Source organism: Podarcis liolepis, assembly GCF_965112155.1.
Source record: "Podarcis liolepis genome assembly, chromosome: 2".
Classification (NCBI taxonomy): domain Eukaryota; kingdom Metazoa; phylum Chordata; class Lepidosauria; order Squamata; family Lacertidae; genus Podarcis; species Podarcis liolepis.
Genome location: NC_139555.1, coordinates 31,737,939 through 32,018,516, shown reverse-complemented (window position 1 = coordinate 32,018,516; position 280,578 = coordinate 31,737,939). Strand labels below are relative to the sequence as shown.

Genomic DNA, 280,578 nt, shown 5'->3' with positions numbered 1-280,578 from the left:
CTTCTCTCTGTGAAAGAAACTGGTGCAAGCTGGAAGTTTCTAGCTGACACACAAAGTTTCTATTCTGCCTAGAAACAAGCAGAAGGTTCATGATGTTTGGGTTATTCCTTCAGAGAAGCCGAGTACAGCTGGCTTAAACTGGTTCTGTCATCTCTTTCTGTCAAGGTCATGCTGACTATAATAATAGGGCCAGACGGAGTCTGGGTTTCACTTTCTATCTCTCTTTCCTTCTGGTGTGGTGTTCTGTTTATAGTATGCTTAGTGTTATAAGTTATTCTAAGTTTAAGTTGTTTGCTGCAACTGGATTTCTTATGGACAGTGCCAATCCTGAATGTAATGGATTTATGCCCATTATGTTCATTTGCCTTCAGTAGCAGTAAAGCTCTGCTGGATGAAATATTAATTGCCTCTGGTTTATATTTTTCAGAATCCTGCAATGTGTTTAAGTTTTGACTCTGCTAACTATATGTTGGAATCTGCTCTGGATCAATATGAGTAGAATTCATGAAAACCGCCCCCCCCCATGTTTACCTTAGTTGCTTGTAAATAGCTACATTTATAAGGTAAAGCCATTCAGGGCATGTAAGAGAAAAGCTGGCTCAAATGGTATGTATCAGCTTGACCCCAATGCTTCTGACTTATATTCACACACAAAACTCTGCCAGAGCGCCCAGTACGTTTAGAAGTAGCAAGCCCCTGCCCAGAATTTAGAGCCTCTTTATTTATTAAATATTTATATGCCGCTAGGTCTGCAATTTACAGCAATGAAACATTAAAAAGTTAACCCTTTGCTGACCTTCACATGGATCTGGTTACGCAGGACAGCTGCTCGTAGGATCATAGCTTTGGCGCGACGCTGAAACTCCTTCCCCATCAGCAAGGACTTCTCAAAGGTAGTACTACGCTGATCGACATCCCGTGCATATAAAATCTACAAAAAAACAGGAAAGTTGAAGGGCTCACAGCACCCTTTAGGACAGCAGGCACCCAAGCCCCTGATGCTGACTGGAGGGACAGTGTCTGATTTGCTGGAAACAAGGACACTGTGAAGTTGCCTTTGTGGAAGAGAGTTTAAAATGAAAAGAGTGGCAGTTTCTAGCATTCAAAAATGAAACAACATGCCTGACGGAGGCTCAGAAGCCAGAATGGAACTGAGGGAGGACTTCCAGGGACAAGGAGGTATGGCTTGCGCATCTGGGAGAACTCCCTTTCCTCTCCATTGTTTATAACCCCCCCCCAACTAAATCCTCTTTGATAAAAAAACAGCATTCTGCAATTCCTGTACTAGCCTAAATATCATGAAAACTTTTGTGCAGCATTTAGGATTTTAACCAGGCCTTTTTTAGCACCCAGTTTGGGCTTTAATGTGGCACTGGCTTATTTTTAAATTGGTTTACAGCGAAAGAAATGCATGGAGCATTCAGGGTGGAGCATTCAGGGTGATCATCGTGCTATGGCAAAAGTCCCATCTATGCAAGCGTTGCAGCTTGCCAGATAGAACAACGCCCCCAATCCCCTCTTCCAGAGGTTGTCCCAATTCCCCCCACCAGCCAATATCAAGGGCAGGGGGAAGCCTCCTTGTGCAAGCAGAAGCCCTTATGCAGGCCTTGCATTGGTTAATTCCCCCCTCAGGGTTTTATCGCTACCAAGCCATTAGCTTTCAGCAGCAGCAGTCAGGGAGGATTAGTTTGGATGTGACCGGTACTCACTTTGCTGTGAGAGTCTATTCTGGCATTAATCAATCCTTCTAGAATCAGCTGAGTGAGCTCGTCCTCCAAAGCTGCCACCGTGGTGTTGAAGGCAGTGGCCATCTTCCGCATGTCTGCTGACACATAGGGGCTGAAATACTGAGAATGAGAAAGGAGCAGAGAATGAAAATGTCCATTAATGGCCCTCTATGCTAGGACAAAAGGAGAGCAGTTATTAGGATGGCAATTACCTGGATGAGGGCGCGGTTTCGAATCTGCGTATAAAGTGTTCTCACGTGAGGTGCCAGGTACATATCCAGCAGCAGATTATCCTGTGCAGAATTGAGTATGTTAGGAAGAGTTGACACATAAAGCTCTCCCCAACCCTTCACCCCCGACACAGCAAGAGACATGTATTTGTGGAGTCAGCAAAATACAAATGAAAAATAATAATCAGGTCTAGCTATCAAAGGCTACAAAGGCATTGTCAGATGCACCTCATAGCCTGAGTGGTGGCTATAGCAATATTTCACATCCAACAAAAGATGCACAACATTTGTAGTGACTGCTATTAACCTAGAGAAAACTAAACCCAGCTAGTACTGAGGAGAGAGAGGAATTCTGCCCTCTCTATTTTGACCATTTCCAAACAAGCAACAGTCTTCACAAAACAGCTAAAGAGAGTAGGGAGATGATAAATAAGCAGTGGATACATTTATTTTATGTAACTGCTTTCACCATCAGGGCAGTGTAATTTCAGACCAGCAACTAAAGCTACATATGCAAGCAGAGCCTTTTCCTCAAGCGACATTTGTCCCCTCCCCCCCTTTTCTTTATTTAGACACGGAAAAGATCTCTCTATGAATGCACATATTTACACACATAGCTTTAAATATTCCTGTGTTTTATTTTGCTGCCAGTCTGAGCTTAGCAGATGCAGGTAGTTTGCAATAAAGCTACTTGGAGAGGCTAACCTATTGGGCTCAGTTCAGACATAATGCCAAACCATGGTTTTGGCACTAGGGGACAAGCCTGGAAGGCACGTTGGACTCCTTTTAATTAATCAGTTCTTCCTGGTTTGAGGAAACTATAGCTTGACATTACATCTGTCACTATTGTTTGCACTTGGTCTGCATCGTGCGCTGGTATGGATGTAATGTCAAGCTACGGTTTGCCTCAAACCAGGAATAACTTATTAAGTGGAGCACACCATGGAAGGAGGGCGTGCACAAGCCCAATGCTCATTCATGTTGCACCAAGCCATGTTTTGCCACCTTGTTTCCGTCCCTCCCTCTGCCTCTCACTGCCTCATTTTCAGTGCCTTCATTTGGTGCTTATATACTAGGAATAAGTATGCCTGCCAGGAAAGGGCCATCAAGGGCTCACCAATATAAATACTGCTGCTGCAGCCCCTTCTCAAATCACACAGAGGCTAAGCAATACATGTTACTGTACATCATTTCCTATCTGTAATAACGGTAATATTTTTTTTGAATATACACTTCTACACAACTTTGTTACTAGATTCAGAAATGTTTATCTGAGTGTTTATGGTTGTTTTATTTTTATTTTTAACCAAACTGTTGCATGCCATATGCTCCAAAGGAAACAAAGAGACATCTCAATGCAACCACGTTAAGCAGTTTAAAGATGAAAATGAATAAAAACTATGCTGCAAAAAAACAAACCAACCCAGGAACACACAGAGAGAGAGCTCAGCTCTCTAGGACTCACCTTCATCTCGTCCAGCATCTTGAGACATGAGGCGTATTTGGATTCGTAGAACTTGAAGATGATGTCCCGCACCTGTGGCTCCAGCTCTAAGAAGAGTTTGAAGGAGCTGCAGATACAGTGGGTCAGAGCACAAAGTCATCCACTTCCCACACCCTTTTAAAAAGAGGCTAGGATCCCTCTCCCCTACAAGAGTGGCACGTGTTGGTTTCTATGGCGATTGTGCAAAAAAGGTTGAAAAAGGATGAGTCAATAAACCGATAGGCCATCTATCAGGCTGATGGGAGCTGCAGTCCAAATCTTCCCCTCAGGTTAGGGAAGGCCGCAATAGGTTCCTCTGCATCTTGGGAGATGTGATCCCTAGTTATGGGAAGGCATGTCTGCCCAGAACTCAGCCTTGCTCAGGGGCCAGACAGTTCTATCATTCTTCTTTCAGACTTTTATTTTTTTAATTTGAAAAGAAGTCACAGGATGGATATTGGGAGTAGAGGACTGGTGGGAGGAGAGAAACTGCCTAATCTCTCCTCACCATTGGTTTGCTCCAAGTTCCACACACCCACTGGAAATCGAATGCAATTGCCCTGTATTCTTCCTTTCAACTCGCAAGGGCTTCACCATCCTTTTCTTGTTCTCTCTCACAGTAGCACAGTGCAGACATGTCATTGTTCTCTATTCTCAAAGAGGGAAATTAACACCTAGACACAGTGGCTTAGGACGTAAGTTCATTTAGTCCAGCATGCTGTTTTCAGCAGTGGGCAACTAAATGCCTCTGGGAAATCCACAAACAGGGTCCGACAGCACCAGTCCTCTCCTGTTGCTGCTCCTCAGCCACTGGTCCTCAAGAGTCCTGCCCAAGGGACTCAAACGACGAGCTAGAAATCAAATCCAGGACCTTCGGGGAGTCATCTAACTAAATTGCTTACCAAAGACTAAGAGCAACTCAGAACCCAAAAGGCAAAAAACAAAACAAAACACAGCTCCAATTCAGTTGGCCTATTTCATGCCCAAGGTCCTCCAAAGCTCTCACCTGCTGGAGATGACATTACGCTGCAATTCCTGACGGTCAAAGGTGGCTAATGCACAGAGGCCACCATACACGGCCACATTGCTAGGGGACAGCAGCTAGAAAAAGAGAGGAGAGGAAGCCTCTGAAGAAGCAATCTACAGGATAGCTACAGGTGTAGACAGCTAGGTAGTCTGAACCCTGCTCTGTTCACATGCTCACAGAAAAGCTGGTCTTCAAGACACTCAGAAAAATCAAGGAAGAACATGGTCCCTCCTCGCAAATCAGGCCATATTAGGAATAGGCCACAGCTATCTGGCATCTCTCCCCTACCCAACCCCCCAGCTTCCCCAGGTCTCAATATCTCTGCCTATTGCTTACCTCAGGGAAATCACAGTGATCAAATGAGGCCAACAGGAAGCACTTTGCTGCTTGCTTGTATTTCCGGGCAGCAAGTTCCGCCAAGCCTAGAAACCAGACTTAACAATTAGTCTTCTGTCCAAGACACTGCTTGCATGTGTTAGGAGATACACACAGAAGCCTAGAAGAGGAGCTCCACACCTTTCCACAGATCTAAGGCCAGAAGAAGGGGAACTAAAACTCAGAAGCTGTACTTGGGAATTTGCCCTGCTCTATCATGGGGTAGAAAAAGCAAGAAAGGAAGCTTGTTATGCCTAAATGCTGTGCTGTTTCTGCACACAGCAAGTCTGAACAGCACTAAGGGCATACGTTGTCTCTATGAGGCATGCAATTCACTCACTCACCTGCAGCACACTTCAATTTGGTGAGGATTGCCTGTGTCTGGCTGTCACGTTCTCCTCTTTGCTAGAGAGGGAGGAGGCAGAGAATCAGCAAATAAACAGGAGCTTTATTTTTTGGTTAATTCCTTCTGTTAAACCCGTCTGAGGAAGCACTTCTGCTCTGCAATCTCCTTGGCTCCCAGCATGACCCAGGTCTGAAAAGGCACCCAGAGCCCAACAAGGAACACCAAGCAGGATGAAAAGGAAACAGGGTCTCTGTTCAAGGGGTGCATTAGAACCTCTCAAAACACAGTATTAGTTCATTTGCCGCCACAATCCTCCTGTGGGGCACCGAGGTCCAATATTTGACAAGGAAATTATGAAGCCTCAGGGCATAAATCCAGGGCCCCACATGCCATACTGAGAGCTAACACATAGCAGTTTAAAGTAGAAGTGGGGAGACCTGGCTTAAAAATTCCCATTCAGCCATGAATCCTGCTGGATGGCCTTTCTCAGCCTGTGCTACCTCACAGGGCTGTTGTGAGGGTAAAATGAGGGGAGGGGACCTCTACTCTCGCTTGCATGTGGCTGGAAGAATGGCTAGATACAGCTATTAAAAAATGAAGTAAAAATAAATGGCACGGACCTGGGTTGGTGGCAATAGTCATGTTGTAAAAAGCTTACTACCTCTGCAATTTCTGGCGTGGACTCGGCTTTGCTCACATAGCTCAGGACGTGGGACCAGTTCTGGAGGTAAACACTGACCTGCAAGAGGAAGAAAACAGACTGCAGCACTGCAATAAAAGCTGAGTATCAGGCTTCGGGGAATCGGATCCCTTCCCCGGTGGCAGTGATTAAGAAGATCACACAAAAGGAGTGTTCTTACCAGAGTATCTTTAATAATCACAGTGAGAGACAAAGGAATGCATATCCCTCTAAAAATGGCGTTGCTCCCACTTAAGGTTCACCCCCTCCATCTCCATTAATCTACGTCAGTGCTACGTCGGGTAACCTGAGCTTGTTGCCTCTGCACTTTCTTTTCTATCACTCTCAGAGCCTGTCTAGTCCTAGGCAAGGGGGGGGGGCAGGAATGTTGTCCAAGGACACTGAATCTGCCAGCTGTCTCTCTCCCGGTGTGCCTTCTTCTAGCTGTTCCTCACCCAGTATTTCCCAGCTTCTCCCCTCTGGCCTTTGCCCCTCTGCAAACCACTGTTCTAAATCAATACTGTCCTCCTGCCCTTCGGAAGGTTCAGGAGAAGGGGAGGGGGGCTCCCACCATTCCTCCTCAGTCCAGCCCCTGACACTGAGTAAGAGGTAAAGCTCCCGTTCCCTGGGAATTCTGTGTCTCTAATAGTCTCATCTGTGAACGAAGAAACTCATTTCTGTTGATGGGTCATCAGGCTGTACGTTCCATGTGGTGGGGGAGAGAAAAGAAGATTTCATTTGATGATGTGCAGCAGGTAGAGCGTATCTTGAATAAAGGCGAAAATCCACAAGTGTGTCCCACTTGAAAAGGACCACTGACATATATTGTACTTTACCTTGATAACATTGAGGCACATGTTGATAACGTGCTTTGCGCTGGTGCAGTAATCGCGGGCTCGCGAATAACATTTGAGGGCATTGCTGAGGTCCCCGCAGTCAAGGTAGTGGTCTCCTAAGTCATCATGGCCTCTCCTAGAAAGAAGGGATGACGGCAGCTGCAAAATGAATAAGCCAGGATGCAAAACACATACCCCACCCCCAAAATTACAACTCAAAACAAGGCCAGAGCTCAGCCCTGACCTAACAAGTCCAGCTGCTGGATAACATGCTCAGGCGAAAGGCTGTGCTTATTCAGAGTTAACAGATGCAGAGAATAAAGACATTTCTCTATATTTTTGGCAAGGTGTAGAATATCAAGCACAGCCAGTCATCATTTGTAAAAACTTGAGCATAGACATCACAATAATCTCCTCAATAGTTTCCTGCTACAAAGCCCTCTCTCTGCTCTTCCCAAACAGCTGCTTCCAAACATGAATCTGATTCCAGAATATTCACAAGCCCAACACAACACTAAAGTAATGCAGCTTCTGTAGAAATTATAAAAGTAGGAGGAATGTATAGAACTCCCTTCAATAGCAAAGTATATTTGGGTGGGTGGGACTCTTAGTGGGAAGCAGTTCAGAAAGACATGTTAACACTCACAAGGTGGTTTCTAGAATGGCTTTGTGTGTGTGCACATGTGAAAACCTTTTCTCTGAATAGGTCACCTGTGCAACTTGAGTCCTGGACAGGTCTATTTTCATGGGATTATCTACCAGTGAACCGTGCGAATGATGCATTTCATTAAAACTGTTTTTTGAAGTGCATGCAAATTCACAAAACAATTTAATTCCTTTGGATACAAAATGTTGCTTTGAATTGAGAACTAGTTGTTCCCGAGTAAAGGCATCTTTGTTAGAGCTGATCACCTGATGCTTTCCTTGATTGAGTTCCCTTTATAGTTCTTTAAATCCGTGTCTAGCTTTTCCAGCTTAAGAAGAGCTTTTTTGCGTGTAGCTTCAACCCACGCCGTGTCTAGGGGAGGGGGCTCTATTCCTCCATCTGGGACAGCATCAGGTGTGTTTTGTAACTCTCTGGAAAAAAAGCAGCAGACAGATAGTAAGGGGAGGCACACGATTCACTGCTATCAAGGGCAATAAATGAGCTATCAAGAGTTTGATGCTGTAAGAGTGGGGGGAGGGGGGAATCATAACCATTAGCAAAGTGTGTCATCCAGCTGGTTTCTTAAGATGTTGATCCAGCAGTCGACAAAAAAACTCTCTTGATTTATAAAAGTACAAATATCGGATGGCTTAATGCAACTCTATAAACCAACTGTTTTCTAACTGAAGAAACAGTGGAAGTCCGCACATAACTATAATGCAATAGTTTAAAGTCCAAATACACTGGAAGTTCAGTATAGAAGCAAGGGGGCTTATGATGTGTAAACTATGATAAAATGAGGCATGGAAGGTCACATGGATACAGTAAAAGAAACTGTGATAAAAGTAACAAAAACTGGTTAATGGATAGGAGAGTCACTTGGGAAGATGGAACAGAGAATGGGAATTCAGCCTACTTTGCTTCATAATTACGTTTCAGTTAAGGACAGTAGCATGCACGTGACTTAAGATTAGTATTATTATTATTACAGTGGTACCTCAGGTTACAAACACCTCGGGTTACAAACACTTTGGTACTACTCCGCTAACCTGGAAGTAGTACGTCGGGTTAAGAACTTTGCCTCAAGATGAGAACAGAAATTGCATGCTGGCAGCAGGAGGCCCCATTAGCTAAAGTGGTACCTCAGGTTAAGAACGGACCTCCGGAACGAATTAAGTGCGTAACCAGAGGTACCACTGTATTATTAAAGATCACAATCAAAGAACCAGGAGGACAAGAAGCTAACTACACTGCCATAATTGCATGAAGTTCAACTTTGGACAGAGCTGCTTCTCTCTTCATGTAGTTTGTTCACAGACATTACTGGCTATGGGTGACTCAAATTAACAAACACAAGAAGAAGAAAAACACATAAACCTCTTTGGGGATGGGGTGCATGCACTACCTTGCAAGTAAGCACAAACACTGAAATTATAGGCAGTTGCAGGACAAGAGAATTGATCTATGCAAGGCCATAGTATGGGGATTCTCACAAACCAGAGGTTTATTTTCAGTGTTTTTTCATCTTAATACCTGGTGGCTTCAGTCAACTTCCGGTGAATTTCTTCATAAACATCAACATTGAATGTTCTTTGGACAAAGGAGAGGGCCATCTTGAGGGATTCTACTCGCAGCTGCGGGCAGTGGTCTGCAATGAACTGCAGCCGCTCAATCCTCATCAAGCCGCTGTAACTTGCTGCATACTGCTCCAGATCCTGTGGGCCACAGCACAACAAGAAAATGATCATTTGCAGCAGAAAGCAATGCCCCAGATAGCAAGCTGTCTTCCCCTGCAGTTAGAATTGTAGGATTCTTCCACTGTCATTTGACTATCTCCTGCAGCAAGTAAGAACCATGCAGCAGAATCTGTTCCTTTGTGACAGAGGTGGGGAGCCTGTAGCCCACCAGATGTTGTTAGGGAGTTGGGAGTCCAGCAACATCTGGAGGGCCAAAGTCTCCCCACCCCTGCTTTATGACAATGGTTTAATGGCATTCATCTCATCCTTGCTGTGTTCTCCACTCTGCAGGGCAAGGATCTGTGCATGGCAGGTGCAGAATACAACTCCTGAAGCCTTGGAACAGGAGGATTGAAATGTGAGAAATCAGGAATAGTGGCATCAAGGGGATGCGCTAACTCATTTCAGAAGAGGCAGGACTATGTATAAAATTCATAGTAATCTTGCCAGTTGGTCAAGATGCCCGTAATTTCTTAATTTTGTCCAGCTCACATTTGTCCCATGCTCACATCATCCCATGCACACCCTCTACCTGAACTCACAGCAAATGTTTGTGCAGCTCAGGAAGACCATGCAGAGATCGGGTAAGGAAAATATAACAAACAAAATAAATGTCTAGTTGGAAAAACAATGTAGATGAAACATTTCTCTGTGCGTTGTTTTAATTTGTGTAAGCCGCCTTGAGCCCCAGTCCAGGGAAAAGGCAGAACAGAAATAAATATAATAATGATGAATAATCAAACATTATGGGAGGTATCCAAGCAACACCAGCACAAGGATTTTCAGTTGTGCAATGAGACTTTCTCCCACTCTCTTTCCCCTGAGCACACCCCGTGCCCTCCTCAAACCTGCTCCGGAAAATTGGAGGACCCCCTGGAAAAGATTTAGGGGGGTGTGGGAGGTGGAGAGGGAGGACGGTCCCCCTGTGGAAGTGGAAATCCTTGCACTGACAGTACTCATTCCTTTGTGCTACTTTGGACAGAACTATCTATCTATCTATCTATCTATCTATCTATCTATCTATCTATCTATCTATCCAAAGTATATCCTTTGATCACTGGTTATCTAACTTTTTCCTCTGGGCTACACTTTCAGAACAAAAATTTGCTGGCGCCACACCATTTCTTTTATTGATAAGAAATACATTGGAGGGGGAAATGAAAAACAACTCCTAGCATTGCTTGATTTATAAAAAACAGAACACAACTGCTTTGTGATATGATCATAGGACATCCAGAAATTATAACACAATGCAGCCACATAACGTGAATCATTCCCAAAAATGTAATATTGATTATCCTTGAATCTTCCCGCTTTACTTGCCATCCTCTCCTGCCACACCCTTTGAGAACCACTGGCTTAGATGGATAAAATCTAAGTTTTTAGCCGACCTAAGAATTCCTTTCTCATTGTCACCCTCCAGCACATACCAGAGTCGGGTTCTCCACCACATAGTTGATATCAGGTGCATTTTGCTGATCTTCTTGTGGGTCTACATCAATCTGCATGGGCTCCACCGCACCCTGTAACAGCAACGTCTATATGTTAAGCAGAAGCTAGGAAGCTCCTTCCCAGCCCATGGGAAAGAGGTCCTCATACACCAGCAGATATAGCATGGCTAGAAACCCCAAACATTGCTCTTTCACATCTTTTGCTTGGAGTTCCATTCCCTTGAACTCTAGGCTTGATCTCTAGACTTGCCAGGAATACTGCTCCCACTCTGCATGACTCATCAGATTTCTCTGATCTCAATGGTTTTTTTTTTCAAAAAGGAAAGTGCAAGGGGGTCTGATGATTTTCTGAACAGCAGCCATCACAGAAACAAAAAACCCCTGGAAGATAAGCTCAGTGGCACCTTCCCAGTAAGAGCCAGGTATTTATAATTTCCACAAAGACATTATGGATGTGTGTTCTGAAGAATCAAGGGTAGCTGAAATAGTTTTATGCTTGGGGTAGAAGTAAACAATTTGAGGAAACCAAAAGGGAGCATCCTCTTGCTTCACAGTTCATTCACTCAACCCTTTTCATTGATTTATATGGCCCACTCCACTGTCAAAGCTCAGAACAAGCATCAATACACACACATATAATTCCACTAAATTCAAATATGCAGCTGAAAACAATATTAAAATCTCTAACCACTACCTGCATCTTGGGCATAATGCTGCCTCTCAAAAGTAAGCCAAAGAAAAAAAAAGGGTCCTTTGGTTTGTTGAGTGGGGTTATTTCATAATTCTGCAGAACCACCAATCGTGGCTCATGGGTTATCTATTGAACTCATCACTCAGCAGCCGAAACAAAGAATCCAATAGATATAGATTTACAGATCCTAGCAAGCTAATTTATTATCTGGTATGATAGTGCTAAAGCAAAACCATGCATTTCAAAGTCATGGCGTGGGCTACAAATGCATTAAGAAATAAGGAATTTGAATGTTGATCAAGTGCCTAAAGGTGCTCCCTGCCAGGGTGCCATTTGTTCTGGGGTTAGCCTTGATCTTAATTAGAACAGGTCACATTTCTGTGAACCTTCTAAAACAGCAGTGCTCAAGATATTTTCCCCACAGATCACTTGAAAATTGCTGAGGGTCTTGAGTTGTGTGCCTGTTGGAGTAACTGTAATGTGCTGTGCTAGATGCCGTAGGCCTTTTAACTGAATTTTAACAGGCACACTGTGAACCACCTGAATGAAGATTGTGGACCACAGTTTGAGAACCCCCTCCTCTACAACATACCTAGGCCTTACGAATACAAGTCTATCTAAATCAGGCAAAAGGTCCACCTGTCTCAGCTTGCAGTTTCCTACAGTGGCCTCCTCACCTGTCCCCTCAAGCCTCCCGCCCCCATGCTCTCAAAACCAGCTGCAGAGGGTTGGGTGACCCTCCAGAGCAGATTGTGGGGGGTGGGGTGGGGGTGGGGAGACGGAACAGAAGTCCCACTGCACCAGGAGAACCACGCATGCAGAGCACTGGATGCAACCCCTACATATGCATGTGAATGAAATAATGCTGCTAGATTTTCAGTTTCAACCTACGTTTTAAGCTTATAGTTTCAGAGGAAACTAAAAATGCAAGAAGCTGCCGGCTGAAGTTTTCAGGTACTAGATGTCATCAGGTTGGGGATTTCAGATTTTGAGTAACATGCCTGACCCTTCCATCAGTTGACAGGCCCAGTAGGGGCAAACTCAGTTCCCCGCCTGAGTTAAAAGATGTCAGACAACCTAATTGGCTCATTCGCCTGACACCTCAACAGTGTCAGCTCACCTGTTTTCGCCTGTGCATTTTCAAATCAAATTGCGTGGGCATAGGCACAGCAATGTGCAAGTCCCGACAACTGTTTAATCCTCAGGGCTTGCAAAACCCTGTGTACAGCACTCTGGAAGCCCTGATGCAGTGCTTATGAAGTGCTGCGCACAGGACTCTGTAGGCGTCACCAATCCTGAAAACTCCCTTCTGGGTCAACTGCAGCTTTACCTGCCACACACCTGACATCATATACTATGGCAGGTGGGTGTGGCTTAGCCAAAACTGCCTCATGGACCAAATGGAAAGGCTTGATGGGCCTAACTAGACCCGCAGGCCAGAGGTTCCCCACTGCTGCTTTAACTGAAGATGCCAGGGAATTACCTCTGGACTTTCTGCAGAGAAAACATTTGCCCTATTAAGTGATGGGCTTTCCAGATGCAGAGGTTAGGGAGATGGAGATGTTAACATGGAATTTTAGATCCTGTAGCAATAGTGCACAGGACTGACACTGGAACCCATACTCATACGAAGAACCACCTGAGCCATGCTTTGTTATTATTTAGTTCTTCATTAGAGACCAGGCCCTAGGTGACCCCACCTTCTGAGGCGAGTTGGGTGGCTTCTGTAACAGTAACAGGGTTTTCTCAGTGGTTGCATCTCATCTACGCCATCTCTCTCCTAATCTGCTCAACACCTACTTTGCTGGCCTTTAAATGCCAAATGAAAGCTCTTGGTTTCTTGCGATGGCCAACATCGCCATCACATTCAATTTATTAATTGCCTTCTAAACAACCGTCTCAAGGCAATTTACGTATAAGACATGCTGCTGTTTTTTCTGTGGGTGGTTTTGATGTATTACATTTTTATTGTTTTAAATATGTTGCGAGCTGTCTTGTGAATTACAACAGATATTATTTATTTAGGATACATTAACTTCTGTGACAGATTATAGCCTGTCCCCATCATCCCTCTTCTAGATACGCCATCCTTCTAGCTGTTATAAGTTTATGCTCAACCACACAATGCAAAGTCACTTGTCATTTGAAAGAGATGAACCCACTTCAGAAAAAAAAAAGAACCGTTTTAAACAAGTATGGCTTAGTGCTGGCAAAAGTCAAGTCATTCTCACTCAGTCATCCTCGAGTGCTTTCTCCTTTGAGATACCTCATAGAGCAGGGTGCAGGCTGATAAGCAGGCACTTAGGCTGAAGTCTCCAGATGTACCTGGGAGGAAGAGTTCTGACCTACTGCTGCGGGGGGTGTTGTATAGATCTGTCACTGACGAGGAAGCTGAGCTCGGAACTGAACTATCCCTCATCCTGTCCTGACTCTCTGTACCCCCTCGCCCTGACACAGAGCTCGCCGGCTGCTAAAGGAAAGAAAGGTAATTAATGCCTCTGCAGTCATAGACATTACTCCTCTTGCTCATGTTAGGCTAGAATAATATGCTCCAGTTTTCATTGTAGGCGTCTGTTAATTTCACTGTTGTATTACTGTGCTGCATGCCCCTTGGTCCAGCCTCCCATACACAGCAAGGAGTAGGGAACCTTTTTAAGTCTGAGGGCTGTATTTCCTTCTGTGCAACCTTCTCAGGGCCATGTGGCAGTGGTGGGTGGGGCCAGAGACAAAAGCAAGCGGAGCAATGAACGTTAATTTTACATTTGTGTCTACACACACACCCAATTCTACCCTCCATGTGGACAAGCAAGAGGCATTATCAGATTTCAAGGACGCTTTCTAGACAGGCAAAATTTAGGGTGTGAAGCAGCACCAGTGAGGGGTATGGCTTGGGAAGTGTTCCAAGGGTCAAATGAAAAGCCTGGAGGGCTGCATCTGGCCCCCAGGCCTGAAGTTCCCCACTCCTGCTATGTAGTTATTCCACTGCCACAGTAAGTGAGCTCTAGAAAGACAGGATTGGATATAAAAACTCTGTATTTTGTTGTCAACTAAAGAGCAGCAAATTGCATGACATCATTGGCTTGCATTCAATGCCTTCATAAAATGACACATTAGGTGAAGCAGATTAATTCCTGTAATTTGTCTTCTAGGAAGCATCCACAGGTAGTATCTCCCAATCCTCTATCATCTCACAAAACAGAAAGTATAAGAAACAGAACTTGTTGAGCAGATATGAGTGCTGTTTTGAACCCATTTCCACTGCAAGAAAATTCTCATGACTATCTAAAGGTGTTGAAGAGAAAAATGGGGAATATCTCTGAGAAAGGGTGTAGAACATGGCAAAGAATATGTTTATGGACTATTACAAACTTGAAAGACAGGAACTAAAATATTTTAAGATGAACATGCACTGTGATCTAGCTTTGATCTTCACATGCAGCAAGATTTAAGTCACAATCTGCAAATTCAACCTGAAAATGCCAGCATCAGGTGAGGGGGGAGAGCACAAAAATGTATGCTAGAGGAGAGACACAAATATTTCTTCTATAAAGTTATAATAAAATCTGTTGTCAAAACACCTGAAGGGATCAGGTATGCCATGTAGAGTCGCAACACTGTTCTTTAGTTAGACCATAGCTGAGGAGAGAAATATTGCTGAAACAGCAGAGGCAAGTTGTGACGTGAGTTGCTGCTAGGAGACAAGTCCTTGAGAGTTATTTATTTATTTATCCACTGTTTTACAGCTGCTGCAGCCAGATCTCTCAGTATGAAAGACTCTGCTGTATTTCAAGCACCATGTTTTTTGTTGTTTTTGATCCTACCACTTTTTGGAAGCAGATAAACAATTAAGAGAATCAACCATAAAATTGTCAATTCACTAAAATGCACCACACATAAAAGCCAAATCCTCTTGAACTTTGGTGCTGACCTTTAAAGCTGTAAACTGCCTCAGCCCAGTATGCCTGGAGGAGCATCTCCACCCCCATCGTTCAGCTTGGACACTGAGGTCGTCCTCTGAGAGTCTTCTGCTGGTTCCCTCACTGCAAAAAGCGAAGTTACAGGGAACCAGGCAGAGGGCCTTCTCAGTAGTGATGCCCTCCCTGTGGAACGCTCTCCAGATGTCAAGGAGATAAAGAACTACACAACTTTTAGAAGACATCTGAAGGCAGCCCTGTATCAGGAAGTTTTAAATGTTTAATTTTTTACTACAGTGGTACCCCGCAAGACGAACGCCTCGCAAGACGGAAAACCCGCTAGACGAAAGGGTTTTCCGTTTTGGAGGCGCTTCGCAAAACGAATTTCCCTATGGGCTTGCTTCGCAAGACGAAAGCCCATAGGGAAATCTCCGGGGACCTCTTTTAAATGCTAGCGGTGGGGAGCAAAGCCTTTCCCCCCCCCTCCGGCCTTCAGAAGAGGTCCAGGAAGGCTGGCGGGGGCCGAAAGGCTTTGTTCCCCAGCGCCAGCATTTTAAAAGCAGTGCGGGATAGCAGGGAAGCGCTTCCCGCTATCCCGGACGGCTTTTGAAGGCAGGAGAGGTCCGCGAAGCCTGGGCGCGCTGATGTCAGCGCGCGCAGGCTTCGCCATGCGGGCAGAGGTCCGCGAAGCCTTGGCCGGACAGCTTTTGAAGGCAGGCGGGGGGAGCAAAGACTTTCGCCCCCGCCAGCCTTCAGAAGAGGTCCAGGACCTCTTCTGAAGGCTGGCGGGGGGCAAAAGTCTTTGTCCCCCCTGCCTGCCTTCCCAGGGGCTTTTAAATCGCCCCGGACAGCGGAGAAGTCCTCCGCTGTCCCAGGGCGATTTTAAAATGCCGCCCGCCAGCATTTTAAGATCGCCCCGGACAGCGGAGAAGCCCTCCGCTGTCCCAGGGTTTTTTAAAATGCTGGGGGTGGGAAGAAAAGCCCTTGTCCCCCCCCCAGCCTTCAGAAGAGGTCGGGGGACAGACTGTCCCCGGACCTGGTCTGAAGTCGGTTTCCCTAGGAACGCATTAATTGATTTTCAATGCATTCCTATGGGAAACCGTGCATCGCAAGACGAAAAACTCGCAAGAAGAAGAAACTTGCGGAACGAATTAATTTCGTCTTGCGAGGCACCACTGTATGTTTTTATATATGCTGTAAGCCGTCTAGAGTGGCTGGGGAAAACCAGCCAAATGGGCAGGGTATAAATAATAAAATAATAATGCTTATTATTATTATTATTATCATTCCAAGTTTCCATTGGTAGAACTAATTTTCTCATAATATGAGGAGTGCAGGATCCGTAACATCCCTGGAGCTGCATTTTGCAATGCAGAGATTAAACAGCTCTCTACTACTCAAGTAATTACATGATAACCGCATTGAGCCACTGCTATCGTAGATCAGGATGTGGGCCGGCACATGGGATAAGATCGTTCAATCCCATCTATTTCCTCTGCAGCACACGATTTCGGGGGGATAGGGTCTTAAACTTAAGGGTCTACACTGAAAGGTATTCAGAAGCATACGAACTCCGTCCACCCACGCCTTTCCAACAAGCTGCAAATTTCATGACACAGTGTGGTTTCCACAGTGCACACTGACATACATTAAAACAGAAACAATCTGCCTTCACTTGTCAGATATTAAACTGTATGTTGCAGCACAGGCCCTCGGAGGTCCCTGTCGCGATTTCTACAAAACCAGAACCGGGTTCCGTGCAAGGGCGGCGGCAGAACCAAAGGCATGAGACGGCGGGGCAGGCCGTAACCGCGGCCAACGGCCTTTCCCCTCGCCCGGGTCAGGGGCCTTGAGCCCATATTCGGGCCCCTCCGACCCTCTTGGGCATCCCGCCCCCCCCTTGGCCCCCTTCCTCAAGGGCTCCGCCTGGGACGGCAACCCAGAATGACACACGCGCTGCTGATCCCCCGCAGGGGCGCGATCCTTCTCGGCGACCTAGCGGGATCCTGCCCGCCCGCAACCACAGCCCTGCTCGCTAGACGGAAAGACAACAGCAGCGCCTGGGGGGGGGGGAGAACCGGAGCCCGCCGCCGCCGCCGCCCCCCCCCCGAAACTTCATCGGTACCTGCAAATTGAAGACTTGGACGGGTAGCGGCATATTGACCCTCGCACCATGGACTTCCGGGTCGCGCCCTCTTCTTCTTCCACTTCCGGGTCGCGCTCCACTTCCGGGTCGAGTCCGTTCCACAGGTGAAGCCCTTAAAGGGGCCGCGGAGCCTTCGCTGCTCGCTGCCGACGCGCAGCCCCCCGTCCCCGCCGCGCCCCTCGCGATCTGCTCGGCGGATGGCGCCGGATCCTGAGCTGAGCGACGGGTGAGTTAAGACGCGCAGCGAGACGGCTCCCGCGTCCCTCCGCCTTGGAGACGCTGTGCGTAGGTAGGAGGCGAGAGGCGGAGGAGGAGGGTCGGGATGGCCGCGGCGGCGGGAGAAGGGTGGGGGTGGGATGTCAAGGTGTGTGTGTCCTTGTTGCCATGGTGACCAGCCGGGGTGCGGAAGAGCAGTTGTTTCTATGGCAACCGGCTTGAGAGGCCTAAAGTGCTGCGAAGGGCACTTATTGGGCCTCTGGGACATTATCCCTCTTTAATTCCCGTCTTCCCCGGGCGCAGTCAGCTCTTTTGGCTGAAAAGCTATCCCAGTTAAAGAAGCGAGGCCCGTACTAATCCTTTGGGAATGGCTAGTTCATTCCTGTTTTAAGTGTGCCCGTCGCCAGGCAGAGCCTTTAAACCAGAGGCTTCAACCCTAAAACTCAGTGGTTCCCAAACTCTGTCCCCACCCCACCCCCGCCTGTAGCAGAAATTATAATGCACGGTGGTCCATGGTGTATGATTTTTAATTGTATATCATTTCTTCTTTTTATTTCTTACGTTGCATGCATATATTTTTTTACCACTTGAATTCTAAACATTCTGCAAATCAGTGTGAATATTTAATGCAGGCCTGCTGTGGGCCAAGTGAATGAAGCTCATGGAGCACCAGTCCCTTGTTTGGGAACCCCTGCTATAAATGCTTACTTGGGAGAAAGTCATGTAGCATCCCAGTGAGAAGAACCTCCTGAGGAAACATGCATAGGATTGTACTGTGAATCATCCTAAGATGTTTTTCTGCTTGTCAGGAGAAAACTTCAATCCCCCCCAAGAGCACTTTGTCAGGCTTAGCATTTCATTCTTTGGAACTGCAATATATTAACTGACTACACATACGCACCTCTTCGCAGAAGCTCAAAACAACTTATGTCAGGCAGGTTTCCACCAGGCATCCACACAGGACTGATCTTTGAAACAGATATGTCTGATTCTTTTCAATGTTAGGTTTGTTCAAGCTCACAGAAATCAATGAGTTTAGGACGGTGCACCTAATATTGTGTAGGTTTGGGCTATAACCTTATTTCAAAGACATGTGATGTTTGGAAATGAGGCCGTTTGTGTGTGTGTTTCCTTCCAAATCTTTTCCTGAAAGAATACCATCTGACTCAGTTTGCTTCATCTTACAGTGCAATATGAACCCATGTCTGCTCAGAAGTAAATGGGGCTTACTCCCAGGTAAATGGGATTAGGATTGTAGCTTTAGGCATATTTAGAGCTGTACCACTGAAATCAAGTCCAATTGATTTCAGTGCATCTATTCCAAAAGTACTATATCTGTATCCTATGTTTTTTCATCTCATTTCCCAGCAAGGGAGGTGACAATTATATGAAAAAATAAATTAAGAAGCTTTTATTCACGACCATTTCCCTTCTGTCAGTGTATTAAATACACTACAGATTATACTGAATAATTGGTTTCTGGAACATGCACAGCTGCAATATTTAAATAGATTTAAATTGACAGGCCATGTGACAGATACTTGCAGTGCAATAGCAAGTTTAAATAACCATGCTTTAGTTGCACTTCTGTCTCTTGCAACTTGGTTCACAGAGGTTGTTAAGAATGTATGTGTAGTTTTTTAAAGAATTCCTGGTTCTCATGTTCACGTACAGAAAACTCTAAAATGTGTTTGTTTTTACGATATTATAACAATGTCCTTTTTTTAACAGAAAAACTTCATCTTATTGAAAGTGTGCCTGAAGAAGGGTGCAAATGGGACACTGATAATGCACGTTAATAAGAAGTGGCTGTACCTTAGTGATAGAGCACATGCCTGGCATGAAGAAACTCTGAGATTCCGTCTCCAATCAAAGGACCAGATAGCAACTGACAGGAAAGACCTCTACCTAAGACTCTGGAGAGCTGCTGCCATTAAAAATAATACTTTATCAGATAGTCCATCTGACTTTAAAGGAACTCCATGTGTTCATAAAGAGTAAAGCTGTGTGTGCACAGACTTGTCTTGATTTTTACTTCATGTTGTCTTTAAACATTCAGCCTCAATACTTGTCAATATACAATTTTAAAGTTGATTAAATGAACTTACATATATTCCCTCTTCCTGTGGAACAGGTGCCAACTCTGTGTTTTACTGTTAGGATGACAAGTCCAGAGGTTAGAAACTGAAATATAAGTAGGTGTCTATGGTATTTGAGTGCCATAAAAATTATACTCTGTTGCTGGGAAATTCCTAGGCCTTGACAAATGTATCAGTTTCTGTTTTTCTCACCTTAAAATAATGTCACAACTTTACAATATGACAAAGGCCCTTGGGGCTGAAGAATGAGCTTTTCCTGCATTAAGCTCAGTAAGATCTGCTTCCTGCTCTCAGTTATTTTTTGTGCAGTTCTCCTCTTGCTAATCCCCAAATTCCAGGCCATTTGGAAACCTAGAAGTTATCCGCAGCCACAGCCACCACTTCCTTTTAATGGTTCCAGCAACAGTGACATCACTTTGCAGCTGGCGGAGTCCAGTTCAATTGATCATTTGGATGATGAGACGAACAATATAGTGTCCTTGGTGAAAGAAGAACTGGTAGAAGAATGGAGTCACTATATCATAACCACTGGGAGATCTGGTCTGAAGGCTAACAGAAAGATGAATGAGAGCCCAATTAATCGATTGGACAATTTGATGAAAGACCATGAGGAACCTGCTTTAGCCTCTGCTAAGGAAAAGCTGCAGTTGAAGGATATCTTTATTGCTGTGAAAACAACAAGGAAGTACCATAGAACAAGGCTGAACTTGCTGTTCCAAACATGGATTTCTCAGGCTAAGGGGCAGGTAAGAACACTTTCCCCACCAAGCTAAAATACTAACTTGTTTAACACTGAAATCTCATAATCTCTCATCAGGTATAATTCATAGAACTTATTCAGAGACCGCATGAGGAGGGTCATGGGGCCATGCAACCTAACCTTACCCACATCAGTAACATATCAGGCTACCATGCCATCTGGATATTCAGCATGCATGAGAAGGGACTGTGTGGGTAAACTGACATACATGTGTGTAGAGATCTTCTATGTGAGGTGGGGGATCTGAATGGAACAGAGCCTTCCTTGCATAGAGGATCTCCTTTGTTCACATATAGGTTATATGCAAGATACTCATGGGGAATGTGAAATCCTTGATCCTTGTTTTGGTGGAATTTTTCCTGGATTGAGCAAAAACCTGCTTGTACAATGTTAGGTGACATATTTGGTTCTCTTTCCACCAAATTAGGTAGCCAAATGCTGATTAAACTTCCACATAGGAAAGAGAGACTGATCCTTTCCTGATTTTTAGCTTGCTGGAAACCAGTAGAATGTCGTCTTGCTCAATGTTCAGACTAAAGCTTAACATTAGTGTTACTTCAAAATCTTCAGGATATAAAGTCTTTCTTTGTTGTTTTCCATGTTTCCCACAGACATTTATATTCACAGACTGGGATGATCAGGAGCTACGTCTCAGGGCAGGTAAGCTGCTTCCCAAGTTTCTGAAAGTTGTAACAGGTTTATATTTATAGGTGACACGTGTTAAATAAATTTGCTGTCTTCCTTGGAGAGGGATGGTAGCTCAGTGATAGAGCATGTTTTGTGTGCAGTACATCCCAGGTTCCATCCTTTGCATCTCCAGTTTTAAAAAAGGGGATATAAAGTAGCAGGAAATATAAAAGACCCCCTACCTGAGTAAACAATATTTGCTTCCGCAGTGCTGCAAGGTCTGAATTCTGCTTTGCTTGTATCAGATGTCTATGTAATCCACACTGAATATTACCCAGAGCATTTCTTCATATGCAAGCCCTACTGTATTTGTTATTTCTCTTACAAATCATGCATCTTCCCCTGTTTTAATCATTTTTTTATTTTATAGGGGACCATGTAATCAATACCAACTGCTCAGCTGTTCACACTCGCCAAGCTCTCTGCTGCAAGATGTCTGTGGAATATGATAAATTCCTAGAGTCTGGGCGAAAGTAAGTGAGAGTCACTATTTCCATTGGTGCCTATTTTTTAATTCTCCTTTCTGGCATCAGTGAGTTAGCATGAGCTACCTCCAGCACAACTGATGAGCATAAAAGAAACCAAACTTGTCTGAAAGGATGAGTAGTGAGTCAAGATACTGACTTCTGATCTAACTTTCTTCAGTTGTGAAGCGCTTCTCTACTTTTGCCTTCTCAGATTGTGGCCTCATTTGCCTTTTCATGGTTGTGATTCTGTGAGGTGGAAACTTTCACCAAAGAAACGCTGGTAGAAAGAGCCATCTTGTCATGCCTTGTGACCTCCTCTGTGTCTCTCCATGTCTTGTTTTTTTCTGCAGGTGGTTTTGTCATGTAGATGATGATAACTATGTGAACCTGCACAATCTCCTGCATCTCCTGTCTGCTTTTTCACACAGCCAAGATATATATGTGGGGAGACCAAGTCTAGACCATCCAATTGAAGCAGCAGACCATGTTCGGAATGACGGATCAGTGAGCATGTTCTATAATTGAGTCTCTGTTATCTCAAACTGAACAAATCAGATTCTTGCACTTGCTATGTATTCCTCACTTAAATATCCTGGAAGTCCTCCCCCTTCTTTGCTATTTACAGCCAGGTTTCCCCATCCCATTGCAGAATGCGACTTGGGAACACTTTCCCAACACATATGGTGCTCAGGAAGTTTTCTGCCGCTGCTTGCACTCAGAGTTAGACCCTTTCTTAGGTCTCATTATCTTATCCTATACTAAACTGAGATGGCAGTAGAGGGACGTGGTGTGTCATCTGTAATTCAGCTGATACTCTCTCGATTTGCTCACATCCCCCTGTAGTCTAAATATGATATCTTTGTAAATTACACTCGGAGGGTTGCCAGCTTCGGATGCAAGGGACATAATTTCCACCCCTCTCTTCGTATACTTCTCAGTGGTCAGCACAGCTACCTAAGGAAGTATTTGTGAAGCAATAATTATATGGCTTCTGCTGCTTCCTAACTCATCGCTACTCTGGGATGGAAAATCACCTTACAGAGGTGCCTTAGGAAAATAGGCACCTTCCTCTGCTTGCAGATTCTGTCCTTCAGATCCATGCTGCGTCCTTGTTGTGCTGTCGCATTGTGCTGCTCTTCAGGATAGCTCAGTTGGTAAAGCAAGAGACCCTTAATCTCAGAGTTGTGGGTTTGAGCGCCAAACTGGGTAAAAGATTCCTGCATTGCAGCTGGTTGAACTAGATGACCCTTGTGATCCCTTCCAGCTGTACAATTCTACGATTCTATGATCTGTTGAGAGTGTTTGGATATGGAGATCAAACAACGTAAGCATTCCTGATGCATGGATAGGATCTGACTTACCCAGGTGACCATAAAGCTGACAGCAATATTCTTTGTTTATCTTGGTAGACCACTGCAAAGTTCTGGTTTGCCACAGGTGGTGCAGGGTTCTGCATCAGCAGAGGTCTTGCCCTCAAGATGAGCCCCTGGGCTAGGTATGTACCACTTGGACAATTTGCTCTTTTTCTGCTGCCATACTAGAATCTAGAAGATTTCATTCTCTGATTTATTGTCTTTTGACAGCCTAGGAAGCTTCATCAGCACTGCAGAGAGAATTCGACTCCCCGATGACTGCACCATTGGTTACATTATTGAGGGGCTGTTGGAGGTGAAACTCTTGCGCAGCCCCTTGTTCCACTCTCATCTGGAAAACTTGCAGCAGCTGCGTGGCGAAGCTGTGCTGAAACAGGTATGGTCAAATCTTCCTTAATCCATGCAGATATCTCTTCCGCTTGCCTGTCCATCAAAATAGATACATGTATGTGGATTTGTGACTGAAGCTATTCTAAGAGTTTGGTGTGTGTAACAATTTATAAAAGTACTGTAATACATATGCCTTTTCCAAAGGCTTGCCACAACCATGGAAAAACCAAGAAGGGGGAAATTATGGAAAACAAGTATATCTCTACACATATTTAAACAACATACACAAATATGGATAGTATTATTATTATTATTATTATTATTATTATTATTATTATTATTATTATTATTATTGGTGAGGAAAGCCTTGAAGGCCTGAAAGTGGTGTAGTGAATAAAAGCAGGGAACGCCACTGAACTTCGGAGCAGGCTTCAAAGAGGCATTTAAAAGTGGTAGCTACACTGCTGCTAACAGAATGGAGAAATGGAATGAATGAACAAGCAGGATGTAAGGATATCTAGTGCAGGAGAGGGGTTGTGAAAGTATAATAGAATTGGTGGCTTGAGAAGCCCTAAATTCAGGTCTTGGGTGGTTTGATGGTTTTGCTACATAATCTTTCTGAACTGTGACAAGTCCTAGCAGATGAAAGTAAGGGGCAGAAACACTAATGACCTGCTTCATCCTGGTCTTCTTCATTCTGGGGGAAATGTGCTCCTTTTGACACATCTAGTCTGGGCCTAAGCTATTTTTGCATTATCCTGAATGACAGATAGGGATCACTCACCAGCAACTTATTTGTTCACCATTTATTTTTACATGATTTCTGCTATTTGTCTTGGAAATATCACAAGGCCACTATCCCTCCCCTGCCACTTCTGCATTTGCCACCTCTTTATTCTTGTATTGTTTGCCATGCTGTGGCAAGTGCCGTTTCTAAGCACGTGTTTCCCCCCGCTGTCAGGTTACCTTGAGTTATGGTGGTCCCGAGAACAGGCGCAATGTTGTAAGCGTGGGTGAAGTGTTCAACATACAGCAAGATCCAACTCGGTGCGTATGTAACCATTTTTCAAATAAAATCAATTTGACTAATAAATCCAAGCAGAAGAATAAGAAATGACATTTCTGTGCCAGCAGAATATACTGTCAAGTTATGGCCAATTTCCCTGCACTGGTGGCTTTGTATATTTCAGGCCAGATTGTGTTAACTCCTCTGACAGTTTCTAATTTTCTTTCTATTTGCAGATTCAAATCTGTCCACTGTCTCCTCTACCCTGACACTGGATGGTGCCCCAGTCTAACAGTGAACTGATATCTGCCCTAACATTCAGCAAGGACTCTTGCTGGTCCTTTTTTTTTTTAAATGTGCAGCCAAAGCTGTCTTTGGGGAGAAAACGGAAGACAAGGTCAAAGCAAGTGTTGAGGTGCCCTGGCCACTATTGTAAATGGTCTTTGGACATATCTTTAGTCTTGAAGCACATCATAAGCTATATCTGCAATGCTCTTCTCACTCCTTTTCCGATCACATATATGTCATGTTAGCCAAACCTGTTTCCTATTGCATTGCATTTGTACAACCTCAGGAATGTTACAGTCTGGCACTGTAGCAATATAGTTGAGGGCTAATCTTCTTTCTACTAGAATGCTTGGAGTAAAGCACAAAGCTTTGTTTTAAGACTTCACATGGGAAAACAAGAGGGTTTTTTAAATGGAAAAATAGTGTAATCAAGAAGTTGTCGCCTGTAGTTTATTCTGCCTCAGCATCTGTATCCGTGTGGACACTAGAAATGCTAGTGACTGCTTGCCTACTAATGATTATAATGTAGACCGGTATTTACAGAGTGCATATTCTTAGAAATACCCTGAGAGGTGATACGATAGCCATCTTCAAATATCTAAAGGGCTGTCACATGGAATAACCTTTTTCCAGAGTGTAGTACCTGAACCAATGGATTCAAATTCCAGAAAGGAGATTCCAGTTAATCATTGGGAAGAACTTTTCTGATAGGGAGAGCTATTTTGACAGTGCAACAGACAACCTCAGAAAGTGGTGGACTATCCTTAATTGGAGGTTTTAAAGAGGTTGGGTGGCCTTTGTCAGGGATTTTTTTAGCTGTGATTCCTGCATTGTAGGGGGTTGAATTAGATGCCCATCGGGTCCCCTCCAACACTATAATTCTTTGATTCTATCCTGCTCCTGTGTTCCATGCTATAGCAGAGCCACTTGCCTTTATGGCCATTTGAAAGCTATCTTATACATGTACTGTATTTCACGTTTGCCTGGCTGAAAAACATATACATACACAAGTCCCCCACTGTTACCTCCAAGTCCCACACCTATTTGTCTTGAGCATTCTGTGCCCTCACCACTAACTAATATAATTGAAACCCCCATTTATCTTGGCTGGACCACTATACGTTTATTGCTTTTTGTATTGTAGCTTGTCTCCTCTTCTTGATGCATTCCACAATCAATATGCTGGATATATGAGGAAAGAACATTTGTTAACTCATGATGTATGTGATACTATTTAAGGACTTTTTCGATGATGGACTGGATTAGCTCTATAAAGGACGTTTTATAATCCTGGAACTGTGAATGTTTAATATTCTCTGCAATCAGTCTTCAGCTAGCATAAAATAAACTACAAACTTATACAGCAGTACCTCAGGTTACATATGCTTCAGGTTACATACGCTTCAGGTTACAGACTCCGCTAACCCATAAATAATGCTTCAGGTTAAGAACTTTGCTTCAGGATGAGAACAGAAATCATGCTCGGCGGCACAGCGGCAGCCGGAGGCCCCATTAGCTAAAGTGGTGCTTCAGGTTAAGAACAGTTTCAGGTTAAGTATGGACCTCCTGAATGAATTAAGTACTTAACCTGAGGTACCACTGTACCATACTGGCATGGTATAACCCTGCTTGTAAATACTGTCGCAGCATTCGCCAAAAAGTTAAAAGGGGGTTGCATATTGGGAAAAGGTGAAGGAACCCTGTGTGTGCAGCCCTGAGATGAAATAAGTAATAACCGAAATGTTGACAAACTATCAGTTTATCAGGCCTCTCAAAGAATCTATCCCACCTTTGCAACCATAAGAAAATGAAGGTACCACACATCCATTTAAGGATCTCATACTACTTTAATAGTCATGAAGACAGTTTGTTAAGGGCCTCTTAACGACTCTCAGCTTCCTTAACAAACAACAGCAACAATTTATTTCTTATACCCTGCCCATCTGACTGGGTTGAGTCTGCCATTCTGGAATGGGCTTATAATTGCCTCAGATCTGCCTTTCCTCATTGTTCATACTGCTTGTATCACAATAGAAATAAATATGCAACTCTCTCAAAAAAATTGGCAATGTGGCGATACTCAACTAAATTGTGTTTGGCATGGACCACCCACAGTACAGTTAATAGGACTGTGCACTGGATTTGTCCTGAGACCTGAATCTCTAGCGCAAACTGAACTATTCAAAGGAATCTGGGCCTCATTTGAGTTCAATTGAGACAGCCCCAGATCTCTGTAGGTTGGATTAAGTGGCCCAGTGTCATCCAGGACTGTTGGGATGGGGGTGGGGCATCAGGCAGGAAGGAGAGGCAGTCTTGAGGAAGAAGGAGAAACCGCAAAAAGGAGGAACCTACTGTGTGGCTCAATCTTCATGGTGGAACAAGGTGCTCTCCTGCCAGGCCTGTCCTCCTTCCTGCTTCCTGAAGCAGATCCTGTGTGGAGCTGGTCACTGCTCTTTTGCAAACAGCTTCCCTGCAAACAAGCTTCCTTTGTGTGCAGGGAAGCTGCTTAAGCAGCATCTCCAACTTCAAAGCCGCCTGCTCAGGGGTTTTTAAAAGAAACCCTTAATAACCCAGTTCTACCTCCTGAATTGCTTTGGGGGTGGAACTAGGACAAGGTGAGTGGCCCCTGAGGTTCCACAGGGACAGTCAACTCTCACCCTATGGAAATAATGCAAATTATTTTTATGCACATTTGCATACTTATTTCTGAATTTGGTTTCCTTGACACCTAATTTCCCATTCTAGGCTATAGAGAAGGTGTTCTGTGGTGCTCTATGGATGCTGGACTCCAGCTCCCATCATCCTCAACTAGTATGGCTAATGGGCAGGGATAGTGGAAGCTGTAGTCCAACCCCATCTAGAGGGCACCATGGTGGCTATCCCTGCTATAGAGTATACCTGCTTATTGTCTGTGCAGAGCACTGGCGAGAAGTGAAGTGCTTTGAGTGTTGAATTGTTTGTGCATGATTAGACTGCTGCAGCCTTTGCTGCTATTTCTGAATGCGGAGCATTCCCAGTGAAATCTTTCCCCCCCAGAAATAAATATTTTATTGTATACCATCCTGTGATCATCTAAAGAAGGGTGGTATAGAAATTTAATAAATGATAATGAGAAATAGCAATTTTTAGAAGTGTGGTTTTTTTTATTCTCAATTGTGGAACACCCAACTGCCTCTCCACACAGCACTGAAGGAGCACTGAACCCAGTATAGCTCAGTTGTTGGAGCACGAGACTCTTAATTTCAGGGTCATGGGTTTGAGACCCACACTGGGCATAAGATTCCTACATTGCAGGGGGTTGGATTAGGTGACCCTTGTGGTCCTTTCCAACTCTAGGATTCTAATAGCTTTTTATAAACACCACAGCTCTTAAAGTTTTAGTAGAGTAAAATGAGGAGTCGAGTCTGCAACTAGCTGTGATGTCTGATTGAGCGTCAGTAAAGGCTTGAAGATGGTTTTGAGGCACAGGAGAATAAACTCAAGCCCTGCAGTGCATAAGGTGGTGGTGTCAGTTTTCCAGAATTAATTTGGGCCTTAAGATCTTCTGCTTTATTCACATGTACTTCTTTTTGTACAAGTGTCAATTTGTAAATTTGTCAATTTAGCCATGCTCCATTTGCTTATGTACAAGTTTTCGCTTTGAGCAAATGATGTTGGCACTTACTGGTTTAGCAACTACCACATTTCTTTTATAGAAAATGAATCTAAAAAATAAAGTGTTTCACTGACTCTCCTTTCATTCTGAGTTGCTGTACCATGTTTTTGAATGGTATTCAGGACTTAGTTAATATACCGGTACATGCATCCTCATAATGGGCCCCTGCTGAAAACATGCATTTAATACATTTTCCCTATCTAAAATGCAATATCAGAATAAACCTACATGCTGATTATCTGAGAGATTGTAAGCATTTCAAAACCTTTTAAATGTATGTCTAAGAATTTAGAATGGTTCACATTCCAGTGCTTAATTTTAATGGGGGAAATGTATGTTTAGAAACAACCAGTGCCTCTTGCTGTGACTCAGTCACCCTGACCATGTTATAACAGTATTAATCTAATGTCACAGGAGTGGTTTTTTCAAACAGTTTGACAAAGGTGATTCAACTCTTAAGCTCTGCAAAAGTATTTTGCACAAAGTACTAAGTTACCATGGTTCCTTCCAGCATTAACTAAAGCCATAACAGTGTTTACCCATCTCTCTCTGTGTGTGTTTGTTTACCCATCTCTGAACATTCTCCACAGTAGATGTCTTAACACACTGAAAGATACCAGTCTGTTCTGCCAATTTCTTCTAGTTGTTGCCAGTAGTCTATCTGAAGCATGTATTTCATCTACTCTCAAGCGGGAAGTAGTAAATGGCACGAAGAAGAGGATCAGGGTGCGATGGCAAGATTTAATTTTTTTGTTAGTCCCTAGCATTACATAATATCCTGTAAGATTTAAACCTTTACAGCAGTACAGCCAAAGTGCATTAGGAATGGGCTATTATTTCTAGCAGGGACACCTGCATTTACATGAGTCATCTATGGAATGGGTCTGGTACCTGGCAAATGTAATACTGTACAAAGGCTAAGGGAGTCTGTATTGTTGCTGCTCCTCATTGGATTCTATGGTTCATTCCACTGTGGTTAAAATGCTAGTTTCAGGACTCCAGTTATTAGCCTTCAAGCTCTCCCCCGTTGCTCTCCTCCTGCTGTGGTTGGGTACCAGTCCACTGCACAATGTTGTCCCTCAGGTGCTGCATGATGACTGTGGATTCCTTGTAATACTCTAGGCTGAGAGTCTCCAGTCCAGCGATTGCCTTATCAAACGCAGCCTTGGCCAGTTTGGTTGCCTGCTGAGGGTTGTTGAGAACCTCATAATAAAGGATGGAGTAATTCAGAGCCACAGCCAAAGCCAACGGATGAGTAGGTTCCAAATGCCACTGACTGATTTCCTGAGCCTCCCCATAAACTTTCTGCGCAGATTTCACAAGCGTCTCCTTGACATCGGGCAGGGCCACCTCAGCTAAGAAGCGGTAGTTGTCCCCTTTCATCTTCAGGTAAAACGCCCGGCTTTCATAATCTGTGTCACTGCAGTGCTTCAGCAGTACGTGGTCTAAGAGGCTGAGGATCTCCCAACACTCTGCTTCCAGCTCCTTCTTTATGGTCTCGCGGTAAGCTTGTGCTTGTTCCTTCTGCTTTCCGACCCCTTGCTCCACGGAGTGCTTTAGCCGTCGCCAAGAAGAGCACCGCTCCTGTGTTAGGAGCTTGTAGGCCTCAGAAAGCAGGGTCTTCTCCTCGTGGGTTAGTGGGTCTTTCCCTTCCATCACAAGCTGCCTCATGGCAGTGGCCATGTCCTTGTACCTGCCACATTGTTCTGCTAGCTGTGCTGCCTGCACCAGCTGCTTGCGGCTCAACATTGACAGGGAGAGGCCAGCAGTCGCAGACTGGCCTGAATGGGCCAGGGGGAGATTCTAGCTGTGTGGCAGGCAGCAAGTGATGTCACAGGGACAGGAATGTTCTGGAATGTTCCGAAGCAGCCAATTTTATTTCCACAAAAAGCTGGGTGGTAGATTAACAGGAATCCTGCCGGCTTTAGAGTAGGAAATTCTGTCAAGCGGCAGGCCTCAAGTAGCACGTCATCTGTTGTGTTTGGAAATGTGGTGTGGTGTTCCAACACAAGTGTTACAGAATCAAAACACAGACGATAATCAAAAAGTGTCATGGCGCAATCACACAAAATGTGGGTTAGTAAAGATAATGCCAGCCTTGTTACTAAAGCCTCGAAAGTTACTGGGGCCCTTTTTACAAATAAGAATTAGGCTGGTGAAGAATAGCAGGCTAGAAGCACAGCTGGCAGGCAAAGGAGAAACACTGTCACCAGTCTGCTGTGTTTGTGGAAGATGCATGGGCGGCTTCACTTCCTCCCCATCCAAGCTAATTTCCACACTGACAATGGAGGACATTACTCCCCGTCCTCCAAGTATGGAAGCTGAGTCACTTGACAAAGGTGAAACAACGCTCTGTCCCTCCTTGCTTATGTGGAATTCCTGGTCACCAGTGGTGACATAGGAGGGCTTTATCAGTTGCACCAACCCTGCTTATAAAATTTATTCCTTATGGAGGCTTACCTGGGCCCTACATTGATGCATGTGTTTGCTTATGTTGTGAACCCCCTCTAAGATCCATGGGTGCTGGGCAGTATAGATATTTAATAAAGGTAATACTTCTTTATTATTAAGTTTAAATTAAACAATATTGTGTTATAGTGTGTACCCCCCTGATATGTTTTATGATATGGTGCTGCAGAATACTTTCTTCATATAATTAAATAAAAATATTCCCCTGGGCTTTTAAACCTGATATTTCACTGCTGTTTGTTTATTTTACTGTTTTATTTATTTGTGTGAACTACCTTGGACATGCATAAAGGTACGGTAAATACTGACTGCACACTGATTCAGAATCCAGCAAATACGGTATCAAATAGCTTGTTTTCAGTCCTGTGATGATGATCTGAATTCACTGAGCAGGTCAGAGCTGAGAACTGCCTTTTTTATTTCTTTCTTTTTTAAGAGGGGATGTCCAGTAACAATGGGATTATGGAAGTGTAAGAATGGACCATTAAAGTACCGGAGACCAGAGACGTTTACCTGAATGTTGCCAGTAATAATCACCCATGATCGGTGTCCCTCAAGGACAGTTTATTTTATTTGAGATCATTTGTGAAGACGGGTAAAAGCGCAAAAGGGCCAGCGTGCAAATGAATGGAATATACCCCACTCAGTTGAACTTGGGTTTTTCTTTCTTCTAGGCACTTGCTTGAGGCGAGGCAATTTAGCAATTCGAGGATTAACAACACCCAGCGGGCAACACTAAAGGGCTGCCATAAACCGCTTTCCTTCTCAACCCTCCCGACCGGCAATATGAGGTTGATAGTAATCATATTAAAAAATGAATTACATTGACAGGCACGTGTGACATCCTCTCCGGTCCCACCTCACCCCGCCTGCAAAATGGGGTAAAAAAACAAAAACACCGTGGACAATATCTGTGCAGGGCAATTTTTAAGATGTTGCCAGAAAACGTTGCGAATTGAAAGAAAAAGAATGACCGGAACTGGGGAGAAGGTCCCCATGTCTAGGGAGGAAAAGTCTTCGCATTCGCCATTGCCTCCTAGGGAACAGCAGCTACAAAATTCCTCAGGCTTAATAAGAAGCGGAGAAACATGGCGTCAGAAGTAACGGAGCAGACCCATCTTTAGACAAAGGAATGGCTAGTCTGCTACTGTTTACCTCTGTGTGGGCGGAGTAAACCTGAGACTGGAGAAAAGGAGCCCCGTTTTCAAGCGGGAGGGAAGGGGCGGTTCCGAGGCGAGCTGTGATTGGCAGGGTCTGAGAGGGGCGATCCCAGTCTTGCCCCGCCTCCGAATGCACGCCCCATGCTCTGATCTTCGCCCCGAGGCGGGGACTCCGGACTCCAGACTTTCTGCGCCACGGCGGGAGATGGAGGGCTTCTCGGGACGCCGGGCTCTGGTGACGGGGGCGGGCAAAGGTACCGGCCAGGGGCCTCCGGCCTGAAAGCAGCGGCCCCCGCGCACCCTCTTCGTCCATTTAAGAGGCATTTCCTTACTCCTTTTTGCAGGGATCGGCCGGGCTGTGGCGGTGGCGCTGAGCCGTGCCGGGGCCCAGGTGGTCGCGCTGAGCCGAACCCAGGCGGATCTCGACCACCTGCAAAAGGAGGTAGTCCTTCTTCAATGCCTCTTTCAGAAAAGCTCGCGTAGGGTCGTCAAGCTTCTGAGAGGGCTCTTACTGGCTGGGGTGCCCACACTCATGCTCCCACCTACCGACCAGCTGATCCCTGATCCTATATAGTTAGCTGATCTTCATGGAGACCCGGTGCTGAGAAAAGCTTCACTTGCTGAATTTCTTATCAGGGTGTAGGAGCGTTACTGAGAAACAGTGTGATAGCTTGGGGGGGGGGGAATTATCTGCCTGCACAGTTTTGCCTTCCATGCAATTTTCACCTGTGGCACCATTTGTGTGATTATTATTAATGCAGGGAACAAAATGCAAAATGCACATTCTATCTTACATAGAATCGTACAAGTTGGAAAGGAGCACAAGGATCATAATTCTAAGCCAACCCTGGTAATTCAGGAATCTTTCGCCCAATCTGGGGTTCAAACCCATGACGCTGAGCTTAAGAGCCTCATGCTCTCTACCAACCGAGCTATACCTCATCCAAGATGTTACATTCTCATATGAGATGCAGACGATGTCACACACACTTGTGTAAAAGTGCCCCTAATGATACAGAATTAATTTCAGGGTGAAGATAGGATCTGACAACCCTAGTCTTGAACCATCAACCACATACGTCTTCAGCCTATTCTGTGCATCTGTATGTTTGTTGGAAGAACAGGAACTGGGGCACCAGCCGACCCAGATTCTCTTCTGCCCCACTAGCTTAACCCTGATCTCTATCTGTTTTCTCTGTTCCTAGTGCCCTGACATCCAGACGCTATGCATAGACTTAGGAGACTGGGAGGCCACAGAGGCAGCACTGAGCACAGTGGGGGATATTGACCTGTTGGTGAATAATGCTGCTGTAGCACTGCTGCAACCATTCCTACAGGTGACCAAGGAGGCCTTTGACAGGTAATCCCAGACCCGGGGCTACAGGCAGGTTCCCTTGTTGGTATCTGGTGGTTAGGGGAAGAGATGCCTAATTTCACATTGCAAGCTGTCATACAATTATGTACCTTGCAGATTCTCACTCTGAGCCCTGGAGGCTTTCTGCATCCAATCCTGAAAGATGTGTAATAAAACCTTTATCCTAGATTGATGTTTTCATTTTAATCTGTCCCAGTTTGCCAAATAAAAGAGCTGGCTCACAGAGGCGCCAACCACAGCTCTTCCTGCCACTGGAGAGAGAGACGGAGAGGCTTGTTTTATTTTATCTGCTTGGTTATTGTCAAGGCAGATCCGTTGCTAAAATAGGGGGGCGGTGCTCTGTTTGCAGGTTACAAGTGTTGTCCCTGCATATTTTGGTCCCTAGCAGTAACCTCAAGGCATTGCTGTCTGCTTTGCATATTTAATCTGACTTTGCTTTTATGTAGGTCTTTCAATGTCAACCTTCGGGCCGCACTGCATGTCTCCCAGGTGAGAAGTCTACACGGTTTTGGGAGGGCAATGCTCACTTCTGAGCAGCCAGGCAAAAGGCTCAGAGGCTGGGCTAGTTCCCGTAGGAATTCTAGCTCAATCCTAGGCATGTTTACTCTGAAGTAAACACTCACAAATAAGCAATGGGATTTGCTCCCCAAGTAAGTGCATAGGACCACAGCCTTAAGATGGTAAACATGTAGAGCTTTGACCATGCTGTCGCATGCTCCTTCAGGGCTGAGGTACATTAGAACGTCTCCATATAACTGCTCCTCTGTGCTCGAGGCTTGCACATTAAACCCCAAGCTACAATGTCCTCACCCCTTTATCGGGTGCCATGCGTTTCAGATTGTTGCTCGGAAACTGATTGCCAGGGGAGTGCCAGGTGCAATTGTGAATGTCTCGAGCCAGGCATCCCATCGGGCTCTGACCGATCACACAGTTTACTGTGAGTAAAACTACAAGGTTTTTGCTGCTGTACTTCCTGCTAAACACAGGTGGAATCTGCAAGCAGTGATTGCAGTGACAACGTTGCCTCAAGCCATGCTTGTTCAAGATGGCCATGGATGAGAGCATGAGGGGCAGGATTGGGGTGTGGGGAGGAGTAGGCAGCAACCCAGGACACTAAATTCTCTTGTCGTGTTGAAGGTTCGACCAAGAGTGCCTTGGATATGCTGACAAAGACAATGGCTCTGGAGCTGGGTCCCCACAAGGTAAGAACTGAACCTTGATGAATTATTATAAGAATGTGAACGTGGAAAGGGCCATGCGAAACCTTTCTCAATCAGAGCAGAGTAAACAGAGACTAATAATGGTTGAATCAGGATATATGCCTAGGGCAGTGTTGAGAAACCTGTGCCCCCCCCCATGTTGTCAGACTCTAATTTCCATCAGTCTCAGTCAACATGGCCACATGGTCAGGGATGATGGGAATTGTAGTCCAAGAACATCCGGGAAGGCCACTTGGTTCACCATCCCTGATGTAGGCCAAAGAGGAAAACTCAGCTGGATCCTGCCCTGGAAGTAATCAGGTTGAATAAGTCAAGAGTCACATATATTCCTACATGCCAGTTGGGACAGAAAATCTCTGTCTCTGGAGCCTGTTTATGGACAAGAATGGTTATAAAAGAGGGGGAAGATCTGAAAGCCCCAGCAGGTGTCCTGCTGGCATGAATGGGCTAAGCCTGCATTCATTATCTACTTTCCTGTCCTTGCTTTTTCAAGATTCGGGTGAACAGTGTGAATCCCACGGTTGTCATGACAGACATGGGCCGCCTCAACTGGACTGATCCCCAGAAAGCTGGACCTATGATTAGCCGCATCCCATTGGGGAAATTTGCAGGTAACTTGAAGCATGTTTCCCACGAGGAGCGCAAGTGGGAAACCTAGTAGAAAAGAGAAGAGCATGGCAGCCTCCTCTGAGTAACATGGAATAGTTGAGGTTGCCTCTGACTTCCCCAAAGATACCCTGCTTCCACTGGGCTAAAGGGATTGCTTACCATTTAAGAGGAAGGATTGCTTATCATTGAAGATCATGGCAAATGGGCATCCCTCCAGGGACAGGCAAAACTGCTATTTCCCCTTTTCCTGATAGACATGTAACTAGTCAGTACATGCAGTAGTCAGTAGTCAGGAGAGTGCAGTTCTCACACAGGGGCTATACTACCCCTGTCCTGTATGGATTTGCTTGAAAAGCACACCAACCGTTGAAAACTGCCTTGGGAGATATCACATGCAGGAGTCCTATCACATGTATAACTGGTTGACAGACTCCAGCTAGTATCTGCCAGAGAGAACAATCTTGGGATGGGGCTACAGTGCATGTGGAAATGCAAGGACGGGGAAGATCTTGTTTGGAGTGTGGGGCATTTCATCCACCTCTGAAAGCCCAAGGGGATTCCGTGGACTCGATTGCCTAGAGCTGCCTCTGGTCTATCTATCATTACAGAGGTGGACGATGTGGTGAACAGCATCCTCTTCCTGCTGAGCAACCAAAGCAACATGACGACAGGTGCCATGCTGCCAGTTGACGGGGGATTCCTTGCCTGCTAAAATCCAGCATTTGCTTCCGTCTTCCCTGTGTGATTTTTTCCCCTACTGAGTTATCCGGAACAGACTGAGACGTGGAATGAAATTCTGTGGAACATGGATGGGGAACTTGCCGCAACTCCAGATCTTCATGGGCCCCAGCTCCCATCAGCCCGGCCAATAACCAGGGATGTCGGAGGTTGTGGCCACAGAGAGAGAGAGAGACCAAGTGGGAGGTTCCATTAGTGGGTGCATGTGGAAAGTGAGGGCTGTAGGATGCTTGCTTCTGCCGCTGACCCTGAAGAAATCACACTTCCTTACTTATGGAGAAATGTTTATTGTATAAAATAAGAGGTGTTCAGCTCATCACTCTACACGATGATTAAAAACTGGACCCGTCTCCATCCCAACCCCTCCAAAGCTCTCCCTGCTCCATCCCCCAGTCCATCCCACCTGGTAAAAGGAAGGGGTTGGCCATAACCCTTTCCACCTGCATCATCTTTAATCTTACAGAAAGGTTCCTGCCATCTGGCCCTGTCCTGCTCAGGCTGGACAAGGTAAAGAGGCCTTCCTCCAACTCTCCATCTTTGGGAGAGCTGATGGTCTGTAAAACCAGCTGAGGAGCAGCACACAGGCTGATATCCTGAAAGGCAAAGGCAGCTTGGGATGGCACAGAGCTGCACTGATCATTTAGCTTTGCTAGTGTCTCGTGCAAATAAAGCACTATAAAGGCTACTTCTTCAACCTGTGTCCCGTTTGTCTTTCCCTGCCCCAGCTGGGGTTTGTTACCTGCTCCTGCCACAATGCTCTAGCACCAATAGAAGTAGTAATAAAGGGCTGGTCTTTCCATTCACGCATTACCCCCCCTGGCATGGAGACACGGGGAGCATGCACCTCCCACCGCTCCGCCCTGGGGGTGGGACAGCATTGAGCTCCTCCTCCTCCCATGCGGCCCTTTTACATCGACACAGACGTTAAATCAAAGAGACATTTAAAAAACACTGACTTCGTACATGATGAAGGGCCCCGCCTCTCCCATTGCGGGAACACCCAGCGAACGCGTCCTCCTGGCACATACAAGGAGGAGACACCCATAACATGCTGAACTCAGACGCCCTTAGAACACGGTGCACTTCTTGCCAGGCTTCTTCACGGGGGGAGGACAGAGCACAGCACGGATGGCTTCATCAAAGACAGTCTTGAGGCCACGCTGTGTAAGGGCAGAACACTCTAGGTACTTGACTGAACCTGGAGGAATTCAGGAGACAACATGACTTAGGGAGAGTTGTGATTTCTCTGCTTCCCCCTCAGATCCTTAAACCTTGATTATAAAATTCTTTTTTTGGGGGGGAAGCAAGGTTCTAGTGCACATGATAGATAAAAAGATGGGAAACCACAGAAGCTAACACTTCTAATTGTTGGGAGAATGCTGTGTCCCCCTCAGTTCACCATTGCTTCCTGTAGCCCCTGCTTCCAAGACTCACCAATTTCCCTGGCCATAGCTAGACCTTGAGGGTAGGTAATGGGAGCCAGCTTCTTGTCACGCAGCCTCTCAATGGTGTCCTTGTCATCCCTCAGATCCAGCTTGGTGCCCACCAAAATGATTGGTGTGTTGGGGCAGTGATGTCGAACTTCTGGGTACCACTGAAAATGAGAAGCAAGGGAGTGAATCTCCTTGACGGCAGAAGTTACTCTGCGCTAGAAGCAAAATGGTACCCAAGGATAGGTGGCCCTTCCTGGCTCTTTGCTTTGCCAAAGATGCCTGGGAGAAACCTTTAGGAAAATATCCTGATTCTACTTCCTGTCCTTGAGGCATCACTCATGTGCTTTGGGCGGCAAGATGAAAGGCACCCTCTGCCAATTTGTGGCTAGGCTGCTACGAACAGGCCTACCTCTTAGTAGTCACTTCCTCATTCTTAAGAGAAAGCCTCTTACCTTGGCTCGGACGTTTTCAAAGGAAGCTGGGCTCACCAGTGAGAAGCAAATCAGGAAAACATCCTGCAAGGATACAAGCAGGATAGATGACGAGGGTGGTATGTAACTTCTGATGAAACAACAGGAGTAGCAAATGCATCTTGTGCATCTGCAAGCTCTTTGTGTCCCAATACTGTCCTCTCTCAATTTAGTCCCCGCCCCAAAACAGCAGATTTCACCAAAGGGATGTGTAATATTGGCTTAATTTTTTATTGAACTGACTGGAGATTTTCCTCATGGTCATGTAATTCAAACTTGTTTGTTGCAGAAAGAACATGGAATGCATTTGTGCATAGTCTACAAGAGTTTGGTAGACGTGGAGGGGCCTTTCTCTAAAAGGAGATATAATCCGACTCCACTTGTGGAGGGGCAGCCTCATCGCTTACCGTCTGTGGGTAGGAAAGAGGCCTTAGCCTGTCATAGTCTTCTTGTCCTGCTGTATCCCACAGTCCCAGGTTTACTGGCTTCCCATCTACCATGACGTTGGCAGAATAATTATCAAACCTGGAAGGGGAAATGTTCCATCAGCAACAGAGAATCACTCTCTACTCCAGGGGTCAGCAAACTTTCAGCAGGGGGCTGGTCCACTGTCCCTCAGACCTTGTGTGGGGCTGAACTATATATATATATTTTTGGGGGGGATGCAGAAATTCCTATGCCCCACAAATAACCCAGAGGTGCATTTTAAATAAAAACACACATTCTACTAATGTAAAAACACACTGATTCCTGGACCCTGCGCAGGCCGGATTTAGAAGGCAATTGGGCCTGATCTGGCCCCTGGGCCTTAGTTTGCCTAACCATGCTCTACTCCATCATTACAGGTCACACCCTCCGTATCACAGTGCAATCCTATACATATCTACTCCCACTGAGCAATTTTGATTACTCCCAAGTAGGTGGGTTTCAGATTGCAACCTTAATTCCATGCTAGATTAATTGTGCTGGAATACGTCCCACTAACTACTTCTCTCTTCTAAAGCAGTAACTATTCACTACACATTTTAGAGCATCGCCTCAATTGCATAGCTTTATTTCTTCCTCCACCACACTTAAATCACATCTGTTGTCTAACCTAATGGTGACTGAAAAGTAGTAGCACAGTCTCTTCTTCTACCTCCCTACCCCTGCCCCTGGCTGTCTTTGTTAAAAATATTATTTTCCTCCCATAACATTTGTTTGTTTTTGTTTTTATATAGTGAAATAGCTCTGTTTTCTAATGTTAAACCCCATTAATTTAAAAAGCCCTCAGGAGAAACAGGCACCGATAATGAGAGGCATTTAAGAGGGGTGATTAACATCAGCAGCCCCACTGTGGCAGCTATATTAGGACAACCTGCAAGCAGGACACTTTTCAATGATGTCAGAAGGGCCATTTGCTGAATAGGACTTACTTCTGAGGAAATAAGAAAAGATCACAGCCATAGTGGTGGGCATTGCAGGATAATATATTAAGTGATCTGTTGAACTTCCCTTTTAATTCTGCTTCCAGTTGAGAGCAGAAAAGCAGTGCCTCAGGATTGTTAAGGTGTGCTAGAGCAGAAGTAACCTGAGTTAATCTGTATATTACATTTCAGTAAGTTACTCAACAGGCAACCTGTACAGAGGTGGAGAATAAGTTTAACGCCAACCCTTTCTCTGTTACTTTCCAAGTGAAAGAATGGTAGAAGCATGTAAATGATATGACTCTAGTGAACATTTCCCATAGCACTATTATTCTTAAGCACAATCCTTGAGGGATACTACAGCCATCACAACCAGGGCTATTTTGCCCAACAGAATTCCACATAAGAAAAGCAGGTATATAGATCATCTGTGATTTTTTTGCTATGTGTGGAAAAAACCACACTGGAAAACAACGGCTATTTACAGCTTCCCTGCAGATGTGCCTACAGCAAAATACTTATTTTTATTTTTAAAGTCATTTGTGCTTAACTTTATCCGGTTTAGTAGACTATTGCTCAATTTGTCCCACTTCAAGTGCCCCTAGGAGTCCCAGTTCTTTTAACACCCAGAGAATCAGCATCCCATTGTGGGACTTCTACAAACCGCCATATTATCTTCGCATGCATGTTATCTCACAACTATGTAGTAGAACCTCTATACTCACACAGTGGGGATGTATTCTCCGGGGAAGGCATTTGTCGTGTAGCTGATCAACAGACAGGTCTTCCCCACAGCCCTGAAGAAATGAAAGCACAGCCGTACAGCATAGACACAACAGGATGGCATGGAGTAGGGCTAAGAGGGGGGAAATGGGGTGCACCCCCACTGGATCAGATATAGATTTTTGATCTATCATTAACACACCCAAACTTCTTCCTTCAGTGACTTTGTTCTATGGGGCAGGAAACACACCTTATACAGCAGGGGGTATCCAATGTACTACACTCATCAGCCCCAGCCAGCTTGGCCATGATCAAGATAACTGGAGTTGTAGTCTGGCAACAACTGGAAAGCTACCCATCCCTTATAGTGAGATTCTTCACACACTACTAATCTGGGCTCATAATAACCTAAAAAAACCAACCCTCATTGTTGAGACTAACAGGGTGCACTTGGGTTAAAAAGTAAAAACACAATTAATAGCCAAGGATTTTGAGTTCCAACAGGAAAAAGGGTGTTCTACGAACCAGCATTTACGCTTGGTTTTTGCATACCAAGGATCTTTCAATGGCCCAGCCAGCAAGCACAAAAGCCAAAGGGACAAATTTTCACCTATATGATCTCATGTACATGAGAATACATGTGAAAACCATTTGGTAGGAAACAAATGTGCACACCTTAAAAAAAAAATGCTTGTGATATAATGTCTGTGGACTGATTCTGTTAAGATCAGCACCAGCATTGTCTAATGGCAAGCCATTGCATAGAGAGAGGTCACACATCTTGTACCCAGTCACAGAAATTCCCTTCCCATGTGCTGGAAATGTCATTTGCATGCTCGCACTTCTGATTCTTAGCCATTTACCCATCTCACTGGGTATGGTTTAAAGCAGGCAGTGTTGTGTGTTTTTGGTCTTCAGGAGGTACTCAAGAGCACGCAGTACCGGAACCTTTTTGTTGTTGTTAAAAAGCGTGGCACTTACTGTAACAACTTCATGCTGAGCACCAGCACCTATTTTTCTAGGGGGCTGGGAAGCATTGAAAGCAGGAATTGCCAACATCTGCCAACAGGGAGATTATTTTAACTTTTCTTTGAGTAAAGGTCTGAACAGATTGGGTGAGAGGTGCAGTTTGACCATGTTAGAATTATGCACTGTAACGTTTTAATTTATCTTTGTAAGCATGCAGGAACACAGTCTTCTCATATCAGTGGAGCAATGAGGCACATAAATGGGGATACCCCAAATCAATGGGGGCAGGGAAGTTGGACCACCCAATGCCTTGCGATAAATATCACGTGGCTTTTACAGAATGCTCTTTGAGCATTCAAAGTGATTCGTGTGCATCGCCTAAACAATACTAAGAACCCACTGTAAGATAGGTCAGTGCTACTGAAAGGGGAAGCCAGGGAACCTGAAGCTGAGAGATTGGGGTGGTGGGAGATTGATTTGCTAGGGCAACAATGAGGTGGGGAGGGGAGAAAGAGAGTCAGAAGAGGGCAGACAACCGCCACAAAAATAGCTGACTGTGTTTGAAGCAGATCCTCTGTGCTGAAGGGCCAGCCACAGAGTTCACCGTTAAAGTGATGTCTGAACTAGGGGCTCCTGACTTCACACTGCCATTTATCACATCTGTATTGCACCCTTCTTTTAAGGAGCTAAGGGAGCATGTCTGATATCACCTCCTCTTTCTTACCCCTATGGGGTAGGATAGGCTGAGACTCTGTGATTTGCCCAACCCGCCCCCCAACAGGGCTTTGAACCCAGGCTTCTGTGTTCCATGACTGGCATGCCTTCGACAGCACACTACATGCTGACGCCCTGGCACCAGGACAGTTCCCCAAATCCCTGAATCCATCTACCAGCATAGTTATTTGAGCACAATACTGTATTCCTTTGCTGGCCCGAACATTTGAGGTGGCTGGTAACCATCCTTGGGATTTACCCTGCACCAGGGCTGATTGCTGTCAGCTTGCCAAGCTATCTTCACACATCCTCCTGGCTGGTGGCACTGAAACCTGCAAGCTGGGGAATCACAGCATTTGAAACAGCCATGGATCTGTGCGTGTGTGTGAGAGAGAGAATGGCACTCCATCAAGACTGGGCATTTGCCCATCTCTGCCAATCTGCAAGGTGGTCATATCATCTCAGGATTCAAAGAAGGAAACACACCGTATCTCAGCCCGCCAAGCTGAATCGGTATCAGATCCCTATCACAATAAAAGCAGCCGCCCCGCTCCTCGATCCAGCTGTGTGTATGTGCGCGGGAGAGGCGGGAAGGCGTTGTGCCAAAGGGAAGGCGAATGGCTTTCATAAAGGCTCCCACCAAACCACATGGCGATGCTAAGTGCGGAAACCCGGAGGACGAACAGAGGGGCAGATCAGAAGCATGGGGTGGGCGGAAGCCTTCCCTGGAGACCCTAGGAGCCAACTCCTAGGGGGCCGAGGTCCCTTCGCCCCCGCCCCCATAAAATATTTGATGCCCCCCCAAAGTTGACGAGCGTTGCCATTCAAATGGTATGCGTGCGCCTTGTCTTGTGATTGAATACGTGGGGTGGGGCTTACCTGCCCCCCATATTTTTATTCAAGTTGGCACCCCTGCTGGAGACTGCAGCAGAAAGGGGGGGCCGGCAGCATAGAAGAATGAGAGGAGAGGGGCGGCGGGCAGCTATGATCAGGGGCAAAGGCTAGCAAGGCAATGGGGGGGGGTTCGTAGGGCAACAATAGGTGCGTGTGTAAGGGGAGGGGGACAGGCATAGGAAAGCAGGCGCCTCCCCAAGAGGCAGCTAGATGGGCGTGTGCTCAGGTCCCCTATGCTGGTGGAAACCCACCCCCCTCTTCCCCCAGGCGCCCCCCTCTCCCTTCCAGTGCACCATCCTCTTCCTCTCCGCGAGGCGTCGGCGTTCATTCTCTCCCCGCTAGCCCAGAGCCCCACCCTTGAGGTCCCCTGCCGCCTGGGCCGAGCGCCAGCCTCGCCCATCCGCGCCCCCCGACGGCGATGTCTTCCAGCGGCACTCACCCGTCTCCCACGACCACACACTTGATGGCCTGCATCTAGCCCCGGCTGCGATGGCGGCGGCGGCGGCGGGCGCCGGGCTCCGTGTGCCTCGTCTTCTTTGGCGATGGATGCCGCCCGCAGCCGCAGTGAACGAGAGAGAGGGAGGGAGGGAGGGAGGAGAGGGAAGAGAGGGAGCGAGCCAGAGAGAGAGAGAGAGAGAGAGAGAGACCCGGGCGGGGCCAGGGAAGGAGGAGGCAGCAGCAGCGTGCGAGTCCTGTGGCCCCTCCCTGCCACCCCTGGACTCGCGTCGGCGGAGCCGTGTGGAAGGAAGCGGGGCAGAGCAGAAGCACCTTGCAGGAGATGCCCAGATCTTAGGACCCAGCAGGCGCCTTGGGAGCAACCCGCGGTAGCTTAGCAACTGACTGGTGCACTGCCTGGTGGCGCCTGGAACAGCAGCAGCCAGCACCGTCGGCGACAGGGAGAGGGGGGAGAGATGGTCAGAATCGGGCCCTTTGCAGTCACAGAACCCGGGAGTTGGAAGGGGCCCCCCGAGGGTCGTCTAGTCCAACCCCCTGCAATGCAGGAATCAGGGCTACAGAACCCCTCCAATCCACCTCTGTTTAGAAACTTCCAGCGAAGGAGAGCCCGGCGCCTGCAGAGGCAGTCTCTTCTAGTCTAGTAGTTATTTGCTGCCTGCATTTATGCCCTGCCTTTTCTGCCAAGGTGCTCCAGATCCTGGAAGAAGAGGAGTGGAGCCCCGGCTGGGTCACAGCAAAGGTTCGTTCTGGTCTCCCAGTGGCCAGTTGGGCACCCATAAGAAGCCCCATAGCAGGGCATGGCCTCAACAGCATTGGTCCCACTTGTGTTGAGTGGCAGATTATCATCACCTCCAACATAGGTGTAGCCAGGATTTAGGTTTGGGAACTGGGAGCGGAACCTCAGTTAGTTAAGTATTTTGTATTAATTTACTTGATTCATCCCCTGCCCCCCTTGGCTACTCCCATGACTTCCAATACTAGTCTTATTCCGCCAGCACCATGTAATCCTCACAACAAGCATGTGAAGTGGGTGAGGCTGAGAAAGTGTGGCTGGCCCAAGGTCACCCCATGAGAACTTAATGGCTGAATGGAAATTCGAACCCTGGCTTCTCTGGCCCTAACTCCAAGAGGTGGGCAAATATGTGAGGTGGGATGACCATCTGTCATAGATGCTTTAGCTGAGATTGCTGCTGATGGGAGCTGGATCCCAACATTACCTGGAGGACCAGAAGTGCCCTATCCCTGCGGGGAGTCAAACACTGCAACACTACATTACCGTAGGGCAGGGGTGTCAAACTCAAATTCATCGGGGGCTGCATCAGCAGTTTGGTCACCCTCAAAGGGCCGGTTGTATCTGTAGGACTATGTGTCCACTCTTTATTATCATAAATTATTGTCACTGCATTCAATTATTACTGTTTTTTGTAATAATGTAAGTAATAACTAGCTCTGAAAGCAGAAACATAGTCAGAATAATGGCAAGTAGATATTCAAATGTACAATTATTGTACAATTTACTGAAAAATGATTTTTGGTAACAGACAGTAATTTTTTTTAAACATCCAAATATTGCCAAACACTGTTTATTACACATATGGCAAACACAAGGCATTAACTTTTTTTTAACTTTTCTGACTAGATGGTTTCTGAGCACAATTCAAAGTGTTGGTGCTGACATTTAAAGCCCTAAACGGCCCTGGTCCAGTATATCTGAAGGAGCGTCTCCACCCCCATCGTTCTACCTGGACACTGAGGTCCAGCACTGAGGGCCTTCTGGTGGTTCCCTCACTGCGAGAAGCAAAGCTACAGGGAACCAGGCTGAGGGCCTTCTCGGTAGTGGCGCCTTCCCTGTGGAACACCCTCTCACCAGATGTCAAAGAGAAGAACAACTACCAGGGGGAGTTGGCAGGGGGTTGGACTCGATGGCCCTTGTGGTCTCTTCCAACTCTATGATTCTATGATTCTATGATTCTACCAGGCTTTTAGAAGACATCTGAAGGCAGCCCTGTTTAGGGAAGCTTTTAATGTTTGATGTATTTTAATATTCTTTTGGAAGCCGCCCAGAGTGGCTGGGGAAGCCCAGCCAGATGGGCGGGGTATAAATAAATAAATTATTATTATTATTATTATTATTATTATTATTATTATTATTATTATTTATCCCGTGAGTCCTGTATCTAGCAGTATTTTGCTTTTGTCTTCCCAGTACCCACATGCATCACGCCAATTTTATTCCAGGCAGTAACTACTGGTACCTTACTCAAGACTGGTTAACGTGCTGTAACTACCAAAGTCTGATTTCCAATACGTGCTTTCGCGTGTGTGGGTGGCATTTTAATCCACATTAGTGACTGACAAGGTGAAATTGGAGCAGGGTAGTGATTCCAAATCACCGCCACATTCAGAATAAAGGTTTGCCATCGACTGGTGTGTTTGTCTCATCAGTATTGTAACAATTCGATTCGGACCATTGGTCCATCTAGCCTGGCACTGCCAGGCACTGACTAGCAGCGGCTCTGCAAGGGTTAAGGCAAGAGTCTTTCCCAGCCATATCTGGCGACAGTGAGGGTTGAGCACGGCTGACTAGCAGCGGCTCTGCAAGGGTTAAGGCAAGAGTCTTTCCCAGGGTTGAGCACGGCTGACTAGCAGCGGCTCTGCAAGGGTTAAGGCAAGAGTCTTTCCCAGGGTTGAGTACGGCTGACTAGCAACGGCTCTGCAAGGGTTAAGGCAAGAGTCTTTCCCGCGCTAAACAGCCTCTCCCCAGCAAGGGGTTGCTCGCAGAGCACAAATGGTCACGTTCAGACCAATCCACAAACTCCTTACATTGCGTTAGCGGCTGATGTGGATCGGTAGCCTGCAAATAGTTTAAACTGCCACTTCTTGAACAATAGACCCTGCGACAGTAGTTTCCCCATCCCAATTTAATTACCCTTATGAGATTTTTATGATTACCAGGAGCTTTCCTCGCCTTGCAACTGCCTCTCTGCAAAAAGTGAACACGTGCCTTGGGAAGAACGAGACTTCTTTAGAAATCAGAGCGCTTTTTCTCCGCAACAACTGCTTTTCGGAGAAAGCTCTGCAGAGCGAGCCGCTAAGCAGGCGTGAGCCGGACTCCCGTGCGCTTCGCCTTCTGCGCGCTAAAGCGAAGAGGCGGCACTGCAGCAGCCAAATAGGCCGTCCTCCTTTTCTCTGAATGTGCGGTGCTGCCACCCGCCCCCGCCCCGGTCTTTCCCTCAATGAATACACACAAGCTTTCTCCTTAAAAAAAAAAAGCGAGAATAAAAAAAAAGCGCTGGCAGCCGGCAGCGGCTACACGGGCCGCATGAGGAGGTCTGCCGGGCCGGATTTGGCCCGCGGGCCTTGAGTCTGACACCCGTGCCGTAGGGGGTTGGCACCTTTCTGCTGGCATGGCCACTGCGCCTTTAATGTCTACAGCAGTCTGATGCTGCTGTTTATCTTCTGAGTCAGATTGAAGTATTTGTTATGTGTGCACAGTATGGTTATTCTGTTGTGAACCACCCTGTGGCCGCATATAAAGAGTGATGCTGACATTCCTTAATAAATAAGCATGCAGGCATTCCGCTACAACAGAAAGGGCTGTGGCTCAGATCTGCTTTGGCTTTGTGTGGAAAAGGTCCAAGATTCACTCGCTGGCATCCCCAGGGTAGGGCTGGGAATGTCTTCTGCCTGAAATCCTGGAGAGCTGCTTGCCTGCCAGTGTTGGCAATACTGAGCTACAAGGCTGTGTCTTCATTGCTATTACAGTGGTACCTCAGGGTACAGATGCTTCAGGTTACAGACGGTTCAGGTTACAGACTCTGCTAACCCAGAAATAGTACCTCGGGTTAAGAACTTTGCTTCAGGATGAGAACAGAAATTGTGCAGTGGTGGCACGGCGGCCCCATTAGCTAAAGTGGTACCTCAGTTTCAGGTTAAGAACAGACCTCCAGAACGAATTAAGTTCTTAACCCAAGGTACCACTGTGTAATAGAATGAGGGAGGCATCCATGGTGAGTTCTGGCACCGCTTTTTCTAGAAAAATAGCACTGGATCGTGTAGCCATTAGTGTCTTGAGGGGAAGTGGCAGCCCTAGCCCTGCACTGCAAGTGTAACTCTGTGGCTATGGTCAGTAACTTGTTTTACAGAGCTACTTTGAGGGCATTCTCTCAAATGGGATGAAAGAGGCGAGGTCAGTCCTTATGCCCCATTACTGCAGCCACCAGGCTTTCAGTGCATCTCTGGAGTGGTACTTCCAGTTGTTGGTTCCTCCTAAATTGTGACCTGGTGAGGAATTGTGATTTGAAGCCTCAGTGCTCCACCTGGCAGCTATATTAGGGGTTGGTTAAAAGCCCTGATAAAGGTAAAGGGACCCCTGACCCCTGAGTCAGTCGTGGCCGACTCTGGGGTTGCGGTGCTCATCTCGCTTTACTGGCTGAGGGAGCCGGCGTACAGCTTCCGGGTCATGTGGCCAGCATGACTAAACCGCTTCTGGCGAACCAGAGCAGTGCACGGAAACGCCGTTTACCTTCCCGCTGGAGCGGTACCTATTTATCTACTTGCACTTTGATGTGCTTTCGAACTGCCAGGTTGGCAGGAGCAGGGACCGAGCAACAAAGCTCACCCCATCCCTGGGATTCGAACCACCAACCTTCCGATTGGCAAGCCCTAGGCTCTGTGGTTTAACCCACAGCGCCACCCATGTCCCACAAAAGCCCTGATACATAACCTCAAATGAACAGCCTAGTGGAGGCAGCTTCCCAGGCATGAGTGCAGAAACACCCAGCAGCTTTCCTTGCCCTGGAGGCCAACTCAGGCAAGCACCCTAACTGGAACTGCTTATGCAAATCAGCATCTTTCCACAAAGCTGCTGGAAACCCAGGTGCCTGAGAACAGGTAACTGACACCCAGTATGGTGTCATGGTTATAGTGTTGGACTAGGGGCTTGGAGACCAGGGTTCAAATCTCCACTCGGCCATGAAGCTCACTCACGGCTTGACCTTGGACCAGCCACTGTCTCAGTCTAGCCTACCTAACAGGGTTATTGTGATGATAAAATGGAGAGGGGAAGAGCCCTGTACACCACCTTGAGCTTCTTGGAGGAAATGTAATTATAACTCAGTTTCATCACCTCTCATGTGGGCACCATTGCCATTATAAGAGAACAAGGGAAGCGTTCATAGTGAGTTCCGGCACCTCTTTTTCTAGAAAAATAGCACTGCGGGTGGCGCTGTGGGTTAAACCACAGAGCCTAGGACTTGCCGATCAGAAGGTTGACGGTTTGAATCCCCTCGACGGGATGAGCTCCCGTTGCTCGGTCCCTGCTCCTGCCAACCTAGCAGTTCGAAAGCACATCAAAGTGCTAGTAAATAGGTACCGCTCTGGCGGGAAGGTAAACGGCGTTTCCATGCACTGCTCTCAGTGGCGTAGCATGGGTTGTCAGCACCCGGGGCAAGGCAAGTAATTTGCGCCCCCTAACCCTAACCCCCAGATGTTGCGCCCGGTGCGGCCAGCCCCCCCTGCACCCCCCACGCTACACCACTGACTGCTCTGGTTCGCCAGAAGCAGCTTAGTCATGCTGGCCACATAACCCGGAAGCTGTACACCGGCTCCCTAGGCCAGTAAAGCGAGATGAGCGCTGCAACCCCAGAGTCGGCCACGACGGGACCTAATGGTCAGGAGTCCCTTTACCTTACCTTTATGTGTGTGTACATATAACGTTTTCTCTCAAACTCCACCCAAGAGAACTTATGAAATTATGGCATTCTCAGGGCCTGAGGGGGTGGAGTGGGGGAGCTGAATTGTGTCTTTAGGATTGAAAATAGATTTGCCAACCATAGTTGCTGCTTGCTGCAGGCAGCATCCATGGGGGCACATTTCTTCTGATCTTTGCTATATAACTTCCTATCAAAGTCATGGTCTAGCAGTCAAGAGTAAGTTCAGGAAACCAATGTAGTTCTCTGGATAGCAGCCAAGCTGTGACCTAAGAGATGCAAAGCTAATTTCAACCATGTGTCTCTAGGCAAGTAATCATGTCTCTCCAGGGGCACCATTTGGGAGGGGGGGGGGTTGCCCCCTATAACTCTTAGACCATATGCAATTATATTTCCAGTCAATGTACTGGTTCTATACATGGAGTATTATAAGCAGTTGAAAGGCCTTTGTACCAGCTATGCCTGTTTATTTTGCATTATGTAGAAAACCCTTTGTTTTAATGCTGTTATTGTTTAAACTGTATGTTCTTTTCTTGCAGCCCTTGCTAGGGCAGTGAATAAATAAATGCAAAGGTATTTGTTAGAAAGTATCTTTGATTTAATTTTTTTTTTATCTTGTGCGTTTTTAATCATGTAATGGCAACTTTAGTGTGCATTTAAAGTGTGACACGAGGCTCAAAGTCACTTTTAGTGTCATATATGACTACTCATCAATTGCCACCCGCACATTACGGAAACCTCAAATTGGCACTGAGATTTAGTAAAATAGCTGAAGATGGTTGCTGATTTGCTGCCCCTCTCGATTAGCTCCCCAAAATGCAGGACAAGCCTAAGAGGGAACAAATTTCTGCTTTCCCACAGAATCAGTCAGATCCCATTAAACACCCATGCAAGGATTTTATTTTTTTTAAGAGTCTGCCTCATAAAACCTGACGCCTGGGGCACTGTTGATGTGTGCATGGGGGAAGGGATGTCCTTGCCATTGGGCAGAGGGTTGCAGGGCACTGATTACTCCAGACAGACATGAGCAAACAGCACTCAGGTTTCCTCCCAAACCACGTAAACAAAGCTTTGAAAGAGCAAGAATAAACTAGGGTAGCTTTGTCCTTTTTCTCACCCCGCTGCCTTTGCAAACACTCTTCTCTAGCTGAGCTGTGCCCTGTCTGTCGCCAGCTATGTTGTTTTGGTATAAGCAGGAGGACACCGTGTTAGTGAAGGCAGAAAAAGGGGTAGATGATTGAAATCCCACTTCAAGCACATGCAGTTCTCAAGCACTATTAAACCCACCACCAATAGATCATCCCTAAAACGATAAGAAACTTGAAAATCTACTGAAGATGTACAAAACTTTACAATTATATCCTCATAGAGTACATCTGCCACAAGGAAGCCACCTGCCGTTGGCTAATAAGCCAAGAAAAACTAAGCAGGCCTGTCTTGACCTCTTAGAAGACCCTGTCTTAACAAGCTTTAAGTTCAGGCCATCTTCATACAATGCGTTTCATATTTTAACAGGGGCTTGGAAGAGAAGAGATAAAATATTTCCTTTAGAAAGCAGTTTTGGATTTCTGCCAATTTTGGGGAAATGGAAAGTGTAAGAGTGGCATTGCTTCCCCATACAAATGGTGGCAACAATCTGAAAAGAAACAAAATTATTTCCGCACATAATTTGTATTATTGGAAGCTGCAAACACACACACACCCTACTGTGAAGTTTGGTACTATGGGGGGGGGGGGCTATAGGAGGCTCCAGACTATAGGAGGGGGATTTTGCCTCCTCCTCAAAACCCACTGGAGCACAATTAATTATTATTATTATTATTAAAATTTGTATACCATCCTTCCCCTGAAGATCACAGGGTGGTTCATAATAGTATATAAATGAGCTACCTCATTTTTGTAGCATGTATGAAGGGTGGGTAGACATACATGGGTCTTGTCTGCATGGCACAGGAAGCCAAACCTTTGCATAGTGAGAGATGGCAAGAGTGTGTAGCTCTTGGAGAGGAGCTCACAGTTGCTGTATTCCTCCCTGGTGCTTTTAGCTGCTGTGCTGAGCTACGCCAAGATGTGTCATCTGAACCGGGGCTTGTGGTTAAGTAGCCTCATCACTAACCACAGTTCAGACGGCATGCTAAACCAAACATTAGCTGAGCTCAGTGCAGTTTGGCAACATAAAGGACAAGGGAGAAGTAAAGCAGCTGAAAGCTTTTCCCTGGGGAGACTGCATGGTCTCACTAAGCTATAAGGTTTGGCTTAGCATGTCTTGTGCACCAGGCCATTGTCAAATTATACATAAACAACAGCGTCACAGTTATATGTGAAAAGACACATAGAATGAACACTGGTCTGTGCACAAACCGGCCCTTGAACTGGAGCAAAAGTAGAAACATTTCATTTTTATCCTGCTTTTAAAGCTGGAATTATCAATGAACACCAAGCTTGCCACTCCCATGAAAGGAACACAGCAAATTCGCCCCATCCTTGCCCCATTAGGCCACTCAAGCCTGTACCACTTTCAAGCCTAGGAAATAATGCGCCGGCAGCTAGAGGTTCGCTCACTGTAATGATTACTTTCGAAAGCTGCAACAAGAGGGCTCCTCCCAAGCATGGAAGGCAAATTATATGCTCTGTGGAAGGAGCTGATGGATGTAGACCAGGCTATACAAAGCAATTCCTGTCCCAACCTTCTGCATGGAATAGAATTTCCCCCATGTCTGCATCAGTAGACCCTGTGCAGGTGAAAGTCTGGCGTGGGAAATGCCTACATGATCTGGGGTATCTGAGAAATGGGTGCTTTCACTTGTTCCTGATACAGTAGGACAGCTGACCACATTGCTGCTGGGAGGGGGCTTTTGCTGAGGTGACGTGCATCAGATCAAAGGCTGAGGCTGATGCCTGTCGTGTGGGAAGACATCGTATTTCCTGCCCGTGCGACCAGACCTTTCTGTGGTCTCACAAACTGGAATGGATGGCTTTGCCTTGGAGACTTCCTCACAGTTTGCAGGTTTAAAAACAAGACTTGGCTTTGGTGTGAACCATTGAAATAGTTCCTAAGGCAATGGCAAACACTCCAATGATACCTCAGGCCCAGCCTCAGGTAAGCTGACGCAATGCAGTCTCTCTTGCAGGATCTCCCAGCGACATAAGGAAGATGGACTCCATGATACTCCACAACCTGTCCACAGTCATAATTCTGAGACTCCCTTCCTTGAAGCCAGGATCCGCAAGCTCACTTCTTGGGGCTCTGAGTGCTTCGCGGGGAGCCCTGCACGTAAGACATGATGGCGTTCTGAAGAAAGCTGACTCGCTGGGCTTCCTCCTCCCTCATCCTGGAGATCTCTGCCTCACGAACCCGCAGCTTCTCCAGTAGGCTTGAGACTTCGCCCTCTTTGTCCAGTAGCGCCTCCCGGTGGTTGCTGGACAGAACTACATAAAGAGGAACAAAGCATCAGCACACCAAGGCCTCTGTGGTCCTCAGGATTCTGGAAATGCTCTTGGGGCTGGGCTAAGCTTTACACAGCAGTGGCAGAAAACCAGAAAGCCCCCATTGCCCATACGATCTCTGCTGGTGGAGAAATCTAGGTTTCTTCTTTGAATGGAAACCTCCTAGAATGACAAAATGGACAACCCTCTCTCTTGCTAACTGTGACAAGTCACTCCCCCAGCTCCAAAGATGCTACTGGACAAGAGCTACAATTGCACTGCTGTTTGGGGAGTTGGCATCTGGGATAGCTGGGAGGCAGAAATAAGAGGGGGTGCCCCGATCTTCTCAATCCCGTGGGCTGGATGTGACTTTGTCCCCAGCTGGTAGACTGCAAAGGTCCCACCTTTACACCTCTTGCTCATGTACGAGCCACTTAATCTTCTACTCCTGCCCTGCATCAAACGCTTCTATTTCTCTTTATGTGTTCCTCTCAGTTTGAGAGAGGCTGCCACATGGATTCCAGACAGCCCTCTCATTTCCTCCTCCTTTGCTGGGACTCAGCCATCTCTGCCTCCTTCAGTCCCAAATCTGCCAGCAAGAGGGAAGCAGGATGCAAAAGGTCCCATTTGCCAGACCCAGCTCCAAGGCATCAAAGGATGCAATAAGAGTCCTTGGTGGAGTTAGAAACAGATCACCTTGGTCTCACAGGCATGGCATACCACCCTGTTTCTTGCAGCTTCCGGGGAAGCAGAGACACACCATTCCCTACCTTTCAGCTGTCGCTCCAGGGCTGCAATCTTCTCCCGCAGCCCTTCCTGTGCCGTCCTCTCGGCCTCAAGGTGTCCTATCTGCTCCTGCAGCCCTACTCGCACTTTGTTGATCTCAGTTACCTTCTCCTGTTCCTTGCTGCTCAACTCCTGCCATCCGAAATACAGGCGACAAAGCAAGTCAAGAGGGCTGCAGGCTAAGTATGAACCATTTTAAAAGCTCAGAGGAGATGCCCACCCCATCCCTTCCCTGTACAGTGGTACCTCGGGTTAAGTACTTAATTGGTTCCAAAGGTCTGTTCTTAACCTCAGACTGTTCTTAACCTGAAGCACCACTTTAGCTAATGGGGCCTCCCACTGCCACCGCACCGCTGAAGCACGATTTCTGTTCTCATCCTGAAGCAAAGTTCTTACTCTGAGGTACTATTTCTGGGTTAGCGGAGTCTGTAACCTGAAGTGTCTGTAACCTGAAGCGTATGTAACCCGAGGTAATCTACCATGTCTTACAGACACCCAATTCTACACCAATTCAATACTTCAGTCAGTAGAAATTGCATGTGTTTGAAAATTTAATCTTAGGTTTTCTGGCAGTGAAGGATGCCCTACCCATTTTCTCCACTTTATTGTAATATTATTATTATTATTATTATTGCTGCTTAGGCAATTTACCATATTTTTCGCTCCATAGGGTGCACCAGACCATAGGGTGCACTTAGTTTTTAGGGGGGAAATAAAGAAAAAAAAATTATTCCCCCCCCCCCAGCCCCAAAGAGCAAAGAAGCCAAGACAGCCAGCGGGATCCATTCCGCTGGCTGTCTTGGCTTCTTCTTTAGCCACGCACAACCTCTCCAGCCGGGAGAGGCTGTGTGCGGCTTCGTTTATAGCCGTGGGGCTGGGTCAGGGGAAGCCCGAGCTTCCCCAGAACAGGTCCGGGAGCGGAGGCAAGGTTGCACAGAGGCTGGGGGAGCACTCCGAAGGCTTGAGGATAGCTTCCCAAAGCCTGGGGTGCACAGCCCTGTGCTCCCCAAGCTTCGGGCTGCAGGCTGCTATCCGCAAGCCTTCGGAGCCCAGCGGGAACTCCCGCCGCGCTCCGAAGGCTTGCGGATAGCTGCCCCTCTCGCTCTCCAGGCTTCAGCGAAAACCTGCATTGCTCCATAGGACGAAAACACATTTCCCCTTCATTTTTGGATGGGGAAAAAATGCGTCCTATAGAGCGAAAAATACGGTATATACCACTCAGTCACCATGGCCTCCAAACCACACTCTCCATTCACCTGCTGAAGTTCTTCCACCCGCCTCTTGAGCCCTTCCACTTGTAGGCTCAGGTGGCCCTCCCTAGACTGGGCCTCCGCCACTGCTTGCTTCTGCTGCAGGCAGTAATTCTGAGCCTCGTCGCGGGACTGCATCATCAGCCGCAGCTTCTCCTCCAGGTGCTCCTGTCGCTGTTGCTGCAAAGCCAAAAAGGGGGTGGGAGAGGAGGGGGTGGGAAAGCAACTGCTTGAAATTATATATATAACACCGGCATGCACTAATTAGGGCCGCCTTCCAGTTAAGGAAAACCTCCACCCATTATTGGTGCAAATTTTAATCCTTTAGTTATTCGACTGAAATTGCACACAACTTTTGAAAAAGCCGTAGTTGTGAAGCAAAAAGCATAATTGTGGGCTCACGTTAGCCGTGTGTGTGTGTTTGAGAAAGGGGAATTCCTATTTCTAAGACCGTGCTTGCCACCTGCAGTTTTTGGAAGTAGCAATACAATGCGATGTTGAATTCGCTTCCAGGTGTGCAGTTCTGCAACATATATTTTGCTGTTCTGCAGAGGCAAGAAAACATGAAGCTGCCATGGAAAATGGTTATCCCCCCTCTCTCAAAGTGGCTTCACACCCTGATGCTATGACATGGAGAGTTTCCCGGCCCTGTTTCCACATCACTGGGTGCCACTTGTGTGGCTGTTGAAACACAGTGATGTGATATGATGTAGGCGGTACAACACATTATGGATGGAATGGGGACAAGTCAAGTGGTTTGCTGCTGTTGCAGCTTCTGCAACCACCCCCATTGTTTCTTATAACATGTAGCTCCACCCTCAGCACCCAGCCGCGCTCACCTCTTCCAACCTGGCTTGGTTCTTGGCTTTGATGAGCTCTTCCTCAATCTGGCCTCGCTCTACAAGGGCAGCAGCTTTCACTCGGCTCAATTCCTAGTTACAAAAGCAAAAAAAGGGCATTACGTGACAACTTTGGGTTGTTAAGAATCCCGACGTCACTTCGGCCTTCCTGAGTGTTCTCATCCAACAGGTTGCATTTGGATCCAAGATCCTAGAGGAGGTCGAAAAACAACAGAGGATAGGGACTGGGTATGCTTTTCACGCAAAGGTTGGCTATGGCAGTAAGCAGCTTATGGCTGGGACTTCGTACCCTGTGGTGGATCTGCTGCCGCTCCACTCACCTCCTCAAGCCCTATGCGGATGGCTTCCAGTCTCTGGATGCGCTCCTGCAGGGACCGCTCACTTGCCTCCATGTGATGGCTCAGGTGATCTACCTGCATTATGAATGGCACAAAGGAAGGGGGTGCATAACAGCATCTGAGCACCATCTAGTGTAACCCCTTCAGCAAATGGGGACCTTCTCATTCTCAGCTCAGAAAGGGATGTTGGGCTCCACTCCGTCCCAAATGGTTTGGGAGCAAAGCCTTCCTTTCAATATAGATACATGAATGAACTGACCTCCTGATAAGAAATGAGGAGCTTCTGCTTAGAGTCGGTCTAACCCAACAAGCAACACAGGCTACTTGGGAGATCCCTCAAGGGGAAATATATTTCCCCTGTCCCAGACTCTTGGGAAGTAAGATCTGAAATGTGGGAACCATTGTGAAAGCATCCAGTCCTTTGTATGGAGAAGAGCAAAATGGAGATTGCAATCAGGGAATTCCCCCTAAAAGGGAATAAAAGGCCTTTCCATCCCCCACTTAGGGCCTTGCTGTCCGCCTGGGGGCACCCCCTTCCTTTTCTCTTCATTCAGTCATGTGAAATGGGAAAGGAACTGAAACCTCTTGTAGGAAAAACTCTGCGACCCTACATCCTATGCAGCAAGATGCTAAATGAAGGAATTAAATTTTCGCCTGAGACATGAGAGTTAGCTTGAGTCAGCTCTGCCTCCTTAAGAAGGGGTCTGTGTTTGTCTTCTTATCATGCCCCCCCCTCTCCCCAGGGACGCTGCTGAAGGACTTGGCCGCCTTCAACCTTACCTCCTTCAGCCGAAGGGACTCTGCATCTTCAAGGACCTGCTTGAACCTCTTCTTCTCCATGTCCAAACGTTCTGAGAAAAAGCAGGGAGAACTACAATGAGGTGCCAGCTGCTTGGTCCTTCACCCATTCAACTCTTCTGGGGAATCCAGACTCCCCTGACTTTACACTCAGCAGCTCCAGACTCCCCAAATCCTGCTCACCTTCAGCCTGTACAGCCCGCAGCTTCATTTCTGCAGTCGTGTGGGTCAGGTCCTCCTTCACCTGGAAGAGCTGCTCCTGCTGTGCTTTGCACCTTCTTTCCAGGTCACTCACCTAGAAGGAAGCCACTCTTATGGTACCCAGGCAAGCCCAGTCTCTGCACCCTGAACTGCTGGGACAAGGGTGAGAGGCAGGAGCCTGGCGGCAGGAAAAGGAGAAGATGGGCAGTCAAGAGTTCCTGGTGTGTGTGAGTGTGAGGTAAGCTACCCATTGCAGATACTCAAGCCATTCTCTTACCTGATTCTTGAGCAGGAGGTTTTTCTCATGGGCTGCTGAAAGCTCTCGCTGAAGTGTTGCCTCTCGATTAGCAGATGCCTACAAAGGCAGGCAGTGGCAACTATCAGTTCTTCTTCCCCTACTTTTCTTCCATCCTCCTCACATACCCCCTATGTAGCACTGCTTCCCATACCACCACATCAGCTCTGGGCACCTTTCCCAACAAAGGCTTCCATGCTGAAGAAGAAGTAGGGTTTGGATTTGATATCCCGCTTTATCACTACCCGAAGGAGTCTCAAAGCGGCTAACAATCTCCTTTCCCTTCCTCCCCCACAACAAACACTCTGTGAGGTGAGTGAGGCTGAGAGACTTCAGAGAAGTGTGACTGGCCCAAGGTCACCCACCAGCTGCATGTGGAGGAGCGAAGACGCGAACCCGGTTCACCAGATTACGAGACTACTGCTCTTAACCACTACACCACACTGGCCACCTGCCACTTGCTCAGCCACAGATGGCCCCAGTCTGCCCAGATCATCCCGGCCTACCATTTTGTGTTGCTGCAACTCTTTGGCCTGGCTCTCAACCAGCCTCGCCTGCTCCTGCTTTGCCGTACTCAGCAGCTCTCCCAGGTTGCACACCTTCTGCTCGGACAAAGCCAAAGCGGCCTCGGTCATTTGGAGCCTGCAAGGCAGGAAGTGTCGCGTGAGCCGCTCCAGCTATGCTCAAGACTGCAGTAGATTAGGGGCAAGCAGCAATGCAAACGCCCGAGTGCTGGTGGCCAGAATCAGAGGTTGAAGGAGACAAATTGTCCTGCATAATTGCTTTCAACCTGAAGATCTTTACAGCCACAAAACCTCATGTGTGGAGTGGAGGAGACATTCTCAAGAGGAGGTAACCCAGTATAACAAACTTTCACAGGGTTTTCAGGGATGAGGAATTTGGTGCCCTCCCGATATTTGTTGGACTACAACTCCCATCATCCGTCACCACTGGCCAGGCTGGCTGAGGCTGATGGGAGTTTGTGCCCAACATCAACTGGAAGGCCACATTCTCTCCATGCTTCTGAGAAATATGTACTTAGATCAATATCAACTCTATCATTTTATGATTATATGATAAACAGGGCCTGTTCTTGCTTGACTATCTCCTCACCACCCCAGGGTGAACGTTGTGTGTGAAGGATCAGGATGTGTTTTTGATAGATATTTTAAAAATACAATAAAATACTAACCAAATTGAAATACCGTATTTTTCGCCCCATAGGACGCACCGGCCCATAGGACGCACCAAGTTTTTTTTGGGGGGGAAATAAAGAAAAAAAATTATTTCCCCCCCAGGCGCTTGTGGGGTGCCCACCTTCAGACCAGGTCTGGGGACAGCGGGAAGACGCGCTGCGCCTCCCCACTGTCCCCAGAGCTTGCGGGGCTGGCAGCGGGGAGAAGCACGCGTCTCCTCACCGTCAGCCTCCAAACCACATCGGGAGACAGCCGAATGGCGGCATTCCGCCTCCCCGCTGTCCCCCGACCTTGTGGGGCTGGCGCTGGGGCTCTCCTGAAGCCTGGAGAGCGAGAGAGGTCGGTGCGCACCAACAACTCTCGCTCTCCAGGCTTCAGCGAAAGCCTGCATTCGCCCCATAGGACGCACACACATTTCCCCTTCATTTTTGGAGGGGGAAAAGTGCGTCCTATAGGGCGAAAAATACGGTATTACCTGTAAGCCACCTTGGTGGAATGTAAATAATTGTGATAACTAAATAAAGAGACAGCATATCCATTTTGGATGCTGGAAAACCATTTCAGCATACATGCGACACAGGTCAAGTCCAATGTATTTCTCCAGGCGTACACTACGACAGTAATCCTCCACCTTTTGAGACTTGGGACCACCTTCTGCCAAGACATGCATTTGGGGACCCACCTCTTAATTTTTAGCTGTATTTCTGCATAGTGGTAGTGCAGTTAGTGTGACTCGCTCTAGATCAAATTGTGATCGAGTAGGGATTCCCAGTAGCGAGAAAAAGATGGTGTATTAGATGGGTCACACCATCCATTTAAAAGTCTCTCAGACCATTTTAACAGTCATGGCTTCCCCCAAAGAATCCTGGGAACTGGTTAAGGGCGCTGGGAACTGTAGCTCCGTGAGGAGCTGCCTAACAGCTCTCAGCAACCCAAACTACAGTTCCCAGAATTCTTTGGAGGAAGCCGTGACTATTAAAGTGGTATAAGAGGGCTGTAATTGGATGGTGTGGATGTAACTCTTTAGAGATTCCGCTTGAGCCAGATATCTGGTTGGAAATTAAATCCTGCTGAAGGATTAACATCAGAATGTATTAAGGGAATTATTGTAATATTTAGAAATGCATTAGAAATATGAGATGATTAGGATTCCCTCTGATCTCGAAGCATGGGAAGTCAGCTAAATAATAATAATAAAAATTTATAATTAAGCATAACATTGGGTTTTGTTTGATTGTTGGATAATTTGTATAATTTGGAATATATAATTTGGTTTGATTGGAAATTTTTAATAAATATTTATTTTTTTAAAAGGAAATTAAATCCTGCTTTTTCTGATCCTTTTGCCCAACAGGTCCCCAAAGAGTTGCTGCTCCTTACTTTGCTTGTAGCGAGTTCAACACGGAATGTCGCTCCGTCAGGGCCTCTTGCAACTGCCCAATTCGTGTTGCTGTAACCCTGCATGGAGGAGAGAGGCAATATCCAGGTATGGGACTATCTGCAAAATAAACTTTGTAGCAAGAGCAGGGAAGGGAGCAGCCAAGTTGTGACAAAAGTACTGGTTAAAATGGGACAAACAGTAACAAGCCGAAGGAAGTTTCTTAGAAATCATTTTTTTAAAAAAACCCACAGCATACTTTGTAGATAGTTCCTATGTGACAAGTAATGCTTTACAAGGGTTCAGCACTCTGAATAACCTGTTTTGATATTTTTGTAAGCTGCCTTTGACTATATGAGGAAAGGCGGGTGAAAAAAAAACTTTAAAATAAATAAAAACAGTATTCTGACTGCTAGTCCATAAGACCTATTAGGGTCAGCACAGATGTCACGGTTGTACCATACAAAGTGAAGCGAAGTAAAATAGCAATATCTCTAAACTTCCACAGTGGAATTATCCTCTTTTTGAGATGCTCCCTGTTCCATGCTACCATTTCTGTTTGGTGCAATGCCTTAGTAGCACCTGAAAATAACACTGAGGAACCATGGTCTGGACTCAGCTGATGAGGGGAAAAAATCTGCAGCCCACAATCCACTCACCTACTGCTGTGGTTCATCACCTCCCGCTGCTTGTCAATGGTGTCCATCATATCCAGGTACTGGAAATCACATATGTATAAAATCAGTAACCTGAGTTTTAAATTCAAGCAGCAGGCAGGCCAATGTACTCAAGAGTACTAGGAGAGTCGAACTTTTCTAGCCTCAGGCCACAGCTGTACTTCCCAGCCCTCCAGTTAACACGTCTATAGATTTTTAATCCCACCCTTCTACTAATGAGCTTTAGGAAATGCACGATGCCTCCTCCCTGCATTTTAACTACACAACAATCCTCTGGAGCAGGTTAAGTTGAGAGGTAGTGTGGCCTAAACTCATCCAATTAGCTTTATGGCTTGAACCTGAGTTTCCCCAGTCCTAGCCTCAAGCTCTATTCACAAGACCGCAAGTCTTTCTTTGTTGTGGGAATGTTACCGCTGTAGTCACAAGAGCTGAAGGTAAACACCAAGATGCTGAAGAGCAACAGGTTAGATCCACAGGTGTCTTGTCAGGTATATATAGGAAGACCAAGGATTCATTCAATCAAATGGATTACTTTCAGGGAGTTTAAGGAATTAAGTTTTATTAGCTGGTGTAATGTGTATGGGTTGCTCGTGCGTAAGTTGCCGCCTCTCCAGGCTTTGTTGCCTTGCTAAACCTTTCAGTCTGGGCAGCCCTTCACTTCGTGGCTGCCTCAAGTCGCTAGCAGAATCCGTCAGTGGGCGTTTCTTAAATCTTTTCCAACATAAAAGTTGTTTGACACCCAGTCTCCTCCTACTCTCTCTGCGCGGAAGTCTTCTGCGCAGGGTGGGCGTGGGTAGCGGAGGACCCGTGCTCTCCCCGCTGGTGTCCGGTGAAGAGTCCTGGAGCCCTCTCGCCGATTCCCCCATCAGCCCCTCTATATCCCTGGTGTTGCGCTGATTTGCTTCCCCATCTGCGGAGCTGCCTCTCTCCCTGCTGGGCCCTTCTCCAGCATCATTTGAGAGCCTTCCCTCCGCCTCTAGCTCCGATGTCAGTTCCCTGACAGCTGGACTAGTGCAGATGATATGTCTGGGAGGCTGAGAGTTACACAGAGCACTGAGAGGAATTCTCCTACCCATTTCTCTTGGCTTCAGCAATTCTACCAGGCCACAGGGATCCAGCAAGATGATTTTACAGTAACAACCTTCCCGAGACCAGACAAGACAAACTGGTCCAGGCTTGCTTCAATTTCTAGTATGTTCAAAGTAGTTTGCCATCTGAAGTTGAGAGGGTTCTGTAGATCAGAACGACTTCCTCTGGCAACTTGGGAGGAATCACCAAGTGAGGTTAGAAATGCAATGCCCTCAAGATCAAGCACCATTACAAATTAACCCTTCCACTCCATAGAGAACATGATTGAATCCATGGATGAAGAAGACAGGACAGCTCCGTAGTACATACCCCCCAAAAACTATCAAGCAAAGCTAACAAACCTGTCTAGAGTTCTTCTCCTTCAAGCTTATCACCTCTTTGCTGAGAACTTGGGTCATGCTCCGACTCTTGCAGAGGATGTTTTGACGTTCTTGGTTGTGTTCCATGGCTTGATCTGGGCCAGAGGGAGAGAGAGAAAGTGCATAAATGAACCTTTTCGCCAACTATTCTGCTCAGGGTGAGCAGCCAGTGATGTGTAGTCGATAGAACGTTGGACCCAGACCTGGGAGTCTGGGGTTCTAGTCTCCACTCAGTCATGAAACTCAATGGGTGACCTTGGGGCCAGTCACTAACTCTCAACTTAATCAGCCTCATAAGGCTGTTACCACCTTGAGCTCCTTGGGGAAAAAAGGGGCAGGATATAAATGCAATCAATCAACCAACCAATCAATCAATCAATCATATACCAATGACCAATAAGGTCAGTTTTGTCCCAGAGTCACAAATGTGAAATCCAACAATTGCTGTTAGTATGTTCCCTGTGCATCTGGCATCAAAATGGGGAGTGTAACATACGAAGAGCCTTGCTGGAGTAAACCAAACACTCTGTTTTCAACAGGGGCCTACCGGTTACCTCTGAGATGCACATAATATAAACTAAAAAAACCCCAGCAAATGTGCTGCCTGCCCAGGATGTACTGTCAACTTCAAAGAACTGTGAGCCTGTCTGAAAATCTTCTTTGGTCTCAGGCTGGATATTGACCTCTTGTCGCTCTTGTACAGGACTGTTGGGTACAGGGCAGCCCGCTGCAGCAGCTGAATACAGAACTCTAAGCACGTAAAGGGTTGGCACAGCTGCTCACCCACAGCCTTCAGGATGTCACTGGGCACATTGTTCCCGGCCAATTCCAGTTGTCGTAGTGCCCGGTTGCTATGCAGGCAATTCAGGAGTGCACGGCCCCCCAGGAGCCCAATGTTATTCCAGCGCAGATCTAAGTAAGAAGAAAAGCACCACACACGACCACCAGTTAAACACAAGATCTCGCTTTTCCAAGTTTTCACACACCAGCAGCTGAAACTAGGCCACTTTCGGGGGGGGGGGGAAATGTTACCTATAACTGCAATTCATCGAGGGTCCAGTGAAAAGGGCTGGGAGGCTAATTTCTGGTGGCATTCCCCTTCATGTCCTTTTTTTGTACTAGGGAGATAAATGCTTGCTGAAACTGATGCAAAGCAACAGATCCATACTTTATTATACGTGTGTGAAACGAACAGTATAATTCTATGCATAATTAGAGGTGCTTAAGCCCATTAATTACTATGGGTTTACGTGTGCACCAAATTATGCAACTTGAAAATGCTTATGTAAGGATACTTTGCCGGCTAGGGAGACTTTGCCCCTGTGTGTGTGTTGTGTGTATGGAGAGTTTTGAGTATTTTGCCATGCGTTGCTTCAGGTGCCAGCCAGGCAGCCAATAAAGCTCAGCAGCTGAAGGCCTCATGCCCAAAGGCACAGAACAGGCCGCTAAGGCCGTGTCTGCACCTGTACAGTTCTAAGCTTCACTTGCCTTGGCTTGATTGGTCAAGAGTGGGCAAATTTATATCTTTCTGAACAGAGTACAGTCATACCTCATGTTACGAACGCTTCAGGTTACGTCTTTTCAGTTTGCGTCCCGCGACGACCCGGAAGTACCGGAAAGGGTTACTTCCGGGTTTCACCGCTCACGCATGCGCACAAGAACCAAATCGTGCAGTGCACCTGCGCAGATACGGCGCTTCAGGTTGCGCTCTTTTCAGGTTGCGAAGGGGCCTCCGGAATGGATCCCGTTCGCAGCCAGAGGTACCACTGTATCAAAATCTGCAAAGTGAGATGCCCAACTGCCTCAGCAGCACCTCCAGTTCTGAAGATGCTGCTCAGTAGCATTTGTGGCTGCAGTGCAGGAGTCAAACGATCCCAGGGTGAAAGAGGGTCACTGTGCAGACAGGGGTTGGACACATCCATGCAATGCCCTGCAGATACCTTCAGAAGTAAGCAGAGTCCAAGGCTCAAGCCAGGAGAGCAGACATCGCTTCCCTGAAAAAGGAACTGGGCTGACAAGAAGGGGAAGATGCTTCACTGCTTAGAGCAGTGGTTCTCAAAGGGTGTGGCACCCCCCACTGATGTAGCCGGGCAGGGAAGATTCAAGGACCATCCAAGGAACATTTAAACATTTCAGTGTGGTATAATATAGTGTCAACATAATATATTTTTATTTCTAGAATATGGATAGGTATCTTTTTAAAATGAGAGCAAGAGCATCAAGTAATACTGAGGACAATCCTAGCTGTGTTTTCCAATGTATTGCTGATTGATTTGGTGTGGCATGAGTAGATTTTTATTCTGAAAGCGTGTCCCAGAGAAGTAAGTCTGAGAGATCGGTCTTACCAAGTTCCCGAAGACTGGAATTGGCTTTCAGCGCCATGGACAGCTCTCCTGCCCCCTGGTGGTTGATCTGGTTATTGCGCAGATCCAGGTACTGGATGTGACCATTGGCGCCAAGGCCCTCGCAGAAAATGGCAAAGCTTTCTTCCCACACACCCAAGTTGTTCCATTCCAAAGTGAGACTGGAGTTGGGAGCGGGGAAGAGTCAAAAAGAAAGGCAAAGAGACCACGTTAGGCAAGAGACGTAACGGCACAGCTAAGACAGGGCTATACACCAAGCAAGGAGCCTTTAATTTTCCTCGCACTCAGTACCAATTTTATGAGGTAATATTGTGTGACAATCAATAATTTTGTAGAGACAAGAAAGAACCCACTCAGTCTTTCCAGTTTCGTTGAGCAACAACAGGAGAAGCTGCTCCCAGTCAGATTTCGAAGAACTTGATGCACACAGTGCACCCCCAGAAAGGTCCAAAAGGAGCAGATGTACCCCAAAATCCCTGTAGCTGCTCACCTCCGGATTGTCTTGTTCTGCCTGAGCAGTTTCCCCAGAGCCTCTGCCCCCACAGATCGTAGGTTGTTTCCCTGAAACAAACCAAGCCCCAGCAGTTAACAGGATAACATATGAGCATGGCAGGGTCAGACCAAAGGCCCACTTAGTCTGTTATCCTGTTCTCAGATGCTTGTGGGAAGCCCTTAAGCAAGCCAGGAGCACAATGGTCCTCTCCCACTCATGGTCCCCATTAAATGGGATTCAGCTGCTTGCTTTGCCTCGTCGTCAGGTACAAGAACATCTACACTACAAACAACACTGCTTTAAAATAACTTTTTGTACCGTGGCTTTGCCCAAGGACTCTTGGGAGTCAGAAACTTGTAAAGATGTTGTGACTAGCTCTTGTGAATGTGGACTACAGTTCACATTCAGTGTTATGTTTTTATTTTCATTATCAACTATTATTTTTATGATTCTGCTGTTGTACATCACTTTGTGTTATTTGAACTGAAAAGCAGGGTGAAATTTAGTAAGTACATAAGTAGACTCCAAGATTCCTTTGGGGAGAAAGCCATGGCGTTTAAACTGCAAAAAAAAAAAAGTCTGTACTAGCAACATAGACACACGCTATTTACATTTGAGGTCTGGGCTAATCATATGCTGCAACTTAAGCAAAATATTTGTCTCTCTTGGCTTGTGGGGGGGGTAATGAGGAGCTAGCTATTTCTTATTGGCACTTTGTTCCACATGTATTTAGGACTGGGATGCAAAACCATATGCACAGAACCTGTAAGAGTTTAAAGAAATTAACTGGGACTTACGATTCTGAATTCCTGCCTTTACATTTAAAACTGTACCTCTGCAACTGTGAAGATGAGGAATTCAGCCTTTAAAAATAGCTGGGATTCTCAAAATTCCAAAGTTGCATTGTAGTCATTTCTGGACCCCACTATTTGGAAGTGGAACCGACTCACCTTCAGATCCAAGGATTTCACAACAGTGTTGGAACAAAGTCCATGAAGTAGTAGCTTAGCCCCTGTAAGGGAAAAAGGAAAGAGCAGTTAATTTTTTTTGTACTGCAGGTCTGGCCTCTCAACCCCTGGGTATGAGCAGCAAGAGTCAGCAGGTATTTGTTTCAGTCAGGCAAGCTCTGTAGTTAGCAACTTCTTGCTGTGATTCTAACACAGGAGTGGCCAAACAGATGTCCTATATATGCTGTGGACAATTTCCATCAGCCTCAGCCAGTATGGCCAACGATCAAGGACGATGGATGAGTTGTAGTCCAAAATATCTAGAACACACTATGTTGGCTATCCCTGCTCTAATGGGTGCCAAAAGGTCTTCCTCTGGGATTATGTGTTACCCATAACTCTGGCCTGGAAAAAGGGGAGGCATAACTCACTTATAGCATCATCTTATGCATGTTGTGAGCTATCAGGCCCAATCCAAAGCTTTGCTACTGGCTGTAGGCTCAAGTACTTAATGGAATGCCTACACTAAATGGACCCACACTTGGAGGTCTGCAGGGGAGAGGTGTCTGGGGGAGGGGGGGAGAAGCCTTGAGGGGCAGATAAAGTGCTGCATTTGACCCCTGGATGTTTCTCATCCATATTGTAGAAGGCAGTCCCAAAAGGCACACCTTCTCTCAAAAAAAAGAAAAATGGGGCAATTCTAGAGAGGCCATTGGCCTTCTCTAATTGCCCTACAGCTCCTGTTATTTTACCTGAATACTTTAAGGCCGTCTCCCTCAAGCCTGTGCCTTCTGAATGTTTTGGACTACGACTTTCATCATCGCCAGCCCACATGACCAGTGATCAGGGAGTGCAACAAGGGCATCTGGAGGGCAACAAGCTTTCCACCCATGTTTTAGGGTTAGAAATAAGCTTGTATTCTCAGGATGCTGTATTCTGCCCCCACTGACAATTATTGCATAGTGCAATCACAGAAATTGCAGTGTATGCCTGGCCCTGTGTAAGAGGCTCTGTTAACAACATGTTATTTGGGAACTGGGAAAATTCTGTTTCAGTGTAATATTTTCTGGGGCTTAGTCTGTTAAATGCTGTCTTCACATTATGGGAAAAATGCCCCAGGCTGGGTGGCTGGTAATTAGCAAGCATGGGGTGGTGGTGTTAACCCTTTCCTCCCCTGCTGTGGCACTGAGGAAAATCCACTTTCTGCAAAAATCAATTTTACATCACTTCACACATCATTGTTTGACTCTTGATGGGATTTCAAATGTACCCCTCATAGAGCCATCATGGTTCTGAATAGTGACCAAATCCCCTTTCGGCAATTGCCACCTGCAAGTATTCCAAGCCCTTTTTTCCCCTGGGCCTCCCATGGCAACTTGTAATCTTTTGTTTTATTCCTTCCCAAGTGATACTGGAAACCCCTTTTATGAGAAGAAATTCCCACTTGTACAACACAACGCAAACTTATGGGTGACAAAGCCACATCAGCAACTGAAGGATGGGTGAGAGGCCATGAGGAAAATAGGCCATGGACTTTGGCTTTTACGGTCTATTCTCAGGAAAGGACAGAAATCAAGAATTGCCTTATGAACAAACAGAGCCCCACCTTCTTCACTCAGCATACAATTGCTCAGCGTGATCTCGGTGAACTGGAGTTCATCTTGCAAGAGCTTGCCCAGGACCCCGCAGGTTTCCACAGAAAGGGTGTGTGTAGCTAAATCCAAGCGGCTTTTCCCCGAGGCTTCCTCCAAGTGCTGAAGGATACTTTCCTGGGGTTCAGCACCGCTCTCCTTGCACAGCCTAACGTAGGACCGTCGGAAGTCATCCATCTCTGTGGCAGGCATCAGTGTCACTCATGCCCCTCCACGTAGATGAGGAATTAAGAGGGGTCCCGGTATGAAATGGCAGCCGAGGGTAGCCTGGGGGACAGCAACAGTCAGATATTACCACCCTGATACATGCTGCTGAGTGCTTTCTCTCAGGTAATCATGCTTTTAAGATTTTAAGAAAACCCCACATAAGGGCACTAGGAATGGCACCAGCCTAGCCAACTTTACCCCGAGACAAAGCAGTCAGGTTTCCAAACACTCACTGAAGGTTGCTAGAAATACAGCCTCACCCTTCAACTGCCAGCGCCAGCCTATGTAACCAAGGGAAACGGAGCATGATGGGTAATGTAGTTAAATTCTTCCTCTGCCAAATCCTATTATTTAGGAAGTAAGGCATGCTGGGAGTTGTAGTTTAGCAGTAATATTTGACTTTCTCACGGACATTCCTTCTGCTAAGGAGTTCTGGTTTTAAACACACAGGGTAAACACACATATAATGATGCATATGAAATCAAATTAGAATCTGATAAAGTGTTTTAGGTTAAGTTTCTGAAGTAATGAAGGCAACTTAACAAGAACTAGAGTTGGCAGATTAAGCATGTTTAAAAGGACTTGAGAGACCTTCAGTGCCTGTTCTTTGGGACAGCCATTCTCTAAAATAAGAGGCACCTGTCGTCTTCGTGTGGTGTAAGAGAACCCTTTAAAAATAAATATATAATGTGGCTGTTCTACAAGATTCCTGAATGTGAGAGATTAGCCAGAATCAAAATGCAAGTCTGGCTAGTCTCTCATATTCTGTGGAAATGTAAGATGCTGAAATCTGGGGTGCACATTCTGCAGAATACAGGACTTCGGGAAAACTTGTTTATTTTTGTGTGCGTGTTATCAAATTAATGCATTAATTTAACTGGGAAGGATGAAACCAGCCTTTCACACAAAGATGCCAAGTTGTTGTCTCCATCCCTGGAGGTTTGCCTTGGAATCACACATGTTTTCTGTGAGAAACTGTTATAGAGATGTGAGGTACAATATGACACTACAGTGTGCCATCAGGGATGAGAATTAGACACTTTATGTTTATGTGAGAAAAATCCACTTACTTGTAAATTAGTTCACAGTAACAGCTCAGTCTCAGGATGAGTTCACACATACAAGTTAACCACTCAGTGACTGCAGCAAAAGTAACCACTATCACATTTCAAGCATTATGTATCACCTCACACTGCCAAGCACAGTTCTTTTCAATAGAGGCAGTTAATTCTTGTGTCTACAAATTACATTGGCTCTGAAATCTGCAAGCTTCCCCTGAACAAAACTAGACTCACTTGGCTTTTTAAAAGTTTAAAGGTAAAGGGACCCCTGACCATTAGGTCTAGTCGTGGCCAACTCTGGAGTTGTGGCGCTCATCGCACTTTACTGGCTGAGGGAGCTGGCGTACAGCTTCCGGGTCATGTGGCCAGCATGACTAAGCCGCTTCTGGCGAACCAGAGCAGCGCATGGAAATGCCGTTTACCTTCCCACCGGAGCGGTACCTATTTATCTACTTGCACTTCACGTGCTTTCGAACTGCTAGGTTGGCAGGAGCAGGGACTGAGCAACGGGAGCTCACCCCGTCGCGGGGATTCGAACCACCGACCTTCTGATCAGCAAGCCCTAGGCTCTGTGGTTTAACCCACAGCGCCACCCACTGTCTTAATTGTAAGAAAAATATGTAAAGCAATAAGAAATTGGTTGAAACGGTTTCATATATGTATTCTTACCTTGCTTCGCCCATTCTCTCCCTACACTTTCCCTTCAACACTGTCTTGCAGGTTTAAAAAAACTTGTTGATAATATTCTAATTGTATACATTCAGCTACACATTCATACACATTCATGCCTCAGTAGACAAAAAAGAAGAGAAAATCAAATAAACAGAAGAGTAGGATAGAGGAAAAAGAGAAGTAAAAGTTCTGATCAGTGTGGATTTCAAATTTAAAAGGCTGAATCAGCAGCAGATTCTGCAGACATCAGACTCTATTTGAAAGTTTTACTAAAGGACGAATTGCTGCTCTCTATTGAAAGCATGGAGACAGGGAAGCCGTTAGGAAGATGAGCACTGGGAATGTTCAATAGTTGCTGAATTGTGGGAAGAGGTGGCAAAGTGTATCAACCAGTCAGATCCACACTATAGATTAAAAGCACATAACTCCCCCCCCCCACCATCCTGGGAACTGTAGTGCTCCTCACCAAACTAAAGGCCTTGCTTCACATTCCTTTTGAGTGTTTTTGCCTGGTTGGAATATGTCATTGAACTCTGATAATGATTCCTACTAGTCTTGATGGAGAACAATAGGGGTATTTGTGTGTGTGTGTGTGTGTGTGTAGAAAATAGCCTACAGCGGTACCTCGGGTTACATACGCTTCAGGTTACATATGCTTCAGGTTACAGACTCCGCTAACCCAGAAACAGTATCTCGTGTTAAGAACTTTGCTTCAGGAGGAGAACAGAAATCGTGCTCTGGAGGCGCGGCGGCAGCAGGAGGCCCCATTAGCTAAAGTGGTGCTTCAGGTTAAGAACAGTTTCAGGTTAAGAACGGACCTCCGGAACGAATTAAGTACTTAACCTGAGGTACCACTGTACTGTACAAAATAACATTTATATTCATTGCTCTGTCTGCATTTGCCTCTGGTCCCAGCCAACACTGGCATGCAGCCCCTGGAAAGTTGCCCCTAGGGAAAGCTAGACCTTGCCTGCCCTAGTGGAATTTAGAGAAAGTGTATGCCATCACATTTCCTTGCTCTGTACCCACTGTACCCTCAGCCCATCAGTTGTGTCCATGCCAAGGGAGGTTCTGACTAAAATTACTCTGAGAAATAAAACAACTTTATTTGTGTATTTTCTATTGCCCATCATGCAATTGGCACGAAGTTGTTAAGAGATGGTGACAATAGTTGTATAGAAGCATTTTAGCACTATTTCAGTGTCAGTAGCTCCAGTGCCTAGTATGTGGACTTAAAGCTTGGTCCTAGCCAAGTTTACTCAGAGGTAAGATGCATTAAATTCAATCAGACTTTCAATGATTTAAGTTCTCTTAGGAAGGCAGCCTAACGGCCCGGCCCTAAACCTTTTGGATACAGAACTACTTCCAGGGAGCTAAGCAAGCTCAGGAACTGCAACTGTGTGATCCAGTCCTATAAATGTTTACTTAGTAAATCCCACTGAATTCGGTGTGACTAAGTCGCAGTCTTTGATTGCACAAATGTACAAGAGAGGAAGTCCTACTGAACTTAATGGGACATAATTATTTTTTTTAAAGTAATTCCTACCGATATAAATTTAATTCCAAGTAAAGGCTTTAGAATTATGATCCTGTAGGGCTGGTGGAAAATGCATTTGCAATCTATCCTACTAGCTACTAGTTTATTCTGAACATGGTTACTACGAGCAGTATAGATGTGAGCAGAATCAGCTATGGCAGTGGAGCACAGGAGCAGGCGCACGTGGCAATGAGGGCAAAAATACCATTTCCACTACCAAATGAGCAAGAAAACCACCCTTCCTGTCTGAACTTACTCGAGCTGCGGCTCTTACACCGCCTATTTTCTCCCTCTTATATCGCTTTGCCTTCAGATCCTGGCCTACCCCCAGGTCCCCAGGCCGGGCTCCACCGCCCCTGCAAAACAAGGCTTCCCGTTCAGGTCTCTACCTTGGATTACTTACTGAGTCAAGAGAGCACAACGCAAGAGACGGGGGGAAGAGTCAACTACAACTCCCACAATGCTCGGCCAAGGAGGCCTCTTCTGCCACCGGAAGTGGGATGAAATCGCGAGCGGGAGCCGACTTCAGACCGACTACATGTTCCAGCATGCATTGCGCGATGCCTTGATCCCTCGGGACTTCCGGCACCTCCTCTGGCCAGTGATTGCGGAGGAGAGTCAAGAGGGCGGGTCCTCTTTGAAATGGAGAAGAGGGAAGAAGGCGCGAAAGGCTTCAAAAAGGTCAGGACGGGGGCGGGGGGAGCAGGGAACGGAATTCACCTTGGAAAGTGACGGGTGGCGGTTAAAGCGTGTGTGTGTGAAAGGGAGCCCTGAGAGTTCAGAGTTTACACACACGCGCTAAAATGTTATGGCAGGAACTTGGGAAGGTTTCTGTGTAAGTTGTTTCAGTGGCTTGTCAAGTTCTGCAAATCCTGCTGTGAAAGCTAAAGAGGTTCCCTCAGAGAAGACCTGTGTCTTGGGAGGGCTCTTGGCTTAGACTCCCAGCGTTTCCCAAACTTGCGTCTCCATCTGCTTTTGGACTACAATTCCCACCATCCCTGACTTGCTAGCTAGGGATGATGGGAGTTGTAGTCAAAAAAAACCAACAGCAGCTGGAGACCCAAGTTTGGGAAACACAGGTTTAGAGGAAGGGTCTTATTTAGTTTTGGGGGCACTAAAGAATAGTGGATAGATAGAGCAGCTTGGCCAATTCAGGACTGCAAGAGTTGGGCTTAATCTTCTTCTGGAGAATCAGATGATGGGTGCTCCGAAGCTGGGGTGGTTTCCTTAAAGGGTAGGCGTTGGGTGTGGAATGGGGTTGGGGAAGGACCAAGGAGGTTCCACTATAAAGTGGTGTTGGGGACAGACATGAATTGGTAGTGTTTAAGCCCTATCCATTGGGGCCCCCCCTCCCTTGCTTGAGGGATTTTTTTGCCCCTGGCGTCCGGATTTGTAAGTTAGCCAGGGCTGCCTACCCACTGTAATATTATGTCTGTCTCCAGGTCATTTTGTAATGGCCTTCATTTGCTATAGAAATCTGAGGGCTGGGAGTGTGAAAATAATTGTAATAATGGATGTTGTAATAATGGGTAACTTCAGCTGCCTTCAAGTTGCTTAGGTAAACTCACGTTCAGGCAGTGACAAAGCAAAACATCTAAATGTCTGCGCCATGAAACTGTGGGGAAGAAAGCAAATAAATGGGAATGACCCTGGAATTACAGAACAATCTAAATCCCCTTCACAACAGGCTGAAGAGCGGGTTGAACTGGCCAGAGTTGTTTCTCTGTCCAGCCCTGCTACCTGCAGGGAGATACCAGCGTCAAGCCACAAGTATGGAGCTCCCCTTCACCCTGTCAGATGTGCTGTTGGATCCCAAGCTTGTCCCAGTGATATGGCGTCAGGCCTTATTGCTGCACCAGCTGCAGGCTACTGCTGTGATACACTTACTGTATTTTTTGCTCTATAACACTCACCCCCCCAAAAAGTAAGGGGAAATGTTTGTGCGTCTTATGGAGCAAATGCAGGCTGCGCAGCTATCACAGAAGCCAGAACAGCAAGAGGGATTGCTGCTTTCACTGCACAGCGATCCCTCTTGCTGTTCTGGCTTCTGAGATTCAGAATATTTTTTTTCTTGTTTTCCTCCTCCAAAAACTAGGTGCGTCTTGTGGTCTGGTGCGTCTTATAGAGCGAAAAATATGGTGCTTCCTTGCTCCAGCACCCCCCCCCCCCCCGGTGATGGTGGCAGAGCTGTGGTTATAGTGTTGGTCCTGCCACTTTGTTCAGCCCCTCCAGGCCACAGTACAGTGGTACCTCGGGTTAAGTACTTAATTTGTTCTGGAGGTCCGTTATTAACCTGAAACTGTTCTTAACCTGAAGCACCACTTTAGCTAATGGGGGGTCCTGCTGCTGCCACGCCGCGGGAGCAAAATTTCTGTTCTTATCCTGAAGCAAAGTTCTTAACCTGAAGCACTATTTCTGGGTTAGCGGAGTCTGTAACCTGAAGCGTATGTAACCTGAAGCATATTTAACCCAAGGTACCACTGTAGTAGTAGTTAGGACTGTAGCTAGAAACCTGAGTGGTAGCCCAGGACCTGTTGCAAGATGTAAATGATGTTGAACTGATTGGGAAAAGAGACCACGGCCCTATCAAATTAAACATACAAGAATGTGGAAAGCTGCCCATGAAGTCAAACATGGGCAAACTTAAATTTCAGAAGAGGGGAAAGGAATAGGAAGAGTTAAAATGCTCCCAGACTGGCTTCTGAACTTGGGTCCTTCTGATTCCAAAGCAGGTGTACTACAACCGAACCATAACTTTTGGGAGATCAGAGCTGATGTCTCTCCATTCATCCTGTAATAAGACTGATCCTTGTAAGCTGCCCTGGGGGACTTTTTGGCCAAAGAATATGGTAAAAATGTTTTAAATGCACTTTCACAGTAAGAGCATAAGGAGAGTCCTGTTAGATCAGACCAAAGGCACATATAATCTAGAACCCTGTTCCAAGTGGCCAACCAAATGCTGATGGGAAGCCCGCAAGCAAGACTTGAGTGCAACAGCACTCTCCCAACTTTTGATTCCGAGTAAATGCTGTTCAGACACCTACAGCCTTTGATAGTGAATTTAGTCATGGCTGGTAGTCATGATATCCCCCGTGAATTTGACTAATCCCCTTCTAAATCCATGTTGGTAGACATCACTACATTTTGTGGGAGCAAATTCCATATGTGCTGTGTGAAGAACTCCCTTTTGCCTGTCCTGAATCTTCAACCATTCAATTTCCTTGGATTGGCTCATGAGTTCAATTAATAGGAAGGAGGGAGAAAAGCTTCTCTCTGTTCATTTTCTCCACATCGCATCATTGTATGCCCCTTTGTCATGCCCTCCCCCCAAATACTCCCTCTTTCAAAACTAAGAAGCCCCAAATGCAACTTTTCTTCATAAGGTAGTTGATTCAGTCTTTTGATCACACAAGGCAACCAGAATTGTAGCTAGCATTCCACGTGCCATAGCTGTGTAGAATGGCATTATGATATTGGCAGACTTTCAGTCCCTTTCCTACTGACCCTCTTAATGGAATATGCTAAACTGGTGAAACTCTCCAGAGCACTTCCAGATATATGCAGCAGGTAGCGCTACAGCCTAGTTAATTTTGTGTTTTATTTTCTAGCAGGCCCACATGATAAAATCCGTAAGCTGTTCCTTCTTGTGCAAAAGGATTCTTTATATACTAATCTAGATGTTATGCTGAGTTAGGCACGCTCAAACCCTTTGATTTCGAAAGATTTAGAGGAAAGATTGTAGTCAGTGGCAAAGCATCTCTAGTTCAGTTCCCAGCATTTCCAGCTAGGGTCGGAAATGTCTGAAATCCTGGAGAGCTACTTCCCATCAATGTCAACCAGATGTGGGAAGCTTTGGCCTCCACACGCTGCTGAACTACAACTCCCATGATCCCTGGACATGTTTCTTGGAGCTGATGGGAATTGTAGTACGGCAGCATCTGGGATGTCAAAGGTTCTTCATACCTGGCATAGACAATATTGAGCTAGACAAAGCAATGGTCTGACTTGCTTTAAGGCATGCCCCTATGCTCCTGACTCTGGTACAGAGTTAAGGCTCAGACAGCTGATTAACCGCTTATAAAATGAAATTATCATTAGAAATCCTTTTGTAACAGAATCGGGGGGGGGGGGACTTTTTTTTATCCAGTTTTGCCAACCAGCATCCTGATTACAGCCATTTCTGCACGGTCCTGCCTAGATCTTATTTGTCATTATTATTTTATCTTAACAGCCAGTCCCTCATGGGGGTGTTGGATAGGGCTTTCTTAGAATACATTAATCAAGCTAGTATTTTCCATTTGGATGAAGAAAGAGTTTGACATTTTAATTAACCCTTCCCAAACCTGTTGTCCTCCTGATGTTTTGGAACCCAACTCATATCAGCCCAGGGGGAAACACCAAATAGGGATTATGGGAATTGTAGTCAGCAACAGCTAGAGAGAATCAGGTTGGGTAATACTGATTTAATCAGGAGTTGAAAAAGATATTTTGAATTCGCCTCCAGAACCAAAAACTTATTTCATAAGTTACTTAAACTACCACAAATTCCATAGAACAAATAACTTGATCCATTAATCAGCTGTTCCTAAAATTAGGAAGCTTTTGCTGATAGGTTTTACACTGTATTATATAGATGTGATTTCGGTGTCTTTTTAAAACAGACAAGCAAGATTAAAATGCTTGGAGATAAATTAATAGCAGTCAATCTATTTTGCTGGTGCTCTATTCTTTAACTGCTCTGGTAGATCACCCTTTTGTCTGACAACTTATTAAGATATTTAGCCATTGTTAATATATCTCTTCAAGTCTCTTTCCCAAGAGTTCCTTCATCCTTTCTCATACTATGTACTCCAAGCACTTAGTCATATTTTGTTGTTCAGTGTTTGTTGGTATCCTGAACAAAATTTTCAAACAAAACCCTAATAAGTACTGAACCAGTATAATGTTGTTGCCACTGGTGTCTTCCTTATACTGTTTCTTTTAATACGACACAACTGCATTTTCCTTGAAATATTTTTATATCTTCAGTACACCACAAACATTCTTCACTTGTGGCCTAGCTGCTAAATTTGCTTTTACAAAGATGCAGTTTTCTGGCTCATCTGAAGTGATTCAGGGGACAGTCACTGCAGCTTCTGTTAGTACTTACGTTCATACCAGTCCCTTTCTTGAGCAATTCTTAATTCCTAAAACTGTAAGTCACTGTAATGCATAGTTTTTCATGACTCTCATTTTTATACATCTTTCTTCTCTTAGTGTGCAGTGCTACTTTATATACCAGTCCAGAAAGCCAGGGCTAAAATTAGTAAATCCCACTTCACAGGATTTGATGTGGTAACATCTCTACCAAGAACTGAAAGTTACCTTAGAGGAAAAGATGGAAGAAATATGAAATAAATAAAATTAATTTTTTCTGGGGCTTCCCCGAACCTCCAGAGCAGATTGGTGCAGTGGTGGTTGGGAGAGGGATTACAGTGGTACCTCGGGTTACAGACGCTTCAGGTTACAGATTCTGCTAACCCAGAAATAGTACCTCGGGTTAAGAACTTTGCTTCAGGATGAGAACAGAAATCACGTGTTGTCGCAGCAGCAACAGGAGGCTCCATTAGCGAAAGTGGTACCTCAGGTTAAGAACAGTTTCAGGTTAAGAACAGACCTCCAGAACAAATTAAGTTCTTAACCCAAGGTACCACTGTATATGTGGAGAACAAAACCCTTTGTGTATGCAGAAGTCCTTGTCTTAAGCTCAATGATTTTATTGGATGCAACCCTAGTTAATTAATGGAAGGGCATCTTTTTTTATTGGAAGGGTTGTAAGCTAAGGGCATACACCTTATTTCTTTAGTTTATTCTGGTTCTAACAGAATGGAAGAGCAAATGCTAAAAAGGGCCTTTCCATCTGGCAGTGAATGTTTGTTTTCCTTTTTGAAGGTGCAAGTGAGCAACCTATTCTGAGAAATTCATGTGTGAATTTGGATGTTACTAACTAGTCAACTAAAAATAGTTTACCATGATTCTAATCTCATGCAATTCTATCCAGCCACTGAGCAGAGGTTCCTTCTGCATGTCCTACCATCAGTTGAGGTACAATGGATGGGAACAGGAAAAGAGGGCTGTTCTGTTTGGAGCACCCAGGTTGTAGAACTGTCTGTCTAGGAAGAGCCACGTAGCCCCCTTGCTTTTTGGTCTTCTGCCTCAGGTTTAGGACCTTCTTGCTAGCTTTTGGCCCAACTTTCATGTCTCTTTTCCTTTTTTCATCTCCAGTATGGTTTCCTTGGCTGCTACTGCTTTTTGAGATTTAGTGTTCTGATTATGTATTGTTTTTACCCTGATGAGAGCCAACTTGGGCACCCTTGTATTCAGAGTAGAAAGGCAGAATTAAAAACCCCTATAATAAATAAGATAGCACAAATAAGGCAGTTGGTGGGCAGGAGAATTATTGCCGATTAATAAAAAAGTTTGGGCCTCAGCAACAGAGAGATGGTGGGTGATGGAGCCAGTTATGTGGTCCCTGCTCAGGGATGGAAGATTGGCATCAATAGTTGTTGCTCTCTTGGTCCCAGAGAATGAGATGCAAAACAGGTAAGGTAATATACTTTATTGGCTGAGCGTCTTTTGATGTACTCCTACACCGGCAGAAGTTGATCTCATAAAAGATATTGCTTTACCTATTTTATATCTCTTTGAAATGGAAAGACAGGGAGATTCACTTTTTCTCCATTAACACCCCTTGACTGATTTCCTTTCCATGCAGGAGACCGTGAACAAACTGCTCCAGCTCCACTTCAAAGATGACAAAACACGAGGTAATTGCTTTCCCTTCTGTCTCAATAAGGAGGCCAATTCCTGCTCGCAATCTTGCCAAACTTTTCTGTAGAGAGATCATGCCCTGGAATATCAGAGGTAACCATGATTCCTGGGTTGTGGGCAGATAACTGGGCTGAGCACTTCTCATGGTTACTTTTCCCCCTCTTTCCAGTCAGTGGTGATGCTCTGTTGCTCATGGCAGAAATGCTCAAAGTGTTTGTGCGAGGTAAGTTGTAAAGGACTGTGCCTTTTTTCCATAGAATGGCAGTCACAGATGAATGACATAGAAGGACAAAAATTAGTGCAAAAATCAGAAGACTATAAAAACCTCTTTATACTTTTAAGGTGTAGCCTCACTGCTCGTTCAGAAGGCAGTACAAATCAACAGGAGATACTAGAAGGAAGAAAGCAGGACAAGCTAAATCATGGTTCAGCACAAAAACCAAGTCCTGAAGAAAAAAAGACCCTGATCTTTCTATCAGAAACTAGTAGATTCTTCATGAAACCTTATACTTTAGCTGGGCATTAGAGTTTGATTTTCCAGGCTTGATACAGAATGGGTACAGCTTAAATGCTGAAAGCTTATTTTTAATGATGCTTCAATCAGATATATAAAGCTTAGGACTTTCTCAGCAGAATGAGTTCATGAACTGCTGCAGGGGTGGGGAAACTGGGACCCTCCAGATGTTGCAAGACTACATATCCCATCATCTGCAGCCACCGGCTATGCTAACTGGGGCTGATGGGAATTGGAGTTGAGCGGCACCTGGAGGGCCATAGGCTCCCCAACCATGACTGTTTGGAGCCTCAGCAGCTAGGTGGAGCTAGGTGGACATGTGCACATTCAGAAGGTAGCACATGCTTTGCTTGGGGATCATTTGCCTGAACGTTGAGAACAATTTTGGGCAAGGAAAAAGTGCTGAGTGGTGAGAAGTTAACAATTCCTGAGCTGAAAGTCCAGTATTAATACTGTGAATTGCAGACTTATTTGTTCCCAAGCAATGCCTCTCAAAGTAACTTTTTTGTTACTTGACTGATGTCATTCCTCCCTAAAGGCCATTTCTGTTACCCTTCCCAGTACCTACTTGTTGCACCTTGCCTGCCTTGTGTGTTTCTTGCAGAGGCAGCCGCACGAGCCGCACGGCAGGCTCAAACGGAGGACCTGACCAGGGTGGATGTGGAGCACGTGGAAAAAGTGCTGCCGCAGCTGGTATGTAACGCACAGCTTGGATTCCTAAATTAACAGGATAAGGATGTGGGCAAAGGCATCTTAATCCCCTTCCTTTGGGGGGATGTTTGGCTGGTTAGTAATATCCTCACTGGGCAACTGGAACTCAGGCAAATCAGCCAAACAGTTTGGGGAGAACTCTTTGCTCACAGTAACTTAAAAACGCTTAATGTTTACAGCTTTTGGACTTCTAGAAACCTGATGGGGCAAAGCCCACATTCCTGCTAGAGGGAAGATCGTGGCCTGACCTCTGGAGCAAAGTGGAAGACAGGCTTTGAAATGGAATCTGCCCCACCGTTATTCTGCTTGCTCGGATGATATTCTCATCACCTCTCTCCTTCTTTGCCGGCGCAGTTGTGGTTGTTTGCTATCTCTCTTTCTGGGCACTCCATGATGGTCAAAGGCTGGCTGCTAAGGGTTGGAATCTTTTCTCTCTCTCCCCCCCCACCCCTCCCTCTTTGTGATGGGATGCCTAGAGTCTGTGACACCTCACCATCTGAGGCTGCGTCCTAGCCTGCTGCTGTTTCCGATTCACAGCCAGGCAGAGTCTACACTTTCTTTTCCAATGGGAGAAGCAGGTGCCTTCCTGTAGGGGTGTGTGGAAAGAGTGAGTATGCCTGGAAGCGCTCCCCACACCGTGGGCTCTCATCACCTCAGCAGGCATTTAAAGGCCAGCTCCGGGCCTGTCTGCTGTCTGAGTTCTTAAACAGGAGCCGAGCCCCAGGTCTGTGCCAGCATCAGGTACCTGATCTTTATTTTATAAATAAACAGTGCTTGTCCCTCAATCCTTTCCAGCATTCCACTGGGGCCATGACATCAAAGAGTGCTTGGAACCTTTTAACCATTTGATATTCCTCTCAGAAGCTGCTTCCCTCTGCTATAAATTTGTTCTCACAAAGAAACTTCAATAAATCAAAAATAGTCTCCCTCCCTTGCGCGGGGCTCCTTGTTGCAATTAATCATAGAAAGTCAAGTAGCTTCAAAGAGTCGTTTGGCCTCCCCCCCACCCTCTTTGTAGGACGAAAGAAAAACTTTCAAAAAGGGGCAGAATAACAAACAGCATGTGTGAGGATCCCACATCACGCACAGCCCAGCCCCTCTGTGTCAGCGGGGCAGGACGGGGGGGGGGGAGAGAAGAGAGCTGTGAAATAGTAAACCGTATACATGGGGGCAGGGCATAGCCTAATGAATCTTTTTTTCTATTGCAAAATAAAGGCTAGGCCTACAGAGGGAGAAGCAATTGCCACTCGAGGTACTGACAGGCTGCAATCCTATACCCACAGATCTGGGCCTACACCCCATTGAACTCAACGGGGCTTACTTCCGAATGGATATAGAGAGGAGTGCGCCAAGAGGCAGAACAAGACCAAGGCAGCAATGATACTGTCAGCTAGTGGTTAGCAGCCATGCTGCCTGATAGGTATAGCACGCACATGACTTTTCTAAGGTACCAGTTGCTACGTATTGGTAATGACAGGGACGAAGGACTGCTGGCTTTGAATGCTGGCTCTCAAATACCCAGTAATGTTTACGCTGAAAAACACAGGATGAAGGTTAGGTGGAATGCTGCCGTTTCCCAGAACTGTCATAATGCTGTCTTCCTACAAACCCATGGCCTATAAATTAGGAACCAGCGTTACAAAAGCAACTTCCCTTTCTCCTGTTCTGCCTTTGTCAGCCTCAACCATGGTTTAGCAGAGGGGTGAGTAAGCTCTTGCTGGTCTACAACTCCCATGATCCCTTACCACTGGTGGCGATTCTGGCAGGAGCTGTTAGGAATCCAGCAAATTCTAGGAGCGCTACATGTTACCCTGCTTTAGTAGCCTTTTAACCATGGTTTAGCGTTTCCAGTATTCTCATCTTCATCAGATTTTAAAAACAGAAGTGGATTTATCAGTGCGTATTAACACTAAACCCTAGGATGCGCCTTGTATCAGGTTAAAGTATTTGTCCATGTAGTCTACTCTAGCTGGGAGTTGTTCTCTTAGGCATTATTCTTTCCCACCTGGTTCCTTAAACCAGAAATTGAATTTGTAGCTCTTTGCTATGTTTGTATTAGACAAATATGGTAGTGCAATGTTTATAGCTATTTTGCTCAATTGTGACAAAGCATGAAAACAATGTTGCGCTCTGTTGCATCATAAAATGTATGCTACAAACTACTGATAATGCATGCACTCCTTTGTGCTCGTTTATTGGGAATCTAAGGTTGGTGGGGCTTTACTTCAGAGGATGTGGCAGAACTAAAGACAGTATTTAGTTTTGTGTGTGTCCCCCAAGAACTAATGTGCATAGTTCTTCTCCATTTGTATCCTCACCACAACCCTATAAAGTAGGATAGGCTGAGAGATAGCGACTGGCCCAAAGTCACCCTGGTTGAATGCAGATTTGAACCAGTGTGTTCTCAGACCCACACTAGTCTAGCCAGTGTACCACACTGCTCTTGACATGTAAATTAAGGATACTTGTAGGGCTTAGGCTAGAATTTTTACAGCCATCTGTTAAGCGAAGTGTCTTAAAGTACCGGCCTAAAACCTTGCTTTTAGTCTACTCAGAAGCAAGTCTCACTGAGCTCAAAATGATCTGGTCAAAAGTGTTAACAGCCTTAAAGGCTAACTTTTCCCGTAATTTGCAAGTATCTTCTCCATTTCCATTTGGTTTAATGGTCTAGGCCTTGGACGAGCAAATGGCCCAGGCAGCTGCTTCCTATATAGCTCTGAATTGTATAAAACAGGCCGATCACCAGAGTTGAGCAGCTTTGACTAAACACAAAGCTTAATCCCCCATTAAGCAAGGGGTGTGAATGTACTACAGAACATTTAATATGGGTTTAAACACACATGTACCCACAGCAAAGCTAAACTAAAACACATGTAGGTCTCTGTTCTGCATACACTTGCACACTGACTTAACAGGATGTCTCTGTTTAAATTTCTAAAGGGAAAATCCAAATTATGGTCCAAACCTGGTGCTAAAAATTGGGAGGGGGAATTATGGTAATATGCTATCCTTCCCCACCACCTACTCTATGAATGGGACAGAGGGAACTGGCTCTCTTTTTTACCTGGTTTATGGTACAATCCTGTGTACACACTTACTTGGGTGTAAAGTCTCATTGAACTCTGTGGGATAGAGATGTACTATTAAAAGTCTTGGTCTTAAACAGGGCACAGTGAGTTTGCGTGCAGTACCAAACAAATTTATTTGGAATATAAACTCTGGCAGTAGAGAGGTGTGATTCAACCATACAATGTAGCTGGAAGTGCTAGTCAAGCTGCATATTCTTCATTTCAACATGATCAAGATTTTAATTTTGAGACTCTAGAGATTATCTGATGCCTAGCTGTCAACTTTTCCCTTTTCTTGCGAGGAATCCTATTCGGAATAAGAGAATTTCCCTTTTTAAAAAAGGGAAATGTTGACAGCTATGATCTGATGGGTCCTTTTTATTGCTGCTGTAGTTGAATCTATTCACAGCCCTACTTTGGTCACAATTCAGCCTTTGAACATGGGCCCTGAGCCGGAGTCCCTGTGCATCAGTCTGCCTAATGCACACCTGACTGATTATTGCTCCTAGAAGAAACACTCTACACTTTACAATTGCATATGTATCAATGTTAAAGCATTTGTTGCCTGGGAGAAAGGAAGGCAGAAGAAAATTAATACTACTACATGCAATCATAGGGATTTTATTTTTTTTAAGTGACAGTGTAGGTAGGAATCAAACCAGGGCTCTTACCTGCTCAGTTGTTTTAGGATAGGCAAGTGAGTCAGCAACCAGTGCAGATCTTGAATCTGACACAGGGCAGGATGTGTGCAAGTACAGCAAAGAAGGGCTCTCTGAACAAGAGGTGGGGGAACCTGCCACTCTCCATATGTTGTTGGACTATACGTCCAATCTTCCCTGACCATTGGCCATGCTGGCTGAAGCTGATGAGAGTCCAGCAACACCTGGAAGGCCACAGGTCTCTCATCTCCGCTTTGAAGGAAGACACGAGCAAAAGCAAGAACTGAATGACCACCCACAATTAGGGATTATGAGGTACATGTGTCTTTAACAGCAAGCATTGCTGCAGTATAGAAACTATAGCAGCATCAACTAATTGTTTTACATTTTTCAAGGAACAGCTTCTAATGAAAATGTTGTGAGTGAAAAAACAACAACCCTCAACCTTTGAAATGTAAGTAACTTTATGGTCAAAACTTAGAAACAAGACAGCTTGGCATTTTCAGTCTGGGGCTTCAATCCGCAGGGCGTCATCCCTTCCCTGTTTCCCTCCATGGCTTGTAATAAAAATATAGCAATAAAACAAAATTCTGTTTTTCAAGAACACACATACACCTTTCAGCCAGAGACCCATATGCTAATGTGTATGATCTGTCCTAACAGCAGTGTGTGTGTTCTGTTTGTACAACATTTCAGCGCAGAATGCTGGCTGCTTGATTATGTGACAGATCTTACAGTATAAAGATACAAAGGGCAGATCACAGGGAAAACCAGAAAGCAGCTTGGGTGTCAACACTAACCGGCCCAAAGGAAACAATTAGAAACCTCCAACGTAGAGTGCAGAAAGATGAGATCTGCCAAGCTCCTAGCACAGAGAAATGGACTTACTGAAGAACCACACAGACCACATTCTTCCAGGTAAGGGTAATAAGGCTAGAATTGGCACTGTCCTAACCTTGCCTGGATTTAGTTTCCACTTTGTCTTCTGTAGCAGCCACCCTCCCAGTACCACAGATGGCAGCAGTGTGTGTGTGGAACAGTACAGTTAAAGCAGGATTCAGTTTTCGTCAGCTGTTGTCTTATACACTCATCTTCTTTGGTGGCTCAGTTTTTGGGTGACATTAAAGATCTGCGCCTTTGCTATTTTAACTGCTCTCTGCTCCCTGTGTGCTCTGGAGCTTTTCTCCCTACCTTTTCCCTCCCCCCCTCCCCTCCTGGTTTTCTTCAAAGCGGCTGGAAGCATTTGGAAGTAATTAGACCTGAAGGGAAATGTTGGTCAGTCTGGGAGACAATGACAAGTGCCAGGAACCCTTGGTGCCCCTTCCAGCCACTTTGAAGTTCATTCAGATGGTACAATGCTCTTGTTTTCTTTGTTGGAAAAGCAGGGGCAGGAGGGAAATGGGCCATGTCAGGCACACTGAACAGGAAGCAGGTTACTCTGAACTGATAGATAACCCGAACAAGTAGGTGGAGAGGATGTGCAATTCAAAAAGAGACTAATTGAAAGGCCTCTTATGGTCACCCTGCTTCCATACACCTACAAATCATGCACTCTCAGAAAAAAGTGTAACTCTTAGCACCCATCTAGTATCAAACTAGCCTGATCTGTTAGCCTGCAGCAGAGATATTTCTCCTCCTCCACTTATTCATCAACTATTACGTAGAAGAGCCAGGGCCTTTGGATAGCATAGCACAGGGTTAAAAAAACTAGCTTAACTTCACAACTGTTTACAGAGGGGCAATTGCATCACACTTGGATCCAGAAGCCTTTGAAGTTGCACAAGTGTTTAGGGAGCACCATACTGTGGTCATGAGAAGAGATGGGTGCAGATGCTATTCAAGGACCTAGAGCCCTTAATGGCCTTCCTCAGCAACTGATTATTTAACAGGGGTTACGGTTTGAATTCAATAAGGGCTGGAGGAATAATGCGCTCAGTTGGCTCATTGCTGCCCTGTATATGGCTGAGCTACCTTGCATGGCTCAGCTTAGAGCAATCTGCATGTATCCACAGCAATCTGCTAGCAGGTATCCCTTGCTTATAATGTGATGTATGCAGCGGCCCCCTGGGCCCAGAGAAACTTTCATATTTTTGAATATAACCAGGGAGGAGGGAGAAGTGAGTGACAAGTTTAAATGATTTAATGAGCCAACATATATGGGTGGGAGTTATACATATGTGATGAGAATACCTTCTGGTTAGTGAATTTTATGGGGAAAACATCCATTTGATAACAATCTGGATTAAGCTGTAACCTGTTCCTTTTTATGATATTGTTGGGGAGAAGTGCTAATGGACCACAAAGCTCTAATTGAAAATGCTAATTACTGCATTTGTAATTATAACACACTAGAAATCAACAGACCATGGCATATTGCGGAGGAGCTGGGAAAGCACTCCTTGCAGCTGAAACAGACATGCCAACTATATATTGATATGACTCCAACTGGAAACAAATTGTGATTAACCGCTGCACAGATGGGTTCCTTTTGCTGCACATTGGAATAATCATTGTAAAAGTCCTCAGTTAGAATAACATATTTTTTCCTGTTTTGTAATGTATTTTTATATAATAACAGTGTTTTCATTGAGAACAAACGTCAAAAGTTCTGAAAACTACCAGATATTATCGCAGTTCAGACCAAAATGATGCCAACTAGCAAGCCAGTGGTGTTTTTCTCTCCCAGAGTAAATATTTTCCACCTTGCTACTATTTTGGCAGCCTTCTGGCAAGCCTGGTATCAGGAGTTGGCATGGTTAGGAAGTTCCCAGGACGCAGAAACCCGAGCCCTTGAAATTGCTGATGGGCAGGGGTCGTAAGCTGCTGCCACTCCGATCTTTCTGGGCCTAATCTGAACTATGGGTTGACAGGAAGCAGTTGCCGGTGCTCGTTCGTGCTGCCAGGGACTGGACATGGAGGGAGCACAATATTAGCAGTTGGTTTAGAAAAAGCAACCAAGGAAACAGAAATGAGGACAGCTTAAACTGAAGAAAAGGCAGCTCAGGAAAAAAAGATACAGGTGGAATACAGAATAATACTTCAACAAAGATATGAACTAGTTGAACATCTGAAGGCTCTGAGGGTAGCGAAGGAAAAAACCAGTACAGTGGTACCTCGGGTTACATACGCTTCAGGTTACATACGCTTCAGGTTACAGACTCTGCTAACCCAGAAATAGTACCTCGGGTTAAGAACTTTGCTTCAGGATGAGAACAGAAATAGTGCTCTGGCGGCAGCGGGAGGCCCCATTAGCCAAAGAGGTGCTTCAGGTTAAGAACAGTTTCAGGTTAAGAACGGACCTCTGGAACAAATTAAGTACTTAACCCGAGGTACCACTATATTTGGCTGTTTCTCAAATGCTCCCAGTAATTGATGGAAGCCTTAAGTAGGGCTTAGCCTGAAGCGCAATACATCTGTGCATTTTTCTAGTGATTTGTCTCTTTTATCGCTTTATATATTGTACGGTTGATTTTTTTGTTACATTTGCTTTTTCGGAAGCCACTTTGTGATATTTTCTTCCAGTGAAAAGCAGTGTAGAAATACATGATTCAAACATGCACATAAAACAAAGCGAACTGTGTGCTTCTTAAGAAGTGACAGCATGAAATCAACAGAAACTACAGAAACTACCGTAAGCTAGTGTTCAAAAGGAAGTAGGAAGAGGCTCAGGGAACACTGGAATATTTAAAAAGATAAGCCAATGGAAGTTTTGTTATGGATCTGAAGCTCCAAAAGGGTTTTGGCATGTGACCTTGCCTACATCCTCTGCAGGTGCATCACGCATATCTTTAATTTAAAGATGACCATGAAGTGCATTCTGGCTTGCCTCTACTTGCCAATGGCATTAAAGAATTAAAAGCAACATACTGAAGACTTTGAGATGACATCCTTTTTGGCTATCACTAACCTACGTTGTCTGAAGCAATTTTGCAGGGATGTGTGTGTTTTTATTACCCCAAAAGAGTACTCACTGACGTCTCTAAGTGTTGCTAGGTCCTAAGGCATCTCTTCATTCAGATCTACCAACAGATTTTGAGAACTACAAAATATTGCAGCAACGTATGGTGCCTGCAGCACTGGAAAAGGAGTGTCCAGCATGTGGCAGGCATGGAGTCTTATGGGTTACCAGACGCAAACCTCCAACATAGGGGATTTGGTGACAATTTATACAACACAAAGGTGATCATCTGACAACTGACTTAAGTGTCACAGAGTTATATATGACCACCCAACTGGGTTTTTAATTATCCTCAACATCCTGGTCCTGAAGTTCCCTGCACCTACACAACATATACAGCAAAGTAGTTCTACAAGTTTCAGTGCCTACTTCATGTTATTTAAACGACAGCGTGGTTGGAGCGTGTCTCTGCTTTACCCACCGCCCAAACAGAACGTTGCACACAGAGCAGCAGAATGGGCAACAGAAAATGGAGCTTGCAATTTTATTCTGAAAAATCCGTTTGCTGGGCCCTGTCTTTCAGCAGCTTCAGATGAAGGAAAACAGAGCAACCCAACTTGCCTCTCAGCCAGCTGAGGCAACTTTCTGTAGGTGGAGATCCCAAGTCCTTCATCGCTTCCCACCTGAAATGCAAACATAAAGCAACTGTGAAAGCAACCTCTACTACAAACTTTGATATAGTGGAGCTTCCACACTGCTGAGCTTTCCAGAGCCTCCCAAATGATAGGTCCCTGAAAACTAAAAAGTACATTAGAATATTTTAGGGCTCTGCTGGTAGGAGACTGAGCAGAGCCACGTTTTACAGGGGGAGACAAGCATGGCGTACCATGCCTAAGATGGGTAGTAGGAAAGGCGTATGGGGGTAGTGGGAAAGGAAAGGAAAACTCTGATCTGCTTGAGGGAAATTCCTTCCCAACCCTAAATCAGGATATTCAGATATGCACTTACTGTATTTTTCGCTCTATAGGACGCACCGGACCATAGAATGCACCGGACCATAGGAGGGGGAGAACAGAAAAAAAAAATTCTCCCCCTCTCTGTTCAGCACCCCTTCAGTGAAGCGGCAGGAGAAACAGAGCCCCTTCCATTTCTCCTCCCGCTGCGCAGCTCTCCCTCTCTGCTGAAGCCAGGAGAGTCTTGCTCTCCCGGCTTCAGCAAAAGGAACCCAAAGCCTTCGGAGCACAGCACAAGTTCCCACTGCGCTCCAAAGGCTTCAGGCGGCTATCCCTGAAGTGTGGAGAGCGAGAGGGGTCAGTGCACACCGACCCTCTCGCTCTCCAGGCTTCAGCAAAAGCAACGCGAAACCAAGGAGCCTGCATTCGCTCCATAGGACGCACACACATTTCCCCTTCATTTTTGGAGGGGAAAAAGTGTGTCCTACAGAGCAAAAAATACGGTAGCTGATGAGCCAGACTGCCGCACAGAATCTTTTAGGAGCAGTACAATGGCTAGGAACAAGTATCTCACTGTAATACTGAAGATGGTACCTGGCAGCTTCAGCCACTTTGGCACTTTCCCAGATGGCGTCCTCCTTACTGGTGGCTGTGCTGCTTCAGGAGCCACTGCTGCTTCTGAGTGCCCTCTTGCCACGCTCCCATCAGTCTCATTTGGTTTAGGTAGGGAACTAAGAACAGGATCTGAATTCCGCTTAGTAGGAGGTGCTGATTTAGACAACCGCCTGAGAGAAAAGGTAAGTATTAGATGTTCATATTGGCCTTCCGGTTGCTAAGCTTACATATTCCAAAATGTAAATCACTGCAAATACTGTTGCAAAAGCCAGAGGTTGCGTATCAGCAAAAATGCCTCCCAATCCCTATGGCTTTTGATACTACAGGGGTATCTCTTCATTCATTGGGGGTGTGGGAGAACACGTGTAAAAGCAAGCTTTGTAAACTGCTGGCAAACTCTTCATTGGGCAAGGCAATAACTCAGTGGAATGGTCTCCCTTGGGAGGTGGTGGACTCTCCTCCATTGGAGCTTTTTAAGCAGAGGTTGGATGGCCATCTGTCCTGGATGCTTCAGCTGAGATTCCTGCATTGCAGGGGGTTAGACTAGAGGACCCTTGGGATTCCTTCCAACTCTGCAATTCTATGATTCTATGATAACTCACTCATCCACAACAGCTTCAAAAAGAATTATTCACACTACTTACCTAGCTACTAAGATGTCAGCTTCAGAAGGGGACACAGCAGATTCCAGGAGGTCCGACCTCAGATAATCTGTTAAACAGACACACACACCCCTCACACAAAGTTCTTGTCCTTCAGAGCTAGGAAGCCCCATGACGCAACTCTGTTATTTTGTGAAACCAATAGCCCCAACAAGCTGGACTAATCCTCTTCAGTACTCTTCTCCAAACCTGTGAAACATTTATCTCAACTTCCAAGATTGTGTATTTTAGAACACGCATCTGTCTATCAGACCCTATTCTGTGAACTAGTTGAGTAAAGACGACAATATTGCACAAAAATAGAACTGCCAGACAGGGATGGTGTCTCCCCCTGCTTGTATATGTTTCTTTTATCATTTAGTTCTTGGCAGTTTCCTGGTAAATTGAACCGTTAGTAGAGATTACCAGATGTTATCTTCAACCTGCAGCACAACCCTGCTCTGATCTCCCCTGCAGACAAATCCCCCTAAAGCCCACCCAACTATGGTGGTCAGTCCTGCTGCATTTTAAAGATGTCCAGAACAGTATGCACCACACAGACATTTGTCCTCAGATTAACAGTGAACCATGGAGAGAGACAACTGTGAAATGTCCATGTGGACAATTACTGTATTAGTGTCTGGTCCAAAAAAAATAAGTTAGATGCAGAACATATAAATAAAGTTGCCATACTTTGGACCCAATTTTTACTTAAGGTCTAAATACCTACCCTGAAAAAGTGTGGAATTCTGCACACTAACTGAAGATGGGCCAATTCAAAAAAGATAATACCTCACCTATTTTGCATGATTAAGATTTCTATAGCTGTTAGTTAACTCAAGATACACACCATAGGACAAAGAGTACTCCCTAGCCGAGTCAAAAAAGAATTGAGAAAGGGGTGGTACATAGGAAGCACAGATTTTCACCTAAAAACAGGCCTCACCCCCAAATTGGGGGAAAAGCACCTGTGACCCAAAATTTCTACAGCAAACAATGAATGGCACTAAGATTCAGTTGATTTCACCTTAAACCAGAGTGGGCACTTCCCTTATAATCATTTCCATACTGGGTTATCATTTAATTTGTATCAAACGAAAAGGTTTCATGAACCTCTAAGAGCCCCGAGCTATAAATATCCACTTATTTATGCCCAACACATTAATCAGAGTTCAGCCACCATAGCTGAAACCATGGACACAGTTCATCGAGATGTTCATGTAATAACTATGCAGAGTTTCTTATGGAGAGGAACAAGATAAGTGACTCACCTTTCTGCATCTCAGATCCAAAATGTACAATGGCAGCAGGGAAGAGGTTAGCCTATTAACAAGAGAAAATATTCAGGGTTAGAAGAAACACAGCCAGGGCCAGAAACGCCTCTTCTCTCAGCCTTGGGAACATGCATGCACAGAACAGTACTGTTTCCTTGAAACTTAAAAGTGGGGAAATCTTGCTTGTCACAACATGGCTGGTTTCATACATAACACTAAACCATGGTTTACTAAACTGACTTAATGTTATGTGTGAACCCTGCCCAACAACTTCACAATGGTTTACTTACTGCCAACAAACTACACTCTGAAGCTATAGTTTGTTGCAGCAATGGTTTGAACCTTGGTTTGTTCTAACAGTGACCTGGCATTACGCCCAGGATCCTTCCTGGATTTGTTTGACCACCACATCCTAGATGATGCTTACCCAACTGTAAAGGCACAAGGCAAGAGAAGCAGGAGAAGCAACAAACCAAACTTTGGAAAACCAAGTAATCATTGGCTTAATTGTCCGCGGGACAACTTGTGGTTAACTTGTAGACTTTTAAACAAATGATGGCTTACCACTCAGTGCCAGGTCACTGCCTTTCAAGAATACTGAGAATGCCACCATGCTGGCAACAAAGCCCTTTAGATATGTAGACAATCACAATGTAACCCAGCCTTTCCTAATCTGGTGCTTGCCAACTGTTTTGGACTACGATGGCTGGCCATGCTGGATGGAACCGATGGGAGTTGGGAGTCCAACAACATCTGGAGGGCACTACATTGGAGAAGTCTAGTGTAAGATGTTAAGTGTTGATGAACTGACTGTGCTGCTAAATTCAATACATATGTAAGTGGAAAGTTGCCCAGAATGTCCAGCACAGTCACATTTGTTTTCAAAAGAGAAAACTTAAATAATGGGGATTTGTGGATAAATAATTAAATTTAATATATTGACTTTCTACATCAAGCACCCAAGTTAGCCAACAATATATAAGACAGGGCAATTAAAAAAGAATCCTATATATATGAATATACGACAACAGCAAATGAACAAGATTTAGTTACTATGTATCTATCTATATTTAAAAGGAAGTTGAAAGGTAACATTTGTTTGCTTAGAGGGCAGCTGGGTGCCTTGCAAAGCACAGTGCTTCTGAGACCCACCTGCCACCCCTTGCTCTAGAGATACCCACCATCTTAATTCACACCCAGAGACATCTATAAATATAAATTAGGACAAGCGGGTGTCATGGGCATGTACCCCAAGTCTTTTAAATGCCTAGCAACGCTTGTGGGATGGGGAGAGGGAGTGAGGAACATGTTCTGAAAGTATTAAACAATACAAAATTTAAGTATGTCAGAAGCAGGACATGGAGGCAGTTGGACCATTAGATGACAAAGGAGAGAAAGGATGCTAAAATGAAGATAGGAAGATTGGAGCAAAGCTGGATGAGTTTTTTGCATCTGCAAAAAATAATAATACTGGATATCTGCTAATAAACCACTTTCCTGGAAACGAGGGCATCTGAAGAACTAAGTCATGAAGGGGGGGAGATGATGACATTCTAGGACTTACTGACAAATTAGAAACTTAGCTCACTGGGTCTGGATGGAATATACCTGAGAGTTCTTAAGTTATTCAGGATGGTGAGAACTCAAGCTCCACAAGGATCTTTCCAAACTAAAGGAGCAACAACATGGCAAATCCTGTTCCATGTAAATACCTACAAAGGTGAGATGCACACTGAGGCAAAAATTCCCAGCATCGTAAGTCTGGAAATCTTATGCTTCCCACCAAACACATCATTCCATTATCAGTGTTCTTGATGGAGAACCTCTGGTTTGGGTCCAAAAGCTATGTACAGTGGTACCTCGGGTTACATACACTTCAGGTTACATACGCTTCAGGTTACAGACTCCGCTAACCCAGAAATAGTGCTTCAGGTTAAGAACTTTGCTTCAGGATGAGAACAGAAATCGTGCTCCGGCGGCGCGGCATCAGCGGGAGGCCCCATTAGCTAAAGTGGTGCTTCAGGTTAAGAACAGTTTCAGGTTAAGAACGGACCTCTGGAACGAATTAAGTACGTAATCAGAGGTACCACTGTATTGGAATGAAAGAGGACAGGATGGTCTATATTCACTTGCCACAGAAACCACGTTGCTTCCACTATTTGAAGCGACTGGTGTGAAACAATGTCAGGATACTAAGGATAAGCCTGCATAACAGTGGCCGCAGAATGTCTCTTCCTGACCCATTCGCCATAGACTTGGAATGAGCACCTGAGGGGCGGATGTGGGCATGGGCACTCAAAGTGGCCGACAACGTCTAGCTCCCAGGAAAAGCCCGCACTCCCTGCCCTCCTCAACACCAGGGTTCACCTCCTTTCTAGCGATGAGGTCTTTCACAGTGCCAACCTGACATCCTAGCAGTAGGAAACAATATTTATTAGGCCCCTTAAAAACATTTTCTTTCTCAAGCAGCAGGACCCAGGGTTGCCAGCTCCACCAGAAGCCAGTCACAAAGACGGCTCTCCATAAACTTTTTAATTAAAAAGTACCAGACACAGTTAAGAAACCCCCAAGAAAACTCTTACAAAAGCTTTGATGTCCCCGCTGCCTTCATCTGAAGGGATCCTACTATTTAGGGAATGGATTAAAAAAGAAAAAGAAAAAAAAGGCCCCCCTCCCCAAACCTCTTCACATACACACTATCCTTTTCACGCCAGTCACAACGTTGGAAAATGAGGTTTTTGTAGCGTGTTAGTGTTGGAATTTTTTAATAACCTCCCCTCTCTTTTTCCCCTCTCCTGCCCAATTATCATGATGAATAATTAACATTCTGAAGGAGATAACTAAGCACAGCATCTCGGAGCTCAAAGCCCTTTAGTTCAAAGCCCTGCCCTTTTCTCTTCGATTCTCCAGTTGCTGCCACTAAAACTTCCTTGTCAATCAAGCTCTGGGCACACACATCAAAGCTTCATGTGGGAATGGCCCCAAGGGGTCAGAGAAAATTCATGGCAGGGCCTGTGAGTGAGGCACAAAGAAAGAAGGGAGAGACAGAGCGCAGAGGAACACAGTTCAAGAATGAGAGACACACGAGGCACAAATGCTGCAACACACACGCACACACACACAGCATGCCCAGATAAGAGCCGCTACCCTATTTTTACTCAGAGGTTGACAAATAAGTCCCGCTTTAACTTCTGAGCTCCTCCTCTCCCAACCAATTCCCACCACTGGCAAGACATCAGTCCAAAGCTCTTTTAATTGGAAGAGACTTAAAGGAATGGGACAGCAGCTCGTAAGCACACAACATTCAGCCACCTCCTCCAGACTCGCTTTTTCCTCTCCCCCTCCCAGCTCTGCATCCCTTGCCCACCTTTTCCCTTTCCTAGAGTTTGGCCAATAAAAACCTCCCCTCAAAGGGGCTTCTCCACAGCTCCCTCCTTTACTTTTAAGGCTCATTTGTCTGCTTTCCTCTGTCTGTTGTATAAATTACATGGGAATCCCAAAGACACAACACATTCCATGGGTGAAGAAAAGGAAAAGTATATTCTCTCAATAGGACCAATTAAATCCTTTCGCCTGCAATGCACAAAAATCAGCAAAATGATCATCACGGACTTTCAGGGTAGCTTTTGAACACATTAAAAAGATTTACAGAGAAAGCAACTTCATTCCACCTCTGCTTCCCTTCTCTAAATCCACCTTGCCACTGAACTCTTGCACGTTCCTATCACTTCACTGCTATGGGATAACACCATCTGATGGCATCTCCATGCCATTTTCATTTTTCTGCCATGGGACAGAATATTAAATGAAAACAGAAGACTAGAGGCCACTTCCGATTTTGCTGCTGGCAGCAACTACTTCCAAGGAATGAGTCACTCAATGCTGCCTCTGGGCTATGGATACCTTTGGCTTTTGAATGATTGGCCCTGCTCCTTCCTCTTTTCCAGGATAACACATTAGGATCAGGAATTCTCCAGCTCTTCTGAAGATCACATTCTCATTTTGGTTATATTTTCGATTAACGGCCGAAAAAGCCTCTGGAACGCATGAAAGAGTAGAAGACTCCAGAATCAAAACCCAAGTTAGAGGGCGAGTAGCATCAGGCCTTCCAAAAGCTAGATTTTAGAAAGAACAGATGGTGCCTAATACAGGAACTTGTGTTATTTGACACTCGAGCCAAGGGTAGTCCAGCAGAGTGGAGTCCAACCTCATTTGTACCATTCTTTCTCAGAAGAACCTGCCAAGCTTTATATAAACATATACGACTATTTGTAATTTAGTGGAATATTGCAGGGTCCTTTCACAGCATTCATCCGTCTTCGTACACAAATGCAAGCAGCTTACCAAATTAAGTTGGTAAAGTATAGAGGCACACATGAAAAGATGCAAAATTGAATGCTCTTAAAAGCTGATATTGATAGTCTTGGTTAAAAGGGGAGACTGTGACAGATCTGTGCTATCACATCATCTCAGCTTTGGCCTGGAGGTATCAACACATTAACAACAAAAGAACTTAGGAAGTGCCTTGCAAGATCAGACTGGGGGTCCATCTACTTCTATATCCAACAGCAGCTAGCCAGATGTTTCAGAAAGCTTACAAACAGGACATGGAATTAGTCAGCATGTTAAAATGTTAACACAGACATCTCTGCATGAAATACAGGATTTAGGTGACTAGACAGTTCATTTAAGATAGCTCAAAGTACACATAAAGCGGGTGGCGCTGTGGTCTACACCACTGAGACTCTTGGGCTTGGCGATCGGGAGGTCAGCGATTCGAATCTGCATGATGGGGTGAGCTCCTGTTGCTCTGTCCCAACTCCTGCCAACCTAGTAGTTCGAAAACATGCCAGTGCAAGTAGATAAATAGGGACCTCTGCGGCGGGAAGGTAAACAGCATTTCCGTGCTCTCTGGTTTCCGTCATGGTGTTCCGTTGCACCAGAAGCAGTTTAGTCATGCTGGCCACATGACCCGGAAAGCTGTCTGTGGACAAACGCTGGCTCCCTTGGCCTGAAAGCAAGATGAGCGCTGCAACCCCATAATTGCCTTTGACTGGACTTAACCGTCCATGGGTCCTTTACCTTTTTTAAAAGTTAAACCTCAAGAGGTCTTCGCCAATTGCTGTTAAAGTAGAGTGTGCTGCAAGAGAGCTCAAGAATGCCTTGAAAAGGTTAGCTACTGTGTTACACACATTCACCACACTCTGATGCCTCTTGGAGTGGGAAGGCCCAAGCAGAAGCAGCACCCCCACCCCCGCTTTCTGAGCTGACAGATGCAGGGCAATCCCAGAAAGCTCACCACTGCCCAGAAAGCATGGTCTGAATCCTAGGCCCTGACTGACACAAGGCTAAGGGGAAGCAATATTGTCTGGGCCAGGCATGGCCAAACTTAGTCTCCCAAAACAGCTGGAGGGCTAACAGGACCAGTGGTCAGGGATGATGGGAAATGTAGTCCCAAAACAGCTGGAGGGCCAAGTTTCGCCATGCTTGTTCTGGGCTATCTTGCAATGAAAGGTGCTCCTACAGTGTTCTGCAGAATGCTGAAGTACAATGCCTCCCATTTTAATGTGGGGTGAAGGGGCTGCAGGAGAACTATTCGCCAGATATCAAAGTTTGAGAAACTGTGGTTGACAGTGTAATTCTATGCATAACTACTCAAAAGAACCCCCAAACAAAATGCAGGTGGAAGAAATGGGGGACTGATTCATCTAGCAAGCCAAATTGCCTTAGTGTGATGCTGAATCCCGCCCCAGAGAGAGAAACACTCATAAGCTATGAAATCAAAAGATGAGAGTCTTGTTTCTTTATGGCATCTCAAGTCTAAAAAAAGAAACTTGTGGATAAAAAAACTGGCAAAACCCAAGCCAGACACTAGCTACCCCAGAAACTAGAAAAGTATTTCTAGAGTTAATATAAATCAATCAGGACTGCATGTGCAAAGTAGAATCTCACAGCTCAGAAACACTCTCTTGTTTGATGGTATCAGCAGTCTGAGCCTTCTCACTTCTCAGTCACAAAAGAAAGAGGCCTCCAACATAATAAGTTTAAGAGCTGCCTTCTTTTTAAAGGGAAATAAAATAGTGTTCAAAGTTTTAAGGCATTGGAAGTTTCCTCACCAGTCCTGGAGTATACACCACATTATTCTCCCCCACCGTTCTAATTTAGAAAGGCCCCTATTTCAAGAGCCTTACTGCCTATATTAAGTGGGGATAAAAATAAGACCAATCATTTGGCACTTTTAGCGAGTTCTGAGCGGTCCAAACTTTGCTACATAGACTCTAATGCTAGATGAACTGGAGTGACGTGAGTATCAGGTGAGCAACAACCGAAACAGGCATCTGAAGTCGCACGTCATAGATTCAAATGAGAAGCCACTGAAAAAGTGCAGCTGGGAGTGTGGGAGGCAACTGGGGAGCCCATGACATGCTGGAGAAGCCTTGAACACAGTCCTATAAGCACATTGGTCACAATGATCTTTGTCAGAGTGTTAAACAGAGGCAATTACTTGAAGCAACATATTTCTCCCTGGATCTTTAAATTACAGTATATACATTATAGTGGAAAGGCTGCACACCCCCCCCCACACACCCTCCAATATTTCAGCAGCCTTTCTTTTATAAATCCTCCTACCTAACAACTGAGGGACACACACACACACTCCTACAACAAAAGGCTGCTGAAAAAGGATGCAATTCACCGCACTGCTACTTAGTTTGCCAAGTTTGTTCAGAGACCTTGAGATCAGGAAGAGGCTGTTGTCTTCTTCTTTTCTTTTCCCCCCTTTTTGTTTGGAGGGGCGGGTGCGGGTGGGGAGTTGGAGGCAGGGGACAGGGACTTGCAGCTGCCAAAAGAGGAAGCATTCTTTCCGTTACATGAGCTGAAATGATTAGAGTGCCACAGGTCCACTGTTAGTTTGATGTTTAAAGATTAATAAATAAATGAGGGCTTCAAAGGGGACATGCACATGAATGCAGAAATCCAAGCTACCAGCATGAAATACCTCACAACACCATCCCCCAAACACACACACACACACACACACACACACACTCCCCTTCAAGATACACAGAAATCAGCACTTGGAAAATTCAATGGGGAAGCTAGCAGATCAAAAGCTTCCCTGACAAGCAGCAAAGAGCATCTCCGGAAAGGAAACAAACATGAGAACCACCACAGTCAAAGGGACGTTGCCTAAATGGCCTTGTCTCATTTAATACCCAAGAAAAAAGCTTTCCAAAGCAGAGGAGACCATGATCAAACAGAGAGTGAACGTGAGGCAGCCGGAAAACAGAGGCTTAAGTCTTTTACTTTTTATGAGATATGGTCTGAAAGGGGAATTTTTACACAAGGGTAAAGTAAGTGGAAGGGACGCGGGTGGCGCTGTGGGCAAAACCTCAGTGCCTAGAACTTGCCGATCGTATGGTCGGCAGTTCGAATCCCCGCGGTGGGGTGAGCTCCCGTCTTTCGGTCCCAGCTCCTGCCCACCTAGCAGTTCGAAAGCACCCCTAAGTGCAAGTAGATAAATAGGTACCGCTTTATAGCGGGAAGGTAAACGGTGTTTCCGTGTGCTGTGCTGGTGCTGGCTCGCTAGAGCAGCTTCGTCACGCTGGCCATGTGACCCGGAAGTGTCTCTGGACAGCGCTGGCTGCCGGCCTCTTAAGTGAGATGAGCACACAACCCTAGAGTCGGACACAACTGGCCCGTACGGGCAGGGGTACCTCTACCTTTAAAGTAAGTAGAGACAGTCTACTTAAGATACTCCCAAGCCAAAGTACAGCAAGTTTTGACCACAGAGTACTAACAATATTAGTACATATCTGGTGCTGTTTGGGCACATGGGACCACCCAGGACAGACAATCACACCAGAAACTGACATGTTTAGTGGCATATATTCTCTGCTAAGAGCAACACAGAGGGACAGTAAACAGGCTAAAACTTGACATACAAACTGGAAAGGTGCAATATTCACTGTACTTGCTGTTTTTGCTCTCTCATTCGTTACACAGGCTTTGTCCAGACACAATGGGAAACCATGGTGTCCCATTCCACCTGAAGTACAGAAATGAAGGTTCAGTCTTCAAAAGGTATCTTGTGCGGCAGGAAACTCAATTGCCAAGTTTGTCCCTGTATAACAAGTCTGTGTGTATCTGAAGAAGTGTGAATGCACACGAAAGCTCATACCAATAACAAACTTAGTTGGTCCCTAAGGTGCTACTGGAAGGATTTTTTTTATTTTGTTTCGACTACGGCAGACCAACACGGCTACCTACCTGTATCTAAGTCTACTGGAAGATTCTCAACCTGCATAGGCTTTGCCAGCATCAGATTCACTGACTCAAAGATGTGAGCGCAACCAAAACCGCACCAAAGAATATGAAAGTAGAACAGCAATGAGAAAAGATCCTCAGCTCGTTTGTATTTTTCCTCTTGTTGACAAAGCCAAGAATAGCTTGATTCAACACTTGGAGAAATGTTAAGATACATTGGAGGGGGGAATAAATATTTAGATGGAAGCATGTGGGGCCTCTTCAGCTCCTTTGAAGATGGGACCACAGTTGTCTGCTGCCTTTCCCAGACTCCGGGATGCTTACCTCTCTCCACTGCTTCCCAGCACAAGCAGAGATCTGTGAACTGGCCTTTCCTAAGCCCCAGGACTGAGTCATGCCAGTGTGTGTTCCTTGGGGTAGAGTGGGGAGGGGGAAAGTCCAACTTGCAAAGAAAAAGCACACACACAGCTGGAGCTTCAGGGACCCCTTGGCTGGAGTACTCAGCAGAGAAGCCTGCAGTTGATCAGTTCTGCCCTCGAGAACACTTTAAAATAATTCATGGGACATGGGGATAATACAGCCAGCACAAACAGCAATAACAAAATATCAAAGCAATGCCTTGAAGTCTTTATGGGTTCCAAAAACTCCATGTTGCTGCCAGTCTGCACATTCGCCCTCCAGTAAATAGGCACACATTGCAGGACGCTCTCTTCAGATGCAACCCCTTTTCTCTTAAAGCAGGCAAGTTGACAACATTTGTTTTCCTGGCTTTGATCCCACAGTTGAAGTCTCTTCCCCTTTCTGGTGGCTATCGGGTTTAACAATAGTATCTCTAGATGCCTTTTCAACCTTGTAAGGAAAATAAGCATCAGTCATAGCCTTGTAATTCCAGCACTTGTTTACAGAGGCCCCTGCTAGGGTAACCATCTAAGGTATCCATATTCTTTCAGCCCATCACAGTGAGCCAAGCCTTCCTGGGGTGGGGGTAGAGGAGGAACTCAACACCCCAAGACTTTCTAGAAACAAACGGTATCAGAAATCAGAAAGGACTCAGGGTCCAGTGACCCTTATCACTGCCTGTGTTTCAAATAATGGGATTCCTGGAATAGCTTGTTGCATCTTCAGACAAGAAAGCTTGTTAGATAGCAATGGCTGTATTGGTCCCAAAGGTCTGAACAGAAAAAAGCAGACAAAATGTTAAGACTTATTATAGCAACTTGATACACAAGCTTTGAGGACAGAACACATCAGGATAATTGGAAAGGTAGCAAAATCTCGGTAAGAAAAAAAGCAAGTGACTGTTCTTACTCAATGACTGCTGATTGCAAAGCTGAAAGCATGTATTATTGATCGGGTGCACAACTCAAATACTAAGAGACACTTTTATAGTTGTATTAACTTAGCAGGGCTACTCTGTTAGGCTTGCAAAGGAACAACATTTTATTCCAATTAATTTTATTTTATTGCTCAGTGTTCTCTTTTTAAAAACAATGTCTTGTTAATGCCTCTTTTCTCTGCATGGCCCACAGCATGTTCCTGGCTCTCTGCATCCCTGTTAGGCCTCCTTTTCTCTGTCTGAAGTGCCACTGGTCCATACTCTTATTTGCTATTTCCTTTTTCTGTTTTCCCCCTCCAGAAATCTCCTTGCATCCCTCTCCATCTTACAGCTCGCTTTCTCTCCCGCTTTAGGTCTATGTGCAGCCACTGCTAACCAGTATGGGAAAGGGAACAGCACATACTTTCCATGTGAAAAGTTCCAGTTTCAGTCCCTGGTATCTCCAGGTAGGGCTGAGAAAGACTGTCTGAAATCTCAGAGACCTCCTGCAATAGTCTGACTCTGTATAAGGCAGTATTCTGTGTTCCTTTCCCTGCCTTTGCACTCCATAGCACCCTCGTTTCTGTAGCACCGCAGGTTTCTCTACATCCCATCTCTGCTACCCACTCCCTTGCACACTGTCCTTCCCACTTGACTTGTTTCATCCCCCGCCTCCCCAGCAACTTCCTTGCTGAGTTTGGCAGAAAGAGAACGTAAGACTTTTCTTCTCCTCGAAATTCATACAAGGTGAGTGGCTATGCACCAAAACTGGTGCCAACTGGACCAAATTCAGAGAGAGGAGATGCTATGAAAATGTGCCGGTGTAGTTATTCCCCTACTTGTCACTTTGGATGCAATTGGGATTGCTCCCTTTGGATGTTCTCACACAAAAATAGTAAGAAGGTGCTGTTAACATTAAGCATTTTGAGTTCTCTCAGGAGGTCACAAATAGCTATGGAGTGGTTCATAGCTGGAACCACAGGCCTTATCAGTTTCAAAGAGTCTGAAAGAATGATGTAGATGTCCTGGCTGGACCACTCACTTTCTGATCTCTCTGTCCTCAGCATAAAAGAAATATCATGCAATAACTTTCAGAAGTCATCCCCGGAATCAAGACGAACCTCCTTTGCTCAGACAAATGCAACCAAAGCTTGTCAGCACCCTTTTGCAAGGTTGTCACTTTTGCTGGCAAGACTTTAGTGCGGCCGCATGAGGTAGAAACGAGTTCATGGAACAGTGGCAAATCTAGGCTACATTGAACCACACACTATTAAATGGCATTTAAAGCAGCCTTCTCCAACTTGGGGAAAACGAGGATGTTTCACTCTCATACCTGCCACATCAGCCACTGGAATCCTTTCCAGACCTTCCCTGCTTTTCTGTGGTTTAGTTTTTCTCCACTACAACCATGAGGGTCTGCAGCAAAAGCTAGGATTGTCAGAACCAGCCTCCAAACAATATATTCTGTTGTTGAAACGACAGTGACCGTGTATGTACGGGTCTCCCGAGCCCGATGCCTGGCCTGGGTTTCTGCACTGTAATATTGACTGAGACAGTCCTTCTTCTCTCCACTGTAAGTTAAGGCTGGATGCTCTAGAGTCTAGTCCAAGGATGTTGGCCCCTGCAGCCCCTTGTTATTGAATTACAACTCCCATAATCTTTGACTATGCTGGCTTGTGCTGATGGGAGTTGCAAGGGCCAGAAGTTCTCCACTCCTGGTCTAGCCTCTTCTCATGTCCTGACAACACAGCATGAAACTGCAGAGATCTCAAGAGCACAGAGATCTGATGATTCAAGCCCAGGACAGACTTTTTCTGAAGATTCATCATACTAGCTATAACCCACTTGTTCCAGCAGGCCTTTGTCTGGCGTTTCCATGAGTCTAATTAGCTTCTTTTTGTCAGTTAATCCATGTTAAATTAATTTACAAGTCTCTTAGAAGACTATTTCAAGTATTATAGAGTGGTTTCGTCTATATTAAATACGGAAACTATTAAGAGCATCCCACTGAACAAGGTTGGTGTTTCTTTGCATTTCGCTTCCATCTCCATGTGTACACAAAACCAACATAGTTTATTTTTTTACAAAAATAAGAGAAGTCTCTGTTCCAGTTCCCACATTAGTCACATGCAGACTCAAAAGCAGGAGTCTGCACAATACATATCCACTCCTGTGCCCATGAGTTTGCCGCTCAGCAAATAATGCTGGAGAAGGCAAACAGCAGGGTTCCCCACCTCAGCACTGCCCCTCACGCTAGTGCCGAGACAGGTCCAATAACACACACACACACACACACACACACACACACACACCCCTCCTTCCCAGGAACACAGGGGCTTAGGCAAAACAGCCCGATTAGGACCAGCAGCCTATAAAAAGGGCATCCAACAATAACAGAGTTGCCAGGGACATGAAAGCTGGAGCAGCTTCCGCACCCATTTCTCTCCAGAAAAGAAAGCCCCCTTCAGCCTCTGCCAAGCTTTCAGATCTCCGGTGGCAGAGAAAGGCTATCCAAGCAGAAGCCATTACAGCATGGAGCATACACTGACTCAAGGCAAAAAGGGGAAAAGAACGAATGGATGAATGCATGTTTATACTGGTGATAGGGAGCAAAATGTCATCTAGAATCAGCCAATCTAAACTAGGAAAAGGGAGAGGCAACCTAGGAAGTTATAGCAATGTGATTTCAATCTCCCCCACTTCAAGAAAAGGAAGAGAATGAGGAGTAAGTTGCTTGCCTGCTCCTGTTTTGATGCACCTGAACAGTGCACACATTCATTTCTAAGCTGTACTGCAAAATGCTAGGCTGCATTGTATGTGCATCGGATGTTTTCCTAGGGAACACCCTAGGATCAGCCGGTGCAGTCATCCTGAGTGGGGCTTACTCACCTTTTAAGGAGAATTTGGGTGCAGTCCTAATACTCTAGACAACATGGGCATTTGCAGTTAAAGCACTGCAATTTTCAGTACTTTGGCTGTGTCCACACACAGGTTTGTCAGTGTTTTCATAGGTTGTGTTTACTCACAACTATGCAGGGTTCTTATTCATGAGTAACTCTACTGGAGGGTAAGCATTCCAGACAACTACTTGAAAAGGGAAGACTAGGGTGCTTAGGAGTGGATCTGCTTGTAGGCAGGAGTCCTTTACAAGTACATCCATGAGCAGATTGCTCTACTTTGCATCGGCAGGCTAGGATATTTCTTGTTGGTCATTCCGCTCCTTTCTGTATGTTGATCGCACACAGTAGGAGAACCTACTGGGACCAGAAAAGACCAACCACTCACCCTTGTACTTGAATGAAACATGAGCTAGAAAACCTGCCATTAACTCTGCTCAAGGACTGTGTGGCCACTAACTTCACACTGTTTGGGCTCTGCAGCACTCAGGGACACAGGTCCAGCCATTTGTTGTTGAAACAGATTCATTAATCTAATTAAACACCCTGCTGATATACTTCCACCGCACTCAGATTTGGAGGTAAGGTGGTCTTTATCCAGGTCTCATTTACACGGGTTACTACTACCCATGAACCTGCCCAACTCATACCTACTATCACTTCCCTGTAAATCATATTAAACCTCCGATAATTCTATATACTGGGAGGTGGGTGGCGCTGTGGGTTAAACCACAGAGCCTAGGACTTGCCAATCAGAAGGTTGGAGATTCGAATCCCCGTGACGGGGTGAGCTCCCATTGCTTGGTCCCTGCTCCTGCCAACCTAGCTGTTCGAAAGCACATCAAAGTGCAAGTAGATTAATAGGTACCGCTCTGGCAGGAAGGTAAACGGCGTTTCTGTGCACTGCTCTGGTTCGCCAGAAGCAGCTTAGTCATGCTGGCCACATGACCCGGAAGCTGTACGCCGGCTCCCTCGGCCAATAAAGCAAGATGAGCGCCGCAATCCCAGAGTCGGTCACGACTGGACCTAATGGTCAGGGGTCCCTTTACCTTTACCTTTAATTCTATATACTAGGACTTACCTACCTAGCAACCAGGAGAAGTGACAAAACTGAATAGTGCTGAAAACTACAGAGCTTTCTATGCAAACACTAGTGATACCAGATCACTGGATACATGATTAAATTCACTGCTATTCACCACTCTCTTTAAAAATTTGGAGGTTTGGGAAGAAAAAATCCGGAACCTCAAAAGCTATCTATTAAAATCACTTAATTCTGAAGAGTGGCCGCCATCATTTATGTTCAAGCTGTCTAGCCTGGGCTGCTTTCACATTCTCCCGGCTTTTTCTAACAGTCACATTTGGTACAGAAATTTCCAAGAAAAGCGAAGTTTTGAACAGAAGCATTCCTGTTGTTTTGGAAATGAAGATTTCCAAAATACTTTAAAAAAAACATAGAAAGGAAGGTTTATCAAAACATCCTGGCCAGCTCCCTGACCTCCAACTTCTTTTGCAGCTGAAAAGCTTGAATACTTTTGAGGGCTGACCTGAAACTAGGTTTGAAGATTTGGAACTAACAGACTTTGCATGGGCACGAGGGGGGGAACCCCCACAGATGCTCACACATTATGCTGCCAACCCTCAACTCGCATCTCTCAGAGAGCAATTGATGTTCTCTAGCAGATAAAATTAAATGTGGCTGCCTTAGTCATCTGAGGGCAATGGGAATGTAGAGAGCCAGCTAGATTGCAGGGGCTGCTGAAACAGACTGAGCTTGTCATCTGCAAGAGGCTTCACAGAACAGGTGCTGGAAAAGGTGTCAGGGGCCACCAGTAGAGGAGGAAGCTGATGCAAGGCATTCTGGAATGGATGAATGAAAATGCTTCACTGAAGCACTTCTGAACTGTGAAGCAGCTGAAAATAAATGGTGAGCAACCTGGGAAAGCTGTGCAGCTCCTCTAGAGAACATCGAAGTGCATTCAGTCCAAAACTCATTATTGTGAAAGAGGGCAATACTGAAAAAAGGGTCACAAAGCTGATAGACAGTGTGTGTGTGTGTGTGTGTGTGTGTGTGTAAAACTGCAAAAAAGCAGAGACATCACCTTGCCAACAAAGGTCCGTATAGTTAAAGCCATGGTTTTCCCGGTAGTGATGTATGGAAGTGAGAGCTGGACCATAAAGAAGGCTGATCGCCAATGAATTGATGCTTTTGAATTATGGTGCTGGAGGAGACTCTTGGGAGTCCCATGGACTGCAAGAAGATCAAACTTATCCATTCTTAAGGAAATTAGCCCTGAGTGCTCACTGGAAGGACAGATTGTGAAGCTGAGGCTCCAATACTTTGGCCACCTCATGAGAAGAGAAGACTCCCTGGAAAAGACCCTGATGTTGGGAAAGATGGAGGGCACAAGGAGAAGGGGACGACAGAGGACGAGATGGTTGGATAGTGTTCTCGAAGCTACCAGCATGAGTTTGACCAAACTGCGGGAGGCAGTGGAAGACAGGAGTGCCTGGCGTGCTCTGGTCCATGGGGTCACGAAAGTCGGACACGACTGAACGACTAAACAACAACAACAACAAAACTGCAAACTAATCATAATCAGGATTAACTTTCTGAAGGTAAAAGCTGTACGACAGTGGGATGGACTCCCTTGGAAATCCATTTGTCGTGGATGCTTTAGTCTCTCAGGAACTGGAGACCGACTCCAGATTGTGAATGAAGTGTTCGGATAGCAGAGACTTTAAACGGACCATCAAAGGAAGATCACTATGAACAAGACCATTTTTGACAGTAATAATGTTTGTGATATTCTATCTGTGTTGAATTATTTTCAGATGTCCTTATATGGTCGCTGCAGCAATTATTGTCTGAACTTCTCTCCATTAACCTTTTGCTAACTCTCTTTATGAAAACAGGAATATTTGCTCAGAGATCTTATAGGTGGCAATATCAAGGAAACCACTTCGCTAGGGAGTTTAAGGTAGTAATACTAACCTAAGAAGTAAGTCCCATTGAATTCAGTGAAGATTACTCTCAGGTAAATGGGGTTAGGATTGCAGCCTAAGACTCTAATCCTATATCTACTTGTCTGGGATCATGCTTGTAGTATCATTCAAACCTCCTGCCTGCTTACCCAAAACACAAAAACCCTACTTTATGTGTAACAATAAAACTGCATATTAGAATGCTAAAAAGTCATAGTCAAAATTGGGTATATAGACCAGAAAACTGCCATAGCTGGATCAAGGAGTGAGAAGGTACTAAACCTTCCCTTGCAGCTGTTGGTTAATATATTCAGAAAATGCACAAAAAAGAGCGGTGAAGAAAAGCATCCTAGGTAAAGAGGAAGTTAAAAGCCAAAAAGTATTCAGATATGCGGTGGTGGTGATGCAAAAATCTATGTTGGAAAGCAAAGTTCAAGGACAAAGCCAACTTGGGAGTTTGGGTGAGATGAGTACTCCTGCGCGTTCAAGATACCTAGAAGAGCCTGACACACACAAAACTCAATCGCAGCCAGTGCATTGTATGTAAGACCCAGAGATGAGTAGTAACATTACAATGAGGAGTGACTCCCCTGCAACTCCATGTCTCTGTATGTGTCTCCCCCCCCAGTGTTACTTTTTAATTTGATTATTTTCTCAAGAGGACAAAGGTTTTATACCCCACATTGATTAAAATGGGATAGGTCAAGTTACAATTGCTTTTACAGGTCTGATTTGCCCTATAGGCTGGGCTAAAGAGGGCCAAAACGTATAGAGAAACTTCCGTTTCCAGATACAGGTTTTAATCACTAGTTTAATCAGACTCCCAGTGTGACCTTTCCCTCCTAAGACTTCTCAGAACTCCACAGAAAACTTCTCTTATTTTCCTATCTTCCGACCACAACAAGTGTGTGGGAATTGGAGATCGTGTTGGGTGGCAGCTGTGGGCAAGATGGCACAAAACAAGGGAAGATGGGAGGAGCTGCTTTCCCAATGAGTGGGAAAGTCGCCCAGTTCAAAGGCACAAGGGACCTTTCCACTGGCACTTCTGCTATTAATTAAAATATTTCAGTGGCTTTGAAGGGGGGGGGGGGAGAAGAAGAAAAGGCACTGAACTGGCTGCTCCCCACCAAGATGACATTGTGACTCAGAAAGAAAAGGCACAGAGCTTTCTGTTCCAGCATTGAAGGGCTGCAAGCACATCCGAGCAGAGGCCAGGCTCAGGTGCTAAATGGCTCTCAGGGTCATTCTGCACCACTATACGATAAATATGTGTTTGCTTCTCATTTGCTGTGCACAGACATTATGTCTCTGCCCCCAATCCAAGGTCAAACTTCTGTTGGCCAAGAATCCAAAGAGCTGCTTCAAGCTCAGACAAGAGGTTTCTGCTAACCTCTTTGAATTCTTAAGGTTTTTCCTTCGAACATCTGAATTTAAAATCCCTGTCAGTTTTGAAAGCAGCTTGGCGCATAGCACCCAGGGAACTGTGGTGGTGGGACAGGGGGATGCTTGCAGTTTGAGAAAAACAACTCTGGAGCTTCGTTGGGCTCGCGGAACTAGTTGCATGCTTCTTTGGACAAATAAAGCGTACCTCAGAAAATATGACTACTTCCTTCAGACGGTGTGATCACTGCTGTGTGGAATATGCTTCCACAAGTGTTACAGGCACCTGCTTGATATTTTGGTGACGTAACTAGTCACGGGCAAAACACCTCTTCCACCTCAGTCCAGTTTTGTAAATATTTTCCATCTTTTTTAAAAAAAATAATAATATGGAGGTTATGCATGTACCTGCTCTATAAATTCCAGGGCTGGAACACACAAGTTTGTTTTTGTTTTTGTTTCTTTACAGAGTGGAAAACCAGGCAGAAATGAAACAAAATAAGCGAAACCCAAGAGTACTACTTCCCCCACAGCAACGCCCCACCATTTGATGATTTTTTTTCATTAACACTTAAAAAACAAACAAACTCTAAAGGCTAAATGCCCCCCCCCCCGGAGAACACATCTAGCCACATCTGGCCTTTAAAAGGAGGCCAACAGTTGCACAGATACCCTCCCTCCCCGATCTGTTAAATGCAGGCAGAGTATAGTGCTACTGGCATTGGAAAGGGATTTACAGAAGTATCTCATGAAAGTTAAAATGTACTTTGTGCACACTTTGATTAAGCATGCCGAAGGGGCCTCAAGACGGCAGAAAACACAACTAACCGCTACATCATGCCTGGGCTATGGAGTCACCAGCCATGAACAATAAAAGCACACCCATGCTGTAAAAGTGCGCAGGCCCGACACATTCCCAGGGGTCAAGGAGGCAGAGGCCAATGTAAGCATTGTGGCAACAAACAAAACACTATTAGTAAACCATACAGAGACAGACATGTTTTGGGGGGTAACTTAAGCTTCTTGGCAAGGAGTTGTGAGGCACTGTGTGTCAGAAAGGGGACAGGTCTTGAGCTTGAACGTAGGTAGCCATCGGTATTGGCTCTTTACGCATTCAGTGCTCTGACAGCAGCTGCACTGGTGTCTCGTCCACATGGCCTGGCCAGGAAGTCATGGAATTTGGAAAGCTCCATTATAAACAACTTCAGAAGAGCTCTAATCCTTTCCTAATTCAATATGCCGCCTGAGAGGCTCTGACATACACTACGCAAACCGATTCCTGTTACACTCTGTGTGACCTGTCAACCTCCAAATGACCCTTGGTATATCATACCCTGCGAGTGACAGTTTTGGTCCTGCCTCGCTTTTCTTTGGGCAGGAAAGCTACAGTCGGTGAGGTTTGTTGGCTAGGCCCTTTCAGTTCCACTCGGCATTTAGCAAAACAAACCAGAGCTCCGCAGCTAGGTTCAGGCAAAAAGCCTTTTGTGCAAGGAGTTCTTCATCTCCGTCACAGTAAGCCTTCCTAAAAATCAAGAGCACACATTTTCAGGCCTTCCAAAACAGAGACAGACTGTTCGCTTGGCAAGTGCGTGCTCTCATCTGGGGCCCGGAGGCAAGGAGATCAAAAGAAAGGGGGGCAGGGGCAAAACAGAACAGGGTTGCACAGACCCGTAAGAGGGAGGAACTTCAGAGAACTTGCAAAATTACCTCCCCTAGAAGGGGGAAGTGGAGGAAGGTCGCTCCAGTGATCCTCAACATTGATAATTAACACAAGCTTCTTGCACTGCATGAACAGAAAGAAGTGACTGGTATCAAGATCCAGGTCACAGAGACATGGGAACACAGGGAGTTGCCTTCAAGACCACTGCCCCACCTAGCTCAATATTGTCTACACTGACCGGCAGGGCTCTCCAGCATAGCTGATGGCGGTCTTTCCCAGCCCTGCCTGGGGATTGAACCCAGAACCTTTTGCATGCAAACTACATGCCTACCATTGAGTCCCAGCCTTTCCTTAAGATGCACACACCTGGGATGCAGGCATTATGGGGAGCTCACGTTCCCCTTTCCAACGATCCATACCTTCTGAAAAGGGGATCCATATCACAATACTCGAGCACCCTTTTAAAGTGAGGCAATGAGTGCCTGGCGTGCTCTGGTCCATGGGGTCACGAAGAGTCAGACACGACTAAACAGCAACAATGTTGTCCAATTTGGAAAAGCCTCCAGGAATTCAGTTCATATAAGCAACATTTCCAGTTACCCAAAAATTCGGAGCATGGTGATCGCAATACCACAACAATTCCCACGTCTATCAGGAGGTACACACAACAGTCAGGGAGGGGGAAACCCCCTTTCATGAATCCTTAAACTTGTATAGCTGGAAGGAAACAGCCCAATTCATCAGCATCACCTCCCAGCTTCTGCAATCAAAGTGCTCCGTATGGTCAGTGTTGCGAGACAATGAGAAAACGTTTTAATTTTGGATGCAATGGCCTTTCAGAATCTTCCCACAAGAACACTAGTGAACACTGTGGGCATGTGTAGCCCCTTCTCCCTTCATTTCAGCTGGCTGGCTTCTATGCTAAATCATTTAATTTTAAGCTGCGCTTATATGGATACTAACTCCAGAGAAAGCCCCAGTAAGCACAGTGGGCGGAATTCAATGTAGTGCTAAGTAGGGTATGTGTGGGGAATGAAGTCCATTTGTGCAACAAGACTTCCCCTCCCTTCCATGCCCCCCAAACCTGTTCTGTGGGTTCCCCCAACCCTTCAGAGTAGATTTAGGGGATATGAATATAAGGGAGGGAAGTCCCATTGTGCAAGCTGACCTTATTCTGTACATGTAACAACTCAGTTGAATTCCACCCAGTGGGGCTTATTTGCTTCACTCACGGCAAAAATGGCCTTGCCAGAAGCACTTACGCTCAACAATGGGAAGCCCTTGTAACATGCCAGGTGCACAAGCAAAGGGAAGCACTTTAGACTCCAACTGCAGATTTTCACCTACCTTTGGCTTAATAGAGACCCACAGGAGGCAATTATTCAGGCTCTTAAAAGCAAAACCAGAGTAGAGGGCATTTTTGTGATAAGAAAAGCAAACTAAACAGGAAGAGGCATACAGCCATTACCTGAAAGAGGGTCAAACTGTCATCATTCAAGACGCATCTGGGAGGTGTAGTAACTAAAGTAAAACACAAAGTTCTCATTAGGAAAAGAGAACAAGAAAAATATATAACGCTCATTTAGCAAAGGGTTGGGGAATGAGAGGGAATAGGGAGGAGGAGAGAGACAGAGGTGCAGTCATAGCTCACTAGCTGTGGCAATTAAAATTAAAAGACCTAGGTGGTGACAGTAGGCCTGGAGAACTGACATTAAAAAGTTATAAAACATAAATCTGAACTTACATAGATAGAACGACATCTCTGGTTCTGCAAGCTGGCTTTTCACAAAGTTCCTCAGAGCACCAACTGTCAAATAAAGCATGAAAATGGGTGTGTGGATCAAAAGATATATTGTGAGCAGCATTCTCTTTACAGCACTGACCACATCTCCTTTGCTGCAGTGCTTAGAAAAGAAAACCAATGTAGTCACTGCTTTAAAGACACATGGAGAGGACAAAGCAAGAGGAGATGTCTTGATTGGTCAGCACCTATTTTAGGTTCACCAAAAGGAATTGTAACATCTGTCTATGCTTTTAAGCTTCATCACTGCACATTCTGTCTCTATAACTGGAAGTCTCCTCCCCACACTATGAACACCCCAACACTGAGACTTCAGCATCCTTCAATGATGGGGAAAAAATTATCATCCTAATCAAGATCTGGCTTGGTTTCCCCAATGCAAAGTCTCAACAGTATGTTCCAATTCTTCTGCCCAGGAATAAATGAAGAAACTTTCCTTACAAATCTTCCATTTTACAGTAACTGCCAGCACAAACCCGCTCTGCCCCGAGTGAGCAATTCAAAAGGGTTTGTTTCCCTGAAAGGAATAACTGAAGTGGTGTTCAGTTTTGCTATTGGAGACCCTCACAAACGATTTTTCCAGGCTTTGCTAGACTGAAAGATAGATGGCGTAGCAAGGAACATGGCTGCTTCTAAATGGAGCAAAAAACCAGATTCAACACAAAGCAAAATGTCATTGGAACAGGGAAGGGAAGCAGAGGGGCAGTTGGGTTACAGGGAACCTCCGAAAATCTTGCGAAGCAGTTCCTCTTCCTGTGGTGGGGAAAGCCACACCTCCAGTGGGAAAGAGGGGAAGGGACCAGAGGATGCTGCTGGGAGCCTCAGCACCGCTTCTGGTCAAGCCGGCCAGGAGGGAAGCACGCTTCTTCCATCGCCCACCCTGTGCAGAGGTGTAAAACGCAAAGAAGGAAGGAAAAGGCTGGGGGTGACTAAGCTATTATGTTGGGGGAGGACCCGGAAACGACCACTCCCAGATTCTGCTAGCGATTGAGGCAGACATGAACTTGTGGTTCTGCACTGTAAATAGTTTTGCACCAAAATAAAACCTGTAAAAGACAGGTCGGAATCCTGACTGATTACTCACGAGCAACCACCATTGCCATCTGACACAAAAGGACGCGCAACACAAACAGTAGTTACCCACGGTCCTATCTGCCTTCTCCGCCCCTCCTTCAATATTCAAATCACTTCCCTCAAAAGCTATAGGCAACAATGGTAGTGTTGAAGTGTTTACAGCAGATAAACCAGCCAGCTATCTGTACAGCACTGTGTAACACCTCCTATCTGGTATGTTCTGCCTGCCCCGACTCAGGATCCTAGGAATACAGGGGCTGATGCACACATCTCACTCCAGCAAGGCAGAAGATTCTGGATCTTACTTTAGTCAGGCCTGTGCAAAAGAGCTGTCACTTTAGAGTTCCCTCTCACAAGCCTAAGGCCAAAGGAGGAGCAGAAAATCATGAGGAGGAACGGACATCTAGTTCCGTAGATGGGGACAGATGCAAGGCAGAAAGCATAGTTGGGTGTGTGCCCTGCCATGCCGCAGGAAGTTCTAGCCTTTTGCTATTTAGAGGTGCAGGAAGCCTGGTTTTGCTTTTGGCCCCTGGCACATTTAAGAGGAGTGGTTGATTCAACTTCTCTTCAGTGTTTCCAGCTCCTTTTTTGGGCTCTGGTTGAAACTACACTAGACCAACACCCTGTTGTTCAATGGCCTGATCTGGGCATGACTAATGCAGCGGTAAGTGGCCTGGAAGATTTGTCCTCTTTAGAGCACAAATCTCAGCCCTCCTTCATTCAGATCACAGTGCTTGAGTTTCAAGCTTTTAAAGCACCGCCCAAACAAAACAACTAGAGACATTGCAGTGTAACTATCTCAAGTCACAGACCTTAGCCTGGGAGCAAGGAACTTTTCTCTATTTCACTGCACCTTACTCGGGGGTGAGGCAGAAGCTGGGAAGGAGATACACTCTTACCTGTTTCACTGGGATGGAAGAAGCCCTGCAGAATGTGACGATCTGGGAAGTAAACTCTCAGTACCACCTAGTTGAAAACAAAGAGCAGGAGCCTACTCAAGTCAACCTAAACCATGGTCAAACCACCTCTGCCTTTGGGCAAGACTAGCTCATTCTGAGAAACTGATGCCTTTTCATGAATGAGCAACTGTGACTGGTTGACACTATATATGGGGCTTTCAAGATACTTGAAAGGGCTGTTTTAGAAACCCACACCAACAAGAAGTTGTCAGGAACAACAATGGATAGCTGGGTAGCAGGCTAGCTAAGACTGAGTCACGAATCAGGATGCTCCCAGTTCAGATCTTACCTCTGATATTAACTCACTTGGTGACCTTAGGGCAAGACGTTCTCTTTCAGACTCAGCCCCCACCCCCCGGCAACCTCCTGCAACATGGAAATACTAATTATGACACCTTAGCAAACTTTCGGCACACTTAACACATGATATAAATGCTAAGTACTATTATAGCTTCATTCTGGGCTCTACCACTGTTCCAAGAGAGCTACTGATCTCAAATTAAAGGAAAGAAATGGGGCAAAGAACCAGGGGAGCAGAACAGGCAGGATTCCCATCAAACCTTCAGGTATAAGAATCCTGCTAAGGGCACCGCTATAACCAGCTAGCCCTGTCTGCCATTCATTTGGTTGTCCCAGAATGTAACAGAAGATGGTTCAATGATGCCAGTCACCTGAAGTCAGTACCTGAGAATTTACCACCCACTAACTACCTTTCTGTTCCTCACTTTGTGAAAGATCCAAAACAAAACATTACCTTTGGATAGCGCTCAAGCTTGTTCTTCAGCTGAGTTTCTCGCTGTGCTTGTGTCATCAAGGGAGATTCTTCCAAACGCTTCCTAGGAAGAGGGGAAGCTTAGCAAGCCAGTATAGTCACAGATCTATACAGCCAAGGGCTGCCACTCCACACAATCTAGTAACTATCTTATCTGCTTAAGCTCCATACATTCTCCTTCCTGCTCTCTACCTCTGTGTATGTTTGTCTAAAACAAAGCACTACTACACACTCCCAAAACAAGATTGCAAAGGAGGCAGATCTGAGAAACTCTGCAAGAATATCATTTTAACCAAACAAATCTCAAACATATTTGAAAGTGGCTGAACATTTTTGGTTATGTTCAAATGTTTGCACCAGCACTATACATTTATAACAATTTAAGATTAATGTCTGAAATAATGCATTTTGTAATTTTTACTTGGTTTAGAAAAGAGTCTGCTGGTAACAGCCTTGCCACATTTCCCCCTTGTGGTGTAGAAAAGAAGTTGTGACAAGCATATAAACTGAAACTATGCAATATGTGTGCTCATATTTTGAAAACTCCTCACACAGGTACCCCCTGTGCAATTTCCAAACTATTCTAAAATCATGGGGAGGTGCAGGGAGAGACTGTACAGTCTTCAAGAAGCTTCAGCCTTAAACAGAAAGCTCAATTCAGCCTTGCCTATGGTGCAACAAATGCCATACCACAATACCAAAGGAATGATTGGAAGTTAAAGAGGGAAGTTTGATTCATTTGACATTTAATTCAAAATGTTGATTCACCAAGACTGATGAGCGGTAAAGGATATACTGTAATCAGAGAAGTTAAAAAACAAAACTGCAGATACAGCTCAGAGGTGTTCTTCCACAGATTTCACAGCTCCACAGTTTAATTGTTTACTTTAAGAGACGACACAGAACTTTTCATTTAAATTACTTTACTTCTTCAACTTTCTCCAACTATTTTTTTTAAAAAAAACTTTGCAAAGCTTCAAAGAAAAACCTCCAGTGAAACCATACAAATATTCACAAGCTTACGGAAAGATCAAGCTAATCCTTCCATTTGTCCATTAGTCCTTCCATCTAAAAGGGGTTTTTTTTTGGGGGGGGGGGAATCATGAAAAACATGTATTGAAAAGTATCACAATCCAGACTACCATCACTTGTCTTAACACCATTTGTCTGCTTTGTGACCCTCACATTGTTGCACACTCTGTTCACATGCAGGCTTTGTTCCAATTTCTAAAATGGGGCAATCTGTTATCTTTGCGATGGTCAGTAAAGTTTACCTCGTCTTCAGATTTAGTTTTTTCCTTCCAAAATCCAAGTACAGTATCAGAGAGATCTAATGACAGCCTATGTTATAAATACATAACAGTATTGGGGAGTATATTAGTAATGTGACAACTACACATGCTCATGTTTATTCCAAATATTATTCAGGAGTGGCAAGGCAACTGTCAAGGGATGGGGAAATGCAGAATCCAAGTAGGTCACCCTAGAAGTTTGTGGAAGAACACAAAAATAAAGTTGGCACCGGGCTCATCCCTACTCTTGTTTATATTGTGTGATCCACAATTGGTGTAATCTCCTTTGTTCCTGTGTCTTGTGTAATCCCATTTTGTTGCCACAGCAGATGAAAATTTCAGTTTTAAACTGGAAAATATTGCCACAGTGTAAAAATGAGAGGAAATAGAATTCTGACATGGATTTGCTTTTTGGCTTAGCACCTGATGACTTGCATTGTGATCAAAGGGAACTAAATGGGACTGCCAATATATAAACAAAGAAATCATGAGCTTTGCTGTCCAGTCGTCTATCTTTTTTCCAGTGTTTATAACAGAGGCATATAGTAGATGACATAAAGTGTATCAAGAATTTCTAAACAACTCTGTGACCTAGACACACTGGCTGGAGGTACTGGAAAGCAATAAGGATTACGAAACTGAAACATTAACTAGGAAAATAGCAGCCTAGATAAACCTTCAGCCTTGCAGGAGACAACTGTATTTGTCAGCTCCTTAGAACAGAGGTGTGTGCCTGGAATAACTACTACAACCTGATCTCAACACTCACTAAGAAATTAATGTTTTGCCCTTTCTATTAGAAGACACCTTTCCCATGCCTGTAATTTGAGGAAAAAAACAAAAAAAACCACCTTCCCTAATGAAATAGTTTCATCATCATATTACAGCTTCACACTAACTTGGGAGTACACCCACTAAATTCGGAATACTGTAATTCTTCTAAGCATCATGCTGAGTGGTGTCTGATTTTATGCTAATTTCCTCAGCTCTTAGGGAAATATATTAAAACACCATCCAGGACAGGTGAACGTACTTGATTATGTGGGAAACTATGAGAAAGATTCAAAATCTCAAAGAATGTGGGCGACATTATAGCAGCATATAATTATCCCAAATATTAGGCCAATGCAGACCCATACTGTGATATGCTTTGTGTCAGCAAGATTGTGAAACAGCCTATAGGTGGAATTAGCTGTGTTAGTCCATTGCAGGAAAAATAGGAAAGACACTTGTGGCCACTTAAAGATTAGCAAATGTATTATGCCATAGGCTTTTATGAGCTATAGTCCACCTGAAGTATAATCCTAAATTATAGGAATATACACACACATATGGTGGAGAGAACTATAAATTGTAAGGTCAGAAGGAAGTGAAATGTAGAAAATACAGATGGTGAAAATTCTGTTATTGTCAGTGGCCATCCACAACATACTACAGATGGAGTGACTGCATCACTAATGAAAAAGAAACTTACCTCTCATTCTGGAGCTGAGACAAACGTTTCCTCACATCATCTACAGTCACCTCAAAGAACTCATCTGGAAGTTCTTGTGAGCCAAAATCCAGTGGCTTCTGTAGATCTGGATGGCACAAAATTGGCTCTCGCTCCAGATGCTGTAAAGAATATAGGAACTGAAGTTCAGATGACTGGATCCAATAAGGCATGGAATCAGCTGAACATATTTGCATATGTACAATTGTGCTTTTTGGGGGTGTCCAGAAAATCCTGCCCAAAAGCATTTGTTCGTTTAACTACAAAAAGGCTTCAGAATTACGGTAACTTTCAGCTTAATCATTCCCCGTGTGAATCTCTTTCCTGGTCTTAAAATAGAAATGGGGAAGGATTTTATCTGCTCTGCAATGTGAGGTTAGCTCCCCTGGTTCATACCCCATAAACAAGTACTCCTGTACCTGTAGATGTGCAAACCTTTCTGAAACACAGTTCACTCATTCCACTTACAAGATGGTCTAAAGTCTGCTTTCCTTCCCTCCTTCCCACTGTGAAGCCGCTAAGAACAGCTTCAAAGAACAGCACCGGGTAAAGGTGCTTTTAAAATGCTGCGGTAAGTGGTTGCACACAAAGGAACAAACAAAGGGACATTGTATGGAAAAAAATATGGAAGCCTCCATGTGCTGTTGGGGTAACTATCTTTTTTACTGTACAAGGTCCCTTTGTGCCTACACAATTACACAGGAAGCAGTGGGCAAAAAGCCTCTTTCTGCAGCATTTTAAAGCATTTTTACCCAGGGCAGCAGAGCAGCTGTGCTTTGAACTAAAGCTGCTAGGAGCCATAAGAAAGAAAGAAAGAAAGAAAGAAAGAAAGAAAGAAAGAAAGAAAGGAAGGAAGGAAGATCTCATAAATAGTACAGCCGAATCTATGTAATTTAAAAAAAAATTAAGAGTTATTTGATTTCATTTCCCCCAAATTATTATTTAAATGCAATCAGTTTTAAAAATCCGCACGACAATAGGACTGACATGTGAAAATGGGATTGGGCAAACCTTCTTAGTTGACACACAATAATATAAGCTTTAATAAGGGCACAAGGCACAGAACACAAGGAAGTGCACCACCTCAGAATTCTCGCTTGAATACAATGCCAAAATCTCCTCAAATGTGCACAGCTTGCACACTGAAAAGAAGGCTTCCAACTGAGCTTTCTCATGCAACAGGTTTGCACAATCAAGCAGGTTCTGCTGTTGATTGGGATGGTTTACAAGCAAGTGATCCTCCTCTGTGAAAATCAGAGATGATACAAAATGTGCCCTTCTGAGCTTCAGAATTAGTCTGTTAAGTAGCAATCTCTGCATGCTTTATAGCCTGAAAGCTGCTGCCACTCCTCCTTGTCCACATCAGGTATGTTGCCCATGGAGAACTGATTCAGTCAAGATTGCTATAGAAAGCCTCCATCAGTTTTGGGGAGACTGAAGGAACTCGGAAATAGTTATGCAGAAGTGACAAGCATGAACAAGAGACAGATTTCACTGAACCCAGCACTGGTGGCTTATAGCAGATTATATAGAGCAGAAGCATCAAGGCTATGCAACTACCGAACAGTGAGCTTGACATTGATACCACGCTATATGTTCGACTGGAAGCAGAAAGACTTGGGGCTTGTGGGAGCTGGTTATCAGCTGCACCCCACACACTGGAATAACCTGCATCTGCAAGTACCAATCTACATCAGAATTCCTACAGATTAGAGATTTAAACAGGCAACTTTGTGAAGGATGGGGGGGAAGAGGCTTTGTTGCCACTGCTGATATAGTCTCCCTTTTCAGTTTCCCCTCCATGCATGCATAAGATTCCATTTAGTTGGCAAACAGTCCTGCTAGTTCTGACAGAAAAGAGAAGGTGCTGCACTGCAGAGCTACTGGCTGACACTCTGTAAATCCAGAGCTAAAAAATGATGGCACCACTTGGTCTGTATTGTTAATAGGCTGCTTTGAAGACCAGCATCCTTGACCATCAATGATCTGCTTAGCCTGGCCCCAGACTCCGTGAACTTGGGACGTTCCTATTTATAATCGCCCATACCCCCCACGCTTAATGTCTCTAGCACATCCCTGTCTGTGCCCTCTTTCCCACCCACACATCCCTGGCCATCTACTGTCCTATCTTATTCTCACTTCTCTGCAGCATCACCACCACCCCTCCCACCCCGAACAAGCCCTCTGGGAATAGAAGGAGTCTCTCTCAATTGTCAGTAGAGACAACACAAATTACAAGGCAAGATTTTCTCTATTTGTGGGCACCAGAGGGTAATTTGGGAAGTTAAAAGAGTGAGGTTGCGTGGGTGGGACCCTCAGCTACTTTTAGAAAGTTGAAGAGAGTTGGGTCTAACTAGAGGGTGAAGGAGCCTGATTGTAGCTTTCTCTGGGCAGAAAGCACAAGAAGTACCCGTGAGCTGCCAATCTGTCCTCTTTCAAAGACTACTGTCGCCTTACGCTGGCTGTTTAGGGACTGGCAGAAGAAGCAGAATGGGATAAGCAACCGCCTTGTACTGACAGTCTGGGACAGCCGCTAGAAGCAATTTACTATAGAGTGATGTAAAAGGGTCCTTTGACACCCCACCTAAAACCTACGGTCCTATTTCCACACCTCTAACCTCTACACTGGAAAGATCCAATCAAAAACTGGTGTGTGTTTGTGTGTGTGGCAAAGACAGCTACTACTCTTAGCGAAGTCTGGAGGAAAAATTCTCTAACATCTACACTGGAAAGATCCAATCAAAAACTGGTGTGTGTTTGTGTGTGTGGCAAAGACAGCTACTACTCTTAGCAAAGTCTGGAGGAAAAATTAACTCCCACACCACAGATTGCCTATGTGAAGAAGAGAGCCCAGAATCAAGAGCCAGCTAGCATACTGGCGGAAATTCCTGGCTTAATCCGAGAGCACCAAACTACTGCACCGATTACAAGATCACACAAGGTACAGCAGCCTCTCTCAACCTTAGGTCTCCAGAAGTTGTCGGACTACAACTCCTGTCATCCCTAACTACTGGTCCTGCTAGCTAGGAATGTTGGGAGTTTTAGTCCAACAGCATCTGGGTACCCAAGGCAGGCTTAAAGTCAAGGTTCATTTGGGATAATATAATGGGACATTTCACGTGTCACATCCCTCTTACCACAGTTCTTCTTCCATCCTTTAATGCCCATTTAAAGCTGTGCTTTTATGCTCTACTTCAAGATGGAAGAACTCTTTAAGCCTGGCACACTAACTTCTCCATCACTCCAATATCATTCTCCCATGACAGCACGAAACAAAGTCTGATGATTCCCTAGGAGACACATTTTTGCTCTTTCCCTGGCCTTGCCAGCTCTCGGCAGAACAGAACAACTGGGGGGGGGGGGCGGCGTGTAGGGAGAGCACTGGGGGCTGGTGGGTCAGATTAGGTCTGCAGGCCAGAGGTTCTCTATGCCTGCTTTAAGATCTTCAGGTTTTTCCCACCAACTCAATACAACTTGCTTGGTATAAAATTCTTCCATAATCTGAACTGTCAACATTTGTCTCTTCTCTCAGCAGCACTGACTGCTCAATAACTGAAGCAAATCCCAGAAGGGCTCTGTCTAGAAACAAGTAATTGACTTGAGGACAGAAACAATGCAACACATTCCTCTCTACAGACTATTAAACAAACCCAGGACATTGGCAACTTCCAGTGTGGCTAGGGAGGGCTGCCAAAAATGGAGACAAAGGGAACAGGACTTTTTGAATACCAAGCCCTTCCAGTAGATCTTCAATATGATGTAATTTACCGCGTCAACTTTCAGCTTTGGGTGTACAGTTGCAACAGAGGGGCTGATGGGCAGCACCTCAACTCTCAACACCATCATCAGCCAATGCCTGGAGGGGCTCCATGGTCTGATCATAGCCTTCAGAGAAGGATGTCAAGAACTAGCTATGATGCCCGCATGCAGGTTGCATGACAAGAGTTCTTCAGTGGTCATTTTGTCTGAGATGATTCTTCAATTCTGGAAACCGCTGCAAAAAGCACTTAAGGGAGTAATAAATGTGAAACTACTAGCCCTCGTTCACTCTCTTCAGTACACATTTCCAAACCAAAACTCTCAAGAGATCCTTTGCCAACAGTATAACAGGCCATCCATTAGCTCAGTGCTTTGGCCTTGTCACTCAAACCTACCCTTTATACTCCTACATATTACTGCGGTCCACAGTCAAAAGGGTGGCAGGGATTGCTGTGACGTTAAAGCAAGGTGGTGGGGCAAAACCAGCTCCTCTCCCACACTGCAGAAGTCTCTGATCTCTAGGGGAATTTGGAGCTAAGCTACCTTCTAATAATTAATGTTTTGACATCAAAGTATGGCTGGTCTGTAAACCATCCCCAGCCCAGAAGTGGAGGGACGCCGGCACAGATTTTATCCAGCCTCTTCCATCAAATCCAAAAAACCACACACAGGCACAACATTAATGGGAAGATTCTTTTGCTAAAATGGACCTTTGATGTTTAAAAATAATTTGTTTTGTTTTGGGTTTTTTTTTCTTCTTCCCCCTCTGGACTGAAAAGGGACAAAAAGCAGATGCCATGCGGCCAGCCCCATTCTGGAGCTGCTGATGAGAGCAAGGCAAGGGAATGGAAGGAATGGAGGAGGGAGTGCAACGTAATCAATCAGCGGCAGAGGCACCCGAGATCAAAGGGCCTGAAAGCAGCCGTCAGAGTCGCACGCTGTTTAGCAGGAGGGAGGGAAGCCTCCAACAGAACCTGCAGCTGCTCCCGAGACACCGCTCCATCGGCCCTGCTTTCCAACCTTTTTGGCATGTTGATCCACAAGACCAATTTACTTGGTATGCATGGTGACCCACAGATTTGTTGTCACATGAATATAAGGACCTCAGGTCTTTGGCAGCCATCCATTTCGTGCATTTTTAATGGCAGGTTTGCCTAACACGTAATCGTTACTCGAGCTGTCTGGGCAAAAAATTAGCTTCACATCCCTATTAATGTTGAATCTGTTCAAATATTACTTGCTTACAAAGTTGTTCTTATTTTGCTTATGGGAATATAAGGACACCAAGCATCTGATTGCAGAATGTTGCTTTGTAAACTAATAATTTCCTCTAAAACGTACCGTTATACGAGTTTGTTGAACAGGAGGTTTCCTTAGCTACAGGCAAAACCATGTAAGAAGAGTTAAGGCTGGCCTCAATCCAAGTATCAGAACTGAACAAAACTAGCCAACCCTTCAGCTGCATCCCCAAGAATTAAATCATGGTCCTTTTCTAGTCTTGGATGCCAACAAGGTAGGGCAGCATTCAGTGACACACTCAAGAACCAGAGGTCACAAAGGACCACACAGTTATGAGTGCTCATAGGTATGTATCACCTTGCCAGGGAAACGTTTGCTCTCTGTATCAGAAGCTACACAGGGGAAAAGACCGAGGGCAAATTATATCCTGAACACATCAGAAAGTTATGCTTAGATTGGGGCAGGGGGAAGGATTGGTTCAATTTCCCTAAAATTTCACTGCTGTTTCACTTACTGTTCCTAATCATTTTCTTTACTCATCTCTCTTGGCTAGCTCAGTCAAAAGGGTCACAAGAGACCAAAACTTCAGGAATTCCACAACAGGAAGGTTTCAGAAGAGAAATGTAGCAAAGTCAATTAAACTATAGTAAACCAGAGGATAATAGCAGTCGCTGCAACACGACTCTCATTTCTGGAGGGCAACCCCAGTAAGATCTCAGGGTTACTTCCCCCTCCTGATGCATTTGGATGCTAGAAAAGCTGTGAAGCAGCAGAAGTCCTGCTGAGTTAAGGAAGTCAAAGAACCTCTCAACTATGGAATCCATTCAGAGAACAGGAGACAACACCAGAGGAAGCTTTAGTAAATCAAGATCCATTCCAGTTTCAGCAGAAGAGTGCAACTAGCTTCATAGTCTTCTGCCACTGGTTGTGAATGTACAGTTCAGTTTCTGTGCTTAATCCTTCAGTCTGCACAGCAAATCCCTAAGATCTGTGCTGCACTTTTGACTCAGCCCTGTCACTTTCACCTAACTTCACTGGTTCCTAACAACTTGGATTTCAAATGCACCAGATAAGGGCTAAAAATTCCCGCTTTCCCACCAACTTCTTCCACTTTGACTCTTAATACATCAGGTCAAGCAGGCCAAAGATCAAACTCTGCCCAAACTATGTGATGTTTGTCAACATCAGAGGTTGTAGGCCAGAGGTTTACTGTAGGATTACGGGAGTGGAACTCTAACACGCTTCCTCCATCTCTTCAAAAGCCAGTGCTAAAGGAGGACAAGCAAAGAGAAAATCCCGCCTCCCCAGAACACTGTAAGAAAGCCAAACCACTACCTCTTTTTGTTCCTTTAGCTTTTCTGGACTGTTTTTTAGCTTCTTTGGCTTGGAAGGCCCTCCAGGACTGGATAGAGATGTTGATAGGTTTGGCGATGGCATATCCAATACAGAAGAGCCACCACTCAGACGTTGGCCACCACCTACAAAAGGGACAAATGGGGAAGGCATCGAAGGAGAATGGCAGGTCCCTGAGCTGCTCTGAGATTCTGCACTCCTGTCCTGCTTATCGGTGCTATTGCTGGCAAACACAGCCTCATCGCTGCAGGTTGAAGTTGCTGGGGAGGCAGCTGTACGTGGCACAGCTTCGCTGGAAGGTGACCTTGCTGTCAGATCTTCAGAAGGATATTCACCACTTCCAGCTTCTGCGTGGCCAGAGGTGGTGGACTTCTTTTTGACCACCCTAGACATAAAGGGAAAGGTTAAAAAGTTGCAGATCGCAATCCAAGTTCACTGAGCCTCTTATAGGAAAAGAGACCAGCCCTACCCACTATCCCACCATTTTGAACAGTTGCATAATGGACAGAGAGGAAAACGAGTCAGAGCCTACGGCTAATAAAAGTGACCTGAACTAACAGAACACAAATCACAACATACAGATTTATTAATTAACAAGAGTATCCCTATCTTGCAGTCCAGAAAGTAGGTCAGGAGACAAAAGTATGTACACACATACACAGGAAAAATATCACTCCCCTACAGAAACTATGTAGTCAGCCCACTGCAGGAAAACTAGAATCAATCTTTTCCTTTAATGATGAAGTGGCTCGCAGAACGATAATGAGAAAGGAGCAACGCCACATGTCCCAGGCTAAGGGTGTGTGACTAAGGTAAATACTGGAAGACCTAATCAAGGGTTTGAGTGTCATGCCTGAAATTTTAATTTCAGATACAGTGGTGCCTCGCAAGACGAAATTAATTCGTTCCGCAAGTTTTTTCTTCTTGCGAGTTTTTCGTCTTGCGAAGCACGGTTTCCCATAGGAATGCATTGAAAATCAATTAATGCGTTCCTATGGAGACCGTCCGGCGACAGAGGGGAAGTGCCGCTCTGTCCCCTCTTTTGAAGCAAGGGGCTGCGGGGAGAAGATAGCTTCTCCCCACAGCCCCTTGCTTCAAAAGAGGTCCGGGGACAGCGGGAAGCGCTTCCCGCTGTCCCCGGACCTGGGGCTGCAGGGAGAAGATCGCTTCTCCACGCCGCCCCTTGCTTCAAAAGAGGTCCGGGGACAGCGGGAAGCGCTTCCCGCTGTCCCCGGACCTGGGGCTGCAGGGAGAAGATCGCTTCTTCCCCGCTGTCCCCAGACCTTTTTTGAAGCAAGGGGCTGCGGGGAGATCGCTTCTCCACGCCGCCCCTTGCTTCAAAAGAGGTCTGGGGACAGCGGGGAAGACCCGCTGTCCCCGGAGCTTGCGGGGCAAGCTTCGTTTTGCAAAGCAAGCCCATAGGGAAATTCATCTTGCGAGGCAACTCGAAAATGAAAAAACCTTTCGTTTTGCGAGTTTTTCGTCTCGCGAGGCGTTCGTCTTGCGGGGTACCACTGTACTAAGGTGTTGCATTCTCCAATACCTGAAGCTGCATGGAGGAGGCAGAAATGCCGTCGCCACCACCAACCCCCCAAATTAGTTATTTCAGGGTTCACAAATAGTCAGTGTTGTATGTCTTAAGAGCTAAAAGACAGCAAACTCAAAATGAACAACTTCAGATTCATGTTAAAAAGTACATCAGCAAGATGGGAAGACTAAGTTTTTCACTGCTGGCAAAAGGAAAAAAGCAAGAGAGCCAGGAAAAACTCACAGGGATATACAATATGGCCACTGGTGTTAAGAAAACCCTGCCCTACATCCTTATCAATCTCATCTCATGTGAAGCTAGTCTTCTCTTGCTTATCTCCATTTATAGGGAGGGGTGTATAAGACAGGGATTGGGAACCAGATGTTTTAGAGACCACATCTCCCACCATCCCTGACCACTGCCACTGCTGGCTGGGGCTGATGGGAATTGGAGCTCGACCACATCTGGAGGGCAACAGGTGACCAATTTCCTGGTGCAGGAGAACATATTCAGGAACCAGTGAAGGCAAACTTTTCCAGCCAGCTGGAATGCTGCAAAACATGGATATATGGTCTGCTAGAAGCAGCTAAAGGTTCTGCTCAGAGTTTCACAGTGCTTCCTCCTGAGTGAAGCAGACAAGCCATTATGAAGAAATTCCTCCCAGCAAAATTGGGGGGTAAGTGGCAGCAGCTGCAGCTACAGAGAGTATATCTAAGCAGCTGTTTCCTAAAAAGGAAAATCCAATCATTATCAAGTACCACAAATATTGGTCTATGGACATTTCCTTAAATGCATCCTTAAATGCAAAATAAATAAATAAATAAATAAATAAAGAGGGAAGCAAAGCGCACTAATAGGGAAGACAGTTTGTTCTTTCTCCCAACCTGATGATAGCATTGCCTCCTGTCAGACCAAGCGACTTCAGACTTGTCTTCTCCAAAGCAGTTTTCCCAGTTACCTGCAAAAGAGATGAAGGCAGACATGCTTCTCAGTTATGAAGAGGCTCAACGCTCAGAACTGACACCGAGGAATAATTTGAGGGCTACTTCACATACTCTGTCATACTTGTAAGCTGCTTTATGCTATTTTAAACGTGTTGAGCGTGGAGTCAGGGAAGCTTTGCAGGCATAAAAGGTCCCATGTCCAGTTCTTGGCATCTCCAATTGAAGAGGGATGGGGAACCCACGACCAGATGTTGCCCCAGCCAGCGTGGCCAATAGAGATGATGGGAGTGCAGCAACATCTGCAGGGCCACAAGTTTGCTACCCTTGAAAGAAAGGATTCTTGGGTCGTAAGATTCAGAAAGGCAGGTGTTGCTTGAGGCATTGGATGCCACTGCCAGTCGGAGTAGACAAATCTGGGTTGAATGAACTACTGTTCTGGCTTGGTATTAAACAACTTCCCAAATTCATGTTCAAGGGGGCAACTTCTCATCCAGAAGGAAGCTCAGAAAAAATAAACTGCCTCCGCCACCCACCCTGCAAGGGCAAACAACCACCCTGTGCCCTTGCAAGATGGCAGAATCAATGTCAACCCCCTCTTAGTCTCAGCATACGGGTGATCTATGCAGACCCAGGGGAAGGATATTGTTTATTTATTTGGGGGAGGGGGAGCCTCCAGAATGCTGACATATAAAGTATTAAACAAAAACAAAAATGCTGCAGAGATCAAAACATGGAAAAAGCAAATATTTATTAAAATCAAACCACTGTTGTGACTCTTGAGCTTTAAAAGAACTTAAAAAAACACACAGACAGGTCATTGAGAATGTTTTACGGGCTCAGAGGCTTGTGCCGAGCGACCCGTGATTATGTTCCAGCAGAGGGTTTTTTTTTTCTCCCCCACACAAACACGTCAAGCTTTGAAGAGACCAAAGCTCTTCCATTTCCCTTCTTCAGCAAGCCCAGAGATGGAACACATTTTCCAGGCTGGAAAGCTGTGCAGGGTATATTTTGTTATTTTCAGTGGCAGATGAAGGGGGATGGCTGAGAAGAGGGTTTGTTGACTTACCTCATCTCGCATGTAAATACAGACGGGGGAGGTCTCACAGGGCTGCTCCACGTATACCCTGCAAGGGAAAGGGAAAGCAGGCATGCCCTATTAAGATAATTCTATGCTGGCTTCAAGCCCATTGGAAAAGCAACCTGTCTGACCCAAATCCAAAATATATATCTATATCTTGTGATATTTTCCAAGTCTGTCCCAATCCAAATATCCTATGGATGTGGATATTCCAAGCCCAGTCTACATCTATCAGTATTAACGCTCAATTTGCAAACCACTATTTTCTCTCAAGTTTTTCTTTGGGGGGGGGGGAGGTTTGCTTCAGAAAAGAGTCATACTGAAACCAACTGTATTACACAGCATCAGGGAATGAATCTTAAAGCACAGCATACAACCTGACTCAGCTTGCAAAAGAGTCCAATTCAGGTTGGTCTTCAAGTGTTGGGTCCTAAAGGTAAAGGACCCTTGACCATTAGGTCCAGTCTTGACTGACTCTGGGGTTGTGGCGCTCATCTCGCTTTATTGGCCGAGCGAGCCAGTGTACAGCTTCCGGGTCATGTGGCCAGCATGACTAAGCCGCTTCTGGCGAACCAGAGCAGCGCACGGAAACGCCGTTTACCTTCCTGCCGGAGCGGTACCTATTTATCTACTTGTACTTTGACGTGCTTTCGAACTGCTAGGTTGGCAGGAGAAGGGACCGAGCAACAGGAGCTCACCCCATCGCAGGAATTCGAACCGCCGACCTTCTAATCAGCAAGTGCTAGGCTCTGTGGTTTAACCCACAGCACCACCCTCTTCCTAATCTGGCCCAAAAGACAGTTTCCCTCGGGCCACACACCTGACATCAGGTGCTGGACAGGCAAAGACCTGGAGGAACATTGGGAGCCTTAATGTGCACTGCCTATTGTTCCTTGAGAATTGGGACTTGTATTCAGTGCCTTTTAAATTTGGTGCTCAATGCAAGTCCCACTGGGATTCGCTCAACTCAAGTTGAGCTGACCCCTACTGAAAGCGGAGCTTGCAGCTGACTGGCGGTGTCTGCAAACCCTGCCTTCGGCGGGGATCTTCCTTTGCAGCCCCACTTGAGTTCAAGCCAGAAAGAAAGAAAGAAAGAAAGAAAGAAAGAAAGAAAGAAAGAAAAGAGTGGCTCTGCACACAAGAGAGCCAGTGTGGTGTAGTGGTTAAGAGCGGTAGACTCGTAATCTGGTGAACCAGGTTCGCATCTCCGCTCCTCCACATGCAGCTGCTGGGTGACCTTGGGCTAGTCACACTTCTCTCAGCTTCACTCACCTCACAGAGTGTTTGTGAGGGAGGAAGGGAAAGGAGAATGTTAGCCACTTTGAGACTCCTTAGGGTAGTGATAAAGCGGGATATCAAATCCAAACTCCTCCAAATTCAAAATAAGGAGGGTGCCTTTTATCATACGTGGTGGGAATGTAGTATTATAAAAAAAAAATTGGGAGATGATACATAACGAACTGAAAAATTGATGTTTGTTAAAAAACCAGAAGCATTTTTATTAGGTATTTCTGATCAAGGACTGCCAAAAGAGAAATGGAAAATATTCATGTACGCGACAACAGCGGCAAGAATCCTAACAGCACAAAATTGGAAGACTGGAGAAATACCTTCGAAAGCACAATGGCAGGAAAAATTGATGAACTACATGGAATTAGCAAAGCTAACGGATAAGCTACATGAAAAAGACAATAGTGATTTAGAAAAAGAATGGGAACCTTTCATAAACTATCTGAAGAAACAACTGAAAGAAATGGACTCGGTGGCAGGATTTGAATAAAGATTCACAACTTTACTTAACAAAATGCATGAGGAATAACACTGTAATAACATTTTGACAGATAAGGAATAGCAGATTGTATCATTTAATGTAACAAGCCAGAGGGCGAAGCTGAAGGAAGTCAATGGGAAGCGGGGGGGAAATGTAGAATGTATGTTTGGAAATGATTTTGATACTTGTTGTTAGAAAAGAAAACTAATAAAAATTAGATACAAAAGAAAGAAAGAAAGAAAGCTTGTAAGGCTGAGCTTCAGGGGTCAGCTGTGTGCCTACACACAAGTCTCCTCTGGATAACTTCCCTCAGTTTTTGCAAAGAGGGAGGAGCTAGTTGAAACCACTCTATGGCTGCCACGGTGCAGTTTACGTTTCCCTTAGGAAATGAAAGGGCCAAAGAAAGAAATGTACAAAAATGGGTGAGGCAGGAGGAGGAGGATGGAAAGGAAAGAGAAAGACGGAAGGAGACATCAAGGACGGAGAATGGAGGAAGGACATTGCAGCAGGCCCTACGGTAGTGTTGGAGAATGTTACGCTGATGTCTGGGTGCATTTTAGTGAATCTGGTGGTTTCATAATCTCTGGGTTTTTTATTGTTCAAACAGGGGCGTATGGCTGTGGCTATGGGTACAGTGGTACCTCTAGTTGCGGACACAATCCGTTCCGGGGTGCCGTTCGCACCCTGAAAAGTCCGCAACTAGAGCGGTGCTTCTGCGACTCAGCAGTAACATCTAGACCAAAGGAGCATTTCAGCCCTGTTCTTGAGTTTGTTTAAAATAATTTAAGATTTATGATTTCTCTATCTCCTTCTGAGGAAACTGAATAGTTCAGTGAAATGAGGTTTGTAGCCGGCATCCCATTAAGGCTTTGTTCAATTCTAGGTTTTTCTAATTTTTTCCTTAAACTTTTTGATTTATGTTATTTAGTTTAATTCCATAAGATAATATTTCTAGTAGATTACTTCTCGTTTCAGGGATTTTAATGGTATTTTATTTGTTTTGTGTAATTTCTCGGTTCCGTGACTGTCATTTTTCGATTGTTATCTGAATATATTAGAAGCTGATAAAGCTTTTCTCCATGATATTAAGGGGAGGGCCTTTGTGGTGGTAGTACCCTGAATATTAAATTCTCTCCTCATTGAGGCTTGCCTGGTGGTACCTATATTAAAGTCCTTTCAGCATAAATTGAACACCTTTTTATTCTCCCAGGCATTTTAGAAGTTCATTTTTTTGACATTGGACCAGATTACTTCTGATTAGGTTTTAAATGATATTTTGATGTTTGTTCTGTTTCTTAGGCAGGAAACTATTTTCTTTAATATTTTAATTAATATGTAAGTGTTTATTGTCTTAACTCTGTGTGAACCACCAGAAGACATAGTTGACTGAGTGGCTAATAAATGTTCTAAATAAATATTATTAAAATATTCATTTGTTGATTTCTGTGTGCGGTAGCAACTGACATTGAAAGGAAGGCCGTGTGTGTATGTGTGTGTTTTCTAGTTGGTTAGCAACCCTACTGTAGAAAAAAGGTGTAGAGCTAAAGGCTAAGGCAAATTAGTAAGCCTAAAGGTACTCCCAGCATTTGTGAATATGCTTTGCACCCCTGCCTACTGGATACTTGCCTGTGGAAGAAGGCTATTGCTGCTAACAAATTTATACAGAAGGAATAGAGAAAAGTATATCCAAAACCCAGCAAGAAGACTTCATTCCGAACTCCAACTCAATTCCTGTTTAGGACTGAATCAGGCCTAGGGAAGATGGAATGTTGCTCTTTCCTGAAGCAGAATCTGTCGTGCCCAAGTTCAGTTTAGAATTATGAGATTTCAGGCACCAAACAAAAATACTTGGTCGAGGCAGTAAAATAAGAGTGCCTCAAAGGCATTCTATGTTACATTCACCAGCACCACAAAATGAATGGTTAGCACTGAAAGGCTGAAAGGAAAGGACCAACAAGATTTAAGCCTAGTGGGACTGGATTTTAAGAAGGTTTTCTTTTTGGAAGGGTGGGCAGGAATTAGTAGAATAGCACACCTTCTTAGATTCACACCTCCTACATAAAGTCATGTGGCAAATGTCCTACATAATAACCCGTAGTTCATTCTCCAAGAAGACAGCAACTGCCAACAAGACACATAATGGACCATACTGTAGACTCCCATTAGTATCCAACAAAAAATGGGTTTTATAAGGAAGTTCCCAATCTTTGTAGAGATGTCTCTTCAAACTCTCTCACCGCCTTCCACCTCCGTTCAACTACATGGTTAAAGCAAAATAATTCTACCCACAATTTTTTCCAGCAGTTGGGGAAGAATAGTTTGCAGCAGCCCAGTTCACTCAAATGGAGAAAACCATTTCCTGTTTGACCAGTAAGCATTTGGTGAAACAGAAAAAGCGTCATGCCAACATTAAGGGTTGAGTGGTACCTAACCAATATTTCCAATACAGAACGTGTTTCATGTTGGCAGATGTGAAGCTATGCTCCTGCAAAAGGAGAAGAATGACACATGCCTAAACTACAGGCTTTGGAAACTGGAACTTACTCAGGACAGTTCTACAATAACAGTTCTTAACAGTAAATGTCAAGGTCAAGCTCAAAAGAGCACCCTGCCAATGACAAACCTGTGAGCACAGAAGAGGAGCTGCAGGATTCCTAAAAAGCCTTCTCTCTGAGCATGACATTTGTGTAATAATCAATTTCATTCTATAGAAGCAGTGCAAATCAGAAAGGTGAGCTAAGGATAAGGTCACACAGCAGAATTTTCTTCAGGATGCTTTAAATAACCTGCTGCTAATGGAACCCTTGGAGTTGCTTGTGTCACTGCTAACTATTCCAATGTTTAGCCATCGTTGAGGATTTCTGGCAAGAAACATCCCACAGCAGATTTGTCTCCTACGTAATTTCTTGCTTTCAAAGCAGGAGTTCTATCTAACAGGTTTCCAACACTCTTTGGATTGATGTTCCATACTCTGTTTCCCTGAACCGTACCTTGCAAAGAAAGCATTCTAAACTAAGGTCCTTCCTTTTCAAGTTGCCTTACTCCACTTTCCCGTTATTTTCTTCTTACGCTAATAACTTCCACGTGATATGTTCAGAATACCAAAGACATGGTGGGTACTTCCTCAAACCCAAAATAAAAAGCTACAAGAGCAGTATGGCGTACAGGTGACAGTTCTCTGCAAAAGTCAGGTCTGAAGCTGGGATTCAGTTAACTGGCACTGCTAGCGGAAGCCTATACAAGGACCTTCATTAGAACTACAAGGCTTTTCCCTCTCCCCTCGCACCCCACACCTTCCCAATTTGCTTGGGGGGGGGAGGCAGGAGAACCCCCAGAGGAGCCCCGAGGGAGGGGGAGGAGAGGGGAGATTATTCCATTGGACAAGCAGAAATGCATGTCCTGATGGAACATTTGTAACAGCATGTTGCTGAATTCCTCCCGACATGTTTAACATGCAAGGCTACACAAGAATGCAGGGATCTGATAGATAAGCTAAAAGGGCCGCCCCTCTAAATCTGGATAGCCCGGGCATTAATATCCCAAGACTGTGTCTCCCTGATCAAGCCTCTGCAAAAGATGACACAAACGTAGCCCCAAGAGATGAGATTGTATGCAATAGTTGGGAGCCAGCAGGCCCCTCCTCCAGCTGCTGCTAATCCATTACGTGCATTCTCTGAGGCAAGCAGACACATCAAACAGGCTGCCATTTCTTTGATGTGCTGTTCTTCAGAAGGGGAACAGCAGGCAGATTAGATTCCCTCATGTAGGGATCTGACAGGGCCTGTAAACATCTTGTGTAAGGACTAGAGCATGCCGAAGGAGGAGGAGGAGGAGGTGGAGCAGTTCACAATAGCTTCCAGACCTTCTTCAGACCTAATTAGCAGAAATGGACACAAGGGACCTGGGGGGAAATTCCAGTGGGTTTACCATACTTATCCCCCTTGTGCTCCAAGAAGAGTTTCAGAACTCCAAGAAAACTCTCCAAATGGGGCTGCCAAAGGAGGATGCAGAAGGGTCAAGCAGCTAGACAAACAGCTGTGGCTACCAGCATCCATGCTAAAACAGCTACTGAGCCAGATGGCTTACAAAACTCAGAAGCACCCCAACTTACACAACAACCAAATGCAGCCAGGAAGATCACCAGCTCAGTTCACTACTCCGCCAGATCACGTATGGCTTTTTAGTGTTCCTAATTTTTTTAAAGCAGAATACCATCCAAATGGCTGCCTTCCCATCCCGGAGGGCAGAATATCCCAGCTGTCTGTCATGGACTGAAATTAATAATAATTAGAACTTCTGTTAGTGCTTCTCATCTTCAAAAGAGATGCTTCATCAGCACTGTCATACCTTAAACCAGTGTTTCCCAACCTTGGGTCTCCAGCTGTTTTTGGACTACAAATCCCATCATCCCTAGCTAGCAAGACCAGTGGTCAGGGATGATGGGAACTGTTGTCTGAAAACAGCTGGAGACCCAAGGTTGGGAAACACTGCCTTAAACCACAATAAGCCAAATGTCTGCGAAAGAGAAAGAAAAATGCCAGCTGATAAACCAAGCAAAGATACTGCAGAGACCAAGAAGCCATGCTCAGGGGGTATGCACTCATCTCAGAAGCTGATAGTTTCATTGGGCAAACATATGAAGCTGCCAAAGACCAAGTCAGACCAGTGGCCTATCTAACTCACTCAGACTGGCAGCAGCTCTCCAAGGATCTCTGGATCATGGTACCCAAAATTTGTTAGTTTGTTTTAAATGGATACACTAGGGCACCGAGACACTTACTCATGTAAAGAGTCTGCCATGGCCCTGCCCCTAGGTAAGACCACAATTTTAGTTCTTAAGGTGAGTTTCACTGGTATTTCTTGTATTTCTTTTTAGAGAGAGAGTTCTCTATTAAGCACATTTAAGGACCAAAGTAGTGGCACCAGCCTAGCCACATCATTGGGCAGCGAGCACTACTCTCCAAATTTTAAGAGCTTCCGAAATTCTCTGAAAGCAACACCAGACCCAAAATTTATAAATATATACATCCTGCCACTTCATGAAATGGTCAAGAGAGAGAGGACGTAGGGCAGGGAGAGGAAGCAGTGTGAAGACGAAACTTCCAGACTACTTTAAGAGAAGGAAACAGGAATAAGAAGTGTGCAATAAATCCTCCAAAATAAGCAAGCAGATTCCCAACTTCAGTGGGATCACTTGTAAGGGACAGAAGAAGAAACGTATGCCTATGGCAAAAGGAGGGAACATAAATTTAAGTAAATAGCAGGCTTCCAAAGAGAAAAGACAGCAACAACATGTGACACCAGCAGCATGAACAGAGTAAACTTGTATTCTGCTTTATGATCAGAAGCCAACCAAATTAGGCTAGGGGAAAAAACCAATAAAAAATTTAAATTAAATGCAGCCTTTTGAAATACAGTTAGAGCCTCCCCAAGAGTTGAGCAGATGCCCTGGAATCAATTCAGTATTCAAGCAACAAATTAAAAAAACTAGTAGGACCCCCAAAATCATTGATACTGAAGTAGGATTTTCCATACACAGAGTTCTTCAAAATAACATTAGCTCATGAAATAAGATGACAGCATGCCACAAAACCAAGAGCAGGGGGAAATCTACTAAATGAACCAAACCCTTCTTGTTTTGTATTGCCCTTCCAGTGAATTTCTTATACGTCACAGAACTCTGGAAGGAAAAATATTTTGAAACATGAACAGTTTTGTGGCATCGAGACCCGACAGATGCAATAGACAAAACAAGTTTCTAGGAAGATAGGTATGATGTGCTATAAAAGTCGTAGAGCAAGAGTAATAATAATAGTAATAATAGTAATAATAAGAATAAGAATAATAATAATAAGAAGAAGAAGAAGAAGAAGAAGTTGAAAAGCTTTAAACACTAGTGGGGATAAAAATAATAAAAAAAAGCTATAGAAGCTACAATACTTCCCTACAGCACAGAAACTATGGAAGATGTAATAGAATGTCATCTGGATGGTCTGACTCTGTATAAGGTAGTTTCCCAATTTCAAAGCTTTGAGGAGCACCTCTCATGCTTTGTGTGCTGAGGCACGCTGATGTGCTGCCATAGAACTGGCAGCATGTCACACAAGTTAAATAATGAAAGACTTTTGTGAGCCCAACTTTTCACCAAAAGAACTGGCGACCTGCTACATCTTTTCTGTAATTCACTGCTCCAGTCTCACCTCCTTCCAATCAGCCTCTGTTGAAGGTGATTAGTTTTACTGTGTCTTTGCATGTGAAGTGACTTCTGATGGAGACACATAGCAGAATTACCTGAAGTCAGAGGGGGCCAGGAAGAAGGCCCAGATCAACAACTCAGGACCTCCTCCAAGTGTGGCTATTCTTGTGCTCACTAAGAGCTTTAAGAATTAGCTGCATTTTCAATTTTAATTCAGGAAACAGAAGTATATATCCCATTATAAAGTACGGGAGACGACGCCTTAAAGATTTCATAATCATAGAATAATCCATGACAAATTCTGCATGTCAAGATGCATTTGGAGTTCACACTAAATCATGGGTTATCGTGATGGGAACAAGTCTACTTTGCTTCTCGTCTCACGCACTGACCCCTACTCTACAAGCTCCACCGCCAGCACCCCAGTGTACACCACGGTGTCGTCAACCTTCCCTGGCAGTGGGAGCAGAAGGTCTGCAGGAGGCTTTTACTCATGCTTGCGTGAAGGCAAGTAGAATCCTCTGATAAAACAGGCTCCCTGATTGCAAGGAGTCTACTCACAAAAACACACAATCAAGCAAACACAAACAGAGGTTTCCTACAGATCTTCTCCATACAAACATGGGGAAGCCCAGGGACTGGGGGGCAACGCACAGGAAGATATTAAGGACGGGGCTTGCATGCACCCCCCTGCCCCCTTCCAACACTTTGAGCATTTGCATGATTAGGTAAATTCCTAATAAGAGTCAGCAAAGTAAGGCCTGAGGGAATTTGTGTATGGTAATAAACAGAATATGGGACGCGGGTGGCGCGGTGGGTTAAACCACAGAGCCTAGGGCTTGCCGATCAGAAGGTCGGTGGTTTGAATCCCTACGACAGGGTGAGCTCCTGTTGCTTGGCCCCTGCTCCTGCCAACCTAGCAGTTCGAAAGCACATCAAAGTACAAGTAGATAAATAGGTACCGCTCCGGCAGGAAGGTAAATGGCATTTCCGTGCACTGCTCTAGTTCGCCAGAAGCGGCTTAGTCATGCTGGCCACATGACCCGGAAGCTGTACGCCGGCTCACTCGGCCAATAAAGCGAGATGAGCGCCACAACCCCAGAGTCAGTCAAGACTGGACCTAATGGTCAAGGGTCCTTTACCTTTAGGACCCAACACTTGAAGACCAACCTGAATTGGACCAATGAAGCGAGATGAGTGCCTCAACCCCAGAGTCGGCCATGACTGGACCTAATGGTCAGGGGTCCCTTTACCTTTAATAAACAGAGCAATCTTTATACAGATCCATCAGTAGGGGCTGAACTACAGAAGAAGACTGCCAAGTGGATCCGAGGTAATCCCTAGTTGGGGGTTTCTACAGAGTGTGGTGTGCACTGTGTACAATAAAGCCATTAGATGTGAGCCAGCACATGGAGAAAGGACTAACAGGTATATCTTTTGTAAACGTCTGAAATTAGGAGTGCTCTGTGGCAGTCACAGAACGATGCAGATAGACATAAACAATATTACTTGTGAGGTTAATGTCTCCAATGTGTCGGGCGGGAGGGGGGACGGGCAGGAATACAGAGACTGCAAATCCACTAGCTGGCAAAGAAATAGCACTCATCTGCTTGTTGTTATTCATACCAGAGTCCAAGCTGGCCCACCCACCCCTTTCCTGGTAGTTCTATCATTTCAGCTTTAGAAGTCCTGGTACAACAGTAGGTCGATGACTCCTTTAGATGATTGTTGGAATGGTTTCTGAGCCCGAAAGAAACAACCGCCAATTACACAATCCTACGACGCAGCACGTGGACTACAGAAAAAGACCTTTAAATAGAACGGGAGCCAAGAGCTCCCATTGGATCAGAAAGAGAACTTGGAACGAATTCAAGAAGCAGAGATGACAGAAACCGTACGAGGCTGAGAGCCCCTTCCCAAGTGTTAGAAGATTTGCCTAATAAGTGAATGTGATGGGGGGGGGAGGGAGAGAGAGAGAGAGAGTTAAAGACGCTCCAATAGAATTTGTAGCAATCACCCTCGATTTATGAAGTTCAGCCTTCCATGCCACAAAAAAGAAACAAAGTTAAGCAACAAAATTGTCTTGGAGTACGGATCATTCGTTTGACATTTTGGTTCGAAAGAGCACCTTTTGTTCTTGAATCCTCTTCAGGAAGAAGGAAAGCACTAAATGTAGGCTGCAGCAAGAGGGAGGCAAACCCTCACAGAAGCTTTCTAATACAGAGATGCTATATTGGAAGTGTAGACCGCTTCCAGGTTAGAACAAGGCCTTTCTCCACTATAACCATAACTCAGCAAAGGTTTGAAAAAGCCCATTCAGTCAACACTAGGAGCTGCAAGCATGCTTCTCTGCACAGTCAAAAGTGTGCTCAATCAAGTTCTAGCCATGGCACAATTCTCTTACACATCCCCTTTCAATCCCATCTGTGCATATGGGATTGCATACAATACAACCCCTTCTAACAAACAAAAACAAAAAAGGGGTCATTAAAAAATATAACTATGAATAACATGATGATACTGTTACTCAACTTGTGAAATGTACACAAGAACGGCTGGGTTTTAATTTCTCTTTTCCTTTGCTTTCTTTTTGTTAAATATGTCATTTCTATTGTTTTATTACTTTTGAATATAAATGATTTTTTAAATGAAAAATGGGGGGGGAGTAGGAGCATACAACCACTGAAGACTGAAATAAAAGACTGTGTTGGGGGTGGGGTGGGAAGAGAAAGGAAGTTGTGTTTGTCTCGCCAGTCATACGGCACAATAGCTCGTGGCCCTTGTGCAACCACATTTCATAGAGCAACCAAAACAGCAGCAAATGTACCCTCCTGGTGAAAAAAATCACATCATCCTAGATAAAAAATGTTGTGTCTGAAGCGGCAGTTCAAAGGATACTGAGGCAGGCACACACAGACATGCGAACAATGTACAGTCATTGATATACAAAATGCATGTTAATGGCACAATAAACTGACTGTGAAGAAGTACCCCTGGAGAAAACACACACACATACACGGCTTAACAGGGTGTGTGGGTGTATCAAAAGCTGCTTCGGAAGTGTGCAAGAGGTAGCAAAGAAGAAGCAGGGGAAAAGAGGCACTTTAATGAGATATAAAAGAGGCACTCTAATGAGATATAAAACGGTATGTTTGGACAAAGGCACAAGTCCTCTTCAAGTGCTCAAAAGAACACATGAGGACTTAAACTGGGTAGGGGGTGTGAATGTGCGTGCACACACACTCTACCTAATTTTCAGTACATGTATGTTCTTCTGAATGCATGAAAACTGACGGCTACATTTTAAACACTATGGGCAGGGAGGGGTGATTTGAAGCAAGGAACTGATAGGTTAGGTAGGAAAGGGTTAGCTGCTCCCTTCCCTCACCACTTCTCATCTGAACCCTTCCACAGTATCTGTTAACTCACAGAAAGGGCATCGGGCTGCAGTTACATGCCTTTGTGTGTAATGAGTAGTTTGGACCTAGTGGTGTATCCTCCCGTTTTTCTGCTGGGAGCTAAACAAAACAGGAAAGAGGATAAGAAGTCTGAAAATGGCAAAGTACTTAACCAATACTCTCTTGCCAGCATTATTCTCCTCAAATGCAGACTGAGCTATCATCCGCTTCCATTGCTGAACCCCCGCTTTTAAGCAGCGATTCCAGCTTCCTTAAAGGAAACTAGCAGTTTTTGCCCTGAATGAATCAAAGTTCCAGGACAATGATGAAAGGTGATCCCATTTGCAGTATAACCCAGTCCTGCCCAAAGCAACTGTCATTAGTGAACAAATAGTGAACAAAGCGCTATGAAACATAACAATCATATTAAATACAGTCATTAATCTGAAAAGTATTCATTAGTGGAGCCTTATTCAAGTAGCAGCACAGAATCTATTCATTCATGACATCTTAACCGTCTGTGCTTTTCATCTTCAGCTTTCTGAAACATTTCTCTCTCATCGCTCTCTGTTTGCACTCACCTGGTCTGTGCAAAGTGGTTAAGAATATCCCACAAGGTCTGACTGGAGCAAAACGTGTCTTGGAGCCTAGAGCAATCATCCAGCTGCAGCACAATCCGTACCTAGGAGGTAGAACCCAGGGAATTAGAACAGAATATATATGTCCCAAATAACTAATGGCAGAACAGTAATTTGACAAGTTGCTTAAGGTCACATCTGGCAAGTCACTTCAAGTGAGGGATATTTGTCGATGGCCGCCTGTGCAGAAAAGTAGAACATTGGGGAGAATCAAGGAGAGAATCAAGTTATTCCATGGGAACTCTATCATTCTATGATTGGAAGTGTTCCTAATTCAAAAAAGGCTGTTTACAATACCCAATTGTCTTGACCCATCTGCATTCAACTGCATCCTGACCGGTCCTGAAAAAAATTGCAGCAGGAGTGCAGAATGGAAAGTTATATGAACTTGGGTGTTTACTGTACTTGGCTATCAGTTTCATCGCCTGGGGTCAGTGCTGGTGTACACGATGTGGCTGGACTTTGACATACTTCAAATGAGCAATAATCAGAGGTGTTTGAGTTTCTTCGTATATGCAATTACCTCCTTGGCTCCACAGAAAACAGGGAGATATAAAAAGACTGGATCACAAACAGAGTTCCTTAGGGTAGCTACGAAACTGGACTATTAACATTTGTGGGTAACTGTCATAGAGGGTTGTGCAGACTTAAGAGCTCCTCCAGTTTGCATGTCTACTCTACTATAAAATAATTTCAAATAAAAGGTAGTCACAACAGCAAGCATGTGCATGTTTTGCCAACAGAATTTTTTTTTCTTTTTGGTGTTCACATCTGTTTTTGCCAGATAGTTCTATTGGCTTGGTAGTTAGGCATGGCTGCAGACACAATATATGTTACTGAAGTTTTCTTTTTCATGGGCAATGACAGCTAGGCCTCACTATGCTAAGTCAGAAACAAGAGGACATTTGGCATAATCACAGAGATCCACAACTAAGGACAAAAGAGCATTAGGGTGGGATAACAAACAAAGGAATGCCACTAAGAAATCCTTGTAGAGATATCCCAATATCCATAGGAGTTTGTGTGCAGGCACACACAATAAGATATGTTTTATCCCATGTACTGTATAAGTTCCTTAGAACTCATGATAAGGTATCTTATTCAAAATAGCTCTTCTTCTCACTAGGCTAGATCTCATCTGAAGTCTAAAGACACTGAATAATTAGCTTCCCTATGTCTATAGGAAAGTTATTTTACACTTTAGATCTGTTCTCACCACTGCACATGATCCTGGGATCCTGTCACAGGCAACTTTAAATCTCGTAGCCACTGGGGAAAAACAACCCGTCCAAAAACCGGACCTGAAACACGTTCATTCAGAGGTAGATTTCTTTCTTACTCTGAAAGCAGAATTAAGAAAAGCTGAATGCTTCCAATGTAAATTAATTACCTCTTTAGCAAGGAATTTCACTTGCACAATGTTAAAAATGGCCAACTGGTAGATCCAAAACAGAAGGAGGAAGCCATAGTTCAAAAGGGGCTGCGTCTGACGAAGGCAGTCATGGACAAAACGATAAAGGGAAAGTCAATCAAAAGTTCCCTTTGGGAGAAGCCATCATGGAGGAAGTTTGGTCAGAAACTGCAATCACTTCTGACCAGCACAAACCTAATTTCCTTTTGAGAACCCTCTTCATCTGACATGCCACATGGTCAACTCAGCCCCTGGATTTCTGTGATATAAAATAATGCTTGACTTAAATAACTGTGCAACTGTGCAACAGACATGGGCAAGAAAAATCTCCTTTATGGAGAACAGAACTTTTCCCTCCTAAGCCATGGATCTGAGAACCATCTACACTTATCAACTGCAATCTGAAAGCCTGAGCCAGTAAATGACATGCAGGGGTGGTCCAATGACGTCTATAAACATTCAACAACAAGCAACTCCTGCGAACACAGAATTCGTGTTCTTTTTATGATAGCTTTCACCATAACTGGGAGGGCAAAACGCTCTTTTTAACAAGCAAATTCGTTGAGAAAACACCAATGAAATCTCCAGAGTTGGCAATGGGGCAAGAGCGCTGAACCACCATCCCACTGAACTCATTCTGCACATAGGCCTCATCACCGAAGCATCCAAGGGTTCTGGGGAAAGAGACAGACACAACAAAATCCTTCCAAGATTTTAACAAGAGTTTTTTTTTAAAGTAAACCCTATACACCATAAAATCCAGCGTGCCCTAGTGCTTTCGTTGGCAGGGTATGATTGCACCACGACTGAGAGATGTGACCTGCTTGGAGCCAGCAGCACGCCCCTAGGAAGCGGAGCTTCAGACACTAAGCACAAGGGCCAAAGTAGTTTCATCCTATCACTGTCATGGCTTTCCCTGTTTCTTCATTGCCCAAGACCAGCCTCTGGATTATCCTTGGCTGCATAAGGGTGCCGACAACTGACATCACCGGGCTAGAAGACACTTGCCCAGAAATCCACTCCGCCAATTGCATCAGTTTTTTAGGCAGCAGTTCAAAGCCAGTCATGACACGAAAGTCATATTCAGGCAATTAAATGAAAACTTCACAGAAATCCCAAGCTACGTATAAATATTAATCTTTTTATCCAGCAAACAGAGAGCCATGCCAATTAGTTTCTAAGTTTACAAACACACGAGTACAAGACTGATGAGCGGCTAAAGTGCTGTGTTAGTTCTTTGTAACAGTACACTTCCCCTGACCACTGAGGAATCTGCTTTCATTGCCTTACGTACATGTATTTCAAAAGCCAGAAAGAAAGAAGATGTGGATTCAAATTCAATAAAGAGGACATGAATTAAAGAGGACAGTTCTTAACAGCTGTGGTCTAGAAAATTTCACAGCTTGCTTCCAGTCAGGATGTACATATCCTGTGTTTTCATCATGCTATCAAAGCTACAAATTATTCAGTTACACTATCACTATTTACCAGTTGAAGGCACTAAAACATAGTATGCTGATTTTGTTCATGTAAAGGCCACTGGGAAATACAATAAACACTACAAAATATATATTATTTACCATATTGGCCTGAATGTAAGCCACACCTCTTTTTAGAAATTCCGACCGTGAAAAGTTAAAGTGCGACTTAAATTTGCGACCTTACAAAAATTGGCTTTTTTTACGATATTGCTGGTGAAACAGACATACAGTAGAATGGAACGGGTGTGAGTCCCTGCATAATTTTAAGGGTCAGCTTATATTCAGGTATTGTCTTTTTTTCTTTTTCCCTGTGAATTTTAAAGGTGTGGCTTATATTCGGTTGCGGCTTATATTTGGGCCAATACCGTATATGTTGTAACTCACCTTGAGACTATTTTTCAGTAGTAGGGGGGTCTCAGAAATTAAATAATATGCAAATAACTTCACCTAGCATCGCAGCCGCAGAGGAAGACATCTTTATTATTATTTATTTATTGAATCTCTATACAGCCCTATACTCAGAGGTCTCAGGGTGGTTCACGGAACAAAATCAAAATATAAAACCACAAAATATATAATCATAATAAAAGCAACAACCCAATAAATCCCCCGCCCCCCCCCAAAAAAACCCACATTTTAAAAGGGTATTATTATTTAGCAAAACTAATTGAAGAAATTATGCAGCCATTTAAAAACTCTTTTGGAATGCGATATTATGGTCCTTGCAACCAACCAGCCAACAAAACCAAATGCCATATAACAGATTTTCATAAACTGCTTGGAGGTTTGCTTACAATTAAGCAGTATACTCAGCTCGTTAAATATATATATTGCCCCAATTCATACATCACATTTAGCCACAGTTTTTAGTTAACTATAGTTTAATGGGAACGAGAATTAGCTGAGATTCCTGTATTTTCCCGCTGTTGCCACACTATATAATAAATATGTCACAGCCAAACAAGTCGTATCATCTGAATTCTGGCTCATAATTCCCCCAAACTATGAGTGGGAAACCAAGAATAAGCCTTGGTTACCGCTCATGGCTTGTTTGGAGAGAAACAAACCAGAAGCTGAGGTTCAGATGACACAACAGTGCAGCAGAAGGTGGGAGAGAATTGTCACAGAGAAGCTTTTAAGCAGCAAGCCCCAACACGTTTACCCAAAACCAGGGCTGGGGAACCTTGGGCGCTCCAGATATCATTGAAATCCATCACCATTGACCTTGCTGGCTGGAGTTGATGGGAGCTGGGCAATATCTGGAGGCTCAAAGGTTCCTCAGGCCTGCACTAAAACATAGTTCATTTTAAACTATGGGTTAATATGGCACGCAAGGCCCAGGCCACTGCCAGCCAACACAATTTAAGATCATCCTTTGAGGTGTCTAATTTTCAAGTTAAGGTAGTTTAATGACATACAGTGGTACCTCGGGTTACATACGCTTCAGGTTACATATGCTTCAGGTTACAGACTCCACTAACCCAGAAATATTACCTCAGGTTAAGAACTTTGCTTCAGGATGAGAACAGAAATCATGCAGTGGCGGCGTGGCAGCAGCAGGAGGCCCCATTGACTAAAGTGGTGCTTCAGGTTAAGAACAGTTTCAGGTTAAGAACGGACCTCCAGAACGAATTAAGTACTTAACCTGAGGTATCACTGTATACAGTTTAACTAGAATTCCTAGCCTCCCTATTTGCTATGCTGGCTGAAGCTGATGGGAACTGGAGCCCAACAAGGTTTCCGGAGTTGCAGACAACAAAGCAGTCAAGGTTTATAATTTAATTACCAGTACTGACAACATAACAAACCAAGACTCGGCACAAGGGGCTTATTTATTTAAAGCACGTTAAAATCCCATTCTTCAACCAAAAAATGCCCTCAGTCTCACATAAAAATATCAATGAGAAGACGCCACTCCTTGCCCATCTCCCCCACTAGTTGTCTCTGCCCTTTGGAATTGTCAGTTTCGGTTCAAGAAGCTCTTTCACAGACTTTAACAAACCACTTCTAATGAACTGAGTCACATTCCTTATAGTAATAGTTTGGAATTAACAGAATTAGGCATTGCTTAGCCTTGTTACTAACTCAACTGATAAATCTTGATTTCTGCAACTAGTTATTTAGTCATGACCTGTCTCCCTTTTCGGTTTAAAGCAGCAGATAACAATTTCAATACTTCCAACAGATAAAATCTAACTGAATGAATTATTGATAAAGGATTAGTAATGAGTCTTAATAGCAATATTTTTATATTAATTAAACATGTTCCTTTTGTAATTAATAATTTAGGATTAACTGGACTAAACTGTTGATTAACTATTTATATCCGAGTCAATAATTAAATCTGTTTCTAGGATTACATATCTTATTTTTGAAGTAGTTTCCCCTGAACACTCCACCTAAAAATGTATGTGTGGTTTTAGTCAATATCTTCCTTAAATTCAACAACTGACTACTGGAGGCTAGACACTGGATTCACTTAAAGGATATACACAGATAATTCATTTACATTTCTGAAATATACAAACATCAATCCCCATATATTTTCCCTATCTAGTTCCATTCATTCCACTCTAAAAGTAAATCCAAATAAAGAATATGCTTTGTTAAATTAGTTCTATCCTTCAGTTGCTAGTATTGATTAGTTTCCTGAGGGAGTTATTTCTTTTCAATTACAATATGTATCTGATAATTTTTTCAAGAGCTAAAAAATTAGAAGTCAGATGTTCTAAAGCTACACTACCAAGTCTGTAGCCCACAACCCTTAGGCAAGGGGGATAACTTTCCAACGCTACAACATAAAATACAGGTTACAAATCCACAGCCCAATGACTCAATCCAGCCTGCAAAACCACTGTTAGCAGCTTGCCAGCCCTTTACCAAAATCAAGCACTACCACTTAATTTGAGAAGATCCTCTTCTCCCCTCTGGCACAGTACAATTGCTGGAATGCCTTAGGCTCAGGAAACAAGAACGGATGCTCCAACCTCCAAAGGCTTCTAGCAATGGTGTCTCACAAGAGGAAGAAGAAGTGCGATTCCAAGGTAATGTCTGCAACCAGAACCAGTGTGGAGGTCAAAGGAATGAGGAGTCTGGAGCTGGAACACAGAAACTGGAGCACTGAGGAGCTCTGAAGGGAGCTCTTTACCCAGCAAAGGTCCAGAGGAGTCTGAGGGATGTACATAGTCCCCGTCTCTCCCTGGTCCTCTTCTGGGTCACAGCCTGCAGTCGGGTCTTCTCCCCACTCCTCCCAAATAGATCCCTCCTCCCATGTAGAACCCTGCCAACAGAGCTGTCTGGAAGGCAAGAAGATAACCCTGCAAGTTAGGCCTTCCCACCTGCTCTCCCACCACCTTTCCTCCTGTGGCCCAGGGGATGATGGAGAAGAACTGCAGATAAAGGTGGATAGGGTTGAAGGGGAAGCAAAGGAGGCATCGTTGAGAAGGGGCTCTTCTGGTTGCCTTTGGACTGGTATGCGTTTCTAAGTATTCGGTGGGAACAGGCTGCTGCATGCAACTCCCAAATCTCTTCCTCTGAAGAGGTCTCTCCAGGGTATGAGTCTGTCAGGATCCTAGCAGGTGAGTGGCTTCCTCACCCACCTACCCTGCCCCCACCATCACAGTGCTGGGCCAAGTGGAGTAAATTTCATCCATCTGTCCCATCCTGTTGGTGTGATTTCCAAACATCATGGCGAGAGTAGAGAGAATATTTGATATTTACCTAGAGAACAAAGCTGAGCCTTCCAAATACTTCTTCATCAAAAGCTTAACCGACTCACGTTGCCAGTACAAATGCAATTTCTCTCCATTGCATTCTCAGCCAACTAATTTTATGAAAAGTTGTTGGCTAACTGACCAAAAATTGATGATTCTTTAATTGGTTTAGTGTGCTCCAGCAAATTTCCACTGAAAAGGATTTGCCTTGGTTCTTCATTTCTTCATTGTTGTATATATAATTTCGGTGAGTCTTTAGGGCTTCTTCTTTTTTAAAGAAAATATAGTTGGCCTTGGTAAATAACTTCCTTCTTTTAGGGATTTTAAGAGCGGAACTGCTTCAAGGCAAAACTATCCCTGAAAAAGTATATGTTTCGGTTTCACTTAGCTAGAATTAAGCCCCAGTGAATACCATGGGATTTATTTCGGGGTAAATACACATTGGACTGCATTGTAAGTCAAACATATATCACCATTTCATAGCAAAGCTTAATCTATGCTTTTAAAGCAATATTAATGCCCTTTTCAAACCAATTTCTGTGCATTCTCCCATTTTTTTCATCACTTTTCCAACAGTTTTATTATTGATACGTGAAAATCTAAGTGGCACACAGCATCTAATGGCAATATTAGCTACGTCAACCATTTAGAGCTCTCTTTTAGGAGATCCAATTTCATTTACAAAACTGATAAGAACCGCAGTACAGTATAGTATATCCCAGACAAGGAAAGCCAAACCCTTTCTCTTTTGGCAACTTTATTCAGGTCAGACTAAGCCTTATGTCAGACGGTAATTACCAAAGAACATGAGTTTTAAAAATAAAATTAAGGAGAAATACAGTGGTACCTCGGCTTACAGATGCTTTAGGTTACAGACTCCGCTAACCGAGAAATAGTACCACGGGTTAAGAACTTTGCTTCAGGATGAGAACAGAAATCGTGCTCGGGCGGCGCAGCAGAAGCAGGAGGCCCCATTAGCTAAAGTGGTGCTTCAGGTTAAGAACAGTTTCAGGTTAAGAACGGACTTCCAGAACTAATTAAGTTCTTAACCCGAGGTACTACTGTGTATGAAATGCTTTCTAAAAAGGACTGAGGTCCTACTACTACTATGCCATCTCTCACTCTTTCTTTTATCAACTCCATTTAAGATTATAAATGAGTTGACAGAAAGAAGGTGAAGAGGTTGACAGCGAATGAGAGGCAACTTACAGTAAAGTACCTAGAGAAACTGAGGGATTTCTTTATCGTGCCTGTCTTTATCTTGTACAAAAAGCCTTAGATGGAATCCAGCAGCATCTGGAGGGTCACGGGTTCCTCCACTTTGCCTTAAGATTTCGCTTTAAAAAAAAAGCAACATATATAGGCTCATAAGGAAGCTGAGAATCCTGTGAAGGGGGATATGTTATCATCGTCCCTCTGACAAAACCCTGCCACGATCACGGCTGGAATGTGAGCTAGAAGTGTGTTATAAAGTGAAAAGAGCCTACCGTAGTTTCAATTCCTGCTCTATTACGAGAGACTGGCACCATCTCCAGTTTGGCGTTGTTGGGTAGGTTGGCAAATCTCCATTGTACAGAGAGATCCAGCACAGTCCTCTGAAACCTGCAAAAGAAAGAGTCTAATGATATCCTTTTGCCCTGAGACTAATTCAGACTACTTATCAGTGATTCCCCCCCTGTATTTTGTAACCCGATAATTTCTACTTGTGGTCTTCTGGCTGCTGCATGGAATAACGCATAAATCTGACATTTGGGAATTGTAAGTAAAATCCATTAAAACCTACAAAATTGTGTGGTCTGGTCACTACAAGAGGGGGATAAATGGAGAAGCATTGTAAGCATACTAGACTGGATATTAAAAGGGTCTAACAGTCTTTATTCCTAATGCTTCACTGTTGCTAAACATTTTGTGATCTTTAAACTCTGCTGGGGCTCTCTTACTACTGGAGTATGTGTTCAGCCCGCACTCTGGATCTAAGGATCCAGCCAAGTCTTTTATTAATTACCCCACACAAGTGATCTCTAAATCTACCCCCCCCCCCCGCGACAATCTTCCTTAAATTAAATTAAGTTACTACAGTACATGTGAGACATTTTCCCCTGGATTTGTCCCACAGCACTGTGGTAACATTTAAAGGCCCCAAACCATATGGGTGCTAACCACACAGGTCCTTCGCATGAAATCATCATTCCCTAGCCATGGTCAGGCAACAAGGATTTATTCAATTTGCACAATTCATGTGGTTATGGGCCTTTAAATGTTACCACAATGCTGTGAGATGGACCCACAGAAAAGCAATTCCCCAGCACCACAGTAATGCTTGAAAGGTACTCCTAAAATATGATTTTCTGTTGCCACATTTTATAGTGTACTAAACAGAACATGTAGATTTGTGCAACCACGGTTTTAGGCTCCACATAGATGTCCCCAACATAATCAGAATATCATGGAACAATTAGTACTAGTTGCTGATGCTCACAGAAACAATGGCTTGAATCCACAGGTATTTGCACTTGTGAAATTGGTGGTTCCAATATCCACTAACATCCCTCTCCAGCAGCATCTCTGCACTTGCCATATCCCATGTCATTCTAGAAGCCTTTCTGACCTGCAGGGGCTGCTTTTCAGAAGGCACAAGGACTGTAACTGGAAGGAAGAGGCAGGAAAGGTCCACTGCATGACATTCACCCCTATGCTCCCCTGGATTCAAGCCAACAATATTAGGTCAGCTACTTACTTGCCCCTTTCCCTTGCTTCATTTAACACAGTTTAGTAACTAGGAACAACAGGAGCCACTCAACTCTCAACAAACTCATACAAGGGACCACACTCTTAGAAGCTATAGAGTAAAGCAATGTAAAGAGGTGCAACCATTTTCATATCAGGAAAACATTTGGATAGAAAAAAACTGCAGGAGTTGCTATTTGGAAAGAGCTGAAAGACATGTGACAAGCAGAGGCAACGCTACTGTCAGTGTTTTTATTTTCAGAGAAGGGCCCAGGCCCAAAAAGCTGCTTAATAGAGGAACAGCTTGTTGTAAAAAGAACAGTCTAGAACAGCAGCATGACCCAGTTGCACATAGTGCCGTGTGATGTCGGTTATGAGAGGGGCTGTTTCCACCAGAGAGTTCAGGGACCTGGGGCGTCAGTGGAATCCTTTGTTAGAGGCCTGTATGAAATAGCAGCACAACAGTTAACTCTGCATCATAGCTATCATAGGCAAAGTGAGATGGCATCTGTGGGCAGCAGATGTTTAGTGTTCCAAAGGACAGCAGAGTGGGAGGCATACAGGTCAAAACCATAAGGCACAATCCACCAGGACAGTTCCTGCATGAGCCCCATTAAAACGAGCAGGATCTGGAATAGCTCCCATTCATATCCATTAGTTATGCACAAGATGACTTTCTCTAGACCTGTGAACTAGTTCAAGTGAAGGCAATGCCATTTCCATTTTCCACCCCAGGTACATAAATGGCTTTGGCTCTCCCTAGCTGCAGCTTCAAACAACAACAACAATAATTTATTTATATCCCGCCCCAAAGATCATCGACCAGCGCGACCAAGGCAGTTTCAGTCTCATGGTGAGGCCTGTATTCCGATTGGAAGGGATCTAAATGGTCCGCATCCTCCAGGCGTGCTTGGAGTTGTTCAGCAACCACCCGCTCAATCACCTTGCCCAAGAATGGTAGATTTGAGACTGGGCGATAGTTGGCCATATTGGCTAGGTCTAAAGTTGTTTTTTTAAGAAGTGGTTTAATGACGCCTCTTTCAGTAGGTCTGGGAAGGCTCCCTCGCAGAGGGAAGGATTCACCACCCCGCAGAGCCAATCGCCCAGCCCTTCTCGGCTCACTTTTATTAGCCAGGATGGGCAAGGATCAAGGAGACAAGTGGTCGGTTTCACTCGTCCAAGCAACCTGTCCACATCTTCGGAGGTAACAGATTGGAATTGATCCCATGTAACATGACTAGACAGGACTCTAGCACTCTCCCACCCTGGCCCCATTCCCATGGTGGAGTCTACCTCTTCCAAATCTGAGTGACTTGATCTGCAAAAAACTTTGCAAAAGCATTGCAGGAGATCTTGCAGTAACAAGGGTATTAACTGTCTCAGTGACTTAACTGCAGGAAAACACAACCCTAGCAACACCATTAACAGCAGGTCTACCTGCAACTACAGCTTAGTCATGCTGGCCACATGACCCGGAAGCTGTACGCCGGCTCCCTCAGCCAATAAAGCGAGATGAGCACCGCAACCCCAGAGTCGGCCACGACTGGACCTTATGGTCAGGGGTCCCTTTACCTTTACCTACCTGCAGCTACATTTCCTTCCCAAAACATGGAGGAATGAACAGTCTTCTCATAGCAGTGATACTATTTATCATCAAAGGTTCCACATGTATCAAAGCCTGCTGAAAATGCTGGATTACAGTATAACTGATGAAGTGACAAAGGCACAGAGAGCCTTCTGCCTTACCAGCATCCATTGAGCAACTGAATATTTAGTTTGGAACTTAATATTCCTTTAGACTGCCATGCCTCTTAACATCACCTGCATCAACCAGAATGGGGTGCTTCCTGCCCTAACTATGAAAGGGAATCTACTGTGGGGATTTTTTTTTTACTTGAGAAACACTTTAAAAAAAAACTAAATTTGAAATCTGGGCTCTTATTAATCATTTTCTGATTCACCTGTAATTATTGATTATATTGTTGCCAGATTTTGTTAATTTTCGTGGGGTGGTATGGTTTTAGTATTACACAGATAAATTATTGGATTTCAATGTTTTATTTTGCACTGTAAATACTTTAGTATTCTTGTTAGTCACCTTGAGTTCTCTTGAGAAAGACATCTAAGAAATATTAATAATATTAATAATATTAATAATACATGCCTTTCATAGACGAATTATGCCAAAATATTTGAATTTTGGGGCCATAAGTCCCTAGAGAAGTTGATGAGTATGCATGGAATTAAGATATATTATTGCTAAAACAGGGAGGGAGAACCTGTGGCCCTTTAGAGGTTGTTGAAGTACAACGCTGATCATCCCTAACCGCTGATCGTGCTAGTTGGTGCTGATGAGACGCAGAGTCCAACAACATCTGGAGGTCCATACGTTCCCCATCTCCATTCTGAAGAAACTAGTGACTGTGTTTTCACATCAGGGAAGTGGGTCTATCTAGCCCAGCATCCTGTTTTCAACAGCCAGCTGCAGGTGCATGAGAACTGGTACTACATCTGACCAATTAAGGTGAAAGATTGACCTTGGCCAAGGAACACTCTGCTAGACATGTCAAATTTGGGATCACAGCCTTCAAAAGCGAATAGTTCTGGACTGCCATTGTGGGCTCCATATTACACTTCTCTCCCACCCGTCCCCCAAAATAACGGCAAAGAAACAGCGAACTGTCAAGCCATAAAGGTATGGAAAAAACAGTAAGACTCACTTCAAATCATATTCATTGGGACTGAAATTCTGCTTTCTACAAACCTCTTCCAGAATCTTAAAAAAGTAAAAAGACAAGATGTTAATATAAAATAGAGAGTTCTCTCATTCTGTATCATAACAGTGCAGATTAGTCATAGAATTATAGAGTTAGAAGGTACCATGAGGGTCATCTAGTCCACCCCCTGCAATGCAGGAAACTTTTGCCCAAAATGGGGCTCAACTCATGACCTCGAGATGAAGAGTCTCATGCTCTACCAGGTGAGCTATCATTTACTTCAGTCAGCATCCTTCCCCCCCCCCCTTCTCAACTCATGCTTATGGGTCAAGCTGTGATTCTCACTTACATTAACAATCCCACCTGCAGGAGAGGAAGATTCTCCCCCACAGCCCAGCAAGAGAATTTAGGCCAAATGCGAGAGTACAATCAGAGGGAAATTACCGGTACATTTATTCTGGGGTAACACTGCAAACTATTCCAGGATGTTAACACAATACATTTCTGACAGAAAGTAGCAATCTCTCTTGGCATTACATTAGTTTCAGGACTAATTTTTCATAATGAAGGCTAAATTGACTGGTTGTTTTTAGGTACCCCATTGATCCTTGTGGGATTTTATAGAGGATAATTATTTACACGAGTAAGTGCAAGGAAACCTCCTTATGGAATACTCATTTATGGACCACTGAATATGCAGATTGGGAAACAAAAGAAAAAAGACCTTACATGAAAGAAGCTTAAATCATAATCTTGGTGGTCTGATAAAAAAAGAAAACCTGTGATAAAGTCAGATAGAGTGAGAGTGGAAAACCTTTTTAAAGTCATAGGTCCGCATGCCAGTGGTGGGCTGGGTTAAGGCAGAGTAGTGAATGTAAATATTACCTTTATGTGGTAGAGTAGTTTCTACAGACACCATTCTCTGTTCTCCATCCAGTTAAGTAAGAGGCATGATCATATTAAGGGCACATCCCAGCCAGACAAAAACACCTGAAGAGGGTGCAGAACAGGCCGGGGGAAGGGTATGGTCTGGGGGAAAGTCCCAAGGGACAGACAGAGGTCTGGAAGGCCACATTCAGCACCAAGGCCTGAGGTTCCCCACCACTGCGATAGAAGATCTACCCCCCAAAAATATAAATTGCATTTCCCTGAGAAGCAAACACAAAAAAGAATCTTGCAGCAACTTAAAAGACTAGCATGTGCCATAATACATTTGGTAGCCTTTAAGGTGCCACAGGACTACGGGTTGGTTTCCCCCCCATAAATTACATAAGACTGGAAAAGAAACTTTTAACATTTCAAAGGGACTTTCACCTCTCCCATTTGCACCTGCCTACATCGGAAGGCGTCTATTTTCCCCCCGGCGGGGTCTACTAAGGTTTTACAGGAGATGATCCCTCCCTTCAGTTCTTTTCTCCTACAGAAAATGCATTTCTCGGCATAACCCCGTTCAGGTCGCAATCCTAAACCCATTTACTAGCGAGTAAGCCCCTGCTGAATGACAGAAGTCACTTCGAAGTCAACAGCCATGATGACTGCGCTGTCAGGGGCCATTTCTTTTCCCCACCAGGGGCAAATATCTACGATCCTCCCCCATTTCAGGAGGCCGGAGTCCTTCCATTATTGCACAACTTCCTTTCAGACACCGAGATAAAGGGAGGAGGAAAAAGCCCGTCGCTGGCTTTTATCAGTGTTCAACCCATTCCGTTTCTACCACTCAAGAAACTCTTCCCGGCCCGGCCGGGTCCGAGAGAAAAACCCTTGGCAATTATGTGCCCTCTGATCCAATCAGAACGAGCCTCTTTCCCCCCTTTCCTGCCGCAGGGCCAATCAGAGTGACTGCATCCGCCCAGCCTCCCCGTCGCTGGGCCAGACCCACCTGGAGCAGCGCGGTGCTTGGGCCTACTCGCACCGTCACTCGCCTCCCGTTCGGAGCCAGCACGGAGACCGCGGAAGTGCCGCCGCCAGCTGCCGCCATCGTCCCCCCTCTTCAGCCCCCGGCCGGCCCCACCCCTGGCTGGCCCTCGAGCGCCTCAGCCGCCGGGGTCACCCCCTGCGCCCCGGCACTTGTCTATAGCCAGCCTCCTCGGTAGTTCAGCCCAATGGCCCCGGCAAGGGGGCGCGGCCACCACTCAGGCCGCCCCGCCTTACGCTTCGCCTCCCGCTCGCTCGCTCGCTGCAATAGGGGTTCCTCCTTCTTTAAAGGACTCGCGGCCGGTTCCTGAAAGAAATCTCTTCCGAGTATGCGCGGCGGTGCTTTGCTTTCCGTTCGTTGTCGACGTGCAGCTGTGCCCTCACTGTTAGTGAAAAGCGGGGCGTGGGGGGGACACACACCCAACTTTTGGATTCTTCAACATCAACTTCATTGGACTGGTCATGTGCGGATGCCTGATTATCGTTTTCCAAAGCAACTACTCTATTCCGAACTTTAAAATGGGAAGCGTAACGCTGGTGGTCAACAAAAGAGGTCTCATGACAAACCTAAAAAAAATGTAGCATAAACACCAACAATTGGGAAACACTGGCCTGCGAGCGCTACAGTTGAAGAACAGCCTTTACCAAAGGTGCCATATGAGCTTTGAAGACACTCGAACTCAGGACAACTCAGGACACAAGGCAGAAACGTGTTAAGAGGAAGGCACGCTTGGCTAATCTACACCGTGATCTACTTCCGCCCGGAAACCAATGTCTCCACTGTGGAAGGACGTATGGATCCAGAATTAGCCTCCACAGTCACTTACGGACTCATTGTTAAAACCGTGTTTATGGAAGCCAATCTTACTCGGCTACGAGTGATCGCCAAAGAAGTAGTGAAAAGGGGGGGGGGGACCCAACTTCTTCCACCTGGTTTTCTCTCTTGAAAAATACTACGTGTGTACCACTGCAGCATTTGCTCAAAGACGGCTACTTTTAATATTGGGGGGAATCCCTGTGCAGCTTCCCCCAGATCTACATTTCTATCCCAGAGGCATATGTTCCTGTTGAATTTCTGCCTGCCTGGCACGCAGCAGGTGCAATGTACTGGGATCCTGCCAGGGAAGGAGCAGCAGCAACCCGAGTCCTGTATAATCTGCCAACCCACTGCCAGAGAGTAATAGGTGAATAGGGTTGGATACATGAACTGGGCTCCTGCCATATATAGCAGCTCACATGGCCCCTGCCAAATTGGTCACTCTGCTCCCCATCCGTGACATCAGAATAGTAATGATCTGCCTCACTCACAAGGATGTTCTAAGGAATAAAGATGGTAAAGGAAACAGGAGGACGTGGTATTGAATTTGATGCTACTGTAAAGCAGTCAATGTTTACTTAGAAGTAGGTTTCACTCCCAGATAAACAGCATAGTAAAATTGGCATTCTTACCTACCTATTCCAACTACCCCTGTAAGATGCTTCCACTTTTCCCTATGAGTCATTTCCACAAATATTTCAACAATAGAATCTTCCATTAGCTTTTGACCCTCACTGTGTACAGGACCACAAGACCTGGGAGGGACTTGGGGCACCATGCAGACGGAGCTCCTAAACCTGCAACACTATTCCTTCCCCCAAAAAATATTTTCTACTGAGGCAGACCCAGATTACACAACATCAGGGGTTCATTAACTGCACTTGTTCCAATGACATTTATGCCATAATCTGCCAACAATTTCCTCTTACATTCTGCATACAATGAGAGGCCTTCCTATGCAACGAATAAATTCACACAAATCCAACTTCAGAAATGGTTATATTCATAAACTAGTAGGAAAACGTTTGACTTCCCAGGGCATTCTGTAACTGATCATAAAGCCAGCATTCCAGAAACAATCATCAATTTTAAAAAATCAGTTTTCTTGCTTGTGGATTACATCAAGACAAAGACTGAAGGTTTTAAAAATCCATACTACGTGTGTTGATTGGCTTACCATTGGCAGAATAGCTGTGTTATCTATTGTGTTTTGTGAATAATTCCCTGCCCATTACAGGTGTCTATAATACAATCACCACAGTAATTCTGAGTAAATTATCACTAATCTACTACTGTAAAAAGTTAAAGATAAACCTATTTGACATGTATAAAAGGTCCAGTTAGCACTGATTGTAACTTTTGATCTGCCCCCCCCCATTCAACTCCCTCCTTACAAATTTCTCCTTTATATACCTGTCAACAAAGATTTTACTTCAGGCATCTGACAATGTGGGGTTTGGTCCATGAACTCTTATGCTATAACAAATTTGGTAGACTTTTCAGTGCCACAAATCTCTGTTTTTGATGTGAGACCCACACATACCCCGCTAGAAATCGGAACACATATTAACCCTCCAAGGCCAACTCAGAGTTCATTTTATACCACCTTTCCTACAGTCTCTGAGTTTGCTTATTTGATGAAATCATTGGGAGGGATGGGGGGGGGGAACCTTTTAAAAATTACTATCTAGCATTGCAATATAGCCAGAATCAGTCGAAACAAGTCAGTCCAACACATGAGAACTGACAGTCCTGCATAAACATTTAATGGTCCTGATGTGTTTATCTTTAAGCCTCTGAATGGTTCTAGATCTAGCTGATAGTGAGGTTGAGACAGATAAGACCAAGGGCAACTGATACATGTTGCATCTTATCTTTTCCATTTTGTATAAAAGGTATGACAGGTAGGTGCTGGCAAATGCTAAATTGACTGGATTAACATCTTCTGTTTATGAGACACGCCAGTTTAAATGGGTGGGAAATGGTTTTAGTACAGAGCAGCTTGTTTCCATCAAGACAAATAAAAGGATAAGAAATTCCAGAGAAAACGACTTGTATTTTTTATGCAGTCAGTTGCAAAATAAAAGATACAGTGATCACCTATAATTGACCCCTACATGGTAAATTAAAAAACAAGAAGCTAGTACCACTTGACCAAACCTCTCCTCAGATAGATTATGAAAGCAAGGAGGGGATATAACGTTGAGGTCTGGGCTCCTAATTTACACAATGGTAGAACAATATGTTTAAGAGAATGCATTGTTAAACTTTAATAAATGTAACATTATTGTACTGCTTTTTCTAATGGGTAACTTAAAATAGTAAAAAAAAAAAAAAGGTGAACTCCATCTGTGCTAATATTTTCTCATCAGTAAGTTAAACTTTATTGATAAATAGCTGCCTACTAGTCAAAAATACTTTCCCCAGTGCAAATACTCTCAACAGATTTGACATGAGCTACGTCAGCCTGTTTGTACAGTGTGTTCACACCCATCTACAGTTTCCAAAAGGGTCCATTAAGATTCCTTTAGCTTGCAAGTTACGTTTGTTTTTTTAAAGTACCATCTCATCCATTCTATCCTGCACATCAAATTATTCATATTCTACCTTAGGCTGCAATCCTAACCTAATTTACCTGAAGGTAAGCCTCATTGGATTCAATAATTCAATACTTCTGAAGTTCTGAACAGACACTATCAGGGTTGCAGTGGTATGGAAAACCTTTAACAGTCTCTTCTAACTTATATGATCTTCCTGAAGAATTCTCAAAAGTGTAGATTAGGAATCCCTACGTAGTAGGTGGGGGGCTGCGGAGGAAGGCAGAGAGGAGACAAATAGAAAGGGGGGAGGAACAGCATGAAAGGAAAGCGTCTGAATGAATGTGAGTGCCACAATATTGTCAAAAAAGCAATAATAATAATAATAATAATAATAATAATAATAATACCCCGCCCATCCGGCTGGGTTTCCCCAGCTACTCTGGCTGGCTTCCAGCAGAATATTAAAATACAATGATTCATCAAATATTAAAAGCTTCCCTATCAGTACTTTTACAGGTGGCTTAAACCTATTTTGTAAATTGGCATATACAGCCAACACTTTGGAATTGCTAGAGTAACATAGATTATTATAGGACCATATGCAAGTATTCTAGTGATGATGTGAGAAACAAGTGGTGCCATCATACCAGCTTTGGGAACAAATTCCCAGACTATCCCTGTACCTTTATCTCTACCATCTGAAGTTTAGACTGACACATTTAAGGTTCCATCTTGTTTACAATGTCCTCCTCCTTGCACTTTCTCTGGATTTCAAGGCTCAAGGTCATCTTGGAAGTATTTTCTGAGAATAAAGGGTCAAGTATGGCTTCTTTATTTCTCCAACTAGTTTATTAGCTAGGACTATATAACTTTTCAATTGTGAATGTACTAGGCATGGAAAAGTAGGCATTTAGACTGGATGTAGGTTTAACTGTTTTGTAAACATTGATTAAACATATGTAAACATTGATTAAAAAAATTATTGAAGGCAACTTTTTGTTGAAGTTCAGCAAACTGTGTATTGGGCACCAAATGCAAAATTAATGTCCTACCATAGCTCTTGTCTGACAGCAGGAATGCTTAGTCTGTGGCCTCTGTTGTTGGATTCCAATGCCAATTAGCTTAGCCAACATGGCCAATGGTCAAAGGTTCTAAGAGTTGCAGTCCAATATCTGGAGAACCTCAGCTTTCCCATTCCTGTCTTGTAAATGATGAACATGGGTATAATTAATGCTGATCATATAGGAGACACCCTGGGCAAGACACTAGAAAGATATATATAGGGAGGAAGGGAGGAAAGGAAGATGCAGTAGCTCAGGGATGGGCAACCTATGTCCCTCCAAATGTTTTGTTAGACCACAACTCCCATCGTCCTCAACCATTGGCAATGAAGGCTGTTGGTTATGGGTGTTGGAGAGCCAGAGGTTCCTAATTCCTGCCATAGCTAAGTTGTAGTGCACATGGGAAATCCCGGGTTCCATTGCTGATGTAATCAATTAAAACAGAGGTGAGCAACTTGCAGTCCTTGGCCTAATTTCATGCAGGGGGAGGGGGCGCAGACCCAGAAGGAAATGGAGGGAGGAGTTGAAATGGATGCAGCAATGGAAGGAGGGGGAATGTCTTCTGCAAGGGAGGAGAGAGAAGGGGATGTCCGAAGGAAAGGATGGCCCTTTCTATTATTGGCTGTAATGTCACTTATAATTGGCTTTGACCTCACCGTGTACCAGTACCAGCACACACACATACACAATTACCCCACAAGGAAAGTGGTCCTAGACCGGGGTGGGGGTGGGGAGCCTACCATGCAAGAGTTGAACACCTCAACCGCTGCTGTCCGTCAGAATATGCAACAGTGAACTAGATGAATCAGTGGTCTGATTCAGCAAAAGGTAATCCGTACATTAAAAGAGCACAACTTTAAACCTGCCAGAACAACGAGGACTTGTCTTCTGATTACATCTTATATTATACTGTGAGATGTCACCATAAGACTATTATACAGAAAAAAGGAAACATTTGGTTCTTCTAATAAACTAAAAGAGGACTGGTTGCTTGCATAAAAAAGGCCTGTACAGCCAGAGCTTGTTTCCTCATCCACTTTGAATTTGGGATGGCCCCCATCTTCTGTCTGAAGCATACAGCTGTTTTCTATTTTGCATCAGAAAGTGGCACATCCTTATAAGAACTGTATTACTTCTGTTAGAACAGCACTCTTTGAAGTAACTTGAGTCGAATTATCCATGTTGCAGGATTCAAGAAATGCCTCCAATTTCCAAGGGCATGTAATAATCAGAACTGTTATAAAGAGGTTAAAGGTCACATTTCATATCCAGCACCACTTCTAATTTGAAATAGTTGTATAAAATTAGAAGCATCGGGGCACAGAGGAGGGGGAAGGGGACTACAACCTGGAGCTCATTACAGTTCTGAAGAGAGATGAATTCATCAGGGAAAAGATGAATACACCCTACATAATTCATTTTTGGTCTTTTTTTGTATACTCCACTGATACCTAATTGATGAGTTGGTAAAAAATATTTAGATAGATAGATACTTCAGAGCCACCTTTAGGGGTGTGTCACCTTTAGGGGATATTTAGTTGCATTGACCCTCAAATAAAATAGTTTGTGCTATGGTTGACCCCTACGCCCACCAAACTTAACTTATTCATATACACACTCCCTGCATATTCCAGTCGTCACCCAAGGCTGTACTCATTTATGTGAGCTCAGACTTAGTATCACATTCATGACTGAATGGGAGGATAAGTGGCTACCACATTGATGGGTTGGGTATGCTTTGACAAGACCATTTTGGTCACTCCACCAGTGATCTTCACTGGTGAGATGTTCCACTGGTGTTATTGGGAGAAGTTCTTCCAGTATGTTAAATTCCACCAGTGTTGCAGGGCTTCTGCCAGTTTCTGGAGCCCCTTGGCTGACAAAACTCAAGCAGAGGATAATTGCAGCCTTAATATATTAGTCAGATTGATCAAGTGAAAGTCTTTTGAATGACTAAAAATATTGATTGATTGACTCTGATGAATTGGGTAGACCGGTTTCTGAAAAAAAGTATTGTCAATACAAGTATTTATAAAAACTGCAGATAGCAAATGCTGTCTTCTAAGACGTTCCCTCCCTTTCCCCGTGCACAGAAGGCAATGCTTCTACTAAAATTCACTTCTCCATCAACCTAAAAGATGCTTCTGCTTCAGATCTATTCCTTTTACCAATATGAAAATATGTGCACATTTCAGCAAACAACTGATTGACAAGAACCCATAAAAATAAAATATATCTAAGTGGATATCAGTTAGCAACACCCACATATAATGTTAAACAGACTTATTCCATCCTGCTTCTCCAAACCCAGACCTGCAGTTCTTCATAAGCGCCAGCATTTGAACAGCTCCACTCTCCAGCATCAGGGACAGCCTAGGCCTGGCTCCTTAAACAAGTAGGCTGCCTGTCCAGCAATCCAGCACTTGAGACACGAACGAGTCTTTAGCAGAGCTTAGAGGACTCCCTTCCAGGTCAGGGAGTTTAGCCGTCACCAACAGCTCTTATTTATTAATGTTACTTTTATATCCCCCCTTTTTCCTGACACTATTCTCTCCCTCCTCATCCTCACAGCAACTCTGTGAGGTAGGCCAGTCTGGCAGGCTGCGACTGGCCCGAGATCAGGCAGTGAGCTTCTTGGCTGAGTGGGGATTTGAAGCTTGGTCTCCCAGGCCCTAGTGCAACATTTTAATCCGTGCACCACAGCGGCTTTCTTAGGGGGCAGATTATTAGCCATAAGCCCAAGGAAACCTGCATGTTCTGAGGCAAATACTTCTGAATGCCAGTAGCATGAGAAACCTTGCTCTGAACACCAGATACAAGGACAAACAAGGAAGGCGGGCTGGGCCTAGAAAGAGGCCTCCAGTTCGCTATTGCTGGAAGGCGCGGGCGGGGAAAGCTGTGGGACTCTATAGGGACACTCATCTAACCCCAGTAGGCCGCTTCTTGTGCCCTCGTGTTGGGGAAGGGAGTCCTGGAAGCTGCTGGGCCTGGACGGCCACCCGTTCCCAGCCCCTACTCTCCTTCCGTGGTTCACGCGAGCAAAGTTTTGCTCGCTCCTCCTCACGAACACGGTAGCACGTGAAAGCCGACCGGGCCGCCTGGCGCAGCACGTGGCTGGGGGACCCCGGGAAAGGAAGCGAGCAGGCCACACAGCGCTGGGGAGCCCGATCTGTGTGGGGAGTCCCCCCAGTGCTGGGGGGGGGCTCAGAGCCGGATCCCCGCTGGACGGGGTATCCTCAGGCGAAGGGGTGGGTTGTGGGCGTCCAGCCCCAGTGGCAATGCCCCAGGCCGCGAGGGCTCCTTGTTCTGCCTCGGCGGGGCCCCCCCTCCAATACCACAGCACAGCCCCCCCGCCTGCAGCGAACAAGAGGCAGCCAGTCTTTTCATCCCTGTACGCACACCGCAGCTGGGGCGCGGGGGGGCCTCGCAGGAGGATGGAGGGGGGGAGAGGCGGACGGAGGGGAGGACTTCAAAGCTCCGCTTGCCTTATTCCTCCTCCATCCTCGGCGGCAGCCAGCCCCTTGGAGCGGCGCCCCGCGATGCTGGGCGGGAGGTGGCGAAGGTGTTTTTGGCACTCGCCGGGCGTCTCTTCAGACGGGACGGGAGGGGAAGTTGCGGGGGGGGGGCGGAGCGACGTCTGTCGGCTGGGAAATGAAAGTCAAGCCTCGGAACGCTCCCCACCCCTCCGCCCCCCGTTTCTGGTCCTCCTCGTGCGGTGGGGTGGGGTGGGGGCGGAGAGGAGGGGGCGGGGACTGGCCGGCTGCTGCCGCCGCCCCACGCGGCGCCGGGGCTGGCGGCGCCCCCGGCGGGCTCCCCGTGCACTCCGTGCCCCTCTTGTCATGTTTGTGGTTTGGGACGAGGCGGCGAGTCCGTGCACCAAGAAAAGCCGCGCGCCCTCCAGCCCCGCCGCAGACCCCGGACAGCGCGGGCCCCGAGCACCGGCTCCCGCTCCCCACGCCGCTTTGCTTGCCGCTCTTTGGAGCCAGGGAGACGGGTCCAGAGCTGCCAGACCCTCGGCGAGGCGAGGCGAGGAGCAGGCACAGGCCGAAGCCCCCCAACCGAAAGCCCGCCAAGCGCCGCCCGCCAAGCGCCGCCAGGGGCAGAGCGCGCACCCCTCCGCTGCCTCTGCCGTCGCAGCAGCAGCAGCCCGAGGCCAGGCGAGCGAGCGCCGATCGGCCGTCCAGCAAAGCGGCGGGCTGCGCTCACCGGCTCCCTCTCCTCCTTCCCAACAGGTGGCTCCGCGTCGCCATGGGCAGAGGGGCCGTGCAGATGCTGCTGCTCTTGGGGCTGCTGCACTGGGGCCCCGGCGGGGAGGGCAGGAAAAGCTGGAGGCGGCGTGGGCAGCAGCAGCAGCAGCAGCAACAACAACCAGCAGCGGCTCGGGAGCGGAGCGAGGCGGCTGGGCAGCCGGTGGAGAGCTTCCCATTGGACTTTACCGCTGTGGAGGGCAACATGGACAGTTTCATGGCTCAGATCAAGAGCCTGGCGCAGTCGCTGTACCCTTGCTCGGCGCAGAATCTGCACCAGGAGCTGAGGCTGCACATGCTGCTCAACAGCTCGGTCACCTGCAACGACGGCAGCCCCGCCGGGTGAGTGCACATTCCATGCCTGACCCTTCTGCGATCTCCTTGCTTCGTCCCTGGCCCTTCAGGCACCTCCCCTTAGCCTATCTTCGTGGCTCCTGTGCTTAGCAGGAAGCGAAGAAACTTCTCAGAAAATAGAGCCCTTCTCCATCCTCTCTGCTGCTTTGCTCTCTCTTTATTTGTGCACACAAACCCATAGCCACTTCCATCGGCGTGTGCTTTTGGGTCTCCCGTTCCGTGCCCAACAGTTTTTCTTTTCTCAAGTTCATACCACTAAGAGATGAACTTACTCTTAAACCTGTGCCTGAGGGCAGACAGAGCAAAAGACCCCTGTAGAAGTGGGTAGTAGGAAGAGAAGACGTTTCTGAATGCACCAATATTTTTTTCTTATTCTCCCTCATCACTTTAGTTCCTTGTATTTACTAGATTTCCTTATACTGTAGTCTCAAGTTAGTAGCTCTCCCTTATTCCGAGGAATATGCTCTAGTCCAGAAATCAGGGACTTTGCAAAGCAGAGCAGATAAAAAAAGTTATCTCCCAGCAGTATAGTTCCTTGGAACTCTGTAGAATAGTCATTGAAGCTCTGCGGTGCCCCTGTTTCTTTTAGATCTCAGTTCAGCTACCACAGCCCCTCTAGTAGGAGCTGCTTTCTGAAACAAGAACTCTGTGAGTTCTCAAACTAGCTCCACGCAGACGCTCTGTGTATGTGCTGAGCAAACATGGATAACATCACCCGCTTCTTTGCAAAGCACCATTTCTGCCGAGGGGATGCTTGACAGAGCACGCACACGACTGTTTACTATTAATACCATTTGCTGGTCCCTCTCTGCTCCTTAGTACTTCAAAAGTGCTGAAACAATCCTTCCTAGTGTTCAAGCTCTGCTTCCACCATGTGGCCTTTGCTAAGAACGCAGCCAGTAACAGGTGGAATAACTCTTTCCTGCCTGGAAATACTTAGGAATGCTAGGAATTTGTTTAATGCATTTATTTTGGAGCAAGATGAAAGCCTGGCTCAGGATCCCCGAGAAGGCCCTTTGATCAGACTTCGTTTGGAGCTCCTCTGACAGCCGTCCTGTTTCTTTCTCTTGTTCTTTAACCAAGTATTTTATGTAACCCTCTTGATATTATAATGAGTTGGTGTATCAAAGGGCTTGTGGCTGAGTGAGCCAGTCTCCCTAATTAAGTTCACGCTGCCTTCTGTTTGTTTTTATTTTAGCTACTACCTCAAAGAATCGAAAGGCAGTAGAAGGTGGCTGCTTTTCCTGGAAGGTGAGCTTGAGTTTTCTTTTAATTTATTTAAGCAAAGTTCAATCATTTTAGGCTCTTTTTGTAAAAAGTCGAGGGATGGCGGAAGAGCTTCCCAGCTGCTTTCTTCAAAGACTTACAGCGAGTGCTGGCTGCCTTCACTATAACCAATGTCTCCATCCTTTCCCCCTTTTTACGGTTTCATATGCCATGCCACCTGGAGGTTTGCTGGCAGCCTAATACTCACCAAACTTTAATCAAAGCTACTTAGTCAATCTACTTCTTGCTGTTGTTTGCTTGCAATGTTACTTTTGGCGTTGTATTTCCTAGGTTTCAATGCATACATGCACTAAGTCTCCAAACAGATTTTGGTCTACACATATATTCTGTTTTCTCTAATTTTCTTCTGCGTAATATGAAATAAATTAACTGGTACTTATATTCCGGTCCTGAACTCATCATCTGTTTGGAAATGTCCCATTTTATTCGATGGTACTGTGCTCCAAGAAACAGTGTTTTGGAAATTTTGCAAGTGACCATATGAAACTGTGACTAAGATTTATCATTATTAACATAATTACTTCTTGCTACAGTGTTTGTTACTAAAATAAACAAACGTTTTGCATGCTTTGGACCATGCAAACATCTCAGCCACAGAATTCTCTGCAGTTTACAGAAGTAGTGTTCTTTGGGTAATTGGTACTAAACACATGTGAGGTAGATGGATCCACATAGAGAAACAAGCATTTTTGGGTGCTTCTGCATAATAGTGCAAATCCAGGCCTGGTTGAAAGGTTGGACGTGCCTTTTCAGGCTCCTCAGAAGATTAAGTATAAGTTTGGCTAGATCTAAAACCGGAAGGCATCAGATTAATTGTCAGGGAAGTTAGATGTTTCTGAAAAGGCTTGTGGAAGTTAGCAAAATGTTCATAGGAGCAGATCATGCTTTGGAAATGATGGCAACCTACCTTTTGAACAGCCTTATGCTGTAAGTGGCTTTTTATTTTACAGCACATACTGCTTTTAAATTACACTATATTCAGAGATAGCACTGTGCAATGCAATCCTGCGCATGCTTACTCATAAGTAAGGAACACTGTGTTCAGTTGGGTTTCTTGGAGGGAAGCAAGCATAGTATCACAGTCTTAAAGTCACAACAGGATCCCACTATCACATTATGCTGGATATTATGTAAGTGTTATTATGCTTTTTAAAAATCCCTCTGCATTATAAACCCTACTCTGTGGACCTAGGATGAGTAAAAAAATCAATTCCTTCAATTAATTTAATGACACTAATAGTTTCTTATGCAAACTACAGTCTAAAAAGATGTAATAAGTGAAACAGGAAGAAATGGACACTATCCGATTCTTGCTTTGTTTCTTTTCTGAATCAGGAGGCTGGTACTGCTTCAACAGAGAGAACTGCAACACCCGGTATGAAACAATGAGGAGACTTATGAGCTCCAAGGAGTGGCCCACTACCAGAACTGGTAAATTCTTTATTCTCACCAACCTGGGATTTACTCTATTAATTATATATTGCTTCTACTTTCTATGTTTTATTTTACTAGAGTGCCTTCCTGCTCCATTAAGTCAAAACCATGACAGCAGTGAAGCAGCATTCCATAATGCCATTTTAAATCAAACACAGGAGACACTTCATGGTGCAGTTGCCACTGTGGAGAAAGTCCAGCCCTGTGCCCTAGCATTGCTGACTTATCTACACTTAAGGAAAGATCATGGAACAGAGCTTTCTTTGCAGATCTGAGGGTGCACTTATCGGAGGGTATGCTGCCCAGACCTGATATAAGGGCAGTTAACATATTGTAATGAGATGTTGTTACAGTGTGAGTATTATTGAAATGAAGTGTTTTATCTGGACTGCTATGTCGCATTTTGAAATAATTTTTTAGTAGGCTTTTACGGTGATGCTTTGATAAGTGTTCCTTTCATTGTCTTCCTATTCTTGGCTTGGATACCTCTGTGTGGGAAATGGCATTAAAAATTCAAATCGTTGTAAAAATGGACTTAAACTGTTTCTAGAAATCAGGAATGCTAATTTATATTGCATCTGACAGCAGGGCAGCACATATTCAAACAATGTGAATGAGAACTGAAGATAATTTCTTTTTTCTTTTTAAGTCCTGCATCAGTTTTCTCCCCCTCTTTTAGTTTTGATTCTTTCTGTTTTCCTCTGTATTGTCCTTTTATAAATAGTTATCATTATTTTTAATGGTGAAAAGCCACCTTATTGGAAGTGTATTGGACACCTGGGGGAAGAGCACACCTGGGAATAGCGACCCATGAACACTTTCTGTGTCCGTGCCTTCAGTAAAGTGGGCAGCGATGATAGTGACTCCTTCATCAGTTGCCTGTAGGGATTGCAATGAGTTGTAAATCTCATAAATAAGTAATAAATCTTCAAGATATGCAGAGAGACCTGTTAAGCAAATTCTACCAGAGGCTTGTTCAAGACTGCATTCATCTCTATGGCTCCAGGAAACACAAACATCCATTCAGGGAGGATGAAGTAGATGCCACATTGTGAGCAGACACACAGGAAGGCTAAAGCCGTCCGTTATTTTCCTTGCTTAGCACATTTACATCATCACAGGAATAAGTACTAGTTCAGAAAAACAGCTGGCAGCCATGGGGGCTGGGATCAGGTATTGGCATAGCTGTCAACTTTTCCATTTTCTTGCAAAGAATCCTATTCAGAATTAAGGGAATTTCCCTTTAAAAAAAGAGAAACATTGACAGCTATGAGTATTGGTTTTTGGCCAGCACTTACGGTTGGTGTTGGGACCTCACTGCCTAATTCAGTCTTCCACATCCTGTTATCTTCCAGATGTGTGGAACTCCAATTTCCCATCAGCCCCAACCAGCAAGGCCAATGGACAGGGATTATCTGATGCACAATTCTCAACCTTGGGTCCCCATATGTTTTTGGCCTACAACTCCCATGATCCCTAGCTCACAGGACCAGTGGTCAGGGATGATGGGAGTTGTAGGCCAAAAACATCTGGGGACCCAAGGTTGAGAAAGGCTGCATAGAATCATAGAATTGTAAGGGACTCTGAGGATCATCCGGTCCAACCTCCTGCAATTCAGGAATATGCAGCTGTCCCATACGGGGATCGAACCTGCAACCTTGGCACTATCAGCACCACACTCTAACCAGCTGAGCTATCCAGGCTGATAAGCATTGTAGTTCAACAATTTCCAGAGGATAAAAAGTTCCCGTTCCTGTTCTTAAAAAAATTCTGTATAATTCTGTTGTCTCTTTGGGTGGAGAGATTTGGAAAGAAGATAGGGATCCTAGATCTTTAATTCTTGTGTACTTCATACTCTAGTGAAATGTCCAACTCTATGATGCATCTGCTTATTTGCCTGGAGTAGGAATTGGCTTCTTATTTGAAATTTTAGAGTTTCAGTTTGGGAAGTGTATAATTTGTATCATTTTCCCTCAGCCTCTCTTTCTTGATTCCCTTCCTCTTCTCTATTCCTTTAATGGCACAAACATGGATACATTAGGGGATGATTTATTGGATACACTGTATTCTTTTAGATTCTGAGAAACTAGGAAATGATTTATTGTCTGCATTTTATTATTGCAAATGCTGAGACCCACATACATAAGACATGGGCCAGACTAAAGGCCTGTCCTTGGAGATACGTATACAAAGTCCTTGCCTCTTTAGGATCTTTTGCTATTCTGTTACTTTCAAATGTTCTCCACACATTGCTGCTTTGATATCTGACAGATGTTTTTCTTTTTTAATATATTTTTATTCTCCCATCTACAGGAACTGGTATTCTGTCATCGCAACCAGAGGAAAATCCACACTGGTGGAATGCAAACATGGTGTAAGTAGGGGAATGATTGTGTGAATTGGGAGGAACACAACGGATGTGATGAAGCAAGCAATATACAGGGACTGGAATCAAAGTCCTTTGTGGCTGTAAAATGTCAAAATGGGTAGGATAGCATAATTGACAACTTCAGTTTGTTTATTTGAGGGTATTTGTACCCCATCTACTAACCAAAGTTTTCAAGGTGGCTTACAATATATTTCAAACACAGTGAAAGAGATGGTGATACAAATGTCACTACAGCAAAGCAAAAAGCCCACCATCCCTTTGTTCTCCGATGTTCCAGCAAATGCCATCCTATATAGTCAAATCTCCTGGCTATTGAAGCAGCTAGAGTTCTACATAGTCCAGGAAGTCTTCACTGGGTGGCTGGTGCTGATGTGTCTCACAGTCCCAACCCTAGTGGTAGACACAGGAGGTACTGGGTGGAGCAAAGATGCTACCATGCCTTCATTTGCATTATATTCGGGAAGAGAAACTAGATGGAGAAAACAAGAATACCCCCAAAAGCTTCTTCATCGATGTAGGAACATGGCGGGCAGATAAGGGTTTGGGACTACTTAAAAGTATGACATGGTTGCCATAGCAAACACTGGCAGTATGTAAGGGGCTGGCACATGTCTCCATGCGTGCTGTGGACATGCACCAAGCTGCAGGCTGTGACATATATCTGCATTTGGGCATGTGTGTTTCCTTTTCAGGCTTTATGCCTTTATCATGACAGTGGTACACAGGGATATGTGCCTGCTTTGCAAAGTGTAAAACACACTGTTAATGTCCGTTAAACAAACACAGTGCTCCTTGAGTGAGTTCTTTCTGGGAGTATCCAGCTGGTACCATGAGATTTGAATGGGCATGAAATTGCTCTCTTTCCGACTCCCTTTGGGTTTAATTTGCCTGACCCCTGCTTCACCCCTCCCTGCATGTCAGAGGAATAATGGCGCTCACATATCTCTTGTCTCTTGCAGTTTCATCCCCTATTGCTCAAGCGATGTCTGGAGCGGAGCCTCTGCCAGGATTGAGAAAAGTGAGTGCTTCTGATAGGCTCCTGCTGCCAGACAGACATTATGCATTAAAGGGGATATGGCCCAACTTCTCTACAGTTATGCAAATGAAGAAATGGTTCTTGCCAATGGGCAGGAAGGAATAATAAATATTCTCCGGATAAAACATCCGCTTGCTAACTCTGCTTTGTCATGGTTCAGAGCCCCATCACGCAGCAGTAGCCTGAAGGGAATAGCTGCATCCTGAATGTCTGAGGCCCAGCCAGTCTGTTTAGCTAAATGTCCCCCACTCCCCCCCGCAGCAGCCAGGATTTGGTAGGGAAGAACTAAACAATGCCAGGATTCACAGACTGAATCATGAATGCTCCCAAGGATGGGCTTGAGGGACTTGATCACCTAAACCTATCACAAAAAAATGACACAGAGAGGCCAGAAGAAAACTTTATTTTGATAGATGTTGACCTAAATGCAGTTCAAAAGTTTGGGGCTACCAGCATCGTTGGCTCAGTAGGTCAAGTTTGGGGAAGCTTTGACTCTTCAGATGTTACTAATCTGCAACTCCCATCAGCTCCTGCAAGCGCAGTCAATGGCCATGGATAATGGGAGCAGCAGTTAAGCAACATCTGGAAGGGCAATGGTTTCCCCACAGCTGCAGCAGTTCAAATCTGAATCCTATTATAGTCCTTTCCTCTCATTAATTCACTGGTCTCTTCAGGATGACTGTTTTCCTCTCGGTGGCAACTGCTGATACCTTGGCTTCTCGGGTGCCTCTGGTAAAAAGATAGGGCTCCCTCATGAACTTTGGATACCCTTGCAGGAGAGGGAGCTTCAGAAGCTGGCATGACAAGGTCCACCTGCTGAAATTCCCTCTTCTACAAGGTTGTTTAGAGCAGTGTTTCCCAACCTTTTTCCGACCGTGGCCCATTTCCAATCCTGTTTCCTTCCTGTGCCCCCCTCTGGTGTAGCCAAGGAGGGGGGGCAGGGGGCAGCTGCCCCCCCCCAAATAAGTAAAAATCATTACAAATCTAAGGTTCTCTCCCCCAGCTTAAACCCTGGCTACGCCCATGCCCCCCTCCATCCTACCAGTAGAAAGGTAGCTATTTAAATGTTTTGTTTGTAAATAGAATATGCATTATTTATGATTTATACAAAATACAATTACCGGTACATAAAATGATAGGAACATAATGAAATATTGTTGAAGCAGAAAAACATAGTGTCATGGAGCTAGAAGGGACCCCATCTTTCTAGTGCAACCCCCTGCAACGTAGGAAACTCAGCTAAAGCATCCATGACAGATGGCCACCCAACCTCTGCTTAGAAACCTCCAAGGAAGGACAGTTCAGAACCTCCCAAAGGAGATCCATCTTCCGTGTGTTATAAAAAGTAAACAACATTTATTTGACCTCAGTCATCTGACACAGAAGGGGAAACCTAAAGATAGTCCAAAAGGTGCACGGGGAGTTCTATATATATATATGGGAGAATTTTAAAAAGCAAGTGGTCCTCACTGATCTGGTGCAAAAAGATCTTGTCACCTGGAGGAGCTCTGGCTGCCTAGATAAAACACTATAGTCCCACACACCCTTACCTGGGTGGAAGGCCCACTGAACTCAGTGCGGTTTTTTTCTGAGTAGACACTTAGTTATTTACTAGATGCTAGTCAGCAGCACGGATATGGGTGGTGCTGTGGGTTAAACCACAGAGCCTAGGACTTGCCAATCAGAACGTCGGCGGTTCGAATCCCTGCAACGGGGTGAGTTCCTGTCGTTCGGTCCCTGCTCCTGCCAACCTAGCAGTTCGAAAACACATCAAAGTGCAAGTAGATAAATAGGTACCGCTCCGGCAGAAAGGTAAACGGTGTTTCCATGTGCTGCTCTGATTCACCAGAAGTGGCTTAGTCATGCTGGCCACATGACCCAGAAGCTGTATGCCAGCTCCCTCAGCCAATAAAGCAAAATGAGCTCCGCAACCCCAGAGTTGGCCATGACTGGACCTAATGGTCAGGGGTCCCTTTGCCTTTACCTTTAGTCAGCAGCACCAGATGATCCCACTTGGCTAGGCGCTGGGATGGATTTCACCCCATGCCTTGCAGAGCCGGGCTAACACTGCTGACGGGCCCTGCACCCCTAGGCAACATCCAAAGGCCCCGATCCGGCTAGACGCTGGGGTGGATTGCATCCTGCACCTCGCAGAGTCTGGCCCAGCACTGGCAACAGCAACAAGCAGTTCTGGCAATGCCCAGACTTACCCATTTCTACCCCACCACCGTACTTACCTGACCTGCTTATGATTGGCCAAGCGGATAGCTAGCCAATCAGGATTAATAAAAAATTCTTTATTTCTCACTTCCTACTGTGGCCCCCTAGCCTTGTGCTGTGCCCCTCCTTTACACATTTTTCACCTGTGGCCCCTGTAGACTATCCTGGGAGGGGCCCAGGAGGCCATATGGCCCAGCGGTTGGGAAACACTGGTTTAGAGGCACAGGGGTGCTGTCTCTTTTACCCTACTAATAATGTATCGCAACATAATGGTCCTGCATGAGAATACTTAACATTTCACAATCCTGCCTCTGATAACAGTACAAGATTAACATCTGGTTCAATGAAGCATTTCTGACATAAAAAAGGACAGAGAAGAGAAGAAAAAAAAACAATATCCTTTATTCCAACAGACTATTTCAGTCAGTCAGCATTTTTGAAGTGGGTTGAGCAGATCTACTGCCTTGACTTCAGAGACATCGATAGAGGAAGTTATTTGAGCCACCAGTATTGAGAGGGTGAGCAGATTCAACTGCCTTATCTGTATTTCCTTAAGAAAGAGTTTCTTGAAATACTTCAGGAACAAAGGATATTGTTTTTCCCCCCTTACGCTGCTGATCTTGTAGCATTGGTCCTCAGGTGAGCTCCATGGTAGCTATAAATTTGAACTGCAGGCGCATCTAGTTCTTCCACTGGCCTTGTGTAACTTCAGAGAGCCAGGATTGGTTGCCACCGTTTTAGGCTGTGTGTGTATCTTTTCTCTTTGCCTTAAAGACAACAAAGGGATTTCTGATACATTAAAAACTTGACAGTTCCCCTATGGCGTAAGCTTTCACCACATAGGTAAATCAAAAACCAATAATAATGGATCTTTACTTCTTATGTTGTGGAAGGTTGTTGAGCTGCTGTTCTGTCTTTTGCCTAGAGGTGGTAGCATTTCAGAGATGGGAGATAGAACCTTGTGCAAAATTACGTTCTAGTGATTTTAGGGCTGAGACATCAGGTAACGAAAGATACTGAGTTCTGCTAGCAGAAACCCACACAAGAGCCTCTGCTTGTGAAGTGGGACTTTCCTCTCTCCCACGAAATTGCCTTGGCGGAGACGTATCGGAAGGGCAAGCCGGGACAGTTTGCAAGAGAAAGAGAGGGGGAAATGGTTCTGTCTGGGAAGCTGAAATGCTCATGCTGATGGAACAATTGCTGTGGCACTTTGTTAATTCCTCTCAGTACACCTGAGGTACTGGCTAGACCCACAAGCACCAGCCAGGTTCCCACAGAATTTTGTTTGCAACAGAGCTATTTTTAAAAACAAAATTTAATTACAGTGGTGCTTCGCAAGACGAAATTAATCTGTTCCGCGAGTCTCTTCGTCTTGCGGTTTTTTCGTCTTGCGAAGCATGGCTATTAGCGGCTTAGCGGCTATTAACGGCTTAGCGGCTATTAACGGCTTAGCGGCTTTAAGAAAAAGGAAACAAACTCGCAAGAACTCGCAAGATGTTTCGTCTTGGGAAGCAAGCCCATAGGGAAATTCGTCTTGCGGAACGACTCAAAAAACGGAAAACTTTTTCGTCTTGCGCGTTTTTCGTCTTGCGAGGTACCACTGTACATTTAAATTCTGCCTCCCCTTCAAGGAGTTCAAGGCAGCACCCACAGTTCTCCCCACTCCATTTCATCCTTGCAACAAGGTTAGGCTGAGAGATACTGCGTGGCCCAAGGTTACCCAGGGAGCTTCATGTCTGAGTGGTGACCTGCTCTCCCAGGTCCTAGTCTGAGACTCAATAAAGATGTTGTCTGTTCTTCCAATTCATATAAGCCACAAGCCTTCAGTGGAGAGGAATGGGAAAATGTTTTAACTAAACTGCAGCTTAAGCAATTTTGTTTACTGTGAACTTTTTTTCTTTTCCTCCTCCCCACAGATGAATTTGTCTTCATGGGTGCCCTTATCATTCAAGAGGTTGTAAAAGAGTTGGTGGGAAAAGGTCTTGGGAATGCCAAAGTCCTCCTACTAGCAGGAAGCAGGTGCGTGTATACAAGGACTGTCTAGAAAGTGTATGTGTGTGTGCGTGTGGGGGGGGGGAGATTGCCGATTGACTTGTTGGTGATGGGCATGACTTTTATACCACAGGCCCCCTTGCCCTCTTGATGGAAAAAAGTGCTGAAGTTAACAAAGGCTACCATTATCTTGATTTCTGCATATTTGTGATTGTCCTACTTTGTGGTGTTAGAAGATGCATTTCAATATGCTTCTTGAACAGTAGCAGCACTTTTGGGTGAGGAAGAAGGGAGACTTCTGTGTGAGAGTCCAGTAATATCCACAACCGATGCCGTAATACTGGGGGGGGTGGGTATCTGAACAGGTTATTACATTTGGGTAGTGGAATATTTTGATGTCAAGGTGCTTGAGTTTATTCTCCTCAAATTAACCTTCCAGCAGGTGATACAGCTCACTAGCTTAAAGTGGTAGATCTCTGGGTTGAATGGCAGTAGATCAGCAAGGATTTTAGACTTTCAATTGTTTAACAGTAGCAATCACCAAATGAGCCGCCCCCTTCCCCCATCAAATTAGAATGCTGAAATAAAACTTGGGAGAACCAGCAACGGATTTTTATATGGGGGAACTGTGAGCCCAGATCAGTTATGATACCTAGGATAGAATCTTGTACTCATAAGCAGTTCAGTGACAAAATGTCCAAGTGAGTATCTTTTGCACCTGTCTCCAGTGATAGCAGGATTTTATTGAAATCCAAAGTAGATCCCACAAGCAGCCACTGTCTCTTCCAAGAAGTCATCTTGTTAGGTTAGGTCAGGGGTAGGCAGCCTAAGGCCCGGGGAATGGATCCGGCCCAGTCACCTTCTGAATCTGGCCCACGGACGGTCCAGGAATCAGCGTGTTTTTAAATTAGTAGACTCTCTGGGTTATTTGGGGGGCCTGCCTGGTGTTTTTACATGAGTAGAATGTGTGCTTTTATTAAAAATGCATCTCTGGGTTATTTGGGGGGCATAGGAATTTGTTCATATTTTTTTCCCCAAAATATACCGTATTTTGCGCCCCATAAGACGCTCCGGCCCATAAGACGCACCTAGTTTTTTGGGGGGGGAAATAAAGAAAAAAAATTTTATTCCCCCCCCCAGGTGCGGGGCTGGAAGAACCAGGTCGGGGAACAGTGGGAAGGCACGCTCTGCCTCCCCGCTGTCCCCCGAGCTTGTGGGGCTGGCGATGGGGAGGGCAGCTCTATGCCGCCATCCCGAGCGGGGCGGGACTTAGCGCCCCGCTCAGGATGGCGGCGTAGACCTGCCTGCAGTCCCGCGACAGCAGGCAGCTCTGTGCCGCCATCCCGAGCGGGGCGGGACTTAGCGCCCCGCTCGGGATGGCGGCGCAGAGCTGCGCTGGTCCCAGGACCGCACGCAGCTCTGCGCGGCCACCGGGAGTGGGGCGGAGCTTCTCCCCCGGCTCCCGGTGGCCGGGCAGAGCTGCGCTGGTCCCAGGACCGCACGCAGCTCTGCGCGGCCACCGGGAGTGGGGCGGAGCTTCTCCCCCGGCTCCCGGTGGCCGGGCAGAGCTGCGCTGGTCCCAGGACCGCACGCAGCTCTGCAGGGCCACCGGGAGCGGGGCGGAGCTTCTCCCCCGGCTCCCGGTGGCCGGGCAGAGCTGCGCTGGTCCCGCGACGGCAGGCAGCTCTGCGCGGCCACCGGGAGTGGGGCGGAGCTTCTCCCCCGGCTCCCGGTGGCCGGGCAGAGCTGCGCTGGTCCCAGGACCGCACGCAGCTCTGCGCGGCCACCGGGAGTGGGGCGGAGCTTCTCCCCCGGCTCCCGGTGGCCGGGCAGAGCTGCGCTGGTCCCAGGACCGCACGCAGCTCTGCGCGGCCACCGGGAGCGGGGCGGAGCTTCTCCCCCGGCTCCCGGTGGCCGGGCAGAGCTGCGCTGGTCCCAGGACCGCACGCAGCTCTGCAGGGCCACCGGGAGTGGGGCGGAGCTTCTCCCCCGGCTCCCGGTGGCCGGGCAGAGCTGCGCTGGTCCCAGGACCGCACGCAGCTCTGCGCGGCCACCGGGAGTGGGGCGGAGCTTCTCCCCCGGCTCCCGGTGGCCGGGCAGAGCTGCGCTGGTCCCAGGACCGCACGCAGCTCTGCACGGCCACCGGGAGCGGGGCGGAGTTTAGCGCTCCGCTCCGGATGGCAGCGCAGAGCTGCGCTGGTCCCAGGACCGCAGGCAGCTCTGCGCGGCCACCGGGAGCGGGGCGGAGCTTCTCCCCCGGCTCCCGGTGGCCGCGCAGAGCTGCGCTGGTCCCGGGATTGCAGGCAGCTCTGCGCAACCCTCGAGCCGGTCTCCCGAGGGTTGCGCAGAGCTTCCTGAAGCCTGGAGAGCGAGAGGGGTCGGTACGCACCGACCCCCCTCGCTCTCCAGGCTTCAGCGAAAGCCTGCATTCGCCCCATAAGACGCAGGCACATTTCCCCTTCATTTTTGGAGGGGAAAAAGTGCGTCTTATGGGGCGAAAAATACGGTAGTCCACGTGGTCTGAGGGACGGTGGACCGGCCCATGGCTGAAAAATGTTGCTGACTCCTGGGTTAGGTTTTCCAAGCACCCACCACTCCTTTAATGGCTAGAAAATGGGATTCTAGAGTTGGAAGGTGCATTAAGGTTGCAATTCTGACCCTTTTACATGGGAGCAAGCGGCATGCATAGGATTGCACTGTTAAGATAATGCAACCCTCTAAGGCAGGATTGGCACCATCCCAATTCTTTTATTCAGTAGCTTCCTATCTTGCCACATTCCTTAACAAATCAAAATGGCCATAGTGTTCTGTGCAGTTTTATTTGTCTGAAGCATCTTTGGAATATAGCCAATATATAATTTTACAGGTTTAATTACAATCAATCAGTATTTTTTGTTAAATAAAAAAATGCAAATGAGCACAATTTACAAAAGGCACACTAGAAGAGCACCCTATGAATTCAGATGTGGATGGCAGGTGTTTAGAGAGTCATGGCCCTTCTGTAAGCAATCCTGAATATGTCTGTGGTTGTGTTACAGTCTCATTTGAAAGACTGATGCTGTCATTGCAGTGCTGGTGGAACGGGGGTGCTCCTGAATGTAGATCGAGTAGCCGAGCAGCTGGAAGAGATGGGGTATCCTGGGATTCAGGTCCGTGGCCTTGCAGACTCTGGATGGTTCTTGGACAATAAACAGTATCGTAGAACAGACTGCATTGATACCATAACCTGCGCCCCTACAGAAGCCATCAGGAGAGGAATTAGGTACTGAAGTATTCTAAAGTATCCTTTTCAAGACTGGGCAGAGACACCTAGTCTTCCTTTCTTTTTGTAATTATAAGAAGTATCTATTACCTTTAGCTGATGAAGTTCTATTTGGAAAAGAAATAATATTAATGAAATGTGGCTGAGTAGAAGGTGTCCCCTGTATAGTAATCTGGCACGAAAGTAAGACAAGTAGAATTTTCTTCTTGCTGAAATGTATGATTTGCTGCCCTCTGCTGTCTGTAATTTTTGTAACTTGCACATTTTTTGGATCTCCGCTGCAGAACAAGCTTCTGTAATTGACTCTTGTTATCATGTCATCTTTCAGGTATTGGAACGGACTTGTTCCTGAACGCTGCAAAATGCAGTTTAAAGAGGGAGAGGAATGGAATTGTTTCTTTGGCTATAAAATTTATCCCACACTGCGATGTAAGTATGAAACGGAGAGTTTTCTGCTTTCTGTTTGCTGATCTGAAATGCGCTTCAGAAGATTCCTCATTATCAGTATTAGCAAGGGTCAGCAGTGTCAACACATTGAAGATGCGTTGTCATGTGCCTTTTAACAGGAAGAATTTCTGACTCCCAGTTGCTTAGCAGTAGCAATAGCTAAGTGAATTGTTGGATTTGAATAAATATTACCACTCAGAATAGATATTCCTTGAGATGCTGAAGGAACGCTGACAACTTAGTTTTATAAACAAAACCTACTATTAAGAAAGGATTCCATTCCCTATTGCAGTAACACACCAGAATCAAAATAACCTTGAAAGATAAGCAAGTGTACAGTGGTACCGCGGGTTACATACGTTTCAGGTTACAGACTTCGCTAACCCAGAAATAGTGCTTCAGGTTAAGAACTTTGCTTCAGGATGAGAACAGAAATCATGCTCTGGCGGTGCGTTGGCAGCAGGAGGCCCCATTAGCTAAAGTGGTGCTTCAGGTTAAGAACAGTTTCAGGTTAAGTACGGTACTCTGGAACGAATTAAGTACTTAACCTGGGGTACCACTGTATTCTTAATTTTATGTCTCACTGACTAAAATTGTGCATTTTAAGTTTTAGCTGATTAAACCAATGGAAGTTTGCATCCCTGATAACGGGGAAACCTTTCCTCAATTCTTCTTGCTGCAGGTCCTGTGTTTATCGTACAGTGGCTCTTCGATGAAGCCCAGCTCACCGTGGACAATGTACATTTGACTGGCCAGCCAGTGCAGGAGGGGCAGTGGCTATACATCCAGAATTTGGGTCGTGAACTTAGGAACACCCTTAAAGATGTGACGTTAGTCTTGCCTTTTCTCTTTTCCTAAATACTTTCCAATATGTTCTTCTAAATATGTGGTCTGGAAACCACATTCTTTTTAAGATCACTGTGTGGTTTTTGTTTTGCTTTTAAATTGAGAACTTCCAATATCCTAACAATAAGGCTACATATACGCTATACATTTAAATCACCTTTCCCTGCCTCAAAGAATTCTGGGCACTGTAGTTTGTTAAGGGCTGCTGGGAATTGTAACTCTGTGAGGGGTAAACTACGGTGCCCAGAATTCCTTGTGGGAAATAATGTTTTTTGAATGCACTTTAAAGGTATAGTGTGGACTTAGCCTAAGACACGTTGTCAGATAAATTCTCGACTTACTGTCTACATTCATTCTGTGTTAGGAATCTGGTTTGTTTGGTAAGCCACCAAAAAATAATTGGAGGTCCAGTCACAGTTATCCCTACAAATGAAGCACAAGGATGCCCAAAGCCGTATTGTGAGGAATGACCAAAGACTGGGTTGCTGGGAAGGAAATGTATCAATATTTTGCATTGCTCCTATCACACCTATTCTATATCTTGTTCTTTTCTGCTTCAGTGCCAGCTTTGCTCCCGCTTGTTTGTCTCATGAGATCATCACACGCAAGTAAGTACCTAGGTTGGGGAGATGAACTCTCCCTCTTGCTTTGTACTTTCTCCTATTTGTGGGGGCTACAGTGCAGCCCTAGCCATGTCTACTGAGAAGTAAGTCCTGTTGAATTCAGTGGGATGTACTCGCAGGGAAGTAGGGTTAGGATTACAGCTTTGGTACCGAAGAGAGCACCAGGGAAGACAGTTCCCCAGCCACCCACTTGGGAAGGCTCACTAGAAAATGGTAAAAGGTCCTGATAAGCATAAGTAATTGCTCCTACGTCTTGAGGAACTTCTTTAACCCTCTAGGAGCCAATGTGAGTTGGCTCCTGTGTTATCTCGTATTTGATTCTGGAAAGAATGACGCAGAGACTTCAGCAGCATTGCAGAACGCCCACATTCTCACCGATACTATTTCTGTGCTGCATGTGTCAAGAGCTTACTCTGTCCCCTTCCTTGCAGACACATCACGATGGCATAATGCCTGCATGTGACATAGGTCCATGTTCTTGGTGGCCAGTGCGAGGAAATCAATGTAGCACTGTGGCAATTGTTCCATCAGCACAAGCATTTCAGCTTGCCAGATGGAACAATCCCCCCATCCCTCTCCCCATTTGTTGTTCTGGGGGGGGGGGGTTCTCCTGAACTTCCCCAATCCAATTTTGTGGGGCACCTGGGAAGGGAGGAACCCCATTAGTGGAAGACTTTTTGCAAGCTTCCACTAGCAAAACTCGTCGACGGAATCCCATTTTGAGCAGCTGTTCTTCTGATCACAGCCTTTCTATTTTGGAGCGTGTGAAAGGTTAAGCGCTAATGAACATGAACAATAACAATGATGCAACTTGTGTGGTTTGTGTCTGCAGTCACTGGACAGACATCCAAGTGAAAGGGACCTCTTTACCCCGCGCCCTGCACTGCTGGGACCGCAGCCTCCACGACAGCAACAAGAATGGGAAAGCTCCGCTGAAAGGCTGCCCTGTCCATCTGATTGACAGCTGTCCCTGGCCACACTGCAACCCCTCATGCCCTACCATCCGGGACCAGTACACAGGACAAGAGATGAACGTGATCCAGTTTCTCATGCATATGGGGTTTGATGTGCAGAAGATGGCGCAGCAGCAGGGTCTGGAGCCCAGTAAACTGCTGGGGATGCTGAGTAGTGGTAGCTAGGAGAGTTTTCCACTAAGGAGGACTGCATGACTGCGTATAGAGCAGGAGCCTTTTAGCTCCCCTCTCAAACTCCCTACCCTCCTTGCTCACTTTCATAACATAAGCATCTACACAGACACATACAGGCACAAGTCATGCACGCACACTCTGGCACAGTTAGTATTATCAGGATAAAATGAACACCAGTTGATTGAAATGTTACCTCTACTTCAGGGGACAGTCTCAGCTAAGCGTCACCTCTGTCTGCAATAATTCACTAACGGTCTGCAGGGAGCGCATAGAAAATCACGAACCCTCTCCAGAGTTAAAAGGACTGTATACTTTTTGCCTTTTCCAAGAACTTTTCACACCATGAGACTGACAACAAAAGGTGCTTTGGGGGGGAAAGAAAAGCACTGGATTCTTTGTCCAATTAGAAATGATGAAGGTATAGCTGATTATATGACTTCCTGGAGGCCAGCATCTCACGATGTAACATAATAATGTACAAACCGAGCACACAGGCTAGAAAAGGACTTATCTTGTACTCAATTTACTTTTGTATTATTTTATAAAATGATTTTTATTAATTTTTAAAGAAATAAGCAAGAAATATAAGATTAATGATATTGTTTTGTAACATATTTTTTTAAATAATGAAGAAAAAAACACCTTGTGCTATTTTTTGGCAATGTGAAAATATTTATTTTAATATGTAAATGCTATTTATAAGGGCTGACCCAAGATATGCTCACATGTTGTTGTAAAGTTGTAAATACTTCTCCTTTGGAAAGGTTTTCCTTCTGATCACATATGTGTGAGAAAGGGCAAGGGTCAGCAGTGGCATTATTATTATTATTATTATTATTATTATTATTATTATTATTCAAATTGTTTATTAGATCCCCATGACTCTTTTGAAGTATGTTTCTTGTTGCTTGTGAAAGGGGGAAAGATTATCAACCACAGCCTCAGTAAAGAGCTTTTATCCTTCCTGCTCACCTACGTTCTCTCCATCTTTTGTTCAGAGAGGACTGTGTCCTTACCTGTGAATCAGATCCTGGAGATATCCCAGATAATTTCTGCCCTTAACAGTGGAGTAGCTGATTTTGAAGTATATGGATGTTACTGCTCAGAAATAGCCCATCACATTTCTTCTGTGCTGTTAAATTTTAGTTGCAGCATTATGTCATTAAAAGCTTCCATGCTTGTCAGGGTTGAGGGCTAATGCAAATTCCAGACTCCTTCCAACACCAGGCAAGGACTTGGCAGATATTCTGCAGTCAACTCTGGCTTGATTTCCAGGAACCAACTCACATCTGGTTGAGCCTTTTCTCTCTGGACTTTAAGGATATAATAATAACGGAAATGAAAGGAATAGAAAGGTGACCAGACATATTTTTTTCCAGTTGCCAGGCACCCTCATATTATCAAATGAGTACATTATTGTCACCTCCCTCTAATTTACTTCAGATGGTCGGAAACAGAATCACATCACTGTTGGCTACTACAGGTAAGCAATTTTGGTTTTGAGTCTCATAGGTCTTGCAAGCCCTTAATCTCCTGTACTCCTACCCTAGCGAGGAAGCCCTAGTAGGTCAAAAGATAGGAGAAGATCAAGCTGTTGCAATGCACTTGACTATTTACTATCATAAGGATTGTTTATTTAAGACCAAATGCAAGAACTTAATCCATAAAGTTTTTTTGTTTTAAAGGTAATGTATAAAATACGTACCCTAGGCAGACAAATGGCAGAAAAAGGATGCAGGAGTTGTTGCTGTTCCAGCTGATCACAATGAAAGTAAATACTGGGTTGGGTTATCCCAGTCAGATAGTGGGGGGAGATGCAGCAGAAGAGGGAGGGGGAAAAAGCAGCCTTCAATGATGCATAGTCAGCTGAGAGAGGCCACAAGTCTTGAAATGAACTGCCCCAGATCTTAGCTCTGTGATAGAGCACAAGAGGTCCAAGGATTTCCAGATAGGACTAGGAGAGACCCTTGTCTAACACCAGGGGTCAGCAACCTTTTTCAGCCATGGGCCGGTCTACTGGTCCCTCAGACCATGTGGTGGGCCGGAATATATTTTGGGGGGAAAATAGGAACGAATTCCTATGCCCCACAAATAACCCATAAATGCATTTTAAATAAAAGCACACATTCTACTCATGTAAAAACACCCACAAATAACCCAGAGATGCATTTTAAATAAAAGGACACATTCTACTCATGTAAAAACATGCTGATTCCTGGACCATCCACAGGCCGGATTGAGAAGGCGATTGGGCCTTAGTTTGCCTACCCCTGTCTAACACCTAGACTACCATGGCCAGGCAATGTTGACCATGCTGGAGCTAGTGGAAGCAAGGGACTGACTCTGTAAGGCACCTCTCATCATGTTCCTAGGGCTAAAGATGAGAATCAGTACTCCAGATTGTTTGAGTGGTAAGGAGGTCTGGCATCAAACAACAGAGGAAGGAAAGAAGCCATTTGATCCATCACAAAAATCTGATAAAGAAGGATGTTGTTACTCTCTCTAGGACCTGATATCACAAGGCAGTGTGGGAAAGGGTAAAATAGGGGTGTTCCTGGGTGTGATGAGATGACAGAAATTGACTTGGGTGTCTTGTCTCAAGAAGGAAGAGAGCTAATTGCCTAAGGCAGGGATGGGTGACGTGCCGTTCCCCCAGATATTATGGGACTCCAACTCCCATCAGCTACAGCCAGCAGGGCCAGTGGTCAGGGATGATGGGAGTTGTATTCCAATTACAACTGCAAGTTCTTGGGTCCTTGCCTAAAAGCATCAATTAAAGTGTCACTGATGACACTGCCTCTTTTCTCTCTGATTACCCCCATTTCTTATTTCTTCCTTTTTTATTCTCTTTTTGAGTTCAAATATCAGCATTCAAAATCACACAGGGAGCCAACATGAGCATGATGTAAAAAGTGGGGTTTGGATTTTGCTGCCCAACTCCCCATGAGACTCTTGAGTCCCCATAGTCCATGATTGGTCAGAGAAGAATGGATGAAGGCAGGACCCAGGGGAAAGCAAGGCAGATACTTATTTTTCTGTTGCAACAGAGTTCCCTTCCCTCCTTCCATGGAGGGAGATACCCCGAACAAAAGTGTGCAGGAACCTTTAAAGACTTTTGACATTGCCCAACCCCCTTAGCCAAAAACCACCCCAAAATTATTATACATCATAGGAGGCGGTCTACAGCAGAAATCTTGTCTGCCAGGATACCTGAAAATGGTTGCTGATTGCATTACATGGGTAGCCTGGCCATTCTTTTGTGGTGGTTTATACTTTAGTTCCTGAATCCAGGTCATAGGCTCACCCTATTCATACAAATACGCTCTTAAAACAGGATTTGTAAGTGAAAAGACAATGAGAAGTCTTTCCCTATTTGGGAGAGTCAATATGGCTTCAGGATTGCTCTTCTGTACTATTTCAGACACATGGTTTGTATATTTAGATATGTGTGCATTTGTGAATATTATATATTTGAGACCTTAGAATTCTTATAGCAAGCTAAAAAGGACCCCTGGTGCAGATGTCCACCTCTCAATACACATTGAGGTCTGTACATGCAGCCAGCGACAGACGAGACAGAAAGATAGTACCAAGGTGCTCCCCTCTTATGTAATGGTCCTGCAATATCTGGCAGCTGGGACAGGTGGCCTCACTCGAATGGCACTGATGGTCTGGCTTATTGTGAAAATTAGAATATTAAGGAGATGAGTGCACGAATGACAGCCTTCCAACAAACACTTGTGAGCTAAGTATTTGGAGGGCTCCTGCAATTAATGGGTTGTTTGGTGTTCAAGCTTGGCCTAAACTTGAATGAATTAAATCCTTCCTCCTTTTTGCTCTAGCTCGTTATTCAACAAGTTACCTGAAACCAGAACAAGTAAAGTTAGGGCAAACCTGGGACACTGACATGTTGAATATAAAAAGAAATGAAGGGCTTGTAACACAAAGCAAAAGTAATCGGAAGTAGAAAGTGTTTGTATTATCTTGGTCTCTCTAATCTGATGTCTAAAATGATGGACAAAATCTGGTGTGGGCTGTACATTGCTAACAGCGTTCCTGTTATGCATTCAATTTTTTTAAGGTAAACAAAAAAGAATTTTATATCATATTTTCCCTATATCAAAAGACATGAGTTTGAAAGAACATCAATTTTAGTCTTTGCTTCAGTGTTTTGGAGTGGAAGACCATAACACTACAGAACAATCCAACCATAATCCAGCAATGGATTTCTATATAAGCAGCTGTCGTTAGAACTCTAAGGATAGGTAGCTGAGGGTTAAACAATAACCAGGAAATCCGGCCTGCAAGCAAACTGCTTTCTATGAGATTGTCAGGTCACCGTGCAGTCTATGATCCCTAGCCATGCTTGACTGAGAATGCTGCTCCAAACTATGAGAGGAGAAAAGAGAGTGCCCCGCCAGGTTGCTCTGCAAAATTACCTCCTGACCTCACAGCTCAGAGTATCATTTCAGGCCTCCACCTACTTGCCCAGAGCAGAAGTAAATTGGCATTGTCATCAGCCCACATCTACTCCAAGCCGAGTGCTGGTGTGCGCCATTAAGTGTGAGCAGCAGCTTCAGTGACCAGTTTCTATGGAGGTGCCTCTGAAGCTACAGCTACCACTTGCCTGTAGGGGCAGGAGATAAGCTAACTTCCAGCTTCCCCACCCCCAAATCTGCAGACATCGTGGGGTTCATAGCTCAGTGGTAGAGCACACGCTTTGCATGCAGAAATTCCTGCTTCAATCCCTGGCATTTCAACTTTTTACAACAAAGATTAGAAAAGATGGTAATCCACTGTCTCATGCCCTGGAAAACCCACTGCCAGTCAACAGCTGATAAGAGCAAGCCAATAATAATAATAATAATAATAATAATAAAGTTTTATTTATATCCTGCCCTCCCCAGCCAAAGCCGGGCTCAGAGCGGCTAACAACAGTAAAAATAACACAGTTTACATAAAATCATAATCATTTAATTGAAATACATACTAAAATCAATTCATTCTAAAATCAAATTAATGGCAACCATTGGGCTAGAGTTCTATACGGATTACAAAAGGAGGGGCTCAGACTGTGCTTCAGTCCAAGGCCTGGTGGAACAGCTCTGTCTTGCAGGCCCTGCGGAAAGATGTCAAGTCCCGCAGGGCCCTAGTCTCTTGTAACAGAGCGTTTCACCAGATCGGGGCCACAGCTGAAAAAGCCCTGGCTCTGGTCGAGGCCAGCCTAACCTCCCTGTGGCCCGGGATCTCCAAGATGTTTTTATTTGAAGACCGTAAGGTCCTCCATGGGACATACCAGGAGAGGCGGTCCCGTAGGTACGAGTGTCCTAGGCTGTATAGGGCTTTAAATGGCTTTAAATAACTTAAGAGGATCAGGGCAAAGGCCCATCTAGCTCCGGAGCCTGTTGCCACAGTAGACAACCAGATGCCTGTGAGGAGCCTAAAAGCAGGACCTTCGTGCCAGAGCACTCTGCCCATTAGTGATTGCCAACAGTCAGAGGCATACGACCTCTGGGTATAGTATATAGCTATCATGGCTACAGGCCATTCCCTCCTTTAATTTGTCTAATCCTCTTTTAAAGCCATCCAAGTTGGTGGCCATCACTACATATAGAGCAACAGAATTTGTGTAAGCCAGCTTCAGTACAAATGGCAACAACAAAAGTCACTAGCTCTCTTGAGTTCACTCTTGCGGTCAAATAGTCAGTTTTGGGGAATCCCTGAAAGGAGATGGAATGTCTCCCCGCAACCACCATCAACCATGCAGAAAAAGTTCAACATGACAAAACAAATGATATATTTGAGGTGGACTCCTTGCTTCCACATGCTTTCTTCTGGGACTCTAGTCCAGGCGTCAGCAAACTTTTTCAGCAGGGGTCATTCCACTGTCCCTCAGACCTTTGGGGGGGGGGCTGGACTATATTTTGAAAAAAAATAATGAACAAATTCCTGCCCCACAAATAACCCAGGGATGCATTTTAAATAAAAGGGCACATTCTACTCATGTAAAAACACACTGATTCCCAGACCGCCCACGGGCTGGATTGACAAGACAATTGGGCCGGATCTGGCCCCCGGGCCTTAGTTTGCCTAACCATGCTCTAGTCTTAGGCAATTCAAATTACTTTCACTTGGTTTTTGACACAGAGCTTAAAAAGTAGCATGCAAAGCAGCACTGGGCGAAACTAAAACCCTCTCGTTATTTTGCACAGACCATGCAGTTCATTCCATTCCAGATGAGTCTATTAATATACCTTCCTATTTATATGCTGGCTCCTTGCAGCAACATAGTAGAGAGCTACAGCTGCATAGCTGAGACGGAATAGGCGTCCTGCTAGCCACTTGGGAGAAACTGATCAGCTGAGGTCGACTGAGAGTGACAGGGATGCCTACAGACTACTCAACACACAGACCCCGGAAGAGCAGGGCTGATGGATCATAACTGCAGCATACCAGAAGGGCAGGTCAATATTCTTACTGCAGAGGCAACGCTATCTCAAAAAGCTGCCAGAAATGTACGCTCTGCGGCATAAATAGCAGCCAGCAAAGGTTTTTGGCGGAGGGATATGGGGCTTATTCACCCTGCAGCTTCCGCTTAGTCATCCAGCGGCGGGTAGAAACTCAAGGACAAGCAGCCGACGTCCGACCACAAAAGAAACATTCTGGGGGGTCCTGATCTGAAGATGGAGAGCTCAAGAGGGACACACCTCAACATGGCTGCTGTGGCATCTCGTGTTGGAGCTGCCCGGTTGCTGCAGGCAGCCTTTGGATGTACCACGTTCAGCCTTGTGGCCCACCGAGGAGGGTTCAGTGCGGCTTACGGCACCTTCTGCATGTCCGTCTGGTGCTTCTGTTTCGCAGTCACCGTCTTTATCGTCACCTGCGAGTTCACGCGCCTCCACAGCTGCCTGAGCATCTCTTGGGGGAATTTCACCGCCGCCTTCGCCATGCTTGCCACCCTCATGTCCATCACAGCTGCCGTGATCTATCCGCTGTATGTCGAGTTTGGCTGCCATTCCAACGGGTGCGAGGCGAGAGATTTCCGCATCTCGGCCAGTGTTTTTGCAGGGCTTCTGTTTTTCGCCTACGCCGCGGAAGTATTCCTCACGAGGGCCAAGCCAGGACAGGTGACCAGCTACATGGCCACCGTTTCTGGCCTCCTGAAAATTGTCCAGGCTTTCGTAGCTTGCATCATATTTGGGGCTCTGGTGAACGGCAGCCAATACGACCGGTACGTGGCAACCCAGTGGTGCGTGGCTGTCTACAGCTTCTGCTTTGTGGTGACAGTGGTGGTGGTGGCCCTCAGTGTCACGGGAAAGACAGCCATGCTGAAGTGCCCTTTTGAGCGCTTTGTGGTTGTTTACACTTTTGTGGCTGTCCTGATGTACTTGAGCGCCGCAGTGATCTGGCCAGTGTTCTGCTTTGACCGTAAGTACGGCTCCCCACACCGCCCTTACCAGTGCTCCAGAGGCAAGTGCCCCTGGGACAGCCAGGTGGTCATTGCAGTGTTTACGTGTGTGAACCTGGTGCTTTACATTGTGGACTTAGCCTACTCACAACGCATCCGCTTTGTCTCACACCCCTAGTAGCCACAAAAAAGCCATAAAAGACTCAGGCAGAGGGAGTTTTGGGACCCGCCTAGAAAGCTGACGTCCAGGTCACACCAAAAGAATTTGTCTTGATTGAAAGCGGCCTGTTCATGAAAGAAACATAGCAATGCATTTGCAGTGCTACCCTCATTCCAGCAGATGTGTACACTTGATGCATCAGTGACTCTACAGGTTAATAGGTTTTGTAAGGCCTAGTACTAAGGGTGAGAAAAACAGGTTTTGGACCCTGAATTGTTCATCCTAAAATTGTTGGGTAAGTTAAAACTGCAAGAAGAATAGAAAAATATCTAGGCCCAAAAGAGCAACTGCCAAAATCCCAGCTCAATCAATGAAATTCTGTTAAAGTGAAAAACGTATAACTAAACGTAATAGATTCTGTCAGAAATTTCAGACAAGGCAGGGGAAAGAGAGGGGAGATTACAACCACCAAGAAGACTGAGACCCTCGTCCACAGCCTAGAGTATGAAAATAACAATTTCCTTATGCATGTACTTGGTTGTTGGTGAGATGCACATTCCTGTTTGGAAGAGTTTGAGAAGTGAAGTGAATACTGTCAAGTTTGTAATTGACAATGGGTGTAGGGAAGGTTGCTGCAAGCTCTAAAATAATTACTTCCAGATTGTTTCCCTCAGTTATTCCTTCAAGAAGCATCTGGGGATATTGCTATGCCTGAGGAAACTGTGGCTACACACAAGACATTAGCATTTTGAACCAAAGCCAGACTTTTGAACCAAAACCACACTTTGAACCAAACTATATTAATTTAGACAAAATAAAACTGTTGTTTTCGTTTTGCAAGAGTTAGGCAACAGACATTGTTTAATTCCGCAAACGCTTGGCACTGTGCAAACTGCAGATTACTTAATGATCTAGAACATGACCTGGATTCGCTGGTCTTTCACAATGCTGAAAGGACATGAGTAACATTTTAATACATCCAACCAAGTGCCTATTGTCCGACTCCTGGAGGTGCTGATTCTTGATTCCCAGCTGAGAAAACATGTCTGTATAAATGCATCATGGTGCAAAGAAGTGTGCTGGTCTCCTTTGGTGTGGATCAGGATCATCACCTGAATTCAGAGACATTTTCAAATATAAGAAGCCAAAGCAAGAAGTTTATTCCAATAGCTTATATTAAATGTGTGTGAATTAGGTAGGAAGGCTTTATTCCAATCTAGAATAAAAATATCAAGTTGGCAAAAGTATTCAGTGTTTTCTTTAATTGACAGAGCACCCTAGTCTTGCATTTATTCTCCTCCCTCAACCAACTCACTGTATATCCTCTCCTCCTCCTAAACATAAATGCACAGAAACACAGTCCAAGTTTCTTCCTGTCTGGAAATACACAGTGATTTATGGTGTTTGAATGCCATTGCCTTGTCTAAGCGTATGCTCACATTGGTATCTTAAAATGCAGTATGGTCACAAACACACCCACCCAGCCTGCTGCAGTTGAATCCACATTGGCACAGTAATGTTCACATCAGAGAGGGGCCAAGGATGTCTTCACCTGATGCATGGCCCTGCTCATGACTGCCTCCCATCAGCTCATCAAGCTGTCATCTGCACATGTGTGGTGGCTGTTAGGGTATGTTCACATTACCGCTTAACTCTGCATCCAGTTCTCTAGTCAGATTGAAGCTGATTCGAAAGGGGCGAGGAAGCATCAAACAACAGCATTTGTCCAGAGACTACAGGACTGGTATGAATTGTGGCTAACATAATGTGCATGCTGCTTCAAAAACTAGCAGCTGGATGAGGAATAAACACTAATGTCAACACACCCTAATATAGCTCAGATGCATATTAAAATGAAACAGAGCTAAAGTTACAGGGTGTGTGTGTGTATCCGTGTGTCCTAAAGGTCTCATCTTTTCAGAGGGGATGCTGTATTAGTCTTTTGCAGCAAAACAACAGTTTTGTGGCACATTTATTATGGCATAACGTTTCATGGACTACAGTCCATCAGATGCGTGAAGTGCTACCCTGAGTTGCTGATACTTGATTGGAGAGAATGTGGGATTGCAAACAGTGAGGTAAGAAGGGAATGGAATGCAGAGAAGTACAGAGTGTGTGAATTATGTCATTAAGTGCACATTCACACACACAAAATATTTGAAAACACAGACATTCTGGCACTGGTAAGAAACCTAATACAGATAGTGTGATTTAAAAAAAAACCCACCAGGGGTGCCACAATGAAAAGACACATACTCTGAGGCACCTTGTAGTCTCCTTCTGGCAAGTCCTGCAGCCAAGTTGGTGCCAAACTTATTGCTCTGCATTCCTTTGAGAGCCAGTGTGGTGTAGTGGTTAAGAGTGGTAGACTCGTAATCTGGTGAACCGGGTTCGTGTCTCTGCTCCTCCACATGCAGCTGCTGGCTGACCTTGGGCCAGTCACACTTCTCTGAAGTCTCTCAGCCCCACTCACCTCACAGAGTGTTTGTTGTGGGGGAGGAAGGGAAAAGAGAATGTTAGCCGCTTTGAGACTCCTTTAGGTAGTGATAAAGTGGGATATCAAATCCAAACTCTTCTTCTTCTTTGGCATCAGCGAGGCCAAGGGGGGGGGGTCTTGTCGTCTGAGCAGCCCAGGACCTGCATACACACTGCCCAGGCTTGCACCCTGGAAAGGTCACTTCGTTGCTGCTAATGCAGTGGTTTGACTTCACGTTCGGAAGAGACACTCCATTGTCTCATGAGATGGACATATACCAACAACAACATTTTCAGTGTGACTTAAAGGATATTTTCCACCTAAGGCAGTGCAGCAGTGGCACTCCCCGACCTCCATTAACATGCATGGTACCTAGAGCCAGTCAACTTATTCTGGTACCTGAGACAGAAAATCCCACAAAGGTCTCACTCCTTCCCTAGCAGTAAAAATACTCCAATAATAAATTAAACAACTTGCTGTTGTTTCATGGCACCTAGCAACAGCCTCTTTCTGCCTAACAATAGCACTAGCAGAGTGGCATATGAAACGAAACAAAATCTAGCTGGACAATAAGACTCAGCTATACAGCTGCAAAGGGGATGCAGGTAGCACTGTGCTCTAAACCACTGAGCCTAGGACTTGCTGATCAGAAGGTCGGTGGTTTGAATCCCCACAACGGGGTGAGCTCCCGTTGCTCGGTCCCTGCTCCTGCCAACCTAGCAGTTCGAAAGCATGTCAAAGTGCAAGTAGATAAATAGGTACTGCTCCGGCAGGAAGGTAAACGGTGTTTCCGTGCGCTGCTCTGGTTTGCCAGAAGCAGCTTAGTTATGCTGGCCACATGACCCGGAAGCTGTACGCCGGCTCCCTCGGCCAGTAAAGCGAGATGAGCGCTGCAACCCCAGAGTCATCCGCAACTGGACTTAACGGTCAGAGGTCCCTTTACCTTTATACAGCTGTAAATAAATTTTTTTAAGTGTGTTGTAAAGTGCATTATACAAATTTGACACTAGATGGCAATGGTGAGCTATGGCAAATTCAATAGTTTTTCAAAACATTTTTAAAAAAGCTTTTTCACAACTTTTTATATATATATCTAGATTCCACCTATGTCTCCAATTGATTCTGAATAACAACTTGAGCCTGTCTTTCCGGGAGCCCCTTTACACTGAGCAGACTTAATGGGGGGAAAGCAAACAGCAGTTAACTGCTCTGGCTCCTGTGCAAAGCAGAACGATTGGCGGCTGAAGTATGCAAGCTGTAGCAGTAAGCCTTTTAAATATTACTAGCCATTAGTGACCTAGTTTTTTCAATTCTGTATTTCATAATTTAAATGATGAGGTTCTTTTGCCCACTGAGTGGCTGGATTGACTACTGTGAATTTACCAGGTTAAAAGGTGGCCATCCCAGCTGTAATGCGGGAAAGGGAGCACCCTCATAATACCAGAAAGAGTTCTAGAAATCTGCAAAATAGATTTCTGATTGCAATCCTGTTGTTTCTGAATGCAGAATAGGATTGTTTCTTCTTAATGCTGACATTTACAGCTTTGATTGGTGGGGGGACGGGACCCAATTTTCTAGTTCTGCTTACTCTGAAGTAAGAGAGAGAGAAGTTTGAGGCTAACACCAGGCAAAATACGAGACCCAAGTTAGGATCTGAATGCATGATAAAATGATTCTGGAGGTCAGGAACATTTAATTGCAGAGCATTCCGTCCTTCCATTAATTTCCATCTCCCCAAATTGAATGTGTCAAGCTTCCTTCCTTCCACAATTATAAACCTTGCCAAAAAAATAATATCTCTGTGTGTGCCTTCTATAGCTGGCAAATGGTTACTTTGCCAGAAGCTAAATTCACCCCTGCTTCCAGTTACTCTCCTCTTGCCACAAAAACTTGTGCTTCCTCTCCCACACTTCTTCTTTCCCCTATCAGCTACAGTTGACAAACACCAAAATAATTTATTAATAAACAGAATAAACCAATAGAGCATAAAGTAACACTACTTCAGCAGTTTGAAAACAGCATAAGGTGGAATATTAATATTGAACTTGTGGTTCCACAACATTACAAAAAAAATACCCAAGTGGAAGTCAAAACCATCCATAGAACATGACAGCAAGGATGTTGAATGTCACCTAGCCCGAGCCCCTGCTCAGCACAGGATAGCCTCAAGTGAATAATTCCTCATTCTTCCTGGACATTTTTTACACAGGATTTTGGTTAGTTTTGTAATTCTGTAGCAAACATCCTGAACACAGTTCCAGCAGGCTAGCAATATAGTTGGGATAGAGGTCAAAAGATGATGAAATGTTTGCTGTGTTGTCTCAATTTGTGTAGCATAAGTGGCCATTGGGGGCATAGATCAGGTACATAAAATATGGGACGGGGAACTCTCCTTGGTGCTAACCCCTGTTTCCCAAGTTTTAATTAAGTTTCTATTAATTAGCATTAATTAGTTGTTAATTAGGTTTCTAATTAAATCAAGAACTAAGGACAAATAAATTCCTAGGGCTTTCCTCTGCTCCTGCAAAAAGAGTGAGAATCACTGTGAATCACTTCCACAGAGAGTGAGAAGGATGGAGCTAAGCAGTTCCATTGTGTACGGTCAGCAAAAATAAAACAAAAATTTGCTCTGGGTTTTAATCCAGTTACTTCCCCATAGTTTTCCATATTTGCTAGGTACATTAGTACCAAACAGGAAGGTGGTGGAATATGGTCATATTAGAATTACAGGCAGTCCCCTGTTTACAGGGGTTACATTCCAAGGCACCTTGCGTGTCGGTGAAATCCTATATAACTGAAACCCATTGGGAAAGCCTGCAAACATCCAGTTCTACCCCCGTTCCACCCTTTTAGTGACGTCTTTATGACACTTCCAGGTCACTTCTGGGTTCAGTGCAATGTACGCATACACGGTCACACACATATTGGACACGTGTAAGTGGGGGGCTGCCTGTACTGGTTAATTTAATACAAAGAACATTAGAAAGGAGCACTATTTCTGTAAAGGAACTACTGAGGAAACTGCAATAGAGCAATGGCATTTTGCTGATTTTCAGAGTGATAGCTATCTGGGTGGTACCGAAAGCTGTATAATGCTCAAGAGGATGCCCCAGTGTTGTTGCCACTATCCAATTCAGTGCTATGTGTGTCAACCACAGAACCATAGAATTGTAACGGACAAGAGTCATCTAGTCCAATCCCCTGCAATGCAGGAATCCATTTTCTGCTTGGATGCTCCAATCCTCCACATATTCACTGTGTTAGGAGCCAGACAGGTCATCCGCCAGCTCCCCATGGAAGGTGTTCAGCAGCTCATAGGATGCATCCTGCAGGAGACTTCCAGCTGAGTTGCACCACCAGCTATTTGATGTGCACCTGTGTCCAGGTCTTAGAGATGGGTGGTGCTGTGAACCCATTTACCCTCCACAGAGAGATGAGAAACCCCCTTTGCTTGGTGGATTCTTGCTGTGGATGAGGGCAGTAGACTCTAGGCATGCAAACCACACTGTGCCGTTGTTGCCCATGAAGACGTAGAGGCCCTGAGGGTCCAGGGTCAGGAAAGGCTGCAGGGTGACATCACAGTGCACGGGCTGGAGAGTCTTGGGCAGCTGCAGTTGATGCCAAGGGTCATTTAGTTTGGCCGTGGTGCTAGGGACACTGGTAGTGGTGTTGGCAAGGAAGTGTATGGAGCTGCCGGCCTTTTTTGCTGTGTTCCCGGTGCCCTGAGGGTTTTACATGACTACAGAACCACAGGGTGGTAGCAACACTTTCATTATAGCAATGCAAGTAGAGCAGGGAGGACTGTAAGAAACCTAGAGGAGGATGTAGCAAAATGATGAGAGTCAGCAGCAAAAGCAGAAGGGCAAATAAAATCCCAGGTTTTAATACAATGAAAGATAAATATTTCTATCAGCAGAACAACAGGAGCTGGATTTTCTCACTTCTTGAAATCTGTTTAAACGCACATCTCCACAGGAACTTCCTGTGATTTCTGGAAATAAGTTAATATTAGGTCTGAGCATTTTGAGCACAAAGACAATAGCTTCCCTCCATGTGTGTGAAGGTCCATTATTTTCTGCATCTGCCCACATGAATTGGCAGCGGATGAATGTAGGTTATGAGTTTTGTTTAGAATTGGATGCACTTAGAATTGGATGCACCATGTTACTAGAGAGTAGTTCTCACCTGGTCCTTCCAAACATGTAGTCATGCTTGCCGTGGACAGAATCTCTTTATAGCGTACCTTTTCCTGCTGCTGCTCCACATCCTTAGCTGTCATTCATGGGGACAGAGAAGCACCAGGTATGATGATGATGATGGTGGTGGTGGTGATATTTCACAGACCTTAATGAGATGTATCTGAACTGCCATGGAAAGCTGGGTGGGGATGTGAATTATTGTATAGGCATGAAAATGTGATCTGTAAATATAAAACTGGTAAAACCCATAAACAATAAAAGATTATATTTCACAGACCAAGCATTACAATGACATATTAGAGGGGTCTGGGGATGCCATTTTCAGAACTGCTTCCATGTCTCCAATACCTTACAGTGCCTTACAGTGAGTGTGCTAGAAACCCATAGAAACTGTTGTGTGCCTGTGGAAAGTCAACTTCTGCAATTAATAGTTTGATTGCAGGTATGTGGATTTCCAGGCCTCTTGAACATAAAAGATAATTTTAAAAGATACCATTGCTCAAGGAGGAAGCTGATTGAAGATGCCAAAATCTCCAAAATGAGAATTATCACAACATAACCTCTCTACCTGTATATTAACTGTATAGAGGTTTTGATTATAAAACAGTGTATAAATCCTATTAAATAAATACCTGTAAAGACATTAAATGCAAAATGCTGAATGTATTTTTTTAATGTTAGATTATGCACAAGTTATAAATAAAACCACAACTTTAACAGTAGCCTTTCCTCACACCTGCTATCGACTTTAAATCTTCTTTCCACCCTTTAAAAGTGTCATTGACAGTTGGAGCCATGCCACATGCATTCCTCAAAGTGTATACTGTTTAACACCAGCAGGATTCCAAGGCAATTTAAAATAAAAATCAAACAAAACGCAGAAGAAGCACGTCGGGAATGTTATGAATCAACAGCTGGAAAAGGCCCCTCTCAAATGAGCTTAAACTCAAACTACAGTTGTAGCTTGTGTGCCCTGAAAGTAGAACTGAACTACTCATAGTACCTCCTCACTGGTTGAGTGTCAGTACTCCTCCAAGTGTGGTTAATGAATCCTAGATTGGTTTGTACTGTTAAGAACTCACTCTGCAAGGATTCTTTTTGCAACACACAACAGTATATTTGCACGTCGTAAAAGAATTTGCCTATTAACACATTTGGCAGCACATATTAAAACAAGCTATCTGTTTACAATGATTACGGTATACCAGGACAGTGGACCCTACTATTCAAACACTGGTGGTGACCATTTGCAGGGAATTTGCAGTCGTTGCTTGCTTCCCTCATTTTGATTCCCTACATGGATATAATTTCCATGTAAGAAAACCACATGTGTGCGATAATGTGCTATGAACTCACCCCTCTCTGTTCAGCTTTGTGAATATTAATTTTAGCATATATACATTATATACTACTAAAATTAATATTCACAAAGATTTGAAATGTACCAAAATGTGAAATTATATCATATAAATTTTGATGGCAGAATTTTTGACTTATAAATTAAAATTAGAAAATTGGATATGCCTTTTGATTTCAAAAGTAGACATTTGAGCACTTAGGACTTGCTATCTATTGATTGCTTTGATTTTGGCAGTTGTCAAATGCGAAATCTTTTTTTAGTTGTCAGCTGTCAAATACTAAACATTGCTGCATTTGATTCAGCAAATATAATCAAATGTAATTTTACCATGTTGACAGGATAAGTAAATGTATTTGTTTGGCAGTAAGCAGTAACAGTACAAAATAAAATCCAGAATTCAATTCTTGCACATGTACATCATTTACAAATTCGGTTCAGTTATTGCTGATGTTAGAAAAACCTAATTTGATAAATAGATGTTAAAATCTATACAGTCATTAACATTAAAACTATATAAGTGATCTTCCCAACAAACAAACCCTAGTATCAATTCTCTGTTATGAATGCATATAAAGTCAGCTATCAAATATCAAATATTAAATTCCATTGCATCCAAACTATGAAATGCAGTAAAATACAAAATACCATTGGATGGCAGTCATCAAATACTGTTGATTGTTTGAATAACCTTATCTCTCTCTTTTTTATAGCACTTCTAGCCTGGTAGATCAGGGGAAATACTGTGGACACAATACTGTATTGATTTCAGCAAGAATTTTGACAATTCATGTGGATTAGACAATGCAAGTGTTAAGTGGATTTGCAGTGTTCATCAATGTTACAAGTGGAGTAGCACAGGGTTCTGTTGTTTAACATGTTTATAGACTATTTGGACTGAGTGGAGGGGATCCTAACCACATTTGCAGACAACATGAAAGTGGGTAGGGTAGCTTCGAAGACAGAAACAGGATTCAATATTTATTTATTTAATGCATTTCAAGGTGCCTCTTCAGCTAACAAACGCCACCAATAATAAATGTTCAGGCTTACAATCCAAACTAAAATACAGGAGGAAAAGGAAAATGTATTGAGAGGGAGGAGGAAAAAAAGAAAGCCGAGACACGATTTCTTAGATACAGGGTTCTTGTAACAACCAGCTGGAATGGAAATGTTTCAAGAAGAGGAGCTAATAGGAGGAGTTTTTTGGCACAATGGACAGAAAGGCCCTGCAGTCCAATATCTGTCTGTCTGTCTCTCCCCTACAGACTGATGAAATGGTTGCTGATGACTATTGAGCTTGTTGAAGCTGGTCTTTAAGCAGAGTAGGTGGAAGAGACACTCCTGAGGGGATAGCAACTAATGACAGTTGAGGGAGAAGCCAGATTATCTTGGATTGTTGGTTTGTCTGTCATTAGTAGGAGCTAATAACACGAAAGAGTTTCCCTAGTGCTCTTATCTACTATATACTTTGGGGAATTGTTCACTATGCATTGCACACCTTTTAAAACGTCGTAACCAATTTTTGTATGATGGTTCCTGAGATCAAGGAGCAGGTGGTTTTGTTTGTTTGTTTTATTATTTATTAAAGAACAGTTTAATTGAACAAAATAAAATAAAAAGGAAAAGGAAAGGTATGCTATATAGTTATGAAAGTTAATAATTGCAAGGAGCAAGTTGTCATCTATGTTTGGATAGCATTTTGAATCCAGCCTTTCAAAACTGCACTGATAATAACCAAATCTTGCATTTTGCAGAGCAAGGAACGGGATTTGTCTGTATTTATATACAATTAAATGTAATTTTCAATAAAGATGGCAGACTAAACCTTTCAAAACTGAAATGATTTCTTAGATTCTTAGAATTCCCAAGCAACACCTGGTATGTGACGGCTAATGTAAAATAAAATAAATCCTGAAATACCATCCCTGGAATTTCTCGCCTGCATATAACAGAGGAAAGGAATCCAGAGCAGTATGACAAGAGATTTGTGTTCATGCATTTAGTTCACAATAAATATCTCCATTGATGTATGTATTTGTACCTACAATTTTAACTATAGTCAGTCATGAGCAGAGTAAAACTGATTTCACGAAACGCCTAAAATAATTATTTATTGCTTCAAATCATTGCCTAAGTTTGGAAGTAGTGTGCTCTGGGGGACTGGAAGACTGGATGAGCAGCACAAAGCATGAACACGTGTGACTTTCACAGCTGAGAGCTGCCCCATTTAAAAGGTCTCATCAACCTTAATGCATGGAACTGCATTAGAAGATACTGACATTCAGCTCAGAAGATTCCAGGAGATTAAATGAGGAGAAGCACTGATGGAATTTGAGGCATGTGAACACATGGAGAGCTGAGTCTCAAACTGGCACTACTCAACTGGTAAATCCAATGAAAGGTACAGAGGGTTTCTTTGGAGGCGGTATTGCCTTCACTGCATAACTCCAAATATCTACAATTGCCAAGCTCTTTAAGCTCCCAGACCTGAACCACAAATGGAATCTATTTTCAATCTCAGGGTTGGTTTTTTTTTAGGCAACACAAAAAGCTGGCCAATTAAAAAACAAACCCCAGCTTCTTTGGATAGGCCATTCCATTCATATTGTTGCACGTCACCCCAGCCTCTGAGCAGTATGAGATTCCTGGGGTTCCAGGCACTTACCCAGGGTTTGTATTTCCTTTTGGAAATGAGGCACAGCGGAGACTGTAGTGTCTTTAGGATACATGGTTTATTTGTACATGTATACAACCTGAGTCTACGATGGACGGATTCATAGCATTAACACCCTCAAAGTGTATTGTTTCTCCCATAGCCACAGCAGTGATCTGGCATGGCTCTTTCTCTCTGCTTGCTGTTTTGCTGCTAGGCCATATTACTGCAAACACAACTCTAAACTCTTGCTTTGTCCTTCTAACAAACTGTGAGCTGGGGGAGTTGGGGAGGGGCCCCACCCATTTACCATCTCACACAGAGCCGCTTTCCTTTGCTTCCCTTTATGACCCATCACTCAGGCTATCACATCAACACAGGAAGCTAGCCTGACTTAAATTTTAACACTTGCAGGATCCAAGGGTTAGAAGGATCTTACATACAGCCTACTTCCTTCACCAACAAACCCACACAAATACATTTGTTTATGAGAAATTAATTCCTTAGTTCCTGCCATTAACGACAATTTTGATATCATGCAAAATAAGAGCTAGGCCTGGCGAATGATTGAAGGAATTAGCCGAAGCAAATAACATTTCTCACAGCACTTGTGAATGAAAGCAATGGGATTGTAATGTTTATTTAAAACATTTATACCTCATCATTCAGTTTGCCAGGATAGCTTCTAATAGCACAAGACACAGTATTAGGACATCTATTTTTAAAACAAGCAAAATAGAATGCAACTAGGGGATTTACAATCACATTAAATGCTTGACGCAATGTTTCAGTCACCTGTGAAACTATTTAGCTCTATCTCTGTTTTAGCCCAATATAAAGAGTAGGCTTTTCATTTGTTTGTATATGTAATAGTTTTGACAACTACAGCTTCTGACAGCTCTGCAGCAATATGACGGGATGTATCTGTCAACTTCTGTGTTCTACGAGAACTATGTATATTTAACATAGCAACCACAATATTGCGTATGTCACTGTGCTCCATACATTGGTAACTGCATGACTGGACTACTGTAATGCACTGCATGTGGGGCTAGTCTTGTGTTTGGTTCAGAAGCTGCAGCTAGTGCCAAGTTCAGCTGCTAAGGTGCTTAATGGAACACCCACTTTTACACATATTACAGTGGTGTTGAAAGATCTGCAATGACTGCCTATTCGTTATCAATACAAGAAATGAACAAAGTACAAAACGAGCCGCTTGCCCCTTTGGTATTACATGTTATAGTATCAGAGTTGGAAGGGTCATCTGGTCCACCCACCGCAATGTCATGCAACACAGCCCTATCTCCAGTTACTTTTTGACATTTTGTGCTTTCCTCTGTGTATGTGTGCATGTGTGTGTTGTGTGTATACTAAAGCACGTATGCAAACCAAACAGAAAAATAAGGAAAGGTTAAAAAAAAAATCGCTTGGGATTTCTATGTCAAATGCGGTAAAGATTTGCTCCAGTTTGGCTTTTCTGTGCGGTTGTGCATTAGATGAAGGACATACACAAGACATTTTGCTGCCTGAAGCAAAAGAGAACCCGTCCCCCACTCCTCATTCCAAGCACAAAAAATGACTTGACTAGGAACAGATATTACTTCAACACTGTCCTTCAGGACACCTGAAAGCATGGGGGGCAAGGGAGAGAGGGGCAAGCGCACCACCCTCCAAGGAGCTTGCACCCTCTCCCCATTGCTGGACACCTGTTATTAATCTAGTTATTTTTCTTCAGGGATCTTAACATGTGGGACAAAACTCACTCACCTAAAATGTACTGTGCCCCTTCTGTCCCCTCACCCAATGGTTGTCCTATGGTAGGACCTACATGATTCCTTCAGGATTATACAGGATAAAGCAACACTACAGTACTGTTTTTCAAATGCTGCATGGAACCAACCAGTTATAGACCTGCTTCCAGCTGGTTGTGGAAAAGCAGTGCATTGGTAGTTCTAAAGGGCTCTAGTGTGGAAGGACCAAGTAGCTTACTGATTTCAGGGCACCTCTGAGCATATACGAAGTGAACTTCACTAAATAATCATTGCTGAATAATTACAGTTAGAAAGCAAAGTTTCTAACTCGAATAATCTGATCTCTAAATAATTTTCAGTGCAGACACTTGTTTTAGAAATCGCGAACTCATCATACCCTCCAACATTTCTCCAATGGAAATAGGGACGTCCCATTCCCTAATGATAATTTTACTATTTATACCTCGCACATCTTACTGTGTTGCCCCAGCCACTCTGGGCAGTTTCCAGCATATATAAAAACATAATAAAACATTAAACATTTTAAAAAAGCTTCCCTATACAGGACTGCCTTCAGACGGCTCGGGGGTTGGATAACTCCCAACATTTCTCCAATGAAAATAGGGACATCCTAAGGAAAAGTAGGACTTTCTGGGATCAAATCAGAAACCGCGACGGCTTCTCTAAATCAGGGACGCCCCTAGAAAATAGGGACACTTGGAGGGTCTGCGAATACTGCACTTGAAAGATGCAACTATATTATCACACATCGTCGTTTAATCTGCTCCTCCAAGACTACGATTCCCAGGGGTCAGCGAGGCCTCAAGTTGTACGTATTGCTTGCCATCGGAAACGCCCAGATGGGCCGCAGCAGCCATTACCTGCTGCCCAAAACCAAGCCGTGGAATAGGTCTCTCACGGCTTCCGTTAAAACATCGAATGATGCAACCGCAAACAAAGGTTGCTCCAATAGGCAGCTGGTGACCCGCCTCCTCAGCATTTGATTGAACGGGATGCCAGCGACGCCGCACCCCCTTCCCTCGGATTGGACGAGGTGTTATCGCTCTGTTCCCTTTGCCACGCGACGCCGCGTCCGCTCTTTTTTTTCCTCCCACCCGAGGGGCCACGTGGGCGCTATCAGGTTTGTGCTCTGGGGAGCAGGTTGAGCCCAAGCAGAGGCAGGGGATGGGGCGAGGGCTGCGAGTAACGCGGAACGGATCAAACCGAGACTTGGAGCGGGCGGAAGGAGGGGAAAGAGGCTTGGCGAGACAAAGGGGGGAAAGTGGGAAGCGAAGTGGAGCCGAAGGGAAGGAACGAATTGGCTGAACTGAGTTGTGAAGGGCGAGTGATATAGAAGAGAAATCGCCTGGCATTTTTGTATATCTGATATACGGTGAGCCCCACCTGGTCTGGCCAAGTCCCCTGAATCAGCGCAGGATCTGAAGACAGTCGGGTCGCTGGCAGGGAAACTTCTAATTTGTCGCGTTCTTATTCACTCCCAAGAATCCATTAGGTCACCTCCAGGCAACTGACACCATGAGTGTGGGATTCATCGGCGCGGGGCAGCTTGCCTTCTCCCTGGCTAGGGGTTTCACCGCAGCAGGTAGGCAGGCCCCAGTGCTTCCTGAAACAAGATGTAATATGAAATAAACAGTCAAAACTGCTGTCTGCATGGGATTCTTGGTATCAGAGTTCCTTATTTATATAACTTTATAGTTCTGATTTTAAAAAATGGAAATGATGTTACATCTCCAATATGCATATTTCTCCTTCTGTCAGATGGCACAACCCTTATCTGGAGTGAGGTGTTGCCTTCAAGAGAAGTGTCTGGCCTGGGTGTGGGGTGTGTGCTTTTATTTATTATTTGGTTTGTTTATTAACTCTCTATAACACCCGTCATCCAGTGATCACAAGGTGGTTTACAATATAAAAACACAAACTAATAGTATAGTAACTAACAACAACAACAATAACAACCCCCTTTCCACAGTTTAAAGGGCCATGGATTTTTTAATTAAACAAAGTCCTGGGAGAAGAGGAATATTTTTGCTTCACACCTAAACTTATGTAATGAAGGTAGCAGGTGAGTCTCCCTGGGGAGAGCAGTCAACAAGCAGGGAGCCACCACAGAAAAGACCCACTCTCGTGTTGCTGGATCTCTCATGAAGAAAGCACCCGAAGGAGGGCCTCAGATGATGATTGCAGGGTTCTGGGTCAGTTCATATAGGGAGAGGTGGTCCTTGAGGTATTGCAGTCCTGAGCTGTTTAAGGCTTTATAGGCCAAAACAAGCACATTGAATTGGGCCTGAAAACTAATTGGCAGCCAGTGCAGTCGGGCCAGCGTTGGCATTATGTGCTCAGACCTTTTTGTATTTGTTAGTACACACCCAACTTTAATCTTATGCTTTGTTTTTGGAATGGTAAGTTAATTAATGAAATTCTGCCCATAATGGTGTTCCTGATAAATATCAGCCTCTCTGGAATAACCTGTTCTGCACTAAAGGATGTGCATTGTTTAAAAAATGCTAGCTGCTTAGAAACGAGTGGGTGGTGTGTACTGTCAGTTTTCCTTGCATTTATTCCTTTCATTTTAAATGTCCAGGTTGCAGCAACCATTGCCTGCAATCAAAACCTACAATGGGGATTCTCAAAGGCCTCCAAAGGATTAACATGGAGAAGAAAAATTCTGTCTCCTTTTGCCAAGTGTCATTAGGAATGAAGTAATAAGACTGGTTACCCAAAAAAAAGGCCAACTATGCAAAAGTAGGCTTGGTTTGTCTCACAGATCTGGGAAGCATAAAGGTCTTAAGGGTGGTGATTCTATGTGCAAATTATCTAGGCATTTACCTATTGGTATGCCACCTTCTAGAAATATATGTATCAATTCTTTAGGTGGGGGGAGGATATAAGACCCCACAACTAACGGTTGCATAACGTGAAGGGTAATGCTGTTCATACTAACAGTCTTAATGGAAGGGATATGCTGAAGAGGGAGAAAATGCTCAATAGCTGTTGGCAGAAGACTGTGTTAAAGCTAAAATTGACCATTCTTCTTTCTAGGAGTTTTGGCTGCTCACAAGATAACAGCAAGTTCGCCAGACACTGATCTCCCTACTGTATCAGGGTTGAGGGTAAGTGTCAGGAACTAAAAAATCTAATATTTCTTAACCCCACACCCTGTCTTCTCTGCATGAGGCCACCCAAGCTTTTAAAATCAATACCAGCACTTTAAGCTGCTATGCCCATGCATTTAATAGTATTGGTGTGATTTGTTCTGATTGTCACACAGCAACCAAAATTCTGCCGGATACATTTTTTGCTGACTGCAGATTCTGAACTCTTCACATAGAGAACATTGCAGCTCTTGGTCTTGATGTAATTAGGCATAAGTAACTGAGGCCGTGTCCATTTATCCAGGCATGGCTGCAGTAGGTGAGCCAAATGAAGCTGATACAATGTACTGGACACTAATGTTGCCTGAGTATTTAAGGATAAAGCGAAGTACAGGAGCATCTCCTAATTGTGTACCTGATCTTCTGTGGGGAGTGCAACCCCATCTAGGAGAGGCTATTTAGGACACTTCATCCATATTGGCAGAAAAACCCAAGCAGTAGTGCAGTTTAGTCTCTGCCTCCCACATTCACTGTCTCTTTGATATGTAAAGGACAAAGTCCTGTGACCTTGATGGTGACTGACAGAGTGTGTGTTTAGTTCATTCAGTTTCTGAAATTTTCAGTAAACTAGATCCTGCCAAATTCTAGGCTGACCCCGCATGTCTAAATCCTGTTGTTATTCTTGTTACACTTCACCTGTTCCAACTCCTATATTCCAGAAAATGGGTGTGAATTTCACTCTAAGCAACAAAGAGACGGTTAAAAACAGTGACGTCCTGTTTCTGGCAGTGAAACCTCCCATAATTCCATTCATCCTGGATGAGATTGGCTCAGATATAGAGGATCGGCACATTGTGGTCTCATGCGCTGCTGGGGTCACGATCAGCTCTATTGAAAAGGTAAGAGACTCACAGCCCTTCCTTTCTGGCAAGTCTTTTCAGGTGAGGCTGAGTGTAGAAACAGGGTAGCCTCTGGACTCTTTTCTGAAGACCAGACTAGAAACTGATGGTGACAATCCTGTGACTTTCTCCGGTCAACAGGGGTGAGGATCAACTTGTGCTTTACTTTCTTACAGCCCCTCTGCCAGAGCACTTTCCTGCTAGCCAGAGTCACTCCTTAGTAGGGAGCTTAGCTGAATTATTATTTAGTCATGATTTAAAAAGCAAAGTTTAACTGCCCTTTATTGAAGAATTCCGGGTGGTGTATAGAAATGTGAATAAACCTATTCCATACACCATAGGTGTTACCAAACTAAGTTGTGCTCAGACTAGACCCACTGAAATTAATCAACATAAGTTTAAAAGTCCATATCAGTGGATCTACTCTGAGCAGTGCCAGTGGGAGGGGGTAGGGGAAGGGGACCATTTGGTCTGGGACCTCAAGCTGAAAGGGGGCTTTAAATTTAGACACCTGCTAATTTTTTTGGCGTCCGTTAAGTTTTGCAACTTGTTTTTATGTTCATTGGTTCAAATTATGACACAATTTCTCAGGTTAGAACGACAAATTTAAGCAAATGGGAGATGTGATTTGGTAAAAGACATGCAACTTTTTTGTTAACTGATACAGATTTTGTCATATGCTTAACATCAGCATTGAGATTGCATGAAAGTGAGATTTTTTAAAATCTTCCACTCTTCTTTTTTTTCTTTTGCTGCCTTATTTTGTTATCACGTGTCATCATTATTCCTGTGGCTGCGTTTATTATGGCTGAGGGGCTTCAAAAGCTGGAAGTGTTCCAGGCCTCCCCAGGCTTCTTAGAGAGCCTGACTCTGTGTATCATTGCTTGTATCCCCATATGAATACAATAATAAAAACCACCAGTGAATATAAAGCAAACCACAGAATAAAAAAGCAGACTAAAACACCTCCATTGTACTATTGGCTGCAGAGGTTTCTTTCCCGGACAAACTCAGTTGCAGAGCACTTCATTGCCACATCACAGACACATTCTTCATTTTTCACAGGATGGTGTCAGTGATGTATAGCCTCTCGATGTGATCTAGAACCCTGAAAATAGTTATCTCTGCCCTTTGCTAGAAGAGCTCATTTTGAATGCAATTTGTATGTTTAATATACTCACTTGTCTCTCCTATTTCTCTTTATCTCAAGAAACTTTCTGCCTTCTGTCCCACCCCGAAAGTGATCAGGTGCATGACCAACACACCTGTGATTGTAAGAGAAGGAGCTACTGTCTACGCTACGGGGACCCATGCTGACGTAGAGGATGGAAAGCTCTTGGAACAACTGATGGCTAGTGTGGGCTTCTGCACTGAAGTGGAAGAAGACTTGATAGATGCTGTCACTGGACTCAGTGGCAGTGGACCTGCTTATGTAAGCACCATCTCTTCCCTGTATGAAGCAAAAAGAACTTAGTAGGCAAGGGGGAATTTTAAGTGCAGAAATGATGCTTGTGGTATCCTTACATTTTCACAGAAGGCAGATCAGCCTGCAGTACTTTTCTTTATTAGGTATATGGGTGGCACTGTGGTTTACATCACAGAGCCTCTTGGGCTTGCCAATCATAAGGTCAGCAGTTCGAATCCGCGTGACGGGGTGAGCTCCCATTGCTCTGTCCCAGCTCCTGCCAAGGTAGCAGTTCAAAAGCATACAAGCGTTAGTAGATAAATAGGTACTACTGCGGTGGGAAGGTAAATGTTTCCATGTGGTCTGGCTTCCGTCATGATGTCCCGTTGTGCCAGAAGCGACCACGTGGACTGGAAAAGCTGTCTGCAGACAAATGCCGGCTCCCTCGGCTTGAAAGCGGAGATGAGTGCCACACCCCATAGTCAATTTTGACTGGACTTAACTGTCCAGGGGTGCTTTATCTTTTTTTGATTAGGCATTTATAGCAGCATGTTGAATCTCTAGAACATCATCTGAGCCATGGACTTTTCAGTTGCTTAATGGATTTGAAGATAAACCAAGACCAAGAATCAGTTAACATTTGGGGGTGCCTGGTGGATAAATAGTCTCAATAGTCATAGGCACAGTTTGGATGGGAGCTGCCTCCAAAATAAACTTGTTTATGCAGAGGGGACTTTCAGGAATATGAGGTTTGCTTTCCTTAGAGTGTCTATCCTGGCTTCTTCCTTTTTTCTGGCAGAGGAAAGATAGCACTTAAAAAACAATCTGTGTTTGTGGGTGGACAAACTTTTGGCCACTTTGGGGGTCACACTACGGTGGTAGGTGGGTGGTTGTGGACCAGATCAGATGTTCTCACACACATGCTCAGTTTATATGAGGAGGATGTCCCTCCCTGTGGCTTCCTCCTCATAGAATTTGTACTCCGTCTGCCAATCTTCCTATCAGCTGCTGGGGGAGCACAGTTGTTGTATTAGAGCAGCATAGGGTAGGATATCCCTGCACACCTTTCTTCCCAAGCAAATCACATTCCACAGCCAGTCAGGCAGTGGGGGATTTGGCAGTAGAGGGGCAGCTTGGACACCTAAGGCAGGCAGCACTCCAGGCCTCTGAGGGTAGCATGCAGCCTGTGGATTGTCTACCTGTAAGCTAGACGATAATGTCTGTCTCTTCGCCCTATCCCCTTGTTGCATTTCATGTCTTTATTTTCTTGTGATAACTTTTGTCCTCCTAGGCATTCACAGCCCTGGATGCCCTGGCAGATGGAGGCGTGAAGATGGGCCTTCCTCGCAGGCTAGCCGTCCGGCTGGGAGCTCAAGCTTTGCTGGTCAGTATTTCACCTTGTTTGCTGCTTCTTCAAGCTATGTCCACTCTGCCTTTTCAATATTTGATTGAGAACATCTCCCAGCGCTTCTATTCCATTTACCTCAAAAAGCAGTATTTATGAAAGCACCCTGCACCATGTTGCTTTCTTCTCTTCTTGTTGCAATTGCAAGAAGGAAACAAAGACACTCTGGGAAAGGCCCAGCAGATGTCTGTGATGGTGTTGGCTTCAGTCCTGCGCAATGCAGGTCAGGCTTTTTGGCAATCTTTTCAGAATTTTCCAGTTTTGAGGCAGGTGTTGCAATTCTTCTGGTTTGTGTACTTGTGCATAGTTTTTGAAATCGCCTTGAGTGTTTCCATAGAGAGGCTGTGTGTGTGTGTGTGTGTGTGTAGCTGCCGCTTCTGATGAGCTTTTCGACTGATATTCTCAATACTGCAGGGAGCTGCCAAGATGCTGTTGGATTCAGAGCAGCACCCCGGACAGCTGAAGGACAATGTTTGCTCACCTGGGGGTGCTACCATCTACGCCCTGCACTTCTTGGAGAGTGGTGGCTTCCGTTCACTCCTCATCAATGCTGTGGAGGCATCCTGCATCAGGACAAGGTACATGCCGGCATGGAGTCTTAAGAGCTGCCCTGCCTTAGCTGAGCCTCCTGAGCAGCTCACAAGCTTTTCCCTCTTGCCCCAACAGGGAACTACAATGCTTGGCTGACCAGGAGAAGGTCTCCCCGGCCGCTGTTAAGAAGACCTTAATGGATAAAGTGAAACTGGAGTCTTCCTCTGCCAACAAGGTCAGCTTATTCAGCAAAAAGAATCCTGGCAGCAAGAAGCAATGAGGAGGCCTGGGCCTTGCCCAGCCAACACTTTCCTTTCCCTTTCAGGGGAAGCAGTAGCTTAAGCCATTTTTTTGTGGTGGGGCCTAGCCTGGTTTCGCGGCTGCAGGAGAACGGGGTTTTAGCTTCCAGATGTGATTAATTAAAGAGTAGCAGGGACCAGCATTTCTGGGGGCTGAGCAGGAGGCAGACTTGTCACCAGCACCACTTTCCATTGGGTAGGTGACTGTGTGTACTTCTGACCTTGAGGGATTTTGCTCCTGTAGTTGTGATTACGGTGTTTTGTTATTTACATCCTCCTCCCTTCCTCCGGGGCACACCCTTCCTGTTAATCCTTTCATCAACTTTGTGACCAGTGCTATTTTTCTAGAAAAAGAGGTTCCAGGACTCACCATGAACACCTCCCTCATTCTTTTAGAATGGCAATGGTGCCTACCTGAGAGGTGCCGGAACTGAGTTTCAGAGAGTTTTGGCTGAAAAAAAGCCTTGCTTGTGAGGTACATTGCCCTGAGAGACAATGGCTGGCCCAAAGTAACCTGGGGAGCACGATGTCTAAGTAGAGATTTTAACCTGGTCTCTCCCAGTCTTTGTCTGTCTTCTGTGGCTGTATCAGGCTGGTAGACATTCACTGGTATGGGCACACTTCTTATTTAATAGGCCAGGGACTTGACCCCAGGCAGGCCCTTCAAGTCCTGGCAGTTGTTGTGTATCCCATTCTCATGAAATAGTGGCTGCTGTACAGTCTGCAAGGCACTCTGGACTTCGGGCTATAGCGGCCTTTTTTTTTTTTTTTTTTACTCCTCACTGCAAACTGGATTGCCACTGTTCCCCACACACTGTTTATCTCACTTTGTATAGAGGACCCCAAATTTCCTTGGCAGTTCCACCTGGACAGCCCCTACCATGCTGCCCACAATAGTAGTAAAATAAAATCTCTCACAATTTTTCCGTTTCTGCCTCCTTCCACCTTCTCTTATTCTTGCTAGGACTTTTGCATTGGCTACATATTCCGTTCTCCTGTTACCAGCAGAAGTGGATGTCTACATAGATTAAAAGTCTGGTGTAGCTCAGCTACTAGAGAAACTTAGGAAACTGCCTTATGCCAGGCCAGACTCCTTGCCCATCTACCTCTGTATTATTTCCAACATTGACTGACAGCAACTCTCCAGGGCAGAGGAAGGGCTTTCACATTGTCCGCTACCCAGCCCTTTTTAACTGGACATGCCAGGGAATTCACCATGCTCCCCCTGGCTGTTGGGAGTTGTAATCCTGCAACATTTAGAGGTCCTCAGGTTCTCCATCCCTGCTCTAGCTCTATGAGTATGGTTTAGTAATGACAAGCTAGAATCAAACCATGGTTTCCAGATACGTCAGAACTAGCCTGCTGTCTCAACTACATTTGCTTGCTTTTTATCACCGCCCATTCCTTCAAAGGTGCTGTCTTCACATACAGTGGTACCTCTGGTTACATACGCTTCAGGTTACAGACTCCGCTAACCCAGAAATAGTACCTCGGGTTAAGAACTTTGCTTCAGGATGAGAACAGAAATTGTGCGGCAGCGGGAGGCCCCATTAGCTAAAGTTGTGCTTCAGGTTAAGAACAGTTTCAGGTTAAGAACGGACCTCCGGAACGAATTAAGTACTTAACCCGAGGTACCAGTGTATAGAGAAGAGGTTTTAAAAATGTATTTGGGGTTGTTTGTTGTTGTGTGTTTTTGTTTTTTGCTAATGACATTCGCTCTAGTAACAAACACTTAACCTCTGGGAAGCTTTATGTAGAATACCTCACGATCCTTTCAAAATATGCTGGTTGTTATTTGTAACTTGTTTACTTCAAGGTGCTCAGGAGCTAACTCCCCAGACATTCTGTATTCCTCCTCCTCCCCAGCTCCAACAGAAAGCCTTTGTCCTTCAAGGCTCTGCCCCGCCAGCCTCTTCATATGGTAATGATTGGAATAAAGAACTTGGTGGGTGGGTGAAAGAAATACAGTGGACCAGGGTCACGCTTGGAGATGTGATAAGACAGACACCTAAGGATACAGTATTATTTCCTAGATACTTGCTGGGTTTCCTGGTTCTTGCTTATTGGAAGGTGTGGAGATGGGGAGCATTATGTTCAGTCTCTCTAGGGGCGTATTCCACTCCCCACCCCCATTTTCCTCTGGAAAATAAACTCTGTGCTTCTCAGCCTGAGACTTGGTGTGTGGACTGTGTGTTTATTACCTGTGTTCCTTGCTCAGAGAGGCCAGAACATGATAACTTCTCTCAAGGATGGGTGTGTGTGTGTGGGTGTGGGTGTGGGTGTATGAATGATTTATTTATGAAAGTGGGGAGACATGGATGTTCCACTTAAAATGAAAAAATGGTCAGCCTGCCAAGACCACACATAACACAGAGCAATACCTCTGTCAACTTCTGATAATTTGAATGGGCAATAGATGCATCAAGATTGGTACACTTAATTATCTCTTTTAATGTGTGTGGATATAGATATGCTGTATACATACTTTTTCATTTCACCTGATGAAGATCTCTGTGTAACTGGTAACTTTTAAAAATACTTCCAATAGAGACTGCCTCCTCACTTACTGTATATTTTTTAAAGATACAAGTCTTTGGGGAAGTCTGAAGGCCTAACAAGGGACAGGATCCTGAATAAAACTTCGGAGTAGATCCATTCAAATAATGAACTGCAGTTACTTCAGTCCGTTGATTAACCTGCAACTGCTTTCTGATGGTGGAAATTGTTTTCTTAAAGGTGGAGGAATTATAATCTGTACAGTATTGCTTTTCGGTGGAACTTATTGAAAAACATTTACTCTTAACCAACTCTCTCTGCCTGTTGCTGATATTGCTGCTCCTGCGTGCGTCTGGCCCAGGGTTCCATATTTTCACCAGGACAACTGTGATCCTGCAGAACTGTTGCAACCATACACAGAAAAACATAAGAGATACATTTCTGTGTGCATAATTACTGTTTGTGTGCACAGTTATTGGTGCCAGAATCCCAAAAACTGCTGATGCTGAAACAACTCTGTATACTAATCTTAAGCAGGAAATGCTGAACTTTTTCCTGTCTGGGTTTAAACATGCTATACAAGATATTCCACCAGAGGGAGGGCTTACATAATTTTAAAGGTCCAGTACCTTATTGATAAATTGCTGTAATGCTGCGATTCTAAACACACTTAACTATGGCTCACTTCTGAGTGAGCATGCTAAAGATTGTGCTACATAAGCCTCAGTCCAATCCCTGAAGATATTGCAGGGTTTGTGGGTTTGTTTGTTTTCTTGCCAGGGTATGGTTTGCGAAGAGTTGTGTGCTCTTGTAAAAGCTGTATCTCCTAAACCTGTCATTTTTCTAAATAATTGAAAGTAACCATTTTTACATTCCTTCTGCCATGGATGGAGCCTCTGCTCCTGCAGTTGCTTCTTATTCTTATTCTTATTTGGAGTCATCAGTGCTTTTTTTCTTAAAAAAAATGTTTTGCCGTACTCTCATTTTCCTACTTCTATTGAAATACTGCCTCTCAGTGAGGCCAAACCTAGATTCACAAAATGTTTGGGGGTATGTGTACCCCTGCATCCCCCCAGAAAAAAGCACTGGGAGTCATTATGCATAAATGACATTTTGTTTTTTTCTTTGAATAATCAGTACTGGTAATACAAACAGAGGAATATGGTTGCTTAGGTTTGAACATACCATGCATCTGTTTTGTGTGTTTTTTTCCTGCCTGAAGCCATAGCTAATATAGTTTTCACCAGACCTATAACATTTGTTTTTGCATCTTGCTTTACTTTTATGGTTTTCATTTTGAAACCTGTGGGGCTTGCACCATCCTTGCACCACAAATGTCAGATTACTGTGTAACATGACCGGAATTCAGACATGGTTTGCTGATGTCAACAAGCACAGCAGACCTAGAAGCTTACAAAGAAGCTTCTTGCATAAAAGTTTGGAAAAAATAGCACAGAATGAGTTCTCTTCAGCCTTGCAGTAGGAGTAATGTATAATGCATGTGAGAGTAAGTGAGTGAATGATGGGGAGAGGATGAAAATCAGGGTAGGCTTTAGAGCAGGTGTTGCTTACCTGGTGTACGAAAGAATTTATGGTGCGCATGTGTGTAGAAAGAGTAGAGTATATTGTATATCTAATTTTAACAAAATGTATACACTGCTTAATTATGAAAAAACTTATAAGAGGTTTACAACAATATAAAATAAAACATTTAAAATTGTTGCAGAAAAGATATATTCAAAAGATTACAATCAGAAGTAGGTAAAAAGATGAAAACATTGCAACATTTTTGTGGATGCTTATTCAACAGAATTGTATACATTTGAAAGCAATAATAGAATCATAGAATAGTAGAGTTGGAAAGGACCCTGAGAATCATCTGGTCTAACTCCCTGCAGTGCAGGAAAATGCAGCTGTCCCATAAGGGGATTGAATCTGCAACCTTGACATTACCAGCACCATGCTCTAACCAGCCAAGCTATCCAGTATATGGAAAAGTGATATACAAATGAGTAAAGTGACTATATATGTGAAAAATATATTGTATGTAAGAAGGGGAGAGAATTTTGGTGGAGAGGTATATATGCAAAATGGCAGGGACAGAGAACCTGTGGACCTTCTGATGTTGGGTTACACCTTCCCATCATCCCTTCTCACTGTGCAGGTTGGGCGAGATGGAGTCCAACAACATCTAGAAGGCCATAGAATAAGAAAATTGTAGAGTTGGAAGGGTCCCCAAGGGACATCTAGTGCAACCCACAGCAATGCAGGAATCTCAGCATGTATATATTGAGCATTTCCTATACTTGCCTATGGGGTGGGTCAGTGTACAAGAGGACATGCTATATCTGACACCTTTGTCCTTTTGGGGGGCTGTTCTGTAGAGTTATCCATTTCCCCTCTCATTTTGCTCACGGATAAGCTAACACTTCTCCATCTGGGTAGGCAACCATTTTCTGTGATGGGAGTCTTTAAAGAGGCAAATAGAAGCATCATACTTTCCTCAGTTGTCAATGTTACTGAAGTGTGTCCTGTCAGAACTCCCAAGGTTCTGGATTGCTGTTTCGTTTTTTAAAATACCACACAGTTCAGTGAAAGCGCTTGGCAAGGTCTGTCCTGTACATAAAGGAAGCCACAGTTTTAAAGGCCTTCTAAGCACCTTCCCCATGCCTGTCGCATCTGCCCAACTCAATTTTAACTGGTGTTCAACTTTTCCTGGCGGAACTTTGCTATCTCCTCAGTCTTGGTATGTGCTACGTTTTTCGATTGCTTGTCTGTGGGAAATGGCTGCTCATTAGCAGTTCAACAGACAGATCACCAAACAGTTGTACCATCAGGTGAAACACGAGGTAAAAGTTACAACAGGATAAGAAGAGAGGATAAGATTTGAGACCCAAGTTTTTCTGCTCTATACCCCTATAAGGGAAAGGGGGAAGATGGTTTTATGTGAGCTTGTTCAAAGTTTCCCATTGATAATAATTTGTGCCTGATCTGCAGGGGAAGAATGGTCAGTGGTATTTAGGTACCCTGACACCACATCTGTAAAGGGGTGTGATGAATGTGTATAATAGAGTGATACCCCAACTTGTGAGTGCCTGGCCCTGGAAGGCAAACTTCTTAAGAAAACCATGCTTCTTAACCTCCTTATGATATGGTGTGTTGCTGAAGTTTGTATACTCAAAAGGATGTCCAGCTGCCACAAAGGGGAGAGAAATGGCTTTGTAGATTTTGCTCACTGCACTGAAGTTTCTGTCGCGGTTATGGTCTCCATTTCTGTGGCACGAGGCCTGGAGTGGGTAGTATTTGCACTAGGCCCACAGTGTGCAATCATAGTCTGAATCCAACCTTGAAAGTGAATGACCCATCCACCCAAGCATGAAGAATAACCCAAGCACCTACCTTTGGGATGAAGGAAGCCTCTGTTTGCTGCGGGACAAATACCATATTCGTCATGTACATTGGGCCACCTTGTCCCTTCTTCATAATGCCTAGCAGCTGCTGAGCAAAGGGCAGTAGTTCTTCCAGTTCAAGGGCAAAGTCCTCTTTTCCACCCAACTGTGGGTATGGCTGGAGGAGGAGCTACCCCACAAGGAACGCTGATCTGTACACATTGCCTTGAGGAGCAGTTTGTGCCCTGAAGCTGCAGATTTGCCGAGCGGCTCTTTTCTCTGAAGGCTACTGGTTGCATCCTCAGTAGTTGCAAGGGCTGAATATAGTTGGTCTCTCCATTTCACAGGATGTTGCTGTTGCAAGAGGCTTGCTCCCAAAGAAGAGTACTTTGAGGCAAGACATGGTTCTCCAAGATTCTTTCCGTTCTATTTTTCTATAAAAAGAGGTATCACCATGATGGCCTCCCTTGTTCTCTTACAATGGCAATAGCGCCCACCTGAGAGGTGCCAGAACTGAGTTCCGGAAAGTTCAGGCTGAAAAAAAGCCCTGTTCTTTCTCCACTTGCACACATGGAGCTGTTTCCCTAACCTATATGTTCCTTTTACAGTGGTACCTCGGGTTAATAACTTAATTTGTTCTGGAGGTCTGTTCTTAACCTGAAACTGTTCTTAACCTGAAGCACCACTTTAGCTAATGGGGCCTCCCGTTGCTGCCACACCGCCGGAGCACGATTTCTGTTCTCATCATGAAGCAAAGTTCTTAACCCGAGGTAATATTTCTGGGTTAGTGGAGTCTGTAACCTGAAGCGTATGTAACCCGAGGTACCACTGTATAGTCCTTGTAAATGGTGTGGGGAACCTGAGGCCCAGGGACTCAGTGCACTCAGTCAGGCCTATCTAGCCTTCAAATGCCTCCTGAGGCCACACGCCTCACTGACTCTTGCTTCACACCCTGAGTTTTTGCCTGGCTGGAATGTATCCTCTTACTTGTCTGGATGAAGGATAGGTGGCATAGCTGTCCACTTTTCCCTTTTTTAAGGGAAATTCCCTTATTTCGAATAGGATTCCTCACAAGAAAAGGGAAAAGTTGACTGCTGGAGAAAGTAGCCCACTATACAAAGTTGAAATGCGCATACGTCCTTCCAACCATATTTGCCTCTGGATCCGCCCAGCACTGGCATGTGGCCCTCAGAAGATTCAGAAGATAATTTGGCCCTCAGGCCGAAAAAGGTTCCCTGACTCGTTTGTATGTCATAATAAGCTTTGTAGGGGTAGAAACTTTCTTCATCTGGAACAGAAAGAACGCTAGAATGATGATGGATCAATCTAGAATTCTGTGGGTACTTTTCCACTTTGGCATTAGCTCTCATGCCTGCCTGTGGCATTAGCTTTCATGTCTGCTTGCTGCTATTAAACCATTTATGTATGGCTTCTCAGTTACTTCCACAAACACTCCATACGCTTGCTGGAACTTAGGTCAAGGTGACATGGCATGACACCCTATTCCATATTTACTTCTGAATGAGCACAAGTGGAATAGTTCTGGGAGGTGGGGAGAGGACTGTCACATACTTTCTTATGTCTGAATGGGGGCTGCTGATTTTGGACTATTGATATACATTGTTGCTGGTGGGTGATTATAATGGTCCATTGCAGAAACAACTAATGAATACCTGACAGCATGAGCACACTAGGGTTGTCCTAGGAATGTTTAATGGCTTAAGCATCTGTGGTTTTTAAAATCAGTTTATTACATTTTTAAATAATTTGCTTATAAACCTAACTGTACAGGTGTCTATATTATAACAATTCAATTCAATACATGCATGTAATACAACAAATGATTGTACAGTATAGGTGTGTTTTGAGATACTGGAGGAAGCATAACACAACTTATAATGTGGTTTAAAAGGGGGAGACGACGACCATCTTTTTCTTTCTCATTCCCTATTGTAAAGTACAGTGGTACCTTGGGTTAAGAACTTAATTCGTTCCGGAGGTCCGTTCTTAACCTGAAACTGTTCTCAACCTGAAGCATCACTTTAGCTAATGGGGCCTCCTGCTGCGCCACCGCTGCACGATTTCTGTTCTCATCCTGAAGCAAAGTTCTTAACCCGAGGTACAATTTCTGGGTTAGCGGAGTCTGTAACCTGAAGCGTCTGTAACCTGAGGTACCACTGTACACCAGAACCAGCAACGACTAAAATAATAATAATTTGTGAGTACTGTGTGCCCTTTACCATTTGCCCCATGGGTTAAGCAGCAATGGCTGCAATCCTCAGCACACTTTCAGGGCTGAACTAAATGGGATGAGAAATGTTGTGGCTCTTCCTGCCCTTCTGATATAATGATAACATTGTGAATGGAAAGAAGTTCCCATGCACTAGCCTCTCTGAACAGGGAATGCATGTAATAAACACACAATCCACACACCAAATCTCAGGTTGAGAATCACAGGATTTATTTTCCAGAGGACAGGAAGAAAATCTGTCTAGAGAGACTGAGCATATGCTTCCCATCTCCATGCATCTGAACAAGTAGGAAGTAGGAAACACAGCAAGTCTGTAGGAAAGAATATTGTGTCCTTGGGTGTCTTATCACAATCCAAGAAATATGACCATGCAATAAGGGGAAAGATTTTGAGAAGGCAATCTGTTGCCCCACCTGCTGAGGGAAAGATACTGGGACTTTCCTGACAGGTAAAGGGGGCTCTTATCCTTTCCCCTTCCTGCTTAACTCTCAGTGCCTGAAGGGTGTTTGGTTACTTCACACAAAAAAACAGTCAAAGGAAAAAGAAACACAGCCACATGTGTGATGTAGCCTTTAGCCTTAAGCTTAATTTGTCAAAGCGTAGGCTCAGGCTGTATACATTTTGTTGATTTTTTTTAAATCATTAAATTTAAATGACATTTTAAAAGTTTCAAATAATTTGTTTTTATTATTTTCATGAATAAATATAACCAGAACAATTTCTCTTCAATGTACATCAGAAGTGTGACATGTCAGAATGCAGTTTGTTGTTTAATATTACATCTATGGATTCTGTATGTTTAACAAGCACAAATACCAGTTTTACTCAGGTATAGGTGTACAGTGGTACCTCGGGTTACATACGCTTCAGGTTACAGACTCCGCTAATCCAGAAATAGTGCTTCAGGTTAAGAACTTTGCTTCAGGATGAGAACAGAAATCGTGCTCTGGCGGCGCGGCAGCAGCGGGAGGCCCCATTAGCTGAAGTGGTGCTTCAGGTTAAGAACAGTTTCAGGTTAATTACAGACCTCTGGAACGAATTAAGTACTTAACCTGAGGCACCACTGTATCTCCCCCCAAAAGATGATTGTTACTTTGGTGGTTGTAAACTTTGCACTCCTTTATCAACATTATGAGAGTTTTCAAAAGGGTTTTAAAACAAATAATCTATTTAAACGTTCACCCAACAATCCTGTTATTCCTAGGCCCTATACCCTTGCCTAGAAAGAAGGAAAGTGTGAAAAGTGAAAGGAAAGAGAAATAAAAAGGCAGAAGAGAATGACTTAGCTAACAATGGATTATATACCCAGAACTATCACTAGATAGAACCTGCATCAGCAGTAAGGCTGATTCATAATTTCAAAGATTGAATTGCCAGTACCAAATTACATTTCAAAGAGTTACAGAGCAACCGACAACCTAGACTGGAATTTCTTGAGTGCTTAATTTCACTTAAAGGCACTCCATTTCCACTCTTTATTTGCAATATCTTCAAACCCAAGCGTCTGGAGCAACAATTCAGCATCCAGAACGGGGAGACCCTGCACACAAATGGCTTTTCTTTTCGGCGCTAGCTGTTAAGAGTAATGTCTGATGTGGGTCAGAGCTTCTTTTGTACCATCTGCCCTTCAATCCTCCTCTTCCTGCTCCTCCTTTAATCTGGCCATCGGATCTCATCAGGCTTTTCAGTAGCACCATCATTTAACACATCTCCTGCTCCTCACAGGATGACAGACTCAGCACATTTAGGCAGACAACTTTATTGCTAAAACTCTGTGGGTGGGGAAAGGGAAGTGTCAGCAAGCTGCTGCATTGTGTCAAGCATTGTGTAAGGTGGTCTTTTCTTCAAGAATCAGGTTCAGCTTCCTCTCACTTTTGCATGAGATCTTGTATCAATAGAGTGTGCGTGTGAAACAAAAAGGGGGGGTGCCTTATCTCCTGTTGGAACTCCGGAGGGGAAAACGGATCTGGCTCAGGCTTTTCTCCATTGCTACAGTAGTTTATGCAGTGCCTCGTCTCTGGGCTTGGAGCATGCCGCAGCATTCCTGTCCCAGGCACCTAAGCAAGAAACAGCTGTGAGCGCTGCTTCCCTACATCAGCACTTTCAGTCCAGACCTCGCTGCTCCCTGCAATTTCCGCAGTTTTGAGAAAGTGTAGACACAGCAAAGACTGAACAGAAGCGTGGGGAGGGGGAGCATTCCTAAGGGAGGGGGGGACAGCATTGCAGAGTGGGCATTAGAAACATGGGCCGAGATTTGGGGCTGGCTGCGCAGGAAGGTGAAGAGAGGAAAGGAAGAAATGTGCTCAGTGTTCATCCTCCCCAGCTCCATCTTTCTCTTTCATGCAGTATGTAAAACAGTGCAATTAGATAACAATTACCAATTCAATTCCTACAGCAGGTGCCAATTGACACCTGCATCAGACAGTGGGTTTCTAGTATTTCCATACAGAAGCCAAAAGCCAGCAGAGCTTTTATTCCTGGAGCACACTTGCCCTGCTGCTTTTTCCGCATGTAGATAAACGGCGCATGCTGCTCGATGAGAAAACCGGTCCTAATCCAGCTCAGGCAATTCTGGAGAAATGATGTGCTTGCCAGGAGTCCTGCCCATGGCTGAGCATGTATCACTGGGTCTCTGTGTATTTTGGGATATGAGGGCTTGTCTTCAATCAGCTAGCTTCTGGGCAAGTGAACCAAAATGCCTTATGACAGTTCAGGCAAGCACCTGCAGGCTGAAAGGCCCCTGCTGCACAATCATCTTCTGGCTCTCAGCAAACTTTATATATCAGCAATAAATCTGGAGCCGGAGGGGTCTTTTAACAGGGGTTAGTTGCAGAGCAGCTGGGTGGATGATCTCTTCACTCATGAGGCAAGCACTGCTGGGCAAAATACAATGATGGGCAGAATTGGTTTGGAAAACTTTCCAGTAAGCAAGTCTCCCTGGCTTGAGAAAATCAATTGCAAAAGTGCTGGCTCAGGCACACTCCTTGTGGTAAAGTTGCGGAACAGGTACAGTACCAACTTCGAGCAAGAGAATAAGAAATGCCAGTCATCCTACAAGGTGTCTAGAAGGGCATTCTAAGCCTTACAGATCTGGATGGGTCAGCCACAGAATTGCTGTTTTGGAAACTTAAATACTAAAGAACCCTTTGGCAAAAAGAATCCCCCACTGGACAGCTTTTCAAACAGCAACTCTGTCTCCTCACTTTTTTATCCCTATGCCAGCCAGTCTGCACATCACCAATTTATATATGGAGCAGTGACCAGTATACTTTTTTTAGAAGCAAGGCTTAATGAGAGCCAAGGCTGAGACCCACAGTCTACCTGGCTCTATCCTGGAACATGCAGAATATTGGAGAGCAGTGCCTCTAAAAATATGCCAAATTGCTCTCCCTCACTGCTGAATAATCACAGCATCTTAAGGGCAGGGAGTAATACTTTCATGTTTCTCTTTCTGAATAAATTAACAAAGGTTCATAGACTGGTTATACCAAATCTATCTAGGCAAGGGGGATGTCAGTGTTTTCTTCAGTTAAAAATATATTTGTGTGCTGAAGATGCATTTTTAAAAAAAACATCAATTCAATGTGCCTGCCTGATGCAGCCTTCCCTCAGAATCTGACCATTTCCATGCCAGTAAGGGAAATGGAAGGCAAAAATGTAAATATTGCTGATTGAACAAGAATATCTAACTTGTTGCTAATATCAGCTGAAGGACTTGACAGTGGTCAACGCAACACCATTTATAAAAGGGATCCAGAGAGGAGCTGAGAAAGTACAGTTTGGTTAACATAACATCTGTTCTTGGAAAACTAATGGAAAACATCATTAAAGAATGTCCAAGCATGAAGAACAAGCCTCGATGAAATGGAACCAGTATGGCTTCTGTAAAGGTAAGCCCTTTCACTAAACCTTTAGAGTGTTTTATTTTTGAGAGTCAACAACCATAAAATAGGGGTCATTCAGTTGACATGTGGAAAGTCCCACAGCAAAGACTCCTGAGTAAGCTTAGAAGTCATGGAATAAGAGGACGGGTCATTTTATGGATCAGTTAGTGCTTAAGGAACAGGAAGCTGAGAGTAGAATAAAAGGGCGGTTCTCCCAGTGGAGGAATATGGGAAATGAGTCTCCCGGGAAGTGGTATGGGACCCTTGCTTTATAGCTTGTTCATAAACAACCAGGAGTTAGGGGTGAGAGCAATGAGGTTGCCAGGTTTGCTGATGATAGCAAACTGTTCATGGGGTTTAAAATAAAAGGATTTGCAATGAGTTAAAAAGGGATCGTTCCAAATAGAGAAGATTGGGCATTAAAATGCCAAATGCAGTTCAATGTAAGCAAGTATAAATGATGCACATTGGCTTCATGGAAATGCTACCGGGGTCTAAACTGATGGTGACTGACAAAAGACCTTGGGGTTGTGGTAAATAGCTCAAAATGTTAACCCAGTGGGTAAAGGTAAAGGTAAAGGGCCCCCTGACCATTAGGTCCAGTCGTGACCGACTCTGGGATTGCGGCGCTCATCTTGCTTTATTGGCCAAGGGAGCCGGCGTACAGCTTCCGGGTCATGTGGCCAGCATGACTAAGCCGCTTCTGGCGAACCAGAGCAGTGCGCAGAAACGCTGTTTACCTTCCCGCCAGAGCGGTACCTATTTATCTACTTGCACTTTGACGTGCTTTCGAACGGCTAGGTTGGCAGGAGCAGGGACCGAGCAACGGGAGCTCACCCCGTCGCGGGGATTCGAACTGCGACCTTCTGATCGGCAAGCCCTAGGCTCTGTGGTTGCTATAACCCAGTGTGTAGCAGCTGTGAAAAAGGCAAGTTCCATGTTGAGGATAATAAGGAAAGAGGTTGAAATCCAACAACATAATAATAATTATTATATTATACTAATCTTTCATTTGGCCAAATTTGAAATGTGTACAGTTCTGGTTGCCTCACCTCAAGGGATATTGTAGAACTGGAAAGGTTCAGGAAAGGGCAACCAAAATGATCAACAGTCTTGAGCAACCCTCCTTTAAGGGAAAGGCTACCACAAATGGAGCTTTATGGTTGAGAAAACATGACATGATTTGTGCAAACCCATGTCTGCAGTGGAGAAAATGGACAGTGAGAGGTTTGTCTCCCACATTCAACTATAACTTGGGGCCATCCATTGAGGCTGAATGTTGGAAGATGCAGGATTGATAAAAGTACTTCACAAAGTGCATTTAAGTTGCTTCCACAAGATTCTAGTGATGGCCACCAACAGTGGCTGACTTTAAAAATGGTTTAGGCAAATTCATTGAGAATAGGGCTGCTAATGGCCACTAACCATGGTGGCCACATTCTAGCTCTACGGTTGGAGGCAGAATACCTCTGAATACCAGTTGCTGCGAATCAGAAATGGGGAGACTGCTATTGCACTAGGGTCTTGCTCGTGGGCCCTCTAGAGGCATCCAGTTGACCACTATATGAGGACAGGATGCTAGACTGGATGGGCCATTTGTCTGCTCCATCAGAGCTCCTCTTCCCTTAGGATCCGTGGTTAGCAAACTTTTAATCTGTGAACCGAGGCTAGGGTGTGCTCTCTGCCACACAAAGGCATGGATGCCTACACGACATGCATATGTTGCCCTGGGTTTCCCACACAGCTCTTCTGCTGCCCCCTCTCGAAAGTTTCTTCTCCAAGGGGGCAACAGAAGAAGGAAGCCATAAACGGGGGGCTGCCTGAGTTCCCGGTCCTTCACCCACCCCGCGGAAATCGCTCGTCTGTGAAAGCCCTTCCTGAAGCTGGATGTCGTCTAGCGGGCTCTTTATTAGACTCCAAGCCTCGGCCTTGATTTCATTCCTTTTGTTCAAATCCCAGAAGCCCAACGGGGCTCCCTCGGATTTGTCCCCAAATGGCTCAAGCAGCGGGGGCCTACCCACGAGACGGTGCCCCCCCAACCCACTCCCTGTAGGAGCTGCAGGCGCGACCCGCGCTTAAGGTGCTCAGCCTTGGCTCTGTCCTCGCCCGCCAGGCGAGCCACTTGTTTCCCCACCGGCTCCGCAGCCCCACTCCTGCCTTCCGGCTCCTCTTTATTTCCGCCGTCCACCTACCCGCCCCCCCCCCCGCTTGAATATAGCCGATATTCAGAACGTCTATCTTGAACCGTCGGAGGGGGAAACCTCCGGGCGCCTCCCCTTTAAGGCTCGGGGCGGTTGCACCGAACGGCTTCATGAATGGAGGCACGTGACCCAAACATCACGTGACGTGTCCGTGAGCGGCGGCAGCGGCGGACCCCGGACTCTCGGTCCCTCTCTGCGTGGCGGCCTCCCCCCCTCCCCGCCCCGGCTCCCCCCCTCCCCCGGCGGCACCGAGCGGAGAGGGTGAGAGACTGCGCGGGCGGCCTGGGGTGCCCGGTTCCACCTTTGGGGGAAGAGGGAGGAAGGCAAGCCAGCGCCGCCACCCCCCCCTTCTCCACGAGGGAGGGAGGGAGAGAGCGAGCATTAATAAGCGCGGGGGGGCGCGCGTCTGACATAGAAGCGGGGAGGGGGGTCTTTTTAAGGGGAGCCCTGCCTCTCGCTCTCCAATTGCGCCCGGGAATTTCGGGCGCCGTGGAGTTCAGCGTTTCTCGCTCCACGGTGTTTATTTATTTTCATGATTATTATCTGAAGAAGCGACTCTTGCAATGTAGGTGGAGACTTATGTTGACAGGAGCATGGGCCCCCCTCCCCAATTTCCACCCGGGAATGTTCTGGCGCGCTCGGGTGTGTGTGTGTATGAGAGAGAGAGAGAGATAATGATAATATAGTGTGGGGGGAGGGATAGGTGGGTCTAGGTGAGCGGGCTTCCGTATTTCAGCAGCCGATCTTCGTTTCCCCACCTCCTTTCTTCTCCTCTGCTCGTTGACTTCATTTTCTGTTGCTGACAGATGGGTGGGTGGCTTCCCCCCTTTCTTTCCTTCTGAGGGGTTTCTGCGGCGTGGGTGGCCGTATTTATTTCCCCACCGCTGTCGTTAGAAGGAGAGAAATGCCATTGCCACCCCACCCCCGGTTTTGCCTCGATCCTTATTGTTGTTGAGTTTGCTTCTCAAGTAGTGGGGATGAAAAAGTAGTTGGGCACCTTATTATTCCGTTTCTTCGGGCAGGTGCGCCCTCTCCCCTGCCTAGAGTCCTAGAGTGGGGGGGGGGGGAAGCTGCTCCCTACACACTTGTGTGTGTCTCCAGGGATGTGCAGCCATGTCTGCTAATGTTAAAGGGCTTGCCGTGCTGACTCATCAGGTGTCTGGGTGGGGGAAAGAGTGAGTCTATGTGGGGTGGGGCACAGGAAGGGGGAAATGTAGAGAGTATTCGGGATTGGAGGGGGGATCTAAATCACCCCATTGCATCCCCTGGCACAGCCTGCTGTGTGCAGAGCCCAGACACTGCTGACTCATCAACATGAGGTCACCACTAGGTATATGCTGCACAAAGGGAGGTAGGGGCTGACCGGCTGATGGGACCTGTCAAAAGGGTTAGCTGGGGGAGAGAGGGTGACTTGCTGACTCACTTTCTCACTGGGTGATAAGGCAGAGAAGGGTGCAAGTTCAGGAGATGGTTGGGAAGGGGATTCACCTGAGATTCTTCCTCTCTGCTACTTGTCTGTATTTTGCCTGCATTCAAAATGTTGTGACAACTGTAGCTTTCTGAGCATATGTCATACAGTGTATATCCATGTGCAGTTTATGTGCATTAGGACAGAAGTAACTGTATGTGGGGGGGTGTGTGTGTGTATGAGGGAGAGAGAGAAAAAGGGTTACTTGGCAGAACTTGTGTGAGAGACCCATTCCTAAGTGCTTGTAGATTTATATCAGTATGTATGTTTGCCCTGTCTGCTCACATGTCCTCAGTGCTCACTCTCTCTGTACATGTAGGTCTTAACTTTACTGTTTTGGCTAGCTTTATAGACTTTGTAAAATGGTAGTTCCTGAATACTTTTATGGAAATTGCTGCTCCTTGTCTATGCCGTCTTTGTCAGACAGGCACGATGTCCTCAAGGACTCTGTGAAGGTGCTTGGCATGCTGTCACACTGAAGTGGGAAGGGCACAGCGATGCAGATTCCCTTGTTTGTGCCTGCACAGCTCTGCTTGATTTGTATAATGGAGCACGTCTGTGCAACAAGTGCATGCTGTCCTACCCTGAGTCCCTTGTGTGAAGTTCCCACAGTGAAGCTAGCTGAAGCATGCTATCGTCTACAGCCACAACTCTGGAGGGCAATCTGTCCTCTGCCAGTTTGAGAGCGGCTTGGCTACTGGGGACTGGGCAACTTAATCAGTATGTCATAGATATTTAGATTGTGATTATATGGAGATGGTTTGTGTGACAATAGCTAGCTGCGGTTTGATGTCCTTTTGACGGAGATCTCCACAAACTGATTCTAATTCTAAAATGGTAATGTTAGAAGGACAGAGAAAGTTAATCTAGTCTGATTCCATTCTCTGTAAAAGGATACTTCAAACCTAGTGTTCCTAACAGACTGATGCGTAGCATGTCTCTTTCTTGGTCTCATTGTAGCAGGATAGGTGATGATGAACAGCTGTCTTGATTCTCATTCTGGGTGTCTGACATGGCAACCTGGACAATGTATTATCCCTTGGATATTTAGATAATTGCAGTGACTTACAAAGCTTGTGGCAAATAGGAAGCAAAATAGATGTGCCTTGTCTAGAAGCATTGTACAGTACTTGAAAATAATGATTCAAAGGTGTGGAGAGAGATGAGCAAGCTCAGTTTTACTGTAATTATAAATATGATGAGCTCCTCAGTGATCATAACTAAGGAGTCTGGCAGTCTGGTAGGAAGAGGTCAGGTTACTGATTTTTGGTCCCCTTCAGTTCTGCTGAGTAAGAAGAAAACTTGTGTAAACAGCAGTTCTGAGGCACTTTCTAAGCATAGTGGGGATATTGCTGGGGCCAGTCATGTCTGCTTTGAGGAGACAGAATTCTCTAGTGACTCTATGTTTCTTGAAGTCTTAACTGGGTAAGCATCTACTTTCAGGTTAAATCTTCCATAAGTGAGAAGTTATATATAGACAAGCCCTCATAAAACACATGAAAGTCGTATACTTGCAGATATGTACAGTGTAGTGTTGAAAGTACTGTTCATACTTCACCTGTTGAAAAGCCTCCCGTTGCTGTTCTCGTCATGCCCATCTCCTTTCTCATCCCTTGCAGCTGGGCCTCCTCTGATGGGGCTGTCTCTGCTCCTGGAATGGGTGACGTCACCATGTTTACACTAGTTTGATGGCACAGCTCTGTGAATCAGGAATGTTGAGAATGGGGCCTGTGTTGAATCATGCGCTCTGCTGTCAGCTCTGTTGTGAGCGAAGAATTGGCGGTGCTTGTGCTGAGTGCAGGCCTTTTGAGCTTGGCAAAATGTGTCGAGGTTGCACTTTTTCCCTTTGCAGCCGTCGCACTTGGCACTTTCCAGTGTGATCTTTCTTCGAGAAGCTGTCAAAAAGCTGAGAAATCAGCAGTCTGGGGAGTTAGACCAAGTTTGTCTCTGTCTGGATGCCAGTTATCTCTGGCCGTCCTCCTTGCATGATGCTAATAAGTCCTTCTGTGGCCAGCAAGTCAGGACTGTAGAAGGGTCTGGTGCCATCCCAATTTATGCTGGGTACAGAACACGCTAAGTTTGGTGGGGATTCCACTTCTTGACTGCCCTCTTTTGGCCTTTTAAAATCTTTCTAGTAATGAAAGTTGTGCTTGTCCTAGGCAGAGACGCAGCACACATTACTCCTTCTGATGAAACTAAGATGCCTAAGTCTCATATACAAAGATGAGTTCAAGTATCTTCATGCTTTGACCCATCAGAGTGACCTGAGGTTTTTTTTTGCTGTGTCTCATCTTTTTCTCACAACATAGACTTCCCCAATAATTTCCTGTGCAATGAAAGAGAACTATGAGCACTAAAGATTATTTCCAGACATCATTTATGTCATCTCTTCTCTTCCCAGATTATAATAAGTAACTTCACATTCTAAACATTGATCTCTAGACATTGTATTAGAGTCCTGGACTTGCCCTATGAAAGACATTTTTGAGTTGGCTGGGCAGGGCACTAAGCGTATTTACTCTCCCACTAAGTATCTCTTTCCTGGGATATCTGTGGAGCATCACTTATACTTGGCATGGTGAATCTTATTATTTCCTTAGTTCTGCTGGATTTACAAACGTATGATGGGTCTTTGCTTAAGCAGTTTCTGTACTTTAGAAATGTTCAGATCACTCTCACATGAATGCTTGCAGTGATGCCTAATACATTCTCACATGTCTTAAAAGAAAATCCTGCAACGGAAGAAGGAGATTGTGTTTGGATTATCAGTTCTAGTACTGTGGCTATTCAGTGAGTGGGGGACTTTCGTTTACAGTTCTGCTGCTGGAGACCTATAACTGCACATGGTTTTTAAATGGAGCAAAGTCAGAAAAATGAAAGCATATACTGTTGAGAGGCATACTTGTGCATTCTGTAGCATTTATTTTACCAGTATTGAAAGAACATGATTTTTTAAAGCATTACCGTGATGACAGAGGGAAGCCTTTGCTCTGTTGCAAATTGTGTTTTGGGGGATGGCAATACTGTGTTCCTCCTAGTCTATTCTCTGAATTAAAAAACTTAACTAGCAATTAATGTCTCTTCCCCCCATGTATTTTTAGAATGCTGACTCCCAAATGGCGAGTCCCAATACTGCCTGCAATCAGGTTTTGGATGTTATAGTGCAGCAAGCTAAGTGTATTTTCCTTCAAGATCAGTAATTGTTTGGAACCTACTTGTCAGTTTTAAAGACAAAAATAAGTTGGTAGGTCCCTCTAGTAAGACAGTTGGGACCCACTGTGTTAGTGTGCAGTAAGCCTTTAATCAGTGACCACAGCCATATCCTTTGGGCATAAGCACTTTGCTTGTCAGCAGTTTTCGGTGCTCTAGGAATATCAGAGTTGTTGCTGGCCTATTAGTGATCTTGGAAAGCGCTGAAGCCATCCCTTCTGGGGGTGCTGCTGGGGGACCGTTCCTTGGCTTTTGCTGACACTAGCTTGTCTTAATTCTCTGCTATAAATGTGAACTGATGTTTTATGCATTTAACAAACAAGAACATGGGCTGTGTGGGAGAGGCATTTATTATGCCATGTAAGTGCTGATGATGTGCCTGGTGGGAGGTGGATGTAAAAACATCCCTGTCTGGATGCACATAGTGACTCCTCTGTCCCTGAAACAGTCTTGGCCACACCAGCAGATTTTCTTCTTGCTTAGGGAAAAACCGTGGCTTCTGAACTATTCCAGACAAGTAGCCAAAGGTATAGTATTTATGATGCCTAGTGTGTGTGCATTTTGGGGATGCGTGTGACCTGTAAGACACGACTCATCTCTTGCTGTAATCCCAGATCTTCTGCAGCAGAACATTACTAGTGTTGCATAAAGTTCCAGATTAAGCCTTAAGAGTAGCATTACAGGATTCTGCTTTCTTTTTTGTTTGTGATATGTGGTGGACTGTTCTGGCTTATACCGACAGCTACACCAAGGCATGTCTGTATGTGATGTCTTTTTTATGAATCCACTTTTGTCTGCTGGTTTCAAAAAGAACATTCTAATAATGTACTCGGCAGTAAAAATTTGCTTGCAAATGTACTTGCTGTCCCATGTGTCTTGTGAATTCTGGCATTGCAACGCTGAATTTTATTCTCGCTAGACTAACACAATGGATGTAAAATTACTAAATGTAAAAGTATAATCAGTGTGGGTTCTTTAATTTGCCTTCTGATTTCCTGAGCTTTAACTATAAAAACCTGATTACACTTCCCAGGCTTATTTCTGAAATCATAATTGCTGGAATCTTGAGAATCTTTAAACTTTTTTTTAAAAAAGTTGCATTTGGCATAGATTTCCCTAGCGACACACATTCTGGAAGCTTAGAACATAGTGACATGAAGCCAGTAAGCCAGCCTTTCCTAATCTTGCACCCTGTACTACAACTCCCATAATTCCTAAACATTGCCTATGCTGGATGTATCTTCTAGAATTTGTAGTCTTATTATTATTTATTTATTTGAACCCCATCTACTAACTGTCCAGTTTCTTTCTTTCTTTCTTTCTTTCTTTCTTTCTTTCTTTCTCTCTCTCTCTCTCTCTCTCTCTCTCTCTCTCTCTCTCTCACACACACACACACACACACACACACACTTGTGCATTTCCTCCAACCCAAAAATGGCTCCCAAATGTTGAGTCCCTTAGGGGCAGTTTTCCAGGAGCCTATATGCTCCCTATCATTCCTTCTTCTCCCTGCCTGCCACCCGCTGTGTCTTGCTATTCAGTTTCCCAGACAAAGAAACACTTGAGACAGGTTGGGTCAATTCATATGCACCAGCTTCTGTCATAGGGAGTATTTATGAAGACTGCTCCCACACAAACTCTCTAGTTTATGGGGTGTCATCGTAGCTCCTGTAGCTTTCAGCCCAGTCATGGAAAGAGAGACAGGCTGGTTCCCTTGCAAGCCTCTTGGGCGACAACTCTCCTGCTTGGTTATACTACGAAGCATGTGCTGTAAGCAAGGCTGTTAGTATGCTGAGTCAGCATGACTGGCTCGGCACAGGCGTGCAGGACCCTGGCTGCCAGGCTATTTTTAAATGTGGCTTCATCCTGCTCTGGCTCCTCCCAGGGTTCTTAATTTCCCCCCTGCCATTTGCCTTCATGTATTATAGAGAACTGTGGGGCTGGTAGGGACAGAGGTGGCAAGGAGCTGTTGTAAGTCTCTCTGTTTGGTTCATGCTGCGTGGAGCGCATAGGGATTTGTTCCAGCAGGGAGCCCTGCCCACTTCCCTGCCTGGTTCCTGAGCCAGATAAGTAGAGATCTGTAAATGAGGGCACAGGATCTTGAGTTGGATAGTGACCTCTGGCCATTCTCTTTTCTTGCAGAATCTGACTGTGAAGGCTTGCGTGTTATGACGACCCCCAACAAAGGAAACAAAGCCTTGAAGGTAATGGGGCACGAGTGGGGCTGAGCCGTCCGTGGACACTACCAGAGCTCCCGTGATACATGTGTTCCCTTCTGTGTCCCCACAGGTGAAGCGGGAGCCAGGTGAGAATGGGACCAGCTTGACAGATGAAGAGCTGGTGACCATGTCTGTGCGGGAGCTGAACCAGCATCTGCGGGGCTTGTCCAAGGAGGAGATCATCCAGCTAAAGCAACGCCGGCGGACCCTGAAGAACAGGGGTTACGCCGCTAGCTGCCGTGTCAAGAGGGTGACACAGAAGGAGGAGCTGGAGAAGCAGAAGGCAGAACTTCAGCAGGAGGTGGAGAAACTGGCCTCGGAGAATGCCAGCATGAAAATGGAACTTGATGCCCTGCGCTCCAAGTACGAGGCGCTGCAGAACTTCGCCCGGACCGTGGCCCGGAGCCCTGTCACCCCTGCCCGGGGCCCCCTTGCCGCCAGCATGGGGCCCCTTGTGCCCGGCAAGGTTGCCACCACCAGCGTCATCACAATAGTGAAATCCAAAACGGACGCCCGGTCTTAGTGAAAGGAGCACTGCCTGGGCTTGTGTGTGCAGGGCAGTTAGGCACAAAGCTCATCCGGAATCCCCAAAGCACAACCCTCTCCCAGATGGCCTAGCCCACACAGGCACACGCTGGCCTGCTTGTCACTGCAGTCCCTTTGTTTTTAGCTTTGTTCTGGTTGGTGTGACTGATGGTAATGCAACCCTTCTGTGTGAGCAGAACCTTCCACCCAGAGGTATTCTGGGGACAGAGACTGAAGGACCTCGGTACTCTAGCCAAAGAGATTCTCAGCAGCATGGAATAAATTCTTGGGGAGAGAAATCGCCCAAAGGGGGGAGGGCAGAGGTCATAGAAAGTTGGAAGACCTGCTGTCAGTGATGACTTATACCATTCTTCCAGGGTTGTGTGTCAGCTGTCCAGTCTGCTGCTTGTAAATTGCTTGGTATCAGTGGCTATAATGGGGGTAGTTTGTGTAACCATGTTTATATTAACATCTAGTTGCGCCTTTTATGTTTAAAGGTGGGATTCCTTAGGACTTTTCCTAAAAGGGGAGGGAAGGGGCAAAACTGCAGTTTCCTGGTGTCTGTGCTGCTGAGAAGGGAAAGGAGCCAGGAATGGGCACTGTTGTAGCCTGCCTGTCAGGTAAAAGGCAGGTTCTACCCTGGTGACTACAGGCCGGTTTTGTGCCTAATGTGTTGCACTGAACAAGACCAAAATCACTAGTTGTTTCCTGTGTTTGGAGAGTATCAAGTGTCTCTAGTGTGATGGTTTACACAAGTCTATGTGGTTTTAAATAGCCCTTTATTTAAGAGAGAAACATTCATTTGAAAGAATTCTTAAATGATCTAAGTCTCAAAACTAAAACTGGATGAACAACTTGGATTTAATAGTCTCCTTTTTAACCTGAGAAGGGTGAGAATATTTGACTGTCATATTCCTGGAGACTTTGCTAATTTAAAAGAAAAGAAAAAGAAAAGCAAATTTTAAAAGTTTCTCGCTAAGTCTTTGTGGCTCCAAGGTTGTTTTTTATAAAGAGTTATCAGACTTTTATTTATAAATAATGTGGGGGGGGGGGAGACAAAAAAAGGCTAGTCCTGTTTGATATCTTTTTGCAATTGTACCAAAAGTGACTTATTCTTGAACTCCTCACCCGCTTCTTTTGTGCTCCTGTTGTGTTTAGTTGTCTGTGCTCTGAGGTCTTGTGTGGCGCTGTGATGTGATGGTGCCAATGGCCATCTTTGCTGTGTGGATGTCCTGTGAGCATTCTTTTTTTTGCTTTTCCTGGGCTGAGGGCAGGGCTTTCTTGGGCATTTCCCAATGACCTTCTGACGATCCTCTCATTAGAAGGTTTATCTGTTTATGATGGCCTCACTTCCTCGGCTGCTGAAGTCTGAGGTAAATTGGCTCTTCTAGGGTGTTGCTGAAACTGAATAAATCAGGCATAGGCAAACTCGGCCCTCCAGTTGTTTTGGGACTACAGCTCCCATCATCCCTAGCTAACAGGACCAGTGGTCAGGGATGATGGGAGTTGTAGTCCCAAAAAACATCTGGAGGGCCGAGTTTGCCTGTGCCTGGCATAAATTATAACTGGCAGACACTCTTGCCTTCCCCATGCCACTTTGCATCACAGAGTTTGCTTTCCTGTGGATACTGGGTCTCCAATGGTCAGTCCCAACATGTAAAAAAGGTTGGTTAGAGGAGGCCACTGCCCACGCTGCAGCAACATGAATCAGTTAGTGGAGCTGGCAATGTAACTAACTCCAGTATTTCCTAGGGTTGGGCCACAGGCTGCATACATCTAGGTTCATTCCTTGGGAAGAATGATTTTGCTGTCAATGCTACCATCAACTTACCTCCTGGCTGTTGTTTTCTATTCTTGGGCATGTTGAGAAGTACTTGGGAAGCGCCAATGGAAACTCCATAGAGATTCATGAATGTGTGATTGCCAGTGTGACCCAGGAAAATCCAGCTTTACTATTTATTTTCTGGGTACTCATAAAGTGGTGTTGGAAGCCTGGTCACGAGGTTCTCCAAAGGAGAACCTTCTGACAGCCTGCTCTTTTCTGAGAGGAGGAGTTGCCCTGCCTTCTGTGCTGCTACCCAGAAGTGTTTGGTTCACAGGGAGCAGGTGGTCATCCCATTATCAAGAGCAGCATGTTGGGACTTTGGCAGTATATATTTGTCAGGCTGTCTCTCTAGGTGTGCGCTTAAAACTTGGGGCTTTGCCTAGAAAACAGTGTTCTTCAGAGCAAGCACAGCTAGTGAGTCCTAGTCAAGACCACGTTCAGAAATCTTGACTGAAGCAGCATAAGAATAGCACTATAATTGGCAGAAACTAGAATCCTCCAGCTGTTACGATATTGCCAGCAGGATCGAGAAACTTGCATAGCTCAGGCTGGGAAGTACAGAATCCGGTGGCCTTTCAAACTGACATTCTACTAGATTTGGCCTTCACGGCTAAAGAGAAAAACTTCATGGCCAATTTTGAAGCAAGGAGGTCAAATTCGTATAAGCTGAAGGGCCAAATTCCTACCCAGCAGATACCCAGGGACAGCACTCAACAATTTCCACTGAAAATGTTTTTTCCATCTCAGTTTGCTGAAAATTAATTCCCCGGAGTCATCTTCCGAATAACCCACTCAGTGTGAGAATTTCACTGCCTAGAACATCTCCTAGGTGCAAGAAAGAAACAAAGCTTTAAATGAGGATTAGTTGTCGAAAGTCCTCTTCTTGAGCTCTTTCCAACTGCAAGCTTGCTGTTTGCAATGTAAAGACAGGGCTGCTCTCTACCACCAGTGGTTCTTGTAAATATCGCAACCATTCTTTCGACATGGCAACCTGGGGTGCTTTTCTGCTGTCTTTTGAATGTGTAGACTGCAAATATGCAGTTGGCAGTACAGGAACAAGGAAGAGCAAATGGAAAAAGAGCGTGGTGGGGTGGGGTTAAATCACAAAAGAGCTCTGGTGTGGATGTACACTTAGCTTTGCTGGAGATTCCACCAAAAAACATATTGGCTACTCCATACTGCATATTTAGAAAGAATAGGTAAGGGGCTGCTATTGGCAAGGCAACACCTTTCCCCTACTAAGGCTGTTAGGTGTCCGACCTGAAAAAGATTGAATTGTATGGGGTATGTTAGGGCTGCTGTGGGTCTGATGTGAGCTTGTAAGGTCTGGTAAGGCTCCAGGGATTTATCTCTCTCACTCCTGGTTTAAAAGGTTTAGAAACCATTGGAGGATTGATTATGTAGGATTGCTGGGTCCAGAGCTGTCCTACCTTTTATTGTTTTTTAATCCTTCTACCTCTCTGTACACCTTTCCCTCCCATCTTCAAGCTGTGCATATTTTCTTCCCCTAATTGCCTTCCATTTTCTAGTCCTTGCCAAAGAAATCCAAATTCTGTGAAAACCAAACAGTTGTAATCTGAGGAAGCAATATTTATGCAAACTTGTCAAACTGAGAAACCACAATAGCATGTAACTTGGGTTTCCTGGTCACCAAACTGACAAGCGAGAGGTGGGGTGTGTGTGTGAAGTGAAATCTTAGGTCACGTCATAGCTGGCTTTTGAGAGTCACGTGAAGGGCAGTTCCATGGGCTGCCATGCTCCCTTGATGAGCAACAACTCTTGAATGCCAGCTGTCTGACCTCCACCTGCCTCTCCATTGGCATTGGTGTGCTTCTCTGTACTGTATACTGCTCCATGGAAAGCAGGGCGACGACACCTTTGGTGGTAACTTTGATATTTAAACACAGCTTGTATGAGAAAGTGATTGAGTGGGGCTGTCTTTCTGGGGTAGAAGTTTCTTTTCAACAAACCTTGTTGACTCTTTTCATGGACATATTGTCCAGAACAGTTCTTAACAGCTTGCTGGAGTTGGCCGGGCTTCCCTTGCTGCTTCCTCTTAATGGGTTGTCTGCTGTTTCCATCTAGATCTAAGATAGCAAGAAGGGCTTCTACTGAAAGTCTCTCCTCTAGAGTTGCAACTCATGCACTTTCCGAGGCCTAAAGAGGCGAGACGCTGTCCACAGCTGGGTTTGTTGGAAGAAGTTGCAGGTGCATCACCTTGAATACAGCAGGTGTGTTATCAGGCATGTTCTGGCTTTGGAAAGTGGGAAGGATTGAAATGAAAGTGATGAATCTTCCAACACTCAAGGGGCCCTTCAAACCTCCCATCTTCCTTCACCCAGTTTCAGTCCGTCTCCTACTGTTTATGAGTTCTTTCCATCCCAGGTGCCCCTCTCAAGCCCTTCCCCTTGATTTCTCTTTCTGGTATATAGAATTCGGAGTGTGATGGTTCTTGTTTTCGAGGTGCTTGTTTGTTTGGTTTTTCTGCTGTGAAGGGTGTTGTGTGTTTATTTCTCCTTTTTTATTATGGGGCATTTTGTTTGATGCAACAGGTGGGGAGCTTTGCTTTCTACTTAGCTGCAGAGCAAGTACGTGAAGTATAATTCCGCCCACATGTGGCTGGCTTGTGGCGGGGAGGGGGAGGGGGGCTTGTTTTATGTCGTGGTGAATTGTGTAAAAGTGATCTCTTTGATTATGGAACAATTATTTTGCTTTGGAAAAAGCAAGCAAGACTGCAGGCTAGGACTAGGGTATTTGACACTTAGGCATGGGTGGGGATCGCTCAGCGTTTGCGCATGGGGAATGTGCCCTCAGGTTGGATAGCTGTGAGTGTGTGAGTGCATAGATACATGGACACACACATCACATGCATTCATGCTTAAAAGTCATGCATTCCTTGTGTCAGATGTTCCTTTTTGCATCTCTTGTGCCCTTGGCACACTCCAGAGATGTTGCAAGTTGGCCTTGGCAGGGGGTAGGACTAGATGACTTTTGAGGTTCCTTCCAAGTCTATGATTCTACGCTTTCTTCATATGTTACCTTTAAACAGGATTGGCATCCTGTGTATTGATGAAGCTGCACTCAGAATTGTAGCTGAGCTCCAGCGGCATCTTGCCTTCCCTTCCACTGGAAAACGCAAGCACTTATTGACAGCCCCTCTTTCTCTCTCTCTCTCTCTCACACACACACACACCTTCCTGATGTCTCAAGCTATATTTTGTCAGAAAAAATGCTAATGCACAGGAAGGTCATTTCCTGTTTGATAACATTGCTGCTTTCTTTGATACCTGCAGTAGCAGGTAGCTGTGGCTGCTAAAACAGAGGTTCTTCCCCATGTTGAGAGACCAGGACAGTATCTCATGGCAGTCTTGCTGTGAACGTCAGGCAGGTTCTTCCAAGAGATGAGGATTTATGTTTTCCTCTCCTGCTATCTGATGTATACAAGCTCCGGACACTTGTGGTTGTCACCTGTATGAACACTGAGCAGTTGAAGTGAATAGTCTCCTCTTCCCCAATGAAGGTATGTTACTGTCTGGCTAAGGCAAGGGGGGTTATCTTCAGAGAGTTCCAAAGCAAATCCTACTTGTCATTGCTCTTGCCCTCACCTGCAGTTTGTTCTGAGTTTATTACACCCTTTGCCAAAATGGAATATTATGGAGAAAAACAATACAAATAAGAATATTCAGAGCACTTAATGAGACGGGCTAAGGACTTTTCCTCCCCACCCTCCAGATGTTGAGGATAGTCCTTACAACATATTGATATAAGAAATACACTGCTGCTTTAAAATGTTTCTTAAAAAGGGGGGAAGAGGAGTATTTTGATAAATAAATAAATAAATAAATAACCTCAATCTCCAAAGCTAATAAAACTGGAGATTAATTAATTCTATGTGCCAGGGGTGTAATAGCATATTGTCAAGTCCTGGGGCTCTTCTATACAATGGGAGAGCCCAATGAATTAATCAGTATTTATTGCTAAATTATTGTCCTTTTTCAATCTGTAGATATCTGATAACTGTTGGGGATTTGTTGCCACAGCCCCAGTGGAGGTGTTGTTAATTTATTTATGTATATAGTGTATGTTTGTTGATATGAAGCATTCTTTATTTTGTATATGACCAATAAACATCTTTAAAGAGGCTGGTTCCTATGATATTACTGACTAAATTTAGACTGGCAGATTTGTTTCCTGTTGCTGACTGAATTGACTGAGGCTTGGTTGATTTCATGCAGTGAATGTACCTTTTTTCCCTGCTGTACAAAAAAAACCAAATTTGCTTCCTCTTAGGGACTTCCCAGACAATCCATTTTATCCATAGGCGCCGACTCCATGGGGCCTGAGGGGGCCCGAGCCCCCTCAAAAATTCGTTTGGGGGGCTCAGCCCCCCCAATAATCTCGGGCGGCGGTGGGCGCGTCCGCGGCTTTTATAGGGCGCCCGGCGCGCACCAGCTCGATAACGGGCACCGGCGCGGCGGGGGGCGCCGGGCCGGGGGAGGGGGGCGGCCGGCCTGTCTCCTTGGCAACCCCATTGAGCAGCGCCGGCTCCCCCGGGAGGGCCATCCCCCCGCGCCGCCGATCGCCAACACCGCTGATGCTGTGGCTGCCCGAGCCCGACCCGGAGCCCGAGCCCGAGCCTGAGCCCGTCAGTCAGTCAGTCAGGAAGGAAGGAAGGAAGGAGAAATGGGGAGGGAGACGAGGGAGGAAAATTGCGCGCAGGGTGAAGAAAGGAGAAGGGCGAACGAGACGAGCTTCCAACCCAAAAAAGGGCTGGAAGACTGGGAGGATGAAGGATCGGGAAAGAAAGCGACGCCTTCCCCGCCCGCGACGTCGCCCGCTTGTCATTGGCAGCGCAGCGGGCGCCCAGAGGGGCTGGGCACCGGCGCAGGGCCGCTCCACAGCCGCGGAGGACAGCTGCGCGGCTAGCAAGGTGCGCTGCGTAGAGCGCGGCCCTTGTGTGGCCCGGTGGCCAGGCAAGCTCGGGCGGGGACCCCCATGCGAATCTAAGACGGGAGAAGAGGGCAGAGCAAAGGGGGTCCCTTCCCCAACCTCCGGCTCTGAGACTTCCCTGAGCCCCAGAAAAGCGAAAGGATTTTCTCTTCTTCTTTTTTTATAAATATTTTATTAAGTTTTCAAATACAAAGTTAGAAACATACACTGAAGAAAAAAGTAAAAGAACAAGAAAAAGAAAAAAAGAAAAAGAAGAAAAGAAAACCAACCATTCAACACATTTTTTATATAACTAACTGGACTTCCTCGCATCTCCCTTACCCTGCATTCTTTATAATAAAGATATCAGCAAATTATTACCTTGTTTCGTACCTTATTTTGTACTTTTCAAATACTATACCTCTAAATTTAACATACTTTTCATCAGTTACTTATATCTTAAATTAAACATAGTATTACCTTAGATTTTGACCTTTTCTTACTTAAAATATAATTTCCTGTTTCCCAAATCTAATTGCTGAAGCTATAGTTTCCGAATCGTGTAAATTTTTAACATTCATACAACTTATATTGTTTTTGTAAATAGTCCTTAAATTTTTTCCAGTCCTCTTCCGTTGTTTCTTCTCCCAAATCTCGGATTCTGCCAGTCATTTCAGCCAGTTCCATGTAGTCCATCAATTGCGTCTGCCACTCTTCCAGTGTGGGCAAATCTTGTGTCTTCCAATATTTTGCGATAAGTATTCTTGCTGCTGTAGTTGCATACATAAAGAAAGTTCTATCCTTCTTTAACACTTTCTGGCCAACAATGCCCAAGAGGAAGGCCTCTGGTTTCTTGGGAAAGGTATACTTAAACACCTTTTTTAACTCATTATAAATCATTTCCCAGAAGGCCTTCACTTTTGGACAAGTCCACCAGAGGTGAAAGAATGTCCCTTCAGCCTCCTTACATTTCCAACATTTATTATCAGACAGGTGATATATTTTTGCAAGCTTGACTGGGGTCATGTACCACCTATAAATCATTTTCATAATATTTTCCTTCAAGGCATTACATGCCGTGAATTTCATTCCGGTGGTCCATAACCTTTCCCAGTCCTCAAACATGATGTTATACCCAATATCCTGAGCCCATTTTATCATGGCTGATTTGACTGTCTCATCCTGAGTGATTTTCTCTTCAACCTGCCCTCCATCCTCTTGCAGAAAACTCTTTGCCTGCCCTGCCCGTATCTCGTTTTTGCTTTTTAATTCCACACACGCACCCTTCGGACTTCGTGGCAATCGGGCGCGCGGGTGCGTTTCCTAAGAGAGTGAGGACCCCCGCCTCCTCCCCACCTGCTCCCTCGCCAGCCAGCCAGCCGCGTGCCCTAGCCGGAGAGCCCCGGCCGTCCCCGTCGCGCAATCGGCTGGATCTCCCTTCAGCAGGCCGTGCTCACAACTCGGCCCAGGGACCCCCAGCAGCGGATCTCCGGCTCAGCTGAAGAATCCGGCAACAAGCCCCCTCCTCCCCAATCGCTCCGCCGAAATACGCTCCAAAACCCCCCAGATAGGCTGCCGGCCGCCAAGTCTAGTGGCGCCCTGAGCGAGGGTCTCTCCCCAACACCGCCACTTCGAACTGCGTTCTCCCGGCTACCCGAGCGAACCAGCGGAAGGACCCCGGTATGGGCCCCCCCAATATTTTTTATAAGTCGGCGCCCCTGATTTTATCACAATACTTGTGCAATTATTACCCATTTGTTGCAAGCAATCCAAGTAACTTCTCTCAAGTTTGCACTTCTGATGCCTTCTTCCCGCACTAGATGGATATTTTCTACCTTTGTAAGTCTTTCTTCAATTAGCATATATGTTGCTGTTCTGCCTGCTGTGTGGAATTGTGTTGTCATCCCTCATGACATCAAATAATTTTTTTTATACTTTTTCCATTTTTTAAAAAAAGAACTGCATCTCCAGTTGTGCTGAGCACTTGGAACATTTCACTACTTAGAAAAAGTTTTAAAAGCATGAAGTCTGTTGCTTTCCTCATCCACTACCCTGCTATTTTTTTAAAAACAATTCTTTGTTGATTTTATGCTGTTCAATTGTAAATAGCCAGTTGTAACTTAAAAAAAAAAAAAGACATTGCAGCAAAGCCATTTCCTTACTAAAGCAGACATAAGGTACTGCACTACTGGAGCTAGAGTTTGACTAGTATTAAGGGTTATATTTTATTTAATTGCTTAAGAGTGGCTAGCTTTTGTATGGACATGCTCAGGTCCTTCAGTCAATCTGGAGGTCAATCTAATTCTGTGTGATTGACTTACATATAAATGGGCCAAGGATGGGGCCATAAATGCAGTTGACCTCAACTTTGTGATTCAGAAAGAGGTCAAAGCACAAGACAAAGGCCCGTTTCTGTTCTCTTGTATTGGGTAAAATCAGAGCATCATAAACTTCCTATATCCCAGGCCAGTAAAAAATTATTGGTGGTTTTTATTCCACAGTGGATGTTGAGATGATGATGATTGATTCATCTACCACCCTTTGTGAAAGACCAAAGGGTTGTTTACAACATAAAACATAAACAGTATATGTCAATATGTCACATGATAGTTATTTAAAGTAGTGTAAAAGAGACATAATTTGTTTTTGTAAATTAGCATGAGAAACAAATCATAATTAACAATGTAATGCATAAAACCTGTGCTATCACACCAGAATTCCATGTATTTTGGTTTTGGCCAGTGCTGCTGGGAGGTACACACTTTGTCTGAAGGCAGCAGTCCTTATTAGCCCCCCACTTCCCCATCAACAATTTTCCAGACCTATTCCGCCCCCTGCCACTCAATTTTGAAAAATAAACCAAACAGACTAAGACTTATTTTAATGTGTTTATTATGATAAGTAATCCATGTGCCTGTGATAGGCTACTGACTTTGTGTGGCTTTTGCTTGCTCATGTCACAACGTTGTTTATAGTCATAACAGGACTATAAGTCAGGACTAAGTCAGACATCTGGAATTACAGGGCAGAACTAGCTGCATAAGCTTCTACAGTACAGTGGTACCTCAGGTTAAGTACTTAATTCGTTCCGGAGGTCGAACCTGAAACTGTTCTTAACCTGAAGCACCACTTTAGCTAATGGGGCCTCCCGCTGCCACCGCGCTGCCGGAGCACGATTTCTGTTCTCATCCTGAAGCAAAGTTCTTAACCTGAGGTAATATTTCTGGGTTAGCGGAGTCTGTAACCTGAAGTGTATGTAACCGAGGTACCACTGTATATGGATGGCTCTGTCTCTCTTTGTGTCTCTTCTTTTAACTTGTGATATTCTTCTATGTTTAACTGTAAGTGAAAAAGAGGTGAAATAAGCATAAGGGACAAAGGAAACTGTTTTATAGAGTCAGATCATTAGACCATCTATCTCAATACAGTATTGTATACAGTACACTGACGGGCAGCAGCTCTCCAGCATTTCAGAAAGAAACATTAACAGCCCTACCTGAAAATGCAGGGATCAAACCTGCAGGTAGAACTGGGGGCGCTTGCTGGTAACAGCAAAGTCGCCGACTTACAGCATGGGGCTTTCATTTCTGCTGTAATTAAAAAAGAAAAGCTAGTGTCCAGCTGTAGCAGCAAGGATGTGCACGGCTTATGGGTATACAGTAATAAGGAACATTTGACAGCTGTCAAATAAGAGAAGGTCAATTGCTCACTTTCTCTGCCTTCCTTAGATCATTTGCTGATGCTGCCAATTGTATAGAAATGACCAGATCTGCGCAGTTGCCTCGATTTCTGATTTTCCATTGGGGAAAAAGTAATCACAGAAAACTGGTGCTTCACAGCAGTTATGAATGCCAGCTGTTGACTCCTTTAGCTGTAATTTCTTGCTCGACCGTCAGGACTGTTAGACAAAATGCTCAGATTGTATCAGCCAACGGTTCATGGGCTTAAGATCTCGGTCCCCTCTTTCGGGAAAACGGCAGGAAGGGAGGTGGATATCAAATCTGAGAACGACCTGGCCAGAACTAGCGCAGCTCCGGCGCGCCTAAGGTTGGAAAGTGCTCGGCTGCCACCACTCTTTCTACCTCAATGCCAGCGCGGAGCAGCGAGATTCTAGCGAAAAGATCCCAGGAAGAGGCGGGCGTCAGGCTAGCCTGAATGCGGACCGGCGCTTTCGATCTACTGCTCGGAAAGCGAGAGCCTCCGGCGCTTTCTCCAGCCGGAGGAGTGAAAGCCGCCATGGGCTGCGAGTCTCTCTTCACGGAAAGAGATGCCTGTAGAGAGCGTCGTCCTTCTGGCATCTCTATGACGGAACCCTTGTAGCCATTGGACCGGAAGTTCCGGCGAGGAGCCTCGTTGGCCCTTCTAGCCTCCTTTGTGAGGAGTTCTGAAAGCGATCCTCGTCACCTTCTGTCTCTCTGAATGGCTGCAAAGTAAGGGCACTCTAGCTTCCTCGGTCGCTGCTCTGGGAGGCCGGAAGCGGAAATAGCGGAAACCACCGGCAGGGCCAGTTGGTACCCGGAAGCCACCGGGACGATGGCGGCTGATTGGAGTTTGAGCCGCTCGGAACGGAAAGCGGCGGCTCGTGCCGAGTTCCTCCGGCAGGAAGAGCAGCGGGAGCGACGGAGACAGGTACAGGACCTGCGGTTGGGGCGAGGGGGTTGTGGGTCTCGGTAGCGCTTGTGGGCGCCGGTGTTTCTGCCTTGCGCCCACGCCCCCTTCTTCCCCATCAACCGCCCCCTTCCTCTGTCTCTCTCTTTCTCTCCCTCCCCGTCTCTTTCTCCCCCGCCGTTCGGTGCCAGGTGTCGCGGATCCTGCGCAAACCGGCGGCCGAGCGGAGCCCCGACGAGGCTGCGCTGCTCTTCGGCTGTCAGGAGATCGTTCGGGATCTGGAGCGACTTGGCAAGAAGCGCGAGAGGCTGCGGCGGCGGCTGGAGGAGGTGTGTGCGCCTTGCTAGCTATGCCCCCCTCGATGCATAAACGAGCGCGAGTGAGTACGGAGGAAGGAGGGTTTCTCGGCGGGGCAGCCACGTCAGTTGCTCGCCGGCGGCAGAAGCAACACCGAGTCACGCGTGGGGCACCCTAAGTGGGCGCTAGTCTGCAAACGAGCCTGTTAGCCTTTACGGTGCTACAGCGACGCTTCACTTCTGTTGGGATTAGAGTGAAGGAGTGAGCTAGTGAGAAGGACGGAGGGGATGAGCATCTGGTATTACCCATGTATACATTTATCTTGCTTGTTCAAGTACTACCTGCGGGTGACAAAACACACAGTGGAAAGTATGTGGCCTGCTTAAGAAATATGTTGTCCAAAGTAAATTCTTTCCTACACTGCTTAGTGTGGCTTGCCTAGGCCTCTGATTTTTTTACTACCTGAGAAAACTTACTCAATTTAAATTTTTTAAAAAATATATATTTAGGCTGTTTTTCTGAGCAAATGTCCATCCATGACAGCTTGTGTTCAAAACCTATATACACTTAGAACTATCCTTTAACAGCAACCCCCACCGTTTTTTAAAGCAGAGCCAGGAAGAACATAGTTCAGTCAGACCATTATCTAGCTGATATATGTCATATTCGGAAGACCAGTTAAAAAGTGAAAAGTGTTTCTGAAAACCCTGCAGTGCTTTATTTTCCTACAGGCAGGGGAGCCAGTTGCTGTTAGAGTAGCATTTAAGTTGTTACAAAATCAAACTTCTGCTACAGCCCAAAGTTGATTTGGTCCATCTGCTTGAAAGTAAGTTCTGTTACATCAGAACGCCTTCTAAAGAAAAATGTTTAGGGTTAATGCTCTTGTTAGCCATCTCCTTGTTCTTGATGAGCTGGTCCCCCCTCACTTATTCCCACATGTCATTAATGTATCCTGTTTCTGACATGTAAGATGTTTCTACTGAAGCTCGCTCTTCTATTTAATGTCCTCCTTTACAAAGCTTGTAGAGTTGAGGACAAAAGAAAGAGAGCAAAGGGAAGAGACTAAAAGACATGGCTGAGTTTATGTCATGTGATTAGAATTGTACAGGGCTTAGCTGAAGTGGTCCTTTGGAAATAATTTCAGTCCCTCATTCATCCACTCTTAGGTTTGTGATGAACCTGAAGAGTTGAAAAGAAAAGTCAGTAAGCTCTCTGCAGCTGTGCAGGGAGCAAAGCATCTCATCATTTACACAGGAGCTGGCATCAGTACGGTAAGACTGTGTGGTTGGCTGTTCTAAAATCACCTGGTACAAGATCCTATAGTGGTTTGTATTTATTAGTGTGTGGCTACACATTATGTTCACCATGCAAGAGCAGTCCAGCTCTGACTCTTGAGAATCCTGTAGGCTCCCTCAGCAACAGATAAATATAGAAGAAACTGTATTCAAACTACTTTTGTTCCCTCCTAGGGACAATTACCTGTTAATGAGAGAGGTAAGCAAAAATAAAACCAGCTTTTTCACCCATGCATGTTTGATTGTGATTCCTGTCCAGTGTTCTCTGTCTGTTGTTTGGGGAGTTTGCAGAACAAGAAGAGCTAGACTGCTCTCTTGTGGTGAGTATAACATGTAGTGTGACTCTTGATGTGAGTTGGGCCACATTCACAAGCGAAACAGAACAACTGTTTTGAACTTATGAAAATAGTTTGTTGTAGTATTGTTAACAGCTTTCTTATTTAGAGGTAGGGAAGAGGCACTCCCAATCTGAAGTATGGGAAATGTGGATACTGAGATGATGGAACAACTGTTTTGAATGTATGCAGGAAAATGGGAAGCTGTCTTATATACAGTCATAGAATTGGTGTGTCTAGCTGAGTATTGCCTATTCTTTTTGTAAGCTGATTTGGGTTTTTTCTACTATCAAATGGTATATAGATTTCATGAAATAAATAAATATACTGACTGACAGCGACTTTTCAGCACTTCAGATGAGACTTTTGTAGCCTAATTGAAGCTGTGACCTTTTGCATGCCAGGCACAGGTGGTGGTGACAACGTTGTGGAGTTGCATGAAATATTGATTTCAGGATTTCAGAAGCATTTTTAACTGATTGGGTGGGAATTCTGGCGTCTCAGAATTCATTTGATTTTGCATTGGATAGTTAATTAGTTGCCTGACTCCCTTTGAGATAGATTAAGGTTTTGCCATAGAAGAGGTTGTGTTAGAACTACTCTGGATAATAAGTGGGTGACATGCTAAATACGTTAAAGGAACGCCAGTTTTAACTGTCACTTTGATTCCTCGTGTCTCAGAGAAACAACTAGCATTTTGCATGCCCACCTAAGAACCAGCCTACATAGCCAGTCTGCATATTATGTTGCTTCATGTTAAGGAACATGTCTCTTTCAATCTAGAATACAGAAGACTCCTTTCAGAAAGCTGTCTCTAACAGGAAAGATGCAGAATCATCATGTTCTTGCCTCTGGCTGTCCCATGTTATTGGGAAGAAAAGAGCATTTTATCAGACTTGCCTTTGGCAAAGCAGCTGTTGGACAGTGGGAGATGCTGTTTGGCTGGCTGGGTTTTTCCATTCTGTTATGTTGTGCAACTACTGTATTTTTTCGTGTATAAGACGAGGATTATTTATTTAAAAATTAAGTTAAAATTTGGGGGTCTTATACACAGATAGTGCAGTGTGGTGACGGGTGATAGGTTGCAGGAGATTGTCATCTTTGATTGGGTGGTTGATTGGTGGATGTGGCAAGATCTGCTGTGGCTTTGCTGCTGCTGCGGCAATTTGGTGGGCAATTGGTGAGTGCTCTTGGCGACCGTGCTTATGATTGATGTCATCGGCAATGCGTGAGAATGTCTGACAATACAGTTATTGTTCTATAAGCTCTGTAACTGGGCAATCCCCTTCAAAAAAAGTTCAACAACTCTGGGCAATCCTCCCCCCCCCAAAAGCTTAACAACTCTTGGCAATCTCCTCCCATTTTCTTAATTTGGAGTCCCCAAAAATAGGGGCGTCTTATACACAGGGGCGTATACTGTGTATATACATGGAAAAATAATCTGCCTTAGCAATTTGGGAGGCAGAAGAGCAGGGCAGATGAATCACATGTTTGCCATGTGAGCAGCATATGAACCTTAAGTGCCCTAGCTAGGAAGAAGTTTGGAATAAGATTTTTCCTGATGGAGAAAGATGTTGAGGCCATTTCTCAGGCAGATTTCAGTATGGTGTTAGTTGACCGATGGGGGTAGGTGCTTGCATAATGAAGGGCCTTCTGTTTTGGATGATGGTAGCAGTGGAGAGATGTCTGAGCAGGAGACTATGGGGGTTGGCAGGGCTTTTAGGATGTGACAGACAAAGTTGCTGATGAGTGTGGCTGTGTATTGCTGAAGGTCCCTTTTCTCTTATGTCTCCTGGTAACACAGGCAGCCTCAATTCCTGACTACAGAGGCCCTAATGGGGTGTGGACAATGCTGCAGAAAGGGAGGAGTATCAGGTAACCAAAACTTGACCGTTCAGATGCTTGCCTGGTGCTTGGGAAATTTCTTAGAAGATCATTTCGGCCTCCTCAGAGAAGGCTCCACTGGAACATGTGAGATTGACTACCGATATTTAATACAGTTTTTCTCTCCACTTGCCAGGGCTGTGGATCTGAGTGAGGCAGAGCCCACACTCACCCACATGAGCATCGCCTGTTTGCACAACCACAAACTGGTAAGGCTGCATATTAGTCAATCCTATACTCCTGGGGGCAAAAAGAGATGGCACCAGTGGGGAACATGTGAATGTGAAATGGATATTATGTCTGGAGAATCTGGGATGCTGGAGAGCCTCTCAGCGCAGAGGATAAAGCCATGCACAAATACTGTATTGTTAGACAAAGTGAATCAGACATGGGGCTTAGAGTAGCAGGAAGATAGGCAGTCTTTGTATGTGTGTTGGAGGCTGGCACTTAGGACTCTGAAAATGAACCTCCCTGTTAGCTACTTGGTTCCTGCACAGGATTGAATTATAGGTTGAAGTGATAGCACATAAATAGATATTACTTGCTGTAAAAGGCAGCAGAAATCCACGAAGAATTAACAGGTTTGTGGCATATTGTATGGGAGGTTTATAGGCTGCTTAACACACTCTGTACTTTCTAGGTTACTTTAAAAGACTGCGGTATGACACTGTATATTGACAGCACCATAGAAGTGATGCGGCATGTGGGTTACAAATACATAGCGTTAATTTTGGCGCACTCCTTCAAGAGCTGTCTGCTCTTGAATGCAATTTCTTAAATTAGGAAATGATGGATTCGGTACCAGTCTGCAAAACCACCCAACTTGACGATATTCTCTCATTTTGAATGCAAAGCTATGCTGTCTTTTATCATTAACTCTGCTACTTTTGCTAACTGGCACCTCAAATAGAGGTGAAACCGTAGTGCTCCCTCCTGTTGAGCAGTTATTGTCCACCCATGCTTTATCAGGCAACCACATTTAGCCACTGTCTCTCTGCTCCTGCTAATCAGCTATATCTCCTCCAGCTATTTTGGCAGAGCAGTGAGAAAGGGAGGGGAAGGTTGGCTATTTAACATGCAAACTGTGCAGATCATATCTTAACTGCTGATAAAGGGAAACAAGAAGTGACTTGCTTTTAACTCTACTTTCTCCATGCTTAACACTCTTGTTTTCCCTGTTTAGGTAAAGCATGTGGTGTCACAAAACTGTGATGGGCTCCACTTGCGCAGTGGGCTCCCTCGGGAAGCCCTATCTGAGCTGCATGGAAACATGTATATAGAGGTGAGCATATGCAGAGAGTGGGGCTTGGTGTGCCATTGTACCATAGGGAATGATAACACAGATTCTGTGCTTCCATTCAAAATTAGGTTTGCACATCCTGCACACCCAATCGTGAATACGTGCGAGTGTTTGACGTGACGGAGCGCACAGCCTTGCACAGGCACCATACCGGCAGAGTGTGCCATAAATGTGGGGCACAACTAAGAGATACAATTGTACACTTTGGGGAGAAGGGCATCTTGCAGCAGCCCTTGAACTGGGAGGCAGCAATAGAGGCTGCAAGCAAAGCAGATGTGATCCTGTGCTTGGGATCTAGCTTGAAGGTAAGGCAGGAGAAAATGTCATTCGATGTACAATTGCACTATACTCTGTAGTGGTTTTATTTCAAAAATTCTAGAATTATATTGGAATCGGCAGACTGACACCTCAATTTATAGTCTTTAAGGTTTATTGTGAAAGTGTTTGCTGCAATGCAGGCACAAATATGTATGTATTTCCCCCTTTGGAGCTTCATAGAAATGTAACAATAGAAGTTTCTGCAACATAGGCACAAATATGTATGCATTTCCTCCTTTGGAGCTTCTTAGAAATGTAACAATACAATCCTTTGAGAATATTTTCCTGTGTCATTGGTTATAGCCAAATATATGCCAGGGAAAGGTTATGGAAACAGATTTCAAATATCTGGTCAAAGATAGGAAGCTCTTTAAAAAAATTAAGTCTGAAAAGGCAAGCATTTCATAAAGCAACTTGGTTTGTATGAATGTCTTGGCTTGCATTCCCCGCCCCCCTTTTCAATTAGAGATTAAAACAGGAGTGGGAAACCTTTGACCCTACAGACATTGGTGAACTGCAATTCCCATCAGCTCTAGCAAGCATGGCTGATGGCCAGGGATGACGAGAGTTGTAGTTCAGCAACATCCGGCGAGCCAAAGGTCCCCAAACCTGGATTAAAGTAAGGATGTATACAGTTAAGTGGTTCATAGCTAAATAACCCAGGATATATATTTTTTAAGTTTCCCAATAAGGCAGTTTGTATTATTTCAACATGTTAGTGTTTGCCTCTCTATGTAAATGACAAATGTAAGAATGAACTAAAGGATACCTGAATTGGCCTTATACCATATTTGAGTAGATCACTATTTTTAAAATATAATCATATAAATCCAGAATGTGTATTCTGGATCTCTTACAGTTAAAATACAGTGGACCCATAACATGTGGTGGTGTTGGGGTTGTGTTCCAAGCATAGCACATAAAGCCAAAATTGCATATGCTCAAAACATGTTGGGAATGCCAAAGGTTTCCTGGATACCTCCATTATATTATTATTATTATTATTATTATTATTTTATTATTATTTTTTTTAATTGCCAAGGGTGTCGAGCTGAATGCGCACAAGTTAAATGTGCATAACTTGCAGGTCTGCTGTATAGCTTTATTGCTGTTAGATCCTGACACTTGCTAGAGAGCGCAATAAGGAAAGGCCCATCTAGTCCAACATGCTTTGCAACAATCCCAGTAGCTAGCTGTTACTAGATGTTCCATCAGGAATTGGCCAGTGTTTTACCAAAGGATCATGTCCTACTCACACTTCTCCCCATCCATCTCCATACTTTAGGGTGTTTTGAGAAAGTATTTTAAGTTTAGAAAGTGTTTCATGTTTCTTGCCAAGTGGGACTGTAGTCCTCTAAGTACATTTCCCTGGGAGGAAGCCGCATTGGAGCTTGACGTCTAGGCCTGTTTCACTGTACGACTTCCGTCTAGCTGAGGTAATAGCTAGCTGAGGTGACTGCTAGTTATGTGTATTTTAATAGTTGCAATACCTGCAAAAGTGTTTGGTTCGAGTCTTTTGGGCATGCTAGCCATTGGACTAGAAATAGGATCAATTAAATTTTAGCAAAAGCCTGTGTGTTGCCCATCATCACTCCAGACAGTACACTTTAGATGTTTACTGGGACTGGTCATTTGCATTTCATAGAAATTCTGCTACAGATGTTGAATCCTGCAAAAGCCTTGGCAACCATGTAATCCTGGAAGTTGGTACCAGAAGACTGTTCCTGCTTCCCACATCCCTTCTAAGTAGTTTGCAATAGGCATTGGTTAAAGCTGAACACAAATGACTAAAGATGAACTTGTGTTGCCAAGTATCTCAAGGTTTGAGACTCCTTCCCTCTTCTAGCACTGATGAATATTTTGGTTGTGTTGTCCTTCTCACAACAGGTTTTGAAGAAGTATCCACATTTGTGGTGCATGAGCAAACCACCCAGACACCGCCCTAAACTCTACATTGTAAATCTCCAGGTTAGTTTGAGCCTTGTCATTTATGGGCAGAGCAATTTGCTCTGGTGATATATGCAAGTGTATATGATTACTTTAGTTGCTTCCATGTGTTTATAGGGTAGGACCAAAGTTCAAGGTTTATTCCGTCATGCAGCTGGACAAATTTTGTGCATTATCAAAAAATTGCGCAATGTGAAATATGTTTTTGTGCAGTTGGGCGTATGGGATTGAATAAAGAGCTAAGTAGTTTCTAAAAGAGAAATAGATAAGAAAAGAAATGTTTAGGTTTAAAGGATATACAAAAAATAAGCACTTGACGTGTCTGAGTAGAATGTATGGTAATGAATGTAACATCCCTATGGACCAAAACTCTCTTCATTGATTGGTCCATGGCTGATAACACACTCCTATTCCATGTTGTCACCGGCAACCTCAGCAGCACCAGCTAGCAAGGGGGCTGCAGGGCGGAGCTCTTCAGCTCTGCTCGCTGATAGGTTGGAATGAAGGGGCAATAGCTTGGCGACCTTCCCGAGTGGCAGTTGCGGTGTCCCATGAGCATCGAGCATCGCAGAGAGTGGGACTGGGAATTAATCAGGAGCAAGTATCTTTGTTAAAGCCCATGCAGAGGGCTCCGTAGCAACCAGCCGTTGCCCAAATCTGCTCCTCAGTCTGCCCAGGCGAACATTGGGAGATTTTCTGGGCCAGGGCGCTCGTTTTTTTTAATCTTGAATTTTTGTGCCCAGGGCAAAAACCCCTGTGGTCCCATCCATGCTATGCCACTGCCTAGAAGCCATCTGGTGGATTCTTACTTATCATTGGTTGAAAGTAATTCTGTAACAAGCCCACATTGTCAGATTTCAAATAAATTTTTATGTTGTTCACATGTTTATATTGAAGTTTTGTTCCTTTGCCATGGGATAAACATGTTACCAACATTTTTACAATAAAAGTGAATACCTAGTACGTGACACATGAGGATCATTGTGAATGTCATGGTAGCAGTGCTAAGTCAGTTCACTTCATTCACAGTATTACTGTTCTGTCTACAGTGGACACCAAAGGATGATCTGGCAGCCCTGAAACTTCATGGGAAATGTGATGATGTGATGAAGCTATTGATGGATGAGCTGGGGCTTCCCGTCCCTTGCTATGACAGGTCAGCAAATATAATGCTCGGCTTGAGCACTGTGCCCTTATGCACTAATACTTCACTCTTGTAGATAGTAGTTTTTTGAATGAGCAGATTCTAAATGTAGGTTCTTCTACATTTAATCTAAATGTTGGTTCTTCTCTGCTTATACAATATCATACACAGAGGCTTATAGTTAAATATAGCTTCTTGTTTCTTCATAATGTGATGTAATTTAAACATGGCTTTTATCAGGAAAGAAATATGCACTGAACATACTTGCACTTGTGAGGACTTGCAGTCCAGCCCTGTTTTACTGGAGTATATCATGCATGGTTCTAAGCACACCCTTTCACTTGATACTTGGGCTTTATGGTAATTCTCTGCGTGCTGGAAACTTAATATTACATATTATTGTGCTTGCAGAACAAAGGACCCCATTTTCTCTTTGGCTGTTCCTCTGCAACCTGAAGAAGAAGGCAGTCATAGCAGGAGAGCTGTGGCTCCACCAGTAGGTCTTCATGAAGTGCAGCTGGGAGAGCAACAGCAGACACCCGTGGGACCCCTTTCTGGCGGCTGGTTTGGCAGGGGCTGTGCAAAAGGCACCAAGAAAAGAAAAGTGTCTTGATAATGGCATTATAAGGGTGTGTTTTTTTTAACCTTGAGGACCAACTGCAGTTGCTAAAATCAGGACAAGACCTTACACCTGCACTGGATTTGACCAGAATTGCTGGGCTAACTGGAAAAACACAGCTGCTATTTTCATAAATGTTTTGTACAACTACTCAGTTTCTAAACAGAGGCTGAAGCCTAGCTTGGTTTCTGCTATGGCTGAGGAGAGGTTGGTGTTTAATACTCAGGGCTGTCAATTATTAAATATTATTAATAAAATAAAACAATAAAAGGCAATGGCCGTGGTTTTTGTAGCACACAGCTTATATTCCCACACTTGTGTTGGTGTCAGCAACGCTGATCACTACCACATTTGGGTGTGCATGTTTTATCTAAACATGGGTCTGTTACAGCAAGGGTTACATTTTCAGAAGATGTGCAGTACAGTGGTGCCAGATTGTTGCAAGTGGTCTTGAGGGTAGGGTTGCCACCCGTCCTGTATAATACAGGATTGCCCTCTATTTCAGTGTAAAATGCTACGTCCTGCATTCAATACAGGAGACAGCTCGTCCTGTATTTCCTCAGCGCTCTTTTTTTTCTGCCAAGTTAGGGATCCTCTCCAAATGCATGTGTGCGAAAGGTCATGTATTTAAGCCCTGGGTAGCAAAGCAGAGACAGATTTACAAATTCATGCGTGTGTGTGTGTGTGATGTGTGACAGATTTCAGAGGGGCCATCCTGTTAGGCTGCAATCGATTGTAATGGATTGTTTTGAAATCACTCAAGCAGCAGATGCGGGGTGGAAATTGCGCCTGCCCAACTATTCTGTATTTTGCCAGAACAAAGATGACAACCCTAGTGTGTATCTCAGATGTATAAGGGTGGGTGCCAGGGGAAACAGAATCACAAGGGCTTTGGTCTCCCTTCAGCAAGGCAGTCCTACAAAATATCATGTACAGTGGTACCTCGGATTACATACGCTTCAGGTTACAGACTCTGCTAACCCAGAAATAGTACCTCGGGTTAAGAACTTTGCTTCAGGATGAGAACAGAAATTGTGCTCCAGTGGCGCGGCGGCAGCAGGAGGCCCCATTCGCTAAAGTGGTGCTTCAGGTTAAGAACAGTTTCAGGTTAAGAACGGACCTTCGGAACGAATTAAGTACTTAACCTGAGGTACCACTGTACAGTATTTGAGGGACCTGGGGTAGGGAATAGGCGCTACTTTGCTTATTAGGATGCAAAGGCTGACATCTGGCGTGGAAGAGAGCTCAAATGTCTCCAGCAGCGGAGGAAGGCCGGTGAGCGTCCGGCACAAGAGAGATGGTGCAGCAATGAAGGACCGAGAGAACGGGGCGCCCAGTCCCCACTCAAGGAGAGGGTTCCTGTGAAGGGAGCGGGGCGACGCGCGCGACGTAAGGCAGCGGGGGGGGGGCGCCGCCTGTTGGTCAGGTGACGGCTACCGAAGATGGCTGCGCGCTCGAGAGCTGCGGCTCCTCCCTGACCACGTGACGAGGGAGGTTCCCAGCGAGTGACAGCGCCGGGGTCAGGCCAGCCGCCCAAGAGCCCGGCACTCGCTGGCCGGAGATGCTGCGGAACGGAGCTGCCGGGGCCTCCTCCCCTTCTGGCAAAGGCGCCAACCGGCCCGTGCGCGTGTGGTGCGACGGATGGTGAGCGCTTGGGTGGGTGGGCGGGGGAGGCAGCCAAGCCCGTTCCCGAGGGGGACGGGACGGGGCCCACCTGCAGCAGCAGCACCAGCAGCAGAGACGCTTCCCCGGGTATTTCTATGGCAACCGCTCGCTTTGCTGCGGTTGCCGCCGTCGCTCCGAAGCGGCTGCCCCTTGTCCCCATAGCAACGCCCGTCAGCGCTGCTTTCGGCTGGGCTGCGCTCGCGTCCGCGACGGCGGCGCTCCTGTCACCCGCCGTGGGGCATTTCCACGGCAGGTGCCCTCTCGGGTGGCGCTTTCTGCGCGCCGCTGCCAAAGCCCCTCCGGGGGACGCGGGTAGCGCGGGATCCAGAGCAGGAGGCTGCTGCTGCTGCTGCTGCTGTCCTGCGCGCTTAGCGGAGGGAGTCCATAAGCTCGGTGGGGCGGGCAGGCTTGCTTCCGGGTAGAGCAGGCGCCGAATCGCTCACGGGGAGAACGCGCGTTGTGTGTGTCGTGTGTGTGTGTGCCGCATGCACGTGGAGGGAGGGCTTCCTGCATCATGCTCGCCTGGTACCGAAGCTGCTGCCCGTTAACAGGGCAGGCTCCGACCTTCTTGTTTGCTTTTCTCTCTTGGCGGACACTCTTCGGCTCCCCCTTCTCTGCGTTTCGACGGGGCTTCTGTCTCTACGGTACCCGCTGCTAGCGCAGGGTTTGCAACGGGTTGCTCTGAATGTGGGTGGAAGAGATCGGCGGGCCAGTTCGCATCAGCTGAGCGCTCGCGGTTGGAGAGCGCCAATCGCAGAGCCCGGGCTCTTGGCTGCGATCCCGCTGGTAAGTGGGCAGCGAAGCTTCTGTGGGTGGCGCCGTCGCTCCTGATTGGCTCGATCCCGAAGCTGGCTGGTTCCTGTGGCCCTACTAAACTTATCCCATTGAAGGGACTGGATGTTCTCGTCTCGGGGTTACGTAGCAGGGACTTTGGAGCTTGAATACGGTTGTAAACATAAATTTCCACGTTGAGACGCGCTTTTGGATTATCCTGTGCCCTGAATTCCCCTCGTTCTGAGAGGTGTGTACGGTTCAGGGCTGCAAAATGATGTTTGCTCATAGCTATCTTTTGACTACCCTATGGCCTAAATTGTACCTTATTGTCATGGGTTGGGTTTATTGGGCCTCAATGAAATTCCCCCCTGGGCCTGTTCACCATGATTGTAAATGGGCCAGAAGGTTGTAACTGGCATAAACCTCACCAGGAAATGATACAAAGTCACACTGCTCTGTACAAAGTTCTGAAATGCCACATAGCCCACCCTTATTATTGCCTCCTTTGGTCACCACCTGGTGTGGAAAGTCAAGTGCATTAAATTTTGAGTTCAGTATCTCCTCTGTTATCCTTGTTTCCCCAACTTGGTGCTGCAGGGAGGGTTCTGGGGCAATTTATAAAGTGCTACCTGTTTGCCTCTCCCTTTCCTTACTGTTCCCCCCCTCGTCTGTCTATTACCTTCTAAACCATGGGTAGGATCTGTCTATTGTACTATTTTTGTATACTGCTTAGATATAGGTTCCATATCATAGAATCACAGAATCTTAGACTCTTCGGGTTGGAAGGGACCCAAGGGTCATCTAGCCCAACCCCCTGCAATGCAGGAATCTCAGCTAAAGCATCCATGACAGATGGCCATCCAACCTCTGCTTAAAAACCTCCAAAGGAAGGAGAGCCCACCACCTCTTGTGGGAGTCTGTTCCACTGCCGAACAGCTCTTACTGTCAGAAAGTTTTTCCGAATGTTAAGTCGGAATCTCCTTTCTTGTAACTTGAAGCCATTGGTTTGAGTCCTACCCTCCAGAGCAGGAGAAAACAAGCTTGCTCCATCTTCTATGTGAAAGCCCTTAAGATATTTGAATATGGCTATCATATCTCCTCTCAGTCTCCTCTTTTCCAGGCTAAACATACCCAGCTCCTTCAAGCACCCCTTGTAAGGCTTAGTTTCCAGACCCTTCGATAATCTTGGTTGCCCTCCACTGCATGTGTTACAGCTTGTCAACATCCTTCTTAAGTTGTGGTGTCCAGAATTGAACACAGTATTCCAAGTGTGGTCTGACCAAGGCAGAACAGAGTGGTACCATTACTTTCCTTGATCTAGACACCATACGTCTGTTAATGCAGCCTAGAATAGGCTTTTTTTTGCTGCTGCATCACACTGTTGATTCATGTTAAACTTGTGGTCCACCAAGACCCCTAGGTCCTTTTCATTTGTACTGCTAGTAAGCCAGATGTCCCCCATCTTATATTTGTGCATCTGATTCTTCCTCCTAAGTGCAGAACCTTACATTTGTCCCTATTGAAATTTAGTTTGTTAGCCCGGGCCCAGTTCTCTGATCTGTTAGGGCCATTTTGAATTCTGATTCTGTCTTCTGTGGCATTAGCTACCCTTCCCTCCACACAGCAGCTATCCCACTTTCCCCCCCTCTCAACAACTGTATAAAGTAAGTTAGGTCAACCATCCAAGAAGAAATATAAGATGGGCAGATGCGTGATTGATGGAAGGAAGTTCTGAGGTAGAGAGAAACAGCTGGATGTCCCCTTAGTGTATAGGTGATACTGAATTCATGAGATTTAATGAGGTCACCTGGGGACAGTGTGTAGAAAGAATAGTAGAGGCTCAAAAACATATCTTCAAGGGAGAGAAGGAAAGGTTCTACTCACAGAAACATTCAAAGATTGTTTAGACAGGTAGGAGAATAACTGGAGGACAGTCACAAAGGAAGTCAAGTAATAGAAAGTAATTAAGTGCATCGAAGGTGACAGGTCAAGAAAGATGAGAAATGAGTAGAAGCCTTTGGGTTTAACTTTCTGTGCTGAGGGTGTTTTCAGCGGAATACAAAGGGGCTTCACTCTCCTTTCGGCGTTCAGGAGAGGAATTGGAGTAGAGAGCCAATATAGTGGAGCTAAGCAGCACCAGGGAGTTTAGATGCAATGGGCAGAAACTACATTTGGGGGTGGTTGAGGAGGGAGGAGGGATCAAACTGTTGGGGAGAGATTGATTAACAAATAGTTTACTGTGCTTTCTGTGCTTACTCCAGCATTCAGAAATATTTGTGTATGCAGTCATAATTAATGCAAGATTCCTTGCCATCTGGTTTGCAGTTTGTTCATAGCATTCTGCTTTAAAAAGTGGGACTAAAATTTCCTGCATAATCTGAGTGGGAGGGTGCATTCCATGTGAGAGCAGGCAAGGTCAATTTTCATTAAGAGTCTCAATTGCCTTGTTAGCAATAAATATTATCTGGTATTACAGCAGTCTAATATTTTAATAGTACGATAAGCCTTGAGAAGGAATTCCATGGAGGAACAGCATGTCCTTATTGAAATGGAGTAAGCCTAGGACCTTAAGGGAAGGTCCCAGGAATATTTCCAGTGACTGAGCAAAGGGTTTATGTTACCAGGAAATTCTTTGGAGCTGTGGGGCACAATGAGTCCAACATCTTGCATGCGATCTCTTCTCTTGGTGTGTTCTGAAGCGTAGAAGCTGCTTGTATCAATTACCTCCGTGACTCCAATGAGGGTTACCAAGGAAGGGGGCAAATGGCACCTGGAACCCTTCCATGTGTTGTCATGGTAACAAGGTTTGAAGCCATGTGGCTTCTGGAAGATAACCCCTGGGACTGCTGGCACCAAGACACATTCTAAATTGCAAAATCATAACTAAGAGCCCTATTAGTAACTGCTTGCCTTTAGTCTAATTATGTAGTTGCTACCTTCTGGACCAGAGTTAGATTAAACCTGAAGAATTCATGCTCTCCTCAGGCTTTGCTGTCTTTTTCATTAATTTGTAACCCATATTAGCATAATTTTGCTCTCATTACATCTTTGATTTTACCATGAGTATTTCTCCAAGTTATAAGCAAAAGTGGTCTATGAATGCTTTCCTGTGTCATTTTAGCAAAACATGTGAGAAATACTCCAAGTTATAAGCAAAAGTGGTCTATGAATGCTTTCCTGTGTCATTTTAGCAAAACATGTGAGAAATACTCCAAGTTATAAGCAAAAGTGGTCTATGAATGCTTTCCTGTGTCATTTTAGCAAAACATGTGTGACCATCGCTGCCCTCACAGGCCTCCCTCTCTATTGAAAATGGCAACTGAAGGCAGGCAAACCCTTCACCTTATTGCCAGTTATCTGTCCAGATTGGAGATTCCTGCAATATTAAAATCAAGTTGGGATTTTCCACTTGTGGTTGTCTTCAGGCTGAATAATTTAATCATGCACATTTGTGGTTTTCCATTCATCAAGCAATACAATGGGTCTCTCAGCGCAGATGATGTAACAATGAGCAAAAATGAGATGCAGAGATATGAGCAGATCTATGTTTAACAGAAGAGCATAAATGTAACTAGGACTAAAATCTTTTGCTGCTTGTGAACACCTTTCCATCATCAGTAACCGGGATTAGTGGTATAGCTGGCTAAAATGATGCATTGATTGGTGTACTATGAGCATTACAAGAGGAGAGTCTTGTGATAACAGTCAGTACCAGGGCAAGCTCTTCACAAAAGCCCCTTTGTCTTTTCTATTCTTTTTTGTAGCTATGATATGGTCCATTATGGGCACTCCAACCAGTTGCGGCAAGCTCGTGCGATGGGTGATTATCTGATCGTAGGAGTCCACACAGATGGTAAGGAAATTGGTCCACTTTTCTCCTTGTTACAGAAGCATCCTTGGAAAGAAACCCAGAAAGTGAAATTGTGAGCAGCAAATAACTTTCAGTCAGAATATGTAACAATATGGTTAGATTCTCCCCCTGCCATCTGCATGATTTCACAGTCCACAATCTGGGGGTGGCTAGCCTGATGCCACTGAGATGCTCACAGCCTAAGCATGACAGTAGTGTTGATTTTCTCCAGCATCTAGTAGTCAGAGGTGTACTGTGAGAGAGGAGAGGGCTGAATTACTGTCTTTCTGTCCGCTTAAAGCCATGTCTAGCCTTTTGAGACTTCACCTTCTACTGCCCATATTTTTCCAAAGTTTATTCTGAAGCGATGAGGACTAGGAACTCTTTAGGATGCCAGTTTGCTTAGGAAACGTATGGACCTGTTGAACGCACGCAGACCTCGTATTAACAAACTTCTCTCTCTCTCTCTGTCTTAAATCTCAGAGGAGATCTCCAAGCATAAAGGACCCCCTGTCTTCACTCAAGAGGAGAGATACAAAATGGTGAAGGCCATCAAGTGGGTGGACGAGATTGTACCAGGAGCTCCTTATGTCACAACCTTGGAAACGCTGGATAAATACAACTGTGACTTCTGTGTACATGGGAGTGAGTACCTGATACTCTTCTAGCTGGTTATCTGTGAATGATTGGCCCAGTTGCATCTAACTGTGGCTCCCAGGCTAAAATAAATGGTTTTCTGTCTTTGCCAGTAAATCTCATGTTCATTCACTACCCTGGACTCTATCCATTCCGCAACATAGACTAAAGCCACGGAGGTGTGCTCCAAAAAGCAGTAGGATGCTTTTGGGAACAGAAATAAAACGGAGACCAATACTGTCTGCAGAACAACACTCAAGTTACCTAAAATTACTACATCCGTGTTCCCAAAGGATTCTGTTTGATCCACAGTGCTCTTTATCATCTAGTCTGGGAAGGGCAGCAGACTAAAGCTTCCTCCAGCTTTAGAGAAGGCAGGCCTGCTCATATACACAAGTTCACCATAACTTAACTGTGGTGTGTGGTTTTAGGCTTTCGCCGATTAGTCTTCCTAAGCAGCTTCTCTAATTTGCCAGCAATGATCTGTTTTTCCCGCTTCCCTTCACAGATGATATCACACTTACTGTGGATGGCAAGGACACCTATGAGGAAGTAAAGAATGCTGGGAGATACAGGTGACACCCTGCTTGGGACTGTTGTTGCCCTGCTCAAAATCCGTCCCCGTATCAGAATAGCGAAACATTGCCGACCGGATCGGTTAATTTTATTCATTGCGTTTGTAGCTTGTTTTCCTTCCATACAGTTTGAAATGTGTACATGTCAATTCCCAGGTGGCCTCCTGCAGAAATGCTGGCCATGCCTGAGCCCATTTAGCTTCAGTGTCAATATTACATTAGGCTTCTTGATGCCGTTCCCTTGTCCCCATATAAATGTGGTGTGCTTCAGGGATAATCTTGGGGCAGGAAGGAGATGTGAATGTGAGCGTAGTGTGAACATGGTGAGTAGCCATTGCCAAGGGACCCTATCTCACTCTGAGCTTGTCTTATTGCAGGGAATGTAAGCGCACTCAGGGAGTATCCACCACAGATCTGGTTGGCCGCATGCTGCTCATGACCAAGGCTCACCACAGCAACATTGTGAGTCAATGAAAGAGTTTGAGGTGGGGAACGGGGCTTCTTGGCTACACTGACTTACCAAGACAATCCGGGCTTTCTGATCTGAGATTGCTTCCTGGACAGATTGTAGCAAGCTCTGCTGCTTGCGTGCGCCAGAACTAGAAGCTGTTTGGCAGAAGCCTTTGAGGCAGTAGGTGCCAAAAGCAAAGAGAAAAAACATATGTTTGATGAAGTGGCCTTTGCAATCTGCACAGAATTATCGCTCTTAGTGTTTAGACCACGTGTACTGTGTTGATGAACTGGCAAGGAGGGAAGAAAGGGACTCAGAAGCTGTTCATGTAGGTCATCAGATGGCAGCGATGGGATTAGGGAGCAGGGTTTTCAGGTGGGTTGCCTGGAGAATGGTACAGGGCATCACAGGTCAGGAGTGTGTACATGTATATTTGTGTGTTGGTGTCAGATTGTTGCCGTTTGCCTTGTGGGCACGATGGCTTGTCCTGAAGATATACACGAGGTTGTGGAATTGAAGCATTTGATCTTGAGTTTCACTTTGCATCTTGATGTGCGTGGGCTGAAGACGGAAACCAAACACTGTTCCATTAAACGTCTGTTTTAGTTTGAACTGAGAGTTTGTCTTCTTTACATGGATGTGAAATGTTTGTACTACCTCCAGTGTCGAGAGGCAGTATGCTTCCAAATATCAATTGCTGGGAATCACAGGTGGGGAGAGGGCTGCTGCACTTGCAGGTTTCCCATAGGTATCTGGCTGGCCACTGTGAAAAACGGACGCTGTGCTAGAAGGGCCTTTGGTCTCATCCAGCAGGACTCCTTTTATGTACTTAGCGTGGGAAAACTTGAGTGATGGCAGCTATTCCCTATCACAAGGGTGGAGAACCTGTGGCTGTCCTGGTGTTGCTGGACCATAATTCCCATCATCTCTTGACCATTGGCCTTGCTGGATGGGGCTGATGGGAGTTGGAGTCCAGCAACCTTTGGAGGGCAATAAACTTCCCACCCTTGCCAATTCTGATCCCTAGCACCCTGTGTTTCCTTCCTTAACTAGAAAGTCGTATAGGCATTTTCCCACAATTCATTGACATGCTTGCTTTCTCTCTTAGGATGAAGACATGGATTATCGGAAGCACACAGATAACTTTGGGAAAGTGAGTACCATTTCCAGTGACTGCAAATGAAGCCTGGGATGTGATTCCTGCATGCTGTGCGGTTTTGCATTTTTTACTGTGGCTTTTCCCTGCCCGGTTTTACCCTGAGCAGACCTGACTTCAACAGTGGAGGGTGTGATGGGAACAGGCAGAATCTGGGACAATGTCATGGTTAAGTAACTACTAGATACGCAACACACTATTCACAACAGGGTAAAATGAGGATGAAAAAGCCACAGAGAGAATGGGTGGGACAAGCTGTAGTGGTTTTATCTCCCAATCTAGTGAAGGTTTAAAAGACATGAATTGCAGCTTGCATCCTGACAATCGTAGCAGACATGCAGCTTCATCTGGTGTTAACTGTTAATATGGCCAAGAAAGTATCTGCTTGTTCATGCCACTTTATTTTCTGTTGTTTTGTTGAGAGTTACTTGTGAAAAGATAAGCTTGCTGGTGTGAACATCAGCTCAGTGATCAAGGAGATTGTTTGGGGTTTTTTGCAGCTGATTTCTCACCAGGACTTCAATGGAATATCTATTTCGGCCAGCTGAAATACCTTTAGTATCTGCCAAGTTATACAGTAGAGTCACGTGGAAGCTTATTGTGTCTTGGAAAAACTTTGTGCTTTTTTTTTCTGGCCTCAGGAATGTGTGCTTTGGCACCAGCGTTGTAATGTGTGTATATCAGATTGGTTGACTAAACTAGCTGTAGAAGCAGTACTTATTGCTGCCGCGTGGTGGAGCTAAACTCTACAAATAGGTTGCTGAGATATCTCAAATGAGTCATTGAAGTTTTCTTTTTTACTTTTCGGATTTCTCCCAGAAAGGGGAAATCCAGATCAAATGGGCTGGTATTTTGTCCACAATATCACATGGACACTGAAAAAAACCAAAACTTTTGTGCATTGATCTGGCAGTAAACATCTGTCTGCAAGCACCTATTGATAAAGGTGGGATGTTGTGTTGACTGTGTGGCATGCCTGTGCTAGGAGTGTGTTCTCAATGACATTCACAACTTCTTTCACAACTCATCCCAACTGAAGCCTGCCAAGGTATTAAAGTTGTACTCTTTTCTCCAGTGCCCTAAAAGTCACAGCCCCTGGACCGGAGTTTCCCAGTTTCTGCAGACATCCCAGAAGATCATCCAGTTTGCATCTGGCAAGGAGCCACAACCAGGAGATACTATAATCTACGTGGCTGGTGCTTTTGACCTCTTTCGTATCCTGTTTCCTTTTGGGCCGGGTGGAAGGAGGTGTCTGTGAGGCAAATTACGGGTTCCTGGCACCTTGTGTTTGGTCTTGCTGTACCCCAGGCCTCAAATGGCCCTGCTGTGTTTTGCTTTTGTTTTGTTTTGTTGAAAGTTGTTAAGAAACCCCCATTCCCCTCCCAGAGTGGTTTAACAATCAATCGCTCTTCCCATGGAACTCTCTGGATTGTACCACTCTGAGGAGAACAAGTCAGCTATAGTTGTTCTTGTTTGACTCAGACCTTGCAAGGCATTGCCACCCCTTCTACAGTTTCCACTGTAGTAGAAGAGTGCATTTTGAGCCCAGGTTCCTTCCTGATGTGCCAGAAATACAGTCAGCTCAAAACATAGGCTTTTGCACTTCCTCTTTAAAACCATATGTGCTAAGAATTTTCTGCTGTGATAGCCAAACTAGCCCAGGAGTCTTTGAGTTATAAACTCTAACAACCATCTTCGAAGAAGCTGAACTCTGCCTGGGTCGTCCTGTATCACGCATTCCAATGCATCCCAGTCTGTTACATTTCAGCTGCTGCCGCTACAACGGTTGAGTGAAAGGCACATGAACAATAAAGGATGTGTGCAGACATGCCTTAAACAGACCTTTCCATGTTTTTCCCCTCCCATAAAGGAAACCCACCTTCCCCCGACCTTCACTTTGCATTTGATAGACCTACGCATCCATGATTCATCTGCTGGTCTCAGCCACCTGTCTTTGCTTGTCAGTCTTTAGTCATTGCAGGCAACATTTGTTGCTTTATTAGTATTTTTTAAAGGAAAAACACATTTTAAAAGCGTTACAAGGTCACTCTGAAGTTATAGGTCACAAGTGCCAAACCACCAGTGCTGTGCCAAGATTTTTTATGTCAACTGTAGAATTGGTTTCCCTTGCGCTTGATCCCTGATAATAGGGTATTGGAAGTCTGTAAACAATGTGGTAAGTTCACTTCCACAGCTACTCAGTTGCTCCAGCGCTGAGTGTCTGTGTGCATCCAAACCATAGTAACTCAGATTGTCACAGCGGTTGCTGAGACTACCAGGAAAAGAAGCATAGAGTCTATGAGAAGCAAACAGAAAGTCGCTACTTCTCATTCTGTGCCACAGGCTTTTATCCTTAATACATACACTCTCCAGATGTTGGTCATGTGGACTTCCTGGAGAAAGCGCACCAGATAGCAAAGCGACCTTATATAATTGTGGGGCTACATTTTGACCAGGTGGGTATCACCATCACACTGCCCAGGCACGGCAGGGTTGGTCTTTCGTTCCTTCTCATCTCATCTGGGAGGGAGGGAGGGGTGGGAATGCAAAACTTCCACTTGTGCTGATTGTCATATTTTAATCATAGGAGGTGAATCTGTACAAAGGCAAGAACTATCCAATCATGAATGTGCATGAACGAACCCTCAGTGTTCTAGCCTGCAGGGTGAGTATTAGATGAAATCTTCCTCTTACAACTAGGACATGGTCAGAATGAGCCAGATAAAGCCGAGCACATCTGGCTGTGGTAGACCACCTGGTAAGCTTAAAAATGTCACTGGAAGGTGCCTGATACAGTAACTGAAACAGCCATTGGCAGATGTGGGAATCCAGAGTGACTGTTGTCTTCTCTCCCTCCCTCTTCCTCTTAGTATGTTTCTGAGGTGGTGATTGGAGCCCCCTATTCCATCACTGCTGATCTGCTGGATCATTTTAAGGTGAGTATAGTTCCATTGATTGATTGATTGTGTTTGTGTGATTTCTACTAACTGGGGCAGGGAGTGTATGCTCTTGGGAACCTGTTGTTAAAAGGAAGTATCTATACACACCTGTAAATTAGTTTGGCCGGAGAACATGCTGGGGCACATGGGGAAAGGGGAACGAATGCATGTATTTCTAGCAGCAATTACTCTGTTGCATCTCCTCTGGTTCTGAAAAGCTATCATCTGTACCCAGCCTGACTATTGTTCCCTATTTGATGAGGGGTGGGCTGTAGTACCAGGATGCTTGTGAGGAAGAGAACACATTAACGATTGTACCAATATGTTTTGGATCAGCCATGGAGGTTACTGCCTATATTTTTGTGGGTGAGTTGCTGGCAGTTGTCTCCCTTCATACTGTACCTGTGGTAGACAAGCGCTTGAGAGATATGTCCCTTTGCTTCTGAAGTTTCACAGGTAGCCACATCATACTGTAGGGGAGCCTGTGAGCGAAGGCGATAGTGACTATTGCTGTTTCTCTGCAGGTAGACTTTGTGTGCCATGGAATGACAGAGGTGGTACCAGACAAGAATGGGTCAGATCCATATGAGGTAAGCAGAAAACTCCTTCCTGGTTAGTGCTGATTTCATGCCATCTATTGCCCAAACCACAGTGCATGACAGAGAATTGGGTTCTCTTCTGGAGGGCAGTTTTTGAAAAATGAGTATGTGGGTAACTGGGTAATAAGGCTTGTCCTGTCATTTGTGTGACCAAGTGGCAAGCCTCTCCTTGCTATGGGAAAGTTCAGTTCTGATCCTTCCTTGAATGCACTTGAGTTGTCAGCTTTTCCTGCAGCTGTGGCGCATATTGGGCATTCAGAAACTATTTTGGCAAATGCCTGTTGTTAACTTCTTTGGAATGCCTCTAAAGAGCCATTGCCTTGTGTCCTGTCATCTCTCTTCCCCATATTTGCAGGAACCCAAGAAGCGTAATATCTTCCGGCTGGTCGACAGTGGCAACAATCTCACAACAGATCTGATAGTGAAAAGAATAATCAAAAACAGGTTGGCTGACCTTGACTTTGGTTCACTTGGGCACAATAAGGCCTAGATTCTACTGTGCTGTAACTCCTTGCTTATCTTTCTTTTATTTTGAAGTCCCGTACGATGCTAGTCATATTACAGGCTAAACACAAATTCACAGATGGGAATAGCTAAAATACTTTCCAACATCCCTGAAGATGAAATTTCAACAGTTTCATTTCAATGTTCAAAACCTACGAGAAGTGTGGTGCTTGGAACAAAGAGTCTGTGCTCTGCACTGTTGCTGCCTCCCCATAGTTTCAAGTCTACAACCATCCACTGCCTGATATTCTAGTTGCTGTGCCCTCTGTCAGTTTTGACAGTACTAGCACATTCTGAATTCTTTGAAAACAGATATGGCAACCAGAATTTATTATGCAAGTATGAGTAAGCCATTGGTGTGTGCATAATAGTTACCTGGAGCACTGCATTTGCTGTTTGAAGGACTGTCTTGGCAAGGGAGAGCTTTTGTACCAAGCAGTCTGCTGCGATACTGGATTCTGTCTGATGCTGCTGCCATGCCCTTTGAAGAAGCATGAGCGAATCCGTTGTCCTTGCCCACACAATTCTCATAGTGGTTAGACTATGTCTGTTCCCATGATGGTTCCCGAGCTCTGAACAGGCTTTTCCGGGCACCTTTAATTAAGAATGTTGAATCCCTGAAGCCATTGGGTCCTCAGCTAGAGTCTTCCACATAGCTGCCTTAGATGGTTTACTTATCCAGAGCCTCTCCTAGGAGGGATCAGTGTTGAAGCAGCAGAAGTGAGTGGCTTAGCAGAGTAGTATTTTTTCTGTCTCGGCTGTTTGGAGCGTCTCCACCCCCATCGTTCAGCCTGGACACAGAGATCCAGCACTGCGGGTCTTCTGGCAGTTCCCTCACTGTGAGAAGTGAAGCTACAGGGAGCCAGGCAGAGGGCATTCTTGGTGGTGGCAACCTGGAACGCCCTCCCATCAGCTGTCAAAGAGATGAGTAACTATATAACCTTTAGAAGACATCTGAAGGCAGCCCTGTATAGGGGAGCTTTTTAATGTGCAATGTTTTATTATGCTTTTATACATGTTGGAAGCCCCCCGGTGTGGCTGGGGCAACCCAGTCAGATGGGTGGGGGTACAAATAATAAAATCATTGTCCTTACAATTGAAAGAGCACAGTGGACTTAAACATTCCATGCTGATACAGATTTCTCGATTGTTGCAGGTTGGAGTTTGAAGCCCGGAACCAAAAGAAAGAAGCAAAAGAATTGGCTGTGCTGGAGGCCATGAAGAGAAGAGAGGAGGAAGGGGCCCCGGGGAAGGCAGGCCAGGAAGATCATGAGAGCTAGCATGGGGAACGGTGTAGCAGAATCCTTCCCTCCTGGAGCGGCAATATTTTCCTGGAGGATAGGATACTGCTGCCAGCCTTAGGAAGGCCTGCGGTAACAATTCTCCCGTGTGTGGGGAAGATCCCGGATGCTGCTATCTAGTTAGCCCAGGCCCACTCCCATGGGAAGATTTTAACATTGCCCTCTCAATAGCAGGTTTCAATTCCAATGAATGTTTGCAACATGGTGTGATTTCACCTGACATATTGGAGCTGGGGAGTCAGGGTTATCTCTGCTCAACTTCTTATTGAGTCTCTGCATCTCAGAGCATCTCTCTGATTTCTGCCTGCCAGAGACAATTTTTTAATCTTTAAAACCGTCCTTTCTGGTCTGGCTCATTGCTTACAGCATTAATAGGATCCCAGAGCATTCGCTCAACAGCAGTGCTTGCTGGAGTTGGGCTCCAAGCCAGACTGACCACTACATTTCCTAGCTTGGGCACAAAGGGTTCTCTAAGTTGCCTGTTGCTGCTTGCACACACTGCCTTGCATCTGGTACCTACGAAATACTTCCAAGCTGTAACAGTGGATGGAGCTTAGGCAAGTCCCAGGGTTCCCCGGTGGTAGACAGTGGCCCTCACTGCTCTGTACTCAGACATGTGTGTTTAGGCCTATGGCCAAGCAAGAGATTGGTGGCACTGCAATTCTCAATGTTCCCACAAAACACAAATACCACATAGATCTTCAGAATGTGCTTGGAGCTCCATCCTAAAGCCCCAGTGCGTTGCTTCACAACCAGGGCTTCATTCTCCTCCATATGGGCCTTGTGGTTCTTGTGCAGAGAGATGGAGACATCAGATACATTGAGCCCAGTATACTGTGTATTGTATTTAAAATGCTTTGTGCTGCTAAAGTTGAATGCTTTGTGGTGAGATCTAAGTGCAGATCACTGTCTGAGGCATCTTTTCATGCGTAGTGGGAAACACATGGGGGCTCTTCCCTGTCCAGGCAGGCTCTGTGTCTTTTCTATCTCTCTTGTACAATTTCAGCAGTGGAAATTAATAAAATGTTGATGACTTACTTGTGTGGCGGTGATTACTTTATTTTATTTATTAAATTTCTATCCCGCCCTTCATCTGAAGATCACAGTGTAAAAGTACAAAATACATACCATAATAACAAACAAAAAAACAATAGCCCCCATATTATTGTTATTAGCCCTGCTTTTGGGCTTCCTGAGAAGCATGTGGTTGGTTATTGTGAGTACTGGGGCAACCCATTAAATGTGTGTGGGGTATAAATAGTAAAATTAACATTATGGAATGGGACATCCCTATCTTCATCAGAGAAATGTTGGTGGGTATGGGACTGCGTATTGTGTTACATTTCCCAGAAACTTCTGTAGTGGGAAATTCACGTCTGAAGATGGGAGGAGCGGCAACACGATGTACACATACAGTTGCACCACCTGGCAATTTGTTAGTTTTCATTTTGTTTACAAAGCCTAAAACATAATCTCTCATAACCACTATTTCCCTCAGTTCCTTGGACTCCTTTTCCAATGAAAGTCAGTTTAGGCATAGGGATCTGCTCTTTATCTTCTGCTGTAAGGCCCTTCCTGTGACATTTTGCCACTTTGCTTCTTCCTTCCCACTCCCCCTGTGCCCCCCCCTCCTGCTTCTAGTTGCCACTAGCTTGTCCCTGCCACTCACCACTGACAGACACTCACCACTCCTGGATACTTGATCCCCCTCTGCTGTAGCTGTGCCCCCCTGCCACAACCAATCCATGGCCAAACACACCACAGCCCACACACCCCAACTGCCAGTCCATCAGGCCTTCCCCAGGAGGAGAAGGCATAGCAGTGGGTAGGCCACAGCAGTGGGGTGGCATGGGCACAGCGAAGGAAGAGCAGGATGAAGCAATGACCACCAGGCAGCAGCAGCAGCAAGCAGCAGGTGGTGTCTGCAGCAGCAAGTGGCAGGAGCCCACTGCCCTGTGGCAATGCACACTGGGTGTGCAGTGGCAGCACTGCCCCAGGAGCCTGGCACCGAGGCAGCTGCCTCACTGTGCCTCATGAGCAGGCAGGCCCTGTCTGCTGTGAAGCGAAAGTCGTTCAGCTTCTCTGCAATCTCCTTAACCTCCTTTGCCCTACTGTTGACTCCCTTGGCATGCAAAGGTCCAACCGCCTCCCTAGCCAATCTCCTGTTGCTAACATATTTAGAGATTTTTGTTGACTGTCTTTAAGGTTGGCCTTCATTGTTTAAGCAACATACTCCTCAAATTCTTTTTTAAGTATCCCTTATTAAACCTGCTTCTTGGGTGAAAAGCAATGACAAACCTAGACAGCATCTTAAAAAGCAGAGGCATCTCCTTGCCAACAAAGGTCCGTATAGTAAAACTATGGTTTTCCCAGTAGTGATGTATGGAAGTGAAAGCTGGACCATAAAGAAGGCTGATCGCCGAAGAATTGATGCTTTTGAATTATGGTGCTGGAGGAGACTCTTGAGAGTCCCATGGACTGCAAGAAGATCAAACCTCTCCATTCTGAAGCAAATCAGCCCTGAGTGCTCACTGGAAGGACAGATCCTGAAGCTGAGGCTCCAATACTTTGGCTACCTCATGAGAAGAGAAAAGACCCTGATGTTGGGAAAGATCACAAGGAGAAGGGGACGACAGAGGACGAGATGGTTGGACAGTGTTCTTGAAGCTGCCAGCATGAGTTTGACCAAACTGCGGGAGGCAGTGGAAGACAGAAGTGCCTGGCGTGCTCTGGTCCATGGGGTCATGAAGAGTTGGACACGACTAAACAACAACATTAAACCTTTTTTTGGGGGGGCCAAACATTGTGTTCCCTTTTTTGTTCTCATTTGGACAAGGCTTCCATTAGAAAATGGAATTCCCTCTGTTAGCTTCTTTGGCTCTGCTGTTAACTACACTTGGCCCATTGATTTCTAGGGGTAGCTTTTGTTTCCTAGGGAAGAAGTGGTGGGAAGTGGCCTTGACGGATCAGTTGAAGGGTAGGTGAGAAGGAGACCAGTAGTGGGGTTGGGGGGGGGGAGGAAATTGTTGTGCTCATCCTAAGAGCTGTAATATTAATAATGCTGTGGTTTCTGCAGAGAGTGGCTGGCAGATTCAAGACCCTGCCACCAAACATGTAATATTTGGTGAGGAAGATTGTCTTTGGGGAGCATGGAGTAGTTTCACAGCACTTCCAGACTTCAATCTCCTTTGCCACACTCTGACTGCCCACCTGGACAAGAGGGGCTGCTGTGGCCTGGGCACCTCCTCTTCTCCTTTCCTTGCCAAGTGCCACCTGGCTATGGGCCGTTGACTGAGCTCTTTGCCCCTTCCCACCTCTCGCTGGAACCTTAACAAAGTGGCATTCATGCCCTGAAACTCCTCTCCTTCTGAGCATCTCATGTTTGTTTTTAATCTTCGCCTTGTTACCATTTTTGAATTAATTTCTCTGAAACTTGAAACTCCTCTGGGAGCTTCTGCAGAGTACGAGATTTGGAAAGGATTTGTCATTAAATGCAAACAGCTCAGCCCAAAGTGGCAAATCTACCGCGGGCTGTGCATTTCCATAGGAAGAAGGTGCCGCTGGCTTCCAACTGTTTGGAAATTGTTATTAAAAATGTCAGACTTATTTAATTTTTGCCTTCCCTGCTGCTTCACAGCCTGAATCTGAAACTTCAGGTCTACTCAATCAAATGCAATGAGCAGTGCCTGGCGGAGCTGGAGTTACTCACAACACCTTATTGTTCTTTCTGATCACAAACCCTTTTGCATTTTACATTTCCCCTGCTCTTAAAGTGCCTGTGGGTCCCTGCCTTTCTGTGCTGGCATTTGCTGATGGGTTGTTTCCCCCTTGGGGAATGGGAGATGGTAACGAACTTGGAGTTAGATTATGGGGAAGGTTCATGAATTTCAAATGGAGGCTGTTTACTGTTGCCTGTCTCAATAAAAGCTCTGGGACCTGGCAGTCATTGCTCACTCACTTTTAGGAGCAATCTTGTTCCATTAAACTAGTAGTGGGGAGCCTGCAGCTCTCCAGATGATCCTGGACTACAGCAGGGCCATTGGGCAGGCTGGATGGGGCTGATGCGAGTTGGAGCCTAATAACATCTGAAGGACTGAAGATTCTTCCAATGCCACTGCCTACATTAACCCAATGGTCCACTTTCTAGTCCAGTATTCTGTTCCTGTGGCCAGTTTTTAGAATCAGTAAACAGTAAAGTTTAACACAGAGTACTTCATCCCTATGCTTCTACTGGCCTGACCTACAGGGATACAGTGGTACCTTGGTTCTCAAACTTAATTCATTCCAGGAATCTGTTCAACTCCTGAAACCGTTCGACAACTAAGGCACAGCTTCTGATTGGCTGCAGGAGAGTTGGATGTTTGGCTTCTGAAAAATGTTTGCAAAAGAGTTCACTACACATCTTGGGGAATTTTGCATTCATCTCGGAGCCTGGACTCATGTGCTTATGTACAAAGGTCAGGAAGGAATAAGGGAAACTGAATCTTAACTAGTCCTTAATTCTGGCTTGGTAGTGGTTGTTTTTTAAAAGCTTCCATCTGCCTACCCATTGCTTAATATTAAGGAGGGGAGGCACTGCTATTTGTATCAAGAGCACGTTGCAGAAAACTTCTGCAACGAAACACCAGTTTGGAGGGGCCAGCGTTTTCTTGTCAGTATTAGCAGAGCAGCAAGTGTGAATTTTGGGAGTCAAGTGCATCAGACCAATACAGAGCCTGCGGTGTAAGATAGGCTTCATACAGGTGAGTTGCATGCAGAAGGACAGTTTGTATGCAAGGGCCCTCAGAAGATGTAACACACCATTATGGATGAGGGCAGGTTGGTCTCACTGTAATAGTGTTGCCATGCACTTTCCTTTGTGAATGGGTACTATATATTTGTGAATGGGTACACATGTGAATGGGTAAAGGTAAAGGGACCCCTGACCATTAGGTCCAGTCGTGGCCGACTCTGGAGTTGCAGCGCTCATCTCGCTTTATTGGCCAAGGGAACCAGCGTACAGCTTCCGGGTCATGTGACCAGAATGACTAAGCCGCTTCTGGCAAACCAGAGCAGTGCACGGAAACACCGTTTACCTTCCCGCCGGAGTGGTACCTATTTATCTACTTGCACTTTGACATGCTTTCAAACTGCTAGGTTGACAGGAGCAGGGACCGAGCAACGGGAGCTCACCCCGTTGTGGGGATTCGAACCGCCGACCTTCTGATCGGCAAGTCCTAGGCTCTGTGGTTTAACCCACAGTGCCACCCGCGTCCCGGGTGAATGGGTACTATTGTGAATGGGTACTATTCATTAAAAAGGGGAGTGAGTGAAAGAATGATTTAGGGACACTGTGGAAGTAAGTGCTAAACCTTTCCCACCTTTCTAGTGATTCTAGCCACTGAGAATCAAACCTGTTCTTACTTGGATTCTGTTCTGTTAATCACTAGAATATGAAGCAGTGGCAGAACTGGGTATATGTTAGACAATTTCCCCCCAAACTTCGATCTCCAGCTGTTTCTGGACTACAATTCTCATCATCCCTGACCACTTGTTCTGCTAGCTAGGGATGATGGGAGTTGTAGTCCAAAAACTACAAAGTTTGGGAAACACTGTGTTAGATTATAATAGGAATGAAAACTTTGCCCGCACAATAACATACATCAGCCTTCCCTAACCTCATGTCCTCCAGATACTTTGGGCTACAGCTCTCAGCAACCAATCAGCATGGCTGTGGCTGATGGGAGTTGTAGTCCAAAACATTTTGACATTATGGGATACTTGCTATACAGTCATACCTTGATTGTCAAATGCCTTGGTACTCTGATGTTTTGGCTCCCGAAAGCAGCAAACCTGGAAGTGAGTGTTTTGGTTTGCCAACTTTTTTGGAAGCTGAACATCCAACGCGGCTTCCACAGCTTCCAGTTGAGTGCAGGAAGCTCCTGCAACCAATCGGAAGCCACGCCTTGGTTTTCGAACCGCTCCGGGAGTTGAACGGACTCCCAGAACGGATTAAGTTCAACAACCAAGGTACCTACCACTGTAATAGATGTGCTGCACACCAATGCCTGTTAATATAAAGCACATTGTGTGACAAATTATATGTTATGACAATGGCACGTTGTCGAATTGTTGGAAAAGGTATTTCAATACATTACATAGGGAGATGCCTTATATTGAATGAGGCCATTGGTAAGCCTGGCTCAGTATTGTCTATACTGATTGGTTGTGGCTTTATAGACGAGTTTCAGGCAGGAGTCTTTCTAATGGAGACACCTTCTGGTACCTTCTGCATGCAAAGCAGACACTCCAACATGGAGCTCTGGCCCTGGTTGCTAGAACTAAATGTGAAATCTTATTTCTGAATGCTCTACTTGGGTATTTTATTTATCGTCTGGTATCTTTCAGGAGCCAGAAAGGCTTGGGCTTGAAGAACGCTGCTACAAAGAAATTGATTTTATGTCACAGGAAGAATCTAGAAGTACCACAGTGGCACAACAGTAGCTGGAGGGGTTAGTACAAGTGATGGTGAGAGAGCAAGAGCTCTTCAATAACCACTCAGGTGATTGTGATCTATGGTCATCTCTCCATTAGCGCTTTGTTGGTAGCTGGTTTGTGAGGCTTCTTTCCCCTCACCCATTCCATTATTCTGGGTGTACCTAACTTTGTGTGTCTGTGGGAACACATAAACAAGATTCAAAGGATGCATTTGTGTCAGATACAGTGGAAGTTATATAAGATGAGAAGGAGAAGAGAGCTGAGCTCCTTGGAGAAAAGGTCTTGTGGAAGTTTCTGTTAGCTGTGGTACAGCTGCTGTCTTCTGAGTATAATGTTCCTTAGAATAGTTTCTCCTTCAAAAGGGGCCTTCTGCCCTCCTTCTCACATTTAGTTTGATTAATTCAGTTGGGACTGGTGTTATCTGAGTGACTCTGTCTTAGAGGAAGTCAAGGTAAAAGGTAAAGGACCCCTGGATGGTTAAGTCCAGTCAAAGGTGACTATGGGGACGCAGGTGGTGCTGTGGTCTAAAAACCACTGAGCCTCTTGGGCTTGCTGATCAAAAGGTCGGCAGATCGAATCCCTGTGACTGAGTGAACTCCCGTTGCTCTGTCCCAGTTTCTGCCATCCTAGCAGTTGAAAAGCAAACCAGTGCAAGTAGATAAATAGGCACCACTATGGCAGGAAGGTAAACAGTATTTCCATGCACTCTGGTTTCCGTCATGGTGTTCCATTGCGCCAGAAGTGGTTTAGTCATGCTGGCCACATGACACGGAAAGCTGTGTGTGGACAAACGCCGGTTCCCTTGGCCTGAAAGCGAGATGAGTGCCGCAACCCCGTAGTTGCCTTTGACTGGACTTAACCGTCCAGGGGTCCTTTACCCTTTCTTTACCTTTAGAGGAAGTCAATATCCTTAGCCTGCTTGTGACAGCACCCTTTGTGCTGGAAGGGGTCTATATACAGGGTGAGTCTTTTAAAAGAGGCCCTGTGGAACATGTGTACTCTGCTTCCACGGGGCCTCTTTTAAAGGACTCACCCTGTACAAAGGAACATATCTGACACCTCATCCTCTTGAACATCTTGTCCATCAAGCACTTGAGAGGGCTGCTTGCCTCTTACAGTTCAGGGATAGGGCCCTCCAAGTGTGGCTGGAATGAACCACAATCCCCATCACCCCAGACCACTGGCCATGCTGGCTGGGACTGATGGGAGTTGGAGTCCAAACACCATCTGGAGTACCACAGGTTTCCCACCCCAAATTATATACTGAATGCTTTTGATAAGGCGGAATTGACAGCTACTTTCTCTCTTCAGTGGTTGGGAAGTAGTCCTTCTCTCCTCCCAGGCAACTACTGCTGCTGCTTCTGTTTTCTTTGAGAGTGCCACCTTACCTGGTACTCTGAAACCAGAGCCGCAGTCGTGTCTCTGTTCCCTCCCTCTCCCAATTTGTGGGGAAAGTGTTAGTGTGTGAAGCTCATAGCTCCCGTTCTGATATCAAAGGGTCTGCAAGGTTATTTGAGAAGGCACTGCTTGTTGCTTTCTAACTTGACTCATCATTTGGGTTTTCTACTCTCATCTGAAGCCATCACAGAGTAAATGGAAGGCAGTGCAGATGCAATTGTAGCTTTGCAATAAATGGGATGATGATTGACTTGGATAATTCACACAAGTGCACCCAGTGCTGTGTAAATTGCTTAACCCAGTGGCCGTTTAAGAGCTGTGGAGTGATAGCTGCACATGAGAACCAGAACAAGGAGGGAGCTTGTCCTCAAAATTAGGAATTTCGGGGTACTTTCCATGGTCTTTATGCTCCCTGAACTTCACTTGTCTTTTATTGAGGGGAGCCAGTGCAGGGATGGAGAATCTGTGGCTCTCTAGATTCTGTTAGATGAAGCCAATGGTCAAAGAAAGATGGAAGTTGTAGTCGAGCCATATTGGGGGGTGGGGGCACATTCCTGAACTGTAGAAAAGAAGCCCACAAAAAGATATCCCCTCTCTAGCACCAGAGTGAGCACAGTGTCACAGAGTGTTTCTATGTATTCAGCCCCAACCCCTTTGTTACTGGGCTCCATGTGGGGCTCTGCATCACTCTTTCGGCCTTAAGTGTCGCCAGTGGAATTCTCTGAGCACTTCTTGTCCTGCCTGCTGCTCTATAGCACGGGTGGCAGCGACTGCTCCTTGGCACTGGCTCCTTCCAGGGCCTGGGGCTGCTGTCTGGGCGTGCAGGTGGTTTGGGGTTGGGGAGGTGATTAGTATGGAAATGGGAGGATGCGTACAGCTAGCTTGTTATTGCTACCGCAGGGTGCATGCTGTGTCTGGCAGCCTCCACAGAGCCAGGGTTCCCCCCCCCTATTCCGCCCAACCTTCCAAATGTCAATAAATGTCAGTGGAATTAACTGCTAACTGGTGGGATGATGGAGCAGCCTAAAGGAGACAGAGGAACCCAATCCATGTGTAGGTGGGCAACTGGCACTGCCTGTCTGAGATGGCTGTGCTTTTGGAATCATGAAGAAAAAAACTTCCCCTGGGGCCAAGAAGTTTGGGGAGTGGGAAAGTTTACAGCAAAGTTCTTGGATATTTCCAAGATTAAACTGAAAACAGAAAAAAGGGAGGGAATGGGGGTTTGGGGGGGGGAAGCAGAGAAAGGATAATTTTTTCATAGTACTCCCAAGGCCACATTCCGAGAATGTTTACACTCCTGTCCTTATCCCAAAGTGGGACAACTGCATTGTCTCCCAAGATGGATGGAGGCAGAGAAGGGAGGCAGAACATAGCAATTGAGACTAGTTCATTGTGGTGTTCCTCTCAGCTTATGTGGATGTAAAAAGGTAGGTAAAGGACCCCTGTGTGCTGGGCCCAGGGGTAACCCATGAAACGCAGTCCAGGACTGGTCCAGAATCCGAAGGTTCCGCTAGGAGTCAGTCTGACAGGGCCAAGGCAGGACACAAGGCAGGAAACCAGGCAAGTACAGGTACAGGATCTCAGGCAGGATCTAACATCTAGAGGAGCTGGCATTTGTTCACAGACAGGTTTCTGGGTCATGTGGCCAGCATGACCAAACCGCTTCTGGCGCGACGGAACACCGTAATGGAAACCAAAGCGCATGGAAACGCTGTTTACCTTTCCACCACAGCGGTGCCTATTTATCTACTTGCACTGGCATACTTTCGAACTGCTGGGTTGGCAGAAGTTGGGACAGAGCAACGGGAGCTCACTCCGTAGCAGGGATTCAAACCGTCAACCTTCTGATCAACAAGCCCAAGAGGCCCAGTGGTTTAGACCACAGTTTAGACCACCCAAATCCACTATACACTGTGGTCACCTTAGCTTATGCTTATATATGCTGTGATCTTCTTTTCAACTTATATTCATGAAATGGGGGTGTCTCACCTTGTACAGTAACAGCAAATGCTTATCAGACAAGATATGGGGTAAGGTGTTCAGTATAGGATGATATTATTGAGGGAATTGAAGTGTCAGTGTGACTGCCTGCAGTCACCCTTAAAAAAACCAAAACCTGCCCCCAACATTGCAGCATGATTACATTGGACCAGTACTTGCAGAGATGGATGAAGGGATCTCCAGAACCTGATTGACTTTTTAATTACACAACCACTGAGAGAACAGGAGCAGTCGAGATATGGGATGGACACTTTTCCAATATATTATTGACCGAGTTGAATCCAGAGAGTAGGCTAGTTCTAGGATAAAACCCATTGATTTCTTAATACCATGTGGGATGTGCACTGGTCGTGCAATTAGCCCCAGCCCCCTCTTCATCGGCAGTCATGACATTTCTCTAATCCCTAATAATTTTGACTGGAGGAGAGGAAGGGAAGGAACTAGCAGTCCTTCAGATTTAGGTGCGCCAGGCTGGGAAACACCTTGTTTCCATTTCAAACGGCTTGTCACATGAGATTAAATGCCTCTCACCTCTGCCCACCCCCAATATAGGCACCCAATTCAGGATGCATTTAAGCTTTGCTCTGGAGGGAGCATCACTTTCAGTGCAGGATAAGTTCCAAGTATGTGTGGCTGTCCTGTAGTTGGGGAAAAGATGGAAACAAGAGATGCTAAGCTGGTCCCCACCAACAGGCAGAGTAAGGCAGTGAGAGAAAATAAGTGAGGGTGGCACTGTGGTCTAAACCACAGAGCCTAGGTATTGCCAATCAGAAGGCTGGCAGTTTGAATCCCCGTGACGGGGTGAGCTCCCGTTGCTCGGTCCCTGCTCCTGAGTTCCGGCGAGTTCCGGCTGAAAAAAGTACAATAATACCTCATGTTACGTTTGCTTCATGTTACGTTTTTTCAGGTTGTGTCCTGCGGTGACCCGGAAGTACCGGAAAGGGTTACTTCCAGGTTTTGCCGCTCACGCAAGCACAGAAGCGCTAAATTGTGCTTCGCGCATGCGCACAAACACCAAATTGTGCCATGCACCTGCACAAATACAGCGCTTCAGGTTGCGGGCTTTTCATGTTGCGAATAGGCCTCCAGAATGGATCCCGTTCACAACCAGAGGTACCACTGTGCTGGATTTTCCTGTGTAGCACCCATACCTCACTCTGTCTCCTGATCCCCAGTTCTCTGATTCCTCCATGTGTGCCATCTCTTTCTCCTCCTTGCTCCATGGCCCTTCAGCCACTGCTGCAGCCATGAGTGCCAGGGCTCAGGAGGAGGACATAGCACATAGTTTATGAGCACCAATTTGTCAGTCGCTTCCAGCCAGTAATTTTCCACTGGCTGAGCAGCGGTGGCACTTGGTGGGATCCTATAAACTCATGCTTGTCACAGGCCTGATGGGGCCCAGGAGGCCATGGAGCCACTTCCTTGTCAGTAAGTACAGAAGAAAAAGTTCTGCTTGACAAATGGCGGATGTTACAGAGGGGAATTGCTATGGGAATGAAGAACTTTGCTGGTTTTGAAACTGGACTTGTCTAATTTCTGAAAGGTGATACTCCAGATAGTTGTTGTTGTAGTTTTTGTGGGATCAGTGTTCCTGCTCCTGCGTACAAGGTTTTTTTTGCAAACAACATCATTGCCATCAAAATAATGACCTCTATTCCCTTGCCTCCCATTTAATCCAGATGCACCCTTCCTAGGTGGGTGGGGGGTGGAAATGATATTGTTATGTACTGAGTTGAATAGGATCCAAAATGCAGCAGTCTGATTGGTCCACAGGAGCCACCCAATCCAGCTCCAGTTGGAAGTGTATCCGCAACCTGATTGGCCCACAGGTGAATCCCGGAAGTAGCCAATCACGTGGGGCCCATTGTGTAAATAATGTATATAAAGCAGACATTCTGGGGGAAGTTCCATTCCTCCTCACCACTATGAGCTGAATAAGGAGCATGAAATCCACTCTCGACTCTGAGTATATTTCAGATATGTAACAAAAACCCTGAGGCTAACAATCCCTTTGCAATATCTAATGGACCCATATGCAAATTAAGCTCCCGCCTGGAATGACCCAGGGGGCGAAGAAACCTCCCCATCCCTTTTAGATGTTCCCCACTACCACTTTCTTCCACCCCCATAATTCTACACATTCACACAGGGAAGAGTAATTTGGTTAAGGGATTCCCAAACCGAAGAGTGGGGGCTGTGCTTTCACATGTCGATTTGCTTGCTGTGGACCCATATATGACAACTGCTACTCTTAAAACAGCATCAGAACATTCAGGAATGGTTTCTCCCACTTAGGTGGTACACCACTCTACTGGTCCATCCTCTTTTTGTCTTGATTTTGCAAGCACAACTCCAGCAATGCTCTGTGGGTGAGAGAATAGATGACTGCAGCAAATGGGTGGATGACAGTGCTTCTTAACTGCATGTTCCTCTTCCAAAGATGTTAACGCTTGTGGAGAAGGCAAGGAGCTGCTAATTCTACTTATGTCCTGCCCTGGCTCAGTAGCAGAATACACACCTTGCACATAAAAGCTCCAAGGTTTGAGCCACAGCACCTGGGAGAGATCTCTGGCTGAAACCCTGGACAGTTGCTGCCAATCTGTGAAGCAGACACTATTGAGCTAGACTTGATTTTCTTCTTGAACCTGATTCTACTCATTGATGATCTCCCTTCCACTCCTTGGCTGTGTACACATTGCTGGCTTAAAATGCAATGAGATCACACCCACCCACCCACCTATGTTTCAAAGCACATTTGCTGGTTGTTGTACACATCAGTAGGGTTAAATGTGTTTCCACGTCTCCTGCTGTCTGTCCAGACCAGTGGGCAGAGTGGGGACATGGATGTCTCCAAGTGGCTTACATTTTCAAATCGGATCACAGCTGGTTTGGGGGTGGAACACATGAAAACACAGTGTTTCTCAAGGAACCACACAACAGTTCTACTTCCGCCCATTTATCCTCATAACAAACCCATGAGGTAGGTTGGGGTAAAATACAGTGAGTGGTGAACTTTATGGCAGACTGGGCATTTGAATTGATCTCTCAGGTCTTAGTGCAACACTCTAACCACAATGCTACACTGGCTTCTATGTGCGTTGTTTCAGCAATTTCTCTCTCTCTGGACTTAGCTACAGGTAAAGGTAAAGGTAAAGGGACCCCTGACTATTAGGTCCAGTCATGGACGACTCTGGGGTTGCAGCGCTCATCTCGCTTTACAGGCAGAGAGCTGGCGTTTGTCCACTTCCACAGAGTTTTTCCGGGTCATGTGGCCAGCATGACTAAGCCGCTTCTGGTGAACCAGAGCAGTGCACAGAAACACCGTTTACCTTCCTGCTGGAGCGGTACCTATTTATCTACTTGCACTGCATGCTTTCAAATTGCTAGGTTGGCAGGAGCAGGGACCGAGCAACGGGAGCTCACCCTGTCGCAGGGATTCAAACCGCCAACCTTCTGATCGGTAAACCTTAGGCTCTGTGGTTTAAGCCACAGCGCTACCCGCGTCCCCTCTGGACTCAGCTATACAGCTGCAAATAAAGTATTTAAGTGTGTTGTAAAGTGAATTATAAACCACAGAGCCTAGGACTTGCTGATCGGAAGGTTGGTGGTTCGAATCCCTGCGACTCGGTGAGCTCCTGTTGCTCAGTCCCTGCTCCTGCCAACCTAGCAGTTCGAAAGCATGTCAAAGTGCAAGTAGATAAATAGGTACTACTCCGGCGGGAAGGTAAACGGCATTTCTGTGCGCTGCTCTGGTTCACCAGAAGAGGCTTATTCATGCTGGCCACGTGACCCGGAAGCTGTACGCCAGCTCCCTCGGCCAGTAAAGCGAGATGAGCGCCACAACCCCAGAGTCGTCCGCAACTGGATCTAAAGTTCAGGGGGTCCCTTTACCTTTACTAAAGTGAATTATACAAATGTGACACTAGATGGCAATGGTGAGCTATGGCAGATTCAATATTTTTTTTCACAACATTTTTATATGTGTCTAGTGTCTCTCTCTCTCTCTCTCTCTCTCTCTCTCTCACACACACACACACACACACACACACACACACACACACGCTTTCTGCCTTCTCCTGCAGGATGTTCCAAGTCCTCCTCTCAATAGCGGCTACAAGGGGGCCATCATATCTCCCCCCTGCACCATGCTAATGCATGCCCATAGCCAAGGGGGAGGCAAGAAGGGGTAGCTACTGCCCAAATAAATATAAATTAGTAAAAATACATAGCAAACTGAGGTTCTGCCCACCCACAAAAGGTCCCCCCCAATATCCTGCCTATGCCCATGTGCTAATGTACCCCAAAATCAACTTCTTGCTGAGTAAACAAGCTGCTGCTAACAGCGCTCATCTCCCCTTCCTGGAGGTGGGGATTTCTTTCCTCTATCTGTGAGCAGTGCTGTCACTTGTAATTAAGCTGCAGCTGCTGCTGTCTCTGAGGAAAGGTGACTGGTTCTGCTTGACAGTATTAGTTAACATTAGGCTGCGGAACTTATTCCTCTCCCTAATTAGTTCGTTAATTTCTGCAGTTGAGATGATTAAATGAGGACATCTGCCTTATGGGCCTGTAATTCCTGAAGCTCCAATATTGTGTGTGTGTGTGTGTGTGTGTGTGTGTGTGTGTGTGTATGTGTGTGTGTTTGAGAGAGGCAGAGAGACAGTGATGGAATTAGATATTCCCACAAACTAGGGGATCCAGGATTGATACATCAATCCATTCCCTCCACGCTCTGAGGATTTAGATTGTCCCAGACAGTCAAAGGAGGATCTGGAATCTCACCTCTAAGTAAGCGCACGTCTAAAGATGTAAGAGGGTGGGCAGCTCCACTTTGTGTGACAAATAGAACCAGGGTGTGTGTATTGCACAGTGGGCACAAAGTATAGATTATTCATTCATTTATAACATTTATATACAGCTTGATTGCCACCAAACCTCTAAGCCGTTTACAAGAAATATTATTTTTCAATGAAACAGTTAAAAATATTTAAAAACGAGAAAAACCAACAGACGGAAAAGATAAAAACATGAGAGCATCTACGGTACGTGGCTGGCAAGGCTTGCCTAAACAAAAAAGGGTTTTATAAGCAAGCACCAAAATATGCCTGCTTGATCTCAACTGTCTGGAAGTTCCAAAGTGCATTTATTATTATGTACATAGATGTTTTGAAATAACTGTGTACGCATGCAGAAGCTCTGAACCAGGCAGGGTACACAGTGTAAACACTGAAGTACATGCAACAATTGTGTTCGCCACATAGAGTTCGGAGCTGTGCCACAAATGCAAAAGTCACGTTTGCAAATGTATCTTTTACAAGTACAGTGTTAAGATAACTACAATTGCTTCAGCTCAGAGATCACCAGCTGACTGCTTCGATCAGCAGAATTGGCACTACTACAGGTGCCACATACAGTAATGCCCGTTCCACGTTTGTAAGAACTCAGTTTTTTAGTGTGGCAGCACTACACTTTGGAACTCCCTGCCTATTGAAAGCAAGCAGGCACCTTCGCTGTGCTCTTTTCAGCGCCTGCAAAAAAGCGTTCCTGTTTAGACAAGCCTACCCTGATGCTTAGAAAGTTGTGGTGATTTTAATCTGTTTTAATATTTTAACTTCTGTATGACTTAAAGTAGGGTTGTGATTTCTTTCTTGATTTTATTGTTTAATCTTCTTTGAATTGCTTTGAGATTTTTCCACAGTCAATTTTATATACATAAAATTTAGGAAATTAATAAATATTATTTCTGAGTGTCCACTCCATAACAGACATGGGTTTAACCTCTATTAATAATAACTATGAAATAGTCCACAGTTCCTGACTTGACTTACAATGGCAAAAGCCCTGGACAAGACTATTCAAACTTTAGCCAAGAACAAAGTTCTCCAGTTAAGAGCGGTAGTCTCGTAATCTGGGGAACCAGGTTCACATCTCCGCTCTTCCACATGCAGCTGCTGGGTGACCTTGGGCCAGTCACACTTCTCTGAAGTCTCTCAGCCTCACTCACCTCACAGAGTGTTTGTCGTGGGGGAAGAAGGGAAAGGAGATTGTTAGCCGCTTTGAGACTCCTTCAGGTGGTGATAAAGCGGAATATCAAATCCAAACTACTACTACTACTACTACTACTACTACTACTACTCTTCTTCTTCTTCTTCTTCTTCTTCTTCTTCTTCTTCTTCTTCTTCTTCTTCTTCTTCTTCTCCTCCTCCTCCTCCTCCTCCTCCCATTGCCATCAGGAATAAAGTGAACCAATAAAAGATGGGTTCAGAGCAGATCCTACATTCTATCTACATTCCTTCTAGGATCTTCATAGCTCTCTCATGTGACTGAGCCACAGTTACACCTTGCTTTTACCTTTGAATATGGCCTATTAGATTACCTGTGGCTTTCTTGAAATGTGGCTGGACTCCAACTCCCATCACTCCCAGCCATCATGGCCATTATATATATTTTTTCTGGTCAGCTGTCTTTGTTCTATAAAGTGACCTGCTAGGATTTTGGATAGAGGCATCTGGGGTGGCTGTGTCTTTGTGTTACTGACTGAATAGTACAGTGCTATTTTAATTTACTAATATATTGCATTTGACTTCTGTTTTGTATGCTTTGAGATTCTTTCAAAAATAAAGCAATTAAGAAAATTTCCAAATAAAGAATTACCATAAGTTGGTTCTAGTACCACCACCCTGTCCCCGTTGTGACGTGGAATTGTTTTCGACACAGATAAAAAGGCATTTCTATTAAAAATGCAAACTATCATTTCACTAATTATTTTTTATTAGGGTGATTAAGTTGGGCAGGTACTATAGGGAAAGCCATATGGTGCCAATATTCGTGGATCAGCCTTGCTGCAGGAAAATAAGTTGCAGCCTGACTTGTCCCTGCTTACTCAACACTAATGACCGATCGCCGTACATTTGCTTTCATGTAAGCAAGCTTTAGGGATGCGGGTGGCACTGTGGGTTAAACCACAGAGCCTAGGACTTGCCGATCAAAAGGTTGGCGGTTCGAATCCCTGCGATGGGGTGAGCTCCCGTTGCTCGGTCCCTGCTCCTGCCAACCTAGCAGTTCAAAAGCATGTCAAAGTGCAAGCAGATAAATAGGTACCACTCCAGCAGGAAGGTAAACGGCGAAGGTAAACGGCGTTTCCGTGCGCTGCTCTGGTTTGCCAGCAGCGGCTTAGTCATGCTGGCCACATGACCCAGAAGCTGTACGCCGGCTCCCTTGGCCAATAAAGCGAGATGAGCGCCACAACCTCAGAGTCGGTCACGACTGGACCTAATGGTCAGAGGTCCCTTTACCTTTACCTAAACAAGCTTTGGATTGCAGCCAGGCAGTGCGATCCAGTGCACGTTTCTGTGGAAATGCATTACAGTCTGTTCTGTGGGACTTTCTCCCAGGTAAATGCAAGCAGAGGGCTACAGCCTTGATTGCCTTTGTGTGTTTGCATGTTTGTTTTGTTTTTAAATTGGTTTTACATAGTTTTATACATTTTAACTTTAACCATTGCAAACATTAAAATAAAAGGTTCTTTCAAACCTGTGGACCTCCTGCCCTCTCTCCATGGGTTCCATATTTGAAATAAAGTATTCTGCATCTTTTACCATTATTCATCTGTTATATATCTATAGTTACCATAGTTGATTCCACATTACAAGTGTCATTACATCCCCACCAATGATTTTAACTGTTTACAGTGGTCTTTTAAATATATTAAAAATTTACTCCAGTCTTTTAGAAATCCTTGATCTTCCTGGTTAGCCTTGATTGCCTTTGAATCCCAGGACTAGGAGGGGAGAAACCTGGGGACCATTTTAGCAGCGTGAAAACCCACTCTGTTTCTCTGAAAGTGCCTAGATCAGGGGTCAGCAAACTTTTTCAGCAGGGGGCCGGTCCACTGTCCCTCAGACCTTGTGAGGGGCCGGACTATTTTTTTTTGGGGGGGGGAATGAGCGAATTCCTATGCCCCACAAATAACCCAGAGATGCTTTTTAAATAAAAGGACACCTTCCACTCTTGTAAAAACACGCTGATTCCCAGACCGTCTGAGGGCCAGATTTTGAAGGCGATTGGGCCGGATCCGGCCCCCGGGCCTTAGTTTGCCTACCCCTGACCTAGATAAAGGCACCCTCTTCCCTTTTCTGGGCTTGGCGGCAGCTTCTCCCATTGCAACAGCGGCAGGAGGGATGGAGCTGAGAAATCTTTGTCCTCCAAATGTGAAATCCCCTGGGCGGTGCTAGCAGCACCTCTGAGCACCCCTAAACCCTGTTCTGGATATATGCCTGGTCAGAATGGAGCCCCACTGAGTTCACATTACAGTGGTACCTCGGGTTAAGTACTTAATTCGTTCCGGAGGTCCGTTCTTAACCTGAAACTGTTCTTAACCTGAAGCACCACTTTAGCTAATGGGGCCTCCCGCTGCCGCTGCGCCACCACTGCACGATTTCTGTTCTCATCCTGAAGCAAAGTTCTTAACCCGAGGTACTATTTCTGGGTTAGCGAAGTCTGTAACCTGAAGCGTCTGTAACCCGAGGTACCACTGTACTTATGTTTACTCAGATTTTGACCAAAGAGGCGTCATCTTTCTCTTCCCGGTGTCTCTTTCTTTGGAGCCAATAACTTTGTTCAACCTGTTCTATCAAGAAACCCAGGCAAGCACAAGAGCCGTTTAAAGCGCCTTTATTATGAGATGCAGGAGGGGGAAAAAACACACACTGCCGGACGGAGTCGGTCGCTTTGGCTAGAGAGCAACCCCCTCCGCTGCCTCCGCCTCCCTCCCTCCCTCTCCTCGCCCCGTCCGGATGCCCCGCTCCGGGCTCAAGCGCTGGCGCAGTCCGCGGGGTCCAGCGAGACGGTGACATCGGCTTTGCACTGGATGACGCTGGGCAAGCCAGGCAGCAGCTGGCAGCTCTGCAGCTCCGGGGCCACCTCCTTCACACACACCGCCTGCAAAGGGAAAGGGAAAAGTGAGAGGGCAAGGCTTGCTCGACTGCGATCCTAAAGCCCCGTGGAGCAGAAGAGCCTTTCAATGTGCCCAGGACGGAGCTGCGCATCTCCAGGACCCTTCAGTCATTGCAATATCTTTACCTGCTTGATAACAGCGCGACCCGACGGCCTGTTTGGCTAAAGAGCAGCAAATAATAATAATAATAATAATAATAATAATAATAATAATAATAATAATAATAATAATAATAAAATTTATTTATACCCCGCCCTCCCCAGCCAAGGCCGGGCTCAGGGCGGCTAACAATTAATAATAAAAACGAGTTGCATGAATACAACTTAAAAACAAGATTAAAATACAACATTAAAACAATTAAAATAGATATTTTCACTCAGATTTTTATAGGTAAAAAAATATAGGTATAATACCACATAGGTTTTTTTTAATTTAAAAAGTTAGAATGTGCTGGTTGATACTATTACTATAATTATCTGATGAATACACTTTTCGGGAATGGCTAATGTACGCTCTAACTCAATAATAATAAATATACAATGCAATGCATTGAAATAAATCACAATGCATATAAAAGAAACTACCCCCCCCCAGCTGCCTTCTCCACCCGGGACCCCCCCTTCTCTTCCAGGAGCCCCCGGGAGCCCCCTAGCAGCTCACCATGTTGCGCAGCCCACTGGGGTTCGGGCGCGCCTCGGACATCAAGAAGGAGGCGGCGGCGGCGCCGGGGCCGCTCTCGGCGCTGGTGCTGCTGCTGTCGGTGTCGTCGGAGCGGCGCATGTAAGGCG

At 45.1% G+C, this 280,578-nt stretch overlaps 15 protein-coding genes and 1 long non-coding RNA gene across 40 annotated transcripts in view; 9 read left to right on the top strand and 7 right to left on the bottom strand.

Moving 5' to 3' along the window:
• The window catches only part of GPS1 (G protein pathway suppressor 1), a 19,940-nt gene extending 2,546 nt beyond the window's left edge, over positions 1-17,394 (bottom strand). Inside the window, exons 1-14 of one of the 8 annotated variants that reach the window (XM_083487178.1) lie at positions 17,267-17,394; positions 13,494-13,697; positions 10,516-10,608; positions 8,883-9,064; positions 7,616-7,780; positions 6,704-6,839; positions 5,850-5,927; positions 5,187-5,247; positions 4,804-4,889; positions 4,447-4,541; positions 3,423-3,528; positions 1,940-2,020; positions 1,710-1,847; positions 797-931 (exon numbers count right to left, since the gene is read on the bottom strand). In XM_083487178.1, the coding sequence (XP_083343304.1) occupies positions 797-931; positions 1,710-1,847; positions 1,940-2,020; positions 3,423-3,528; positions 4,447-4,541; positions 4,804-4,889; positions 5,187-5,247; positions 5,850-5,927; positions 6,704-6,839; positions 7,616-7,780; positions 8,883-9,064; positions 10,516-10,608; positions 13,494-13,697; positions 17,267-17,299 (1,593 nt within the window). In that variant the 5' untranslated portion in view covers positions 17,300-17,394. Of the gene's footprint in view, positions 1-796; positions 932-1,709; positions 1,848-1,939; positions 2,021-3,422; positions 3,529-4,446; positions 4,542-4,803; positions 4,890-5,186; positions 5,248-5,849; positions 5,928-6,703; positions 6,840-7,615; positions 7,781-8,882; positions 9,065-10,515; positions 10,609-13,493; positions 15,433-16,314 lie in introns of all 8 variants that reach the window. The other 7 variants (XM_083487179.1, XM_083487182.1, XM_083487183.1 and 4 more) reach the window with 7 other exon arrangements.
• RFNG (RFNG O-fucosylpeptide 3-beta-N-acetylglucosaminyltransferase) lies at positions 17,366-27,635 on the top strand. Of its 2 annotated transcripts, none has more exons than XM_083487243.1 (9): positions 17,366-17,513; positions 19,235-20,348; positions 20,974-21,022; positions 21,420-21,522; positions 21,867-22,020; positions 22,926-23,011; positions 23,100-23,265; positions 24,181-24,266; positions 24,462-27,635. In XM_083487243.1, exons 2-9 carry the CDS (start codon positions 19,848-19,850, stop codon positions 24,526-24,528), a joined length of 1,212 nt encoding a protein of 403 aa, XP_083343369.1. In that variant the 5' UTR covers positions 17,366-17,513; positions 19,235-19,847; the 3' UTR covers positions 24,529-27,635. The 2 variants fall into 2 exon arrangements, with proteins under 2 accessions (XP_083343369.1, XP_083343370.1); XM_083487244.1 differs by having other exon boundaries at positions 17,440-17,576.
• Positions 27,636-28,889: 1,254 nt separating this feature from the next.
• Positions 28,890-30,580, bottom strand: LOC310699424 (14-3-3 protein gamma-like). Its single transcript, XM_083487267.1, has one exon. It carries the CDS (start codon positions 29,915-29,917, stop codon positions 29,174-29,176), a length of 744 nt encoding a protein of 247 aa, XP_083343393.1. The 5' UTR covers positions 29,918-30,580; the 3' UTR covers positions 28,890-29,173.
• A 1,224-nt stretch (positions 30,581-31,804) lies between these two features.
• On the top strand, positions 31,805-36,433 carry DCXR (dicarbonyl and L-xylulose reductase). Its single transcript, XM_083487265.1, has 8 exons — positions 31,805-32,051; positions 32,142-32,239; positions 33,003-33,157; positions 33,619-33,661; positions 34,010-34,109; positions 34,310-34,374; positions 34,886-35,003; positions 35,610-36,433. Exons 1-8 carry the CDS (start codon positions 31,928-31,930, stop codon positions 35,711-35,713), a joined length of 807 nt encoding a protein of 268 aa, XP_083343391.1. The 5' UTR covers positions 31,805-31,927; the 3' UTR covers positions 35,714-36,433.
• On the bottom strand, positions 36,007-43,142 carry RAC3 (Rac family small GTPase 3). Its single transcript, XM_083487285.1, has 6 exons — positions 42,788-43,142; positions 39,774-39,845; positions 38,050-38,167; positions 37,625-37,687; positions 37,174-37,333; positions 36,007-36,937 (listed from the first exon to the last, which is right to left on the bottom strand). Exons 1-6 carry the CDS (start codon positions 42,820-42,822, stop codon positions 36,807-36,809), a joined length of 579 nt encoding a protein of 192 aa, XP_083343411.1. The 5' UTR covers positions 42,823-43,142; the 3' UTR covers positions 36,007-36,806.
• A 7,920-nt stretch (positions 43,143-51,062) lies between these two features.
• Positions 51,063-70,736, bottom strand: LRRC45 (leucine rich repeat containing 45). 5 transcript variants are annotated; one of them, XM_083487027.1, is made up of 18 exons: positions 70,504-70,736; positions 66,578-66,890; positions 64,975-65,036; positions 64,022-64,092; positions 63,514-63,692; positions 61,952-62,080; positions 61,151-61,263; positions 59,703-59,761; positions 59,046-59,123; positions 56,976-57,111; positions 56,452-56,529; positions 56,157-56,268; positions 55,956-56,026; positions 55,158-55,250; positions 54,817-54,909; positions 53,984-54,157; positions 52,712-52,859; positions 51,063-51,944 (listed from the first exon to the last, which is right to left on the bottom strand). In XM_083487027.1, exons 2-18 carry the CDS (start codon positions 66,813-66,815, stop codon positions 51,748-51,750), a joined length of 2,031 nt encoding a protein of 676 aa, XP_083343153.1. In that variant the 5' UTR covers positions 66,816-66,890; positions 70,504-70,736; the 3' UTR covers positions 51,063-51,747. The 5 variants fall into 5 exon arrangements, with proteins under 5 accessions (XP_083343153.1, XP_083343150.1, XP_083343154.1 ...); XM_083487024.1 differs by having other exon boundaries at positions 70,357-70,505; XM_083487028.1 differs by lacking the exon at positions 70,504-70,736 and adding an exon at positions 67,064-67,116.
• CENPX (centromere protein X) lies at positions 70,664-80,308 on the top strand. 2 transcript variants are annotated; one of them, XM_083487048.1, is made up of 5 exons: positions 70,664-70,781; positions 76,855-76,906; positions 77,080-77,133; positions 78,029-78,117; positions 78,315-79,070. In XM_083487048.1, exons 1-5 carry the CDS (start codon positions 70,743-70,745, stop codon positions 78,327-78,329), a joined length of 249 nt encoding a protein of 82 aa, XP_083343174.1. In that variant the 5' UTR covers positions 70,664-70,742; the 3' UTR covers positions 78,330-79,070. The 2 variants fall into 2 exon arrangements, with proteins under 2 accessions (XP_083343174.1, XP_083343175.1); XM_083487049.1 differs by lacking the exon at positions 70,664-70,781 and adding an exon at positions 70,812-70,935 and having other exon boundaries at positions 78,315-80,308.
• Positions 80,309-86,290: 5,982 nt separating this feature from the next.
• On the bottom strand, positions 86,291-151,264 carry ASPSCR1 (ASPSCR1 tether for SLC2A4, UBX domain containing). 2 transcript variants are annotated; one of them, XM_083487030.1, is made up of 16 exons: positions 150,971-151,264; positions 149,095-149,150; positions 145,135-145,249; positions 136,986-137,086; positions 125,028-125,085; positions 123,902-123,975; positions 121,472-121,874; positions 115,121-115,260; positions 112,337-112,418; positions 111,523-111,589; positions 109,493-109,555; positions 109,217-109,269; positions 89,241-89,292; positions 87,973-88,039; positions 87,308-87,498; positions 86,291-86,443 (listed from the first exon to the last, which is right to left on the bottom strand). In XM_083487030.1, the coding sequence occupies exons 1-16, from the start codon at positions 151,067-151,069 to the stop codon at positions 86,430-86,432; spliced, it is 1,635 nt and encodes a 544-aa protein (XP_083343156.1). In that variant the 5' UTR covers positions 151,070-151,264; the 3' UTR covers positions 86,291-86,429. The 2 variants fall into 2 exon arrangements, with proteins under 2 accessions (XP_083343156.1, XP_083343155.1); XM_083487029.1 differs by lacking the exon at positions 150,971-151,264 and adding an exon at positions 150,421-150,839.
• A 7,900-nt stretch (positions 151,265-159,164) lies between these two features.
• On the top strand, positions 159,165-177,679 carry NOTUM (notum, palmitoleoyl-protein carboxylesterase). Its single transcript, XM_083487021.1, has 11 exons — positions 159,165-160,012; positions 161,223-161,275; positions 162,647-162,742; positions 165,059-165,119; positions 166,094-166,152; positions 170,307-170,409; positions 173,453-173,644; positions 173,973-174,073; positions 174,774-174,921; positions 175,498-175,545; positions 176,393-177,679. Exons 1-11 carry the CDS (start codon positions 159,672-159,674, stop codon positions 176,697-176,699), a joined length of 1,509 nt encoding a protein of 502 aa, XP_083343147.1. The 5' UTR covers positions 159,165-159,671; the 3' UTR covers positions 176,700-177,679.
• Positions 177,680-180,807: 3,128 nt separating this feature from the next.
• MYADML2 (myeloid associated differentiation marker like 2) lies at positions 180,808-191,227 on the top strand. The gene has a single exon (XM_083487036.1). It carries the CDS (start codon positions 183,392-183,394, stop codon positions 184,292-184,294), a length of 903 nt encoding a protein of 300 aa, XP_083343162.1. The 5' UTR covers positions 180,808-183,391; the 3' UTR covers positions 184,295-191,227.
• A 3,802-nt stretch (positions 191,228-195,029) lies between these two features.
• On the top strand, positions 195,030-206,538 carry PYCR1 (pyrroline-5-carboxylate reductase 1). Of its 4 annotated transcripts, none has more exons than XR_014522050.1 (9): positions 195,030-197,856; positions 198,219-198,318; positions 199,776-199,846; positions 200,548-200,727; positions 201,938-202,159; positions 203,424-203,516; positions 203,952-204,115; positions 204,204-205,784; positions 205,999-206,538. XR_014522050.1 is itself a non-coding variant. In XM_083487035.1 (8 exons), exons 2-8 carry the CDS (start codon positions 198,252-198,254, stop codon positions 204,346-204,348), a joined length of 942 nt encoding a protein of 313 aa, XP_083343161.1. In that variant the 5' UTR covers positions 197,867-198,108; positions 198,219-198,251; the 3' UTR covers positions 204,349-205,293. The 4 variants fall into 4 exon arrangements, 1 of the variants encoding a protein (XP_083343161.1); XR_014522051.1 differs by having other exon boundaries at positions 204,204-205,800; positions 206,013-206,538; XR_014522052.1 differs by lacking the exon at positions 195,030-197,856 and having other exon boundaries at positions 197,866-198,318; positions 204,204-205,800; positions 206,013-206,538.
• On the bottom strand, positions 206,056-218,598 carry LOC310699364. Of its 2 annotated transcripts, none has more exons than XR_014522054.1 (2): positions 218,232-218,598; positions 206,056-215,521 (listed from the first exon to the last, which is right to left on the bottom strand). It is a non-coding gene; the product is annotated as an uncharacterized lncRNA (long non-coding RNA). The 2 variants fall into 2 exon arrangements; XR_014522055.1 differs by having other exon boundaries at positions 218,522-218,567.
• A 75-nt stretch (positions 218,599-218,673) lies between these two features.
• MAFG (MAF bZIP transcription factor G) lies at positions 218,674-231,976 on the top strand. 5 transcript variants are annotated; one of them, XR_014522053.1, is made up of 4 exons: positions 218,674-218,849; positions 225,409-225,470; positions 225,556-227,157; positions 227,523-231,976. XR_014522053.1 is itself a non-coding variant. In XM_083487038.1 (3 exons), the coding sequence occupies exons 2-3, from the start codon at positions 225,435-225,437 to the stop codon at positions 226,006-226,008; spliced, it is 489 nt and encodes a 162-aa protein (XP_083343164.1). In that variant the 5' UTR covers positions 218,674-218,849; positions 225,409-225,434; the 3' UTR covers positions 226,009-231,976. The 5 variants fall into 5 exon arrangements, 4 of the variants coding, with proteins under 4 accessions (XP_083343164.1, XP_083343166.1, XP_083343163.1 ...); XM_083487038.1 differs by having other exon boundaries at positions 225,556-231,976; XM_083487040.1 differs by lacking the exon at positions 218,674-218,849 and adding an exon at positions 219,000-219,153 and having other exon boundaries at positions 225,556-231,976.
• A 2,497-nt stretch (positions 231,977-234,473) lies between these two features.
• Positions 234,474-246,786, top strand: SIRT7 (sirtuin 7). 2 transcript variants are annotated; one of them, XM_083487031.1, is made up of 11 exons: positions 234,474-234,603; positions 236,493-237,393; positions 237,564-237,701; positions 238,836-238,940; positions 241,104-241,174; positions 241,320-241,392; positions 242,367-242,465; positions 242,552-242,788; positions 244,689-244,769; positions 245,798-245,904; positions 246,304-246,786. In XM_083487031.1, the coding sequence occupies exons 2-11, from the start codon at positions 237,298-237,300 to the stop codon at positions 246,503-246,505; spliced, it is 1,209 nt and encodes a 402-aa protein (XP_083343157.1). In that variant the 5' UTR covers positions 234,474-234,603; positions 236,493-237,297; the 3' UTR covers positions 246,506-246,786. The 2 variants fall into 2 exon arrangements, with proteins under 2 accessions (XP_083343157.1, XP_083343158.1); XM_083487032.1 differs by lacking the exon at positions 234,474-234,603 and having other exon boundaries at positions 237,280-237,393; positions 237,564-237,751.
• A 1,147-nt stretch (positions 246,787-247,933) lies between these two features.
• PCYT2 (phosphate cytidylyltransferase 2, ethanolamine) lies at positions 247,934-261,998 on the top strand. Of its 2 annotated transcripts, none has more exons than XM_083487033.1 (13): positions 247,934-248,155; positions 252,715-252,803; positions 253,284-253,445; positions 253,945-254,011; positions 254,389-254,473; positions 255,571-255,615; positions 256,694-256,832; positions 257,992-258,074; positions 258,206-258,283; positions 258,489-258,554; positions 259,082-259,147; positions 259,512-259,600; positions 260,817-261,998. In XM_083487033.1, the coding sequence occupies exons 1-13, from the start codon at positions 248,073-248,075 to the stop codon at positions 260,938-260,940; spliced, it is 1,176 nt and encodes a 391-aa protein (XP_083343159.1). In that variant the 5' UTR covers positions 247,934-248,072; the 3' UTR covers positions 260,941-261,998. The 2 variants fall into 2 exon arrangements, with proteins under 2 accessions (XP_083343159.1, XP_083343160.1); XM_083487034.1 differs by lacking the exon at positions 247,934-248,155 and adding an exon at positions 248,738-248,962.
• Positions 261,999-279,638: 17,640 nt separating this feature from the next.
• Positions 279,639-280,578, bottom strand: part of NPB (neuropeptide B) — a 1,105-nt gene continuing 165 nt past the window's right edge. Inside the window, exons 1-2 of the mRNA XM_083490822.1 lie at positions 280,451-280,578; positions 279,639-279,774 (exon numbers count right to left, since the gene is read on the bottom strand). The exon at positions 280,451-280,578 is cut by the window's right edge and continues 165 nt beyond it. Coding sequence (XP_083346948.1) covers positions 279,646-279,774; positions 280,451-280,578 — 257 coding nt within the window. The 3' untranslated portion in view covers positions 279,639-279,645. The remainder of the gene's footprint in view (positions 279,775-280,450) is intronic.

What these genes read in the sequence shown, in the direction of transcription:
- RFNG (XM_083487243.1), top strand. Translation starts at nt 19,848, where the DNA reads ATGAGCTTTTCCTGCATTAAGCTCAGTAAGATCTGCTTCCTGCTCTCA. An exon ending in TTTCTCAGGCTAAGGGGCAG is followed by an intron (nt 20,349 to 20,973) that starts GTAAGAACACTT and finishes TGTTTCCCACAG; the next exon opens with ACATTTATATTCACAGACTG. An exon ending in ATGTTCGGAATGACGGATCA is followed by an intron (nt 22,021 to 22,925) that starts GTGAGCATGTTC and finishes TTATCTTGGTAG; the next exon opens with ACCACTGCAAAGTTCTGGTT.
- LOC310699424 (XM_083487267.1), bottom strand. Translation starts at nt 29,917, where the DNA reads ATGTTGAGCCGCAAGCAGCTGGTGCAGGCAGCACAGCTAGCAGAACAA.
- DCXR (XM_083487265.1), top strand. Translation starts at nt 31,928, where the DNA reads ATGCACGCCCCATGCTCTGATCTTCGCCCCGAGGCGGGGACTCCGGAC. An exon ending in GGTGACGGGGGCGGGCAAAG is followed by an intron (nt 32,052 to 32,141) that starts GTACCGGCCAGG and finishes TCCTTTTTGCAG; the next exon opens with GGATCGGCCGGGCTGTGGCG. An exon ending in CCCATTGGGGAAATTTGCAG is followed by an intron (nt 35,004 to 35,609) that starts GTAACTTGAAGC and finishes CTATCATTACAG; the next exon opens with AGGTGGACGATGTGGTGAAC.
- RAC3 (XM_083487285.1), bottom strand. Translation starts at nt 42,822, where the DNA reads ATGCAGGCCATCAAGTGTGTGGTCGTGGGAGACGG. An exon ending in GGAGAATACATCCCCACTGT is followed by an intron (nt 38,168 to 39,773) that starts GTGAGTATAGAG and finishes TTCCCCTTCCAG; the next exon opens with GTTTGATAATTATTCTGCCA. An exon ending in CTCTTTCCTACCCACAGACG is followed by an intron (nt 37,688 to 38,049) that starts GTAAGCGATGAG and finishes GTATCCTTGCAG; the next exon opens with GATGTTTTCCTGATTTGCTT.
- LRRC45 (XM_083487027.1), bottom strand. Translation starts at nt 66,815, where the DNA reads ATGCCTGCCACAGAGATGGATGACTTCCGACGGTCCTACGTTAGGCTG. An exon ending in AGTTGCAGCAACACAAAATG is followed by an intron (nt 56,530 to 56,975) that starts GTAGGCCGGGAT and finishes CTGCCTTTGTAG; the next exon opens with GCATCTGCTAATCGAGAGGC. An exon ending in CCTGGAGCGACAGCTGAAAG is followed by an intron (nt 51,945 to 52,711) that starts GTAGGGAATGGT and finishes CTCTTTATGTAG; the next exon opens with TTCTGTCCAGCAACCACCGG.
- CENPX (XM_083487048.1), top strand. Translation starts at nt 70,743, where the DNA reads ATGGAGAAGAGGGAAGAAGGCGCGAAAGGCTTCAAAAAG. An exon ending in CAAAGATGACAAAACACGAG is followed by an intron (nt 76,907 to 77,079) that starts GTAATTGCTTTC and finishes CCCTCTTTCCAG; the next exon opens with TCAGTGGTGATGCTCTGTTG. An exon ending in GCTCAAAGTGTTTGTGCGAG is followed by an intron (nt 77,134 to 78,028) that starts GTAAGTTGTAAA and finishes TGTTTCTTGCAG; the next exon opens with AGGCAGCCGCACGAGCCGCA.
- ASPSCR1 (XM_083487029.1), bottom strand. Translation starts at nt 150,564, where the DNA reads ATGGGTTTAGGATTGCGACCTGAACGGGGTTATGCCGAGAAATGCATT. An exon ending in GAGCAGGAATTGAAACTACG is followed by an intron (nt 137,087 to 145,134) that starts GTAGGCTCTTTT and finishes TCTACCTCCTAG; the next exon opens with GTACGGATTGTGCTGCAGCT. An exon ending in AGCTAAAGGAACAAAAAGAG is followed by an intron (nt 115,261 to 121,471) that starts GTAGTGGTTTGG and finishes TATTCTTTACAG; the next exon opens with CATCTGGAGCGAGAGCCAAT.
- NOTUM (XM_083487021.1), top strand. Translation starts at nt 159,672, where the DNA reads ATGGGCAGAGGGGCCGTGCAGATGCTGCTGCTCTTGGGGCTGCTGCAC. An exon ending in GTGGCTGCTTTTCCTGGAAG is followed by an intron (nt 161,276 to 162,646) that starts GTGAGCTTGAGT and finishes TTTCTGAATCAG; the next exon opens with GAGGCTGGTACTGCTTCAAC. An exon ending in AATTTATCCCACACTGCGAT is followed by an intron (nt 174,074 to 174,773) that starts GTAAGTATGAAA and finishes TTCTTGCTGCAG; the next exon opens with GTCCTGTGTTTATCGTACAG.
- MYADML2 (XM_083487036.1), top strand. Translation starts at nt 183,392, where the DNA reads ATGGAGAGCTCAAGAGGGACACACCTCAACATGGCTGCTGTGGCATCT.
- PYCR1 (XM_083487035.1), top strand. Translation starts at nt 198,252, where the DNA reads ATGAGTGTGGGATTCATCGGCGCGGGGCAGCTTGCCTTCTCCCTGGCT. An exon ending in CTACTGTATCAGGGTTGAGG is followed by an intron (nt 199,847 to 200,547) that starts GTAAGTGTCAGG and finishes CCTATATTCCAG; the next exon opens with AAAATGGGTGTGAATTTCAC. An exon ending in TGGGAGCTCAAGCTTTGCTG is followed by an intron (nt 203,517 to 203,951) that starts GTCAGTATTTCA and finishes TCAATACTGCAG; the next exon opens with GGAGCTGCCAAGATGCTGTT.
- MAFG (XM_083487037.1), top strand. Translation starts at nt 223,637, where the DNA reads ATGATGTGCCTGGTGGGAGGTGGATGTAAAAACATCCCTGTCTGGATG. An exon ending in TTCCAGACAAGTAGCCAAAG is followed by an intron (nt 223,794 to 225,408) that starts GTATAGTATTTA and finishes CTTTTCTTGCAG; the next exon opens with AATCTGACTGTGAAGGCTTG. An exon ending in AAGGAAACAAAGCCTTGAAG is followed by an intron (nt 225,471 to 225,555) that starts GTAATGGGGCAC and finishes GTGTCCCCACAG; the next exon opens with GTGAAGCGGGAGCCAGGTGA.
- SIRT7 (XM_083487031.1), top strand. Translation starts at nt 237,298, where the DNA reads ATGGCGGCTGATTGGAGTTTGAGCCGCTCGGAACGGAAAGCGGCGGCT. An exon ending in TGCGGCGGCGGCTGGAGGAG is followed by an intron (nt 237,702 to 238,835) that starts GTGTGTGCGCCT and finishes ATCCACTCTTAG; the next exon opens with GTTTGTGATGAACCTGAAGA. An exon ending in CCCGTCCCTTGCTATGACAG is followed by an intron (nt 245,905 to 246,303) that starts GTCAGCAAATAT and finishes TTGTGCTTGCAG; the next exon opens with AACAAAGGACCCCATTTTCT.
- PCYT2 (XM_083487033.1), top strand. Translation starts at nt 248,073, where the DNA reads ATGCTGCGGAACGGAGCTGCCGGGGCCTCCTCCCCTTCTGGCAAAGGC. An exon ending in AAGAATGCTGGGAGATACAG is followed by an intron (nt 254,012 to 254,388) that starts GTGACACCCTGC and finishes GTCTTATTGCAG; the next exon opens with GGAATGTAAGCGCACTCAGG. An exon ending in AAAAGAATAATCAAAAACAG is followed by an intron (nt 259,601 to 260,816) that starts GTTGGCTGACCT and finishes CGATTGTTGCAG; the next exon opens with GTTGGAGTTTGAAGCCCGGA.